Genomic DNA, 239,796 nt, shown 5'->3' on the forward strand with positions numbered 1-239,796 from the left:
GCCAGCCCTAAAAAAATGTTTCTTTTTGCACTAAGAGACATTACATGTTTACATACATCATCCAGTATTGGAAATGAGCAGACTCAAATACAACATGTGTTGGTTACCTGGGAGGTACAGCCCCACTGTTTGTGGTGTTCATATATTTTACAGATACTCCCAAAGACCATTACTAATGGGTTGAAAGATAAAAGAAAATACAGCTACACCAAACCATGAACACAGTAATCAAAGACAGCAGCTTATACACTTTTAAAAAACTTGTCCCTTCCAGGGATGCTTGCTTTCTTTTCAAAGCAGTGCCTGCAAAGCTTCCTCTACATCAAATCAAAGGTTTCCGAGATGGAAGCTGCACCTCTTGGGGCTACACAATGTAAAAATATCATTTGAAAGAACAAGAACTAACGTTCATATTTTGATTTTTATAACAAAGATCCAAGTTTCTTCAATTGGAGGAACGGTGATGGTGACGTGACTACATATTGCAGTGACAAAGTAGGTAGGGTGAAGAAAAAAGAGGGTGGGGTACTGAAATAAAGACCACACACTTGTGAATTTTTATTTCATTTCCAGGCTAACCTACTTTTTATTTAATGCAAATTACAGTACCAGTTAACTATTTCCAAACCAAGTCACACAGAACGAAATGTATTTACAAGGGAATGGGGAAAGGGAAAAAAAAAACATTGAGCATACTTTTCACAAAAAAGTTTATATTTAAAATGAAAAAAAAAATCAGTCACAGAGGCATTCAAGTAGTAATAATGTTATACAGATTTTGCTTTTCCTTTATATCAAGACAGATTTGCACAAGTGTTTGCAATAGTTTGTTTACAACCCACAGTCCTTTATATATATATATATATATAATAAATTTTTAGATTTGTTTTTAAGATGGAAGTGGTCACGCTAATTGGTATGTGTACAGGCCCAAGTGATCCATCGGCAACACATTTATAAATGCAAATTGTACAGGCAAGCACATTTTCATACATCTATCTGTATCTGCCTGTAGACAGATATAGTAAGAAAACAAAAAACAAAAAATGAACACAAGGAAGTCTACTTTGTCAAGCTAACTCCTTATGCACTGGTTGTCCTTTTGCGTTTATTGCAGAGGTGCAAAATGGAGCAACAAACTTGAATACGTTATCACCCTTGTGAAAATAACCCAAAGCCTAGGGATTACTTTCAAAGCCTCTCAAACGTAGACCTGTCTGAGACTCTACTCTGCTTCTAGTTGTCTCTCTTATTTTCAGTGGCTCAGGTTTCTACCAGAAAAGACAGATTTTTCTTGTAAAGCATGCTTAGTTTATTTTTCTATATAGGGGAGAACGTGTTCGGCTCTGTGATTACATGATCTCTAACATGACAACAGGAATCAGATACAATTTTGGTTTAAAACAAAGAGAAAAACCCCAGACTCCTGGGGATCTGGCATTGGCCAAACTTCCTTTGGAAGACTCCAAAGTTAAATCCCTTAAAAAGGAAGGGAAAAAGAAATGAAATGCCAGTGTCTTTATATCCACAGGGATAGAGAAATACAATAGTCCTCTCAGAAACCTTTGCATTGGTGCAGACAAGATGACTGGTTAGGTAGGTTTTCTTAAAACACAAACCAAAAGTAAGTATCTAAAAATTAAGAGGACTTAAAAAAGATGACACATGTCACTGGAAAGAAGGTGCAGTCTTCTGCCTTGCTGGAATGAACACACGATGTTTCAAAAATAGCAACCTTTGGTTTGGTAAAGTTGGTTTTCTTCTACTCAAAGACATCTTACATGGAGTACTTGGAGGCAAAACAAATGATTTTGATTTTTCTTCTTTCAAAAAAGGCCTTCATGATGGGCACATAGTGAGAATTAAACTGATTTTTGAAAAAGAAATGAAAATGCTGTTTCCTTGAATACGGGTAGAGGAGGCGGGAGGGGACGGGCTAAGAGCTCCCCTGTGGGAACAGCAGCCGTGGGCGTGGCAGCACCACGCGCGGCCACTGCCAGGGAGGCCCTAACGCAGGTCAGCTCCCTGGTTACCAACACCCGGAACTAGTTAGAAACTGTGATTTATAAAAGCCAATTCTCTCTCTTTTTTTCTCTCTCATTTGTGAGGGAAGGCGATGAGGAGAGAAAGCAAGCATGAAATCTGCTGTGTGTAAGACCCATGGTGAGGGTTTGGGGAAGAGACGAGCAAAATCGAACCTGTTGGTACCCTCCAGCTCTAGGGCTCCCTGGCACCAGCTAAGTCCCTGGGTGGCCTACGTCCGAAATGAAACCGGTCACTGCTTCTGAGGAGGAAACAGATGCTCAGAACCAAAACAAAGGCAGGGCTTGAATGAAACGAGATTATGAACATGGTTTCCTCTTTCCACTCCTGAGCACGGTATTATTGAAATTCACTATGAAGGGGCACAGACACCGCGTGGTGAGTGAGCTATTATTTCAAAGGGAAAAGGGTGGGACCGGGAGACATGGATAGAGAAACCAATTAAAATTTTAAAAATGAAAAACAACAACAACAACAACAAAAACAAACACATGGCAGCGAAGGCACTCCAAACTATATAGATACACTATACATTGCTAGAGTTATTGTTACAATAATACAGGCCGGTACCTACTGTACAGAGTTAAAACTATATGGCTTTAAAAAGCTCGTCTACATTTTGTCTGATTATTAAACAGAATCACTGCCCTGAACAGTAACTTTTTGCTCATTAATAACAGTTCCTGGGTCCACATATTTACATACAAAACAATAAAACTTAAATTTAAAAACATTGAAAGAAAATATAATGTACAAGCTTGAATTTGGTGAGGAGCTTTTTATTATTATTATTTATTATTATTATTATTTACAAAAAGATATTCAGAGACCTGGATCTCACTTGTATAAAAGAGTTCTGTGATCCCGCCATGATCCTCGAGAAAGAAAAATCATGCATCTCAGCCCTCACACACACACAATAAAATGAGAGAAAAGCAGCTGACTTTTCTCTCTTCTTGTCTTAACCCCATTGATTGGGGAGGAAAGTGTTTCGTAAAACAAACAGATTTTCATGGACTCCAGCAAGTATACCAAGTCCGGAGTAGTGTCTGTGTCCAGATGTTTGGCTGGGCAGTTTGGTCTGAAAGCAGGTCCATTTCTGTCACAGACCTGCTGTTCAGCTTCTTTATAAATCCTTTCTGAAAATGGTTTATCAAAGCCATTCCCTGTAGCAATTTTGCTGCCAAATAGTTTGATTCAGACATCTTTCAAATCTTAATTAGCTCTCAGAAGCTCATTATAAAAAATAAAACTCAATTTGTTTGATTTGGCTTGACTGTGTTTCCTTTCTCACGAACTCTGATATAACCAGAGGTTTGGGAACCCCCCTTTCATGGCCGAAGAGCTTAGCTGAACAGTGAGTGAAAACTAAGATGGCTCACAGTCTCCTTCCTGGGTACTGGTTCGCTTCAGCAGGCAGCAGGGCTCTCTTGGAGAGTCACACACACTTGGTGAAGCAGCAGAACAGCGTACTGCGACCTGCATGAGGGCTGCCATGCGACTCCACTTCCAAATCACCTGGAGGGCGAGACCCCTAACATGACCTAGGATGGCAACGAGGAGGGTGAAGGGAGGTTACACACACTCTAGGGCTCAGCTAATCCTGGCAGGTGTGGGGAAGGGGAGGTCCGAGGGAAAGGGGGCCATCACTTAAGTGATCTTTAAATGTAAAGTACAACTGATTGTGCCTTAAAGATTCATAGGTCAAGTAATGGCCCGTAAGCACCAAGGTGACTAAGTTCGTTTTAGACTTTATATAAGGCCCATAAACATGTCAACCTTCAAAGTACAAAACAAACTAGTTGTGAAAATCTAATTCCTCACTGCAAACGTAATCCTTCAGTCCTTGCTTTCCAAGGAATATTGCTTTTTCTTCAAAAACAGACTGAGTCTTACACTGTTCACTGATACACAAAGAAAATAGAAACAAAAACTCTTAACTGGGTGTTGGGGGGGGGCAACATCCTTCTTCTCACGCTCCAACCAATTTTGATACAGTGGACAAAATAAAAACAAAACAGAAACAAAAAGCAGTATTGAATCTATGTATATAAAACATATATACACACATTTATATAATCAACTTTTCTATAAAGTCAGCAGGTACAAGTGACTGTTTATATCATTTTGATGTGTAGTTTTTAATATTCCTACTACCATCTAGAATCATAATGGCCTATCTGACATGCATCAATAAATAAAATTTAAAAAGCATGAGATTAAAAAAAGCTGAAATTAAATACAGATTCTAGATTTGGATTTAAAATTAGAACTATGTGCAGAATGTGGCAATTTCTGCAAGCTCGATCTACAATGAAAAAAATACGAAAAATAAACCAGTAGACTATTACAGTTCACATTATTTAACTATAATGTCCTCTCAAGTGTATCTTTCTGAGGGAAGCAACTTTAGGAAAAAATCTGGACTAATTCATTCACAGTGGTGAGCTCTGCCCCTGGCCCGTCGCCTTTCTCCAGGCCCATCGGCTCTTGACCTCTGCAGCCAGTGGCCCTTTGCAGTCTTCTCCTAGGTCACCAGTTTAACACTGTACTGCGATCTGCAGAGAACCTTTGGTCTGGCAAAGAAAGACCCACCGTGGAGCACATGTGCTTCTCCTCTGACAGCCTCCTACGTAAGTTTCTCCACCACTAGCACTGATGAAGGGCAAAACAAAACCTTAACCAATTAAAAATCTTCCCCTTTTATAGTTTCAAAAATGACTGACATCCCTGGGTTACAAACATACACGTTTCCTTTTTTGTCTGCCACACCTGCCACCAACATGCCAAAGGCAAGTCTTCAAACACCCGAGGATATGGATTAATTTTACAAGTGACACTGAGTCCCCATGGAGTTACGCCTGCTAAGCTCCCAGCCAATTTCAAGCTGTGCACTAAACCAAGGTCTTACTCTTGACTTTAAAAGAAAACAAAGTTCACAAAAACGTCAGCACAGAACCAAGTTTTCTTCTTTTGTGGAAGGGGCATGAGGCAGGAGTCCTGTTTGGTAAGTATACAACAGCAGACTTTTGATAAAAAGATTGTCGTGGGAGAGAGATTGTGTGTTCTAGTGCTCCGCTTCCCCCCCCAACCCCTCCCACCCCGGGATGCCCTCAAAGTGAGAATACAATGAAATTGGTTTGTATTTATAGATATTTTACAAGGTTAAATAAGAACAACAACAATAATAAAAAAATTGAACACTAAAATGAACAAGTTTTTTTTCGCTTTTTAATTTTCTTTCCAAATGTGACCAGCGTTGCTGAGTGACACTCAAGTAACTGGTGGTTTTTCCTGTGCAGCTGGCTGCTCGGGCCTGTTCAGGTGGAGTTGGAAGCCGATGCCGAAGCGGCGTTGTTGGTCTGCCCACGATCTCCAGCATTAGCATCTGCAAATCAAAAGTTCCGAGAGGGTATGAGCAATTGCAGAACACCCCCAAGAGGAAGGCACACTGCTTCCACTGCAGACTGTGAGCTGTGTGGTCTTCCAAGCTATGTGTGGAATATTGCTTTAAGAGTGGCCAATGCTCTGAAATCTGATTTCTTTCTGCTTAGAGCTAAATCCATGCATTGGCCTGGTGCTGGTGCAGGACGATACTGTCTCTGAGTAAGTTACAGACAGGTAGCCAGACACCGTCACAGCTCCTTACAGCTGGAATTAGTGTATGAATACTCAGCTGGAGTCTAGCTCCCTTGAAAATGCACAGCTGGAAAAACTTGCTAAAAGTTCTGAACCATGTTACAATATGCCATCTGCCTAAGTGGGTAAAATGGGTGGAGGCAATGAAAGTAATATGGGTCAGTGTTGACAGGCATAAGTGCTATACGTAAATCAAACTCAGCTGCTTGCTTTCTAAGTACAGCCCCTCTTCGTCATTCATAGAAATGGAAGACAATCAGCAAAAAAAGAAAACAGCCTCTCTAGTACCAATTCACTTATTCAACAAAGCATCCTGAAGTGAAATATCTTGGCACTGAGCTTAATTTGCCTAATCCTTTGGAAATACATATAACTTGAACTTTCACCCTCTCTCCCCTTTAAAGGTGCAATATTATTTCACAGTATCCATTAACATTTAAATGGGTATTTAATCGTGTCCAGACTCCACCTTGGGCATGCAATAGACTGCGATTTCAGTGGCTGGTCTACTGCCTCCCTGTCACCTCATGCACGAGTGGGAATATACTGCTGGGCCAGTTTTCTCCCAAACACATCATGCTAAGCCATGGGCAGGAAGAAAGGAGGCTTGGTGGGGGTCGGCAACATCCAAGAGCCATCTCCCTAGAAGTCATACCACCTGTGGCCATCAAGGCTAGTGACACCAAAAACAGACCCAGAAGTTGTGTCTCTCTAGAGCCTGTGGCTCTCCTCTATCCTGTGAGGAGTAAACAACATCATGGTTGAATGCAACGTACGGTCTTTGGATTTTTCTACTATGAATTTTTAAATTAGGAGTGAGAAACAAAAGACCCCGAGGACACACAGGAACTCTTAAGGATTAGCTGGTCAGTTTATAATTTCAGTGGCCACTCTAAATACTATACTTCTTTTCTGAATTCCTGATCTCAAAACAATCTGCCCTTATAAACATTTAACTAAACCTTTGGGGAAGAAATGTTTACCTCGCTTAATTTGAATGGTTATGTTTAATTAATTTAATCTGCTTCAAAATAGCTATAGCTGCTTTTAATCCTGTTTTCATGAAAGTGCCGACATTATGGCACCAGGGTCCATGCATTAGCTTCTTACTGCCCATGGCATGGAGTCTTATTAACTCACTGGTATGACATGTGAACAGGTGGCAGGAGAGGGTATATGACATAGAACCTATTCTCCAAAGGCAGGAAAAGGGCCTTTTCCAATAATCAATTAACTATGTCTAATGCTTCACTCATGACTCCTGGTCTTTCTTGGATATGCCTTGCTTAGCAGGAGTTTTATTCTCAATGATCTCCCAAATTCTGGGCATCAAATAACCTAACATCAATTCCTGTCCAGGCCACATGTTTCTGTAAGTCTTTCTTGGGAAAAACATTCATTTTCATAATTTCGGCACAGCAGCCTAGAGAAAGCCTGTAAGGCCACAGAGCTATTTCATACTGTCACGTTCCTCACACACCAGCGTACCGCAGCATCTCCTGTGCTTTGCATGGTACTAAGAACCTGTGCGTGACCATCATCAAACAGCACTGCTCTCTCATTTTCAGACACATGAAGATGACGGGTCAAACTGTCACATTCTGATTTTCCCCAGGACTTAAGAGATTCCCTCGTCATCAGGAATTTATCTGCGTGACCATGACAGCGGCACATATACCAGCGCTGTTAGCAGCTCAGGCCACGGCAGCCATCGGCTACGTCGGCCACCACCTAGCAAGTCCATCTACATGGCCACCCAGCCCGTGACGCTCGTCAGCTCTTTGACAAAATCCTACCTAGCTACTAACCCGCAGATGTCCTTTCACTGGCTACTACCTGTGAGCTTATGACATTCCCCAAACTAGTCTCCCCCTCCTTGGATAAATTCAAGGCTGCTTGTATGGTCATAAGAAGCACAAGCCTTTTAAGTGGGCACATAACCATTGTTCATCTTCTGAACAATAACATTTGAAAAGACACTCAGGCTTCTCAGGTCTGTAATTTAATGATCTATATTTTTCTCTTAATTATTTCCAAATCACGTGATGAGAAAAATTTTAACAGCTAATTATGCTGATTATAAATACTGCTGATACCTAAAATCAAAGCACTGTATTCATGTATATAAAACAAAACAAAAACCTTTTGCGTAATGCAATGAATTTTACTTAAAATCTAATTACACATGTCCTTACTGAAAAAAAGAACAGACTGCTCCGTTTTTTAGAGGGAGACAAAGTACAGGGAGGAGAAAAGCAAAACAAAACAAAATGTGAAGTTCTACAAACTCAATAGTCGCTCCAACAGACCCCTTGGCTTATTCACTGAACGCAGCTACATTTCTTAAGTTTTTCTTGGTATATGCTTGTCTTGTTTCCACTGTCAATTCTATACACTTATTTTACCAAAATTGAATTCATATGGGCATTCATTCTGTAATAAAAATGTTCATTAATTTAAAATTCTGAAAAACAGTCATTTGATTTGGGTGTTTATTGTTAATTTCTGTAACTATTCTTCTCAGTCATTTAAACAGTAACTCGTTAGCAGCAGCAAAGTTCACTTTGTTTCTCTTGCATTCCCTTCTTTGCACTCACACTGGTAAAAGTGATGTTACCTGGCATCATGGTTTATAGGATGGGCTAAGGTCTTCTGATCACAAAGCATCCAATCCAACCATGAAGCACCAAAGACTGGCTCTATAGTCTATTGTTTTTAGTCTTGAGATGCTCTTCTGATATTGACACTGACAGTCTGTCTTTAATTCAATTCCACAAACATTTATCAAGTATGAGATCTAGTTGTACAACTTAATAGTGGTGTGATTTTGGAACAAGTTACTTAACCTCTCTATCCTTCAATTTCCTCATCTGTAAAATGGTGGTAATACCACCTATTTTTATGAAGTAAGGCCCATGAAGTGCTTAGCATAGTACTGGCTTATAGTAATTGTTCAATAAATGGAAAGGTAAAAGAGACATCTAAAAATACATAAATTTAGAGTTTAGTACGACTTCAATAACCACCACCACCACCACCACAGTAAGTACCAGTGGCAGCAGTTGTTAGTATCTGAGTACTTACCAATGCCCCAGACATCATACTAAGTACGCAGTGCAGGCATGTCATTTAGCCTACACAGCAATCTCAAGAAATAGGTACAATTATTGCCCTCACTTCGCAAATGGCAAAATGGAGACCCAAAGAGATGAAGTGATGTACGTAAGGCTGCAGGGCTAACAAGTGGGATTACTGAGCACCAGAGGGAGCAGAGGAGAGAATGGTGACCTTTACAGGCAGTAGGCAACAGCAGAAAAGATTTCCTAGCAAAGGGAGAAAAGAGCTTAAGGGGACTTTGATTCAGACCTAACCCCTACATAATCCACTGTGATTTCTAGAAGCCTACTTCTATTATCTAAAGGGGTTACTACATTAGAACACATCAGTGAATTTATGATAAGAAGTAAAGGTATAGTTATTTTATTTTCTAATTTTCAAAGTCTGTATGAAGTATATAGTTACAAGTGTTTGGGAAAGAACTATAGAGCTGATAGTTTACTGACTTCCTAGCTTCCAAGAAACCAATGCCCATTACCATCCTTCTGTTGCTCCTATAACACCAACCAACCAACCAACCACAGACTTGAGGGGGAATGGAGAGAATAATCAGCTTTGGGAGAGGAAGGTATAACATCATTCTTACATATTGTGGTAGCCACCTTTCTAAATGGCCGCAATGAGTCATGACTCTTGGTGTCTATGCCCTAATGTAGTCCCCGCCCCTGTGTAACCAATAAAATACTATAGAAATATGATGTGTGACTTCCAAGGCTGGGACATAAAGGACAGTGTGGCTTCCACCGTGGCTTCCTTCTTGAACCACTTGGTCTAGGGGAAGCAGCTGCCACAATGTGAACCACTCAAGTAGCACTACGGAGAGAGACACTGAGGGACGAGGTCTGCTGCATACAGCCAGCAGGGATTCTCCAACCACATGGAGTGAACGGGCGTCCCGCAAGCTTATCCTCCAGCCCCAGGCAAGCCTTCAGATGTCTGCAGCCCGGATGATATTCTGACGACAACCTCATGAGAAAGCCTGACCTAGAAGCTTCCAGCTAAGCTGCTTCTGAATTCCTGACCCACACAAACTGTGTGAGATAATAAATGTTTATTGTGTTTAAAGCTGCTAAGTTTTAGCATCTCTTGATATGCAGCATTATAAAACCAATACATACACACATAGTCAAAGAACTTAAATACCAGTTAGGGTTTATAAGCCCAGCACCACGACCAAGTCTCTACAAAATTAGGTATGCTCCTAGTAGGAAGATGGCATCCTATGACCAACTGTTTTTTCCCTAATCCTAAGACAAGTCTATGGTTCTATGGCTTTTGTACTGGATGTGGCAAAAGGCATCTGTGCATGTATTCACTGAAACCAGTTTTATTCTGTGTGACTTTAGAGGTAAAAATGACAAGTCGGGCAGTCCCACAGTGAAGCCGAGGGTGAAACCCTAAGGTATCAGGTCACCAGAGTCCAGGAGGCTGCAATTTTGTTCTAGAGTAAATTTTTTACATGCAAAATTCCATACATATACTTTTTCCTAGGGGAGTATTCGTCCTTCCCCCCCAACCCCCCACCCCCCGATTCAGAGAGAATTGCTAGATAAGAGCTGCTAGATAACTGAGTCATTGGTTTGGTGGGCAGCTGTCTCAATACTGAGGAAACTACTCCACCTGGCTGTCCAGGTCAGAAACCAAAAGTGTCCGACCAAATGTGCACATGGGGGAGGGGAAGGAGAGTAAGTGGAAGGGCCCACATTTATAAACTGTAGCTAAATGGTTTGAATACAAAGAGGAGAAAACAAGGAAACAGGTTGGGAGGAAAGGACAGAGAATAAACATAGGGGCTGGGTTCCCAAGGCTCTGCCACCGCAATCAGTGTTCCATAACTATGGGTTCTAATTGACATAGGTGTTCACTGTCTGGCCCAGTAGCAGTGATGGGAATGTTTCATCTGCACTCTCTGAGAGGGTGGCCGTGTGCTAGACAGGATTAAGTTTGAGATTAAATAAAAATGTAGTTCCTTATTTATCCTAAGCACATTTCAAGTTCTCAAAAGTTATAAAATCATTCAATGTTTAATATTTTTATTATTGGCATATCAATCAAAGTGTATTTCAGATACATCAAATCCCTTTTGTGTTTTACATGGACTTTATAAGTATATCTGGGAACTTATAAAGTAAACTTTTAATTTCTTATTTCCTTTATTGTGCTCTTCCAGGCTCATTTTATGTGCTTCTATTCACCAGTTATCCTCTTTCTATAATAGTCAGAAATGACTCATGACAGGTCAACTCTTCTAAAAGGGAAGATTTTGGCAGCCTGGGATGCTATTTACAGCGTGTAGCTAACTCAGGATATGTCCCTATTCAAGCTGTTCTAAGTGGCAATGCCATTAACTGTAAAACTAGGTCTCGGACATTATTGTTGTAACTGATTCATGGAACAAACACATCATTACAGATAATCAAAGGTATACCCTAAGTTCATATTTAAATTGAAATCATAATCTACACTAAAGAAATCAAAGTATCACCTGTAAGGGGAAGAACTCGATTTTCATTTTTCTTTTTATAATGTCTACTATGATTCTGACAATATTGCGTGTATAATAATGAGGGAGAGGGAGAGAATCTTCCTCAGCAAAACCTCATCGCCTCTCTTTTCATATTATTCTGAGGGAAAAGGTGTGGCGCGAGACACCAAGGTGGCTTCATTCATTTCAAAAACAGAACTGAAATTCAGACGCCAGCGAGCTAACTAATCCAGCAGCAGACTGGAGAGCTTGTCAACAAGCCTGTTTGTATTTGCTCGGCCAGCAGCGGGGAGGACCTAGCTCGGAGCTTGGGGGCAGAGCACATTGTATTTAAGGGCCTGACTGTTCAGAGTAGGGAACTGAAGGCTACGGAGGACACAGAAAACATTTTCCATCTTTTAAGTTAAAAAATCTAATAATTTAGGAATAAAGAGTAAGAAAAGGCATATAAATCTAAGCAGGTGACTTCAGGCAAGAACTGAGGAACATGGAACACCAGAAAGGTCCACAGGACACCCACCAACTTAAGATTTTACATTACTTTTGCTGGTGGGGGAAAAAATCCTGGTAAAAATTTTAACTTAATAGGAGAGAACACAGTTTGCATGAAAAAGAAACAATTTCCTACAAGTGACACTTAACACTATGCTGGTGAAATAATGACTAAGCTAATGACTTCAGTTATCTCTATATTAACTCGCCAAACGAACCCAAAACCCTGACAGGGGGTAGATACAACCTCCTTAGTGTCAGTGAATTTGTCAAACTGGCATATGTGGATGGACGTCTATTTCAAACACAGAGCCAATAGGAGGAAAGGGGTATAGCGCCGTACCTAAAAGAGACACCTCTGTTCTTTGGCTACCATGTTGGTAACACCTAAAAACAACAATGAGCACACTGTGCACCTCCCCACCCCCCACTCTGGGCTGGCTAGTGTGAAGGGAATGGAGAAATGGAAAAATGCGCACTACCAGTGGGCAGTGTAAACTGGGACAAGATTCCTGGAAGGCAGTTTGACAACATGTATCAAAAACTTAAAAATTCTTCAGACCTTTTGACTGGCAATTCTATTTCTAAAAACCCAACCCAAGTATCTACGAATAAGGAATTAGTTAAATAAATTATGGTACAGACTTAGAATACCAGTTAAATACTATATAGTCATTTACTCCCATCCCCCAACTAGCATAAGCCCATTTAAAAAGCATGTCTCTCTGTCCATTTATATATAGACTGAAATATAAAATAATGTTACCTTTGATTATCTATGGAAGTGAGAATATGGGAGATGTTTTTTTCTAAAATAACTATATATATTATGTTGTTAATAGAGAAAACTCCCTGTTTTTAGTTGTTTTTTTAAGCTGTGTACTTTTATGCAATTCCACATACATATGGATTAAGATAGAGCAAACAGAAAGGACAGGGTTAGGAGGACAAAAACCTGAGGACATACCCTGAAGATTCTACAACTAACCAGGACATGGACACAGCTTTCCCAGGGCACACTGTGAAAGTGGCACAGAAGCAAAGCAAGAGGTACTTGGGCAGGGGAAGAGGGATGAGAGCTGTTGTTTTAGAAAAGTGGGAATTTTATACACTAACTTAACATTTCATCTCTTAAAAAAATCAGTGGAAACAAACAATGGGAGAAATTATTCTGGGTTTAGTTCTGTCCATTTAGAAAGAACTGGCTGGTGATATAGAAGGTAACAGTAATTCTGGGTAAAAATAACTGTAATAGTTAAGGAAAGAAGATCACTGGCTCTAGCTAAATCTGAACTGTGACTTTCAGCAAAATGGATTTCAAAAAGTTCAGAAAACAAATAGGTATGATTTTGTGGCTAGAGGCTCCAAAAGGGGCTAATAACTAACAAGAAACAGAAATTTATAAAAAACAAAATTCTGACCAAGCAATTGAAAATAATCTCAATGCAAAGTAAAGGGAGAAGAACCAAAGAGAGCAATATTAAAGGAGTTTTCTCTGATGAGCTCATATTAAAAATATATAACTTTAAGAAGGGCACATATCCAAGGAATAGAAAATAACAATGTGAACCTGTAAGAAGAGGCTAGGTTTCATTTAAATAAGTAACAGCGAAAGGTTTTCAAAAGCAAGATCAAGAAAATTAAGCCCCCTGATGAGGTAAAAAGACAGAGAAGACAGACCTTGTCCAACTCCTATCATGATTCCCTTTTCTGTTAGAAGGGTTTTCAACCTGGAAAGGATATAACAAAAATCCTAATAAACAAAATGCAGCCCAAAGAAGGTGAGGGAAATCTACATATTTAAATGTCTTTAAACCCAGAATCTATATATATATAGTCCAAGAAACAAATTCTAACATGGATTACAGAAATTCAATTTAGAAATATTTAAGCACCAGAAATTTCCCTAAGTCTTAAAAAAATGTTTTATTTTCATCTTTGATAGTTAACACCTTTTTGATAGAAAAGAATCTGAAAATTTTCTTGACAACAAAGCATTTTACAAAGTTTTTTGTAACATTATTATATGTATTGTAAGGTTGGTCTAGAGCTAAGCAAACAAGAAGGGTAATCAATTACTTAAAGATCACTAGAAGAATTATCTCTAGTAAACCTTACCTGGTCCCATTTAACTTACTTTATCAGTAATTTCAAAAAAGGCACAAAAATCTGTGGTAGGCCCTGCCCTGTCCTATTTGATGGATTTTATTAATTGCTTGGATAGAGGCAAAAATTGATGGTTAGGAAATGTGCAACTGATATACAATTAATTGTACAGAAAACTTAACACCCTGACACTTGAGAACATATTCAGGGTTAGGAGTTAAAATTCTCATTAGTGTGGAGGGCATGTTAGCCATTATTAAAATTTGAAGGATTTGTGTGTACACAGATTGGGTTGGTTCTATATAACCCCAGAGTAGAATCACTCAGTGGAAGAAGGTATTGGGGGACAAATTTCAGGGTGAATAAAGGGTAAACTTTCTAATAGAGTGATACAAAGATAGAATGTGCTCATTCTTGTGGCTATGAGCTTCCAGTTAGTGAATATATTTTTATGCATAGGATAGATGACTAGTTCTCAGTAGATAATTAGAGAGGTGAACTCAAATCAGTGTTTTTCAAATTTGTTTTAATAAAAGAACCATTGCACTGAAAGAAACCTTACCCAGAAGACTAATATACAAAACAAATAAAGAGAGAAAACTGCTCTAGTTGAAATTTCCCACCATTCCTCACACTTAACTCATCTTGCATCAGATAATCTACAAAAGCGTTTGTTTTTGATTAGTAAAACTACAACTTCTCAAGATTCTTTAGATGGTCTCAAGATGGTCTAGATGAATGGTCTCCCAAATGGAATAAATGAGAAGATCTGTTGGGGGTGTGAAGAAAATCAGGATTTTATGTGTGTGTATATATGTGTGCATATATATATACACACATATATACACACACACACACACACACACACACACACATACATATATAAATATATCAAAAATTTTGATATATATATCAAAATAAGAAATTATGCTTTATGGATTGAGAGTAGTAATGTGTAATTTTCAAGAATTTCTCATGTCAATCAGAGCCATGATCAACTATAATGCTCCCTGATACTGAGGAATCTTTAAAATTTTAACAATTTTAAAGATGTGAAAGCTTTTGAGAGAAAAAAGAAGTCAACACGCACAATTTAACACAACTAGTTGTTTACAATTTAACACAACTAATTTAACACAACTGTTTTAATTTTTGTGTTTCTATATAGTTCCTATCCACATGCAAACTCACATTTTGGCAGTTACCAACATGGTACATAGGATTTTTAGATTTTCTTCACGTAAGTTGAGAAGATTATTTCCACAAATATCTATAAGCTTCACAATATTTTTTTTGGTTACATAAAAATAGAGACTCAGAATGTACTGAAATAATTACCTACTGTTGACCATTCAGATCAGATTGGCTCTTTTTGTTATTATAGACTTATTTATATCTTTGTACATGGTAGCTTTTTTTCTTGTTAGATTTATCCTGAAGTTAAGATTCCTAAAGGGGGATTAGTGAACTAAAAAGTATGAACTCTCATGGTTCGTTATACACAGTAATGCTTTCTAATAAGTCACAATCAATTCACCTGCAGTTACTACCTGAACACACCAGCAGCTAAGCACTCTGTACACTTTACAGCTTACTTCTCACAACTCTATGAAGTATTTATTGTTCCTTTTTTATGGATAAGAAACTGAAGCTGAGAGAGCATGTTTACGAGATGTGATCAAACAATACAGTGAATATTTAAATAAAATTTTATTACAGTAAATGACACATTGCCAATAACCCCCCTCAAAATATTCCCCCTCACTTCGAACACACTTATCCCGTTGTTCTTGCCACTTTCTGAAGCAGTTCTGGAAGTCCTCTTTTGTATCTTCAGTTGCACTGTTGTGGCTGCCTCAATGTCCTGAATCATTTTGACTTTGGGGACGAGCCAGAAGTCACACGGTGCCAGATCCAGTGAATAAGGTGAATGAGGACACACTGTAATGTTTTTATTTGACAGAAGCAATGTGTGTCTTGGAGCATTGTCATGATGGAGGATGGTTTACGGCACACTTTAAAATACATCTTCTCTCAACCATAGCTCACATCCAACTGCACTGAACAAGTTGAAACTTGCCACACACAGTTACTAAGGTTTTACGTGCTACTTTCCATATTGAAGATCCCTGCCTTTCTGTTGGATGGCACTCGGCAGCAGTATTCATCGTATTTTGTGATCACAGTGGAAAGGTTCCATGTCACACCTGGCTTCTGGTATGGCAATTTCTGTCAAATAAAAACATTACAGTGTGTCCTCATCCACCTTATTCACCAGATATGGTAGCGTGTGACTTCTGGCTCTTCCCCAAAGTCAAAGTAACCACGAAAGGTAAACATTTTGACTCTATTCAGGACATCGATGCAACTATGACAGCACAACTAAAGACACTCATGAAAGAGGACTTCCAGAACTGCTTCAGAAAGTGGCAAGGACGATGGGATTAGTGTGTTCAGAGCAACGGGGAGTATTTTGAGGGGGATTAATGGCAACGTGTCTTTCACTGTAATCAAATTTTTTTATTTCAACATTCACCATATTTGTTGATCACACTTTGTATTTCAAGGTCTTATTAAGTATGGTCCACACTGCCAAATTCTTATTAAAACAACAACAACATATATATATATATATATATATATATATATATATATACACACACACACACACACACACACACACACACACACACACATATATGCATTTATTTAAATATAGGCAGCCGCTAATGTCATACAGTCAATCCATTCATTAGATCAGCATTTCTTGAGGAACATTTGGCGACATACTTGGGCTCTTACTACTCTGGCTGACACTGAGGGGCACATAAAAAGTATCTATATGAAACTCTATTATGTTTATTGTTGGAATGGTAATGAGAAATTCATTTATTTTATCTCCTACAGTACCAAATCTAAGGCTCTAAGGGAGAAATTCTTCTCAAAGAGCAGCTCCAGAAATGCTTTGCTTCTCTTAAGTCACCAGTGTGCTTTTTATCTAATGAACAACGGGAAATTTTAAGATAACATTACTTTATTTACTTTAGCCAGTAGGAAGCTCAGAGCAATATCTGAAATCCTCTTTGGTCACTATTAAGATATTCAAGGCATGCATTTCTCTAAACTAATTTTAGCTCTGTTCTCAGCCTACTAGTCTTCTATTAAATTCCTCATATCCTGATTTATTTCAACTTTGAAGTAAACTCTAAGGATCACAGTCCAATGCCAGTTTCCATATTTATGTTGAAATCTAATTTATATATATATATAGAAATATACATATATATAGCAATAAAATAAATAGCAATAAAATAAATTTTGTCTACTATAACCTGAATCAAAGTAACATAAAAATAAAGTTACACCAGGCTCCTACTAGGCAAATTGCCCAAAAACCTTAGTTTACTTTAATTAGTTTAGTATCTCACATTAAGAAAATTTAAAATTACTCAAAACTTACAATCATAATTCTCATTTTTCTCCATAGTCTAAAGAAATTCTATGAAAACTCCTGGAAACAAGCTCAACAAGTACACACATTTAGTTCAGGGTTAGGGCCTATTTCAAGATTTGAAAATCAGTGTAATCTAACCTGGACCAGTGATTTATTAAGTTTATTAATAACTCATCTGAGCAATTCTGTCTTCCTTCTAAATAAATAGGTCAGTTTTTTTTTAATCTTGTACTTTACATTAAAATAATTTAAAGCACATTTCATTACGTATTTGGTTTTTACAAAATGACTCTAGGAGAACTGTCACTCATTTTACAGAAACGAGAAAACTAATAAGACAATACCAAAATTAATAAAGTTCAATGACTTTCTCAGGATAGCATGTGGTGACCAAAGTAGAACTAGAAAAAAGACCTTTCTTTCTGGAACAAAGGTAGGACAAGGACTAGCACAAAATATTTTAAATCTTCATTAGCCACATTCTAAAAGATTAATATTGTACAGGAACAAACAACTCTGTCAGACAACAGATGGATTTTGACCTACTGCTGAATGCTAGGAATTAATAATGAAAGATTTTATCTCCTGCAGCATAAATGCCCTTAGGCAAAAATGGGTCTGATCCAACTTAATTCAATGTAATAGATGATTTAATGAAAACAAAGTCAGCTCCCAACATCTGATTTTTGTTAAAAAAAAAAAAGGGGGGGGGGAAACGCACCAAATTCTGAGCCTGATTGTGCTCCTATTATAGTTCCAATTTCCTTTTAAACAGTATCCAGCCATTCTTTGGAAGACCTTCAATTCACTCAAAGGTTGAATATTTTCAGAATATCTGTAATGACAGATATTCATCATGCCTCACTTAATCAGGCACCTCGTTAGCTGGCTAGGGACCAGCACTATACGGAAATCTACCCTGGGAATCATGTGGGCTTTTTGTTTTTGAAAGATAAGATCTAGTCACAGTCTGACCCAAATCTTAGTTAAATGTATTTGCATTGCAGTTTTAGCCCTGTTAAATGATTCAATTCTCCAATCTATATTTTATACTTCTTAAAAATTTGCCCTCTAGTATACTAATATAATTTACGTTCAGGGTGATGAAACTGAAGTGAACTATGTTCAATAACATTACATTTATACAGATTGTGTTCTGCTATCAGCATCTCATTTGATAGATATAATCAAGAAATTATATGGAAAGCATGACTTTCATATTAACAAATAAAGCGACAGAATTTAGCACTATAATAAGATATTTACACCTTATATAAAAAGTATTTACAGGGTCCTTTGTGTTTTCGAAAATAAAAAAAAATATTTTAGTCACATTTATTCATCTGGCTGTGCTATATTTTTGATACTTGGGAGGTATTAAATGTTCACATGTATCAAATGAAATATAATGGAGATAATCATGTCTTTTTTAAAAAAAAAATGTATTTTCATAGAAGAGACTTAATGTGTTCTCACCTGAGGCTGCTGTGGCATTTGTAGGGGTTGAAGCAGCTGCTTGAATCCGAGCATGAGGAGGAATAAGGATGGTAGCAAGAGGTGGATTACTTGACAGTTCTAGAGAAATGGAAGACACACATGTTAGAACTCACTCTTAACTTTGTATGTAAACTACTTCATTGGTGACAATAAATATACTACCAGTGTTGTAAAGCACTGGCTTAACAACAACAAAAAGACGTGATAAACTTACATCTGAAACTAAACCAATGAGCTACAAAGAAAGCCCACAGAAATGTTGTAATACATAACAAATAAACTGTCTGCTAGAATTAGAATATATCTGAGAACTAAAGATATCTGGGAGAAAGGCATTGGCTGAAGTTTGAGAATAAGCGTATTAATAGGATCTATTTCCATCTTTCATTAACTTAAATTTACTAGATTTTCCCAAGACATTCTGACAATATTTACCTAAAAAATTGAGGGTGATGATGTCAGAGAAAAAAGAGTATGACTGTAGTCTGCGGGTCTGTATGTGTATGCACACACAACTGCATGCACAGAACAATCTACTCAATTGTTCACGAGCCAGTGGCAGATAAGATCTATCCAAACACTCGTGGAAACAGGATTTAACAAACATCTGTTTAAAGTCTCATTGTTTTTATCAAAAATATCTCTATTCATTTCTATTTTGCTTTGTTAACCAATAAGATTGTTACTTTTTAAAAGTTTGAAATAGGCTTTTTACCTGCATGTGGAAAGTTTCTGTCAGTTGTATACAGACTGGCTTTCTTTAAAGAATCAAGTTCTGTAGATGAGCCTTAAGAAATAATTTTAAGATGATATTGGATCTAACGATGTAGACAGATAACAAGGAGTGTAGGTAAGCTTTTGTATATAAGCATCTCACGTCAGCTTCCGGTAATGTGACTGTTGTGACTGTTCTCCCAGTCCGCACAGATAACCCTAGTTTATTCCTGTTATTCATTCCAGCATTTAACCAGTGAGTGTTCTTTTTCACCTTAATAAATATACAGTTTGGAGGAATAATTACACAACTATACTACTAGCTACAGAAAGACGTTATCCTCTGAACTACAGTATACATTTTGACAATTCACAGACATGGCATGGAATTTTAAAACTTAACAAGTTTTAAACAAGTAAGTTTTTTAATTAAAATATAATTCACATACATAAAATTAATCATTTTAAAGTGTATGATTTAGAGGCACTTTGTACTTTCACAATCTTGTACAACCATCTTCTCTATTGAGCTTCAGAACATTTTCATTGCCCCTAAGGGAAACCTCCCAGCAGTCTCTTCCCATTGGTCCCTCCTTCAAGACCTTAGAACGGGAAATGTTTGAATGTAGTAGTTTGAAAATGTTTTCTGGTGCTAAGTCCCTGTTAATATTGAGTTATTCAACTTAATACTAAATGTCTAAATGTACTAAATTAAGACACTAAGTGATACCTAATTCTGGTAAAAAGAAACACGCTGATGTCAAGATTTATGAATAAATGAATGAGCGGCAAAATTTAAAACTGAGAGAAATTATTCGTTATTCTTTGCCTTTAAATGAGATGACTTAGGTCAGCTCATAACAGTTTTCTCTGGGAAGATAGCTGGAAAACCATCACCTTAATGATCAGGTTCAAAGAGATGCTGTTTTCTCATAATCAGCTTTAGTAGCTATTTTGGTTCTGACTAAGGAACAGGAAAATCAAGTCAGTTCAATTATAATCTACAGTCTTATTCCTTGGAAAGCAAGAGAATCTCAGTTGCCATGGCTGATAACCTTGTGGTTCTAGGAATAAAAATGAATGTAGGATGTGGTAGTTACTCTCAGTGACTTAAAAGAAAGTCAGATTTACCATCCCAATTAGCATTAAAATCTGCTAAACTAGAAAGGCTTCTTTCATATCCATCAATCTACACTCCCATCCATTGAACAATACTGAACATGAAACAAGGTGTTAGGTCCCAGGACAGAGAAAGAGATAATTGTCTTTGTCTGATCAACAGAAATAGAAAATGGAAAGACAACCAGACAAACAAGCAGGCAAGAAAGGCATTCGACCTATTCAGGATTCGGGCACTTCTAAATGAAAGATCTCTATGACCAAGTGCCCAATGTCTAAAAGAAAATCTAAAACAGGAAAAGATGACTAGAGATTTTAATGTAAGACTTTTTGATAAAGCTACTTTTAAGATAATCTTTAAAATAAACTGAGTATAAAGGTCTGTGGGCACTTTACTTATGGCCCATGCTGCCCATTTCCTCCCATTTATTTACTTTCTCACCAGGTCACCTATCTGTCTGTGTGTCTGTATGTCCAGTCAAGGGGCCATGGTGGTTTTGTGTCTTATTTTGGGTAAAGGTAAGTAAACACGCACACACAGCTTGAAAAAAGCAATCCTCTTTTTCTGTAGGTAGACAGTCATTTTGGCCTTGGGTAGGGAGAGAGTGGTAACTCATGAAGGGAAAGAAGGGGAAAAGTGAAGAAAATAGGAGGCAAGAAAAGGAAAAGCTATGGGATCCTGGAGGTCTAGCCACATTCAAAGACACAGAAGAGAGTGTAAGTCCACAAAACAACTAAAAAGACTAGGTTCTTTACCTAGAGTCGCCAGCCTTTTGGGTGGATGGGAAGAGACACTTCTGTGAACTTTTTTGAGTCAAACATCCTAAAAGTAAGAAATTCTAAACTGGACAATCACTTACAGTTCCATATCCCTCGTATACCCCATTGTCCTTCTCTTCTTTAGTGATAGGCATTCCTTAAGGTCCAGTGCTTTCCATCTTTGTGCATGAAGCTCTACTTCAGACAGCCTGTTAACTGTCAGCGTTTGCTATATGAATTAGGAAGCCTCCTTCTCCTCTTGTTATATTTCTCCACAAGTCTGTTCCTTTTGTGGGGGACAGACTATGGGCACTTCTACAGGGCTGTCACAACCAGTCCAAAAAGGCTGTAATTGTTTTTTGCTCACAATAATACCCACCTATTCCCAATCTCCCTGTCTACCTATGGCAACGAGTGGTAAGGACATCGAGGCAATGAGTGTGCATACAAACTGTAGTGAAAGAATGCAAAAAAGGATAGCATTTAGGACAGAAACAGCAAAGTAATAAAACTTTTCAGGATCAGGAGAGTGCATGTATTCTTGAATACGGAGAATAAGGAATGTAGAACAGACTGAAAATGAAAAATAAGCTAGTATTTATTTATTAAATATGTATGCTAGGCTTGAAAGTAAGAAAATAATTAATGGAACAAGGAGGTTCATAATGCTGAAGAGGGGCCAGCTTTGGAGAAGAGGCAGGAAGGATAAGAGATAAGACATGATTCAAAACAACATGGCAACACGTTCCAGGAGGTTGTAGAAAAGTTAATGCATGATAAGGATTTTTTCAACCAATTGCAGATGCTATGAAACTAGTCATCAAAAACCACATAATAGTTTATCAGGAAATATTAAGAATGCTTGGATGGTGTGTCAATTATTGCATGCTCCATAACCAAGCATTTTAATAGACACACAATATAAAGAAAAGCAAACTAAATTTTTGAATAGCGCTCAATCAATTAACTAAAAAGTTAATCATATTCAGTTAACTGAATTTTGCTTTATGGTTGTTTCTACTGCAAATTAAAAAAAAATTTCCATGAAAAGACAACTGGATAAATTTAACCATATCTAATCACCTGTCAAAACCTGATATTTCTCTTAATCTAAAATCTCTATTCTTCCAAATATGAGATTCCCAAAATTAGTGATAAGGAGCAGGTAAAAAACTTTCCTAATTTTTTTGGGGGGAGGAAGGGTATATATGTTTGTTCAAACTGTGTAGTGTTCCAGCTAAGGATAAATCTGAGAGCAACAATCAATGTGTTAACCAGAGGGAAGAAAGAACCCCTTTGTTGATTAGATCCACTCTTACAGTCATGTAATAAAATACCAGTCATCAGATAGAAGGGAATACTCTTCCTTTGTTAGCTTTGAGGGAGCTCAACCTGCAGATCCCCAGAAAGCAGACCCTAAAAGAGGCAGCCTTTCTTTTTGTGTATCAGGCCTCTTATGTATATATGAAAATTGCTAGTGGTTGTCTACATAGTTAAACTGTTATTTTTCCATTCACAAAAATCTTTGAATGATTTAACAATGGTGTGCCCATTTCATTTGTGTACTTTTTGGAGGAGTAGTAATTCAAATGCTGGGATGGTGCACCTTGGTCTTTCATATTACTGAATTCTAATGTTGCTTATCTGGACATGTATTTTTTTAGATAAACAAGTAACCCCCTCATAACTGCTTCTGTCCTCTCCCAACAATTTCAAAGTGCCTAAGAAACCAAGTCAACCAAGTTCCTAATGTTGACTACATATTCCATACTCACTCAGAAAATTAAATACTAAACTAATTAGAAGATTAGACAAATAGTAAACAAATAATTACAAGGCTTCCTCCTGCTGCGTGGTGACTCTGTTGACACTTTACGTGAGGACTACGTAATCTCTGCAAAACCCATGACTAATTTGCCTTGAATGGCCCCAGAGGGAACATCACAATTGATACCAGTCAGCCCTAAAAGTCTAGATGCATTTACTGCACATTTACAGTAGCGATATATTTTAGAAGTTATCTAGCAAAATGTTAATATTTTAAAAGCTCTGGTGATGAAAAAGAATAAGCTTTAATAACCTAAAGATCGTATAACCAGAATTCCATTCTTGATGAAGTTTAATAAATGTAGCATTATTTTGATTTTTTTAATCCAACTAATAGCCTTTTTGAGCATTTAAAAATAAAACTGCTAATATTTTAAATTCAGGGGGAAATCAGTCTGTGTTTCTCTGTATCCATTTATACTATGATTTTACATATCTCACCCTAGCACAGTCTATGTTTTTAGCTTTATTTCTTATTTTCCTTTGTCATTCTGGAGTCGATTGATTTTTAAAATCAGCATTTTAGAGCTGGAAGTGTCTTACTACCTTATATTTTAAATGAGGAAACTCAGAGATAGTGCTTTGGCCAAGGTCTGCGCCTAGAGATTGGTAACTAGACTTTAGGTCTGACTTACTTTTCATAGCAGTACGTGCTGGGGAAGGCCACACGAAGATGTGGTGCAGGTTAGACCCTCAAGCTGGATGGACCTGGGCAATTGGAACGCCTCAGCCCCTACCCTGAGCTTTGAAATGTGTGCTCTGCTTGTCTTCCCTGCTCCCAGAAGCTGCTCCAAGGGAACAGCCTTGAGACAGAAATATGGTGTTGAAACTATCTGGGCTGGGTATGTGACTGATCCAGTTAGGGCCTCTATAAAAACTTTTAAGATTTGGCAGGCAGGTGCTGAGATCTACTCATCTTGTGGCCAGCCACCCAAGATAAGCCTGATAAGTTCGTTCGCTTGCTTTTTAAACCTGCTACCTACCAATCTGGAGTGGTTTACTTTTTCTTTGGTCCCTCTCTGTTCTCTAAAAATGGGGGTCCGTTTCAGATTATACCTGGAAAGCTCTAGAAGACGTTGCAACCCAACAAATATTGCATATTTTTATTGCTTTGGTTATTTATCATATGCCACCAGTGTTCTGGTCTTCCTAGCAGTGTATCTGTCCAAACTGCACACACAAGTTTAAGTCAAGATATTAGTTTTTGATTTTTCATTCCTGTATCATTCCACATTCTTCCCAGTAGGATGGCCAAAGCAGCAGAGATGACCAAATAATCTCACAGAAAACAGTAATTCTCATAAATAACTGATCATTTAGATCTTAAAATCTTGAAAACAGTCGACATTATTTGTCATTAGTACTCTTGTTGCCTGAACTAAAACTTACCAGCCCTCTTCTAATGCATGAATTTTCCTAAGCTCTCACTGCAGTGCACTTCCATTAGTTTAGTATTTCAATACCTAGAAGAGCACTGCTTGCTTACCTAGACAATTTCCTCTTCTAGATTATTTATAAAACATTAAATAATTCTTACATCAATTCCTTTGATAAGTACGAACAGCTTTACCTCTCATTTATTTAACAGAATAAGTTATTTATTTATACCCAAATTTCCTCAAGTTCACTGTCTAATAAACACCTTTTATAGCCATTTCACTAAAAGAACACAACAGAAAACAGGGATAGATAGCCATGGAAAAGGTTTATAGTTTAGTTGTTGTTTTTTAAGTGGAGGGGTACTGCAAACTAGAGCAGTTAATGAGTTTCACTTTATGATCTGATTCATATCCTACATATAAATCAAGAGTCCTTTTCCTATCTTACATAAATTTATCCTTGCCAATGTAAATTATAAAAAGATAGTCTAAAAACGAAAAAGCTTCAAATCAAGGTTTACAGTAATTTCAGAATATCATCAGAAGAGACTTCATTACTTCAGATGGTTGAAATACTGTGCCTGCTGTAGATTAATCCTAGCCTGCTGAGATAAAGCAGGCTAGAAGAAAATGCCCAGGACACAAAAGGGCAGGTAAACAGGTGAGCTGACCATATTTATGTGGATAACTATTAACAGGAAAATTGGTTTACAATTCATTACTACAATAAATAAGTAGTCCACTGCTTTCAAATAAGTATAACACTTTGATGAGCTGGGCTTCTAGAACATTTTACTGTGTTGCCCCGAAAATAAAATCTAGCCGGACCACCAGTTCTAATGCGTCTTTTGGAGTAAAAATTGATATAAGACCCAGTCTTATTTTACTATAATATAAGGCCAGGTCTAAAATAATATAGTATAGTATAGTACAGTACAGTATAATATAATACCAGGTCTTTATTAATTTTTGCTCCAAAAAACGCATTAGAGCTGATGGTCTGGCTAGGTCTTATTTTTGGGGAAACAAGGTATTTTTGTTGCCTATCCTCAACTTATTCTCAATCCTGTTTGTATCACTTTCTATTCTGACACATTCCAACACTCTTAAAAATCTTTCTCTGATCTTTTTCTCATTTCTTTTTGTGTTCTCTTACTCTTCCTTTTACCTTCCTTTTTTCCACTTGCTTTCTGGACCCCCTTTTCTATTTCACCATCTGTTTCCCTCACGTCCAGACACTCTTACCCCTGGCCTACAAGACATCTACAGGCTGCCCCAAATATCCTATTTTAACTCTTCTAAGCAGTTCTCCTTTCTTCTGGCCTAACCAATAATAAGCCACCACTCCTCATCTCGCTACCAACCTACCTTTCTCTCAGATAACCCAGTTAAGTTGGTAGAGCAGTAAACTTTTCAAACTAAATCATACTAATGTAAATGGTTGATAACCTTTACTCACCCCTGCCCAACTTTCATCCTGTCCTATGCTCTCAGGGGGGGTGATGCTGGCTAACATAATTTCACTTGGTAAAATTTCATACAAATTGAGTGGAAAATTGGGATCAGGGATGTGTGTGGTGGGGTTAGTTGGAGACTCATCTTTGAACATACAAAACAACCCATTTCTCAATATATTCCAGTTTTGGAATAGGCAAGGAATTGGTGAATAAAACGCGCGTGTGCCGGGTGGCCGGTTAGCTTAGTTGGTTAGAGCATGGTGCTGATAACACCAAGGTTGCCGGTTTGATCCCTGCATGGGCCACTAGGAGCTGCACCCTCCTTAAAAAAAAAAAAAGTGCATGCGCGCGCGCGCGCACACACACACACAGCCAAAAAATTGTACACACATTTTAAGAAAGGAAAAAAACTGTATTAAAATTGTAATACCATCAATGATGGTTGCATTCATTTGATTGACGTCATCTTTTGAGTGAATGTCATACTAGACATTGCTACTGTAATTCAATTCAACTTTGGAAAGTAATACATAGATAACATCTCTTAAAATGTGTACATTTTTGTGGTACCCCTGGTATATAGATAAATATAGATACCATTTCCCCAAAAATAAGACCTAGCCAGATAATCAGCTCTAATGTGTATTTTGGAGCAAATATTAATATAGAACCCAGTATTATATTATTACATGTTATATCATATTATGTTATATTATATTATATATTATTAAGACCCGGTCTTATACTATAGTAAAATAAGACTGGGTCCTATATTAATGTTTGCTCCAAAAGACGCATTAGAGGTGATTGTCCGGCTAGGTCTTATTTTCGGGGAAATGAGGTACACAGATATTGTATATATATATAAATCCCTGTTGGAATTTCCTGATTCCACTGCTTCCTAAGGCTTGATTCAGTTATGTCCACCCTTGAAATCCAATGATCAGAGGAAAAGGGGTGTAGCAAAGGTATGTCCCGGTTTCCAATGTCTGCATGCAGATAATGCTGTCAGTCAAGGCTTCCTAGAACACTGAGGCCCTAGTGTCAGAAGAATGAGAGGTGTGACAGTCTCCTGAGCTGTGGATCCAGAATGTCAGAAGGCTCTCAAAATTTTCTGACCCGTATCTGTTCATCTCTCTTCTTCCTCTATCTGATCACAGAAATACTTGTTTTGATTATATGAAAGTAATAATTACCACTTATAGCTAATTACTCATGGCATAAAAACAAACACCAAATTGCAGTTAGCATTATTGTTAAGCTTTACTTTCATCACTATATTTTACTCAAGTGTTTAATCTTCATAGTTCTGTTCATATGGTAGATTTACCTTACTAATTAAAACAACAATAATAACACCTAAAGGGAGCATTCGAAATGCCCAATAAATACTGGCTGCATGAATTAATAAATACTGTTTATTTAAAGTGGCATTGTGTCACTCATTCAAATATTCACTGAGCACTACTCTGTGAAGATCAAGAATTATCTTTATTTCATTTGGGGGAATTCGTACAGACTTCACTGAAAATTTGTTGTGAGGGCGGCGGAGCATTTTATTCTGCCTACAGCAGAACCTCACTAACTGACCCACCACTAAATTTTTCCTGTCTCTAGACTCTTTCTAGCTATATAACCAACTGGGGGATTTGTTCTTCTTCAACCTTTTGTATTAGCCAGTTTGATTCTGATCAGCCATTAAATTGCTGTTAACGAACAAATGCTTCCAAGTTGCATCTGCACAACAGTTACACCTTTGCTTAGTAAACAATTTCACCATTTGGAAACATTACTCCAAAATCAGAACATAGAGGACCAAATACAACGACATCAAATAACTCCTCTTCCCTGGAAAGCTGTGCCCTTCTTTATATAGAAACACTGTTTAAATATAAATATGATCTAAACGACAGGGAGAAAGTATTACTAGGTCATCATAGTCCAGTTTCAGAATGGATGCTGATAGGGCATTTTAATACATAAAAAAAGGAGTACCTTATCTCAAAATGATGGCACTTTCAATTTTTACACTTAGTTTTATGAAAAACGATTTCAAGGATATATTTACAAGGACTCAAGTACATCCTTTTCTCTGATATTAAAAGAATCACAAGCACTATGTCTATACAGGCCACATCCAAATATATGCAGTCTTCAAATTCTCAAAGACATATGAATATTCAGACATGCAGAGACATAGTTATGTTTGATATTGTTGGCAAGCATAACAATTTGAAACATCAAAATAAAACAATCTTCATTCCTTTTTTAAAACTAATAAACAAATATGTATGAATAAAGTTTGAACTTAATTGTTTTTCTTTAAATTGAACCTCTACTTTAAAAAAGCATGTATGTGTCAATGCTAAAGTTACCATAAAAACTTTGGAAGCTTCAAAGAACATTAACATTAGTTAATTTTATCAACAGTATGAAAACTCATTCACAAAAGTCCTTCCAATATTTTCAAGACCATATTCTAAAATCTAAGCCAATTTATTTTTATGTTAATCCGTTTTATAAATGTAATTTATTAAAGAATAGGTAAATAGCATTTACCAGGTCCTGATTCATTTTATTGCAATAAGCTTAGTTTAGGGTCACTTCACACCCACTAGAATGGCTGTTTATTAAAAAAAGGGCAGGGGGTGGGGAATAGTACCGGTGAGGATGTGGAGAAATTGGAATCCTTGTACATTGCTGGTAGGAGTGTAAAATGTGCAAGCTACTGTGGAAAATAGTTTGGCAGTTACTTAAAAAGTTAAACGTAGAATTACCATGTGACTCAGCAGTATCCAAAAGAACTGAAAACAAGTATTCAAACAAATACTTGTACACAAATGGTGTTAGCAGCACTGCTCACAATAGCCAAAAGGTAAAAACAAACCAAATGTCCAATAATACATGAATAGGTAAGTAAAATGTGGCATGTACACATACTATGGACTGTGTGTCTCCCTAAAATTCCTATGCTGAAACCCTTGTCCCCAACGTGATGTATAGGCGGGTGGGGTCTTTGGGAGATAACCACCTAGGTCAGGAGGGTAGAGCCCACATGAATAGGATTAGTGGCTCTATGAGATTTCTCTTCAGCATACGAGGATACAGTAAGAAGGTGGCTATCTGCAAAGGTGGAAGTAGGCCCTCACCGCACTGCCAATCTATCGGCACTTTGATCCTGGACTTCCCAGCCCCCAAAGCTGTTTGTTGTTTAAGGCACCCAGTCTATGGCAGGTATTGTCTTATAGCAGCCTGCACTGATTAAGGTATGCTACAGTGAAATGTTACTCAGCCATAAAAAGAAATGAAGTACTGATGCATGCTACAACATGGATGAACCCTGAAAAATTATGCTAATTGAAAGAAACCAGACACAAAAGCTCACATATTACATGATCCCATTTATATGAAATATCCAGAAGAGGTAAATCCAGAGACAGAAGGAGGAGGTGTTGATGAGGACTGATTACTTATTGGGTTTGGAGTTTTCTTCTGGAGCAATGAAAATTGTTTTTGAACCTGACAGAGATGGTAGTTGGACACTGCGAATATTCTAAATGCCAATGAATTTTTACTTTAAAATGGTTTGTCCTATGTTATGTGAATTTTATCTGTTTTTTAAAAAAGCTTAGAAACTCATAGAATAAATTTAGTTGTTTTTGAATTTTATTTTTTAAAGTAATAATGGAAAATTATTAGCCAGTGACTAAAGAATCAAATGTAATTACAGTAGTCCCCCCTTTATCTTCAGGGGATACATTCTAAGATCCCAGTGCATGCCTGAAACGTAGATACTGTGTTTGCCTGAAAATAAGACCGGGTATTATATTAATTTTTGCTCCAAAAAATGCAGTAGGGCTTATGTTCAGGGGATGTCTTCCTGAAACATCATGCTAGGGCTTATTTTCCGGGTAGGTCTTATTTTCGGGGAAACACGGTAGTACCGAATCCTATATATACTGTTTTTTCCTATACATATATACCTATGATAGTTTAACTTATAAATTAGGTAAGATATTAAGAACAACAATAAAATAGAACAACTATAATAATATACTGTAATAAAAATTATGTGAATGTGGGCTCCCATAACCCTCCTCTGTTCCTTCTGGCCCTTTGAACTTCAGCAAGCTCACGGTTTTTTGCTTTGCTTATTCCTCCAGTCATGTTTACTCACCCCGTCTCCCCTAGTGCTGATCCCACAAAACAGCATGGCATGGTTCTGCTACTTCCATGACCCCCACTCTCAATCCTGTCTAAGCCAGCTCAGTCATCCCTTAACGAGGGGTAGCCAATGGTAGCTACTGAACTAAAACATTTGTTATCATGTTGTATAGGTGACAAAGAGGCATCACCATAAATGACCTATTTCGATGTCCATTATAATCATGTGAACTGGCTGCGTGATGCATTGGATGGTTTACTCATCTGTCCAAGCGCCATGCTTAACCAGTGGCAGACCTACATCTGAAAGCCAAGTCCACTGAACACTGTACAAAAGAGTGAGCTGTGCCTTTGTGTCTTCTCCCACAAGCCTGCACTTCCACACCCAGCTTCACAGAAACTTACCCTTCTCTTCCATTTTACTAGCTTCTGGTAGACCCTATCCCATAACACTAAGATAATCAGACCTTAAATATTGGTGTTATCTCCTCAAGATTTTATTCTCCTTTGGTTTTTCTGGCCTGCATGATTTTGCAACAATGCTGTACTAATGTAATTTACTGATTTTGTTTAAGCACAGGATTTACTGATATTGTTTAAGCACAGTATTGTTGGGGATGGGGGGAGTTTATAAACTGATCAGCAGAAAGGAGGAATACAATTTTCTTAATTTTATTATAATGATTTGCTTTTGAAATACAGTAACACAAATACCTTAAATAAATGGCCTCATATATACTCCAAAAGTGTTTCATATAAAAAATTTAGGTGATGTAACCTAAAATTATAGATAGTTCAAAAAGTAGCTCTATTGATTACAAAGACACATAGGTAAAGAGTTTGAATAAAATTGTTTCATGAGGTTTGAGATGTAAAAAAGTAAAATTCCTAAATATTTTATCGTACTGTACCCTTCTTCTTGCGGTGATGTGAGATGATACAATGCCAATGTGATGAGAGAAGTGAGGTAGGAATGATGTAGATATTGTCAGACTGCGGCTGACCAGGGGTAACTGAAACCGTAGAGACCAAAACAGAGGAAAAGGGAGACCACTGTACTTCAAAAATGGTGTATGTAAACAATAAAAATGAATCCTGGATTTTAAAATCTGATCAAAAGGTTTAAGAAATGTCTCAGTTTTGATTGACACATACAGGTGTACACACACTGAAGAGTATGTACCATATGTGTCTGAATATAAGGAGAGTCATTCTCTAAATGTATCCATGATACATTTAGAGAATATCCATCATAAATATCATGTGGTATTTGGGTTTCTACCAAATTGCTTATTTGACAAGGGGCTTTCTTGAGTCATATATTGTGAGAAACAAAGTCCTCATTGGAGGAGACACTCAGTGTGAAAAAAAACCTCAATCATTGCTGGTTTGAGAAACTTTAAGGTCACCTAACAGAAGGGGTAAAAATGGAAGCAAAGAAATTTAACACTAACTTAATTTCTGATGCCAGTACTCCACAGTTTCAAATGTTGGATGTCACTGTATACAAAAGCCTTTTAGAGACCACTTTAAAAAGCAATCTAGTCAATAGTTACATTGTGCAGATAATAAATATATACCTAAAGTACAAAAGAAAAAAAATTTGTTATATATATAAATGGGTACTTGTAGAATTTCCGGTAGTAGCCTCACAGAGATTCAAAAGGTGTTTCATATAAAAAATTTAGGTGATGTAACCTAAAATCTGTGATAGACGGTTCAAAAAGTAGCTCTACTGATTATAAAGACACATATGTAAAAGATGCACATAAAGAGTTTGAATAAATTGTTTCATGACAATGAGATGTGAAAAAGTAAAGTTCCTAAATTAACATTAACTTTATATAATACATAATTTTAAATACATGTAAGTACACAACAATAACAAAAAGCCTTTTGGGATCTTCTTAATGAGAAAATAGAGGACCACTTTATATTCATGGATTATCAATATATGCATTAGTAAGAAAGATAGAAAAAAGCTCCACGATGATATGCTACAAAGTAATTATTTTAAATATTAAGTGGTATTTTGGGATTATGATTTTAATTTTTTTCTACACTTCCTTTGTATTTTCAACATTTTCTTCAATCTACATGTATTACTCTTGATTAAAACAGAAGTGGTAAGAATTAAAAATAAAATATATTTTCTTAGTAGTTATAAAACTTACGACATGGAATCACAGAATCTTTGCTCTAGAAGAGACCAAGAAGAGCCTCCCAGTCTAATCTTCGCCAAATAGGAGTAGTCTTCTCTACAATATTTGACATCAACCTGCTTTTTCCTGACACAGAGATCAATATTTTGAAAACAACTTATTCTACTGTTAAACAGTTGAAAACTTCATTCTTTAATAACTTTATTCAGTCTCTATTTGTGCCAGGGTCTGAGGTCTTTGTGGTAAGCCCAATTGCATACTGTTGTCTAATTTTTTGCTACTACTTTCGATTTTGCAATCTGAAGAATACATGTCTCCCCCTTTATACAGAACACAATCTTTGAGGTGTTTTTAGACAGCTCTCAGGAGTTCCTTAAAATCTTCACTTTTCCAGGCTTTACATTCATTTTTGCTCCTTTGTACACCCTACCTGCCATTCATTGTTTTTTTTAAATGGCATAGCCAGGACCTAAGACAACATTCCAAATGACTTCTAATCATCCCTAAACAGTCAGAATAGTTCCAGGATATATGAAGATTTTTCTTTTATGAATGTAGTTTAAAACTATGTCAATATTGTTAGTAGTTACATAATATTGCAACTTTAAGATTACTACAGTCAACAGAATCATCCAAGTCTATTTTACCAGCAACTCAGGTCTTCTAAATCTACAGATATAAGCAACACATTTGTCCACATTCAATTTTTAAAAAGTTTAAATATGGGGGGAAAAATTCACCTTAGAATAAAGAAAATATATCTATTTCCTGGTCATAGAAAGCTCTGTCTTCCTTCTATATTTTTAGCTCGACTAAGCTAAACTCATCAATCAATCAACTATTTATTGCTTATTTTATCTACACGGAATTGTATGTTCAATTTAAGAAGAAAATCACATCATTAGAGGCAGTGTGGTTGGTTAAATGAATCATTTAAGGTGTCAATGAGAGAGAGAAGAAAAGAGAACACAGAAGTGGTGAAGAAATAATGACTATCCCTGGATCGTTTAGAAAACTGTGATACTCAAACTCAATTTTCTTTTCAATGTTTTCTTAGCAGCAGCAATGGTGCCAAGCCCCAGAGGGGATGGAAATTTCTCTATATCATCCCATCCCTTACATGTTTTTTTTGTGTGTGTTTTGTTTCTTGATCTGCATGGTCTTTATTCCTGGTTCACTGCATCTCACTCTAACACAAATACTTATGTACACAGGAGACCACTTCCCCCTCTGCTCTTGGCTCACCCTAAGTCCTTTTAGCCCTAAGAGTTTTAATTGTTTTACGCTGTTTTCCCCTTCGGGCCGTCGGTACCAAGTAAGAAAGAGTTATAGCATTCTAGTTCTCCGTTTGTAAGATATTTGAATTTACACAAATACAGCCACCAATTTATTTCTAGGTTTAAAAAACTTGACATAAATCCTTGGGAAGCAAATGCTACGTGTTCTAAGTTTCAAACACAAACCTGAAGGTTATATTGTACAGCAGTCATTAGTGAAATCTCTACAACTTCTCATATGCCAAGATTTACTATAATCTGCTAAAAATGAGAGAAGCTATGCCTATTCGAAAAATTTTAGCTGCCATTATTTTCTTCAGAATCATGTAAGTAGTGGTCTAATAGATGGTTAGAAAGGATCTTTCCTACCTGCATAAGTACTAAATATATCCACTTTTGTCCTCCGGAATTTTGATTAACAGAGTGTAGCTTCATAGCCATGTGTAGCTTTCCCAGAAATGGTAAAACAGCTAAAGGTTTGGAATTACCTTGAGTGGTGAAGTTGAAGAGTGCAGGTGTGTCTCGCCCATTTGGTAGTTTGACATTTGGGTCCCGTAATTCATCAAAAAATGAATGTGCACAAGCCTCCAGTGGCGTCAGTCGGGCAGTTGGTGTATACTCCAGCAGACGGCTACACAGTGCAATTGCCTCTGGTGGAGTTCGGGGTCGGAAGACCTGAAGTACAAAAAGAGGGTAAGAGCAATTAATGTTTCTTTTAAGTATCTTAGCAATTTATCCTCTGAGTACTGAGTTAATTCCCACCACGAACAAAAACATGGTTGTATTTTGTGAAAGGAACCTTCTAGAATGAAAAGAGTTAACTGCATACAATTGACCACACTGGGGTAAATAAAATGCTAATTAAAGGCTATATGAGAAAAGCTCAGAGAAAAAAGCTAGGGGAAATGGGGGAAAAAGTCTATATATGCTAGTCATAAAGCAGTATAATCAAACACGCACACAAAATATGACAGGCACAGAGAAAAGGTAGGTTCTGGAGGCAAGCACAAGAAGAATATTTAAAAAATTAAGTTTTGACTGCTTTGGCAGTAGATAAAAGGTTGCCTCTTTTGTGTAATTTTCAGCAGAACAATTTTTGATAATGGATGGCATTGTTCAAATGTGGCAATCAATACCTTTTAAAAAAGAAAAGCTATTTACTCTAGGTCTATAAATGTTAATGATTTGGTATTATATCTTCAATAAATAGAACCTCACATTATTTGAAGAAATTCTTGAATACACAGAATTTGACAAAATGTCCAAAACTATTTTCTCAAGTAGCTGTTTATCATGAACATGGCCAGATTACCCTCACTTGAATGAAAGTTCTAGGGTTTTAATCTGGGAGAGAAAAATGTATTTTTCATTAAGTGCCATTAACTCACAGAAAAAGTCAACTGAAGGCTATATTGAAGCAAACTGCAAATAAATTAATTTGCCCGAAGGAATAGAAAGCTTTCCATTTATTTATGTTTTAAAACTCCTAATCAATACCTAAAACTATGAAAATATGCTTTGTTTTAAATTATGGACAGTTAAAGAATAAAAGCAAAAGGGGAAAAATAGAAATAAACATAAGCAGATGGATAGAAGTCCTTTGAAACGAAAATAAAAATGAAACACAGATCTCTCAATAGGAAGAATACAGAATCAAATAGAAGGTGTGGAAGTGGTGGTGGTGGAGATAAACAGACACATAAAAAGGAGAAGTATATAAACAGAGGGAAATAGAGTCACAGCGAGGAGAGGACACGTAGGCTGTGACAAGGCCTGGAGGAGGCTAAGGTTTCCTAACGAGAAAGGCTCATGGAACATCTGGGTATTCGCTTAGGCTGAAGGTAGCAGAACTAGTTACTACTGCAGAGCTCATTAGATTTCAAGAGACTACAAGAGTATTTTCTACAGTGAAAACCTTTTTTTTAAATGTTGTTTTTACACAAACTTTGTTATTAACAAAGATATTTTCCGTGAAAATTGAGAGACTGGTTTGAGTAGGGTTTCAGGAATTTATTTCAGAATACTGAAGGCCTTGTCAATTTATTTGGCTGTGTTAGAAAACCCTCTGCAAGGTCAAAAACTGCTTTATCTTTACTCTTGAGTGATCGGACCTGCCTCAGTCAAGAGAACCTTAACGTTACCGTATTATTTGAAATGTTTAGACTTTCCATTGTTCTTGGTCATTTTTGCCTCTCTTGCTTCCTAGCCAGGTCCATAATCAAATTCATGTGTAAAAGAAAATAATCAATGTGAAAACTGACATATTTTATCCCTGAGGGCAGTTTGCATTTATTTGACAGCATATGGATTTATTTTGCTAGCTAGTCTAATACAAAATGCTTCTGCAACAATATGGGAGCACGTACCTAAGTAGAATTTAAAGTGGAAATAAGTATCTCCTGCTAATATTTAAATGTAGGGTAGCTGGACAGTGAGTGTATTTTAAGTTAAAAAATTTAATGTTATATTAATGAAGATTTTGTGTTAAAGCTATTAATAAACCAGTACTGTAAGCTTATCTCTGATTATTAAAAAAAAAAAAAGGCATCCACATCTTTTTGGTATCTTACAGGCTACAAGTGACCATCAATCTTGGTACTAAAACATGTATCAGCTTACTTTGCCAGGGAATTCTAACTCAAGGTATCAAAGTTATAAACAATAAAGAAAAGAATTCATTTCAAGAGCCTATATTAAAATGAAGACTTAACCTGCCTTTCAAAAAAGCATCCATTATTACTTTAAGCCCTTTGAGAGATTCTGGATGAGAAAAGCTTTGGTTCAGTACTTCATGGATAAGGTTAAATGGAAAACTATGTGGGGTCAAAACCCAGTGTCTCCTACTTCAGATTTCTGACCATAATACAGGGTGTGGTAGCATGCAAGTTCTGAAAATTACAGGCCAAACCAGAAAATAGCTGTTCTGAATTATCTTTGTGTCTAAAGAAAAGGAAACTAATTACTACTGAAAATTCAACTTATTTAATAAATAAGTCATTCCTTATTCATTTAAATTGCTTAACATTCAGAACCTTTGGTTCTGTGGATCCTTGTCAATATTTACTCTTACAAAAATAGTAATTTTCAAACCCCACAGATCCTAAACTTCAGTCTAGATGTCAATAAATCACTCAGGAGACTGACAATCTAAATACACCATAAGCAAAATCTTTATCATACAGTGAATGAAAACAGGTATCAGAGCTACCTATGTGGTTTTTACTATTACATTTCAAGAATGAATAACTGCTTAGTCTTTAAAAAAAAGTCTTCCCCCTAGTTTTATAGACCTGCCCTGAAATTTTGGGAAAAAAAAATTAAATACATACCCGCACTCCTGAGGTGAAATGTCCTGTTCCTGACGAATCCTAAAGATGATAATGCAGTGAAATAATCCAAACAGGGGAAGTCAATCCAAAAGAGAATAGTCCAGCAAGGAAAAATATATCCAATGTTATAAGAAATCCATGGTGTGGGGGGGACATAGAAAATGTTTATACAGTTATAAACTTTAAACATCAGTCTCCACAGTAGCAAGTCCAAGTTTTAAAAATTATTTCACCACAGTGTATGCAAAAAAATTTTTGATTGCGCAATGGTGAGGCACAGTAAAGAAACATTTTAATTTTAGTTTATTATGTTCCAATGCCAGTGCATTTATTAAAAAAATACAAAACCAAAAAAAGTTAAAATCAAAATCAAATCTAGAAGTAAAGTTCCCAAAGTAAAGTGTTTGGTCTTCTATGACCTGGATTCATGGTCCATTGACAAGGCTGGGAGTGGGCATATTAAGACTGCTTTTAAAGATACGAGTTCCCAATATGCTAATTTTTCTCTATTAACATATTCCAGATACACAGTATAAACATTTTTTGCTATATTATTAGTGATGAGAGGAAAGTTATAAATAGATTTAATTTATATTATTATAGATTTCAAGCCAGATATTTTCAATTTGTGTGAGCTAAGAAGGATCAGGCCACCGCGGATTATTCTCCATTTTGGATTGACTTCCCTGCTAAAAGATATTTGCTGACATTCTCATTATCTTAGGACTCTTCAGGAAATACATATGACCTCAGGAGTGCGGGTATAAACTTACATTTTCTATTGTGGGCTTTGCCTCCTCATACCCTTGCACCCATTACTTAGGAAAAATAAATATAGAACATTCTTTCCTTTTTGGAAAAACTCACTGAAAAAGAAAAAAAAAATCCTACATCTTTGAGCACTACAAATTCAACACAGTTCCAACTGCAAATATGCCCAATTCACCCACCAAAAGCTAAACAAAAATGTATACAATGAACAATACAACTAAGGGACAGTCACAGTTAGAGGTGACATGCACAGTAATGCACACCAACACCTAGGCACAGCCAGGCAGTCGGGTCTATTATGTCTAGGCATTGAGAACAAACAATGGAAGAGCTCACCAGTAGCTGTGAATTCCCTTGGCTATTCTAAGAGAATTTAACATTCTTTTAGGATAGTTTCCAGTGGGGGAATTAAATATTTTGCAAAAAATAAATAATCCGCGGATTACTTTTAGTCTGCAGACTAAAATTTAGTACACGGATTAAAATCCGGCCCATCAGAATAAAAATCTCTCATGAACTAAAATACAACCAGGTGGACAAAAGTGGAAAACCAGACTAAAAAAACTGAGAGCACAAAGTAAGACTCAACTGGGCCAACTAACAATTAGTGCGCAGACTAAATATGGCCAGCCAAGTATGTTAGCAAGGCCATGAAGAGCCCAAAACACCCCCTGTAAAAACTAAAAACAGAAGTAAATAAATAAAACAAAACGGAACAAAGCAAAAAAATAAATAATCAGGAAAAAAAAGGAGAAAGGAAAAACTGAAAAGAACCAAAACACTGACATGAACTTTTAAGTGATTCAAATACTACCTCACCTGTGCAGCAACTCATTTTTTCTTAAATTGAAACAAACTCTCATCACAAATACTGGTCCGTAGAAGAAACTAACAGAAAAAATTAAGTTTTTTCAAAAAGAAAGTCTCTGTGGTATCAAACAAATGCAAATGAGTCCTTAAATAAAGAATTATTCAAAACAAATTTGCATTTGGATAACTCAAAAATGACAGAGGCAATTTCCCCCTTACATGTCCTAGAATAGACTTTTGCCATCAAATATCAAATTTCAACCTGGAACTAATTGTTATGACTGAATCTTAAATCCTTTAACATTTATAAGCAGGCCTACAGTTGATTCTCATAGTTATCAGCTCTCGACAATTCTACTGTATTAAATAGCCAACCAGAGCAATGTGAAAATGCCTGTGGGCAACTATAATTAACCTAAGTAGAACACAGGACACGTGCTGTGCCTATTCCAAACAGCCACTCCTCCCTAGTTTTCATTGTGATAAATGTGCAACATAGACACTGTTCTCTGGTTATACACGAAATACACAAGCACCCAATGTTAAAAACTGAACACTCCTAAACAGCAACCCCAATATTGCCTCTCAAGTAATCTACTGACCATTTAAATTATTTGCAATTTGTAAACCTAAATACAAGACTAAAAATGAGAGAATGCCATGGATTTGTTAAATATTAATTATGATGATTAACCAAGTTAATGAAGAAAAAAACTTAAGTCTACTTGAAGTGCTTATACAGTACATAATTCTTAAGAAACACAAACATCCTTTCCTGAGCCCTGACAGAGCTAGCATTCAATGAATTTCATCTGCACTAATTAAAAGGCGTATCGAGCTTTCCTGAGTTCTACTACATATAACAAGTATTACATGTTTTGATATCAGCATTCAACTATGCAATGTATTTCTCCTTCTAACATCATTCACTGATAAAAAAATACTACAGGCTGACACAGAAGTGTGATTACCATTGTCCACTTATCCAATTTAATCTCTCATTGTTCACAAAATAGTTATTGCAATCAGATTGACCTTTCTAATAATATAGGAATATCTCCTTTTCATCCACACTTCCTCCTCATCCTAAGGGACAGTCTACAACAATTCCCAACCTTATCCACAGCTAAGCAAATCCAAATCTTTCTTCAACAGTGTGTTTCTCTACCTCCCGTCCCCGCCCCGCCCTTCTATCACTTTTAGGTTTCTTTTCCCCTCCACCACTCTCCTGGAGCCCTGTCTTATAGTACCTACAGCGTGTGAAATACCTTGAATGCCTTTAGCACACAATCAAGCAAGTATGTGATTATGTATTATCATATTACTCAATACTTGCTTCAACTGAGTCAGTAAGTAAGCTTTTCAAGGATAAGCGTATATGTATATTTTACTTCTTTCGCTTCCTTTATGGTATCCAGCACAGCACTGGTTACACAGGAAATAGGGGTTTTAAAGAACAAATGATAAATTACAAACAGATTTTTTGCCTTCTTTTTCAAACCACCCCAATCCTACTCTTTACGCCAAGTGATCTTGCAACTAGATCTTAGCATTCTTTCTTTTTTATATTATTCCTCTCACATATGGATTAGCTACCCTAGTTGCCTAGTTTCCAGCAAAGAAAGGGTAGTATATATAGCCTGTGTAAATAGAAAAGTGAGGAAGTCCACTCACCTAGGAAACTGGATGTTAGAAAAGGAGAAGTGATTATTCTAGCACTAATAAACTGTAGGTAGAAAATTCGATAGAGAACATAGTGTATCCGTGGGAAAAATGATAATGGATTAGTGAAAGGTATCAGGGCAGAGGGGTAATAATATGGAAACTGATTCACCTAAGCCACAGAACAAAACAGACAAATGGCAATCTCAGGAACCAATAGAAATCCCCAACACAGTTTTATGCTTTCTGGAATACGTGTGAGCAAAATGAGTGAGGCAGAGACCAGAAGAGGGAGATAAAGTGGAACTGCAAACAAGTGTCTGACCTCAATTTTTGTTTTGTGCTCCCTGTGCCCCTCTGAAGACATTTTTGATAATGTGTTAAACTATAGTTAGAACAGGTAAGCTTACTAAGTGAAAAATCTTGCAAAAAAATGGTAAGATTCTGAAATCTTACAAAAATAAGTATAACTGTTAAGCTTTAAGCATAGAGAATAATAAATACAAGTCTGATTGTTCAGTAGTCTAATTCCTGAACAATGGCTGAACTCAATTTTCTGCTTCCTCTGTTGGCTAGTTGGAAATACTAGTATTCATTCATTTTGAACTAAGTGTACAATGTTCTAAGAAATCAAGTAGGTAAGGATTGAGTTTTGCAGACAATGCTTTCTGGGATACTTAATCAATGATCTATGGTCTCTCATATCCTACAGGCACTTAACTATTAAGTAAACTGTCATGTATGCCAAAAATTTAGCAACAAACATTTTAAGGGAGGTGGTATCCATTTTGTTATTACCATTATGAAAGAGAAATTAAGAACTGCTATGACTCGGTAGGTACTTACAGGAGTTATGTGGTAGGAATAATCACAGAGAACTCAGATAATTAAGAAAATATTTCATGGGAGAAGTGAGATTTGAGGTCTTGAGAAAAGGCTAAGACTTGATAAGTAGAGAAGAAGAACATTCTAAGTGTGAAAAAATGATACTAGCAAGAGGCAGAAATGAATGTGGCTTCTCTGGGGACCACTAAGGAGAACGGTTTGACTAGACCAAAGAACTCAGCATGACTACATCAGCCCTTCCAAGTGAGCTGCAAGCAGGACAAACAACACTCACACACATAGCTAATATATTAAACAGCCCTAATCCAACTGAAAGAGATCAGGGCCCTTGGGATTCTAATCTACTTCCTTCCACTAACGAGTTATATCACTTATGAATTTCATTAACCTGAAAGAATGTACAAACACACCTGTGTCACCTGACTTCACAGGATTATTTACTACTGGGACAAAGGGAGAATACTTGTCTTAAGAGCTTTAAACAAAATGTTAGCAGAATCAGGTACCCACAATGGGGGAAGTCTTATCTATTACCATATAACCTTATTAGAAATCTCTAACCTACTCTAATGAAACATTAACTTTTAAAAATCCATTGCCTAACTATATGCATGTAAGGGTGGAGTTGCTAGAGAACTTGGCAGAGACTGGGTTCTATCAACTAGATGCTTCAGGGAAGGTTAGGAACAGGATAAGCACTAAATACCTTGTTTTTCTGGAAAAGAAAGGTAGAAACAATTAGGAACAGAGTGAATGTATAATCTGTCATCCAACCTGGGACATGTGAGAGTGAAAGGGCATGCAATTAATAATTATGCTGGACAAGCATAAATTGGGACATGTGATCACCCTAGGCCTTATACTCGTATGTATATTACGTCAAATTTTCCCAAACGCAATAAAGAATCAGAGAAGAATTTTAAATAGGAGTGACTGTATCACGTGTGCTTTTAAGAAAGCTAACTTTGACAGCAATGAGAATGTGAAGGAGGTGAAACTGAAGGAGGGAAATTGGTTAGGAGGTAGGAGGTTGTTTTAACAATTCTATGCTATGATGATGGCTTAAACTGAAGTCAGGGCAGTGGAGATAGAGAGGACAAACCACAGAACTATATCAGAGGTTGAATTTTCACACTTATCCAGAACTTACATGAAATAATCCTTTATATGCATACTTTAATATTTTCAAAAGAATCCAGAGAAAAGACACAAGAGCTAATTGCTATCTTCTGAAAGAGAAAACTTGAGGCACAAAGAGAAGGAACAGTGCTTAAACTAGATCCTCTAGCAAACTGTCATTTAACCATACCTCCATGTTCTAAATGCAAAATTTAAAGCTTCCGCTCTTTTTCCAACCAATTTCCATCTCTACTTAATTCTCAATCTACTTTTGCATCACTTCTTTTTACTTTCCACCTGGCTTTTATTGTTTGAAGTATAGAGCATACCAATGCACAGGTCTTTATCCTCCTCAACCCCATTCCCGAGAATGGTACCTGTTTCAAAACATTAGCACCTATTTCATTTCCTACTTAAACCACAAGTGCCTTATCAATAAGTTAGGTTACTGTGGCTATTAATAGTCAAGGGCAACCTATTTAATTTCTAAATTCTCAAGATTCCTGCCACATACCACACAGGGATCATCTTCTGTTTCCCTCACCTCAGTGTTTCCATGGAAGGCATTCTCTCTCTTGATCTTTGTCTACCAACTTTTTTGAGAATACCAGCTATCAATCCTGGTAACACAGCTGTACTACACTCAGCACAGGAAACCAGGGTTCACATGACCATGACTTCAGGAAATGGGGCTAAAGTGCATTCTAACAAACTGCAATAAAGGCAAAGCAGCTTGCATTTCCAAACTGTTTATCTCTCCTCCAGACTCTTTAGAAAACAACATTATATATTTCTTAAAAATGACTCTGCTGGCTGCCTGGCCTCAGAGAGCATTTCTCAAGTTAGTGTCTACCATCACAATGGAGGGCAGAGGGGACTGAGTTCCCTCCAGAAATTTAAAATTTCATATATTCATATTGATAATAACCTATTTTTAAAAATCAATATAAGCATACCTTGGGTCATCTAGATTCTTCTAGATGACGGAGTAGTGTCATGAAAGTTCTCTCTGAATTTGGTTTTGTGTTTACAACCACAATGACACCAACCTAGTTGTGTGCACTAATGAGAAATTAACATAAGTGTTCTTGTTACATAATAAATGCATATGTACCAAGTGGAAACCAAATGACCTCCAGGCACACTATATGAACGAAGAGCTCAGAGTAGTTTGAACACACAAAATAGGTGGGAGAATTGCGTGATTATTCTATACATGGTAAGAATGAAAACCTAAATAAAACAAATAAAAGGGCTTTATATAGATTACTCAGTTTGAAAAACATTAGTGTAAGATACAGAAACATCAGGAATCCACATGGGCAAAGGAAGGTATAAAGTATACAAATTTACCATAGACCTTCTCTTGGCTGCATTTTAATTATAATCAATCATCCTTCGCATTCCACCCTGGCTAATACTTGAATTGAAGAGATATAATCCAGGAGAAAAAAATGCAACATATGACACATACTAATATTGGTAGCAGTCTTGATTTTTAAAAAAATAGGGATGGGGACTGTTAAATAAGATTTTATGACCTCAATTTCAGCATTATACTTGTCAGAAACTCTATACTATAAAGAGTAACGTGATGAATACGTAGATCAGATTACACCAAAAAGAGCTTTACTTTTCTTTCTTCATAAAAATAACATGCTTATTATTAAAGGAAATATGGAAATATGGAAATGCAGAACAAAGAAAATAAAATCACCTATACTACTCTTCTCACCAAAACTACCGTTAGCATTTTGAAATATTTCCCTGTATTTATTCAACAGACAGAATTCTCTTTGGCTTTTTTCTTTAACATGGTTGAAATCATAGTATACACTACAAACCACTCATAAGCACTTTAACTTGGAATAACCTTACTGGATTGAAACTGCAACTCAGCCTCTAAATCCAAATAGGCCACCTGGGATTCTCGGCGTTTAGAGCCAGGTTAGACACCCTAAATATCTTCTGACCCAGACTTACAATAAACTTTCAATAAAGAGATCAAAGAATGGTTTGTCTCAAAATATTTACTGTTTATTATAAATTTAATAAGGCTGGGGAGAGGGCAGCACCCTGGTGAAAGCTACAGTCTATAATTCTAGCACTAAAATACTACTGGACTCTTTGATTCTAAATAATATATAAATAGTAACGAGGATTTTCTGAAGTGAACAGAGGTAATGACATTATAAAAATTTGAAGGAAAGTAATTGGAATCATTACAATTTAGAGAGAAAAAGAGACATACTTTAAATCTAGAAATGCAAATTTTTCAACTAAATTACTTCATCTCATTACAAAAGATCTATAACTAATTAAATGAACTTACTAATATTCAAAATAAACTGTTATATGTACACTTTAAATATAGAAAGTCTCTGCTTGAAACACATATCAAAAAGTTAAACATTTCTAACCCACAAAAATATAAATAAATGGGAGAGGAGGGTATATGGCACATAACTAGAAGTTTAAAAGATCTGGCATTAAACACACATGCGCGCACATGCACATAAGTGCATGAATAGTTTACTGGCTTCATCACAGCTACCTATTCAATCTTGGATACTTAGTATTTTTGGCCAGAATTTCTCAATCTGTAAAATGAGGAAGCTAGAAATTCACTCTAACTATAATCCCTACTGAGGTTTTAAATTTCTTTTCTTTGCGCACTTAATCTCACAAATCAAACTGAGATTTTTAAAAAAAACCTCCTAAAGAAAATCTCTCTTAAAATCATTTCAATTAAGTGTCAAAGAAAAAAAAGTTACATGGTAAATTAGTACTTATACTCTTAGAAATGGTTCTATCTAATGCTGACATTAGAATTTCCGATGGCTAGTAACATCCTGTTAGCATATCAATCGCTTTCAATGTATACTCCTAGCAAGATCAAATCTGCTTTTTATTCCGCTCCCAGAACATCAATAGGAAAGTGAATAAGAAAAACACACTATCTCATCTATAACAAAGTCTATATATTAGTAGTTTAAAAAAAGAATAAACACATGAAATGTATTTTCCAATACTCTGTATGATATTGAACTAATAATAAGCACCTTGATGTAAAGAAATTAACTTCTGAATTTTAAGTAGTCAAAATTTACATATGAATTTTGCTCTTAACGAAATTCTGTATTTTAATGATACAAGTACACTATCCTTACAAATAAAAACCCAAGCTGGAAACTGACTACAGGAAATCAATGGGGGTGAAACTGTAGAGTCAATGAAACACTGAAGTACAACTACCCAACTATCTTTACATACAGGACTGCTGGGCACTTTTTACTCAGATAGATATCTAGTTTCAAAATAGTTTAGTTTAAGAACAATGAGAAACCCAAGTTATAGTGAACTATTGGTTAATGTGCTTTTATAAAAACTTTATTTGACTCACCTTAGTCCAAGGATGTGCCTTAATTTGAGGGAATTTGAATTCTGTGTAGTTTGGGTTCATTTCTCTAATTTGCTCCCTTGTAGGTGTCCCAAGGACCTAAATAAAGAAAACAAGTTATTGTCGTATTTTTTTCTATACACTTATATAGTCTTTATGTTTCAATGTATTGGTTTCACTGGAAAAGGAATTCCAAAGTTATAAAATACATAAACAAGAGCAGACTTTGCAAAAGATTTTTAACTGACTACAGACCCATGCTATATTACCCTACACAGACTTTTACGACAATCCTGTTAAATCAGGGTTGTAAAATAGATCACTCAAAAACATTCAAGTAAAAACCAGGCACCTTTATTCTATCTAGAATGTAATCTACTGCAATGATGGCATCAAAATCAGAATACCTTTTATTCATTTAGTAAAGTATAGCCAAAGGTTTTATTATCAATAAATTAATTAGGAGGACTCTATTCAAACACAGTCATCAGTAAGTCCACTCATTGAATATTTAGTGATTGTCCCCTGTGTATAAGGAAATATGTTATGTTATATGGAGGGTACAAAAAAAAAAACCCAAACCTGAAGAGATTTCCTGTATGATGAACTTAACTACTTGTGTATGGAAAAAGCATAACTACAATACAAATAAAAAATATTGAGCACTTTATTGCGTCTAGAGCTGTAGTAGGCACTGAACAAAGGAAAGTATGTGGTCCTGCTACACAAGACAGATGACGGGAAGGACACCAAATACTAAAAATAAGCACTCTGAAGAAAATGACATATATCACTCATCTTTATAACTCTAGGGTTTGGTACAAAACAAGTTTGTTGAAATAAAATATTAAGGCATTTACAATTCAAGGACAGTTGTACAGGAGGAGTAGAATGTAATAATACATACTGGATTTATGGTGGCAACCAGTGAATAATCAGGGCAAAGTAAGAAATTCAGTATTTTTTTCATTGTTACTAATTTTCTCGACTTCTTTAAAACTCTCAGACCTTATAATAAAAATCTTCACAGTGTTGTTCTTCAAAAGACACTCTTAGGAAAACAAAAGCTAAGCTACAAACTGAGAGGAAACATTTGCAAAGCATATATTCTGCAAAGGACTTGTATGTAAAATATACAAAGGAATCTTATAATTCAAAAACAATAAAACAACCCAATAAAAATGGGCAAAAGGTGACCAGACACTTTACTAAAGAAATGTCTGGCTCAGTTGGTTAGAGCACGAGCTCTGAACAACAGCGTTGTGGGTTCGATTCCCACATGGGCCAGTGAGCTGTGCCCTCCACAGCTAGACTGAAGACAAGCTGCTTATGAGCTTCTGGAGGTGCGGCCGGATGGCTCAGTTGGTTAGAGCGCGAGCTCTCAACAACAAGATTGCCAGTTCAATGCCCGCATGGGATGGTGGGCGGTGCCCCTTGCAACTCATATTGAAAATGGTGACTGGACTTGGAGCTGAGCTGCGCCCTCCACAACTAGCTTGAAAGAACAACGACTTGAAGATGATGGGCCCTGGAGAAACACGCTGTTCCCCAATATTCTCCAATAAAATTTTTTAAAAAATAAAAAAACCGCAATAATTATTGCAAAAAACTTGCAATAATTATTTGGGAAAAAAAAGCTAAATATATACTTACTGTATACCCATCATCCCCACTCCTAGGTATTTACCCAAGAGAAATAAAAGCATATGTCCATATAAAGATGTTTATACAAACGTACATAGTATCTTTTCCACAGCTGCCAAACAGTGGAAACAACTCAAATATCCACAAGTGAATGAACAAATGGTGGTATATTTATACAATGAATACTACTCAGTAATCATAAACAAACAAAAAAGGATGAATCTAAAAATAATTATACTGAGTAAAAGAAGCCAGACAAAAAGAATACCTATGGTATAATTTCATTCTTGGGGAAATTTAGAAAATTTTCTGTCTCTAGTGACAGAAATAAGATCCATGGTTATGAGGTGCTGGAGGGAGTGTTACAGAGGTACTAGGAAATTACTGGGGATGATGAATATGCTCATTATCTTGATTTCATGGTGATAGTTTCACTGGTCAAAACTTACCAAATCGTATACTTTAAATATGTGCACTTTATTGTATGTCATTTATACCTATAATGCAAACTGTCAGAAATGATTTACATATTAGAATATATAAAGTTTAAGAGATTGGAAAGGACATTCTGGGCCAAAGAGCTATAAGTCAACATAAGAAAAAAAGGAACTTAGTTAACTATAAATTGATATTTAATTGACAATAAGATAATTTCTGAGAGAACTCTTGATACATATTAGAATATATAAAGTTTAAGGGACTGGAAAGGACATTCTGGGCCAAAGAGCTATAACTCAATATAAGAAAAAAAAGGAATTTAGTTAACTATACATTGATATTTAATTGACAATAAGATAATTTCTGAGCGAACTCTTGATGTTATTGGGGAAAAAAATGAAAAGGTGTAAAAATAATCTAAATTATAACACATCATTCTATCTCCTATTTCTAACATTTTTCTGGGAGAAGGTTCACTCTTAGGGCACAGGAAACACATCTTCAGTTATACAATTTCCCTCCCTTTTTGAAGAATTCCAGTTTTATAGAGGGAAGCAAAATGTATCTAGTATTGGGAAGAAAAATATCTGGTCTTTGTATTTGTAGATACACATTTAATAGTCAGAAACTATCCATACTTAAAACATAAAGCCTACAATGAAAACTTTAACTTCATTTTTATTTTTAATAAAGCAAGCATTTATATTCTGTATTAGACCCTTGATGAAGGATGTATGTATGTGTGTCTGTGAATGTGTGTATGTAAATGTACTTGGAAAGAAAGAAAGGAGTGGAAAAGATGAACGAGTTAACTAATGAATAATTTTGTCCCCCGAAATGCAACTCCACTGGATTATTTTAAGTGCTGAAGGAAAACAACAGCAGTGACAGGAATAAATAGCACTTAAAAGTGCATACCTTCAATAACCCTACAACCTACTAATTCCCTTTTAAGGTATATACTCTAACCTAGAAAAATTCCTTATACATCCAGGCAACATTATTCATAATAATAAAATATTGCAGGCAAAAGCAAAAATCCAACAACAGAATTAATAAATTGTGGCCTAGTCATACAATGCTATACTAACTAGCAATGAAAATGAATGAACCAGACTACACATACATTATGGATGAATCTCACAGTGGTGAGTTTTCACTTAACAATTTATACATGTTTTAATATGATTGTCTTAAATGAACTTTAAAAACAGGCAACAGTAAACTACAGTTTCGTTTACATAGTACAACTGCAAAAATGAATCAAAAGCATGCAAATATTCATTAGAAAAATCAAGTACAGATTATTAAGCTTAATAGAGGATGCAGAAAAAGGGATTGTAATTGGAACAGCGTATAACTAGTTCCTCTAATTTTTAGTTAGTTACATGGATATTCACTTTATTAATGTGCTTTAAACTGAACACAATTTTATTTTTGCACTATGGTATGTTTCACAATAAATGACACTTAAGAAATGCCCACTCTTGAATCAGTGAGTATTTGTTGTATAATCCCTCACTATTTATTCAGTAGTTTGTTAACACAAGACACACTCCTAAGTCCCTACGAGCTGGGAAGAATGTGATTAGGAATGAGAATTGTATGATGTCCATTAGTAAATGCATCCTTTTACTGTACAGACAGAGATTACACGGACCTATCTGCCATTTGGCTAACTTTCCTACAGGGGCTGTGTGAGAGAACGGAAGAATTACAAACCGTATAATGAAAAGGCAGGATGCTACTTGGAGCGAATGTTACAATTCTTACGTTATTTTATAACCTAAGAATATTCCCAGTGGAAGTAAATTTGTGAAATATACCACAAACAGATGAGAAACATACGCCATCTACACAAAGTCTGTTTAACATACAAACTTTTAATAATTTATTTAATGTAAAAGCAAGAAGGTATACAGTATATGTGTGTATATTCACTCTCATATCCTTTCTCCTAAATTTAGTCTCACAGCCATTTAGATCTAACCATTTCCCCAAAATTTTATAATGAAAAATTTCATATATATAGAAAAGTTGTACTTTTTTTTTACAGTGAAAAACCACCTCCCCTTATACCAATGACCTAGATTCTATGATTAACACTTTACTATGTTCAATTCATCACATTTCCATTCCTCGATCCATACATCAATCCACTTTATTTTTTAATCCACTTTATTTTTTGATTCAGTTCAAAGTCAGGAGCAGGCATCACTAGGTTGTATATTTATGTTTTTTTACCTAATCAGTTTTACATACCTAGAATCCTCCTTCAATACAGAACAGTACATGCATGTGGAAAATCTTTTATCACAATGGGAAATAATTCTGCTTTTATTGAATAGTAGTGACATAAAAGATTCTTATGTATATTTTTAATTGGTGGTCAGAATTCTTTTCTTTCAAAATATGAATATTTGTGAGTTAAGCTTAATTACTAAGTAGTAAATGGAATCATTGATCTATTCACTATCAATTATTTAAAAGCAATTTAACCAAATAAATTAGTCTGTCACCTCAAAGTAGCAATGGAGATTTTCTTATTCCTTTGTTCTTGAATTACTAAGGCTATTAGATAGAGAAAAGAGATTCTAACGTTATGGTTTGTTCTACGTTTAATTTCTCTTGCCAAATATTCAACTACTATAATCATTTTTTCTACTCTTTCTCTTATTATTGTTTTTTAATATTAAAACCAAGTCCTCTCCAGGCTAGTTAGTAGAGATGGAAACCAGATGGGAGATCCTCTGGTTGGGTAAAGGTGGGCAAACTTTTTCTGTAAAGGGCCAGAAAGTAAACTCTTCAGGCTTTGTGGGCCAAAGAGCCTCTGTCACTATTCAACTCTGCAACTGTAGCATAAAGCAGCTATGAACAAAAATTTATTTACAGACATAGGCAGCAGACTGTATTAGACCCCAGTCCTAGTTGCCCACCTCTGATCTAGTCCTAATGTTTTTCAGAGATGACAAAAACTGAGGCCCAGAAGGATCCACTTTTCAGAGGTCAGAACTAATTAAAGGCAGAACTAGGACAAAATTTAAATCTCGTTAGTGGCAAACCAATTTTAGGAGATGGTATCAAAGAATCTGCTTACTGGACTTGGTGGGAGGACAATCAATTTCTAATTTGGGTAACTGTGAAAAATGCTGATGCTATTAAGCATGAAGGAATAGAGCTGGAAGAAAAAATAGTATTTGAGACATTCAAGAAGAACCTAGAGGAGTTCTCCACCTAGTGGTGGATATTAGGTATGTCATCTTGCTTGAGGCTAGAAAAACCAGCTTTGTTCGTAGTTCCTAACGTACTGGTATTAGTTAGGTGGCTGTGACAGTGTGTAACAGGCAAAGCAGACTGAAGGAGAAGAGTGCTAAAGATGGGGACTTGGGTGGGGGGGTCAGGGGGAAGGCTGAGACAGAAGTCCAGAAATTGGAATAGGTCCCACAGTGATACCATGGAAGACAAGGAAAGTGAACATTAAAGGACAGACAGGTCGGGTATCTTATGACACATGAGCCCAGGTAAAATAAAGCCCAAAAGGTGTTTGTTCACTGCATGCAGGTGGCCATGGAGACTTCCTTTCTGACCTTGGCGAGATCAGTCATGAGAAGGGTAAGAAGACCACATAATCATCTGAAATGAGTAAGACGGATGCTGTAAGTTCTGTAAGCATCTGTAAGTTCTCTTTTCAAAAGGTACAGCAGTGAGGGGAAGGAGAGGACAATGAGAAGAAATACTTATTGAGCACCCAGTATGTAGAAAGCTCTGTATAATGTATGTCAATTTTCTTTCTCATTTAAACTTTATACGTACTCTATTACCCCATTTTATACCTAAAAGAAACCTAAGGATGACTCAGGAAAATTGACTTCTCAAAGTTACAGTACATCAGTGGTAAATATGGGATTTAAATGCATGTGTAGATGACCACTTAAGAGGTCTACCCAACATTAAGGGCAAAAACAAAAAAGATTTAAAAAATAGTTTTTTTAAAAAAATCACTTTCTTAAACTCGATTGATTATACCATAAAATGAAACCTGAATTCTTTTAAGTCGTGCTGGATATACTATATATACATGAGATCATGAGGCTATAACTGAAAGTTTTTTAAAAAGTTAGACTTTTCTTGACAACTTAAAAAACTTGATTTAAATAAAATCTACCCATAACATTGTAACTCAATTTAATAAAAAGAAAATCTTGAACTGTTAATATTACAGATTTTAGGCAACAGAATAACATGAAGAAATATAGGCATTTAATTAGCTAAACAAAATAAAAGACTATAACAAATGTCGAACTTTTTATGTTTTCAAATTTTTTATAAAAATTCTTTTAATGATTTAGCAGTTTTGATAAATCACTTTCACGTTTCCTTAGCTATAGATTCTCATGCTTAAATCCCATGCTTATTCATAATTAAGTATATTTTCAATACCAAGCAAAGTAACAGTATGGTAGAAGTAAATAAGTATAGCTTAAAAAGGCCAACATTCAAGTTTAGTATTTTCGTCTGTTAGTAACTGTTTCACATGTGCAGAATTTTGCTTAGAATATAAATGGTAAGCAAGTACTATGAATGTGCATATTATTAGTAATGTTATTGCAAAAATTTTTAATAGCAAGGCCTATATTGCAGAAACTATTGCTATTAACTGAATTGCTTTGGGTATTAATATTGTACACATCTAACAGGGAGCCATAACTGCCTTCTGGTGGTCAAATATAAACTAAAAGCCTTATATAAAGTAGCATAACTTTGTATAACTTTACATTAGTAGTTCAATAAATTTGGAATGACGTGTAAAGGCTTGCATTACTAAACAAACAAACAAATAAAAACAAACTATTATGGACTTCTGCTTCCAGTCATTATGAAATAATGACACTAGAATTGCCTTCCAGGTGTAAACAACTAGAAAACTGACAAGCAAAATATTCTTTAAAGAAGGAAAATATGAGCCAGAAGCAAGAGGGAAAAAAAAAATCAGTCAACACAGATAGAAATGACAGAGGAGACACAATTAGAAAATAACAACTTTAACACAGTGATATTGAGTAATAAAAGATTTGAAAAAGAACCAAATAGTAACTGTACAGTTGAAAACTACGATATGTGAAATGGAAACTTCACTGGAAGTCTAACAACAGATCATAGACCACAGAAGAGAAACAATCAGGGAACTTAAAAAAGAAAAACGATCAAAGCTGAAGCGTGGAGGTACAAAAGGCTAAAAAAAACATATTTACACGTGATTGAAGTCTGAAAAGGGGGTTTGGGGAAGAGATGCAGAAAAACCATTTGAGGGAAATGCAATGAAAAGCTCAATAAACCTCAAGCAGTATCAAAAAAACAAAAAAACATACCAAGTCCCAATCAAACAATAAAAGCCACAGATAAAGGGGAAATCTTTGCCAAAACAGAGACACATTATATACAGGTATCTTATAACAATAAGAATGACAGCAGAGTTCTCATTAGAAACAATGCAAACCAGAAGAAAATAGAGACCTTTCTATAAAGAATGAAAGTAAAAAAAAAAAACTGGAAACCAAGAAATCCTACACCCAGTGAAAATGTCCTTCAAAAGATACTGGGCAAACAAAAGCCATGAAGAGTTCATCACCAGGAGATTTTCACTATATGAAAGTACTTCAGGATGAAAGAAAAGGACTCCAAATGGCCATTCCTATTACACAAAGGAATAAAGACCATCAAAAAAGGTAAACATGTGTCTAATATGAGAGTCCCCCCTTGATTTTAAATTTCTTAGAAGAAACTGAGTGTTTAAAGCAGGGGTGTCCAAACTTTTTTCAATGTTTTTTACCAAGGGCCATATGCGGTAAAATACACAAACCGGGCCAGCAGGGCCACTCACTCGAGGTGAAGTACGCATTGCCTCACCTGGTTTATTTAAGTAAACTAAATATATTTTTGGAATTTGCTGCAGGCCAATTAAAAATGGATTGCGGGCGGCAGTTGGTCCGCGGGCTGCAGTTTGGACACCCCTGGTTTAAAGCAAAATAACAGTATGGTAGAAGTAAAATATTACAATAGTACAAAGGACAGGAAGGGGAAATCTAATGTTGTAAGGTTCTTACACTATATGCAAAGTGGTATTTATTATTTGTAGACTGTGATAAAGTAAATTTTCAATCATACAATAACATATAAAAAATGCCAAGAAGGAGGTATAGCTTAAAAAGGCCAACTAGGAAAATAAAAAAAAATACTCATTATATCCATAAGGTGGCAGTAAAAGAGGGGAAAAAATAAGAAAGCAAATGTCAAGGTGGAATACTTAAACCCAACTATATTGATAATTACAGTGAATATAAATGGTCTAAATGCTCCAATCAAAAGGCAGAAATTGTTAGACTCAATAAAAAAATAAGACCTACGTATATATTGTCTATAAGAAATAAACTTTAAAGACTCACAGGTAAGGATACAAAAAGTTGTATCATACAAACACTAATCATAAGATGGACTGCCTACATTAGTATCAGAAAATGTAGACTTCAGGACAAGGAAATTAAACAAAAATAAAGAGGGACATTTCTTAATGATAAAAATAATTTTAATACTAAATTTAAATTTAAAATTATTGTGAATACCATGTGTTGATGAAAACGCAGGGCACTGGAACTCTCATATGCTGTTGGTGGGAGTGTTAATAGTAAAACTGCTTTGGAGAACAGTTTGGTAATTTCTTATAAAGTTAACATGCACTGATCACAGGACCAATAATTTCAGTCCTAGTTCTTTACTGACGAGAAATATAAACACATGACTGCAAAAATATGTGTAAATAAACATTCATAGCAACTATACTCAGACAAAACCCAAAAACAAGTCAAATGTCCATCCACAGGTGAATGGATAAACAAACTGTTGTGTATTCAGCATAAAATGGAATAAACAGATGATCAAATCAACAACATGGATGAATCTCAAAAACATGACATTGAACAAAAGAGGCCAGATACAATAGAAACATATCATATGGTTCTATTCACATGAAATTCTAGAGCAGAAAAAACTAAATTTGTAGTGACAGAAAGCAGACCAATGGTTACCTGAAACAGGAGACGGCAGACTGACTCTAAAGGGGAATGACAAGGGTGATCAACTACCCCAGTTTGCTGGGGCTCTCCCAGCAAACCCCTCAGTCCTGGGCACACCGGGATGTTTGGTCACCCCAGGTTGCACACAGAAACATTTTTGCAGTGATGGAAATTTTCTCAGTCTTGACCAGGACAGTGATTATATGTGTTTGTAAAAACTCATTCACTGTACACTTAAAATGGCTACATTTTACTCTATGTAAATTATATCTCTATAAAGCTAATTTAAAAAGTAAAACAATAGACCATTATGTAATTCGTGATGTCTTGACTACACTAAATATAGCCAGATGTTTATCCTTTTTATGTTGCTATTTTACGACTAGCATTAAAAGTATCAGAGTCTGTCAAACCCTAAAATCAGAATTATTTTATATACAATATATATAGTCTTTAAGAATGCAAAGGTATGATTTAAGACGCAAAGGAATGTTAAGAATGAAAAGATAAGGCATAATCAAGAGCCATTTAAAAGATTTTTGTCAGCCTCTTAAATCATTCACTCCTTTAAAACATTTATTGAGTTCCTATGCTCAAGGAGCTCTAGGGAAGAGAGACTTGTACATAACTACAATCAGCCAAAACCAGTACTAACAAAATAAGCATCGATTATGTTTGAGGTGAAAGTGCTAAACTGCACTGAAGTGAGGAAGGGATTCAGGAAAGGGTTTTGTAAGGAGAGACAAAACTTGATATTATTTAAGGAATCTAGGAAGTAAAAGAGTCAGAAGCACATTCCTTATGGTATGTATGAAGTGGAAAACAGCGTGATTTGGGTAACTGTGATAGCTGAGCAGTCATAGACTCAAGATTGGGCGATAGACGGCAAACTTAAAGGCTGAGAGGTAAACAAGTGACAGATTTATGAAGAGCAGAGATTATAAATGCATCAATACCACAAACATTTTAATGAACAGACTATCCTATTTCTACTTTTGAGTATATCTTTAGGTTTTACGTTAAGTTTTTATTAGGTTCAGAATATGTTCCCACCCAATCTACTTCTGCTGAATTATATACTGTATTTGAAAACTCTGAAATAGTACAATTAAACGTTTTCATTTTGTAAATAAAATAATGTTTGACATGGACCACATCATTCCAATCACAAAACAAGTTTTAAGGTTCCCTTTAATTTTAAGAGATGGAAAGGAATATTTTTTCATGACTTTTAGACTTGAAAAAGTCTTTAAAAAAAACAAAACCAAAAAACTTATTTCTGGATTTCCTAAAAACTGAGTTCCTCCATGACTTGAAGGAAATGAAACTGCACAAATGTTTTATGTACTTTTCTGTAAGTAGGATATCTCACACAATTAAAAAAAAAAGGAGGGGGAGATGTTAAAAATCATCACACCACTGGAAGAGTATGTATTTTCAGTCATTTATTATTAGAATAAGACCTTTCTAATATTTAGTGCAAAAAATTTTTTAAGAAAGCACCTATTCTTTTGTCCACCATCCTAGATCATGGGGGTTGAGGGATGGAAAAATCCAAAGAATCAGAGATCAGCCTGCACATACCCTTGGGGATGCTGTTCATGTCTTACGATTAAATCAATCATCTCATTTGTAGCCAGTCCCATCCACATTTGTTTTAACGTTTTTTTCATTCATTTAGTTAAAAATTTACCAAGACATCGACAAATATAAAACCAGAAATTTTGATTTATTTTTTTCAAGAAATGAAACAAAGCCAAGAATCTGACAAAAGCTATGAAATAAACATTAGTATTTCTTTCACAACCTTGCTTTTTAATAGCTCAACACGAGAGGTCGCCAAACTTCAGTAATTCAGCTGCATGCAACCTTTAAAGATTAACCCTTAACCTAGGGTTCCTGGGTGAGCTTCAGAAAGCCCAGGGACCACCTGACACATGCAAAATTCTGGCATGCATCCTTTTTCTGGAGGAGAATCCACTGCTGTGAATAGATTTTCAAAGCGGTTCATGATCCAAAAGCTATTAAAAGTTGCTTCTCTAGTCAGTAATAAACACGAAAAAATTTAAATAATGTAAGAATAAATTAAGCAATCAAATATTTAGTTTACATATTGCATACAATGTATCTTACAAGTAAAAATCTATAACACAATGTGTAATGGGGTGTATGTACATGTTTGGGGAGCAGGAAAAGACAGAAGTTTAATATGTTGCTCTTGCAGTAATATGTTGCTCTTTAATAACACAAGAGCTCTATGATATGACAACACAAGAAATGTCATCAGGTAACCTGACTGAACTCCAAATGCATGTTAGAAGATATATTATCGATCCATCAAAAAAATTAAGAAAAAAAGTATTTTACACTTATTAAACTGATTTAATTAATAGCTTGGACCTCTGTCTCTATTTGATGGTGAAAATGTTAAACCCGGAGAGTCTAAGCACACTAGTGCTGAACAAACCATAATATGGAGAAAATCTAAAACATTTGCTAAACAAAGATGGTGAAAATAAGGTTGAGTTGTATTTGAAAGCAAAGAAAATCATCACTATAACTGTGATTGCTTTAGATGAAGCACAATTAAACCTAGTCCAAAGACATGTTAAGCTGATTGGTATATTCATTACAATAAGATTTAAGGGCTGTTTCCTTTAGTTTGTGGTCACTTTTTAAAAATACTAATATGCAAAAAATATGACTTAATGGGTTTTGGGTATCAAGCTGACATTAAGTATCATATTGTTTTCCCTAGATCTATAAAATTCTATCAATAGAGAACATCAGTTTAGCTAAAGAGTAATCAGGAAGGCTTTTCCTACCACCCAACCCCTCCCAAATCTGGTGGTGGTAATCATCGCCATCATCATCTTCCTAGAATTAATATATGGATTAAATGTGGTAATGTATGTAAAGCGCTTGGCCCAGTGCCTAGTACAAAGTAAGATCTCACTAAGTGACAGCTTTATGATCAGCAGTAGTTTCCCAATATTTTGAAAATGTAGACTTCTGAGGAGCCAGGAAATCACTGATTTCTTGGTCTAAATTATACTGCAAATAGCCATCAATCAAATTGGAAGACCAGGAAAACAATTATTTAGAAAAGCATTTGTAACAAAATGTGGCTCTCTCAACTTTATATAACTGTTTTTATTTGCTTACCAACAAAAGATTCTGGCATGAAACAAAAGCATCTATTTTTTTCATAGTTTCTGTAATTACCAAAAAAGAGAGATGGTTTAAAAAAAATCAGTTTCACAGAACAGAAGGAAGTGAAAATCTTCTCCTTTCTCTTTCCTTTTAATTCCACTCTCCACTTCTACATCTTTTCCCTTCTAAATCTTTTTCTACTGATAGCCATCATAGAAATGAAGTCCATCTATGTAGCTGTAATAACATAAGCAAAAGATTATTTGGATCTTACTGTTTTTACTTTCAAATTTCTGCTAGAGAATTAAGATTTTACTAGCTCTCAGCTATGTTAAGAGCTATCTACATAGATACCTAAATTGAGATCATTGCTGAGAAAATGATACAATAGTAAACTTTTTAAAGAGAAATTAAGTAACTTTACTTGCCATATAAAAATTTTATTATTGTAAATGACTTAAGTATCTATATGTTTAACTGTCATGTTTTTCTGAGAGATACATCCAAATTTAAAAAGCTTGTTACTAAAACCATGGAAACTACTGAAATTCTATCATCAAAAGGTTAAGACTATAATTCTGCCCTAAAATTTCCATCAGAAAGCAATGGTCAAATTATTACTAAGTGTAAGTAAATGTTATGGAATAAATGAAAGCATATCTCTAGGAACATTAATGCATTTTAAACTTGAAATTCTCCAAATTGGTTGGTTTCTTTCAAACTTTTGATTTTGTGATATTTTAATCTAGAAATTGAACTCTGGACTGAAGCTTACTTTTCCTTACTTGAAATTTTTGTTTTAAAATTTGAAGGGGGTAAAAAAAAAAAAACCTACTAGTAAAACCTCCAGTATTCCCAGGTCCAGAAATTCCTTTATTGTTTCAACTTCAATCCATCTGGGGAATATGGAGGGCATTTGTCATTTACATAAGAAAGTTAATGATCAAATCTTTGAGAAGCTAAATATTGTACATAATTTCTTTTCAAAGGCAATATATCACTTTACCTTATGATATTCTTTTCAGAATCAATTATGTAATTCAATATAATCATACAATAAAATCTATGCAGTCATTAAAATCACTTGTCAAAATATAGTTCTTCATGTGAGAAATACAATTATTTAGTAAAAAAGTCTACAAAACAGATGGCATTTTCATTTAAACATATATATGTGTATGAAAGTATATAAAAATATTTATAAAAGTTATTTTTCAAGACATGCCAGAACAGTAAGGAATTGCTTTTGTTCTGTGTGTCTGTGTGTTTTCAGTCTTCTGCACTGAGCATATAAAATAACATATATAATTATTTAAAAAGTAATCATCATTAAAAATACTATCTTCTCCAACCATTAAGAAGACTCTCTTTTCTAAATAAACCCCCTGGTGTGACTGATGGCAGAGGTGTCAAAGAATAATGCTATGGCACTAAACCTATGTTTGTGGAATTCCTGGTAGAGTTTCTCCCAAAATGCTTTATTTTTTACCAGGTATGTGAAACCACATCAGATAAATCTTGAGATTATTTTAACTAATATATTAAGGGAAATTTTAAGAAAAATATCTTATTATCTGAGAAGTCCCTAATAGAATTTCTCTTTTTTACAAATGCTTTAAAAATTCAAAGCTTTTTTTTTATATGTATATATTCACAGGGTGCCTGGCATAATAAAACACTGATCTGATAATCCTATGCATGAAATCAAGTGTTCTTCATACTTTTTCATGACTTTCAATTCTGTTCTGCTTTATACTTTTTACTTATTCTAAGTATTTTGCAAAAGCCTTCTTATTAGAGGGCAGGGAGAGAAGAGATTTAAAAGGTTTGCTAGAATGAGACAAAGTTAGCTCAGTTTATAAAACTATGTGACTCATGCTATAAATATTGGCATGGACATCTGAGTCAATAAAACAATGCACAAAATATACAACTATCATACTAACTTCTCTTATTAATTTCCAGGTAATTCCAAATTCACGAGTGAACAATAGTCTAGCAGCTTAATTCAATTCAAATGTTTATTGAAAACTATTTTGGTGCCCTTGGATATTAAAATACAATAAAACAAAGTGCCTGCTCAGAAAGATCATAAAATAATGAGGCAGTGTACCACATATAAAATTCATTAAGTCTGCTATATGGTTGTTCATTTTTTTTGTACACACTCAAATCAAAGAGAAGAGTATCTATTTCACTGTGGGGGGTCAGCTACCCAGATACTTCAGAGGAATCCCCATGAGGTTTTCAAAGGAGAAATGGAAAGAGAGCAGAAAAGAACAGATTAATACGGATTCTGTAGTTACCATAAGGATTAATGGCTCATGACTATTATCTAAAAAAAAAAAAAAAAAAAAAAAAGGACATGAATGGGGACCTGAGACCACCTTTCATGGAAAATTCAAATCAATTCTTAAAGCCCTGATTAGCAGTAATGACACTACCTGTTTAAAAAAAAAAAGATGGTTACCAAAGAAAAAAAAACACACAAAAAAACAAACAACAACAAAAAACAAAAACCACTACAAACACCTTGGAGGTCTCAGGTGCACACCATAAGAAATTACATGGATAGGAAGGGGGATTCTTGATCACACACTGATCTTTTCAACCACACATGTACAAACTGATATCTAACAAAAGCACCTATCAAAACTGACATTTTCATAGAATGAAGCACAAGGATTTTACAATAACTTAATCATGGTCCTGTGTACAACTGGTAAAAGCTACTGAGGAGTTATGTATGGCTCAGTACAACAAAAACTAAATTCAAGCTGTCCAGATACAGAACAGGCTGCATTCCCAAGTAATGATCTGATGGCTGGAAGTATTCAAGAAAACACTGGAAAACCATCTGTCATTCAAGAAAACACTGGAAAACACTGTAATGTAACTAAGAAGGTTCTTACATTGGACAGAGGATTGAACTACATGACCTTTAAGAAGATTTTAAATTTCACACTTCTATGAAACATTTGGAAAGTCAAGAATAAAGCCCCCAAAATAGTAGATGTTGTTGCTTTGGCCAAACTGTAACCTTAAAGTGAACCAATTTAATGGTCTAAATGTACAAGACATTAGATTTTTTTAAAAAAGAGGGGGGAACTTCTTTAAGATCTGAAATATTAAAAACTTTAAAAAATTACATTTAAAAACTCAATTCAAATCTCACCCCCACTGTTCTTAAGGACAATATTAATTCCAAGATAATAATATTTTGAATCTGGTATTGTTGTTAAGTGCTGACAGACCTAATAAATAAAACTATATTAAACTGATGAGTCACATTTCTGTTTCTATAAGTGATGTACTTGTATATATAGATACTCATTCTTCCATTTTACAAATATCAATATATTAAATAAATGCAAGCATTTCTTATGTGCTCAGCAAAGTATTAGGAGCAAAGTACATGGTGAGCAAACTCAGACATAGTTTGTGCTTTTATTCAGTTTATAGACAATTTAGTGATCTTACAGTTGTGTACTTTACAGATGTATCCTTTTTTGCATCAGATATGCAAAATGGCTTTTCTAGGATCATACAGCAGAAGAATAACTCAATGAGAAACCAAAAGGCTGTGTGCTTACACTTCCTCTATAGCTAAACTTGCTTTGTGATCTTGGATCACTGTCTCCATTTTTAAGTTTTTCATGGATGTGTGTGTGATACGCATTCTTAGAATAGTAACAAAATGCTTTCCAGTTCAAAAATTCCAATTCAAATCTCACCTTGATTATTTCCACCAATTGATCCACACCACTGTCCCCTGGAAATATTGGTTGTCCTAGCAACAGCTCAGCCAGCACACAGCCTGCAGACCATACGTCTGAAGAGAAAAGAAACAAAAGCTCATTAATATTGTGTAGCTTAAGTTGAGTTGAAAAATATTTGTATACATTTTCTAGTTTCACTTTGATAACAGAATAAATATCAAAAACAAAAGATTGTACAATCCAGAACATAGGAAAAAAGTCATCAAACTATTCCTAATGCATTTTAAAATTGTGTTAAACTTAATGAAAGAGGAAACAAGGCTAATAATAACATTCAAAACAAAGGTAAAGTCTATTTAATTATCAAATATCAGGTTCAAGTCTTCAACAACCAAGACGGTAATATAGTACCAAAACTTAAGGCATGATTATCTACTTATCGTACTTAAAGTGACCCATTAGCAGATGTTAACAGAGTAGCAACAATCAAGGGTTCAATGTCCTGTACACAGAGTTTTAAGCCAATGCAAAATCTGAGAAAAATTTTTAGACCTTAAATGGTTGACTTTTATGTGATAATATGGACAGGAAAATGTGCTTAAATATATCATATAATTTTTAAATGCAAAGATACAATATGCTGTATTTCACAAATTAGAAAATTCACTTTTAAGTCAAAGTGGAAGCTTCAATCACTGAAGAAAATTTTTAAAAAAGTATTTAATAAATTTTAATAATATATAAATAAATTTAATTAATAAATTTAAAAAATAATTTAAAGCATACATCCCGCCTTTCCAAAATCATCCTGGTTTAGATCTACTGTCCTAGGATAATTACTAATCGCACCTCCTTTCTCCTTTAATAGTATTACCAAGCGGGAAGATAAGTTATATGGTCACTCTATCTATAGACCATCATTAAGACTTCCTGCAAAAAAAAGCTAATTTTCAGTTTCTGGATGCCAGAGATTGCTGGGTTTTGTATGAACCAACAATCAAGTGCTTAGGGAGATAAACATAGATCATTGCTGGGCATTCCTATCTAACAGTAGGGAAGTAGAACAGTGGAATGGCATGGGGACAGACAACAAATAATTTAAGAGGTCGAGTATGGTGACATGCACTCTCAAGAGGAACTAGAAATTGCTGCTCCACTGATTGCTATTTAGTAATCTAGAAAAATAATGACACAGAATTCATTTAAGAAATTTAAGTCAGTTTTGTCCACTTTCATACAATGACAACCAAGACACCTATTTTGCAAACATAGGTCAGAAAAGCCCTCCTTGATAATATTAGGAAATTGCTAAATGAAACAAATATGAAAATCTGCTAGGAAATCTTACTCAAAGCTAACAGTAACATTAACTCTTAAAATCAAATCAAGTGGAAAACATCTGTCTCCTTATTAATGTAAATGCTTTATTTTGATCTAGGTTTAAAAATATCCCTTTACCTAGCTAATTAGGTTAAAGGTAATATGCACTCACTTCTTTCCTCTACAATACAGAATAATTCATCTCAGAAGGCAAGGCTGGAAAAATTGTAGGGGAATAATTACACTTTCATTAAAAAAGCATGGAAAACACTTTCTTAGGCAGGATTCAAGCTACAAATATGGGAGACAAGGAGTAAAACATTAAGGAATACTATTGCTTAGTGGTTGCCACAGGAAATTAATAATCAAAAGATTCAAGTGGCAACTATACTAGTGGTCTTCAGTATATGTTAACTCAGGCAAATTACTAAAACCAAGATATTTATCATTCATTTTTTTGAGAAATACCAAAATCTGTTCTTACCTCACAATGGACAAATGGATGATATTCTCCAACAAGAATAAAACGACAGAAAGAACAAAAAAATAAGTGCTTTGGCACACTGAATTTTCTGGTTATTTGGGATTTGAGCGAAAATGGTATATTATTTCCTACTTAACACCAATTCATGGTAAAAGCAATCTTTCAAGACCATCTATTAATAGCTTAACAGGTTTACTTCACAGATGAGGAAATTAAGGCATAATAAAGTTCAATGACTTGTCCAAAGTGACACTACTGAATAGCAAGCGATAGGCCTGGAGCTGAATTTCAATTCCCAGTCAAGATACCACTGTCTTAAAAAACAGCCTCACTATCACAGAATAACTTTCTTCAAGGGTCTGTAAGTTCAATTCCTTATCAAGCAGTTGTTTCTCACGCTGCCATTTCTCAGCAAGACAATATAACAGGACCATCAGGCTTACCTCTGGTTATATCCAACTACGATAATAATATAGCCAGAACCAACTACTCTTTCACTTCAAAATCATTGTTAAAAATTTCTAAAATGTACCTGTATTAGTACACTTTTAAATACTTTTGTTTTTGTCTGTCTACAAATCTTCCAGAGTCTTCAGAGGCAAATATCCCAAATCTAAAAAGGGAGGCCAAAATTAGGCTCCTTGGGGTTCAAAAGGCCCCAGAATTAGCTCAGTGGCACATGGTGAGTCCTAAGCCAAGAAAGTGAGAAGTCAGGATCTGGCCTTAGCCACGCAAAGGAGGCTGCTGTGCAGCAGGTGCTCCTAACACCCAGAGGATTGGCTCCCAACTGACAAAACAGACTACACTGTCCTTTCGTGAGAAGATTCCAAAGAACTGCCGGGCACATGGACATTTATTGAAGTAATGCACTCTTAAGAAGGTCAAAGGTTTACATAAACATGCTTTAATGTGTCAGATGATGGGTCATGACTTTTTTAAAAGAAGCACGCTGCATTTACTCAGGCACAACTCATCCCAGTATCTGGTATGCAGATGATCAGTAGCATGTATTTGAATAAAATATAAAGCAGCTGGAAAATCCATCTCTAAAGATAACGGGCTGAAATGAGCTCTTGGAGAGAGTTAAGTTAACACGTACCACAAAAAGAATACTACCTTACATTTCTATAGTACTTTTCACTAACATTTTATTTAATCCTCACAGCCACTCAGAAAGGTAGGCAGAACTATTAGTCATGTCCATTGGACAGCTTAGTTAAGTAGTAATAAACCTGAAACTCACTTCTCATTTCTCCCTTAACACTGCCAAATAATGCAGCCATGATGAAACTTGGAGCAACACACACACACACACACACACACACACACACAATTGCACTCTCTATCCTCCAGTGCTACAGGTCTCAAGTATGGTGTGCAGAGCCACGAACCCCTGGACCTTTTCAGAGTTCCTGAAAGGCAAAGCTATTTTTATAAAATACTAAGATGTTATCTGCCTTTTTCACTGTGTTCACAATTGCACTAGTGGTACAAAAGAAATGGTGGATAAAACTTCTGGCCCCTTGGCACAATAAAAATGGAAATGTGTTTCTGTTTAGAGGTCTTTGTTCATCAGAGAATTTCTACTTGTATCAAAAAACAAAAACTGTACAAGTCTGGTTAATCTTAGTTTTCTGTTACTGAGGTGGTGGTGGTGTTTGCTTGCTTGGTATTTGTATGCTTTTGTTTCTGTTTGGACTAAGGAATTCTCTTCAGAAACGATATATAACAATAAAATAATTCTGACTTCCACTCACACCTAGCCTAAGGTTGCACCTCCTTTCTTAGCTTCCTATTCACGTCCAGTTCATCATACACTCTGTGTTTCTCTTACTCGTGGGCAAAAGGGGGCAGGAGAGGTCAATGAAGATTGAAGCCAATTGTATTCAATGCCTTCTATCATTAAAGATCTTTCATGAAAACTTCTACAGAATCGTGGGTTTAGCCAAACTACTAATGAAGAAGTCAGAAGTGTTTTTTTAACCTGAATTAAAATCAACCAATTGAGACAGTACAGTAGGAATATCAACAATATGGTCATCCCATTACTTTCACCGTAAACTTCATGAATGCAAATTCTCTAACGGGTGATCAAGCTCAGCAGTATTTCAGGGGAATTAAAATTTAGACAAAGGAAAGAAAAGTATACTTAGGATCATCTGAAAGTTTAAGTTAAAAACAAATGTAATCATAAAGAAATCATGCACTCCTAAAGGAATAGATTTATTATTCTAATAATCCAAGAAACCTAAAAGTAGAATCATAAATACAGTTTAAGTTCTAAAAGGTAAAACTGAAAACATTCTACACATTTTTTGCACGTCAATCTTTAAGAAGAAAGATATTAGGGCATATCTATCTTTACATTTAAGTTAAAGTATAGATTAGTAATACTAAATGACTAAAAACAAGATTAAGTGATTAATGACAAGCCATTACTCAGATTCAGTACTTACCTATACTAGAGGTATAATCAGTGGCTCCAAAGATCAACTCTGGGGCCCTATAGTACCGAGAACAGATATACGAAACATTGGGTTCTCCTCGGACCAGCTGCTTTGCACTAATAAAAAATAAAAATAAAAATAAAAATAAAAAGCAGAAATTCTTTTAACTAAATCTAAACCTTAAGAAATCCTAAACTGCTATCATTCACAACACTGAATGTTTATCTAAGTCATATAATCTAATCATGTAGCATATGAAAAAGAAATTATGAACCATATCTATCTGACAAATGAAACATAATTTTAACATAACATTAATTTAAAAAATAATGGTAATTTTTAAAGACTTCATTTTGTAACTGTCACCTAAGGAAAAAGAGATAAAAAGTCACAAAAGGATAAATGCTGGATTTCCTCTGATCCTTTGTTCCTTAAATTCCATCTCCAAAACAAAATACAAAGAAGAAAGGGCAGAAAAGAGGTACTTCTCCCCATCAAAAGGCACAGTAATGGGTTATAACATAAGAATGAATACTTTTTACCCTTTTTTTTAAGGATAAGAAATTGGCAACTCTTTTATAATTTGACTTCTGACTCAGAATGAATATCAATATCCTAAGGCTTACAGACCCAATCTAATTCATTTCCCTACCATCTTTGTCAATTTATTAACTGTCTAAACATCCATTACCCAATAAAAAAGACAGGCTCACTCCTTCAGGGCAGAGATGATTCAGAGATGAATCTAACTCTGTTGTCCTAAGTTCAATTACATGTTCTCTTAATCCAATTTTCCTTCCGAAACTTTGTGGCATGTATTTTAAATATTAAAGTAAATTAAAATCAGTTTCTTTTAAGATGTCTCTCAAGATAACTTGAAGACAAACTGAAATAAAAAAACAACCGTAGAAGCTAACTATTTTGACATACAATAATAGCAAAAATAAGTATAGGAAATGAATACAAACAACAAAATCAAAATAAAAATGTAAGTAACAAGAGAAGGTAAAAAATTCGGGGGGGGGGGTAAAGGTACGGGAAAATCAGAGTAGAGATGGATGAAAGTGGTCACAAGGGTTTCAAGGTTTGGGCTTTCCTTTCTTCCATTTAGTTCTGGTCCATAATAACTCTAACCTTAACCCAGTTTTCTTTCATCACAAGATTTGAAGGTGGGAGGCAGTTTATTTTTTAACATTCTCCACAAGTACTGACACACAGCAACCATTTCATAAATTAAAAAATATTACTCCCTGTCTTTAAGCTATATGAAAATTGAGATATTTTTTTCAGCATAACTGATAAAACCTTTCTACCTTATGAAGGATTTTTTTCATTAACAAACTCCAATTATATAGTCAGAAATTCACTATAAGATAAAGAAGATATTACTGGAAACTCTGCAGCCTGTAGATTTCTTCACTGCTTGATGGAGTTACATTCTTTCATTTCAAGTGAGTCTGGCTGTAACTTCCTGCCCTTTGAGGGTTGAGAGAGTCTAATATCGTAATCACATGTAGTCCTAAGAAAGCCCAACTAGCCCTTCACCTACCTCTAGGCCCTGTTTCACCCAGTAAAGAATTACTGCCAAGACAGTAATACTGTTTTCTTTAAATCACCACCAACCTGGCACTAAGGATCTAAAGTATATCCCAAACTCTACTTGCCCAAACAAGCTGTTAAAAACCAAAAAGGACTTTGTTATCAGAGCTATTAAAAATGAGGTATTACCATACAAGTGAAGTCCCTGTCCCAAATACATTAGAACAAAGTGATTTCTATATCCCAACAGAATGACCCATTGCAACAGTATACACTGTGGTGGAAGCAGAAACCCTACTGAACTTGTCGTCTTAGCCTTTTCCAGTCCATACCAATCAGATACTCTCAGTGGGAAGACACTTCATAAAAACAAAACTCATCTGATTTGGGCAGTTTGTCCTATAGATAATAGTAGTGCTTTGTTTCAGGCATCAAATAAAGAGTTTTGATTTGATATCCTTCACCATTTCTTATAGTTGAAAGGACAGAGTTATAGCCTGCAAAATGAGCTGCATCTTGTAATAGGTGTCTGAAATTAGAAAACTATTAAAAGGGAATGGTTTGAAAGAGGACACCCTTGTGATACTAAGAAGAATTAACTCACGACAAAGCAGATGGGCTTATCAAGACTCTCTCTCAAGAGATAGCCTGTGGAAAATACATCCTATATTAAACCTAGATTTTAAATTTGGGTTGACATAAAAGTATTACAAAGAGGTAGAAATATAGATATTAACACTGGGTCAATATCTATAAAGAGCTGAGTTGAAAAATAAAAATTTGAGAGAATGAAAAAAATTGGAGCGAATCCAAGTTACTCAGCCATGTCTTAGGGACTGAGAGGAGAGTGATTACTCTAGGTGATTACACTAGAGAGAAGGTAGAAGGTAACTGACTGGGTTACATGGGGATATAGGCTTGGCTTCATGTTGAAAGGTTGGATCAGAGAGGTACAAGATGCTGAATACTGTGGAGATGGAAAGGATGAAGTCTTATTACATACTATGTTACCAAGGAATGAGTTTAAGAAAACAGAAAGTGCATTGGAATTTGCAGAAAAGGGAGGATAAGAGATTAAATTATAGTGGGAAAAGAAAATACTGCTATTAGACCTCTTACTGCATCTCTAAATTGCTATTAACTCTGAAGATACACAGTAATGTATAATAAGTATTTTTTAAAAATTAGTTCTTACTGAAAAAGAAATATATACACATAATAAAAATTCAAACAACACAAAAGTACAATCAATGAAAAAGTTTTCTAACTATACTATACTATACTATACTATCCTATCCTCCCAGTCTCCCTTCCTAGGGGCAAACAGTATTATGGATTTATTATATATCATTCCAGAAATGAGCCATGCACGTACCTGTATACACCTGACTACATTCTGTGTGTCTTTAAAACACCAAAGGTAGCATACTATATACACAGTCTTGACCTTGCTTTAATTTAGGATTTCTTAGAGATCATTCCTTTTCCATTCATAGAGCCACCTCATGCTTCTTCACAGCTACATGTACTACATTATATGTATGGGTACCATGATCTATCTCGTCATTTTCCTACTGACAGACATTTATAAACAATGCTATGATAAAAATTCCCATATACACTCTATTTTGTAAATGTGTGAGTATTTCTAAGGGAATAATTCCTTAGAAGTTAAATTGCTGGGTAAAGACTACATGCATTTATAATTCTGACAGAATTTACCAAAACTACCCTCACAAGAAACTGCTCTAGTTTATATTCCTTGAATGAGGACTATAGCTTTTTTAGACTGACATTATAAAAGAAATATATTTAAAAAGAACATATGGAGTGGAAGGGTGAGGTAAGAGAGGGGAGAAGAAAGGGAGAAGAGAGCTCGCTTACCTTCCAAAGTCACAGAGTTTTAAGACAGCTGTATCAGGGTCCAACAAGAGGTTCTGTGGTTTAATATCCCGATGGCAGATTCCAAAGGAATGAATATAGGCTAAACTTCGGAACAGCTGATACATATACAACTGGAATAAATAGTAAAAATTAATTGAATACCTCCTATCCCAAACAAATCAGAAACCTTAAGCAGTAAATGAAGTAACAGATTTTCAGAACAAAACAGGTGAAATACCAGGGATTATTAGCACTCAATCTTCCTGTAACAAGTTTCATGTCATTTCTATATCAATCAAATAATTAGTTTCATTAACTACATGTTCTATTTGTATCATCCTTTAATAACTTAAAAAAGGAGATTTTACAATGTGCCTTTTAACTTTTTATTTTACTTACATCTCACAACAAGCCTAAGATGGGCTGTTTTTTTCCCAACAGATAAAAAGCTCAGAGAGGTATTCCAAAAGCATGTGACTAATAAGCAGCAAAGTTTAGACCAAACGCCAAGTCTTCTGTTTTTTTAAGTTCATCATTTTTTTAAAGCATTTGCAGTTTCATCTTTAGAACAGTAATTCTCTGAGATGTCAGCCCCAGAGGTTACTGATACAGTGGCCTGGAAAAATTCACATGTGAATTGAGAAAAAATCTCTAATTAATGATTTATTACAACATCAGTAACCTTGTAAAGAGCGTCACTATACTTCCTATTAATATCTTTCAGAAATAAGTAGACTTTAAAATGCTATTTAAAAACAGATCCTAGCGGACTACTGACATCAACTTAAAAGAACATTTATTTCAATTTTATTAGGAAAAAAGTACTGAGAAATTGGGTCTGCAGGGAAGAATCAGATTCTTGATTGGGAAAAAGAGGGACTTTATGAATAAAGTAAGTATAGTTGACCCTTGAACAACATGGGTCTGAACTGCATGGATCCATTTGTATGTGGATTTTTTTCAACAACTATGTATATTGGAAAAATTTTTAGAGAGTTCCTTACTATTGTGAAACAATCACATATCAATTACACCAGGATACCATACAGCTATCATACTGCTGCTTCTTTGTTACCAATGCATGAATTGTTATACCCGTAAATAAATGAATTTCTTTTTCACATTATCTTTTCATTTTTGATGTCTACTGTTAGTAATACATACCATGTTTCCCCGAAAATAAGACCTAGGCGGACAATCAGCTCTAATGCATCTTTTGTATCAAAAATTAATGTAAGACCCGGTCTTATTTTACTGTAACACTGGGTATAATATAATATAATAAATATAATATAATATAATATATAATATAATATAATTCTGGGTCTTATATTAATTTTTGCTCCAAAAGATGCATTAGAGCTGATTGTCCGGCTAGGTCTTAAAAATGGGAAAACATGGTACACTATCTACCGTGTTTTGTATCATATAAGACAATATTGCTGTAGGTACTGAAAGACATATGATTTATTTTGTAAACAGATAACAAACTTATAGTATCGATAAACACAGTATAGTATTGTAAATGTACTTTTCTATGATTTTCTTAATATTCTTTTATCTAGCTTATTTTATGTTAATACAATATATAATACATGCCAACATACAAAACGTGTTAATTGCCTGTTTATGTTATCACTAAGGCTTCCAGTCAATGGTAGGCTATATGGGGTTAAGTTTTAGGGGAGTCAAAAGTTATAGAATTTCTGACCGTGAGTGCACATGGTGGGGGTCAGTGCCCTTAACCCACGGTGTTAAAGGGTCAACCTTCTGTTTTTCCCAAGGTCAGTGTTCTGGTTCACTTTAAAATTTTTCTGACTACTCACCTTCTGACCTCTACCCCAAAGTTATATACCACGTGAAGAATTTTTGAAATGATTGAAACCAAAGATACCAGTGTATCGGTAAAAAAAAAACAACAACAAAAAAGACAATTAAAGGTCAGATAAAGCATTGACACAAGGCACCATATTTAGAGGTTACTGTTAAGACTTAGTTAATTAAAGTTAACACGAGACCTACTTTCCTTCAAACGGGCATGATGAAAACTGCCGACAGTTGAATTTCAGTACATGCTTGCTATACTGAACTAAAGCTGGAAAAGTCTAAGCCCTCTTTAATATGAAGCACGATGTAAAATGTACAGATAAGATCTTCAATTAGGTCAGCATTTTGCCACCAAACTTAAAATTAAGGAATTTATGTAAATTTTAAAAGCTTTGTAACTATTATTGTATCATTCTTCACAGAATCACTCTCCAAGTCTTAAAGCTTACTCTCAGTGTTCTAAGAGTTTAAGTTCACTGCAGCTAAGAAAATATGTTTCCATAAGAAACTGAACTCATAGACATTAATTTACTAAAGGAGAGACTTTATTAACTCTGTATCAGGTACTAATGTCTAGGTCAGCAAAAATTAGTGGGGAAAAAAACACTTTCTTTGTCAAAAATGTTTAAGAGTTTAAATAAGGTTAAGTTGTCTTTTTACTCTATTCAGTCATCTGCAAGATCTACTCTATCTCCATTCTCTTCACTTTATCTTTTGAAAAGTCAAGATAAAGAATGAAATATGCAATTTTATATCTTTTATTGTTGTTGTTGGACTCTGTAAAAGAGGATTTCTAGGGTAATGGAGGCTTACTACACTAGAAAGATAGCAATAATGAGAAAAACAACTGATTGTGTGTCAGGCAATATTCTAAGTATTTTGCATGCAGTACTTCATCTAACCCTGATGTAATAGGCACTACTATTATTTCTGTTTTACATATAAAGTAACTGAGGCACAGAGGTTAAGCAATTTATCCAATATCAAACACTTAATATTCTGTGGAGACTTGGATAAGTACTGCTCTTTTAATTATTACTTCTTTATTTTGCCATATTCTTATTCCATTAACAAAATGTGCAAAACTGTAATTATTAAATAGCTTGATCACTAAGTAAAAGACTAGAATGGTAAACACTTAGCAACTCAGACATATTTAACATGTTTAAATTCGAGATTTATTTAACATGTACTGTCAAACCAAATGTGTTTCCTCCATTTGTTTATTTGATTTTTGCAATCACTCTGTGAGATACACGCATCCTAATTTTTACAGGAGAGGTCACTGAGGCCTAATTAACAGTTGAACACAACGTGAACCCCATCACAAAGTTATCAAATCTAAGTCCAATGTCCTCTCCTCTGTGCTACTAAACCTGTTTAAAACAAATAGTGGAATAATAATTTTGTTCATGATTCACAAAAACGCATCCAGCTCCCTTGTGTACCCAGAGCCTGTCCTTAAACATAACATTCAATAAAAAAAAATATTCAAGTTTACAACGATGATTGCCAGCCATCTGTTTTAGAGTTGTGTTTTAAAGTCCACTTAGTTATTTTTAAAAAGCTCATCAGAAAAGAAAAGGTGCTCAAACACTTAACATACATATAACCATCATCAACTACAAAGGGATTAGTACTATAAAAGCAGTGAAGAACGAGGTTTGAAGCAATAGGGTCATAGAAATACTTAACTCCCCCAGAAAAAGTGCAAGTCAAAAAACAAAACATCACAAAGAACTACAGCTCTCATTTTAGTAACGTGTGCCAAACAGGTTCTTATTATGTGGTGAAGTCTGTAAAGGCAAAAGTTGTATGTGTTTACCACTTTTATTTGCATCTCCCAATCCAGGATTTTTCACACACAAACAACTTTTCATAAAACTATGTGGTAGAATGAGTAAGTGAATGACGTCAACTTATCAATTCCAGACAATGTTTTTATCTTTCCAGACCCTTAAAGATAAGAATAGACTTGTGTCCTCAAAGAATAATGTCCACAGCCAATAGATTTGACTCTAAACGGATTGTGGTTATACCGTTTCCCCCAAAATAAGACCTAGCCAGACAATCAGCTCTCATGAGTCTTTTGGAGCAAAAATTAATATAAAACCGGCTCTTATATTAATCTTTGCTCCAAAAGACACGTGAGGGCTGATTGTCTGGCTAAGGTCTTATTTTGGGGGAAATGTGGTATAAAAGAACCATTCTTTTTTTCAAAAGTAGGAAAAGGGAATGCTAGATCTTTCTTTGCTAGATCCAACTTCAATATGCATAATAATCTTATTTTCTTAAATATAGATGCCAGAGCATCTAATCCAAATATATGCTGTCAAAAATACAGAGATACACACAAGGTTCTTCACTACATTATTTGTAATAGCAAAAACCAAAACAAAATGACAAAACTGAATGGAAAAACAATGTCCATTAAAAGGTGACCAACTGAATAAATTAGGATATAGTCATGCAACAGATTAATATGCAGCTATAAAAAGAAAGGCAAAATAGCTGTATCTATCTACCTACCTACCTACCTACCTACCTACCTACAATAAGAGTGATCTCCAGAACATATTTTTAAATAAGAAAGTGAGGTAGAGGAAATGTATCCATTATGTAACCATTTACATTAAAAAGAAATAGGGGATAAAATAATTATACACATTTACTTATTTATAAAATGGTAGGATAAACTATTAAGAAATTTAAATATTTAACTCTGGGGGAGGGAAGGAATAGGGTAGAGGAAATAGGGATAAAAGCTAAACTTATTTAACTGTATATACCTTATTTGGTAGACTTTACTTTGGAACTGTAAATATTTTCTTTTGATGTAAAATTTAAAGCAAAATTAACTTTCAAAAAATTTTAAAACACCATCTATAATAAAGGCAAAATGAAACAAACAAAAGTTAATAAGGCATAATCACACAGATAGGAATTATTCAATGTGTCTTTAAAGTAGAGAAATTTGACTATTCATACCTCATGGGATATACCACGGGAATACAAAGAGCTGCAAAAATCTCTTAGATTATTTTCAGCTGGTGTTGGAAGCATTGGTATTGTTATCCTAAGACTATTGTATGTAGTGTGTGGGATAGAAAAAGTAAGTACTTATACAGTCATTGAAAAATGGAATTTTTAGTGTTAAAGAGATAGGAAACACAGATGGAAGACTGTTAAGCCCTCCAATATTTAATTAGAAATATCAGTATGATCTCATAATGTATTTATCTTTGGGATAATAAAAAGATGCATTTTACTTTTGAAAAAATTATCCACATATTTTCTAGCTTTGCCCACTAAAAAGACCTAAAAACAATAACTAACCCTGTGGCAATCAGTACCCTTAACCTCCAGACTGTGGTCTCTAACTATCATTTCCCAATAAAAGAATAAGCTTTCCTTGAAGAAAAGGCTCATTCTAAATCTGGGAAAGAAATGTATAATATGAACCTAGAACACTGTCATGCATGCTAGAAAGCAAGGAAGCTATCCAAGATTATTAAGAGGAATACAAGAAGCTTTAAAACAAACACAAAACAACAACAAAAAGTATGTCATAGGTCACCTTTGGAGAATGATATGAAACCAACTATTATAAAAGTTGGTAAATATAGAGAAATAATCAAATATATATCCTGTATTTCTTATATAAACTGTACCTCAGAATAATCAAATAGTTGACATGGGCAAGTTTCTATTTATGGAACTACAAATTTTCTATTTATGGAGCTTACAAATTGAAGAAGGAATAACATTAAAATATCAACATTTTCAGAATGACATCTCCTGAACATAAGCCCTAATGTGTCTTTTGGAGCAAACATTAATATAAGACCTGGTCTTATTTTCGGGAAACACAGTATTTAAAATTATCAAAAGTTTAAACTGTAACCTTTGATGAATTAATGGATGTATCGGCAATTATCAATGTCTACAAGCATCACAAAAAGAAAGATATTATCTTCTTCCTTAGGAAAGCACTTAAAACTGTGTATGAAGTAGTCTTGATTCCTACAAAATTTATCTAATCACCAATTTACAGGAAATACAGAGGACAGCAATACACTATATTACAGTAATCCAATCACTAAAATCCAGATTAAGAAACTGTAGGTCAATAACCCAGTTTCTTTAACAAGAAAGAGCGTGAGTGTGAAGGTGAGGTGACGGGGGAGGGGAGGTTAGAAACTAAAAGAAACATTAAAGGCACATCAGCCAATTGTAACACATGGACCTTACTTGGATCCTGATTCTAACAAAGAAATTTTAAAAATATGTATAAGACATATTAGAAATATAAACAGTAACTGGATATATAGTCAGAATTAAGCTGGATAAATTTCTAGCCATTTTGTCATGAGTTCTATCAAATAAACATGATGGCACTGATATTAGGTACCAAAAAAATTAAATAACATCTTGATAGTCTATGCATACTGTGTTTCCCCGAAAATAAGACCTAACCGGAAAATAAGTCCTAGCATGATTTTTCAGAATGACATCTCCTGAACATAAGCCCTAATGTGTCTTTTGGAGCAAACATTAATATAAGACCTGGTTTTATTTTTGGGGAAACACAGTACTTAAAATTATCAAAAGTTTAAACTGCAGACACAAAGTATCTACAAATGGCAATAAAACATTGAATTTGATCATACTTATAACTATATTTTATAATTTTATATGACATGCTTGCTCTTATTTCAGTCTGTGGCACAATGAAGGTATCAAACATTAAATAAAAAGGTACTATGGCTAGTAAAATTAAAGTCCGTAATTGTTTGAAAAAAATTCACTTGTCAGAAAGATAACAAATGTCCTTAATACCTGAGTCATGAAACTTAAAGAGGTGAAGGCTTCACACTTTAAAACTGTACAAGAATTTAATGAAGATCTAGCAATACTTACTTTGCAGCTTTTCTCCCTCAGTCTCAGATGTGATAAGTCAAAACACACCCAACCCTCTCCCTAGCTCATGATAAATACTTTGTAAAATGGGAAATTGTTCCATTTTTCCATACCTTGACATAGATCACAGGGAGCGTCTGTTTGGCTCGACTATAGTGTCTGGCAACTCTGTATACTGTTTCCGGAACATAATCCAGCACCAGATTAAGGTAGACCTCATCTTTCTGAAAAAGTTCATTAAAAACAAATGAAAAAAAAAAAAAAAACAAGATTAGAAACCAGTCTTTAAATATTCAAATTAGAGTAAATGTTCTATACATCCACTTACTCAGATTTAAAATAAGATTCATGTGTTCAATTTTAATTATACAAAATTAATTCAGAATATAACCACAACAGTAATAACGATCTACCACACCTTTTTATTAATAATTTCATGGAAAAAACATAGCCACTTCGATACTGTTGAGCGTCTTAATCATATTCAAACTATTATTTAGGTTACATGGTATTCAAAAATATCACCTGTCACAAAATTTCGTATTTTATAGTTTGAAAATGAATGCCCTCATATGCTATCAGAAAAGGTGTCATAGTAATAAAGTGAGTGTTGAATTGAGAGCTAAAAATGTGCATTTCTAGCCCTAGCTCTGCTGCTAACTGATGTGTAAATCTCTCTAGGCTTCAGTTTCTTCAACTATAATATAAAAAGTTGGACTAGATAGTTTTCAAAATTTCTCTCACCTATACAGAAAGATTCTATGATTATCTGATAGTCTATACGTACTAGAACAACAATTTGTCTTCTACAATTAACTGAAAAACTTATAAAGCAGCAAGTTACCATACTCACAAGTTTATTGCAGGTCACATGTTTAAACATCCATTCTCAGCAGCATAAAAACACCAATCCAAGATCAATGGAGGAAAAGAAGGGAATTCCAACTAAGTACCAAGTAGGAAAGAGAAACAGAGCCACTACCCTTACCCTGAACGTGTGAATATCAGATAAGTAAACTGAAGGAGAAAACAAAGTTGAACAATTACTGTGTTGAAGTCTAGAATTGGCTACTGAGTGACAAAATCTGTAGGTGAACAAACTTCCACAATCTTCCCAATTTGATATCATCTTACTTATCAAACTTAGGTTAAGAATTTCAATTCTCAGTATTTATTGAACATTTTCTATGTGTCAGTAGCCAAGACAGAGGAAGTAAGGGTACAGGTATAAAAGAGATGACACCTAAACTGAGTATGAAAGGAGCACTTCATGCAAAGAGAAAAACATACTCAAGATGTGGGCTCAAAGAACACAGCCGAGTTCAGAAGGGTTAGTGAGACAGCATGCCACTGACCCTACTACCTTTTCACTGTCACTCACTCATTCACGTTCTACTCTCTTCCCTCCACATCCAGCTTGAATTCCATGATCTATCATTACTTTCACTCCATGGGGGTCAGTAAAAACCAGCAAAGGCATGCTGCCTGTTACAAAGTTTTATAGGAACACAGTGATGCTCACTCACTTACGTATTGTCTGTGATTACTCTTGGGCTACGATGGCAAGAACTGAGTAGTTGTGACAGAGACCATATAGCCTACAGAACCAAAAATACTTACTATAAGACTCTTTATGAAAAAGTTTGCTGAGTGTGTGTGTGTGTGTGTGTGTGTGTGTGTGAGTGTGTATGCCCTTCTCTTACGTCATACTTGTTTGATAAACCACAAGTCTGGTCAAGTCCAGCTTTCCACCCATTCCAGGCCTGTACCCAAGAGATGAACATGGCTGCAAACCTAGAATCATGCTGACTGGTCTCATATTAAATTCATCTTCAAGAAATCCAATCAGCCAGCAATCATACTGTATTTGCTATCCACCTTTCCAAGCTACGTGATTTCTTCTCTCCTTCTCTTCACTCTCCAATACCTCTTTGCTCATTCCGAGCCTCCGCTGGTGACTTTGCTGGCACCATCCCATGTGCCTCCTACCATCATCTATCCCCATGCGCCCTCTGCCTTCAGTTTTCTAGAGATAAGCCAGTTCCTTTCTAATTCCCCACTCCCCTCTTTTTCGCACACATATACAGAAACACTGGTACTTGTAAAAAAAAAAAAAAAAGATACTGTTTTTCCTATTCACAGTCATAGCTTCAGTAATTTCCCTGTCTTTCTCCATCAATTGTTCTCTCACTGTGGGAGCATTACAATCAGTATACAAACTTGCTGTTATTTTTCCCATTGTTTTTTAAAAAAAACCTCTAACTGCACTAATTACCGTCATATTTTTTGGTCCCCTTTATGAACAAAATTCCTGAAGAGAGGTGTCCACACTGACATTCTCCAATACCGGTCGTGCCTTAATTCTTTCTAAAACTTATTCCTGTAGGATTTGAGCACGACTACTCTACCAGAATAGTTCATCCAGATCCATAGTCTCCCTTGTTGCTGAATCCAATGCCAATTTTTAGTCATCTTATTTCTCCCTTCTACTTGGCTTAGCACTACCATTTGACACACTTGATCATGTTCTCTTCTTTGAAACACCTGCTTCACTTGGGTTCTAGAACACTGTACTCTTCTGGTTTTCATCCTACCTTAAAGACAACTCTTCTTGCTCTCCTATTCTGGCTCCTTCTGTTCTCCTTTATCTCTGAAGTAAATGGAGGATCCCAGGGCTCAGTTATCAGATCTTTGTTCTTTACATTTGCTCCCTCCCTTGACGAGCTCATTCAGTGTAACGGCTCGATACTATTATACATCGATGACTCCAATTCATGTATATCCTGGGTGTCTGCCGTTAACTCCAGACTAGTATATTCAACTGTCTAGGTGATATTGCTCAGGCTAAAAACCTCAGCATCATCATTAATTCCCCACTCCCCTCTTTTTCGCATACATATACACATATTCTTTCTATCTATCTGTCTGTCTGTCTGTCTGTCTATCAATCACAATTAATTTCAGGGGCAAGAAGAACAGGACTGAAAAGGTTGTTGGATGTAGTATATCATGGTTCATCAATGGCACGTGAGAAACAGGAGGCAGTTAGTTTAGTTTGTTCTTACAAAATCCCTATGTTGAAAGTAAGGAGACAGCTGGGAGCTGGTATCTTGAGGACAAGCAGTCAACAAAAATTGTTGATGTGCTTTGCGTTTGTATTTTTTAATGGCTAAGAGACCCCAATTTATTTGTAGGCTGAATGAACAGAATAAAGTTATAAAAAAGGGATAAGTGATAAAGCAAGGTTCTAGAACATCATAAGAAAAGGAGAACAAGAACCCAAAGAAGCTATACAGTATAGTAATTAGCGTGAGTCACACAAAACTACACAGAACTCCCAACTCTGCTATTACAAGTTACGTGACCCCAAGCAAGTTACTTAACCTCTCTCAGCCTCAGTTTCCTATAAAATAGTGCTAATGCTGGTGTCTGCTTTAAAAGACTGTCATAAAATTATAAGAAATAATCCATATAAAGTTCTTTAAGCACATTACCTGGCACATAATAAAGACTCAAATTTTAACTATTATCATCTTTAAAAAGGAATGATACCACTTTTTTTTTTCTTTCTGTACATCTAAAATAAGTGATTAAGTGTTAGGGAGGATTATAAGTAGAATGAGTGATGAGCCTAATTTTGGTAAAGAGATAAGGTCATATGGAAAACCAAGGGTAGCAAGAGTAATGCTGAAGATTTCCCTTAACATTTCGGAGACTGAGATTTAGACAAGGATCAGTTCCAAGTGAAAGTGAGGTCCAATAAAGCGAATAAATAGAACACTAAACTGGTGTCAAAGGGATTGCTGTGTTAAGTAGAATTCAAGGAATGGTGAGTCTCGGGTTTTTGAAAGGTCACTAACACAGACGTCGAAGCTATCCTTTTTTAACTATTATTTGATTACAAGGTTAGTTGATTTTAATAAATCATATGACAAAGTTAATCCTGATATATTTATGAATGACCTGGAGACGTACACGCAACTGTATTACAATTTAGTCCATTTGCTAAACAATCATAACAAAAGTGAAGAATAAAAAGATTTGAAAAATCAAAGCCAAGGGGCGGCCCATTAGCTTAGTTGGTTAGAGCGCGGTGCTCTAGGCCCCTGCTCTTAGCAACAAGGTTGCCGCTTCGATCCCCACATGGTCCACTGTGAGCTGCGCCCTACACAACTAGACTGAAACAACTACTTGACTTGGAACTGATGGGTCCTGGAAAAACACACTTAAAAAAAATTAAAATTAAAAAATAATAAAAAATGAAAAAATGAATGCCAAGGTCAAGGAAGTTTTCTAGTTAGGGCTACAAGCTCTGTCCTTCACTCATCCCAGTCACTATTTTCCTAAATGATTTCATTTACTAGGGGTTGCAAATGTAAATGCTTTCAATGGCTAAGCAACAAACGTAAAAGTGTAATGCAGTAAGGGGTAGTGGTTGGTAAATCAGATAGTATAGGATTTAACTAAAAGCATTCTAATTAAAAAAACATTAACAAATAAAACACATCAGAGGATGCATTTGGCAGTCAGTTTACAATTTCAGACTTCAATAAAACTTTGAAGATTGACACACAAACCTAGGAAGAGTGGCTTAAATGGAAGACCAAAAAAGAAATGTAAAGAACTCTAATGGTCTGGTATGCTAAGCCAAACCAACAGTATACAATTTAACAAAGATAAATATAAAGCCCTTTGATTAAAATCAAAGTATTAATTTATTATGTAGAATGACAGATAAGACTTGATAGTAATTCATCTGGAAAAAAATGATAGGTGTAACTGAACAGAACAAGAGGAATCAACACTGATGTACAGTTAATGAAAAACAATGCAATATTAGGTTACAGAAGTATTGTGTTCAGATCAATAAAGATAATCCCACTCTACTTTGTACAGTTCAGGTTTCATTTAATGTACTGATCATCTCCGTTTTTAGGTAGTGTATTTTATTCATAATTTAACAAAGAAGAACATATCAAAGAATGGTTAATGAAACCATGTCTGCTATAGGTTGAAATTGTAATTTACTACACTGTGAGAAATATGGGGGTTCAAATTATATTTGTACTAGTACTTTGTGGATTGACATAAGCTTATCTTTTTGCTCAAATAAATTTTGTTTATCCATTCCATTAGTGATCAAAAACTTGCAATTTCCTTTAGAATCACAGAAGAGGTCTGTCCATTTTGTAGGAATGATGTAAATATCCCTTTGACATTTAAAAGCTGTCCTTTTGACTGTCTTCATTTTCTGATACACTGGACGTGTCTCATTATACTTAAAGACTCTGTGAACTACCTTTTACTTCATGGCTCTGTGCTTGTATTCAGATCAAATCCACTTAAAAAAAATCTAATTGGGTCCTAAGACTGAAAAATCAAAACAATCAACCAATAATACTACCACCAATCCCGATTTGAAATAAATGGGCTCAACATCATGCTTTTTAAATGCTCTTGTTAAATTTGCAGATGTTCTGCTATAGATTAAACAGCCACAGGAATAACCCTGAGCAGGGAGTGCTCATCCCTAGGAAACGTGATCACAGTAGGAAAAATACGAACATTTTCACGTTCCTAAAGCAGTTTTGTTTGGAGATGTGTGCAAAAGATAATTCATGAGACTGAGATGCTAATATTTTGAGATGAAAGAAGGACAAAGATTCAGCATTTCTACCACTTGTACTTTTCTGAAATACCTCAGGTCCAGTTTTCTTAATGTAATCTCTCTTTTGAGTTATCAACAGAAAGCCTAAATACAGATTAGCTGCAGATTTTAAGAGCCTAATACAAAAATACAACATATAAAAGTAAAATTTAAATAGACATACTGACAACAGTCTACTAACATAATGAGAAAGTACTAATTTCAAAGAATAGTTACTAGGCTTCCAATAAATTTGCTAACGAGTCACAGCTATAAATCCTTTAAAAGGAATCTATAGTATACAAAAGTGTATCTTATTCAGAAATCTTCAAAAAATTACATGATATACAATTTACAGAGTATTTATCTCAATGGTTCAATTTTTCTAGTTATCGCTTATGAATAAATTATTCTCTAACTGCTAATAACCACTCTTCCATGAACTCTACTCTAAAACCGTTCACTGAGTAAGACAGTTAAATGACAAAATTTTGATCACACCTCACAACAACTCAACAAGAACTGGGATAACTCCACCCTACATTTGAAAAACAGATACTACCATGATACCCTTATCCCCTGGTGATTTCTGAAGTCAAGGAAACAAAGTTGCTTGAGGCTGCAGTTTTAAATAGAATCATACTGTAATTCTAAAAATTTGATGGGATGCACAGCAGCATATCAAAGAACCCACTAATAAGACACTCAACATGGTAGCGCAGGATTCCCGAGAATTGGGTTAGGGAACTTGGACTAGCAAAAAAACTTCAAAATAAATTATTTTTCTCTGACAGTTAGACATAAGAATACTAATAGCAAAGTGGATGTGAATTAGGAAAAGAGAAACATCCTTTTGGTTTGAGATGAGAGGAAGGATTGGGGAAAGTAAGATGAGCACCTAACATACGATTATAGCAAGCTTCATCCTTATCTCACATCTTCAAAAAAAAAGATTCCAAAATCACCAAAGTTAAAAAACAAACGAACTATAAATGTACCAGAAGAAAACATAAGTGCATTTGCAAATGCTGAAGGACAAAATATCTGTAAGCTATTAAGGAAAATAATGCCAATTTGATTACATAAAAATGTGAAACCTTTATACCACTTAAAAACCACACACACACAGAACAAACCAAATAAAAAAATAGACAATTTGGCAAAAGAAAATTTTGCTTACACATGACAAAGGGCTAATTTGTTTTTGTTTAAAATACAAATAGCTCTTGGAAGTCAATAAAAAAAAGCCTAACAGCCCAACAGAAAACAAATGGATAGGGGCATGAACAGATGGGCATACAAATGGCCAACATAAGTGTAGCAAGATGCTCAACTTAATTTATAATGAACGTAATAAATAACAATGAGCTACAATTTTCATCTATCAAATAGGAAAAGAAAATTCAATCTGACAAAACTAAGTGCTAGAAGAGGGTCATAGTCCAATACGGTTTTGATGAAAGCCCAAACACTTAGTCTTTTGGGAAGTCAATGGGCTAATACATTTATCCTGAAGTGAAGACATACAAACCCTCAACTTGACTCAACAATGTCATTTCTAGGAATTAGGTCTATGGAAACAAGTGTGTGTGTATGCGCGCATCTGTCCATGCACTAAGACGGCCGAATAATCTACATGCCAAAAAGTAAAGACACACTCAATAATAAAACTAATGGGGGAATGTGAAAGGGGCGCTGAAGCTAACTGAAAAGAACTCCCAGTGGCCAAAAATGGAACATGAATAAAATGAATAAAATAGTATTAGATTATAACCCAAAGTATGAAACAAATATACACGAATCCACACTGACATAAATGATTACAAGATTAATAAATGAGGGAGAAGAGACAATTTCATGCAAAAAAAAAAATCCAAATAATTTATGTAGCCACTCTGCCCTTAAGAAGAAGCATAACTCTCTCCTTTTTTGGTGTGGGCTCTGCATAATGACTTTCTTCCAAAGGACACAGTACAGCATGGAAAGAGGGGAAAGAAGGGTAACTTTACAGAGGTGAAAACTGGTCAGCCAGGTGATCAAGACTAATAACAGTCACAAATCGTGTTGATAGTATGTACCCCTGATATAACGTGATGAAAATGGCACTCTGTAGTCTTTTTCCAAATAACTCACAGCCCCAGTATATTACAGTTAAGCATCAGATAAATTCCAATAGTGAGGCATCCTACAAAATATCTACTTAGCACTCCTCAAGACTGTCAACGTCATCAAAAACAAGGAAAGTCTGAGAAATTGCCACAGCCAAGATGAACCTAAGAGACATAATAACACAATAATGTAATAGCTTAAATAGTATCATGGAAGAGAAGAGACATCAGGTAAAAATTAAGAAAATATGAATAAACTATGGACTTCAGTTAATAATAATGTATCACTATATTGGTTCGTAAATTGTAACAAATGTAACTAACATACTAACATAAAATGTTAACAATTGGGGAACCTGGATGCAATGGATATGCATAGAGATATAAAAAGCCATTTTGTTATATTGTTGGGAAAGAGGATTAACATGTTCCAAAATACAGGAAAGTTACCTCTATGGAAAGGGATTGGGGGGACAAAGAAGATCTTACTTGTTATCTATTGCTTTCTGTGTTATTTCAATATTTTTACAATATGCATGTAATAACAGTATTTAGTTTCACAAAATATTAAAATAATATAAACACAAAGTTGGAAACTGATATTCATAATAAACTTCTAGATTCACATTTTAAGCAGATGACGATTATCACCTTATTTGCTGTAAGTTATAATTTATGAGGAGGTCTTGATAATTCACCCACCTTAACAGTTTTACATTACCTATATAATCCCTCCCTAGGTCACACACTCCGCGGAAAATGTCAGCATTTCATCAGTGAAAGTTTCATCCAGATAACGAACATACCACTTTCACAAAAGTCAACATAAAATTTTAAGGAAGACACAAAATTCAGCTCACTTAGCAACCTCTTTATTTGAGTTTCACACAGTAAGAAAAGTGAGAGAAAAGGAAAAGGAAGGGGGGTGAAAGTTGTATTTCGTAAACTTGACCATGTACAGTAGTCTCTTATCCATGGTTTCATTTTCTTCAGTTTCAGTTACCCAGGGGCAATTGTGGTCCGAAAATATTAAATGGAAAATTCCAGAAATAAACAATTCCTAAGTTTTAAATTGCATGCCTTTCTGAGTAATATGAGGAAATCTCCTGCCATCTCGCTCTGTCCCACCCAGAATGTGAATCACCCCTATTTCCAGCATATCCACGCTGTATACTCGCAGGCTACCGACCTGTAGCTGTGTCAGTTATTACATAAACTGCTGCAGTGTCTTGGTGTTTGTGTTTAACTCACCCTTATTTTAGTTACTAATGGCCCCAAAGCACAAGAGTAGTGATGCTGGCAATTTGGACATGCCAAAGAGAAGTAGTGAAGTGCTTCCTTGAAGCGAAAAGGAAGCACTTTTCCTTATGGAGAGGAAAAAACACAGCAGAGGGTTCGGTAGTATCTGCAGTTTCAGGCATCCACTGGGGGTGTTGGAACATATCCCCACAGAAAGGGGGGACTAGTGGATAAACTTAGCTATAATGTTGCATAGCACTTACACACACACACCATTTCTATAACTTGGGGTTTCATTTAATTAAAAAATAACAACATAAAGTCCTTTTCATATAAGGAGGCTGACCTTCACCCAAACAATCACTTATGAACCCACGTCTACTTTCCTAACCTCACCTCCCATACTTTATATACCAGAAATTTCAAAATACTTTTAACTCCTCTATACAGACCATGCTGTGTAACTGTACCAGGCCTTTTGAACACCCTGTACTTTGAACTTGATACACACGCTCTCTGGGCAACCGTGCTTCTCCGAAAATAAGACCTAGTCAGATCATCCGCTCTAATGCGACTTTTGGAGCAAAAATACATATAAGACCCGATTGATTGTGATGTGGTGATGTGATTGTGATTGTGATTGTGATTGATTGTGATTGTGATTGTGATGTGATGTGATGTGATGTGATGTGATATACCTGGTCTTATATTATAGTAAAATAAGACCGGGTCTTATATTAATTTTTGCTCCAAAAGTCGCATTAGAGCTGATTGTCCGGCTAGGTCTTATTTTCGGGGAAACACGGTATTTATCTAAATAGCCTCTATTTAGCCTTCAAAACCCTGGATAAGCACCACCTCTATGTAATTCCTTTGCTGACCCTCTGGCTAATTTATTACTGTCCTCTACACTACATCTGTTCATAGAAAAAAATGCCTCTTACTCCATGTATCATTCTGTAGTATATTTCTCTTCTTGTCCTTCTCAAACTCATTTAGACAGATCTCACCCTTTGTCTTTGTACCTAAAACACTATACAGTGCCAGTAAGCTGAAATGAAGTGAACTATAGGAATTAAGAAAAAATAGGTGGTTGGAAAGGACACAGACTTTACAGTTGAAGAATCTATGTTTGAAAGTGGATCCTATGGTTACAAATTATGCAACATCGAGCAAATTCTTTAATCACACTAGGCTCCGATTTTCTCAATGATAAAGCTCACAAAATGATACTATTATCTATCTTGTAGCACCGATGATTAAGTCAGAAAATGCATAAAATACACAGAAGAAGCCCTTTACAAATCATAAGATTTTAAAAGAAAATCAAGTATTTGTATGCATGATTCAAGACATGCAACACTCTCTAGTTAATCAAAAGAATATCTGTAAGAATTTGAATCTGATAAAAATTATCATGTACAAGGTATATTATACTCCTTTTATGTTTTTAAATATTTATTTTGGTTTATGTTTTTAAATGTATTAGTAAAATCATACTAATTTATTGTGCTTGCTTAACATTTTTTTGTGATAAGGTATATAATCAAAAGAGAGAAGACAATCAGCAGCTGCTAGGTCCTTACTCTTCAGTCTATCCCTGTACACTCCCTTGTGCCCCCGCTACAGTTGGAAGCCACTATTTTATTCATCTTTTCTACCTAGCTTAACAATTTCAATCAGCAGGCAATTAACAAAGTATAGAAAATAACAGTGGGGGAGCAGGACTTTTGGAATGGCAGAGTAAGTAGCTCAGGAGATCTCCTCAGCAAAGCAAAAATTTAACTGGTAAATGATTTAACTGGTAAAAGTGACTGGAAATTGTTTTAAGGGCACATAACAAATGAAGAAACAAATCTCAGTAATAGCGGGAACTGTCGCATTTCAGCCAAGACTTGCCATCCTACTTGCATGTTTGGGAAGCTCTGCCTGCTACTCTACTCCAGACAAGCGTGGGCAAGAAGAGGGGTAATTCCTGTCCCCTCAGCTCCCAGTCTGGTTTCACCGCAGGAGGGACAGCTGTGCCCCATGTGTTCCAGCGGGGCACAGCCAGGAGGACTGTGTGTCCCTTCCCCACTCGGTCCCCACCAGTTGGCCAGAAGCTGTACTCCAGGTGCAGCAGGCTGGGCGCTCTCTGAGACTCATCGGCAGCTGCGCAGAGGGCAGAGCTCCCATGCGGCAGGGGCGGGGTGTGAAGACTAGGGCTGCCACTGCGCCTCCTGCAGTGCCCAGTCAGAAAGTGGGGTGTTACTCTGGGACAAGTCAGTTCTCACTCTCAGTTCTAGTGCCAGGGAACAAAGGTCCTGTCCAGGCAGAAAGGCAGGCTCCGTGCTCTGCCAAGAGACTAACTTCACTTGCAACACAGTAGGAAGAACTCCACGCCTATGGACATTGTCCAAGAACAATGGAGATCTTTGCGGAGAGCAATTCGAGAAGCTGGTATGTCCAGGACACAAGGGAAAACGGCAAAGCACCAGAAGTTAATACAGAACCAAGGAAAGAGACGGCCAAGAAGCGCCTATTCGGTGGGGGTCACAGTGATCTCTGGAGGTCAGTAAGGACGTGCACAGGTGCTGGGCTGAACAGGACGGGGGACACGCGGGACGCCTTCCCTGAGTTGATACATCAACACACAGCAGACACATCCCTGGCACAAAGGGCTTACATGCAACCGCTAAGCAAACACAGACTGAACAATAAACCACTCTGACCCCTGAGCAGCTCCCAGGAAGTAAAATCGCATTCATCCCTGGGCGGTCAGAAAGGCTGGGAATGCCCAAAGCTGCACCCTCACAGGAATAATCAGAGGGGAATTTTCAAGCCACAAGTCCCTGGTTCAACATGTGACAGATAAATATGAACTCCCTGACTTATGACAGCAGCATCCAAGCCACTCACACATACAGTGGTAAAGGCTAAAAAGGTAACTGGCAATGGGAACCTTAAGCACAACCTTTGACCAGTAAGTGACATTAAAACAAACAAAAAAAAAACACCTCAAATAAATAACCTTTACTTCTTCCTTAATAAACTTGGGGGGGGGGGAAGCAAAATAAACCCACAGCAAGCTGCAGAAAGAAAATAATAAAGACTAGAACAGAAATAAATGAATTATAGAAAAGCAACTGGAAAAAAAAGTCAATAAAACCAAAAGTTGGTTTATTGAAGAAAAAAAAAATCAACAAAATTGACAAACTTTTGGCCAGACTGATTAAGCAAAAAAAAGAGAAGACTCAAATTATCGAAACCAGGAATGAAACAAGGGACATCATAACTGACCTTACAAAAATTAAAAGAATTTTAAGGAGAAAAATATGAATAACTTGATGCCAATAAGTAAGATAACTTAGACAAAAGAAGAAACAGAACATCTAAATATACCTGTAACAAGGAAAGTAATTGAATTAGTAATTTAAAAACCTCCCACAAAAAGTGCCCAGGTGTCGGTGGTGTCACTGGAAAAATCTACCAAATTTTCAAAGTATTAGTACCAATTCTTCACAAAATCTTTAAAAACTTAAGAGGAAAATACTTCCCAACTCATTCAATGAGACCAGTGTTAGTTACTCTGATACAAATCAAACAAAGTCATGGGGGCGGGGGACACCAGGAGAGACTACACAGCGAATCAATATCCCTTATCAATACAGAAGCAAAAATCCTCTAAAATAATAATACAGTCCAGCAACATATGAAAATGATTATACACCATGACCAAAAGAGATTAATTCCAGAAATGCAAGGTGTAGGTTTAACATTCAAAAAATTTATGTAAAACACCTTAATAGAATAAAGGACAAAAACTACACGATCATTTCAATGGATGGCAGAAAAAGCATTTCACAAAAATCCAACAACCTTTTACGATAAAAATGCTCAACAAACTAGAAATATAAGGGAACTCCCCTTTTATTGATAAATGACATTGGTAGATGATATCCATAGCTTAAAAATGAAAGACTAAATACTTTTTCTTCCTAAAATCAGAAACAAGAAGATGTTTGCTTTCATTTCTTAACATTGTACTGAAGGTTCTAACCAGGGCAGTGGTAAGAAAAAGAAGTAAAAGGTATCCAAGACATTGTATTTTATAAAAGGGTCAATTCATCAAGATATAACTATTATATACATATATGTACCAAACAACAGAGTCGTAAATACTGATGGAATTGAAGGAAGAAATAGACAATTCTACAATAATAGTTAGAGACTTGTTTGAATACACCACTTCCAATAATGGACAGAACACCTAAGACAGAAGAGCAATGAAGAAACAGAAGATCTGAACATTATAAACCAGTTAGACCTAACAGATATACATAGAGCACTCCGCCCCAAAGCAGAATAGTTTGTCTCAAGTGCACATTGATATTATCAAGGATAGGCCATAAAACAAATACCAATAAACTTAAAAAGACTGAAATCCACGAAGTATCTTCTCCAACCACAATAGAATGGAACTTGAAATCAGTAACAAAAGGGGAAAAATCACAAATGCATGGAAATTGAACAACATACTCTGAACCAACAGGTCAAAGAGGAAAGTAAACAACACACTTTGAATGGAAGGAAGGAAGAGAGGGAGGGAGGGAGGAAAGAAAAGAGGGAGGGAGAATTTAAGAGATAAATGAAAACAAAAATACAACATACCAAAACTTATGAAGCAGTGGAGGCAGCAAAGAGGAAATCTACTTTTGTAAATGCCTACATCAAGAAAGATCTCAAATCAGTATCCTAATTTTGCACCCTGAAGAACTAAAAACAGAGGAAACTAAACCTAAAGCTAGCAGAGGAAGGAAATAATGAAGATTAGACCAGAGATAAATAAAACAGAGAAAGACAAAAAATAGATTTAAGAAATCAAAAGTTGGTTCTTTTAAAGATCAACAAAATTGACAAAACTTTTGCTAATCTGGCAAAGAAAAAAGAGAAGACACAAATAACTAAAATCAGAAATGAAAGTGGGGGCAACAGTGGCCTTACAGAAATATAAAGGACAGTAACAGAATACTGTAAACAACTGTGTGCCAACAAATCAGGTAACAGAAAAAAAAAAAATCGACAAATTCCTAGACACACATCAATTACTATACTGATGAAATACAAAATCTCAAGAAACCTATATAACAAGATTGAATCAGTAATCAAAAACATCCCCAAAAGTAAAATCCAGGACCAGATGGTTTCAATGGTAAATTCTCACACTTAAAGAATTAACAACAATTGTCTTCAAGCTCTTCCCTTCAAAAAAGAGAGTATAAATAAAGTATTTAGATTAATGCCAGTCATATAATAAGCACCATATAAATTTTGGCTATTATTATTACTGCTACTATTATTATTATCACACAGCAAAGGACTATTAATTTTCTTAAAGTTCTCCAAAGAACTGCATAATCTCCCCTCGTTCAACAATCATTGCTAAGATGTTTTAAATGCTACATTTCTAACACAGTGCTTAGCTTAGAAATTGGCATTCTATGCTAAATAGTATAGTGTACTATACGGACTCCGGAGACAGACTGCCTAGAGCTCACTCCTAACTCTGACTCTTAGGTAACTTATTGAACTGGGATTGCCTCAGTTGTTTTTTCTCTCTCTATAGAATGAGGACCATAACAGTACCCGTTCTTCACTGGGTTGTTGTGAGGTGTAAGTGAGTTATAAAAGTACATGTAAAAGGCTTAAGTCATGTGTGACACATAGCAAGTGCAATATAAATCTGTTATTATTAAACAACAATTTGTAAACTATATAGTAAGTTAATGTTTAATAAGTGTTAATTACATGCCAGGTGCTATGGTAAGCACTTAATAAACATTATTATATGTCCCCCCTACAAAGTCCCTACTACACAGATGAGGAGGGGAAAAGGGCTTAAAGAGCAAAACATCTTTCCGAGTCATACTATGAGTCGGCAGAACTGAGAAGCAAACCCACACACGTCCCGCTACAGGCCAGGGCTCTTTCCTTTCCAGAACAGATTCACTTCTGCCCTGCCCTCTCCCGGGCTGGCGGCAAACAGGCATGCTCAGAGCACTGCATTCTTCTCCCTGATCCCAGAAGCAGTGGTACAATCTTCCCCTTCCGCGCAGTCTTACTATCAGTAGAACAAACTTGAGGAATAAAATCAATGTGCCATCCTTGCTATGTAAACTTCTCTCATACAACGAGAAGAAAGTTGTAGTTAAGGAAAGCGACCTCTATTATTTAAGTAATCCATCTCTGATGAATCACAGGTAAAATATTACTACATGTAAGGTCACTCAGAAATTTTTCTTAAAACTATTAATTGATCTAAATAAATGTAAGGCTCCTATAAAGGCGCAATGTGGTTTACATACTACGGCCTTCAGAGGCCTGGGGTTCTACAGAAGTGAGCGACTCCGGGAAGGCAGTCACCTGGTCCCGCACCCCAGTTTCAACCAGAGCAACTTGGTGTGTTTACCTGTGCTCTCTATACAATAGGGGTTCTTCATAAAATTTTACTTAGGGATTTCTACTGCCAAATATCAATACTTACAAAAAGAACTATCCTATACAGTACGTGGAATTCACAAAAGTATTATAAGCCCAGTCTTTCAAAGCATTCAAAAATCCCATTTTCCCCCTCTGATCAAGGAGAAAAACTACTCTGTACTAAATCAGAGTTACTAAAACATCTTAGGATAAGCAAGAGTATGCTAATTAATGAACTACATGACTTCCAGTTACAATAGCAAACATTAATGATTTCAATCAAAAGACTAATACTAATTAGGTCACACCTTTAGTCTCTATCCTGACTCAATTCCTCTTTCTTCTAGTTACACTGGCTACTCCTTCCCCCAACTATAGGCTAAAAGCCGATTATTTATAATCACTAAAGAAAAACAGTCTTTAAATGGTAGCCTGGAGCACAATAAAGAAAAGGTCACCAAAATAGACATAGCCAGTCAAACTGTGGTCAGTGAAAATATCTGCCAAATATTACAGCAATCCTACTTGAACTTCACCCAGAACTAAAAAGTACTTATGGACAAAAGTTATAATGAGGCCCTGGAGTAGTTTACCTACAATTCTAAAATTAAAAATAACAATGGGAGAATAGTTATGTAGTACAACTCAATGGAACATTACATAACCAATAACTACAAATATTATGAGGCCACAAGGGAAAGATTTTACAAGATACCAAATATTTAATAAGGTTATAAAGAATTATTCCTACAACTATGTAAAACATGTATACTGTATGAAACAAGATGAAGAACTGAAGTCAAAAGTCAGGATAGTGATTAAAAAATTTTCTTCTTTAAAATTATCAGAAAAGGGAGAAGAGTAGAGGCTCAGAGAGAAGATACCAAGACAAAGAATGAGGAAGGCTCAGGACAGATGAGAGTCCATACAAAAATTTACAAAGAATCAGATATTTGAAGGACGAGAGTAAGAGGGATACAGAAACCCAGAGAAAGAGGTTGAGATATCCCTGCAGGAGCCACCGGGGGGTGGGGGGGGGGCACAGAGAGACAGAGAAGCACAGTCAGCCAGCCAAACACCACAGTGAACCAGGGAAGGAAATCTGAGAGGTGACATAGACCAAGAGAGAGGGACAGAAACCCAGAGACACAAAGATAGAGCCCAGAGCCCAGGGTGAAAGGGACAGAAACCCAGAGAGGACAGCGACTATAGAGAAAAGAGGCTTAGAAGAATAGGTAGAAAATGACCGAGACAGAGAGCGAGTCCGAGATGATGATGATGACGGTGATGAGAGGATTACAAAGTATTCTCATATACATGTGGAATCATCCTGGGAAGCTGACCAAGTCTTTCATCCCGATAGTCCTGCAGCACTGACTCCTCCTCCTCTCTCTCACCCTCACAAGGCCCTCGGCTCCCCCGCAACTGCCTGCTCAAGCCACTCTCAGGCTCCCATTCTTACCGTTGATCTCCTGCCCTCAGCTTCCCCTAAGCTCTCTGAAACCCCCCAAAAAACTCTCCATGGAGTTTCAAACCCCCATCTCTTCAGAGAGGGTTCCTTTTACTGCCTTTCTCTAGATAAAATCTGGATCCCACCCAAAGGTACTGTTTTCCTTGTGATTCTCTCAAATAAAGACTGCTCTCACCCTTCACCATACTCTAGGACCAGAAGGCAACGATTGCAAACGGCTGGCTCTTTGCTGTCCTGGCCTCAGACATCGCCTCTCCCTTCTTCCCAAACTCATGGTTACACAGCTTATCTACCCAACCTTTTCAATGTCATCTCTTCACTTACCGCCCTCCCCACCTATGAAATCATACCTATACCTGTCTACTGGGCATCACTGTTTGCACGTGTCACAGGCCATCTCAAACTATTAATTTATTATTTCCTCCTCCAAAGCTCTTCTAACATACACACAGACAATACATAATGCTTCTGTTAGTAAAATACCTACCTAACATAGAACCGTCACATTCAGAGAGAAACCACCTTTAAGAATTTGTAAGAATTTCGTAAGACATGTAGATCCCTTTCTAAATGGTGGTTCTCAGTTCACTCTCAGTAATCTACTCCTGGAGAGTTAGAACTGATAATAACAAACCTGAGCTTCTCAACCCTCGGGCAGAACCCGTCTCATATGAAATGTATTAGTTTACTAACTGGTCTCTTGAGTAACACTGGTCCTGCCAGAACAATTCAGACGAAAGGAAGTGGAGATCGCGAGCAGGCTAAGAAGAAATTATCGTTGTGGTGGTTGGACGTCCTGACCCTGTGTATTTCTGTATATTTTCAAAAAAGCTCCGTTTTTTGACAAGGCAGAATAATTACATTCAGTAATGTATCACAACTTTTCTTTCTGTTCTTTTAATGAAGCTATCCAACAAAATTAGAAGTTGCCCTTTTTTCACTTTGGAAAATTTACAATGTTTAAGGGAAAATTCTGAGATAAATAAAATATCAGAAAGTATATTTCTTTTTTATAACAGAGGTTCCTTCACGGTCCTTCTGGTTAATCTCCCTTAATGACTTCTCAATTGCTCTTTATCAGTAACAGACTGTTTAAGATAAATAAGCAGCTCTGAACAGCAGCAGGGAGGAAAATCATCCTGGGGACACACAGATAACAGTCAGTGCGTTGTCATCGTGAGGCAGGATTAAGTGACAGCAGGGAGGAAGACTGTGGGGGGGAGGGGAGCGTTCCGCCAAACCAAAATCAGACAGGAAAGCCTTCAGGTGCCGCTACAAATGGAGCCTTATATTCAAAAGGTTTGATATTCTTCCCTTTCTGCTTTTTATCTTCATAAGACTTAAATGAGTTAATATTTGTAAAGAACTAAAACAGTAACCAGGATATAGGGAAAACAATGTAAATTAAGTACTCAAGAGAAAATGTTTAGGGGCTTTGTAAGAAGACTTTTGCAAGTGAATCTGCATGCAATCCAGTCGTTCGTGGAACAAATAATTCTGACCTTCACTTCCCTCTCTGGGGTCTTACAATGTCTAGCATCAAATAACAAAAAGCCACACGGATGCAAAATTCCATTATAAGAGTGCTGTGAACGTCACAGATGCTCCATAATTTTATTTGGGAAGGGATAGGAAAAAGTAAAGACATGCCAAAACAGATAAGAGTAAAGACATAATAGGCAATTTGCTAGATTAAAAAAGAAAAGCAGCATTATCCAAGTAATCGGCTTTAGAAACAAAAGCGCTCAAATACTTATGAGGGTTTATAGTCCCTAATACAAGCAGAGGCCATCATTTAAACTTAAAAGGCAAGGGGTGCGGTGGGGGGGGGGGGGCCTGAAAAACAAGATTCACTAAACCGCCAATTTAGTTGTCAAAACAACATTAGCATTCCCCTTCTCTCTCTCTCTCTCTCTCTCTGTCTCTCTCTCTCTCTCTCTCACACACACACACACACACACACACACACACACACACACTCACACTCATACTCACACACCAATTATGTATCTGTAGGCATTTATATCACAATTCTGGCTCACTGTGTAGGTACCTTCCTATATAACAGGCTCAGTCATTTTTAAAAAAAGGAATTTCTAAGGAAATAATCTAAATAAAATGTAATGGAAAATAATTAAACACTGGTTAATTGGGAAATAGTTATGTGAAGTAAAAAGAACACTGGGCTACAAATCAAGAGGCATCATGGATCTTAAGGACTTTGGATAGTATATTCATGATATTATCTAAAATCCTATTTATTTAGTTGAAAACGTTAAGTGCTTTGTTACTTGCCCTGACCCCTCATCCCAAACTAGTGAGGAAAAATGCAAAGAAAAGACTGAATCTGGGAAGAAGGGACAGTGAACAGACAGGAAAAAAAAGAAAAGACCACAGTAAAACAAAAGAAACTGATTTTCTATGCTTCCGACTCCAAAGAGGAGTACAATGATATTAATTCATACATCTTCTGATGAGAAAAACCAATGGGACGGAGGGAGAAGTGTGTGTCACAGCACAAAGTCTTCTTTAATTATTCTCTGCTTTCACAAACTTAAAAGTGATCATAAATAGTGACCACTCACAACAAGCTCTGAAATACACATTTTCTAACTTTTCTCCAGGTTAACCTTGCCTCCCAATGTGTAAGTCTCATTCTGGTCCTACTGAAGTCCACCTGCTTCCCTTTCCCCTCTAATACTTCAAATTAACAAAATGACATCATTTTGCTTCCTCCAATAAAGCACATAAGGAACATAGAAGGTTTAAAATACACACACACACACACACACACACAATTTGCTTCAGAACTGAAGGCAGATGTTTTTAAAAAAGAAAATTTTAGAAAAATTCATTCCCTTTGTCATTTCATTAACGTTTTCCTGATATAACTAATAATGCTTAATGATAACATATTGAGCTCAGAATCACAAGGGCTTGGGTTTTGCAAGTCTTCCATTCAATTAACAACACTATTTCAATTGACGGAGGGGGAAGAATATTTCTAGAAGCATAATAAGTCTATCACAATGTTCAGTACACACTTTCTGCAAGACCTACCTTCTCACCACTTGAGTAGAAGAAATAACGCAATCGGACTATGTTACAGTGATCTAGCTTTCTCATGATTTGGAGCTCTCGGTTCTGAAAAGGAAACACATGAAAATATTTTTTAAAGGATAACTGCTATTCATCACATTGACTAATGCTTAATATTAAACACTACGAACAGATACGTTATAGATACGTTACTAAAAAGTATGGTCTACAGACCAGTGCTGACCTGTAGACTATTTGTTACTAGTCCATGAACTATTTACTACTGCTTCACAAATCAAATTGAGAATAAGTGTAAGAATTTTTTATAGCAATTTGACAGAATAATTTTGTATCAATGAATCTTATAATGAAATGGGGCGTATATTTTGTATTTCCTAAAATTCCACTTTTCTAGTAATTCAATTGTATTGTTATTTTACAAAAATATCAGTCCTTAATAAATTGGAAAATTTTAAAATTGGTACTTTACCACAAATAGTTTGAGAACCACTGGTCTACAGTATATAACAGGTGTCTGAATTGAGCTATTACTACCGAAAATTTTACAACTATAATAAAAATCAAACTTCTCCCCAAACAAATAAATTTGGGTGCAAAGAAAACTCTTCAAAAGCCCTACTGTTTTCCAAGATACAGTGAAAAATATGAGAACCAACCCCATTAGAAGGGTTCAGTTGCTAAGTTTTAGAGAGTTAAAATATGATATACTACAAATTGTACAGTCTGATAAATTTATAGACCACACAAATAATTTCCCTTTGGAAGAGATTAAAAGTTATGCTGATTCTTCAAATAATATAATGACCTCTTAACACAATACATCTTGCAGTAGTAAATTTGAAGAGTATACTCGTATATTAACAAAGATAAATTCCAACAATATACTTGGGCTGTCAGAAATCAGTTAATAATGGCTAAAGTACACAACACAGAGAAAGAACACCAGAGTAATAGCTATGTGTACAAAAAATATAAATTTTCAGTTAAAATAATGATTTAGCAGAGCTACAAAACAAAGTATATACCTGGGAATCTGGAAGAGAAACACTGTTATAGTTAGAGGAAAAATGGCCCCCCAAAAAAGGAGTTGAGGATGGATAGGGGGACTACAAGCCAAATAAGCAGAACTGTTCAAGAGCAGAGTAAGCTTCAGTTATTAGAAGATGGTAGCAAAAATAGTGAATGTTTCTCCTCCTCTAGAAACTTCCCAAACACCCTATGATTGTTCTAACATGTCCTCTCAGGGAAATAGGAAACTCAAGAAGACTTTCCTTCTGTCCCTTTAACTTGACCATGAGAACTGGACTTAGGTATACAGTGATATTTAAAATTCTTTTATAAGGTATCAATCATACATTCCATTACTTGTTATAAAATGTTTATAGCTGAAGCAATAAACAAACTTAGGCAGTACAGTATAATTGCTTGAACAAAGATAATTTGAGTCTGAAGTCAGACTAAGTTTTGACTGTTGAAGAGAACGCAGAAAACTTTACCAATTTCAAAACTGTGGCCATTTCCGTTCCAAACTAAATCTATTTCTGTAAGTATATCTATCGTTTGCCAATTTGCATCTAGGTAGCTAGTTTTGTGGGAGAACTACTAGTAAGCTAAGATTCATGTCTCCTGTGTTATACTCGTACAGATATTAAGATTGACTGTTTTAGGGAGGGAGATAGAAGACGACAGAACAGATAAATGCTGTGCTTGCTTCCTCCCGAGACCATATTAAAATTACAACTAAATTATACAACAATCAACCTGGAGAACCATCAGAAGTCTAGCTAAACACAAGTTGTATAACTAAGGATTTAAAGAAGTCACGTCAGGAGTGGGAAGATGGATGAAGAAGTAGAATGGGCTGGCGTGACACCTGAGTGTAGAGGCTGAGAATCAGGAAGGATATCTCGGCTACAGAGGTACCCCTCCCCCTCCCACCACCGTAGGAGGAGCGATGGACTCCAGCCCCACACCAGGATCCACAGCCCGGAGTACTGGTGCCAGGAAGACGAGCCCCCAAATATCGGGCTGGAGAAACAGTTGCCGTTTTCCCTGTGTAGAATCCTTCTATGCAATCAGCAGGTGGGCACCACTTTTCCTGTGTTGAGCCCTCCCCAACACAGTGGTACCTAGGTTTTCGAATGTCTCCATTGATGAACATTTCGGTGTACGAACACCGTAAATTTTATGTATCTATGGTATCATTAGATAGTAAAATTCATGCTAAATTTGCAGTTTTAGGGGTTGATTTTAAAGGTCTGGAACAGATTAATCCATTTTGCATTACTTTCTATGGGGGAAACAGCACCTCAGTTTTCAAATGTTTCAGAACTCGAACAGTCTTCCAGAATGGATTATGTTCAAAAAGGGAGGTACCACTGCACAGCCAAATCTGAATATGCATTAGCTTGGTGAACACCGCTTGTTCCACACTGCTGACTGCCTGAGGCCCCACCCCACCCAAATTGAGCAACACCTGAGGCACTTTCTTGGCAAACAGCCAGCCCTGCTCCCACTACACTATTACTTGCACAACTCGCGGGGTTCTCCAAGCCCCAGGTGGGCAGCTGGCCTCAGTGTTCTCTGAGACTTTTGCTGAGTGGCTCAGAACTGGTACCAAACCAGAATATACATTAATCTACTGAACACCAATAGTCCCATACTGGTGACTCCCTGTGACCCCACCTCACCCAACTCTGTGACCACCCAAGGTTATACCAGTAGCTGAACCATACAGGAGCTGGCAGGTAGCCTTGGAGTACCCTAGGCCCTTTGTGGAGCTACCTCAAACCCAGAACTGGTGGCCGACATCCTCAGTTCACACTGGGGCCTCTTCCATATGCCTCCAGGTCCAGCACAGGCAGCAAACAACTGCGGATGGCCTTGTAGCTCCTACCAGGTAGACCCCAGCTGATCACAGGCAGAGGCTAAACTGGTCTGTACCGGAGCCCCTCCCAAAAGGCACGAGAACCAACATACTTGGAAGTCCACTTCAGACGACAACAGAGCACACTTAAATAGCCCCACAAGCAGCACACCCAAAAGGTAGTCTCAACAGGCTCACAAACCCACTGGGGCTAATCCTGCTCCACAGGATAAGCCACCCACACAGCAGCCCATAAATTGTGGATGGGGCCAAACCCCACAGTCTGTCAGCCAGAGGGTCAATTCCACCCACTTATATGCCAATAAAAATCAAGACTCAACTATCACAGGAAGGTAAACAAGACCTACACAAGGGACATTCATGGAACACCCAGCATAGGTGATCAGGGAGACTGTGCCACTGGGCCCCACAGGACGCCTACTACATAAGGTCAGCCAGCCTAGACTGAGAGACGTAGCAGAACTACCTAATATAGAAACAAACAGAGAGAGACAGCCAAAAAGAGGAAACAAAGAAATACGTCCCAAATGAAAGAACAGGAGATAACTCCAGAAAAATAACTAAACAAAATGGAAGCAAGCAACAAATGAGACAGAGTTCAAAACAATGGTTATCAGGATGCTCATGGAACTTAGTATTTCAACAAGGACACAGCAACCATAAAAAGGACATCAAAAACATTTTTAAAAAATCAGTGAGAAGTGAAGAATACAATAACTGAAATGAAGAATGCCCTAGAAGGAATCACCAGCAGACATGATGAAGCAGAGGATAGAATCAGCAATTTAGAAGGAAGCAGAAAGCAATCAAAACAGCGAAAAGGAAAAAGAATTTTAAAAAATAAGAATAGTTTAAGAGACCTCTGGGACAACATCAAGCGTAATAAGATTTGCATCATAGGGTTATCAGAAGGAAAAGAGAAAAAGCAAAGGATTGAGAACCTATTTGAAGAAATAATGACTGAAAACTTTCCTAACCTGGCAAAGGAAATAGACATACAAGCCCAGGAAGTGCACAGAGTCCCAAACAACATGAACCAAACAGGCCCACAGCAAGACCATTTATAATTCAAATGGTAAACGATAAAGACAAAGACAGAATTCTAAAAGCAGCAAGAGAAAGGCAACTAGTTATTTGTTACAAGGGAGCTCTGATAGATTGTCAGCTGATTTCTCAACAGAAACTGCAGGATATAAGGGACTGACATGAAATACTTAAAGTGATGAAAAGCAAGGACCTACACCCAAGACTATTCTACATAGCAAGGCTATCATTTAAAATTGAGGGACAGGTAAAGAGCTTCCCAGACAAGAAAAAGCTAAAGGAGTCCTGAACCCCAAACCAATGTTAAGAGAAAATGTTAAAGGGACTTTAGAAGAAGGGAGAGGGAGACATAAAGTTGAATAATAAAATGGCAATAACTATGTATCTATCAATAACCACTGTAAAAGTAAATGGATTAAATGCTCCAATCAAAAGACAGGGTAGCTGAATGGATAAGAAAACAAGACTCGTATACATGCGGTCTACAAGAGAGCCATTTCAAATTGAAAGACACACATATTCAAAGTACGAGGACAGAAAAATACATTTCATGTGAATGGAAATTTTTAAAAAGATGGGACAGCAATACTTATATCAGAGAAAATACACTTTAAAACAAAGGCTACAAGAGACAAAGAGGAACATTACATAATGTTAAAGGGATCAATCCAACAAGAGAATATAACCCTTGTAAACATCTATACACACAACATAGGAGGACCTAAATATATAACGCAACTATATTTTTTAATAATAAAACATAAACAGAGATTGACAGTAATATAATCATAGCAGGAGATTTTAACACCCTATTGACATCAATGAACAGATTTTCCAGACAGAAAATCAATAAGGCAACAGTGGCCTTAAGTGACACACTACACCAGATGGATTTAATTGGTATTTTTATAGCATTTCATCACCCAAAGCAGGAGAATATACATTCTTTTCAAGTGCACTTGGAACATTTTCCAAGACAGACCACATGTAGGCCACAACACAAGTCTCGATAATTTTAAGAAGATGCCTATCATATCAAGTGGCTTCTCTGACCACAATGGTATGAAACTAGAAGTCAATTACAAGAAAAACACTGAAAAACACACAAACACAAGGAGGCTTAATAACATGCTACTGAATAATAAATGGATCAACGAGATAAAGGAAGAAATCAAAAGATACCTTGAGACAAATGAAAATAAAACAACCCAAAATTTATGGGACACGGCAAAAGCAGTCCTAAGAGGGGAACTCATAGCAACACAGGCCTACCTCAAGAAACAAGAAACATCAGAAATAAACAATCTAACCTTACACTTAAAGGAAGTAGAAAAAAAGAATAGCAAACAAAGCCCTAAGTGAGTAGAAAGAAGGCAATAATAAAGATCAGAGCATAAATAAACAAAATATAGTCTAAAAAAACAATGCAACCTTTTCTAAGGTTCTTTGAAAACATAACCAACATTGATAAAACTTTAGTGAGACTCCTCAAGAAAGAAAGAGGATCAAAATAAAATTAGAAACAAAAAAGAAATGACAACTGACACCACAGAAATACAAAGAATGAAGAGTAAATACTACTATGAACAATTATATGACAACACATCAGACAATCTGGAAGAAATGGATAAATTCCTAGAAGCATATAATCTTACAAGACTGAATCAAGAAGAAACAGAAAATCTGAACCAACCGATTGCTACAAAATGAAATCAAATCAGGAATCAAAAATTTCCTAACAAACAAAAGTCCTAGATTGGATGGCTTCACAGGTGAATTTTACCAAATTCAAAGAATTAACACTTATCCTTCTCAAACTATTCCAAAAAATTTAAGAGCATGGATGGCTCCAACCTTATTTTACGAGACCACAATTACCCTGACTCCAAAGCCAGAAAAGACATTACAAAAAAAGAACATTATCAGCCAATATCCCTGATGAACATAGGTTCAAAAATCCTCAATAAAGTATAGATAGCCAAATTCAGCAATACATTAAAAATATCATAGTGGGATTCATTACTGGGATGCAACGTTTATTCAATATCTGCAAATCAATTAGCAGGATAAACCACATAAACAAAATGAAAGATAAAAATCATATGACCATATCAATAGATGCAAAAAAATTGTTTGACAAAAATCCAGCATCCATTTATGACGAAAACTCTCAACAAAGTGGGAATACAGGGAACATACCTCAACATAATAAAGGCCATACACAACAAACCTACCGCAAACATCATACACAATAGGCAATAGCTAACAGTGCTCTCCTTAAGATCAGGAACAAGAGAAGGAGGTCCACTCTCTACACTTTTACTCAACACAGTATTGGAAGTCCTAGCCACAGCAATCAGACAAGAAAAAAAAAAATCATCCAAATTGATAAGGCAGAAGTAAAACTGTCATTATTTGCAGATGACATGACACTATATAGAGAGAGAACCCAAAAGATTCCACGAAAAAACTATTAGAACTGATAGATGAATTTAGTAAAGTAACAGGATACAAAATTAACATTCAGGTATCGGTTGCATTTTTATACACCAATAATAAACTGTCAGAAAGAGAAATTAAGAAAACAATCCCATTTACAACTTCTTGATAATGGTCTCAGCAATGATTTTTTAGATATGACACCAAAGGAAAGATCTCAAAAGCAAAAATAAACTGGGACTACATCAAAAACCTTTTGCAAAGCAAAGAAAACCATCAACAAAATCAAAAGGCGACTTACTGAATGGGAGAAAATATTTGCAATCATGTCTGGTAAGGTATTAATATGAATTCATGTAACTCAATAGCAAAAAAAATAAAATAAAAGAGAAAAACCCACAACCATGCCAATTAAAAAATGGGCAAAGGACCGGAATAGACATTTTCCCAAAGAACGCATACAAATGGCCAACAGGTACATGAAAAAGTGCTCAACATCACTAATCATGTGGGAACTGCAAATTAAAACTACAATGAAATAGCATGTTACACCTATTAGAATGGCTATCATCAAAAAGACAAGAGATAACATGTTGTCCATTGTTACTGGGAATGTAAATTGTTGGCACTATTATGGAAAACAGTATGGAGGTTCCTCAACGTGTCATTGCATCTGATCTAGCAATGACATTTCTGGGTATACATCCAAAGGAAATGAAATCACTATCTCAGAGAGATACCTGTACTCCCGTGTTCATTGCAGCATCATTCACGACAGCTAAGACATGGAAACACCTAAGTGTCCATCGACTAATAAAGAAAATGGTGTGTGTGTGTGTGTGTGTCACATGTTTCTTAACGATGGGATACATTCTGAGAAATACGTTAGATGATTGTGTCATTTCACAAAAATATAGTGTCCTTACACAAATCTATATGGTATGGTCTATTATTGTAATTTTATGTGCTGTATTTTTATACAACTGGCAGTGCAGGTTTGTTTACCCCAACGTCACCACAAACACGTGAGTAAAGCACTGTGCTATAACATCGCTAAAAAATTTTCAGCCCCATTGTCATTTTCCAGGACCACTGTTGTATATGAGGTCCCTGACTGACTAAAACATCATCATGTGGCACATGACTGTGGGGGTGGGGGGTGGGGGAGGGTTTTTCAGCCATGACAAGTAAGGATATCCTGCCATTTGCAACAGCATGGATGGACTTGAAGCATTATGCTAAGGGAAATAAGTCAGACAGAGAAAGGGAAATAGTGTGTGATACCATTTCTACGAGGAATCTAAAAAGGCTGAACTGATACAAACTAGAAGTGTGGTTACCAGGGGCAGGGGGAGGTTGCTCAAAAAGTACAAACTTCCAGTTATGACATGAATAAGTTCTGAGGGTCTCATATATAGTGTGCTGACTACAGTTAATCACACTGTATTGTATATTTGAAAGTTTCTAAGAGAGTAAGTAGGTATTAAATGTTCTCACCCCAAAAAAGTAATGATAATTACAAGATGTGACATGTTAGCTAATACTATACTATAGTGGTAATCATTTTGCAATATATAAATGCATCAAACACGTTGTATACCTTAAGCTTACTTAATGTTATATGTCAATTGTATCGCAATAAACCTGGAGGAAAGTTTTAAAATAAAATAAATATATAAATAATGCGCAAAGAATTAACAGAAATCCTATTTTAAAAATAATAATATATGCTGATGGAAAGAGAACTAACTGCGTGGTGAACACACAATGTGAGATGTAGATAATGTATTACAGAATTGTACACCTGAAATCTATGTAACTTTACTAACAACTGTCGCCCCAATAAACTTTAATTTAAAAAAATTAAAGAAAAATATGATGACAATTACACAACAAATAGGAAATTCCAATAAAGAAATATTATAACTTTTAAAACCTGGAAATACTAAAGTTGAAAAATATAGTTACAGAAGTGAAAGATTCACTATGAGCTCGAAATAAGATTTCAGATGACATTTAAAAAATATCTGTGAACTTGAAAATAGAGAAATACAAATTATCCAACTGAAGCAAAAAAAGACTTCAGAAAAATGAACGGGGCCTCAGAGACCTGCTGTAGGATAACATCACACCTACCAACAAATGTAAAAGCAGCGTTAGACAAGGGGCAAGGGAGAGAAAATATTTGAAGAAATAATTGCTGAAAACTCTCCACATTTGATGAAAAACACTAATCTACTGAACCATAAAGCTTAAGGTAGCCCAAGCTTAATGAACCCCAAAAAAGGTTAGCACAAAGGGATTCAGTTCTTGGCACATCACTTTATTTATTTAATTACTTTTTTGGAGCATCACTTTAGAAATGAAGCCACAAAGAAAAAAATCATGAAAGCAATAATAAAAATGATTCATCGTATACATGGGGGAAACAATACAATTAACAGCTGACTGATTATCAGACTAATGGAAGCAAAAAGGCAATAAAAAATATTCAAAATGCCAAAAGAAAAAAAAAGCCAATTAATATACTATATACAAAAAAAATTATTCTTTAAAAATGAAAAAATATGAAGACATTTCCAGATTTTTTTTTTAAAGAGAATATTCTATAGAAGACCTGTCTTTAAGAAATACTCAACCAAGTATTACTCTCTGGCTAAAAGGAAATGACACCAGGAGGTAATTCAAATCCATGAAGAGAAATGACAGCACCAGAAATGGTAAATATAAATGGGAAAATATAAAAGACTGCATATATTTTACTTTTGTTCTCTTAATTTCATCAAAGACATAAACTGCATAAAGCAATTCCGATAACAGTATATTATTAGGTTTATAACACAAACAGGTATAATACATATGACAATAATAGCAGGAAGAAGGAGAAAATAAAGCTATATTGGAGAAAAGATGCTATATTTTACTGGAATTGTCAGTATAACTTGAAGAAGACTGACAAATTAAAGTGTATACTGTAACTCATAAGCAATCACTAAGAAAACAATTTTTTAATGTTTAGGTACTGGACCTAAAATGGTACAGTAAAAAAGATTTGTTAAACACAAAAGAAGGCAACAAATGAGAGAACAGAGGAACAAAAAAAACATGACAGAGAAAACAAAGAACATGGAACAGGTAATTCCAACCATATCAAAAACCTACACCAAATATGGTTAACAAAGCATAGGATCAAAGGCAGAGATTGTCAGATAAGAAAATACACTCCAAGTATATTCTCTGTATAGTAGACATACTTTAGATTCCAAGACACGAACAGCTTGAAAGTAAAAGGATAGGAAAAGATATACCATGCAAACAGCAACCAAAAGATCTGGAGTGACAGTGTCATTAGCAAAGTAAATTTTAAGAGAGAGAGAAAGATATCTCCATTTCCTACCGGATAAAGTCTAATCACTTCATAATCTAGTCCCTCCTTATCAATTTCATCTTATCTTCCACTCATGACCAATATGGTCATAACTAGATCCCACTTCTCTCTTTCTGAACATATTAGTTCAATCCCAATTCTCAGCCACTGATCACACTTACCATCCCTGGAATGTCTCGACCCTCCCTTCCTCCCTCCCTCCCGCCTACACACATTCTACCCTTCCCTTAAGTTCCCATTTAACTCCCACCTCTTTCACAGATCATCCCCAGCTGCTCCAACTCCCACTAATCTTTTCCGACCTCTATGTTCCTATAGCACACACAAATATTTTAGAATTTACTATATACTTTCTTGGTTTTGTTTTATTTTTACAACTACAGCTCAATGGTATTACATAAAAGAATGCTTTTTAAAAAGCAGCTCACAGAAATCAGATATTACATTATAGTCATTTTTAAGAGACACACAACTTGCCCAACTAGCTTATCATAAGTGCCTTAAGAGCAAAAGCTGAATTTTGTATTTTTCCATTATCACCCACAGACCTCTCTCAAAGCAGGTTACTTTGTCTTTCACAGCGTAAATTCCCTGTAATTGCTTCTACCTTAAAACTTGCTGCAGACCAGTATTTTCCAAACTGTGGGTCCCAGCCAATCAGCATTGAGAAGGGAGTGGGTAAGGTAAACAGAAGAAAACGCAACAGAATAGAATAAAATAACAGAACTTTAAGCGTAGTAAAAGCCAAGGACTTTTTCATTAAACGTGTTTAGTTTTTCTCCTGTACACTGGGCTGCAATGTAAAATGTATTTCTTACTACAGAATCATGGTTAAAAATTTGAAATCCACTGTAGTCAACAACCTACCCATAAAGGCATTTTTCTTTCCAGTATAGAAAAAGATAAAGTACATATAAGCTAGATTCTAACTCATTACTCTTATCTGAAAAACAAAATGACTAGTAAAGATGGGATAAATATCACACCAGTACAAGAAAACCTGAAAGCACATTTAAAGAAAAAATTTATCCTTTTGTTTTAAGTAATAACCATTAACATATATCCATCTGCAAAATAGACATAGAGGCTTTTGTTCATTTTTACATCATTTCATACCTCACACTTAAAAAGGGAAAAAAGGGGGGGGGAATCCTTCTGGAATCTAAAAGCATGGAGTCAAGAGATTCCCAGAAGGGTACTTTATGCATCTTTATGTAAAAGTTCAATAAAGGAAAAGTGAACTTTTAGGTGAAGTAACAACCAGCAAGATTCACACGGTGGGCGTACGGGTGGGCACACATGGCTGTCTATCATCTTTTGTTCTTCACCAAATTTCATCCTACTAGGAGATCTTTTCCCCCACGGTAGAAAACTCCATTTTCATAAGCTAGGATTCACTTCAAAAATTTTGCTTCAAAGACTATTTTCCCAAAATATATTTTCTTTGAAAAATGAGGATTATCCAAAATTCCACCATCTATCCTTAGTAATCACCCTAGGACTGAAACTGTTGAATCCACCTCTGATTCTCTGATTCCACAGTGAATTCAGATGCCCCCAAAGACCCTACAGTTGGCTAGACTATCACCGCAAAATAACTCCATGTGTACAGCAAATATTTTGAAGCCAACTATGTGTCAGAGCCAGGGATCTGAGTACACAAAAATTCAGAGTCCTTAAAGGTTTCATATTCTAATGCAAAAGCAAATCCAACAATTTCAATATGATGTGAAAAGGCTAACTCAGAAAGTGCTGTAAGTAAATGGGAACAGAAGCTTAAAAAGTTATTACTTTGAAAACCTCTAGAAAGAGGTCAAGTAGAAAGTCTTAAATATAGTGCTAAAAAGTTTGACTAGTACAAGCCATAAAGAAGCGCTGATGTAGGGGGTGTAACGTCCAGCAGGGGGAACATAGTAATACTGAGATAGCGCGGTACAGTGGCAGATGGTTGCTGGGCTTATGGTGAGCACTTCTTTAGGTATATAAATGCTGAATAAGTATGGTGTACCCCTGAAACTAATATTTTAATAAAAATCTGTAAACATTATTTTTAATTAAAAAAATAAATGCAATTGAACATGAAGAATTTCAAGGTAAAAATACAAGCCCAAGTCAAGTAAACTTTTTATATTAAAATTTAAAAAAGAGAACCATTGATGTATTCTAAGCAAGACATTTGTTTTGGAAAAATCACTGGATGTGAAAAAAAAGTTCCTAAAGAAGAAGAAAGATACACTAGGACTGGCAGATTGCGATGAAAGAACAGTGAAAATGAAAGGGGGGCTGATCAACAGTTATTAATCACCTACTGCTATTGTCTGGTAACTGCAAGGAGGGGTAACTATCTGACTCATGTGACTATTAAAATGGCAGCGGAGTTCACTGGCCTAGCAAGTTGTTGGGAAGCAGGTAGAATCACGTTCAGTTTGAAACGACTGAGGTATACTTAAGTGGAAAGGTCCAGGAAGCAATCTGATATGTTTATCTTATCCTCTAGCAAGAGCTATGGATGGTTCTTGAAGCCACAGGAATAAGTAAAATTGCCTGGAAAATAAGAAAAGAGTGGCCAGAGTCTCCAGCAGCAGAAAAGTCTATAAAAGACATTAAAAAGAACATGGTCAGGCAATATACCCTAGACAGTGATGGCACAGAAGTCAAGCAGGTAAGATATTCAGGAGTGGGTCCTGGAGAACACCAACATTCAGGGAGACAGAAAAAAAGGAATCATACAAGAGACTGAGAATAAACAAAACACAAAAATAAAACCCTAGAATAGGAGTCCACAAACATTTTGTAAAGAGTCAGATAATAAATACTTTGAGCTTGCAGGCCATAGTATGTCTCTGTTGCAACCACTCAATTCTGCAGTTACAGTGGAAAAGCATCAAGGAAAAATATGTAAAGGAATGGATATGGCTATGTTCCAATAAAACTTTATTTACAAAAACAGGCAACAGGCCCACAGTTTGCCATTTCCTGCTCTAAAAGCCAAGGAAAGAAAGTTCCTTATATTTGATCTCTTTCTCACTTAATGCATGTATATCATATACACAATGGAATTTCTAATATTAATTTATCAACCAATGTTCTGGGAATTAATGATATTTTTCTTTTACATTACTATAATTAGACAGTATGTAAATAAAAAATCTAAATTGTATAATTATAAAATACAGACTGCTCAGGTAGGCTGAACATTTTCTACAAAGAAACTCCAATTTATAGAAAAAATAAACAGGATCCATACAAGCTGATTTTCCTAAACAGGCACATAAACAACTTGCCCAGCATTGAAAGGGGAAGGAAAAGGGAAACAACAGTAAACGATTCCTGGAGAGCTTGAAGGACTTCTATTTCCTGTCAGCTACTATGGACTACAGAATATAAACGAGGTCCTTAAACACTTAAGTTTTCAGAGGCCCCAGCAGGTAAGTCAACACTAATTTAAATGCAACACCCCTTTAAGCCTATATCTTTGAAAGACAATATAATAATAGCATATTGTAATTAGCATAACTGATGGGGCCAAAAACTACAGATTATTGAGAATGCAGAGCCAAGCATGTGTTAATTTCATCTTCATGAACTCATTTAATCCTCTCCACTAATTTATCAAATAGGCAATGTTATTATCCCCTCTTACAGAGAGGGTGAAGGCGTACACAGGTTAAAGGAATTTGCCAGCAAAGAGCAGAGGCAAGATTTACACCCCGGTGTGTCCGATTCCTAAACCCATGCTCTTAACTAACACAATGAAATGTAACTCAATTCCATCAACTCTCATTTGTTATTATATGCTTGGGGAACATAATTACAATAAAGCAGGACCTCAGTATTGAAACTATTTGTAATTCAAAACAAGACAAGTTTACTAGTGTGCAAATAATAATGCCACATGACAGATGTATCATTTGCGGTATCAAAAAAACACACACGTGAGTTTTGAAAAGAGAAAGAATATTTTTGCCTGAGATTTAAAAGATTTTTCATGAAAGGATACACATACAATTAAGTTGGATCTTAACTAGCAGGATTCAGTTCCTCTCAGAGACCATTAGCTGTCTGAACACATAAACAAAAACTCTTAAAACTGCTTTTTTTTCCTTACTAAGAAGAAACTGGGGGGTTGGGGAGGGGGGCAGGCACCATCCAGTATCACTAGAATACAACCCAATCCAACTAAAATCTCAGCTACTACAGAGAATGCCTATGTGCTAGAACTATGGTTTCCACACAAACCAGTATCAACTGGTCACTCCTTGAAATGCTTTCTCTAACTGCCTTCTAGGACAATAAATTATCTTGGTTTTCCTTCTTCCTCTCTTGCTAAATTCAGTTTATTTTGCTAGTTCTTCTTAATATCTCCCAATTTGATATTCCCAGGCCAGATGTCTCCTATGTACTCCAGAATCTTTCACCCAGCCGTCTACTTGACAATTCTGTGTCTGGTATATATACGTACATCTCAACTCGACACATCATGAACCAAATTCCTGCTCTTCCTTAAACCTGCTCCGCCATAGCCTTCCCTGCCTCATTTGTCGACTAGTCCACTCTTCTAGGTGTACAGGCCAAACATTTTGAAGTTTTGATTCCTCTTTCTCTCTGACCTCACATTCAATCTGTCAAGAAATCTTGTTGGCTCCACCTTCAAAATATGTCCAAGATCCTAGCAGTTGCACTCTTGGGCATTTATCCCATAAAAATGTAAATTTATATTCACACAAAAGCCTGCAGATGAATGTTCATAGCAGCTTTATTCAGAATAGCTACCAGATGTCTTTCAATGGATGAATGGATAAACAAACTGTGGAACAGTGGTTCCAAGACCCCCCAAGTGGAAGCCTGAAACCCAGGATAGTACCGAGCCCTATATACATACACGATATTCTATGTTTTTTCCTACACTTATATACCAATGATAAGGTTTAATTTATAAATTAGTTACCATGAGAGATTAACAACTAATAATAAAATAGAAATATTATAACAATATACTATAATAAAAGTGATGTGCATGTGGTGTGCCCCCCAATCCCCCCTCACCCTAAAACCTGACCTGATAATCTAGACTAAGTGACTAAAGGGAGGGCAGCAGATACAGCACCAACATGACGGACATAGGAATGACTCACGTCCAGGGCAGTAGAGAGTGAGATTTCACCACAATACTCAAAACTTAATTTAAAACTTAGGAATTGTTTATTTCTGGAATTTTCCATTTAGTATTTTCAGACTGTGGTTAAGTGCAGGTAATTGAAACCAACGAAAGCAAAACTACAGATAAGGGGACTACTTTATATCCACACTGTGGAATATTACTCAGCAATAAAAAGAATTAATGATACACGCAACAACTTTGCTGAATCTCTAGATAATCGTGCTGAGCAAATAAAGCCAATCCCAAAAGGTTACATACGGTATATGCTTCTAATTATGTAACCGTGATATTGGGATCTGTAAGATATGTGGTCTTCGTACACAATTCTGGTTCTATGCTCCTTTTGGAATTTCCAGAAGTGTTCAAAGTGATTTTTTAAAGTGTCTTTTGTTATGGTAATGAGGTGACTTTTGGTCCCAGCTCCAGAGTGGGGACTGGTTGCCAGGAGAATAGCCAAGTGGTTAGAGGTTTGGAGTTTCCGGTCCTATCCCTTGACCTGGGAATGGGAAGGGAGAGGAGCTGGAGGTTAAATTCAATTGCCAACGGCCAGTGACTTAGTTAATCATGACTGTGTAATGAAGCCTCCATAAAAACCCAGGGGAACAGCTCCTTGGTCCTTTTTTTCAGAGCGCTTCCACACTGGGGAACCAAAATGAAACAGGGCCTGGTTGGGACCCCCACAAAAGAGGCCTGGCCTCTCCCTGCCCTAGAGCTTAACAGTTGATCAACCCCCTCCCTGCAGTGTGAGCTTGGAATGTCCCCTGTCCCAGTTCCTGAGCTTGGAATGTCCCCTGTCCCAGTTCCTGAGCTTAGGATGTCCCCTGTCCCAGTTCCCTGCTTTAGATAATTATCCTGAAACTTATAGGTGCTTACTAGTCACAATGCCCCTCCCCCATGCTTGCTGGTTACAACCTCTAAGGCCTAGCATTCTCTCTAGGTTACTGTCATCACTTCTCCTGGGTTGGTGAGCATGTTGGAGAGTCACATCGCCGGAGGGGAGGCTCCATGCAGACCTCTAGAACCATCACATAGCCTCTGGAGTAAGGCCCAGATTTTCCCTTAAATATCCCAGACTAGTCTGAGAATGTTAAGGCAGTTTTTGGAGAACCCACTGCCTTCTCAGACCACCGGTGTGCTCTGGTAATAAACGATTATTATATGACCCAACTCCTGCGTCGGTACTAGTTGAGTGGCGCAGGTAGCATGAGCCCTGGACTCATTTGGCCTCGGGTTTCAAGAACACTTCCATGTGCCACCCTGCCTGGCCCCAATCTTCAGGAGGAGAGAAGCCGCTTTGTTCCGGACCTCACTCTATGTATCTGTCTGTGTATCTAGCTGTTGATTTGTATCCTTTCATATCCTTTGTAAGAAGTTGGTAATCTAGTGAGTAAACCGGTTGTCCTGGGTTCTGTGAGTTGTTCTAGAAAATTAGGCCCAAGGAGAAGGTCACTGGAATGTTCAGTCTATAGCCTGTTGGTATGCACAGGTAAGAGCCTGGGCTTGTGGCTGGCATCTGAAGTGTGTGTAGGGGGTGGGGTGGGGGGGGAGAACTGGCAGGAAGGACTGAACCCTTCTGTGGAATCTGATGCTCCCTCCCGGTACCGTGTCAGAACTGAGTTGAATTCTAGGACACCCTGCTGGTGTCTGAGAATTGTTTGTTGGTGTGGGAGGAACCCCCCCACACACACACACTTTAGAACTGGGTCTAAGAACCCCCAACTTAGTAACATCCTTGAAATAACAAAATTATAGAAATGGGGAACAGATTAATGGTGGCTGCGGAGGATTAAATTGGGGGTTAAAGCAAAGGGATGGGGACGAAAAGAAATGGGTATGGTTAGAAGAGGGCAATGAAAGGATCCTCACGATGGAACCGTTCTGTATGTCGACCGTGCTAATGAATACACAGACATACACATGTGATAAACATGAGAGAAGTAAATACACACACAAAGAAGTACATCTGAGGAAGCCTGAGCAAGACTGGTGACTAATGTTCCTGTCAATATCTTGGTGGCGATGTTGTACTAGTTTTGCAATATGTTATCAATGAGGAAAACTGGGTACATAGGTTCTCTCTGTATTTGTTCTTACAACTGCTTGTGTATCTCAATATAAAAAACTGTGTGTATGTCTGTATCTCCAGGATCTGATCATTTCTTATTCCCTCCCTAGACTTGTTTGTCTAAATTATTAAAATAACTTCCTAAATGGTCTGGTCTCTCAGCTTCTCCCTGCTCACTTCCCACCTATGCTCAACAAAGCAGGCGGAGTGATCTTAGATTTTAAAATGTAAGATCATGACATTTCTCTGCTTAAAACTTCCAGTGGCTCCCACTTTGAGCAGAGTTAAAGCAAAAATCCTTCCACGGCTCACAAGGCTTCCACCCACTGCTGCAGACACCCCCCAGCCCCACTCTCCTCGCTCAGCTAACCTTACTACTTGCAGCTCCCTCACTCCTGTACCACCCTCACCATCAGCTGTTCCTCTACTTTAGCACCGCTGTCAGGTTCTCTGCATTTGCTCTGCCTTCCATCTGGAACCATCTTCTCCTAAACACCTGAATATCTAGTCCCCAATACCTACATAAAATGTTTCCTCAAATGGTACACTGTCACCTCAACCCTCACACCCAGCATTCCTTTTCCCCTGTTCTTGGCTTATTTTTTCCAACAAAAACAAATCATTTAACATATTGTATCTACTTCCCATATTTATTCATTATTGTCTATCACTCCCCATTAAAATATAAGCTTAAAAATGGCATAGATTTTTTTTTGTCTGTTTCATCCATTGTTGTATCCTTAAAACCTAGAATAAGGCCCAGCCCATAGGAGGTACTCAATAATCAAACCGTTGAATGCATATTTGGATTGATGACATAAAATAATACTCCTACTGACAAAGACACATTATAACGATGCATTTCATTGTAACAAAGGTTATACAACCAGTCAGAAAAACCAAGGGGGAACTAGAGACAAATAAGCCCCAAATATGAAGTCTCCCCTCCCCCTCCCAACACACATAAAAAGACTACTTCCCATCCAGGAGAATAAAGCTGTGGTGATGTGTAACTTCCTCTCAAGTCCCTCTCCAACTGATGAGTGCAGAGGAAGAACTGGCCAGGGCCCTACACTCTCGGCAGTGTCCAGATGCAGACTCGAAAACACCACACTTCAGCCAGGCCCCAGCCCGTCAAAAAGAACGCACGTACACCAAAGTGTTTCTCTCTTCCTCACTGCCGGGGCATCGTGAGTGATGAGAAAACTAAAACCTCCCTCTACTTCCTCCAAACCCAAGCTGAATTTGTTTAAAACAACACAAATCTTTGCCTTTCAGTCAACATCTTAATGAAAGCATCCCTACATAGATAATAGGTTAATGTGCTATTTAGTATCTCTGAATTTTCACGGACAGTTAAGTATGTCGATGAAAGACTTATGTCAATGAAAGAATATTCTTAACAAAGTATGTCCATGAAAGAACTCAGGAAAATACGATTACCTTAATAAAGTTTTGCAAGAACATAATGACGTGAAAGAAGTTAGCAGTCCAACTGAAAAGTCACCATGCCTAACTCCCTCCTCCCTCCCCAAAAAATACCCCCAAGTCTTCCTCCTCAATATGGAAGCATCACCAAGAGTCTCAGGTACTACATGGCAGTAACAAGATAAAAATTCTCCTCAATAAGCCCTAAAGTTCAGTTTCGGTGTTATTTAGCCCAAACAGTGACTAGGAATATAAACCATGCAGATTCTCTAGGACTTTATGGAATCTACAAGAAGATATTCCATCACACAAATCATGAGCTCCCATATCTGATAATAAAATACATGACCCGCTTAATACTTCACATTCCCAAGGTTTGTCTTGTCATCCTGTGTGGACTGTAGACTTCAATGCACAGATTGCGTCATATCCTTTCTTGTGACCTACGCAACCTATAATTTAGTTCTTGGTGCATAGTATACACAGATTGAGTTGGCTAGCTTTAGTTTACACTTGACCCTGTAACTCAACATGTCAACAAAGGTTTTGTTCAGTGGAAGGGTCAGTGAAGTTTACCTTATTCAGCTTATCAGATGACTCTAGCTAGATTATCCCAAGCTAAAGGATGATAAAATCTAATTTGAAGAGAGAAAGTCCCCGATATTTAGATATTGCTTCACAGTGTTAAAAAGTTATTTTATTTTATGTAAGTTCTCTCACATGATTCTGGGTAAAAAAAAAAAACGTATAAGTATTAAATGTTTCCTCCTTCATGTTACCAACAAGGAACAAATTCAGAAAGGTGAAATAAACACATCTAACTTAAGAAAGGGCTTTATTCAATACTTTTAGAGCATTAGGAAAATGACAAACTAGTAATGGTGGCAAAGAGGCATAGATAAGTATGTTCAGATAATATAATCACCAAGCACATTGAAGAACCAGAAGAGACTAGTTGGGGGTTAACAGTGAAATCTTTTTCAAATAATTTAAGTAAAACAGAAATTATACCCCAGAGTTCAGGAGTTGCTATATCCTACCACCACTCTATCTTGTTGAAGGATCTTTTATCTTAGGATGACATTTATAAAAATTAACCTAGCCTAATATAAAAATGAACTCTGAACACAGGTTAAAATTACATACTGAATAGATGTCAAAATAATAAAGCACTAGCAAAGAATATTACGAAAATGAATTTAAGAAAAAAAATTCCACTTAACATAGCACAAAAAAGAATACTTAGGAACATTTAACAAAGTGTAAAATTCGTATGTTGAAAATTACAAAACAAAAATTAAGAAAGATCTAATTAAAGAGGAAGATATTCCATAATCATGAATTAGAAGACATGTGCTAAGATAGCAATGTTCCCAGAATTGATTCAATGCAATCCTGTCAAAATTCCATCTGCCTTTTTTTTTTAAGATAATGAGAAGATGACCCTAAAATTCATATAGAAATGCAAGGCGCTGAGAATAGCCAAGATAATCTTGATAAAGAAGAAACAAAAGGATTCATCCATACTTGCAAATTTCATATCTTACAACAAAGCTAAAATAATCAAGTCAGTGTGTTACTGACTGGCATCAAGATAGACTCGCAGAACAATGGACTAGAATTTAGAGCACAAAATGCTTACATTTATAGCCAACAGATTTTTGGTGAGGGTGCCAAGACAATTCAATAAGAATAATCTTTTCAACAAATGGAGTTTGGGCATCTGGATATCCACCTGCAAAAAGACTGAAGTTGGGCCCTTGACACCAGACAGAAATTAACTTCAAATGGATCATACACCTAAATCTAAGAGCTTAAACTATAAAACTCTTAGAAGAAATCATAAGAGTGAATCTTTGTTACCTTGGGTTAGTTAGCCAAAGATTCTTGGATCTAAATCCAACCGCACAAACAACAAAAGAAAAAATAGATTAACTGGGCGTCATCAAAATGAAAAACATTTGTGCTTCTAGAACACTATCAACAAAGTGGAAAGACAACCCACAGACAGGAGAAAACATCATATATCTGATAAGGGATCTGTATCCAGAATAAACAACTATATTCAACAATAAAAAGACAAATCTATTTTAAAATGATCAAAAGAAGGACTTCTGGTCTCCAGTCCAGCATGAAATGGGTTTAGAAATCTTCCCTCCCATCTTCACAACAGGAGAAGAGCTGAACAAAATGAAAAATCAACAACTCTTCTGAAATCCAGCAGAGACCTGAGGCAGAGAAACAGAGTCATAGCTCACTGCGGCAGCAGCCCAGCAGCAGACATTGCTTGTGAAGCCAGAACCAACACAGAAAAACATAAACTGCAACTGACAGGAGGCCAGTGTGAACTAATTCAAGAGTTAAAAACTCCAGAGGAGGCCCCACACTTTTCTCAGTTTTACCTTCAGGAACCCTACAAGGTTCTCACAGTGAAAATGCAACAATAATCTGCTGGAAGAAGGAGGGGGAAAGTAGCCATTTTAAAACAGGCCCAAGTATTCTGTTCTTCATAGGACCTGCCCTCAAGGAAAACTATTTTACCAGAGCTAACTTACTTGGGGAAAGGAGATACCCAACTCTAACCTTCTCCAGACTTCCAACTTGGGGGAGGGAAACCCCACTTCTAACCTCATCTAGCTTTCCACGTGAAAGGAGGGAAATATAAAACTCCAGGCCCCTCTAGTCCTCGTCTCTCCTATTGAGGGGAGGAGAAAAAACAGAGAAGCACTTATAAAGGTCCAGCTCAGGCTTCCTAAGAGACTGAGACCTAGTTTTAAAACTACAGAGCATTTCCCCTCTCAAACACCTTACCACCACAGAAATAGGCCTCCTCTATAATGACACAGAAGTACAATGGAAAGAAACGCATGTATCAGACTTTAAGAAGTCTCTTGGGAAACCCAAAGAAACAGAAGAGACAAAAAGACACCGGAGGAAATTTTAGCTTCTGATATCTCTGTAGGCAAACAATAAACACAGTCTATGTCCTGCCAGAAAAACATAAAACCTCACACTAAAGACCCATTTACCTAAGTAACTTTTACTCTGTATATCATGCACAGCTTTTGACAAAAAATTACAAGGAATACTAAAAGAAAGACAAAATGAGAACATGAATGCACAGAGCAGGCATCAGATCCACTCAAATACAGCAGAGACACTGGAGTTACCAGACCAGGAATTTAAAACGACTATGATTAATATGCTAAGGGTACTAATGGAAAAGGTGGATAACGCACAAGAATAGACAGGTAATGTAGGCAGAGAGATGGAAACTCTAAGAAAGATTACAAACGAAATGCTAGAAATCAAAAAACACTGTAACAGAAATTAACAATGCCTTTGATGGGCTCATCAATACACTGAATATGGCAACAGAAAGAATCAAGTGAGCTTCTATTGGAAGTCAACAGAAACTTCCAAAACTGAAATGCAAAGAGGAAAAACAAACCAGAACAGAATATCCAAAAACTGTGGGACAATTACAAAACGTGTGACACGCATAATGGGAATACCACAAGGAGAAAAGAAAAAAAAAACAGGGCCAGCCTTGTGGCTCAGGTCCTAAGGCGGAGGAAGCTAGTTCGATTCCCACATGGGCCAGTGAGCTGCGCCCTCTACAGCTAAGACTGTGAACAACGGGTCTCCCTGGAGCTGGGCTACGGCGGGCTGCCGTGGGCTACTATGTGCGGCTGTGAGAGGCCCACCGACAACAGGCAACCGACTGCCTCAGCCGTGGGAGTGCAAGGCTCATAATACCAGCCTGGGCCAGGGAGCTGTGTCCTACACAACTAGACCGAGAAACAACGGCTTGAACTGGAGTGTGGGGGGCGGGGGGAGTGGGGAGGGTGGGTGGAAGAAGTGGAAAATGAAAAAAAAAAGAAAAAGCATTTGAAGTAGTAATTGACAATTTCCCAAAATTAATGTCAGACACCAAACCACAGATGCAGGAAGCTAGGAAGCTCAGAGAACATAACAGAGGAAAAAATACCTAAAAATCTACACTTAGGTGAAAATGGGAGAGATGTTCATCAAAGGGTGTAAGTCTTCAGTTATAAAATGATGTTCTGGAGATCTAATGTACACAGCTAACAATACTACATTATATATTTGAAATGTGCTAAGAGTAGATATTAAGTGTTCTCACCACACAAACACTCAAAAGGTAACAATGTGAGGTGACAGATATGTTGATTAACTTGTTTGGCGCAATCACTTCACAATGTATACATGTATGAGGTCATCACATGGTACACGTTAAAGATATGCAATTTTATTTGTCAATTATACCTCAATAAAATTGGGGGGACAGGGAGAGTCCAGAAAAAAATTTTGAAAACCCCAAAACTAGTTAAGATGATAAAATTAATCTTATGAATTTTTATAGAACAAAACCTAAAGGGATGGAGAACAATATATCATACTAAGAATAATCAAAAGAAAGCTGGGCTGCTTATATTAATTTCAAACAAAGCAAACTTCAGATGAAGAATAATTATCAGGGATAAAGAGGGTGTATTACATAATGGAAAAGGGATCAAGTCTCCAAAGAAACATAGTAATTCTTAATGTGTATGTGCCTAACAACAAAGCATCAAAATATTTCAGGCAAAAACTAATAAACTCACAAAAAGAAATCGGCAAATCCATATATATAAAAAATCCATATATATAAAAAAACTCTTAGCAAACTAAGAATAGAGGGATACATCCTCAACTTGACAAAAAAAATCTACAGCCAACATTATACTTAATCAGGAGATGTTTTCCTGCTGAGATCAGAAACAAGGCAAGAAATACTCTTCGTACCACTACTATTCAACATAGTGTTGGATGCAATTAAGACCAAAAGAAAAAAGAAAAAAAAAAAGAAGAAAAGGTATACAAATTGGGAAAGAATAAATAAAACTGTCTTTGTTCACAGATGACACGATTGTCTATGTAAAAACATCTCAAGGAATCAAGAACAAAAAAAAAAATCTCAAGGAATCAAGAACCAAAAACAAACAAACAAAAAAAAAATCTTCTAGAGCAAATAAGTGATTATAGCAAGATTGCAGGATATGAGATTAAGTTACAAAAGTCAAACTCTTTCTTATATGCCAGCAATGTACAACTGGAATTTGAAATTAAAAACACAATACAATTTGCAGCAGCATCCCCCCTAAAAAAGTAAAATAATTATAAATCAAACACAATATGTACAAGATTTATGCGAGGGAAACTATAAAACTCTGAGGAAAGAAATCAAAGATCTAAATAAATGGACACATATTTAATGCACATGGATAGGAAGACTCTGTATTGTCAAGATGCCAGTTCTTCCCAGTCCGATCTATAGATTCAACACAATTAAAATCCTAACAAGGTATTTTATGGACTCAAATAGTCAACACAATATTGTAGAATAGTCAAAGGACTGATACTAACTGACTTACTATAAAGCTACAATAAAAGAAAGACGGGTGATGATACTGGAGAAAGAACAAACACATCACTGGAATAGAAAAAAAGAGCCCAGAAATAGCCACCAAATATAGTCAACTGAACTTTGACAAAGAAAGGCATTTCAATGGAGAAAGGATAATTTTTTCAAAAAACACTGCTGGAACAATTGGATAGTCATATGCAAAGAAATGAATGTAGACACAGATCTTACATTTTTCACAAAAGTTAATTAATCCACAATGGGTCACAGACTTAAATGTAAAATGCAAAACTACAAGGAAACATAGGAGAAATTCTAGGTGTTCTCAGGTTTGGCAACGACTTTTCAAATGCAACACCAAAAAGCACAATTCATACTAAAAGAAAAAATGGATAAGTTGGACTTTTCATTAAAATTTAAGACACCAATTAAAAGAAAGATAAGTCACAAACTGGGAGAAAATCTCTGTAAAATACATATCTGATAAAGCACTGTTGTTCAAAATATACAAAGAACTCTTAAAACTCAACAGTAAGAAAACAACCATTAAAAACGGGGAAAAGATTTAAACAGACACCTCACCAAAGAAGATATACAAATGGCAAATAAGAGTATCAAAAGTGCTCGACATCGTATATCACCAGAAAATTGCAAATTAAAACGAGTTACCACTACACTCCTATTAGAAAGGCTAAAATCCAAAACACTGACCATACGAAAGGCTGGTGAAGGTGTGAAGCAACAGGAACTCTCACTCACTGGGGTAAATACAAAATTATTTTTGCACAGCCACTTTGGAAGTTAGTCTGGCAGTTTCTTGCAAAACTAAACATATTCTTACCCCACTATCTAGCAATTGTGCTACCTGGTATTTACCCAATGAGTTAAAGACACATATCCACATAAAAACCTACACTGAATATTTACAGCAGCTTTATTCTTAATTGCCAAAATATGGAAGCAACTTAGATGCCCTTCAACAGGTCTTTCTCCTATGCTGTCTCCAGAATATCATGAAGAGAATAATCCTCTCCCTAAGGATGGAAACCAGACATTAATGATCTTTTCTCACTCTCCAAAATGGTGTGGATTAAAAAGTAGGGCTCCATTCACTCTCCATTCACCACAGAACAACAGCAACATTTCACATCGCCACCCCCACATCCCAACCCCAGAACAAGTGAAACCAAGCAGGAGACCTGAAACCTATGACTTAGTTCAAAGGAGAACTGAAATTAATAGTTAATGAAGCTAACTAAGATCACTAATTAATTAAAAATGCAACTTACTGATTTTCAAATGGAAACGCCAGCCTCTACAACCATCAGTAGCTTTGGGGATTGATTAATTTTCTCCCAGCTCTAATATCAAAGGTCTCCTACATAAGGCACTAGCTGGACTTTACCCTGACACCACAATAGCATTTTCTATCACAAGCGCTTCCAAACTGGCCACATGACATAGTTTAATTTTACTTTAAGTAATTTGCCACAGTATGATGGGTCACAGAGGAAAAAAAGCATTCAAATTTTAAATAAAACATGAAATGAAGCTTATTATACCAGAAATAACTAAACAAACCAAAAAAAAAAAAAAACAGCAACAAAAAAGAAAACTCAGTGTCTTAGATAATAGTTTGTGTGACTACTGATGCAAGGATAATTACTCTTGGTTTTCTTTTTATCTCGGACCTCTCTGATCTTGTTTTTTCACCAAAACTACCTCTCACTTACATTAGCATGTTCAGCACATTGGTTTATTTAATTGGTCAAGGAGAGGACCTTATTCCAATTTTTTTCTGGAAATACATAATTATTTTATGTAATCCTAGCCAGCAGCTATGTAAATCACTGATGTAAAACTACAGAATTTTAAGTTGTCAGAAACATTTCTACTATTTTATGATAATCAAGAAAAATGAAATGGTCACTACACCAAATTTTATTTTTTGGAAACAGTTAACATTCAGCAAGGAGAACAAAGAATACTTAAGTTCCACAAAGGAAAGATAATATAGTGGAAAGAACTGAGCTTTGTGTAAGGCAGCCTGCTACTTTTTAGCATACAGGAGAAAAAAATGAAACTATACAATAGCAAAAGCCATAAAATACTTAAGAATAAACTTAACAAGAAATGTCAATAGCCTGTATAAGTAAAACTCCTGAAAGACACAAAGGCAAACTTGAACAAATGGAAAGACATCTCTTATTCCTGGTTAAGATAATCTAATATCAAAAATAGGTTAGTGCTCACTAATTTATAAAGTTAATGAAATTCCAATTAAAAATGTAAACAAGGTTTTTACGGAGTTAGCCAAAATGGTACCAAATTTCATACGGAAAAATAAACATCCAAGACTAGCTAGAAAAACATGAAAAAGAAAAGCTACAAGGGCGGATTAGCTCTACCAGACATTAAACCATACCACGAAACTACAATTAGAACAGTGTGGTACTTACATAGGATAATGCAGGCAACTCAATGGAACAGAATGGGAAGTCTAGACACAGACCAACTACATCTGGAAATTAAGCATGTAATAACAATGGCCTCTCAAATCAGTGCAACAAAGATAGATCTTTTAATAAATTGTACTAGAACAACTGGTTACTGATTTAGAAAGGATAAAATTAGATCAATCCTAGGAATAAACTCCACATAGGAATAAACTTCAAATGGATCAGGGATCTAAATGTAAAAAGTGAAATCTTATAATTACTGGAGGAAGATAAGGATGAATTTCTCTTTAACCTAAGGAGAAGGCTATCTACAAAGAGAGGCTTTATATGGAAACGGCTTTCTAACAAAATCTGGATATGATAAAAGAACGATACATTTGTCCACATGTGTAGGGGGAACTTTCACATGGCAAAAAATCAGAACACATACAGTAAAAATACCATAACACAGATAAGACTACAGCCATAATAAATTCTTTAAAGAGGAAAAAAACAAAAAATCCACTTTAAAAATGGGCAAAAAAAGGGTAATTCACACACTCACAATAACAAATAAAATGGACACCGAACAGATGAAAAGATGTTAAAGTACATTCATAATAATACGACTATTAATTAAAACTACAATGAGATATCGTTTCTCACCTATCAGATTGGCAAAAATTGGAAAAGGAAAGCAATGCATATTGTCAAAGCTGTGGGAAATAGGCACTGTCGTATCACTGGAGAGAATGCAAACTGGTATAACCCTTAGGGGGGAAGTTAGCAGCATGAAACAAAATGTATTTATGTTTTGACTCAGCAGTCCTACATCTTCTAATCTGCCCTGAAGATACACATTGAAGAAAAAATACATGGACAAGGTTTGCACAACAGCACTCTTGGAGATTTAAAAAATACTGAAAAGAAATTAAATATCCATCCACACAAGAATGGTTGAATCAATTCTGTAATACTATGTATACCTGTATAAAGGACGAGAAAAACCTCTGAACTGATAGGCAATGATTCCCAGGAGCTACAGTTAAGAGAAAAAGCAAAGTACAAAAGAGTATCTCTAACATATTACCTGTTGTGTAAGAAAGAAACCGAGAAAACTATACTTAACTGCTCATTTGTACAAAAGAAACCCAGAAAAAATAAAATAGAACATAATGAGACTGGCCATCTACAGGGAGTGAGTGAAGATAAGACAGAGGGAATGACACTTGTATATTCCTTACTTTTAGAACCATGTTAGTGATTCACAGACTGAAAATAAAATTTTGGATTTAAAATATAATTTTAGATAAAAATTCAGAAAATGGGCATAAAGTTCTAAGAAGGGATACATATAGAAATAGATACACCAAACTGTATCACAAATGAATAATCTAACTATGCTAAAGAGAAATTCTTAACTAAAAATAAAAAAAGCAAGAAAAAGAAGAACCCAAATACCTCCCAAGAGAATACACGGGTTTAATACAGCGATGATAAAATGAAATAAAATGTAATAAAGCACTCTGGAGTCAAGACTGCTTGGATTCAAATACTTGCCCATTTATCCACGTGCTAACTGTGTGACCCCAGAGAAGTTCAAGTATCACCTCTTTGTGTGAAGGTTTCCTAATCTGAATAATAACAGTATCAATCTCATGGTGCTAATGGTAAATCTCAAATAACACATTACTCATGTAAAAAGTTTAGATTACCAAGCATATAAGGATTTGGTAAGTATTTGCTATTATCAACTACTAATCAAAAAAAAAAAAAAAAAACTTTGAATATGTGGGTATCCAGGAGACATACATAATAAAAATGGAGTCCTTGTCATAAAAAATTTGGCATTTCCTAGTAATCAAGGAATTTAGAATACCGAGATCCATACAGCTGGCTGGAATCATCTGGGACATTTCATAAGGGAAGAATCTGACATGGGCCTTTATATACGTACAGGATTTCGTTAGCAGAAGAATGGGCGTGATATAGGAAGCTGAATACAGCAGAGAGGCCATAAAGACCAATATATTTCAAGGATCGTAACACAGAGGGTTGGAAAGCGGAGTTTTTGGAGATTAGACGACACTATGGAAGCTCCTGAATACACACTTGAACTGGGAAGGCTTTATTTTCTAGACTATGAGGAACCACAGAAGATTTGTGTGTGAAACAACACGACCAAAGTGAACTATGGGATTATTCTAGTGTTGGTATGTAGAGGGGACTGGAAGTGAGAAGAACAGAGGGAGAGTCTTACTGGTGGTTAAGCTCAACAATGACAAGGGACTGACTAGAAGAGGAGGGATGAGAAAAGGAAAGAAGGGCTAGATCAACAGGCAGAGAGGAAAAACACATAAATCAACCAAATTTGATAATGGTTTGAGGTAAAGAGGTAAGAGAGAATGGAGGAACAGGAACCACAAGGTAAATACAACCATTAGAAGGAAGAAGGAAAAACGAACAGGAACCAACAGAAACAATTTCCGTTGTGTCTTGAAAGTTAAATCAGGCTTGTATAAGAAGCCTGGCCGATTTGAGTAACAGTGCAACATTCAAGTATCAAGATCTGGTGGGCACGTGACCCATGGGCCTAGTGCTTGGGAGAGAGAACTCTGAAAACAAAAACTTCAGTGTTTTTTTAAACCTTTTCAAAATGTTTGAGACATTCTAGAACACAGAGACAACAGACTGTGTGCTATTTCAGCGCCGTGATCACCTCTTATTTTTCTATCACTTAATGTTTAGCATAATTGCTTCCTAGCACACAGGAGACTCACAGGAAAATACTGCAGGGGTGGGAGGGGCAGCGAAGGGCACAGAACCGCGCAGCTTATTACGGGCAGAGCCGTGACACAGCCCAGATCCTTGACTCTCCATGACACCGTAACACAGAGACGACCTCTGGACATCCATGCACATGATCCCCTTTAAAAAATGGTCTAAGAAATGAAAATAAAATGAACTGCGGGGATTGCTAGGTTTGGGTGTTTTTGTAGGGGGGGAGCGGGGGGGAAGGGGTAGCAGTCACAGTGTTGAGTCACAGATTCAAAGAAAATTTTTCCAGAAAGGAGGCACAGTCAACTATCAAATGATCATGTGCCATAAGCAGTGTTTCTCTGTCTTCTACACCAGTGACATCCAAGGTAGGGAGAAGTCACTTTTTGAAAGTATAAATTAGGAAATTTTAATCTACCTTTCACAGCATTTTAAACACAAATGACTCATAGCAGTGTTTCAAAAACATTACTGCAATTTTCAGTAAATTTTATCTCTACAAAATACACAATAGGAAATAAAGCTGCTTTAGTAGGTAAACTGAACAAAAACATGTACCATACATGAAACTGGAAGGAAAACAAATAAAACAATTGAAAAATAATCATTTACATGTGTTGATAGCAACAAAGTCCATGAAATACCAAAGGTCTTACCTTAAATCTCTTGTCCTGCAGTACTTTCTTGATGGCAACCAGTTCTCCTGAATCACAAAGCTTGGCTTGGTACACCACACCAAACGACCCATTTCCAATCACTTTAGTGTCTGTGTAGCTGACTTCCTGTGGCCTGTCTGGACCCTGCCCAGGAGTTGCTACCACTGTGGTCACCTTACTGCCATCCTTGTCTCCTAAAAGAAAAAGGATACAAAATGAGTACTGTAAAGCATCAGAGAAAACTGCCAAAGTACACAAAGGAAACTATATTCTTTGCCACAAACTATTTTTCTAAGTGCTCACTGTAGTTTATCATATAGAATTACTTCAGCTATTTGTTTCAATTGTAATTTTTTTAACCACCATTTATTCATTCTATAGACCTGGCACCATGCTTGGTTTATACATGTGTCTCCATTTAATGAAAACACCAGCACCATGAAGTTGAAAGAACTTTTCGGTATTATCCATAACGGGAAGAAAGGTGGACCCGCCAGGGTTTGACTCCTTATCTGCCTGACCTGTCCAATTCCAATGGCACTAGATTTCTCCAAGGTTGCCTTATTTTACTTGAAAATAAAATATGTACAACTGAAAACATCTAAATATGCCAACTATTCAGACCACTCTGCCTTGAGGAAGGCTTTGAGTTTGCGTCTCCATATCTTATTTCTTGTAAGGAAATAGAGCAATACCTCTCAGAGAAGGGTCAGATGGGGAAAAAGAACGGGGAAAGAACGTTAACTGCGGGGTAAGAGATGTAAAACTTAAAAGAAAATCAAACGTGTTCTGAACTGAGCCTCATTCATAAGTAGCTCGCTGGCTCTGGGGTCTCTGCCCACTCACAGCCCCTCTCCTTCCTTTTTTGCCTTTCCTCCCCACTCCCCCAGTAACAAGCCAAAGACTCCCTTCAATTCAAGCTCCAAATCCACCTCCTCCTACTTGACTAGGCATAGTTCATAATCATCTTTTTTTCTCAATTCTTAAACAATTCTAAACCATTCTACGGCTACCTAGCACTTGATTTTAGAGAGTTTTAAATTGTTCTTTTTCTGATTTCAAAATACACAGATTCTACTGACGACAAACAACCATTGTGAAATTGCAATTAGGACTCGTGCGTCTTCTCCCTTCCCTGACAAACCTAAAACCAATTCTCAGTACAATGTAAGTCCTTAGGTTCACTGACTAAACTGCACTTCTTCTTTTTATCCTCTGCTACTCTTCCATTATATCAATTTTATTTTTAAGATGCTAACTGAATTCGTACCAACCTAATAAAAGAAAAAACAATGTAATATTTAACTCTAGATACCAAGCCAAGATTATGAAATATTCATCTGTACCTTATATCTAAAAAGATCAAAAATATAACCTAATTTTTCAATGGTTTGAGTGTTTTCGCCTACCAAATATAATACTGCCAGATAAATGAATATCTAAAATGTTAGCAGCGTATTATAACCAATATTTATTGCCATTTAAGTTCACAGAGGTATTAATACAGACAAAAGTCAGCAATAGGCAGTCTATATCATATAATGACCAGCTATCTTGAAAATATAAGTCTTCAGCTCCAAAGTGAAACACGCCAACAGGTAGGATTTAGTTAGCACAAATCCAACACTACTTGTAGAAAGAATAACTCAAGTCTTGTCAACACAAGCATTTCCTTAATGCCACTGTTTGTATCTACAACAGTCTTACATGTTTTACATGGGTATAAACCCAGCACAAGCCGACACACACTCAGCAGTTCTCAAAGCTTTCAAATGCTCCCTTCACATTTCACTTCCTAGTAAAATAAACCTTAACACACTTGCTAAAAAAAAAAACTAGTTTAATCTAATCTGAGTTCTAAATCATGGTGCTCCAATCCCCCAAAATATTCAATATTGCTTTTGTTTCTGACCATATTAGTCTCAACTACAATTGTTCAGATTGACTATAAACCTTACTATGTTATTTTCTTCTTCATTTGTAAAATAAACCTGCCTTTACCTGTATTATGGCACTTCTAAAGACAGAATCACTGTCTTTTGAACTTAAACTCTAAATAAAGAGATCTAGAAAGTCAGATCCAGAAAGATTAAAATTCGAGGTATTGAATACATTTTCTTATAATCTAATTGTCCCAAAGAAAATAAAAAGTAGCAGTGATTTCAAACAGTCTGACACCTCCCTAGATCATCTTAGTTGAAACTACTATACGAGGGGGGAAAAAAATCAAAAACTGTGAATTAATAATTCCATTGAACAAGTTGCTAGCAAAATTTCACAGGCCTAATTCACAAAACAAAGCATCATTATTTTTAAATTAAGATAAATAGATTTTAAGGATGACTATTGTATTCCACAGTCTTAACTAAAAAACAAAGGCTGTCTGGGATATAACCAAAAACTATGCTTTTCTACTATATAGCCATATTTAATAAAGAAAACAGTAGTTACAGCTTAGTGCTTGCTCCAGTAAGAGAATTTAAGCAATATAATCATGTGTAATGACTTTCCCCTCTTGCTTCCCCTAAGGTTACATTTCCAAAAAAAAAAAAAATTCACATTTCAGAAAAATGGTTTCAGAGCCCTCAGAACCAGTTGTGAAAGATACCATCACAACCCTGGGATTCAGCATCTCTTCAATCTCAACTACTACACATGGGAACATCCAGCCCAGCGTCAGGATTTGCATAAGGGAAAATGCACAAATGAGGTAGTTCTGCAAATATATTAAAAGCAAAGTAGAAAAATAAACAGGTTTTACAGATGCCATCACTTGAAAGAGACGCTTGAGGTCTCTTAATTTGAAACTGCAATTGGATGTGAACAAAGAACAATCCTTTCACTGTCTTGTGTATCTAGTAAAAACCTACTTACTATCTTAGCAGAAAGTAAAAGATTTATTCTATTCTCTTTCGATCAGTTAGAGAAATAGCTGAGAACTCTTACAGGCTATATATACTCTACTAATATGCAATCCCCAGGCATACCAGGAACAACAGCTCTCGGGCTTTCTACCTCAAGCATCCTGGAATTTTTATTCAGGGATCATCCATCACCTGACATTGCTCCATCGGAGATCTGAACTAGCAGAGCTGTAAAGAAAGGCAAGATAGCGCTGGGGATGACTTGGCACGAACATAAGCGGCGCACGGACAGTCAGCAGCTAGTGTGCCAAGGAAAAGCATGTCACCATTTGGCATTGTAATTTGTCGACTTAGCAAGAAAATAACAGCTGTGCAAAATTTCACTATACAAAGAACTTTCCAATTCATTGTTTCATCTACTCTAATACTTACAACAAATGCAGATATCTATTATTATTTTTACTATGTAAATGAGGAAAGTGAGACTAACAGAGTAGCGTGTCCAGTACCATAAAGCTTGAACAGAACTCTTCAGTTGCCTCACGCTGCTCTGCTGTATTTTACAACCTTCCTACTACAGCTGAAAGACTAACTTCATATACTGTTATTACCGCCCCCAAAGCAGCAGTTGCTTCTGAAAATATGATGTAAAATGAGTAATAAGAGAATAAATGATCTTTTACAGTTTTCAGACCTTAATCATTCACTTGTTAATAGCTAAAAAGCAATTTCTAAAGATACTTTGGTAACATTAGATTTTGAAACTTATCCCAAAGCAAAAGGATATGTAAAACAAAAATGTAAAACAATTGATTCTGTGATGTTCAAATTAATTTAACATTTGCTACTAGAAATTGGACAATTCTGGATTTTAGCAATTGAGCAGCATTTTAAGTACTGTACTAAGAGACCAAAATACTCCTAAAAAGCTAGAAATCATAACAAATGTGCCTCGTTTTTTATAAGAAGTCTCCACTTCGCCCAATACTAAACTTTCCAGAATGCACGATACAGTGAGTCTCAGCAGTTACAATAAAAGTGGTGTCCAGGGAAACTGCGACTGTCTCCCAGGGACAACAGCAGCAGAACTGCAGAATCAAGGGGCTCCAGTCCCGCTCCGGCCAGGGGACCCCTGAACTCTAAAATTCACTCTGGTGGTATTAATTTCCCATTATAACCAGCGCACAGAATTAAATCCCCTACTCTTCACTACAATGGAGAAATCTTAAATATATAAATCACAATAGACTCCTCATGAAGCAATGGAAAGATGGCATGCAAAAGAACAACAAACCACTTTCTATTGAAGACTGTTAAATATAGAATACAATTTCTACAAAAATCTTTGGCATAGCCCAAAACCGTAAGTGCAGCCTAGTTCTCAATCTTTCAAACACAGGTTTGTACCTGTAAGCAATACTTGGTGGTCACATTTTTCAAGTCTTCTGAAGTCACTCCTCAGACCAATCCACCCTGAGATGAACAAATAAATGTTAAAGCATAACAGCCCATCCACATCCAAAGTGCGCAGTGAGCGTCCAAAAACCAAAGGCCACTTCAAACATGTTTAAATATTTAGGAGGCATTCTCATTTTATATGAATGATAAATTCAAAGTTGAACATACTTTAGTCAGTTAATTTAATGTTCTTTAAGATTTGTGAGCAGAGAAAAGGTAACAGCTGTGACACTTTTTAACTTCTAGAGATATGCTGATAAGCCATTCTACTGATACAAACCGAAAGAAGTCAGTAATGACTGTCTCTATAAATCTTCTTTTAACTCAAGAATAAGGTGAGTTTAAAGTCTGTAACAAAAGCCCAGAGAAACAAAGTATCTTATGAAGTTTTACCTAACAACAGTCGGGAAGGTAGCATTGCCTATTGTTTCCCCAGCAGGATGAGAAATACCAGATACCTGTTTTTAAGGATGTTTAACGACAATAAGGTACTCTATTGAAAAGAATTATTATATAAATTACTCAAACGAACCAAGAAGAACCTTATTTTCAGGCATGATTAAGACTGTCTGAAGGGTAAACACTGACCACTGTTAAATTTTCAGGTTTTCAAATCAAAGTTCAAACAATTCTTTATCCTAAGTAACTGCTAAGGAACGTATATTAAAACACGATGTTCTCCCCAAAATAAACAAAACAGACTGCAAACATGAAAACAACATAAAAATTAATAAGCAAAAGAAATAACAACTAAGGAACTAAGGTCCACAGAATCAGAGTTGGACGAATTCTAAAATAAATTGTCTTGTCACGAAATAGGGGCCCTACCCTATTATGTGGACGCTCTGGCCAGAGTGCAACTGCTCATGTCTTCTGGAGCAAGACTATGAGGAAAGAAGGGGAATGCCAACGAAGCAGATGAACCAGTCAAATCAACCCTAATGATAAACAGCATGATATAAAAACAAAAAAAATTTAGGGCAATTTCCATTAACCTTGATACGATAAAAATCTTTCTTGCAGGGCCTTTTCCCTTAGATACCACTCATCTCCACATGATTCTACCTAAAGGATTGGGGAAAAACAAAACACACAGAAGAATTACTAAATTTTCCTTGGGGATAGGAAGAGTAAACAAAAGGAGAGGCAGGGAAAACAAAATGGCCAGACGGCATCCATGGGTTGGCTTTAGGAGATGTTTGCCTGTATATCACTTCTAGAAATAGGAAAACACGGGCTGGCAAAGACCAAGATGAGGCAGAAAAGATTCCAGTCACAGACAGCACAATAATATCGCATTTTCAATCACAGGAAGATACCATGCCAAAGGAATTAACAAGCAGCAATTCTGAAGAACCAAAAAATTCCCCTTAAAAAAATTCAGTCAAATTTCTTTCTTTAGAGAAGGGCATCACAGTATAGTATGTACTCCAAAGTCATACAAAGGTTTGAATCACATATTCTACTACTTAATATCTATAAAATGGAGATAGCTGCTACTGTATAGGTTGTTGTGATGATTAAATAACAGGTTATGCAGGGGTGTTGTTGTTTTTTCCCCCAGTGCATGTCACTTAGTGGGTGCTCAATAAACTATACAGTTTCTCTGAACTTTGAATTATTGGCAGTGGAAACAAAAAAAGGAATTCTGCTCTGCTATGCACTTTTCACATGCCCTACTATAGTGCTTATCACATGTTTTATCATCATTAAGAGGCTGAGCCCTCACTTGACTAAGAGCTCTTAGGGAAGCCAGACATTACCTGAATCATCCACATTTCCCTAGTGCTTATTAGCACAGGGCTCAGCACGAAGCAGGTGCTCAGCAAAAGTTTACTGCTGAATTTATGGAAGAATCACTCACGCAAAGAAGTGTTAGGATTTGGGAACTGACTACTTCATGCTAAACAGGAAGCAATGCTTTTGTTTCTCCTATGCTTGCACTGATCAGATACAAACCTCTAGGGATACGGTACATATAAAGGTCTTACAAGTAGTAAAGCAGAATACAGGGCTTACTGGAAATATGGTAACAACAAGAAGTCAAAACAAATGACCCAATTTGCCACATGTGGATTTATTTCCAGGTAGGAGAATTACTGTTCAGTGACAGTTGTTCACATAATTCTGGTTTCTTTGGAGCACCCCTATGCAGCAATGGATAAGAAGTGGACAAGGACGTCTCTGAGGTGTGATGTTCAATTTACATCAGTACAGATGTAAGTATATTCCTTGAGTACCATTCACGGCAGACGATAGAATACTAAAAACAAAGAAGCTACAATTTTACCCCTAGGGCTCAGGAAACTATTTTTAATAAACACCCCTTAAATGATTCTTAATGCAGTTCCAGCTACCATACTTTGAGAAAACCCACAATACCATTTAATCCCTACAACGTTGCGACATACTCATGTTAATTTAACAAACAGGAGAAACTACAGTGTTCAAAAAAGTTTGGTAATTTGTGCAAGGTAAACCCCTTCAATAAAGTGTACCTACAGGATTCAGACCCATCCATTAACTCTAAAACCTGTACCCTAATAATTACTTTGCTTAAGACCACTCCATAAAAATAACAGGGGTTGCGGTCCTAAAATCAACTTTCTATTTTCCCCAAACTGAAAAATTTCATATATTTTACAGAAGATTCTGATGAAAGTTTCTATTAGATACCCAAATTTTTACTTTGAAATATCCATGCTCCTTTCAAACTAACTTTAATTTTTTATCTTCTCTTAAAACCCAAATTTTACTTTCAACCAAACAAACCAAAAGCCAGAATAAACCATGCTAATTTTCAACAGCCTGAACTTAAATATTACTCTCCTTATAAGAACTGGAATGAAGCATATTTTCGTTTTTTTCTAACTCCAGTGAATGGAAATAAAGTCAAACCAAGACCAAAATGAACAAATATTTCATTTGGTCTTAAGCCCTCACTTGAAATAATATCAAGATATATTTTAGAAACAGGTTTATTTCCCATGAAAGTCTAAGAAACTTGCAGCATGTGTGTAAAGACCTTCTGCTTTTAGGAATTTACATTACAATCTTTAAGTCTCAAATATGCTTATCCGTTTGATTTACAAATTGGGAATGTGGGGAGTAGATAGTACATTTAACTTTTTCTTAATGAGGAAGTTTACCATACTATCAAAGAAACAGTACACTACACATGGATGGAAAGAATAAAGAAACTAAACAAAGTTGAAACTTTGTTTCAACTAAAGAAACAAATTACTTTTAAAAACACAATGTCAAATATATGGTGATAGAAAGAGAACTAACTCTGGGTGGTGAACACATAATGTGATATATAGATGATGTGTTATAGAATCGTACACTAGAAACTCATGTAGTTTTGTTAACCATTGTCACCCCAATAGATTCTAATAATAAAAAAAAAAGATTCACTGATCCAGTGGTAACACTTCTGGCAACTTCAGTCTTGAGCAGCCACGAAGAAAGCCAGATAGCAGTACTCACAGAGCGGATATATTTTATTCTAGTCTTCAGTGAGCGTAATATTAAAATTAATGCTCTACAAAAAAATTTTAATGGATTAGGTCTGTGTTTGGCTCACCACACATCCCCCTGTGGTCCTCAATATTGCTTTCTGACAACCCAAATCCCCGCAATGTAACAACTCACTCAGTCATTCCCCTGAACAAAGATGCACAAAAGTAATCCTCAATCTTAAATCCAAACAGCTTTTCCTACAGCATGACACACAAACTTACATACATTTTTACATGCCTTTTAAACCTGGTTATAAGCCTAAAGTATTCTGTTAAATTTCAGATGGAAATAAGAGGGAAAAGAGCAGCGTGGGACTTGTTTTCTTCCAGAAAACTTGCTTCCTCTTGGTTGATCCTATATACTTTACCAATTACAGTTTAACAATGTAGATGAAAGGGGATGCTGCAATAAATCAGAAAGTCCTACCCGGGCGAGTGATGGTGGGCAGTAAGGCCCCAGGCCTCAAACTTCTCTAGTGAAAGGTTTAAGCGAGCCCTGTCCATTGTTCTTGTGCATCTGGGTTAACACTCCTTTGAGATGCCAGAAGTAACACCCCTGGAAGGTTCAGCCACCCTCAAGAGAGCACATCATCTTAACTAGCCTGTAATCCCCGCCCACCTTCATGTCATCTTCCTTACTTTTTCTCCTCCTTAATTTCAAAGGCATAAAAGACTGAAAAAGTTATTCTTGGGAGCATTTGAGATCTTGCTTCCCGGCAACTGCTGTCAGTTTTGGCTCAAATAAACTTACAAAAATTCTTTACAGGTTTGGGCTTTTTTTCACATTGACACAATGAATATCTAATCCATGAGGGCAGCAATCATGTTATCACACACTTAACGCTGTGGGCTCACTTTATGCCTATGCACATAACAGGCTGTAAATATTTGTTCATTTCTGAGTAGACAAATTCCTACAGGATTCCACTATGCTTTGATAACTGCTAAAGGTCTAAAAGTCCCCATTAGTACCTCTAACACTTCCTCTAAGATGACAAAGGACTCTGTCATCACCCCTCGAAAGGGCTGAGTCACCCAATGGACTAAGAAGAAAATACAAAGACAAAATTCACTGATCTGGCAATTTTCCCTGGGACCAAGCCTGATCACCTTACACCATCATCACCCGTCATCATTACAAACATCGTATGTGCGGAGCTCCTGATATTTTACAAACACATTTAGACCCATTACACCACTTTATCCAGGCAGCAGTCCTATGAGGGAGGTAGAGCCAATGCTAAATCCAGAAGGAAAGAACTGAACCTCAAGAGGTAAGTAAAATTGCTCAAGGTCATTAATGTTGAAAACTACAACCCAGGTCATCCAATTCCCAAGTTTAGTAGACTTTCCAATGCCTGTAAAAATTGGAGGTGAATCAAGCCATTTATTTCTATTCCAAAATAAATCCATAAAAATAACTCAGCCCAGGGGCCGGCCCGGTGGCTCAGGCGGTTAGAGCTCCATGCTCCTAACTCCGAAGGCTGCCGGTTCGACTCCCACATGGGCTAGTGGGCTCTCAACCACAAGGTTGTCAGTTCAGTTCCTCGAGTCCTGCAAAGGATGGTGGGCAGCTCCCCCTGCAACTAAAATTGAACTTGAGCTGAACTGCCGCTGAGCTCCCGGATGGCTCAGTCGGTTGGAGCGCGTGCTCTCAACCACAAGGTTGCCACTTCGATTCCTCGACTCCCTCAAGGGATGGTGGGCTGCGCCCCCTGCAACTAACAATGGGAACTGGACCTGGAGCTGAGCTGCGCCCTCCACAACTAGGACTGAAAGGACAACAACTTGACTTGGGGAAATAAAAAACAAAGTCCTGGAAGTACACACTGTTCCCCAATAAAGTCCTGTTCCCCTTCCCCAATTAAAAAAAACCAAAAAACAAAAACACAAAAAAACCTTTAAAAAGTTAAAAAAATAACTCAGTCCAAAATAACCACACATTTTAGTAAGCGTCCTCACACCTTTTAATATAAAGGCAAAAATACCTTTTGATAGCAAAGTACTTCATTTAGCCTGAGATAGAAGGCTGCCAGAATGAAAAAGCATGTAAAATTTTGAGTAAACAGAGTCAGAATTCCCCTGAGGAAAATGCAATCGGTGAACTGATAGTAAACATTTCATTTAAGCACTTCAACAGATTTATCAGAACACAAAGCAACAGGCCACTGGTTAACCCAGCTGCTACTTTTGCAGGAATAGAAGGACCATTGCCTGTTTTGGTTTTTTGTTTTCCACTGGTTTATTCTAAATAAGAAACACTGGGGACTAAAACAGCAGTGAAGCATGATTTTTCTAATCAATAAACAAAAAAGGGATATAAAAACTAAATTTCTACGTCACATAGTTTTAGGTATCTCCTGTTAATTTAGCTAAGCTACAATATTTTATTTTCCATATGTTTAAAGATAACAGAGCATGTTTGCTTATAATACTAAAATTTATTTTTCAGAAGTACCCCAAATGTATATATTTGAACGGTGGTTGCTGTCCCACATGACAAAAAACCACCTCTGAAATGTGTACATGTATAAACACCAAGGCAGCACTGTTCCTCATGCCCGTTCTAAACAGATCCGACCCCCAGCAGTTCCCAGCCCGCAGCGCTGTTTAACCCAGCGCCCTGTCTTGTCCTTGTCGCCCTCTCTCCCCCGACAGGAAGCAGTCACCGCATTGCTATCCTCTCCCTTTATTCCCTTAAACTGGCGATTCTTTTTATGTCAGTTAAACCCACCTCAGGCAGCACTCTAGGTTAAGTCACCTTCTTCCTCCTCCGTCCCCAGATCTCAGTTACCTGAAGAAACTTTCCCTCCCTTTTTCTTCCCTACTCTCTGCATTCCACTGAAGAGTTTATTTAAAAACAAAAACAAAAACAAAAGGCCTTAACCACAGCAGGTAAGCAAAAGAATACAGCATGAGTTGAAAAGCCAATACCGCTAACCTACAAAGCTCATGGAAGTATTCAGAAAGACCTGTCAGCATTCCATAAATTTCCATCTACTCCTTATCTCCCTCAGACTAAATTCTTTATCAACCAGGTACCAGCATTCAAAATATTTTTGAAAACTAATTTTTAGGGGGGGTTCTAGTTTTGTTTAATACTATTCCTGCAACATTATTATTTTCTATTATTTTTTCACTGCACATATGTAGACAGGTATCTGAGTTAATTTGGCGTAGTGAGACTATTGTAGCATAGCCTGGGAACCTAGCCATTTTTATTTTACATATTTACAAAACTTTCAGTGGAAAATATGTTCTGGACACTACTTAGTACTCTTCCAATAAGCTATGTGTGAACAGTGCTCTGCCACAACCAGCACTTTCTAAAAGAAGCTGCTCAGTTTTCAAGAAATATTTCAAAAGCTGTAACTTCAAAAGAGCGTTTCTGAGTGCCGTGACAGAATGTCCTCCGCTGTCCTGTACGCAAAGCAACATGGACGAGCCGCTGGGGCTCAGCAGAGCCATGAGGACGCACAGGGGGGGCCACGAAAGGGCTGCCTCTCGAGTCCTGCAGAAACGAGTGCGCTTTTTATGTACCCTGTCAAGGATACCATTCAGTTTCCCTCAACAGAAAGTGCCAGAATATAATTCACATTATATACGAATATAGAACATATATTTTACATATCAACCATATAACATATTTTGTATACTAACCTCACACGCTTATTTTACCTTTACCTTAATTTTGTCTCTTATGTTGTAGTACTTCTGTAGTTGTAGTGTATATAATTATGTTTAAATCTTTACTGGAACATAGCAGAGTATAAAATTACATCCACCAAGTAGCTGATTGGTTCAAACATTTAAAGGGTGTCTGTTACTATACGCCCCGGGCCTGTGCTGCAGGCTGGGGGGAAACTACTAATGGCACAGATTTGATGTTAATGGTCAGGAAACTGCGAGTTAATGGACAAAACAGACAATTATGGGACAAAACAGACAATTATGAAAAAATAAGTGATAATATCATAGGAAAACCATTTACACAGGGCAAGTATAGTAGGAAAAGCATTCTGACAGGGAACACAGAAGTCTAAGACACGTAGTTGGAATGAGTTGTTTTATCTAAGCGGTGACCTACAGTCTGAACATGAGGAGCTGCACTACCATGGAGAAGGCTCCGAGTTCCTGTGCATTCTGGGAAAGGACAGCAGTTCAGTGAGGCTAGGACAAAGGGTGCAGCTAAGGAGATGGGAGATAAGGCCAGAGAGGTGAGCAAGGATCAGGTCAGAAAGGGCCTGGGAAATCATGGTAAAGAAAGGAGGTTTAACCTTAGAACACCGTGAATCCCAGGAAGAGTTCAGACAGGAGCCGACAAAATCAGATTTACACGGTATCCTTTATTGAGTGCTTGCTGTTTTCCAGGCACTGTGCCCAGTGCTTTATGTACAGGACTGCAATGAATCCTCATAAGGGTCCTACGAAATCTATAAAGGAAGCACTATAATTATTCTGATTTTACAGATGATTTTTACTGAGGGAAAGGAATCTGACCAGTCACACTGCTAATCCTGGTAAAGCAAGAATTCTAACCCAGGTCTTTTGACTCCAGAGCCTAAGAGTCTATCAACCTCATTTAGAAAAAGGTTTGATGTTCCAGTTACAATGTAGAGAAAGGACTGGTTAAGTACAGACCAGAACTAGGAAGACCATCTCAGCAGCTGTACAATTCAAGGGAGACATGATGATTATGAGAATAAAGAGAGAAAGACAAATTTGAGAGATACTGAAGAAATAGAATCAAAAGGCCTTGGTTGGGATTTTGGGGTATGTGAGAAAGGCTAAGAGGGGTGAAGTAAGAATGACTCCCAGGTTTGTGGCTTGAGCAACTGAGCTAATGACGCAGAACGGTTAAGACAAAGGCTCTATAGCCAGACTCCCAGCTCTGCCATTTAAAAGGGGGGAATCTGGGACTATTATTTAACTTCTCTAGACCTCTGTTTCTTCATGCTTATGATGGAGAGGATAATTATATCGAGAAGAATTAAATGAACTAATTCACGTGAAGCGTGTAAATAATACTGGCATCTAAATACTCAGTGTCATCATTCCCACCACCACCCCGGTGTGGGCAGTATAAGAGAAAAGGGGGAAGGACAAGTTCAGTTTTGAACATATTCCAGCTGAGGTGCCTGAAGAACCTCCAAGCGGCAGAAGTCACATTTATGGTCTGAACTGAGAAAGCACTTTGGACTAAGGATTTAGACTTAGGAGTCATGAGCATACAGATGATCACTTCAGCCACCAACCTGAATAACATGGCTCAGGAAGAATGTGTGAAGTGAGAGAACAAAGGAACTTAGGGGAGTCTCATGAAGGACACAGATACTCAAGGGACAGATAGGTATGAAGAACCTGCAAAAAATGTCATGAGAAGTGGCCAGAGAAGTAGGAGAAAAAAATGAGAAGCTAAGGGGAGAGTGTATTTCAAGAAGAATCAACAGTGCCAAATGTCACTAAGAGGGAAATAAGATAAGAATGGAAAGGTATTAATTGGATTTAGCAATAAAATCTTTCCCCTTAATGTTAAGTCTATGGCACATGGCCATTGCTGTCCTATCAGGAAGGTAAGAGGTAACTTGCATTAAAGAAGCTATGAATATAAGGTCGACTGTTCTGAGTCCTATTAGAATTCAGTCCAAATGACTACCAGTCAGGAGAAAGAGGAATGGACTCTTAGAAGATCATTAAAAGAAAAATAGTATTTGGAGTTTAAAGAAAAGAGCAAAGCACTGCAGGTTTTAGACTGAACAGATACAACTAGAAACAAAATTCAGAAAGCGTAAGGCACAGCCAGAAATAATTAATTCAAATAGGTTGACTCCCATTGCATGGGGGTTCCGAATGGTAAAATTTTTGACCAAGGTATATGGAAGTAATGCAATAATTTAAATGTCTTTCCTCTCTGGAAAATGCCTAATTATTCTTTAATTCTCTGCTTAATATGCTACCTCTTCAGGGCCAATTAGGTAAAGACAGACTAAACTTTATGTCCTCAAGTTACTTTCTATTCATCTCTCTTATGACATTGCATGATCATTGTTTCCCAAACTTATGCTACTCAAGGTCTTGGTATCTCAGCAAGCCAAACAATCTATGTGCCCAAGAAACATTTTCTGAATAAACATATACATATTACAAAAAAAAAGGTAAGAAAAATATGTTCTAAGTTCCCAAACAACTGATGAACTCTTATAACACAATCCATTTATGGGCCATATTTTTTCGCATAATCTGGGGGGAAAATACACCTAAAATATTACAGATTAACTAGTTACACTATTAAAGTGGAAATAAGATAGGATACCCCCTAAGAGCTTTACAAGAGTCTCTTTATGAAAACTAAAATAGGTAATAAGTAAGAGTTCTGTCATTAATTCCATTTTTGCAAGGGACACCACTCATTTTCAAATAGTGAGTAATTTTTAGTTTACATGTACAATTGTGCAAGTAATGATGCTATGTTTATAGTTAATAAGGAATATGCTTAAGAGAAAACTACAAACTAAAATTGTCCCAACAGATTTTAATTACTAGCAATCAACTCCATATTGATTTTTTGTATTTGCCCCTCTGTTCTTCCCTCTGAAAATGGGCTTAACAGCCCCCAGCACATTCCCCACAAAAAACAGACTTTAGAGATCCTAGCAATGCCATTCAAATAGGGCAAAGCCAGGCCATGTCTCCACAGAGGAAGAGGAGTAACAGACCAACTGGGTCAAATCACAAAGCAGAGTCCACTTAGTATTTCTCCCCACAAAGCTCTGCTGAAAGAGAGGCTAACTGAACTCTGTTAAAAAAAAAGGCCACTAGAATGACACAGTCCTGCACTCACAGTGGGACTATAACAAGACTTGGCTCCAACTGCCACTGCCTAAGACCTACGGCTGACCCTCTTGCTAGTGGGTCACAGAAGAGCATGCTGGGATACCCAAGGCCAGAACAGAGCGAGTCCCGCTCTGCTGACACATTACTCAGTGTCAGAAGCCCGGGGACTGAAAGGCAGGAAACACTTTCTCTTGACAAAGAACTTTCATCTTACGTCTGCTAATAGTGACTGCTGGCTGAATTCCTTTTTATACCATTCCTCCACCGTCTGCAGAAACACCAGAATACATACTCCCTTTTAAAAGAAATAGGGAAAAGTGAGTTCCATTTAAAAGGGGAGTGGGGGGAGCAATCCCGTACTTCGAGTATTTAAACTTCAATAAATCATCTGTATGGCTTTATAAAATATTAATTCTCACATGTGTTTATGCTATGTACATCCTTTCTATTTTGTAAGTACTCTCTTATATTGTGACACAGTAGGTTCAGTGACAGAAATCTTGAGAACAGAAAAGGAAAAAAGATACAGAAGTTTTGGTTCAAATACACTGTCATTATTAATTCATCACATGCTTAATAAGCACTATCTGCGTACCAGGGAGGTGCTATGCTAGGAACTGGGGTCACAAAAAGATGAGTAAGACAAACAAGGCCCCTTCCTTCATAGAGCTTCTGTTCAAAGAGAATCTATTAATGAAATCTGGATTCATTACTTATTCAAAATCTGGGTTCAGTATCTCTCAAAACTTAATAGAGCCAGGTACCCTACTAATTATTTTCACATGATACTTCACTTAATCTTAACAATCCTGTAAAGAACATGAAATTATATCCATCTCACAGATGACAAAACTGAGGAAGTTAAGAGACTTATTAGAGATCACAAACTGATAAAAGGGGCCAAATAAAAACAGCTGTTCTAACTCCAAGTGTCCACTCCGTTGCTTATATATCAATCTGGCTTCTAAGTAAAGACCGAACGGGAAAAGGTACTACCAGATGCCCAGGTTAGGAAATTAATTCATGTGTAGAAAAAAATGCCCAAAACCTGAAGCTGAACCTCGCCAAAAACGTTTCTGGCAGGAATATATGCAAACAGGACCAAGATTCCATTGAAGAGTTTTCTGAGTTGAGTCCCGCCAAGACTCCATCCAACACAGCCCTCCATTCTATACACCTTCACGCTTCAGAGATGACAGTGTTGTCACACGCCAGTAAGTCAGCTCCAAGGCCTGGCAACCCCGGGAATGAGCGATGTCCACAATGTCCTGTCCTCAGCAGCCCTGCCCAGCTCCTGTAGGCTCACACTATGGCTGCCATAGTTTTATGGAGTCCCTCATCTCATATGTAGTCTTCTGCTTTTCCTGTTGCCTCCCATTTTTCCCCTCTTATTGTCTTTTCCAAAGAACTCTGCCTTCTCCTGATGTGCCCAAAGTAGGACAGCTTCCGTTTTCCATTTGTTATACATAAATACATAGATACATAAATACCGCGATACGTGAACATGTAAGTGAATAATGAGATACATTGGAATAAAAGTTAGCTATCAAATAAGCATCTGTAGAGCAAACCTATTTTCTCACCTGTTTCCACGATCAAAAATGTAACGACATACCTACAGAAGAGCTCCACAGCAGAGTTTAAGGCTTCAAGATTTGATATGGTAAACAGTCCTGTGTTACTCATAACCTTGCAGAGCAACACAAAGTCATCTGACCTGTTTACTTTTAAAGTGGTACTTTAAATTTAATCGAGAAGAAAAATACTATTTCCCCTATCTTGAGACCCTCCACACACACACAACCCAGAGTTGCTTACCTTTGTCCCAGGTACCTGCACTGTCCAAAAAGGAGCAAAGTAAACATTAAGGGAGAAGAGAACAAATGTACCTAACAATCCAGGCACCATGAGAGACAGAGAAGAAATGGTGGATCCCAGAGGCCAATAACAGCAGCTGAACCTCGCCAATTTCATTAACACATCCATCAAAGCAAGTGAAGCAACACCCTCCTGCAATAAACTGTGTCCCACGTAGACAGTACGTAGACAGTAGAACCCGTAATTTACAAATGTCCTTGGAAAACTGAACTGTTGGATTCCAAATAAAAGAAAGAAAATTTTAGTTGGGTTATTCAACTTCTTGGGTAAGTTAAATATTCCAGATAACCTAGCCAACAACATAAATGGTCTCCAGAAATTAACCTGGTAGTGACAATGTTAGGTTTTCCTATGGCAAGAAATCTCCAGATTCATGTTTCTGGGAGTGTATAATAGACAATTCTTATAGTATCTGTCCAATACACACACACAAAGCCTAATGAACCACTAATTTTCTAGTTTCTAAGCTTACATTTTCAACTATGAGCAGTGTTACAACACTGTTACACACACACACACACACACACACACACCCCTCCATTCTCTGAAAACTCCACCCACCACCACTGGATTGAGCACCTGAATGTATACACTCAAGTGTTTCTTTCTAAACTAGACTATGAAAAATCAACAATAAATAACAAACTTCCAGCTTTTATGGGCCTAGAGTATAGTGAGAAAAGCAAATATTATTCATACGACTTGTCCAGTTACGTAATAACTGAGGTAAGAGTATATAAAAGAGAATTACAGGATACAACGGAGCCCACAATGAAAGATCTAAAATCTGATCAGGGTTTGGTCCCCTGAGGTATTGGCATTTCAGTTGAAATTTGGAAAAGTATGAAGGGGAGGAGGAACAGTGGGGTGGGAAAAGATAATAACAGCACAGAAAAAGAAAAAGGTGAAGGTATTTAACAAAACACGTGAATAAAAGATCAAATATTGCAGGATGCTGTTTGTGAGATGTTCACAATAAGCAAATCTATGGAGATAAAAGGCAAATCTATGGAGATAAAAGGCCATATTTTATCATATTTTATCATAATTAGCGGTTGCCTGGGGCTGGGGAGGGAGACGGAGAGGACTGCTAACGGGTAAGAGACTATTTTGGGGGTGATGAAAATGTTCTAAAAGTAGATAATGGTGATGGCTGTACAACCCTGTAAATATTCTAGAAACAACTGAACTGTACATTTTAGATGAATGAAACTTATGGTGTATAAATTATATTTCAATAAAGTTGTTAAAAATAAAATAAAAAACCATCCTCCTTACAGGGGGGAGGGGCAATGTGGTTAAAGCACAGTGAGAAAAAAAAGAATGGATGGGGGGTTGGAGAAGAGACCAGAAGCTATATCATTATGCAGCTCTGTCGGCCATTCCAGTATCACTAGGTTTAATTAAATGACTTCTTGTCTGATACCTCAGGACATATTCATTGCAACTCAAAAATAGTTATTTGAAGAATAGACCCACTACCTTCCCCACACTGGCTTCACATCATCAGATAAATAATCTGACTACTTTAGCTGGTAGACATTTTAAATAAAACTGAAATTGCTGAGAAGTGAGTGGTGTCTAATTAAGCAGATCATAAAATTAAACATCTTGCCCTGCTATATTTAGAAAAACAATGACTATCAATGAAAATAAAATACCTGTGTTGTTTTAATTAAAAATTTTATCATTTAGGCAGAGAAAGTGGAATGAATCAGTATTACCACTATTTCTCCCCCAACAGCTCACAAAGTTTTTTAATTACCAAAAACTCACCATCAGTAACCAAACAATGAATAGGAGAACCAGCTTTTGCTATAAACTATGAGAGACGGGAACCAAGGAAAAACCTTGAAAATGTTGAAGCCACAAGCAGTATGGATGGCACAGTTCCTAACACTGCTCATACGTACAGAAGCAATTCGGAAGGAAAATGGTGAACAGACAAAATAGAGAGAATTCTCTGCAATACTCCTCCATATGGTAAAAAGTGGAACATGAAAATGCAGTACACACCTATGGAGGGGGGTGGCACGGAGTGTCCAGGAAAAGTCTATAGCTAATGTTTTTTACCCGCAAAAGTCCCTTAGACGTCACTTGTCAACCTCAGCAAAGGCAGAAAGGCCACTCTCTTCCAGATTAGCGTATGAAGTTGAAGGAAGAAAAAGAAGCCCACAAAGCGTTATACACACCCGGCTAGGAGGTGGGCAAGTTGTTCAGAAAGAACTGCACTGGCCAGGGGACTTCTCTATTTTACCTCGGTGTCAAACCTTGATACTGAGCCAACTTCAGGCTACAGAAGACTGGATTAAAAACAACAGCCACATTCTTAGAAGACAAAGATGTCCAAAATATGGCGGAAAAGAGAAAGAATTTACTGAGGGAATGTCATATCAAAACAAGTATCTGGAATGAACTGCCCAATTTAACCATCAGAAAGTTGAAAAAACTGACACAAACACACTACAGGAAAAACATGCAAAAGCCAAACCACAAACTATATCTGGGAGAAAACAATCTAAAGGACAGGAAAAAATTACTTCCCAAGTTTAGTGCTACAGAAGACCTTAATAAGAACATGAAATAAATAAAACAAGAGTGCAGAGATAAAGTCATAAAACAACAGAAAGGTAAAAAAGGAAAATTGTTTTGGTCCTTTTATTAGTTTCCTGCGGCTGCAGTAATAAATTACCACGAACTGGGTTGCTTTAAAACAACAGAAATTATTCTCTCAGTCCTAGATACCTTATGGGAGGCCATTTTTTTGGCCTACCACAGTTCACAATTTGTTTCTTAGCTTAGCAAAACAACCATCGATCTAATAAACAAGAAACAGCAGAGAAGAGACTTAGTGAAAAATTAATGCATAGAGGAAAGGAAATCACAGTAACGCAGAGAGAATCAATGAAGAGATTAAAGTAATTCTGGAGAAGATAATAAATGTGGAGAACAAACGTGATTCATCATAAGGATTATTACTGTAAGAATGGATCCAACACATGCATAGAAGACGTATTCAAAGACATAAAATTCCTTGATACTGAACCAACTGTATCTGCAGGACAAAAAGGTACAGTGCACACCAAACACAACCGACTGAGAATTGTCAGCTTATCCTGGTTAAATGCAAGGATAAAACAATTCTGTCAGTCATCCAACCAGAAAAAGAAACTAGTCACTTATGGGAGGGGGAGAGGGGCAGAAGGCATTTGTGGAAAAATCAACAGACTAGTTAGGAAAAGAATAGGCCAAGTTTTTTTATACCACTATTTGGCTTATGACCTTGGGAAAGTCAAGCTTCTTTCTAGACCTCAGTTTTCCTATCTGTAAACTGAAAGAACTGAATTTTTAGATACCTTTCAGCACTGAAAATGTTATTTCCATGGCAGCCAGATGAAGAAGATAAATTTCAAACACTGGGTTTTATAACCTAGTTCTCACCTTTCAATTTTTATTCAGTAACAAGTTGGGAAAGAAAGAACTTATTATTTCAGTCATTCCTCCCACCCCCAAATATACCTACCATATTTTACCTAGCAAATTAACAATATATAAAGTAAACACTCAAGGTTAACAAGGATACAATAAAATTAAGCATATTCGAACATGATGGAGCTCTTGCTAACTGAATTCCAGAAAGGTTTTATCAGTTTACAATTTTACTCTCAAGTGTTTGAGGACTGATATCTTAAAACTGTTATAAAAGTCTTAAAATTGTTCCCAAATATCAAGCAAGAATGTTATAAAAAAAAAAAAAAGTCACTGAATAAAAAAGGAGTATTTGTTAAGGTATCTGCTGGAGCAAGAGCAGTGAAAGATAAGGTGAGGGGGAGACCTGAGGCCCTCCAGTAGTAGTTCTCAACATATGAGCCAGAGGCCTGTAAAGGATTTGTTATTGCAAAGTTTCCAAATCCATACACAGGTTAATCATTGTTGGAACAAAACAATAAATAATTTCATACCAATAAATGTATACATATATATTTATTCTTAAATATGAGATCCTGTTTTAATTAAGCATAATTTTCCTTAAAAGCAGCAACAACAACAAACCCCTACACTTTGACCCAGTATTTCCCTTTCTAGAATATAGTGATAAAAAATAATCAAACTGAGAGAAAATGATTGATTTATGTAGACATTCATTGAAGCACTATTTATAATATCACTACATTGGAACCAATCTACATGCCCAATAAGAGAATCATCAGGAAAACAGGGTATGTTCACGTGTCACAGATTAAACAGCCATTAAAATTACATTTTCAAAGAATATTTAAGGTTATAAGATAATATTCATGATACAAGAATATGTGGAACAGCAGGTTACAAACTATGTGATCCCAATTCTGAAAACAAATATTACACAAAAAACACCAAAAAGCAAACAGGAATTCTCTCTGGATAGTGAGACTACAGATAAATTCTCATTTTCTTTTTTGTACTCCTTTGTAATTTCCAAATTCTCTACAACTGAGCAAGCAAATTTTTTTAAAGATGTATTTGCTTAAAGTTCTAAAAAGACATTCTTTCCAGGGCAGCCGGGTGGCTCAGTTGGTTAGACCGCGAGCTCTCAACAACAAGGTTGTTGGTTCGATTCCTGCATGGGATGGTGGGCTGCGCCCCTTTTAACTAAAGATTGAAAATGGCAACTGGACTTGGAGCTGAGCTGCACCCTCCACAACTAGATTGAAGGACATCGACTTGGAGCTGATGGGCCCTAAGAAATACACTGTTCCCCAATATTCCCCAATAATAAATAAATAGATATTTTTTCCATAGAAGAATTATTGTTATAATCTAACATTTCTTTACTGGGTTCTAAAAAATGCAAGTATGCTTAAGGAACTGTTTAAAGTAAAAATGAGCAAATGTTTACTTCTTGAATGATTTATACTTGTTTCTAAAATTGAGTATCATCAGCGTTACAGAGATGGCCTGATACCTCGTTCATAGGCAATGTTTACTCTTCAATTAAGCACTGGTGCTTACATTCAATACAGAAAAGAGTGACAACAAAATAAGGTAGATCAATCATAACTTATTACGATGTATGTTTTAAAAATTTCCTTAAAGGTTGTATCTGTATCCAGATTCAACTTTTACAAACCACTCTGTGACTGCTCCTTTAAACCATAAAACAACCAATGAGGTATCAGTACTATTTCACAGATTAAAGAACTGAAGAGGCCAGCCAGAGCTTTACCATGCCGTAACTCGTGGAACCGCTAAGCCAATCTTTGTTCCTCCCCCAAGAAACTGAATGAAATTGTCCAGACCATACCACTAAGACCATAGATCCCTCCAGCTTACGAGAGACTGGAAGGACTAAATTTATCACACCTCATAAGCTGTTTACCTAAGGCTTCACCAGAAATGCAAGCCTCTCCCATTTGCTATTAACTCTCATCCCCCATCTACTCTATATATCTAACTCATCGGAGTGAACTCTTCAACCCTACCCCTTCTAGAATGCCCGCAGAATTCCTCCTTTTGTGATCAGCAACCTCCATCTTCCGGCCTTAAGAAAAACATAACTCCCCTAAAGATACTACTCTCACAAATACCAGAGTCTGAGATTATTCAATTCCTCTAGGCATCTCCAAACAAGTTCTCCTTGCCCCTCACCGCCGTTTCAGGACCTCTGGTCACCCCTCCCCCCAAAAAAACCAACCCCTGCTTACCGGAGGCCCTGTTATGCTGCTTCCTCTTCTACCAACTTCTAAATACTGGCATTCTTCTGGGCGTGGTCCGACACCCCCTTTTCTCTCCCACCTCCCCAAATTATCTTATGCATTCCCAGAACTTTAAATACATGGTATTTAAATTACCATTTGAGAGCTGCTGCTTCTCATATTTATTTCTGTAGCCCAGACCATTCTTTCAACCTTTAGAGACCCCTACATTCTACTTCCCACTTCAAAGTTATACTTGTCTGTCTCATTTCCCTGATTAAAATAGTTGGAAGGTTTCGACATGTTCTACAAGACTCTGCCAAGGTCTGGCTCGTCTCATATCACGCCATTCTTCCCCCTGCTCTCTATCATTCACTCACACGAGGTGCCTTTCAGTTTAGTGAATACACAAAGCTCTTTGACTCCTCAGGACTCTTTTTTATACTTCCCTTTGCCTTTGCCCAGAATGTTCTTTTGTTTGTTTGTTTAATTTTATTGGGGAACAGTGTGTTTCTCCAGGGCCCATCAGCTCCAAGTCGTTGTCCTTCAATCTAGTTGTGGAGGACACAGCTCAGCTCCAAGTCCAGTTGCCGTTTTCAATCTTTAGTTGAAGGGGGCGCAGCCCACCATCCCCATGCAGGGATTGAACCGGGAATTGAACCGGCAACCTTATTGTTCAGAGCTCGCGCTCGAACCAACTGAGCCATCCGGCCACCCCACCAGCAGCTCAGCGGCAGCTCATTGTCTTTAATCTAGTTGTGGAGGGTGCAGCTCACTGGCCCATGTGGGAATCGAACCAGCAACCCCGTCGTTCAGAGCTCCAGCTCTAACCAACTGAGCAATCTGCCTCCCCATAGAATGTTCTTTTTCTAGCCCACTTACCTACTACTTTGTATCCTTTAAAGTCTCAGCTTAAATGTCACTTTCTCAGAGATGCCTTCTCTATGACTATCTAATCTAAAGTAATTTTCCTATTATCCTCTCACAGTAACCAGTTCATTTCCTTCAAAGCACTTATCACAATTTGTTAAGTAAGTAAATATGCAAATAATGTCCTGACCATATTCAAATGATCTTTTGAATGAATCAAAAATCAGTAAATGAATGGACTTACCCACAAACATACAGCTAACACACAGAAAACCAAGAGCTGTTCAATCTAAATCAAGTATTCAATACACAATAATAATGTCCCTACAACTCATCTCAAACATAATTTAACTACCTTTAATATTCAACTATATTTAATAATCCTTATTGTAAAAGGACATGGTCAAGTTTCAAGATCTCTTACAATGTAAAAATTACATACAAGGACCAGAGTGCTCAGAAATGTAATGGGAGGACTGTGTCGTCAAAAAAGTTATAAAATAATTTTATTTCAACATTTCTCGAAATATTTCTAAAACACTTCCTTTATCTAACAAACAAGAGACAGCCAATAAGTAATTTAGCAGACAGGAGCTTCACATTTTCACTAATAAAACAACTGTTTGGAATGAAATAGGTAAAATTTTTCAGAAAAAGAAGTAATTTATATAAAACCACTTCACAAAAATCTATTTAACAGTGGTTAATAAATAGGCATTAGTACTAATAGTATAAACTCTAGTTCTGGGTCCAGGAAGCAGGACCCCTGTAGTGAAAGGGTGGGGATAAAAAACGGAAGGTAAGCGCTCATTTGCATCCCTGGGTAGCCAGTTTGTTTTGGACTCAGCCACATCCTAAGCCTCTTCTCCCCAGGCCCAGACTCAAGCATTCAACAAGGGACAGAGGCTGATGTGGGAGGAGAGACAAGTAGTATTTATTAAACAGCTGACAACGAGTACATTGCTGGGTGTATCACATTTCACTTGCTCCTACCAATCCCACAGTGGAGTTATCATCAGCCTTTGTTTCACAGGGAATATTTAACTCTCAATCTATATTCTTACCACTTACTACCTCATAAGCAACCTACTCTAATAATTGTAAAAGTAACCATTAAATGTACTGTCCACAACGAGATAAGACATGTCTGCATTTTTCACCCCAGTTTTTGTATAAAGTAAAAGCTCAAGATTTCTTAAGTGAATGAATGACTGAATCAATCAATCAGTGAGTAAATGAGCAAAATAAACTCAAGTATCCTCTTCTCTGTGACCTTTCCTAACCATTGTAAACTACAATGATAATTCTTCCTTCTGAAGTCACACTGACTGTCTCTACCTGCTCTGTCCAAAACAATAGTCACTAACTACATGAAGCTATTGAACATCTGAAAATGGTTTGTCTGAACTGAAATGTACTGTAATTCTTAACAGATTTTAAAGACTCAGTATTAAAAAAAATAGGATAATGATAATAATCTCAGGTTTATTTTATTTTAATAACCGTAATTCACACTTAAGCATGCCCCACTGAAAGGGGACATCCAAAAGTCATGACTGTCTTTTCAAAAAATTGTGCTGCATCAATTGGATACCTACATGCAAAAAAAAAAAAAAAGAAAAATAAAGAATAGAAACTGAGCTTTGTATCTTTCACAAAAATTGACACAAAATGGATCAGAGACCTAAAGTAAAATGCAAAAACTATAAAACTTCTAACAGGAGAAAATCTAGGTAAGGTAAAATGCATTTTGATGATGACTTTTTAGGTACAACAGTCCATGAAAGAAAAATTGGTAAGGTGGACTTTGTTAAAATTTAAAACTTCTGCTCTGCAAAAAGACACTGTTAAGAGAATGAAAAGACAAGCCACAGACTGGGAGAAAATATTTGCAAAACATGTATCTCATAAATGACTTCTATGCAAAACATACAAAGAACTCTTACAACTCAACAATAAGGAAACAAGCACCATTAAACAGGCAAAAGACTTGGCCAACCCACCAGAGAAGATATACAGAGGGCAAATAAGCAGGTAAAAGATGCTCAACATCGTATGTCATTAGGAACTGCAATTAAAACAAGGACATACCACTAAAAACCTATTAGAATGGCTAAAATCCAAACCACTGACAACACCAAATGCTGGTGAGGATGTGGAGCAACAGAAACTCGCACTCATTGCTGGTGGGAATGCAAAATGGTACAGCCCCTCAGAGCGACAGTTTGGCAGTTTCCTACAAAACTAAACACACGCTTACTATACAACTCAGCAATTGCACTCATGAGTATTTACCCAAATGAGTTGAAAGCATGTCTACTTAAACACCTGTACACAAATGTTTAGGGTAGCTTCACTGGTATTTGCCAAAAGTGTAGAAGCAACCAAGGTGTCCTTCAATAGGAGAAAGGGTAAAACAAACCTCGGTGTATTCATACAATGGAATAATATTCAGCAACATAAACGATGAGCTATCAAACACAGAAAGACAGGAAGAACTTTAAATACATGTTGGTAAGTCAAAGAAGGAAGTCTAAAAAAGGCTATACATACTGTATAATTCCAATTATACAACATTCTGGAAAAGACAAAACTAAAGAGATATATAGAAAAAGGATCAGAGGTTGCCAGGGAGAGGAGGAAAGTAAGAATGAACAGGTGGAGCAGAGAATTTTTCGGGCCGTGAAACCCTTCTGTGTGGTATTATAATGATGCACACAGGACCTTATACAATCATCAAAAGCCACAGAACTAGCCAACACAAAGAGTGTGCCTTCAGACCCATTATGAATAGTAAATTATGGATTTTAGTCAATAACAATGTATCAATCAATATTGGTTCATCAATTTTAACAAGTGTACCACACAATGCAAGATTTAATAATAGGGAAAACTATGGGTGGGAATGAGGGAATGTATGAAAATTCTCTACTTCCTGCTCAACGTTTCTGTAAACCTGAAACTGCTCTAAGAAACGCATTAAGTTAAAAAAGAAAAAAGGCATCACAGCACAATGGTTCTAAGCCACTTGAGTGTGCATCACTCAGAAAATTTATTCATTATTAAACATATGAAGAAACAGTGGTTTGAGTTTTTATTTTGCTTCGCTTTTGTTACCTTATTATACATGTCTGGTCCCTATGCCAAATCTAAGAATAATAAAAACCATTGGGAGTAGGACCCTAACATGTATATGTTTATAAAACTTCCCAAGTGATTCAACATGATGCAAAAGAGCCAGGAAGTTTTCGGTTAAACAAACTGGTCTGGTTGCCGCTTTGTACTAAACTAACATACAACATAACTTCTTTGTGCCCCCGTTTCCTCAAATGTAAAATGAGAGGGTTAAACTTGACAGGTAAGAGCACAAACCAGAAAACTAGGGTCACTTTTCGGCTCAAAATTTTTCTCCACTGTATGAATGAACATAAGTTTGAACTAAAACAATTTCTAAACCACACTCCTAACTTATCTTAAACCTAATCAAGATAGACAAACAGAATTTTCACTGTTTTAACTAAGGCGATACAAACGACAGTTAAACTGTCTTACCTGACCAAATAAACCAATGCTGTTTCTATCACAATTCTCTCCCCAAAAGAAGAAGAGCATTTAGTCTTTTGCAACTTGTTTGAGGTATTCAAAAAGATCATCAAGAGTGGAAGTTAAGAATTTGAGATAACTGTAAGAAATCAGATACTCTCAAGAAGGCAATCCAATAGATAGGCTGCCATTATCTCTTACTGGTAGCAAATTTCCCCTATTTCCTAACATTCACGTGAGCAAAGACCAGCTCACACTTAACCCAACGCCAGGACAGATCCATTTCCATGTCTTACAATTGGTCTAAGAATCGTGCTGAACATCAAAAGTCTCATCCTAGGAAAGCAGCATTTATCACCTATCCTCAGCACCCAGTACATAAGAGCACCTGTGTACCACATCACATGGTATATAGTGGACAATCAAGTATTTTTCAATTTACAGTTATCAAATAAACAGTTGCTGAACATTTCCTGTATGTCAGCACTATGCTGAGCACTGGAATAGAACAGTGAGCAAAACGGAGTTCCGGTCCTCATGAAGTTTACACTCTAGTAGGGAAGACAAACTAATCTGTGTCAGGTAGTGATAAACACAATTTTAAAAAAATAAAGCAAGATAAGGGATAAGGTGTCTGTTTATTGACTGGAAGGGGCCACAAGAGGGCCTTGTGGAATGATGATGATGTTCCATGCTTGAGCTGAGTGGCAGTGTATTCCCTGAGCTGTATTGTATACCTGGGCTTCATGCAATCTCCTGTATATGTTATAACTCTTAAGTGTTTTTTAAGCTTGTAAAAGACCAACACCACCCAGCTCCAGTGACGATTTCCTCGATTAGCACAATTCAATTATTAATATACTTCCATGTTTCGGGACTACAAATCCCTATCACTAAATACAATCACACCTTCTAGAACCACATACATGATTTTTTCATTATATATATTTAACTTTCCAATTGTAATACGTTTACCTCTATTGTCCCAGTTCTACTCTTAAAGCCAATCATTTAATAAACACCTACCGTATACACAAAAGTTAAGGCAAAAGAAAACCAAACTCTTGCCTTAGCTGCCAGTAAAAGATAAAAACAGAATGGTGCTAAAAAGGAGTTCTATAACTAATCATACATGATAAATATAAAGTGGAATATATATGTCTTTAAAAAAAACAAAAAACAAAAAAAGCACACCTATCTAACCATTTTCTCCTCCTTTCCCTGCTGACCCAAAAGCCCAGTCCGAGTTTCTGTTTTAGAGACGAAGGCAATGAATGCACGAACCGTGCACTCAAACCATTCCGTGACCCAGGAGGAGACAGTGCGGCGTCCTGCCCACCAGTAGGTCCTCTGGAGCCAGACGGCTGGGGTGAAATTCTGGCTCACAACTTACTATTACAGCTGTATGACCTTAGCCAAGCTTACGTCGCTTCCCGTGCCTCAGGCTCCTCATCTGTAAAATATGGACAACAGCATCTAGCTCACAGGTTATAAATGAGTTCATTCATGTACTGCGCTTAGAACAGTGGCTGGCACATAAAAACACTCAACAGGTGTCAGCGACGACAACTGCTACTACTTCTACTGCTAAGAATCCCACGAGGGCAGGCATCTAGGTACCAGACAGGCAAATGAATCCTGTAAAAAAGGACACATAGCTAACAGCTAATGGCAACAGGATCACTCCATTTCTGTTCCCATTTACAACTCAGACTAACTCAGTACTTTGAGAACGACTCTGTCCTGTAATAATGTATCAACTTAGCACATTCCATCTAACCTGTTCTTCTACATGCACTGTAGAGAACAGATCATAGAATGCTTAGTTAATGGCACAAAATATTCAATTAAAATTGAATCAAATTACCAAGTACAGAAGAGGAGGAAAAATGCCTATATATGACAAGGGGAGAAAGTTAGTAATTCAGGTAACTCAAGTTCCTTTTTAGCTAGATAGTCTCTCTTTGATGAACGTCCATTCTCCCCGAAAGGAATCTGTGTCTCTTCACTTTATCCAGATAATTCAAACAAATAATTTAACCAATATCTGGGCCTATTATTTCCCTATGTATAAATCAGAGTACTAAAGGTTGTTAGTGCCATAATTCCTGTCCTGACAGATTAGTAAGGAAAACAACACAACAGCAATCAATTTGGTCAACAAACACTTCTTGAAGGAGTACTTAGCGCCCAGCTCCAGGCCTGGTCCAAGCTTGGTTTTGAAGTCTACCAGGGGTATACTGTTAAATGGACAAAACTACAGGGGGTTTGTTAAGTACTGTAAAAAAAAAAAAAAAAAAGAAAACTGTAAAAGATATGAAAGAAGCAAGGAAGGGGGAATAATCTGCAATGTGAGAAGACTTCATAGGAAAGGAACATCTGTGCTAGATTTTGAGATAAATTTACCAGAAAGAGAAGAGAGAGAAAAACGTTTCAGGCAGAAGCAAAAGCACAGCAGAGATCGAGATGCCTTCTGAATGAGAAGATAAACCAAGAGAGGTAGGCAGGGACTTTATACCATGTTAAGGGTCTGAAACTCTACAATGCAAGGAAAGAAAAGATTCACTCAAGGGGTCAAGTATGGTCAGAATTCTGAATACTACTTACCTGGGGTGGGAGAGAAGGCTCAACATAAAGAGACATAAAATCAGTAATAGTCCAACGGTAGGCAAACCTTTTCTGTAAAGGGCCAGATAGTAAACATTTTAGGTTTTACAGGCCATATGGTCTCTGTTCCAACTACACAATTCTGCCTCTAGCATAAAAACAGCTATAGATAATGAATACTTAAACTAATGAGCAAGGCTCTATTCCCATAAAACCTGATTCTACAAAAACTGGCAGCTGACTGTATTTGGCCTGTGGGCTATAAATTTGTGAATCCCTGTCTCCGCAAAGAGTGATGAGGTCCTAAACAAAAGTGAGCACTACAGTATAAAGAGGAAACAACACCGATTCCTGAGAACAAACCCAGGGATCTCTGGGAAGGATGGTGCCCTTTACCAAGACAGAGAAGAAGGAAGAGTAATACTGAGGTTTCCTTCTGTTTAAGGAAGGACAGAGGATGAGGAGAGAAAATGATTTCAATTTTAACACTTTCAGTTTAAAGTAGTTTTGAAACATTCAAGAGATAATTCCAGCAGGTCTGGAAATTAAAGAGATCTGGGCTAGAGATCTAGATTTGGTCATATAAGTAGTTAAGATCACCCAGGGAGAAGGTGGGTAGAGTAAAAACAAAAGTCTGAGGTCAAAGTATAAACACTGCGGGGAGGGCCCTCTCCCCTCCCCCAACGTACCACTCCACACTCCTGCAAGGGGGAAACATTCTGCAGGAAGAATGAGAGGAAACAATCTGAGGAGACCAGAAGGGCAGTTTCAGTGGAGTGGAGTGATAAGGGTTACTGTAACTAAATTAACTAAAGGATACAATCTTGAGGAAGAAGAAATTACTGGACCAAACAATGAAGAAATCTAATAGGATTTAGGATACTCCAGGCAGAAAGAACATACACAGGTGCAAAGTGGTTAAAAACAAATGACAAACCAGAATAGGTAAATCCACAGGGGCGGAGGAAAGCAGAGTGGTGGTTGCCCGAGTCTGGTGGGAGAAGGGGTGTGACAGCTAATGTGGAGAGATTTTTCTTTTGAGGTGATGAAAATGTTTTGGAACGTGATAAAAAGGTGGTGGCTGTACATTGTGAATGTAAATACCACTGAACTTTAAGTTCAGTGAAAGTGGCCAATATTTTGTTACATCAATTTCATGTCAATCTTTTTTAAAAAATGACAGGGAGAAAAATCAGTGGCCAAGCCAGAGAAAAGAACAGTGGGAAATAAACCTGTATAGACTAGGAGAAACCAGATTACTTAAAGCCTTCAAAGAAAGGCAGAAAATTTTAATCAGATTAAAATAGATAACAGAGGACACTTTTAGGCATCTTTTCCAGTTTTCTTAACTAGAATGTGGCATAGCTCAACTGTTTACCTAGGGAACCCAATTTGCATTATGTGGAGAAACTAACTGTGAAGAAAATAAGATAAAACCTGTTGTAGGTGTAAGCACAGCTACTTAGTGGTGTGGATATGTGTTTTATAATAAAGGTTTTTTTTTTTGGGGGGGGGGAAGTATATAAATAGGTAATTGAAAAAAGCCCTATGCTAAATGTGGGAGACTGACAGCAAAAGTTCCCTCAATTTTTCTGGTCTCCCTATATTTACACCTTTGGCAACGTCACTTTGTATTCTTTCCCCATCTCTTGAACCTGAACTGGACTGCTGACATGCTTTGGCCAATAGAAAAGCAGTGAAAATGAGTTTGCCAGTTTTGAACCTACGCCTCAAGAACTCCCACATGCTTCCACACCTCTCTCGGAAATATGCTCTGCCACCACGGAACAAGCTGAAGCCAACCTACTGCATATCTAGGGACATCTGGCCCAGTCACCCTTTGCCCAGCTGGCACCCAGCCAACCACCAGATATGAGTAAGACCACCTTAGACGAACTAGTTTAGCCCATCTACCAACTACGCCATGAGAAGTCTGAGCAAGCCCATATGAGATCACGGAAGCCTGGCCCAGACAGAACTACCCAGCTAATCCAAAGACTCAAGAGCAGTAAGAAATGAAGTGTTGGAGTGGTTTGTTATATATCAACAGCTAACATACACTAATGACAGTAGTGATGACAGGAAAAGGCCATTAATCTGGCGTGAAAGCTACAGTTATGTCATCAAATACTAACTTGCTCAGTGTGGTACACCTATTAACTTAAAGAGAAAAAAAACTAACAATTCTGAAGACACATGTAGTAAGCCACCACCAATCCCGTTCCCTAAAATTACAGCAATTTAAAAACATTAAAAACATAAACACAATTTTTGATAACATGACGCTGTCTTTGGAAAACAACTATCACTTGGTAGCAACTGACTGTACTCCAAAGAGGAGGTATTTTTATGGCTAACTGAAACTGGAGTTTTTAGGATATTTTCCTTTTAAGCAAGAAAATTCTCCAGGGGTTTCTAAATTTTTCAGGTGGTACTATTGTGGCTTTTAATTTTCAGAAACACTTTACCATAAGAGCAACTTTTTAATACAAGGCCATCAAACCTTATTGCAAAAAGTCACAAATACTAAACGATACTAATTCAATACCTCCCACAAATAGTACAATAGTTTTCTCAACTGACAGGCATCTAACATATTTCAACAGACAACAGAGATCTCATCTTCCCTTAGTGAAAAACTAGCACTGCTTCCATAGCCAAGTCACTGACCCATCACTGCCCACAAGTCCTACCTATTGCTGAGAAAGTTATTTTATATGCAAAGCAAGAACCAAGGCACTGATATGATTTCAGACAGGGAGAGACTTGCAAATAGGAGGTACAGTGGTATCTTGGTTTTTTAATGTAATCCATTCCGAGGACCGTTCGAGTTCTGAAACGTTCGAAAACCGAGGCACAATTTCTTCATAGAAAGTAATGCAAAATGGATTAATCAATTCCAGACCTTTAAAATCAACCTCTAAAACGGCAAATCTGAAATGAATTTTACTATCTAATGATACAATAGACCCATAAAATTTATGGTGTTCATAAACCGAAATGTTCGTAAACCGAAATGTTCGTCAACGGAGACATTCGAAAACTGAAGTACGACTGTACTTTTTTTTTAAAGGCAATGAATCCTTTAATAGTTTTTTAAATCATTCCTGAATTTCACATGGTCTTTTTACTAATTAAGAGTAAAATCTATTTTCATGGTATTTAAAACAAGTGAAAATTCCTGTGTGGGTTTAGCAGCATTAAACTTTAAACTCCATTAACACATCCAGAGAAACTCTCAGAAGGAAACAATTTACTATTTTTAAACATACTAAATGCTCTTCTCCTTTAAAAGGGAGGTCTGTGGGTGTCAGAAAAGTTCAGTGGCCAGAACTACTTTACAAATGTACTGGTACATTCACAAAAGTTACAAAGAAGGATTTTCTATCTATTAACGTTTTACTATATCAAAAAGGTACAGATTCTCAGCAGGACTCTAAAATTTTTAAAAGAATAGTAAAGTTTATTTGATAGAAGAAAAGAATGACTAAATTGATGATTATCAAATATCCTAGATAATTTCATTCAGTGTCTCTTTTAAGAGTACAAGTCTCATTTAAAAAGGTGAATATAGGCTTTCTCAAACCATGGCACAAATCCTAACTTCCTGCCTTCCAAGTACTGCCCTGGCTTAAATTACAGGTTACCAGTAGTTTTGATACTAAGCCTGCAATATTCATGCGCCTCACCGGGTTACATTAATTTCCTGCCCTAAAATAGCCAGTCTACACCTCCTACCCTCCTATACACACACACACTCCAAGTAAAATATCCCATACCATAATTCTAGGTAGTCTTTTACCCCCCCTCTCATTTTTAAATACTTTTTAGTATTCTATCCAAAAATAAAGAGACTACAGAACCGCTGTAAGAAATACAGTATTTCTAAAAAAACCCTTCCCTAAATAGCTATAACAGCCAACCAACCTACTCAGGAAATAAATCTCCTTGTTTATATACGCTGCAAATTCTCACTGCCCTCCCAAACACCTAAAATCTACAGTATGACTATTTTAATCTATTCCCTTTCAAATATAATAACATTCCTCTAACCAAGAAGACTTCCAGAAATACCAAGCTTAGAAAATCAAAGCCCTGGAGACTGAAAATAATTAATAGCTAACATGTATTGAACGAACCTACTCTGTGCCAGGTTGTGTGTTTCATGCATCACGTCATTTAACCTCCACGATGGCCCTGTGAGCTAAGTACCATTAACATCATTTTAAAGATAAAGGAAGTCAAGTTTTGAAAGTAAGTCATTTGTTCCAGTTTAGTTAGCAAGTGTCAGAGTTGGGATTCTAAAGCAATCTAACTGTAGAGCTCTGCATTCTTTAAGTCAAATAGCAGCAAAAAAACCATATACACGGTCGGACAGTTAAGTTCGCAAACTCATCCTAGAAAAGTGCTACATACCTCAGTGCTGAATATCACTACAGACACCTTCGAAGTACTCCCCTTGGGAAGCTATGCACCAATGCCAGAGCCTAACCCTACCCTTTAAAGCAATTTTGGAACTCTTTTTCTGGAATGGTCATCAGAGCTGTCGTATTCCCCTTGATGTCCTGAATGTCAGCAAAATGTCTTCCTTTCAATATTTCCTTTATCTTCAGGTAAAGAAAGAAGTCATTGGGGGGCAGATCAGGTGAGTAGGGAGGGTGTTCCTGTACAGTTATTTGTTTACTGGCTAAAAACTCCCTCACAGACAGGGCCGTGTGAGCTGGTGCGTTGTGATGCAAGAGCCATGAATTGTTGGCGAAAAGTTCAGTTCAGGTCGTCTAACTTTTTCACGCAGCCTTTTCAGCACTTCCAAATAGTAACCTTGGTTAACTGTCCAGTTGGTACAAATTCATGAGTAATCCCTCTGACATCAAAAAGGTTAGCAACATCGTTGCAACAAGTTCCCAAACTTAATTGTCAGACCTCCTGCATCACAGACTAAGCTTTACAGCGCCACCCCCCAGATCGGCCCTACAATGAACAGTACTGAGTAAAATTAGCAACGTCACTCATTGCACAAGTCTAACAATGGCTCATACGGATTTCCCAGCGCAGTTACTTAGGTGCAGCACATCTGTAGGAACAGGTGGCAGCACTACCACTGGAGCCAACCACACTAGTAAGTTGGGGTACGGGGAGGAAGACACGATTGCACACACAGGAAAAGATGAAATGCAGCTGTTTCTTTCTCCTTCAGTAGAACAGTATAAAGTAACTGAGCTTCATGACAAGTGAAGTGCAGCAAGCGCTCCAATAACAGAATCCTTTCATTATAACACTGATGAGATGCTCTAAGAACTTAATTCTTGTTTATGTCAGTTAGCCTACGGTAAAATTGGTTTTGTTGTACAGCATTTTACTTCAAGCCTCAGAACCTAACAACAATGTTAAGTGAGGACTTACGGTATCATAAAATGGTTATCAAAAACCCATATTCAGCATTATCTAAAATATATTTTTTAGAATAATTTCTACAAAAAGTGCAAAGTTTGAAATTATTTTTCTAGAAAGTTCAAGATGATGGTATTTCCCCATCTCTCAGTTCAATCTTTTATCCTCTCTTCTCTTCTTCCTTAGCACATCCACATTCTCAAGTCTGTTTTTGTCCACTTTTAACTCGCACTCACCCAGCTTAATAGGCAAGCTTCTCAAAGAGTAGCCAACACTCATTATTTCCACTTGCTCACCTCTTTCCTCTTTGCTGTAGCTTCTGTCCCTAGCTTCCCCAGTTAAGTTGTTTTGCTAACGTCATCAATGCCTCCTCACTCCTAAATCGAATGAACAATTGTCGGGTCTTATTGGTCCTTTAAAGCCGAATTTAACATTTCAGATCCCTTTCTCCTCTACCCTCCTCCTCTTTTAAAGTCTGCTCAGCTGCCTCCTACACTACCACTCTTCTGTTTTCCCTCTTCTTACTATTTTTTGCGGGACTCATTTTCCTCGGCCTGTCCCTCAAATGTTGGAGGGTCCCTGGCCTTCTTCTCTTCTTTTATTAAGAATTCTCAAATAATGGTCTTAAGCTCCATTCAACCACTCATGCTGCGCATCTAACTCTCTAGCCCACACAACCACTTTGGCAGCTTTCCAGCGCCTCCCACACATCTCCAGCTGAGGATTTCCAGGGCCCTCAAACTCACCACAGCCACAACTAACTGATCTTGGAAAGCCAAAGAATTGAGCCCTGGAAAGAGTAGCTGTACCCTTTTTCTTTTATTAGGAGTAGGTACACTCCCTACTTAGTAAACATTATCCACCCAGTCTTCCAAGCCAAATAGCTAGGAGTAATCCTTCACCCCATCTTTCTCTTGACCCAGACAGCCAAATAAATCATCAAATACTAAAAGAAGATTATAATATCTTAATATTTTCAAATCTCCCTCCTTCCCCCATCTTTTCTCAACAATAGATTGTTCAGGCTGTACTGTAATATTCATAATTGCTTGTGGCTATAATACTTATCACATAACATGTGTATTTCTTCATTAACCTGCAAACTTAATGGCAGGAAACCGTGTCTCGTTCTTTTTATCCAATGCACCTAGGAACACATAAAGAGTAACAAACATAAGTCTGGTGAGTGAGGGACTCCAAGGGGCTAAGTAACACCTCAAAAGATGTATAATTTATTAACAGTGGAATAGGAATTTATGTGTAGTTCAATATGCCAGCATTTTTCAATACTAAAGTAAGCTCCATGACAATACAGTAATAATAGCATATCAGTGCTCTGTATATTCAAAGAGACAAAATATTCTTTCTTGTTTATGTTTCTATGTACATTTTAAATATCCTACAATGATCGTACATCATTTTCATAATTGGTGAGGAAACAGTATTTTTAGAGCCAAATGCCAAAATCAACATGAATGAAAAATCTTTGTTCTTAGGACAATATGGTTGTGAAGTTAGAAGCTGGGGTTGGGAACAGGCACCAGGAATCAAAAGAATATACCACAAGAGAGATACAACATTAAGCAACCATTGCTAAAACTACTGCTTTCAATGAATAGTTAGTTAAGCTCATCCAGTGACAGCTGAGAAAACGTGCAAAGGTGTACAGTTTCATCCTAGTCAGTCAATGATTTACTTAAGTTGGCTCCTGATGGGGGAGAGGATATTTGAAACTTTATACTCAAATTCATTCCAGATTTAAATTCAGTCATAATTATATCAGCAATTCTCAAAGTACAGTCTGGATTTCTGAACCCTTTCAGGGGGCTCACAATGCTAAAACTATTTTCATAACAATAATAAGATGACATCTGCTTTTTCATTCTCATTCTCTGGAGTACACAACAGAGGTTTCCAGAGGCAACATGTCCTGTGATAGACAATCATTAAGAGCTTCAACGCAAAGGCAGATATGAGAATTCAGCTATCTTCTATTAAGCCAGATTTGCAAAAAATTTCTCAGTAATTTTTATTAGGCGAAATATAATTATTTTTCATAAAAATGTTTTTGTTAACATGTAATGAACTTACTGTTTCTTAATAAATTAATAAATATTTATAAATTTCTCAGTTTTAATTTCCAATGTGGCAAACGTCTACAGATATAACCAACACGAAAAAGAGCTATTCTGAGTCCTCAATCATTTTAAAGAGTATAAAGGGATCCTGAGATTAAATACTTCAAGAACTGCCGATTTACATAGTTTAAACAGGGGCAAGCTTCTCTAAGCATGACGCCAAAGCAAGACGACCAACCAACACACATGTTAATATAAATGTTTTAAACTTCCATACATCCAAAAATAAACATAAGCAAAATTAGGAGAAAAACTGACAAGTTGAGAGAAAATACTTGCAATGTATAACAATGGGTTCATAGTATTCACATACGAAGAGTTCTGTCATTATCATTAAGGAAAAGACAAATACTCTCCCAATATAGGAAAAAGGACATGAGAACTAATGGGAAAACAGTGTAATACAGAAGGGGCCGATATGCATGTAGAAAAATAACCCCCAAACTTATTAGTCATCAAAGCAATGCGAATTTAAAACTGATTAAATCAGCAGTGGTGTTTTAAAATTATAATATCGAATTCAGTAAGAATGCAGGGAGGGGCGGCCGGTTGGCTCAGTTGGTTAGAGCCCAGTGCTCATAACACCAAGGTTGCCAGTTCGATTCCCACATGGGCCAGTGAGCTGCGCCCTCCACAACAAGACTGAAAGCAACAACTTGGAGCTGATGGGTCCTTAAAAAACAGGACCCTCCTATCCCCCCCCAAAAAAAAGAATGCAGGGAAACAGGTGTCCATATAAATTACTGTTAGGAAGATAATCTAGTTACAATCTTCCAGAAGGCAGTCCAGAAACATGGATCAGACATCTTAAAAGTATATATACTTCTCAGTCTCCAACTCTATCCTAATAGGATAGAAACATGCAAAAGTCTGCTATAAGAATACTCACTGAAGCATTACTTATAACTGCAAAAGAGAAAGCAGATGGCTGAATATATTATAGAATCCCATTGTGTGGATTAGTTATTATCTGATGATTTAAAATATTGTATATGGAAAGGTATCTTTGATATATTAGGTTTTTAAAATGGCAGTTATGGGGCCGGCCCGGTGGTTCAGGCGGTTAGAGCTCCATGCTCCAAAGGCTGCCGGTTCCATTCCCACGTGGGCCAGTGGGCTCTCAACCACAAGGGTGCCGGTTCAATTCCTCGAGTCCCACAAGGGATGGTGGGCTCCAACCCCTGCAACTAAGATTAAACATGGCACCTTGAGCTGAGCTGCCACTGAGCTCCCAGATGGCTCAGTTGGTTGAAGCGCATCCTCTCAACCACAAGGTTGCCGGTTTCACAGGGGATGGTGGGCTGCGCCCCCTGCAACTAGCAACTGGCAACTGGACCTGGAGCTGAGCTGCACCCTCCATAACTAAGACTGAAAGGACAACTTGACTTGGAAAAAAGTCCTGGAAGTACACACTGTTCCCCAATAAAGTCCTGTTCCCCTTCCCCAATAAAATCTTTTTTTTAAAAAAAAGGCACTTACAATTTTTCATGATTCAAAAAAAGATAATACATCCATATGCGAAGAACTATGTGCTGGGAATTTTAGATATGTGCCAAGAATTTTATATGCCTTATCACATTTAATCTTCAAAACTCTTATTATAGGCTGCTTTCTCTTAAATCTCAGTTCTCTCATATGTAAAACTGAAATAAGTAATTGGCCCCCAAACCATGAAAACCTCAACTCACAAAACCATTAGATAGTGGAGCCCAGATTTGAGTCCAGGTCTCGGACTCTGGAGCTCAAACTCTATTACGTTAAATCCGACCTGTGCACCAAAAGGGTAACAGTGCATCAACAGGGCTCTCTCTCCCCACCCCAGCTACCTTTCTCTCTTTCTTTTCTCTTCCTTCTAATCTTATATTTCTTTCTATAATGAACATATTTTAGTTTTTTAATAAGAAAAATTTGTTTGTTTGTATTTTGTTATGTTTGTATTTTGAAATACTCTGGCTCAAAAGCCAGAGATTCAATTTTGGGGGGAAAATTTGCAATAGAACTTTCAAATTCAGTACATCTTGTTATTTAACATTATCTACAAACAAAAATATCAGCTCTCTTTGGGAAGTTTCACAAAAAGTTTATGGACTTCAGCATCAACAGACCTGGTTTAAAATCCACAGTAAGCTATGAACCGTAAGCAAATTATTTAACCTCTAAAGCTCAAGCTTCTCATTTGTAAAATACTGATAATAATTCCTCTCTCAGGATTCTTATAAGGATTATGTTAAAAGAATAAGGATTATGTTAAAAGAATAAAGCATGTAAAGAGTATAAAATATAACACTCAATAAGAACTAATTCCTTCAAAAAGACATACATACATACATACAAACTACCTCAATGGCAAATGGACATCAAAATAATGTTGTAATCATAGGTGTTCTCAATATTTAATGGCTCATTTTTACTTTCAATTTAATCAAACCCATAAACACCCAAGAAAATAAATTCTTCTGTCTTTAGGGAAATCCCAAGCCTAGGAGAAGTACTGTGAACAAATGTTGTTAATGTCTCTTTGTTTCTGATACTGACCTACTCGACTTTTGGACCCTCAGGAGGCTAAGCTGAGTACTTAGTCAGTTGGCCCTAAGTATTGGATGAATAAATGTGGAGACCTTGGAACACCTAACTGTCTAATAATGAGTCCCATTAGCACTCAAGTCTAAAAGCCTTCACACAAAGCTGTGGTGATAATTAACATTCAACAACAGTTGTGATTTCAAAAAAGCAATCAATCATGCAGCAAGTTTCATCTAACTCATTTCCTCACAACTTATTTCCAGAGAAGTATACCTAAAATTACAAAGTCCCTGGGATGAGTTTTAAAGTAAAAGAGAGAAAAGGTGAGTTCTTAAACTTTAGTCTAACTCCCTTACAAGGATCAAAAAGGCCAGACTCTCAGAGCAAGCTAAAAGGTTTTCCCCCTATGTATTTGTCTTTTTGGTGCTGATTGAGCAATATCCAATAAGCAATATCATAAAAATGAAATAAAAACTAATCCCTGTTCTGCAATTATTCAGAAATTCAAACTTGTCTATAAATTTAATTTTATTACTAGACCTACAATGAAACAACCATACTACAAAACTAAGGAACCCTAACTTTCTGTAAACACTTAAATTTCACCTTCATCAACCAAATCGAACATGCAAATCATCCCACAAATACTGAGTGCCCACTACTGATTATTCAAAAAATATTCACTGAAATATCACTATGTGCCACACATTGTTCTGAGCTCTGAGGAATACACAATGGGCTAAAGAAGCAAAAATACCTGTATGTTACAGGGGGTGAGAAGCAGAAAAAACAGAAACAAACAAAATCAATACATCATATATATTACAAGGTTAGGATAAATGTTTTAAAATACACAGAAAAGGGGAATATAAAGTGCAAGGTCAGCGGGAAGAGCTGAAAATTTAAAAATAAGGGTTCAAAGAAGGCCTCGCTACAAAAACCATTTTTAACAAGGTCTTAACGATGAAACGACATAAAACTATGTAGAACTACGTAAGTTCTAGTCCTACATATATCAGATTTATAAGCAGCAACCTGGTAAACAAATTTTCTCAATACCTGAAAAAGGTGGGAACAAGAAAGTAGAACTTAAACTCTTGCCAAATTGCCCTCCAGAAACAATATACAAATTTATTTTCCTTCAGCAACACATCTCCCAAAACCCTGTCACCAACTAAGTATTATACTTTAATCTTTGCCAGTATGATTGGAGAGCAAGGGTATTTTTGGTTTCATTTTATTTTTGTTTCCTCATTTATACTAAACTGCACATTTTCACATACTATTTTTTTTCTCCTTTAAATTGTAAATTGCTTGTCAAAATATTTTCAAGGGAATTACTCCAGTATCCATGGTCAGAACAGTCACATATTAGATTTGATTAAAGTACATTATATGTACTGCCATTCTACATAAACACGTATGCTTATGTAATACACTTTAAAAAAGAGAGAGTTATATGCATTCATTCCATCATAACTCTCAAGTTAGTATCTTCCACTAATATTTTAAAAACAAAACACTAGTGCCAAAGTCTAAGAGAAGAAAAGGGTTCAAATTAAAGTCTTTAAAACTACCTAATTATCTAACAAACTTTATCTGAATTAATACATTCATTTAAAAGAATAAAGTACTGACACAGAAAATGTCCATGATGTATTAATAACTGAAAAGAGAACATAGAACAGTTGTATAGCATGATGCATTTATAAATCACATGGCAAATATAAAACAAATACAGCGTGGGAATAAAGCAGCAGTCGCTGTCCTAGGTGCTAGGGGCCCAGCGGTGAACAAGATAGGCAGGCTTTTTTCCTGTGTTTATGGAGCTTACATTAAACTCTGTTAATAGGTACCCTGACTTTATCTGGGTTTATTTGAACTATTAAGCTACAATACACTACAACAATAAACATTTTTTCAATTTCTTTCCAAATAGAGGTTGGAATCTAGAGGAAAGTAAAGAAGAATATAGCTACACATACGAGTACTACTTTTTGGATGTTAGAGCAGTAATTACGATACAGGAAATTTAGAAAGTTATACACACAAAAAATATATATTATTACCTAGCATTAATGAAAGAGAAGAAAAAATGTCTCAAAAACATTTTTTAATTTTATTTACACTCAAGATCTTTTTTCATTATCCACTCTAAAGCTCAATTGATAATATTTCATTTAAAAAATCAAGTTAAAGACTTCATATGATCCCAATTTTGTCTAAAAAACATTTTTAGTACTCATAAGTGCTGTACACACCTAGAAAAACATTTTGAACTAACTTACCAGTAGTAATTTCTTGAGATAGGTACAAAAGGAAAGGAGGCAGAAGGGAATCAGAGAAAACTTTACACTTTTTATTGTATATGCTTGTACACTGTTTGAATATTTGTAGTAAAATAATATCATTATGATAAAAATTAGAAATAAAATACTTAAAGTGTCAGTTCCAAAAGAAGAACCAGGCACTTGGTCCCATCAAAATTTCCCTATGTAACACCTTAATGTCCATCCATATGGAATTGCTTGGATAAAAAAAGCAGTGCTGTGCAGTATAAAAAGCAATAAAGGGCTTCATATATGATGAGATTTCTAGGATTTTTTTGAAGTAGAAAAACAGTATAAGCTTTATCTAAGAGAGATATGAATAAGTATACACACATTTATTTTTCTAAATAACTAAAACCTAATAAAAATGGTTATCTATGAGGGAGGGAGAGGATAAAAGCTAATTTTTTTTTTTATTATACCACTTCATATTTTAGTTTTGGTTTTGGAACCACATAAATATTTTACATAATTATAAGACAAAATTAAATAAAAGTGAAAATAAGTTATTACTAAAAACAGCAATAAACACATAAATGTAACTATGTATCAAATGAGTGGCTTAACCTCAGGGAGAAATTATTTCAAATGATATGAAGACAGTAATTTGACTGTAAATCCCTAGAATTTAAGTTAATTGTAAGAATTCTTAAATTGTTTTCAGCAACCATTTTCTACAATCTCAAAATAACAATACTAATATATGTGCATAGATATATAGAGATATATATCTCTCTATATATAAAATAAAGCAAGTAATTCACTACTCTCAACATTTTCAGCCTAAAAGAAAAGAGCTATAAATATACACATAAAGGTTAAAAAGTTTAACTTAATTTTAAAACAGAATCAGATTTGGAAATATTCATATGAACTCATGGTGTATTTTTTTCATTTAAATAATTACACAACAAAATTCAGCAAAGTTATAGAATATAAGGTCAAAACACAAAAATCAGTTGTATATTTTTATACACTAGTAATAAACAATCTGAAAAGGATATTAAGAAACCATTCAGTTTACAACAGCATTAAAAATTTTCACTTTACAATAGCATAAAATATCACTTAGGAATAAATTTAAACAAGGAGGTTCAAGACTTCAAACTACAAAACATTACTGAGGAAAATTAAAGAAGATTTTAAAAAATGGAAAAACATTCTATGTCCATAGATCAGAAGACTTAATATTGTTAAGATGTGAATACTACCCAAAGCAATGTACAGATTCAATACAATCCCTATCAAAACCCCAAAGGCCTTTTTTTCGTTTTGTTTCGTTTCGCAGAAATGGAAAAGAGGAACCTAAAATTCGCATGGCATTGCAAAGGATTCTGAGTAATATAAATACGTCATTTAAAAGAACTAAGCTGGACTACTTCAACTTCCCAGTTCAGAACTCACAGTAAGTTACAGTAACCAAGACAATGTACTACTGGCCTAAAGACAAAACTCTATCCAATGGAGTAGAACTGAGAGCCCACAAATAGACCTCTGCATCCATGGTCAACTAACTCTCATCAAAAGTCCCACGATTATTTAACGGGAAAAGAACAGACACTTCCACAAATGGAGCCTGTACAAATGAACCCTCACTTACCTTACACCAGACACAAAAATTAACTCAAAATGGATCAGGGACCTAAATATAAGAAGACTATAAAATTCTTAGATGAAAACATATGGGTAAATCTTCATGACTTTGGGTTTGGGAATGCTTTTTCAGATACGACACTAAAAGCACAAGGAGGAAAAAAGATGTAGGTACATTTGACTTCATCAAAATTTAAAACTTCCGTGCATCAAAGAACACTAGCAAGAGAATAAAAAGACAGCCCACAGAATGGAAGAATGTATTTTCAAACCACGTATCTGATAAGGGTCTAGTATCCAGAATAAAGAATCCTTACAAGTCAACAGCAAAAAGAAAAACCACCCAATTTAAAAATGAGCAGAGGGTGGCTTGGTTAGAGCTGCTTATAATAACACTAAGATTGCCGGTTCCATCCCCACATAGGCCACTGTGAAGGGTGCCCTCCTTAAAAAATAATAATAATAAAAATTTAATAAAAATAAAAATTAGCAAAGGACTTGAATAGACATTTCTTCAAAGAAGATACACAAATGGCCAACAAGCCCATGAAAAGATCAGTCATCAGGAAAATATAAATCGAAATCACAATGAGATACCAGTTCACACCAACTAGGATGGCCATTATCAAAAATTGGAAAACAACAAGTGTTGGAGAGGGTGTGGAAAAATTGAAACCCTCAAACATGGCGAATGGGAGTGTAAAATGGTGCAACCACTGTGGAAAACTGCTTTTCAGTTCCTCAGGAAATTAAACTAGAATTACCATGACCCAGCAATTCCATTCCTAGATATATACCCAAGAAACCTGACAAGTGTTCAAGCAAAAACTATTCACAGCAGCACTACTCAAAACAGAGACAAGCTGGAAACAACCCAAATGTCCTTGAAGTGAATAAACAAAATGTGATATATCCACACAATGGAATATTGTTCAGTCATAAAGAAATGAAATACTGATACATTCTACAACACAGATGAACCTTGAAAACATTATGCTAAGTGACAGAAGCCACACAAAAGGCCACATATTGTATGACTATTTATATGAACTGCCTAAAACTAGCAAATCCATAGAGTCAGAAAGCAGATTAGTGCCAGGGTCTGGGAAAAAGAAGGAATGCAGAATGACTGCTTGCTTAATGGATACAAGGTTTCCTTTTGGGGTATGGGAAAGTTCTGGAACTAAATAGTGGTGATGGATACACAACACTGTGAATGCACTTACCATGTTTCCCTGAAAATAAGACCTAGCCAGACCATCAGCTCTAATGCGTCTTTTGGAGCAAAAATTAATGTAAGACCTGGTCTTATTACCCAGTCTTATTTTACTATAAGACCCGGTCTTATATTACATAAGACCGGGTCTAGTCTTTGATATGATATGATATGATAAATATGATAAATATAATAAATATAATATAATATAATACCGGGTCTTATATTAATTTTTGCTCCAAAAGATGTATTAGATCTAATGGTCCAGCTAGGTCTTATTTTCAGGGAAACACGGTACCCAACTTTGCCACTGCAGCACAAGCACAGCCAGAGATAAGATGTAAAGGAACTAGTGTGGCTGCATTCCAATAAAACTGTATTTACAAAGTAGGCAAGCAGTGAATCAGGCCAGTGGCAGTAGTTTGCCAAACCCTGATCTGTATACACAATGATCATCAATGACTATTAAAACTATTATATGAAAGGCTGAGAGGGAACTTCATAGTGGATGGTGAACCAAGTTGACAAGAATAAATCCAGTGACCAACTGTATCATCACAAAGAGAGACAGCTTACTAGACATTACTTGTGACCTGATATTATGCAATAGGAAATAATACCACCTAATAAAGCAATCTGACTAAAGTCTATCAGTTTGTAGGAAATTCTGGGGATACAGGAACATCCCCTCTATTATTAAATGACCATAGTGATACAATCAGCAAAACCTAGAATGTGGGAAGTTCCAAAGGACAAATGATTTCTTCAATAAATAAATGATAAGGAAAAGAGAGGGAACAAAAATTTTTCATCAGTTGTAAGGAGAATTAAATGCAACCAAATGCAACATATGGGCCTTGTTTTGGTTCCTAATCCAAACACACTAATTTTTTTAAGGGAAAAAAAAAGACACAATCAGGAAATGTGAACACTGGATATCTGATGTTAAGAAAATTTTTAAATATTCGAAGGGTAATCTCATGGTACTATATTATGTTTGCTTGTTTGTCTGTTTGTTCGTTTTAAACACCCTTAGGGAGATATAGTATTTCCCAACAAATCATGTCTGAAGTTTGCTTCAAAAATATTTGGAGCAGTGGTGAGGGTATAGATGAAACCAGATTGACCGCATATAGATATTTATAGAAATTGAGATAGACACATGGTGGTTCGTTACACTATTTTACGTACTTTTATATAATTGAAAATGTCTTAATAATGTATGAGTAATTTAAAACTAAACACCTCGAAATGGAGAAAATATTCACCACCTGTTTGGGAATACCAGGTTCCCTAAAATAAATAAATTAAATAAATAAATAATAAAATCACCCCCATTCTACCAGAAGCCAAGTTCAGTACCCACAAGGAGCCAAAGGGAAAGGGAAAGGGAGAAGCAAACTGGAAAAAGAGAAAGAAGGAACCGGTGACTCACTCTTCCCTTCCCTCACCCTACTTAGTGACAAAGCAGTGAGGTGCTACTCTTTTAAAAATGTCCTGGCAAGGACAAAGAGTATTTTACTTTTATAAGAAAAGGTTCCCATGAAAATCCCTCGGCCTCAAGCTGTGAAAACTGTTTGATGTTCTTAGAGGCCCCAGGATCTTGCCTATTTCAAAGCAGGAAATTAAACGCTAAGAAGGGAGAAGAAAATTGCCAGAGAAGGAAAAAACTTCTCTCCCCCACTTCCTAAAAATTGAGGAGGACTAATTAAAGGGGAAAAAAATACTGTATTCTGCTTAACTCAATTCACAGTTAACAGCCACAGTGGTTTTATATGATTCTAAATAGTTATCCAAATTTTCAGAGGGCACCTCAGGCCATTTTACTCTGCTGAACCCCACTGTAGAGATCGGAGCTGGGGGAGATCGTCGTATCTATAACAACCCACTGCGCCCGGCACAGGGAAGCATTTCATACCTAACGGTCAATGCAAACCAAACTACCACTGCAAACAGACTTGCCTGAAAATCATTTTCAGAAGAAAAATATTCAGTCTAAAAAGATTGACCACACAGACATCAGATGTACTTAAAATACACATCTCACATTAAAAACAAGCAAACAAACAAAAACTTTATGGTACTAGGCCAACATGTGCTGACTACATACAACTAGTACATACTGAAGAAGTGCCAGATCCCTAATGGGAACTTGAACTTTCTTAACGCCCTATAAAATATATTCAAGACGGAATTTCCATTACTTTAAAAAGGCATCTGGGGAATGTAAGACCTGAAACCATAAAACTCCTCCTAGAAGAAAACCTAGGGGGTAAGCTCCTTGACATAGGTCTTGGCGATACATTTTTGGATCTGACACCAAAAACAAAGGCAATACAAGCAAAAATAAACAAGTGGGGTGACACCAAACTAAAACACTTCTGCCCAGCAAAGGAAACCATCAACAAAATGAAAAAGCAGCCTACTAAAGGGGAGAAAATATTTGTACATCATATAGCCAACAAAGGGTTAGTTTCCAAAATATATAAAGAATTCAAACAACTCATTAGTTAAAAAAGAATCTGATTTAAAAATGGGCAGAGGAGCTAAATAGACATTTTTCCAAAGACAAACAGATAGATGGCCAATACACACATGAAAAGTTCTCAACATCACTAACTACAGGGAAATGCAAATTAAAACCACAATGAGATATCACCTCACACCTGTTAGAATGACTATTATCAAAAAGACAAGAAATTAGAAAGTGTTGGAGAGGCTGTGGAAAAAAGGAAATCCTCATGCACTGTTGGTAGGAATATCAATTGGTACAGCTACTACGGAAAACAATATGAAGTTTCCTAAAAAAATTAAAAATATGATCCAACCATTCCACCTCTGGGTATTTATCCGAAGAAAATGAAAACAGTAATTCAAAAAGATATATGCACTTCTATGTTCACTGCATTACTTACAATAGCCAAGAAATGGAAACAATATAGAAATTGTGGATATGTGTACAATGGAATATTATTCAACCATAAAATAAAGAATGAAATCTTGCCATTGGCAACAACATGGATGGACTCTGAGGGCATTATGCTAAGTGGAGTAAGTCAGAGAAAGATACACCATATGATTTCACTTATATGGCGAATCTGAAAAACAGAACTCAGAATAGCTTGATGCTTGCCAAGGGAAAGCGGGTTGGGTGAAATGGGTGAAGGGGTCAACAGGCACAAACTTCAAGATATAAAATAAGTCATGAGGAAGTAATGCACAGCACAGCAACGATCGTCAGTAGTATTGTACTGCATATTTGAAAGCTGCCAAGAGAGTAAATCTTAAAAGTTCTCATCAAAAAAAACAATTTAACTTTGTATGGTGGCAGATGTACAACTTCACAAGCATATACAAATATCAAATTATGTTGTGTACCTGAAACTAATATGACCACCCCACACACTCCCATTTAAAACACACACACACAAAACAGGATACAGAGAAGTAACAATCTACACCGAAGCCTTTATTATCTTTATTATTGCTAATAACAGCAGCTAGAATTACGTGCCAGACACTGTGCCAAGCACCTTACATGCGTAATTACCTCCTGTAAGCTTTACAATCACCCAGAAAGGTTAAGCATTACTATCACCACTTCAGAGAGGGTTGTGATTCGTGCCTTGGGGTGAAAAAAATAAAGTTATACACATCTAAAGATATATCAAATATCACTCAAAAAGCACTTTTATTTACAGTATAGTCTCCGAAACTTTCCCTTCTGGAACATGGAGTTCATCATCTATGCAAAGCAAAGGATGGGGACATGTGTCAACTGGTCAATTAATTATCTAGGGCAGTCTCTTTCCTAGTATGACAGCTAAATTACTGTTTCTAATGAGTAAAACCTAAACTGGCAGTTCATTACAATCACACAGTAACACAGTAAGGTCAAAAGAGCAAAAATTTAAGAATCAGAGAGGTTAGGGATCCATTCCCCATTCTGCCCTGTTACTAGTTTTACATCTTTTACCCTCTAGAAAGACCTCGGGTTCCTTGTCTATAAAATGAACAGATCACCGATGCCATGCAAAATAATGCTCTTTGAAGGTTGGCTCCCCTCCCTTCTCTTCTAAAAGCAAGCTCCAAAATACCTAAGGCAAAGCTTCCAAAGTGTGATCCAAGGAATACCAGTCCTTCAAGGGTTCCTAGGAGCAGCATTTCCTAAACCTCTTTGACTGCAGAATATTTATTACAGCATAACATTGTTTAGGAAATACTGACCAAAAGGCCTTTCATATACTGTGTTTCCCCGAAAATAAGACCTAGCCGGACCATCAGATCTAATGTGTCTTTTGGAGCAAAAATTAATAAAGACCCGATCTTATTTTAACATAAGACAGGATATGATATCAGATAATGATATATAATATAATATAATACCAGATCTTACATTAATTTTTGCTCCAAAAGACACATTAGAGCTGATAGTCCAGCTAGGTCTTATTTTCCGGGAAACACGACAGGTTAAAAAAACAAAACAACACTTTGCTTCAGATTCTGTCAGCTCTTTTTGCTCTCCAGTGTTCATTTTTATCCACTACCTAGTTCCTGCCTTCATTCTGTACAGTTGAGCGGCAAACCAATGTGCATGCTAATACACGAGCACTCCATTTATAAAATACTGTGCGTTAAAACCCAGACATCCTCTTATAAGTGTGGTCTGAAAAATCCAACTGCATGAAAAACAGGGCTTGTAATTGCAAAGTTAACAGAAAACAGTATTTTTCCAGTTACAGAGTAGAGGAGATAGGGAAGGGTAAGTTCATGTTTCAGTGTTAATTTACTAGAATTGCGTGAAATGAAGCAATTATTACAAACAAATGTGTACCTGGCCTCACCTTCAAACAGTAAGTTAGGGTAGAGGGTGGGAGCCAATTATACTGTATCTGAATTTTGTATCATCCCAGAATATTATTGTAATCTGACACTTAAAACACTCATCAACTAAGGAAAACTCCTCTGTGGCACAAAAATTGTTTTGCAAATCATGAGAACTGTAAATCAACTTTTTAAATTAACATTCAACTACTCTCAAAAATTACAAAAACACGTCTTAAAAAGAAAAACACGCTTACGAATTGATGTATTAAAATTTGGTCTCTATACTTTAAAGTCAATGTTTCAAATTTCTTATGTATTTTTCAATAGTCAACATTTGTTAAATGCCAACTAGATAAAGAGGATCTTCATGTTCAAGAACAATACAAATCAACAACAAAAAATACTGAGACACGTGACCACAGGAAACAATAAGGATGGAAGCTTGTGAAGTCTAACATTTGCTTTGAGTCAAGCTACGGTATGTTACCTGGGCTCAAAACTGGTGCCATCAAGTTACCAAAATGGTAGCAAGGCTCCATTTTTGCATAATTATTCACATTCTCTTAGGACACAAAGGAGTTAAAATTAAGAGCTCTAGACTAAATTACCTGGGTATACCCATCAAAACCACCAATTTTTTTCTAATTAACTTCTTCCCCAAACCTTACTCCTACAGCTCATAGCAGCAGTTCTTCCCCTAAACTTGAGAAAGTTCACAGGGTTTCTCATTTACATGTGAGAAACAAATAGATATTTTTTAGTTTCATTTTTTTAAATAAAGTAAAGCCACGTTTTTAAACAATATTTTACTTCTAAGTACATACTGCTAGCTGACAAGCTACCCACTTTCTATCGATGCCACACACAGCTGACCCTTGAACAATGTAGGGGTTAGGGTCTCCAAGCCCTGCTCAGTTGAAAACCTGCCTGTAACTTTTGACTCCCCTAAAACAATTACAGCTATCCCTCAGCATCCACAGGGGATTGGTTCCAGGACCTCCCAGATACCAAAATCCAGGATGCTCAAGTTCATTATCTAAAATGTCACTGAACAATGCACAGAGTCAGCACTCCACATCCACAGATTCCCAGAAGCGGATCAAAAACACTGTTTTCAATCCATGGTTAGTTGAATCCATGGATGAGAAACCCAGAGATATGAAGGGTTGACTGTATATTTATTGGGGAAAAAACACAGTTAAGTAGCCCCACACAGTTCAAACCTGTGTTGTTCAAGGGTCAACTGTACAAAGTAGTGGAGTCAGAGAATCTTGTCTCTGGACCCCAGAAATTAAATATAATTCTAGAACATTTCCTCTATGCTTTAAAAATGCACAGCGAGGGGGCAGCCAGTTAGCTCACTTGGTTAGAGCACAGCGCTCATAACACAAACATCGCCAGTTCGATTCCCACATGGGCCAGTGAGCTGCGCCCTCCACAACTAAGATTGGAAAAAACAACTTGACTTGGAGCTGATGGGTCCTGGAAAAACACTGTTCCCCAATATTCCCAAATAAACAACAAAAATGAACACAGCTATTTTTTAATTGTCTAGAAACTGGCAGTCAAGTTTCTAGAAACTTAATATATAACTAAGGTCTCAAAAGTCTCTCAAATAAGGTTATCACTGATGAACTTTTAACTAGAACTGTGCTTTGTTCTTTAGGAACTCCTCTTACATTTCAAGAAGGGCAGAGTACGCATTTGCTACTTACACAGAAAATAAATCAATCTCTTCTATGTCTAAGAATCATACCCTGGACCAGCCAAACATCTCACAATGTAACAATCAGTCACAGAGGCAGATATCATGTTTATCAATAGAAACCAAATTATTATCCTGACAACATGATTTCTCAAAACCAAATATGAACAGCAAAATTTTAAAGCTGTTTAAGAGGTTGGCTTATTTAGCAATAGAGCCTACATTGTTTATTAATATTTCTCACTCTCTCTGGGAAAGCTCTTAAATGGATATAATATGCACTTGTACATCAAATCAATATTATCTTAGAGACACAAAAAGAAGTCCTGTAAAAATAAAAGTTTTCATAAATCCCTAAAATTACAAGTCTAAGTACATCTATGATAACCAGGTCGTGCCTGCTTATATTTAGTATTGTCTGTTTATATCTTACAGGATAAGCTACTTGGTGAAAATAAAGAAATTGATTTGTCAGGTTTTATTGTTCTGACACTCTCTTCTATCCTTATCCTCACCTACTCCAAATAAAATCCTGGAAGGCTTGAGGGTATTGCAGTAGTCGGACAGGCTTACTGTTTCAAAGGTACTATGCTTCCCAACCAGGGCAACCTAGCAGCCAAGTACTTTCATTCATTCACCTACACATCCAAAGAGTTCAGAGCCACACGGTGCTAAGCACACAGTATAACAGAACTGTCCACATCTCTGTGTCTCTTTCCTTTCCCTACTGTTGCTCCCTCATGTTTAAACAAAACCCAGGTTTAACTTTATAATTTCTTGTATCAAAACTTAAATGTTCCTAGAAACATCTGTGATAGTTTGGTGACCTGGAAACTCTATACCATGGAACCACCACGTCTAGTATTCATGTACTACCACAAAAAATTACCTTCAACTCAAATATGTAGTAAGTAACCCAATACAGAAAGCATGTGCTTCACACTGCAAAAAATACAAAGGTGAGTAAAATACCTTTTTGCCATACTGGAATTTATTATCCCCTAAGGAGAGACAAAACAAGTTAACTAGAACGCAGAGAACAGAGACAGACAGCTAGAGCGTGCTACAGGAGTTACAAGCAAGTGAATCCCAGGCCTTGGGGTAAGGCATGGAAGACTTAAGTGGCTGAGGTGGCCTGTGGGACCCTGAACGCTGGGCAGGTCTTTGAAAGAGCAAGAGGAGACAATATATGGTGAAGAATATTTAGACTAATAAAATTCCGCTGGGACCAAGACAATCACAACAATGACAACTACTGACAAGCACACCAACAGAATCTCAATACACATTTTTAACAGTTGTACGAAAGTACGGGAGAGAAATCATTACTTCCTTTTGCAAGCACCTTTCTAAAGAACATAAATGTCCCAACCTCCTTTAATGTGGTATAAAATTTCAAAATAAACTGAAGATATGACTAAAAACAAAACAAAGCAATGAGACAAATCAATGAAGTGTTTTTTAAACCACATACACTTGAGAATAAACCGCCTATATGATTAGACAGACAACAATATTACACAATAACATAATGCTTGGACAGTATTTTAAACCTGCAGTGTCCAATACAATAACCACTAGCAACATGTGGCTACTGAGCACTTAAAATGTGGATACTCCAAATTAGGATGTGCTGTAAATGTAAAATACCCACTAGGTTGTGAAGATTCGAACCAAAAAAAAAGTAAAATATCTCATTAGTAAATTTTATATTTGATTGCATGTTGAAATATTTTGGATACTCTGGGTTAAATAATATATGTTATTAAGTTCACTTGTGTATTTTTACTCTTTTTAATGTGGCTGCTGGAAAATTAATAATCGTATATGTATCTCACACTTGAGGCTTACATTATATTTCTATTCACTAGCTCGGGTTTAAACAGTTGCTTAATATTAACATTGTTCAGATTTCTGTACTTGCTTCATATTGTTGCTTCATATTGGCATGGTAATCACTTGATCATAATGATACAAAGTAGCCTCTCAAACATCTATGCCTCTGTGTCTAGATACTGAAAAGGTAGGACACCTGCCAAAAAAGTGTGTCAGCTTAACTACCCTTTTGGAGCAAATGTGGAAAAAAGCAACCAACTACATCTTTTCCAGATACATTTACCAAGCAGTTAATGCTGGCTGATGTCACGAGATTACGTTAGATAAGAACTACTCAGTGATACAAAGACATGGGATCCAGGAAATAGGAGAGTGGGCACTAAAGAGCAATGAAAGAAGTTAGAGGATGACAGCTGTACAGCGAGGTCTGAAGAACAACCAGGCCAGATCCCAGCAGTAGGATGAGGACTCTAGGAAAAAGGACACTCCATGGAAAGAAGAGAGGGTGGGGCAGAATCTAGAGAATGCCTGATAAAATTTCAGAGAAAACACGAAGATTACGATAATTGCAAACAAAGCAAAGAAAAAATGGCAACAATAAAGTATTTTTTAATACTTTAAAAGCAAAGAAAATGTGATTGTCACTTTGGAAACAGTTTGAAAGTTCCTTCAAATATTAAAAAGAATTACCTTACAACCTAGGAATTCCACTCCTAGGTATATATCCAAAAGATCTGAAAATATGTCCACACAAAAACTTGTTCACGATTGTTCATAGCAGCATTGTTCACACTAGCCAAAAAGTAGATAGCAATCCAAATGTCCATCAACTGATGAATGGATAAACAAATGGTGACATTTCCACACCATGAAATGTTATTCAGCAATAAAAAGGAATGAAGTACTGATAAATGCTATGCCATGGATAAACCTAGAAGGCTTTACGGGAAGTAAAAAAAGCCAGTCATAAAAGGGCCACATATTATATGATTCCACTTACATGGAATGTCGAGAATGGGTAAATCCAGAGTAAATTAGTGGTTGTTTAGAGCTAGGAGGAACAGGAATATGGGGAATGATTGCTAATGGGTACCAGGTTTCTTTTTGGGGTGATAAAATTGTTCTAAAATTAAACTATGGTAACAGTTGCATAACTGTGAACATATTAAAAACCACTGAACTACACAACTTTAAACAGATGAATTTTATGGTACGTGAATTGTATCTCAATAAAGCTTTTTTAAAAGATGTGGTCATTGCACACTACTTGCTTCTGCCAAAAATACTGTTTAGTATCTAGATACTGCGTATTAATCATTTGAATTATAAAGTAAATAAATAAAACAATGATTAACTAAAAATAATGGCATAATCATATCAGCATGGTAGCAAAAGGAAGATGAGGATGACAATAAACAGTATCTACCATGAGAAGACAATAAATAATATCTAAAAATAATTTTAAAAACTAGACAAAGAGTACACTGATTAAAAATATGACAAACATTACTAAAGGAAACAGCAGTCAGTGTTAAGGCTGCCTCTGAGAAAAGAAATGGGGGACAGAAAACTGGCTTCCATAACAAGACTTTCTGCACTATTTGATTTCTTTAAGTGATATGACTGTATTGCTTTATAAAAATAAAAAAATACACATATTTTTAAAAATGACTAAACTAAGAAGTGCTTGCTGTAGGGGCAGAATGAAACCGTGCGCTCTTAAAGAGGTAAAAGGCACAGGCTTCACCGACACTGACGCACTCTGCGCCTCTGATCTCTCAAGAGAACAGGTTGCTTCATCTAAGATGTTAGAAAAATGGAAAGTTGGAGGGAAAAATAAAGCACCCTTTGTTTTTTTCTTTACCATGAAATAAACAACAATTTGCAACAAGAACACAGATAATATCTATTTGACACTACAAATCATTTTTCAAATACAGTGAGAAATGTTCAAAATGTGCTACTAAGTTAAGTGTTCACTGGTTAGGTCTTAGCACTTTACCTGTTACTGCCAAGAGAAGCATTCTCTCTTCTTCGTCCTTACTCCCCATCTAACTCACATTCAGAAAAATAAGGATGTTTTTTAAACATTTGTTTAAAATGTTTTTTTTAAAAAAGTTCTTTTTAAAACATTTAGATTTAGTGATGAAAAACAATAGCAATTTTCTAGAGTAACTGATTTAAATTGTTTTAATTCTAACACTCTTATGCTAAAGCCAGTGTTAATTTAGGTATGTACGCACAAAATATAATTCCATGGTAGAAATAACTTGTAAACATTCAGAATACCTATGAAAGGACAATACATAAGAAATAGGGGAGCTGGCCCAGTGGCTCAGGCGGTTGGAGCTCCGTGCTCCTAACTGCGAAGGCTGCCGGTTCGATTCCCACATGGGACAGTGGGCTCTCAACCACAAGGTTGCGTTCAACTCCCTGCAACTAAGACCGAACACGGCACCTTGAGCTGAGCTGCCTCCCAGATGGCTCAGTTGGTTGGAGAGCGGGATCTCAAGCACAAGGTTGCTGGTTCGACTCCCGCAAGGGATGGTGGGCTGTGCCCCCTGCAACTAGCAATGGCAACTGGACCTGGAGCTGAGCTGCGCCCTCCACAACTAAGACTGAAATAAAAGGACAACAACTTTACTTGGAAAAAAGGCCTGGAAGTACACACTGTTCCCCAATAAAGTCCTGTTCCCCTTCCCCAATAAAATCTTTAAAAAATATATAAGAAAGAAATAGGAATGCTGGCTCTCTCCAGGAAAGGGAACTGGTATTAAAGAGGAGAAGCAGGAGAAAGACACCACACACAAAATACCTTTAAAATTTTGAATCATGTGAGTAAATTCCGTTTCTTAAAGCAAAATATGTAAATAAACATGTAATTGCCTATCATATAGCATCCAATTAATAATACTGTGATTACTACATATTATGTAAATATATGCATACATAATTATTTATTAATACTGAAACCTTACCAACTCAAAGTATCCCTCTTCCCCTCAGAGTTTAAATAATAACGTGTATAGCGTGAGAGCTCTGTAATTCTAATAGGACAGCAAATGCACCAGTAATACGATCAGTCCGATGGCAGGCATAACTCCAGTACCTGCAGTTATTCAGGTGCTGCCTCTACAAACTCAAAAATCTAGTTAGGAGCAGTAATTTGACTCAGCTCAGTAACTTCAACACAAGTCACGAAGTGGTTAATCACTTAAAAAGAATTAACTGATTTTAAGGAATAAGGGGAAGTAGAGGGAGTCACATTTTTAAAAGACAGGTTAGCTTTCCTTAGAAAAAAATCTAGAACACACAAGCTTTTTAGTTATATTAGCCAATTATGCCCTAAAAATTTCTTAGACCTCCAAAGGGGAAAAAAGTATTTTGTATGACTGTCCTTTTTCTGCAGATCAACAATTAAGATACCCACCTTTTCAACTCTCATTACATAGGCCATATGTGTATTTGGTAAAGTTACTTTCTAATAGCTAATCATAATTCATAAAGAAAGCTTAAATAAAGGACTCCATGCAGTGCCTTCAAGCATCCCAATAAAGAGAAGATATGGACAGGTCAGAATCCAAACAGCAACTCCATGTGTACCACCGAAGAAAAAAAACAAAACAAACCTTAAATCAAATAAAATATTGTGGCTGTGTAATAAATGTAAATGGACAATGGAAGAAAGAGCTGGAAACAATATTCTGAGCTAGCACACTGAAGACTTTAGTACCTTTATCCCGATCACTGAAATCCAACTAGAGTTGGTCAACCAGACAGAGAGGAGATGACCCGGATCTCTTCCTCATCACTTTAGTGACCAACAAATTAGAGAACGTCTGAAGTAGTGAGAAGTTATTATAGAACCCCAGTTATCCAGAACAGATTTCCCTGACACCTGCTTTTTTTTTTTAAGGAGGGCACAGCTCACAGTGGCCCATGCAGGGATTGAACCGGCAACCTTGCTGCTATTAGCTCTAACCAACTGAGTAACTGGCCACCCCATGACTCCTGCTCTTTTAAAAGACAGTGTAGTATAATTTAACTTTCTCTAGGTTAACATTTTGAACAATGATCAGAGTGATTTCCCCTGAAGCTCGAAATAATCCCAATATGCTTGTTTTCCTGAATTGTCTGTCTGTTCTTTTTAGTCGGTGTGATGCTCTGTATCAGTATCCATTCATTCATCCCCTTCTAATTTGCAGTTTTAGAAAACCAAAACAACTGAATGAATTAGAACTATGTGTTAAATAATAATAAAGAAGTCTAAATAAAAACCAACCTATGAGCAAAATGTATGCACCATTTTTCTGGGCATTTCAGCTGTTTGGAAGCTTTTTTGGTTTACTTTCTGATTGTCAAATATCAACCTATTCCCAAAAGATGATATTCCAAGTAACCCAATTCCAATTCCACACTGATGTATAGCTGTTATTTGTAAAAAAAATAAAAATAAAAATAAATTTTAAAAACCAACCCTGAAGGCTCACAGTTCCAGGCATAACAAATGTCCAATAGATACCTGACTAATTGGTTGTGCGTATGTAATAAAAAAAATTTTAAGAAAGCCTTTCATGAAGCTTGCTGTCAAACATCAAAAGGAGGACTAGAACATTTATAAGACTATACAACCTACAAGAAGAGAGATACAATAATCCTTAATTATGGCAAATTTGGAAAATCACATTCTCATATTACCTGGAAATAAAATACACCAGATTTACTTATTGTTCGAACAATCAGTACTTTTCAATAAAAACCAGAGCTCTGATTGAACATTAAACAAACAAAAAAAATACCATATATTACTTATTTTTCTTCTTGTGCTGGCATAAGTCCTAATATTTTCATTTTCAGTATTCGTCTTAAGAAGTTTTCCCTGAAATCTTGAAAGAATTAAGGATTTTTTCCGAAGAATTGTAAGTAGTTAAGTATTGTATTTGCTAACAGGCATGCCTGAAACTAATTTCAAAAGCAGTACTAATAATGAAAGTCTTACACAGTCACTGTTAAATTATCAATGAAAGACTATCCCAAAAGCAAAAAGCACTTCAGCCTATCTCTGGAATCCAAGTGTTAAGGTAACAGGGATCCATTCTCTATAACATACACAATGCAAGGGTTCTAGAATCAGAATGCCTGGGTTTAAATTCTGGCAGAGCAACTTTCTGGCCAGGTAATCTCGGACAAGTTGCTTCGCCTTTCTGAATCTCATTTACCCCATCTATAAAGTGGGGATAGATAATAGTATTAGCTACTTTGTAGAGTTGTTATAATTAAAAGGAGATATTATTGCACGTGAAGAATTTGGCAGAATACTTTGCACACAGTAAACATTAAATAGGTATATGACATTCATGAGCACTTTCTATTAAAGCAACCTATTTATTTTTAGCTTTCTAAACCAAGGATTTCAAGATGATACAATTAATGGTAATGAAAAAAATGCAGGACTAATGTTACTACTTTGTACCAATGTTACTCCTATTTTTGCCTGCATACCTGCGGGCCGGCTTTAGGGCATGCGTATCCAATTCTAAATCTGTAAATTCATTTAAATTATACCATCGTCTAAAATACAAGTTTCTTGAAAAGTAGTTCTTCCCTTGCCAGAAATGTTTACTTCTATTATTAAATGGATCTGAAAGGACAATCAAAAAATACCAACTCCAGACTATGTGAATGACGGAACATGTTAAGGGTTCCTATCTGCACCACTGTTGGCCATTGCACTTGAGACAAAAGGAAAAGCTGATTTGGAAGAATGTTTCCAAAAAAAACAATACATTATTGCCTTAACCTGATCAAACCAAAGTGCTTCTAAAAAACCTATTCAATACAAAAATGTAAGATTCAAACATTTACGAATTTTTAACTTGCATATACCCTTTGAAAGTAGATCTTTCTCCTCAAAACACAACTAAGTGAGGAGGATTGTAAACTAAGATTCCAAATCAACAAAGTTGTATCTTTATCTTATACCAGGTCAAGTACATTACAGACACAAAAACATATTGAAATAGTTTACTAAATGCCCATTATTTGCTGAGTATTAACTCATTTTTTTTAAAAAACTCAATAATAAATAGAATATCCCTTTACTTTATCAATTTAATGGTAGGAAACTCTTGGGAAAACGAGTTATTCTCCATTATTGTCAGTTTTTCCCTTCTGTTCTATTTACACAGGTATTTATATAAACAGACGTTTCTACATCACATTCAACCAATTTCAAAGACATTTACATAACCAAGGAAGATCTGTAAAACCTAAGATAGGAACAAAGATTGCAACCTCTACTTTAAAACCAATGAACCATAAATATACTTGTATCCTTGAAATCATGCAAGATTCCCTTTTCACTCACCCTGTCTCCCCCCAAAGTATGCTAGAAAACGACACTAAACATTTCAACAAATTCATTTACTCATGGTTATTATATTCTTAGTAGTACCACATCCAGGAAATCAGGTTGGTCCTGTTACTACTAGCCTGTACTCCTGTCACACCCACGAACTCTGCCCCTCCATTCTCCATTGGAGGGTGGAGCATCGCAAGAGACAATCTCACTGCCTGCCCTTCCCCATCCCTGTCTCACATGCATGTGAGTCTTATGTTTAAAATGAGCACACTAGCACTCTAACAAATGTTTATGAAAAAGTATGGAACTGGGGCACCGGGGTCAGCACATGCGTGTTTCACAACCTTCTCTATACATTGAGCGCGCACGCACATGTGCATACACATGCACAGCTCCTTCAGTCTCAGAATCTGCTGCTGACATAAAAACTCTGGCGGTCCCAGCCTTGCTGTGTTCTCCAAAACAGTATCTCACACCTGCAACTCAAGTTCAAAACAAGCGGCAGACAGCACAGTGTGCAAGCACTAATTTTCAGTTGAGCTAGGCCAGCGAAAGGAGAAGATGTCACTTCCTTTTCTAAATGCCATTCCCAATCAGCCACAAATGGGTTTGTGCACCTATGGGTTCCCTTGAAATTTCCCTTCTCCAGGCACATGTGACAAGAAAGCATGCAATTATTACATGAGGGTCTTAGTGTCTTACCAACCCTGGAAGGGGCTGGTTGGGAAAGGAATGAAAATAAGGTTCTGGTTTTCAGTCTCACACATGAGCTCTCTTCCACCGACAACATGGATAATCTAGAAATTGGCTAAATTCTAATAACCTAATTTTTAGAAGTCAGAAAGAGATTAAACTCCCTTGGGAACAGAGGAACTCTAAGATGCCACCTACTCTTTGGTTTTAATCACCATAGGACTAAATACTGCACAATAATATGTAACTACCATTAATCATTCCTCACTTAAAAAAAAAAAAAGATCTAAGAAAGCTTTATTATGAGGCAATAACTTAAGTGATACTCGACTTATTTTCTTCTTTCCAAATCCTATATGTAAGCCGAGGCAATTAGCTAAATTTTCACCTATACCAAAGGATTTATTACTAATATTTTAACCAAAATCACCATAGACAGTCCTACTTTCTCTATTTTGAGTATAATATCATGTGAATTATTAACTATTAACATTTATTTAGTAACATTTATTGAATAAAAAATGTTGGCGTCACCACAGTAAATAAAAAGAAATATTTCAAATATACTGATTTAAACTTGGGATGAATGCTTAACTCAACAAAAAAGGCAAAAACTACTTGTTACAAAATCAACTTTTAGTTTCTGCTTGAAGCCTTCACGAACCCAGAAAAGGCTGCTATTATTATTACTACCATTGTTTTAAATGCAAGGTTTACCCGAGAATAATCATTATTTATGCAAAAACTTTTTAAGTTGTATCAAAGATTCAAGGCTATGTAAAATATCTGAAATTTTTAAGTCACAGTTTAGGTCACAGCAAAAAAATATTTTCATTGTTATCATATACTTAACCATGGAACTATTACAAGTAGATTTCAAGTGTGAGGCTTTTATGTGAATCTAAATAAAAAATTATGTTCTTCTTTAAGACTTCAATGGAAAGAATTTAAATAAAAACACTTAGTTTACTACTCCCCAAAATAAATCCAACATTTTTAGGTGCAGAAAAATTAGAAACTGCAATTTTAATAGGCTGGAACCAACTGATGTCTGCTGAATTTCAAGGGAATCTATTGTATATTAAATTTTTAAAAAGTGAACTCATCTACCCTCTCATCTCAGCACTTTCTCAATCTTCCCATTACAATCAACAATATAACTTGGCGGTCAAGTCTTCCAGACCAATAACATCAGAATTTATTTTTAACTCCTGACTCGTTCCCAAATATTCCCCTTCAATCCAATCCAAAATCCTGCCACTTCTTCACTCACACTATTTTCTCAAATGTGTTCTTTTCATCCCATTTTCACATTTTACTTTATATTCCCTCATAATTCACAACATACACAACAATCTCCCTAAAAGGGCTCTAATATCTCTAATCCATCAACTCAGCTACCCAAATCATCTACAAAATCTTGTTAAACAATCTACAGTAAATTCCAATCTCTCTTGAATCTCAACCAAACTCTTACAGACCCCCTCTACCCCTTCTACCCCCATCAGCTAATATGAACACATTTCTCAAATTCCATCACTTCTTATTTTCCTTTAATTAAAATTTACCTACTTGCTTAGTAAGTACAAAAATCTTCTACCTGTCATACAAAAATCACCATTTTCTGTACCTCTGTCCATTCTTTCCATCTAGAATCCTTTATACTTCTCTGTCAATTGAAGTTACTGCCTCCTTCAACATCTGTCTTAAAACACACCTCTGCAGGAAGTCTTCCCTCTCCAACCCATCTGCCTCACCCCACTTACTGTTTGTCCCTCTAAAAAAAGCATTATATTTGTATTTATACACTTACAGTCATCACCGTATTGTTTTCATCTTTTGTCCTTAAAACCTGCCTCTACAACTAAATCATAAGCTATTGAGGCCACGGACTACAATTTCTCATGCATCTCTTCTGAACAGGGGCCCCTTAGAACACTAGCACTCTAACCAATGTTTAGCAATTCCCTTCTAAAATGTCCTTAAAGTCAGTGTTGTCAAAAACAATTAGCACTGAACTCCAGCTTTTTTAATGTTAAGTTGACCTATATGGTAACAGATAATTAAACATTTTAACCTACACACTTTATAAGGGGTTCCCCTATTAGCCAACATCCACACTATCGAGAATTAAGGAGTCTTTTTCAAACAAAATCCTGGAAACAAAATGAAAAGTCCAAAAATTTAACATCGTAAGCTATTCTATTTGGCTGTCTAAAACAGATCTAATAAATTAATTACCTAAAATTGATTTTGAGTGGTTTTTAAACTATATTACCGAGATGAAAAGCAAACACTCCACTACCACAAGAGGCTCTTAAGTAGCTATTACAAAATTTGCTTCATCATAGCTGAAAATTACCCCAGAATTTTAAAATATTCCTTTCAAATGACCCCAGTGCTTAGAAAGCCTGAGCCTTCCCTGAAAGATGCATCATCAGCTTCCCTCTTCACATACCCTGCATTCTGTACAAGCCAGTCACCAAAAAAAAAAAAAATTAAAAAATTTAACTTTCAAAAATAATCTTCCATTCAGCTATTACCTTAGACTACCCTATTTCTGGCAAGTTCCAAAGGCCAACATGACTTGAAAGCCTGAGTTCAATTAAAATCATTTTATGTTGCTTAAAGATATAATCAATTTCACGTACCAGCATACACTTTATTAAAAAAAATCTCAGTTCTTCATTCTCTCCTTCTAGGCAACAAACTAGTTTTTCGTTACCCTCATGGTGCCCCTTTCCTCAGAAATAAGAACATAAAGCTATATTTTTGTCAAATTCTGTATGTATGTTTAAATAAACTGTCATTAAATAGCACATAAACATACCTACAAATAGAGATACATTGGAACATTGGACACTTAGTATAACACCTCAAGAACACAGACTTTTCAGCATAGATCTGGGATAAGAATACAGTGTAGCAACATCCCTGAACACAGTCCAAATTTCCCTATTATATCCAGGATCACAGCCTTCTGCAAAACCTATGATGGAAAGGTCTAAATCTTATAACTAAATCCAGTTTTATCTAAATGTGACAGGAAACCAATGCAAGAGTATTTTAAATAGTCCTAAGAAGGGACCCCAGAGCTCTTCACGTAACAAGTAGTACTGAATGCAACGCCACCCCAAAATTGAACTTAAATGATGGAGTCAATAACAATTAACATCAACATTGAACTTCATATTTGGCAACGTGACAATACAAACCTCAATCAAAACTTGGACCAAGTTATCTTTCGATTAAACATAATTATATAGTGGTAGATTGGTAATGTCAAAACGGGACGATTAAGAGCACACATTAAACCACTTATCCAATTTAAAACAATGCTTGTAGACACACTACTGCTACTGAGTATCAGTTCCCACCCGCCCCTTGTAAAGGGAACGATCAATGCTCGCCTCCCAACGTTAATGCTGGTTACTGAGCAAGTTGATTTCCGGATTAAGAACAAATACTTTGTATAGTTAAGCAAGAAAGAAATGTTACGGAGACTGTGACACTCAGTCTCTCTCTATTAAGTATACAAAACTATGGCAACCTCTGAGACCTGAGCTAACTAAAATATCCCTCATTCCAAAAGACACACACCGAGCAAACGTACATAATGGTTTATGAATCAAGCGTTGTCCTTCTCTTTATCCAAAAGGATGAGCAAGTAAACACTTCCACCACTATTTTAACGTGGAAATACTTAAGCACTTGATGAAGCTGACTATCAACAGCAAGGAAAGTATAAAAAATTAGGCGCAAACCAAATCATCCAAATAAAAAGCGTATTCTCGCAATTCAAGGTTAATGAGACCGGGGGAGGGAGTATGGGAGGAGAAAAGAGGGAGCTGCCTCATCCTTGACTGAAGACAGGTTTTTTGCCTTTTTCCATTCCCTCTGATTGTTATTATCAGGAGGTCTAAGATTGGAAGATCCTGGTATTTCAAGGTTTGTTATTCTAAGGGTGAGGTGGCGAAGGGGTGTAAAATAAAATCAATACTCACTGCTAACTTTCATGCTGCCAAAAGCTGAAGGCTGCTGCACTGGCTTGCAGCTCTCCGCAAAGGAGGTGGTTCTCGGCCGGCCTGACATGATTGCTCTCTTTCTGAACCACCTTTTCCTCCCGAATTACCTTCTTTTCCCTCCTTCCTCCTTTTCTTCCTTTTGTTTTATGTTGGGGTGTTAGGTGAATGATAAATGCAGCATGAAGTTCTCCCGCAAGAAAAAGAAAAAGACTTCGTCCTCTTGGCTTTTCACTCCTTTTGTATGTATAGCTACAAAACAACGAGCGATGTATTTCTCCTTCAAGACGGATCAGTCTGGATATTTAACATATAGATGATTTGGGGCTGGGAAAAAATACAATTCTTTCTCCTCCCTTTCCTTGGAGGGGAGAAAAGAGGAGGGGAGAAATCCTAAAAATATATATATATATATATATATATATATATATATATATATATATATATATATATATATATATATATATATATATATCACGCGACACAGGGGTAAATACTTGATTGAAAAATAAGTACTTTGAATATTGTATTTTCCTCGGGGATTTTTTTTCCGAGTCAATGAAGAAGGGAAGCGGCGGAAGGATCACGAGTCTCACGCTTGAAAAGAAGGGGGATGGGAAGGAGGGAGGGAGAGGGAGGGGGTGGCTCGGAGATGCGACGGAAAACGCTGCGGCTCCGGCGGCGGCGGGCTCGGGCGGGCTGACGGCGGGGGCTCGGCAAGCTGGAGGGCGGCGGAGTCGCGAGTCAGTCAGAGGCGGGCGGTGGCGGCGGCTCCGCTCCTCATTGCGCCAGGAGCAGCTGCAGGCGGCGGCTGGATCCAGCGGCCATGGCGGCGGCGGTGGCAGAGGCAGCTCCCTTCAGACCCCAGGCAGCGGCTCCTTGACTGCTCCCCATACGCCGGGGACATGGGAACCCAGCAACCGCTTCCGTCCCTCGGGGCCCCCTCCCCCGTCCACGGCACCAGCGCGGTCGCCCTCCCGCCCCTCGCCTCTGCTCGGTGCCTACTCAAGAAGTGTCCGCGCTTTGCCCCCAGCCCGGAGCCCTGTCAGCGGCTGTGGGGCCGACTCCTCCTTGCTTCCTTCCTTCCTTCCTTTGTCACTGGGGCCGGGCGGCGGCGGCGGCGGCGGCGACGGCAGCACAAACCCGCATTCGCCCGGGTCAGGGGCTGCTCTGTGTGAGGAGAGCCGTCTGCGCAGCCGCCTGGCTCTTCCCCACTCCCTCTCCCCCCTCCTACTCGTCCTCCGCCTCCTTCCTCCCCCACCCAGCCTTACACCACCCAGCGCCCCGCCGCCCGCGTAACAGGAGTCTGGGAATCGCCGGCCGAGCCCTGCGCCCGCCGCTTCGGCTACAGGGCCGAAGCCTGAGCGTAGCCAATCACGGACGTCGTATGTTTGCGGCTCCTCCCGGAAAAAGCCGATGGGCCTGAGGACCCAATTAGAATGTGCCGCTGGAAATCCACGCCCGGAGTCCGAAAAATGCCGAAGATGCCCGAACCAGAAGAAGGTGGGTTTGTCTTGTTTTGTGGCTGGCTAGAAAAATTCGACAGTGGCAATAGTGGCCAATCAGAGTCGCCGGCCCTCACGAAACCGCCTGAAGAGTTCAGGGCAGCGAAACTCCGAGTCGCGGGTGAAACAGCACGGCTGGGCTCCGTGGCTGCTTTGTAATTGGCCAAAAACTCCGCTGGGAGTGCACCTCCCTAGGTGATTGGTGAAAGGAAGGGGGCTTCCGAGGACAGTCTGGCCAGTCACAACGTCTCCTCCCTCGCCAAGGAGGGGAGAAGAAAGCAAAGGGAGGGCGTCTATAAAGCGCCTTCTCATTGGTCTGAAGCTTTGGAGCTAGAGTTGGGGCAAAAGGGAAAAGGAGGGAGGCCGAAACCCTAGCGATAGCCAATCGGCACTCACTGCCTTCCAATCGCAAGACCTAGCTGCAATGTGATTGGCCTCCGACCTCCGGCGGCGGTCCCAGGAGCCAGAAGCAGCTCGACTAGGGCCGTGGCGGTGGCTCTCAGACCATGTGGAAACCGCAAATAGGGAGCGCGGGCCCTCCACACAGCGGGTCCGAAACTGCTGCGGTCGCTGGGCTGAGCTCGGAGCGCTCAGGCGAGCAGTGGGCTTAGGGGCTCTCCCCGCCGACTGCAGGCTCTAGGCGGGGCGCGGCGAATTCTGCGCCTCCGAGACTCCCTTCGGCCCAGGATAGCGCGTCCCGAGCACCAGCGTCTTCCCCGCAAGGGCCAGATGGGTCCAGGCGCCTCCCCGGCGGGGTGCGAGCTCACAGACGCTAGAGGGGGAACAAAGCTTTCCGAGAGGCAGCGCCACGCCCAGCCGTGGGGGCCATTGATGAGAAAGAGGGAGACTGTGCCTGGTGCGCGCGGCCAGGCCGGCCTTCTGGAAACGCCCCCTGAGAAATGAGCTCATGCTGGATGCGCGCGCTCCTGGGGCGCGACTGCCCAGCGCCAAACGGGCCCCGAAATCAGGTGAAGGGAAATGCCATCAGGCCGGATATCCTGAAACCTCCGAGGAAATGGGGAGTCAGACTAGCCCTTAGTAGCTTTTGGTCCTTTGGAACCAGGGTGATCTATGAAAGTATTATTTAAGTAGGTTTCACATAGAGCCGGGGGTTCGTTGTTCTACAGGAAACCACTTCCTTTGGTTTGCTTGAGGACAGTGAGATGTGACTACGTCAGGATAGCAGAAAAAGTAGAATGGACGGCTATCCTGATGGTAATCCCGTGGTGCCGGTGATTTCCACCTGAAGAGTCATCTCTTTCTGTTAAAATACTATCTCCAGAAAGCGCATGTAAAAATACCTATATGTAGCTATTGCTTTGACAAACTGATGAGGGACTTAGGGCAAAACAAACTAAGCTTTGATCGGAGGCAAAAAAAAAAAAAAGGTCTAGGTAGGGTTTGCAGATAGGTCTGCAGGGGCCAGAAAAGTAAAGCAAATGAGTAAAACTGGCCTGGTGTAAGTCAATGAGGAATGATAAGGAATGTGGCAAATTGGAGTGTCCGTGCTGTAACTGAAGGGAGCAGCTGTTCAGATCTAGCAGATTGTTGCCCTCAGGAATGTGGGTCCAGGGTTCTAAGGTATTCTGTGTGTTTTTTTCTCTCCCAAGAGAAACCCTAATTGGTGTAAAATATCTCTTTATTTTTAAATGTTAGCAACCAGCATTTCAAAACCCTGAAGGCCAAACTAAACATCCTGGGGTAAATGTGGCCAACATGCAATCAATTTGTAATTTCAAACCTGAGCATGGGTTTTATAGCCCCAGAGCAGTAGAGGCTCTGAGATCTCTGGATGTCATGGAGGAGAGTAAAGAATGTTAAAAGCAAACTCAGTGCATGGCAACTTTGCCAATGAATGTTGCCTCTCCATGCAAACTATTGTTAATGAACAACCTTTGTCACTAGACCCTAAAAATGCTGTGAGGTGCTCTAAGTCCTGCCTCCCTCTTGACTCCCCATCCATGCTCCCAATTCTACCAATGGGAAAGTGAATAACATGTTTAGGTTATACAAATTGGAAATATGGCTATTCTTTTGTATATAATAAAGTACAAAAATAGTCTACCTTAAGACTGATTGTTGTTGCTGCCTTCAAATAGTTTGAACTGATGCTGTTTAAAAAAAAATGTTTTGACCAAGACATGGGGAATTTTTATAGGAAAAGTGTTTCAGTCCAGAATTAGGACTTAAAGAAGTTTATGAGAAAATACAGAACTAATGAAATTAACATTCAGTGTTTGTTTCTCTGAATTTTCAAACACTTGACTGACCTTCCCACCTGCTGTTAACCACTTATTAGTTTGTAATAATTTTAATAGGTAATATTTCCTGAGTGTTTACAATATGGCAGACACTGGTCTTAAGTGCTTCACACATACTATCTCAAATTTATAGTAATCTTATGACATAAGTACTGTTATCACCTCTGCTTTTCAGATGAAGAAACTGAGGGCCTGGAAGGTTTACTAACTTGCTAGGTCCACAGAGCTAAAGTAGAACCAGGATTCAGAGTCACTGTTCTAATACACACTTCTCTCTCAAGCAGTCCCCACCTATCCTGGTATGTCTTGCTTTATCTTAAAGTCTAAGCCTTATGTCTTGAACTGTTTGTGCCTAGTTGTGAACATATCCCCTAGTTTGGTTTATAACAGTTTGGTTTCCTCCAGAGCTTATTAGATGTTCCCTTGCAGAGATGAGTGATTCTGAGCCACAGTAACAAACCAAAGGACTAGGAAAAGATATAGGGGGGAAAGCTGGGTGGTACACAACAGGTTAAGTAGCGTAGTAGAAAAAAAAAAAAAAGAAAGGTTAGTGAGCATGCCCACAAGATAATAGTTATAAATTAAAATGCACAACGAACAGGCTTATGTAGTAATAAGAAGTACAGGCATACCTCGGCGATATTGCAGGTTCAGTTCCAGACCATTGCAATAAAGTGAGTCGTAATCTTTTTGCTGGTTGTAGGGTTTTGCCTTCAATTTGTTAAAAAACATCTGTGAAGCGCAGTAAAGCGTAGTGCAATAAAATGAGGTATGCCTGTATTTGTATAGCACTTTGCACTTAGAAAGTACTATATGTTTAGGAAGTACTATTATTAAATTATTAATGTTTTTACAAGTGAGGAAACTACACACTTGAATAAGTGACTTGCTCAGAATCACTTAGCTCAATTTTTAGTTGCAACTAGAAGAAAATATAAGCACATTTAATAAGGAAGATAGCAAAGAGAATATAAGATGCTGTTTATTTAGGTGAACCCAGAGTCAACCATTTCAAACAGTAGTAAATGAGCAAACTCCTCCTAGGACCTCATTTACATAGCCAATATATGTTAAACACCTGAATTTTGTTAGATACTGCTCTTCAAAATTTATATGATACGGTCTCTGCTCCAGGTACTTGTAGTCAGATACTATGGGATAGAAAAGAGTTATTTAGTAATGAACCCTAGGAAAGCCCTCCAATCAAGGTCAAAGTGAAGATTACGAGGTAGGGAAAATAAATTTACATTTATTGAGTCCCTGTTCAATCCTTCCCAAAACCCCAAGAGAGACATTACTAGCTCTTTTTGTAATAGATGAGGGGGATGAGCAATAAATATATTGCTCAAAGTCATGCAATTAGTAAATGGCAGAGTTGGGATGGGATTTATATCTGAATCAATTTGAATTCAGCTTTCTACTAGGTCACTCTGCCCTCCATCAACAAGTACCATTGTTTATCCTGTTTATATAAAATTATATATATACACGAGGTGTGACAATCAAGTTTGTGAACTTGTTGCAACGATGTCGCTAACCTTTTTTGATATCAGAGGGATTATTCATTATAAATTTGTACCAACTGGACAAACAACCAAGTTTCCTATTTGGAAGTGCTGAAAAGGCTGTGTAAAAACGACAAAAAACGACTTGAACTTTTCACCAACGATTCATGGCTCCTGCATCACAACAATGCACCAGCTCACATGGCACTGTCTGTGAGGGAGTTTTTAGCCAATAAACAAATAACTGTATTGGAACACCCTCCCTACTCACCTGATCTGGCCCCCAGTGACTTCTTTCTTTAGGGGAAGTGAAAGGAAATATTGAAAGGAAGGCATTTTCATGACATTCAGGACATCAAGGGTAATATGATGACATTGACAGCCATTCCAGAAATAGAGTTCCAGAATTGCTTTGAAGGGTGGACTAGACACTGGCATCAGTGCGTAGCTTCCCAAGGGTAATACTTTGAAGGTGACCGTAGTGATATTCAGCAATGAGGTATGGAGCACTTTTTCTAGGATGAGTACGCAAACTTAATTGTCCGACCTCAGTGAGCTAGAGGTAGTTTGAAATTATGTAGCATATAAGATACGGACCTCGAGAAAATGAAGACAGTATTGGCTAACAGAGGTGTAGTTAAGTAAATTATGTTATATTAAATCCATATTATGCAACCAGTAAAAATAATAAATACAAAGACTCATAGCAACTCAGAAACAATACCAAATAATATAGAACTTTAGATTATATATTTCCAAATCTGTAAAGTATATATACATTTGGATCAAGATTAAAAAGGAATACAGAAATTAGAATAATTTTCTTAATATACTGGCATATTTCATTATAGATGAAAATATTCACCTTAAATGTTTTTAATATTTCTGCAATAAATTTCTGTTTGGTTTTAAAGGACATTGCCCCCAAAATAACTCATTTTTTCACTGTGGTTCACACACTCCTCAGAAAGCTTCTGATTATATGGAATTGTTAAAAACTCCAAATTTCTCAGCAGTGCTTTCCAACTAACATTTTTACCGATAACCCTTTGCAATATGGGTTAAATTAATAAAACTAGCAATATTTATTGAGTACATACTATATGCAAGACATCTATGATATAAAGTAGTACACGAGCAGCTCTGTGCCTTTGGGGAGCTCATCCTTTGGGGAAATAACGATATGAAAAGTTAAATAATTATTTAAAGTCACACTTTGAATCCACAAAAAAGTTGTGAGGCAGAACAAATTTGCTAATATGATTGTACTCATACTCAAATGAATTGCTCATACTGTCCTATTTATAATAGGTGGGTGGAGGACATTTTAAAGTGGATCTTAAATAGATGAAGAAAGGAGAGAGGAAGTAAATTATTTTCCACCACTTCATTTCTAACCCATCATACACACCCCCACCTGCTTCTAAACTCTTAGGTGTGTGGAGCTGTCAAAGCAATTAAGAACCATGTGAGTCTGTTGTATAACTTCAGGAAAACCAGTTTGGCTAGAAAAAAAGCTGATAGAGGAGACCAATGAAAGATAAGGTTTAAAAAGTAATGTGTGGCCAGATTTGATAGAGCTTTGAATGTGCCACCAAGAAATTGGGTTTTGTCTTACAGACAAATTCTTACAGAGAATTATGAGAAGTATTTTAGGAGATGTAAGACATTGTCACTGTAGAAAACTACAGAAGAGCAACAAACTTTATTTTCGCAGTTCTTCTGGCTGGTCTAATAATCAAATAGACATGAGACAGATCAGCAAGAGAAAAGAACCAAATTTAATAAGAGTATGTATGGGAACCCCACATACATGAGTCAGAGATGGCCACATGCAGGAGAGATTCAGAGATAGAGGGATGGAAGTATACAACCCATTCAGAGCTAGGGATGAGATAATGAACCTTGGGGACTTCAAAGGGTCATTGCAGGATGGTAAGAGGTGTTTATTAAATAAAAGTTTACCCTGCCATATAGGTAGGTCAAAAAGGTTATCACTGATAACCTCTTATTCTGGCAAGGCCCCTAATTCAGTTTCTTCTAGGTAGTTAAAGAGAGGTGCAGAAGTTTCTCTTGAGCCTGAAGCTAAAATTACCTTTAGCTCAGAACAATTGGCATACCACAGAAGCACGTCTTGGGGTGGCTTGATTTGAACCCCCACTAAAGCCTCTGACGTAACATACACCTCACAGTTTTTCCTGGTGCTGAAAATTTGCCCAGGGTAACAAGACACTGCATTCTTGGTCATGCTTCTTATAACTACTGAGATGTGCCCAGATGGGAAAGTAATGAATGACTACCCAAAAAGAAGGACAGTGTTTGAAACATTGCCACTATAAAGTGGACTCTGGTTGTAGTAAAAGTTTCATATCAAGCCTTTGACAAATCATATAATTACTTTAATTTTGACATCTAAAAGAACTTACTATCTAAGATAAAAGGAAAACAAATTCTTGATGAATCCTTTTAATTTTTTATATTTATCACATTTTTTTGCCCCTATTAGGGTATAATTATGAGGTTAATATATTCTTATTGATTAGATTATTTCAAACTGTTTCAATTTCACTTCTGTTATTCTGTTTCTATTCATATTTTTTGAAAATTGTTTTTAGATTAGTAAATATTTTCACATTGAATTGCATAAATGAATTCGCATGAATTGAATTGAAAACAGTTAAGAATGTGTTAACAATACTTTGACTTAAGCATACTTCTTTACAAAAAATTCTAGGTCACCCAGCTTTGTTTTATGTGCATTAAAATGTAATAAATATAGGCCTGAGAAATTCTCAGTTGGAACAAATACTTTAGGAACTCATTAGCCAATTAGTAAATCAGAAATAGTCATATTTTCTTCTTCACATGGAAGTAGGACTCACATATCTCAGAATAGAACAAAAAAATCTTTAGGTCTTTAATTTATATCATGTTGACAGTGAATGTGAGTGTAAAGGAAAACTAGCATTCTGTTTCTTGGCTATCGAACATTTTGACTTGGAGAAGGAAAACAACTCAAAAACCAATTAAAATATCCCATGAATTATCCAAGAAGGAATTCCAGAATGCAGAGAGAGAGCCTGTATCCCTTAGGCATGCCACAGTTTCATTTGGATTGTGGCCATCAAAATGCATCATTGCTCTGACTTCATTCCTATGTCCTGTAGGATGGAATTCTGAAAGAGAATGGGAGAGAGAAAGCCCAGTGGAATGTGTTTTCTTGTATAACTTCCGGCTCAAACAGTAGTAAGAAGTGCCAGATATCAGACCAGGAAAGATTCTTATGGGAGAGGACTTCTAGCTCAGTTTTTTAAACCCATTAATAAATATTTCACCACATCTCTTCATTATTTTTATAATTTATATCGTATGTGCAGTAGTAGTGAGCAGTACTTGAAGATAAAAATAATAATTTAGAAAAACCATTATTTATCTAAATAACTTACTATTTTAGGAGCATTTAAGAATCTCAGGAAAATACTTAGATTTTTCTTTTCTTGAGACAGTGGAGCATGGCCCCTATCTATATGTACTCTTCTACTTACTCTAACTGTTTCTTGACAATTGGAATACAGTTTACACATTTAGTTTTTTTTTTCAAAGGTGATCCAATTCTATTTTTTTAATTATTAAATGCTTTGGCTGTGATTCTATAAATTTTATAAATTTTGCTGGTCTGTGTTGGAAAACACATGAAAAGATACAATATTGAATATCCTGATTTCAGTAGGAAGTGCTTATTGTGTATCTACTGTGTGCCCAGAACTCTGCCAGACATAGTGAAAACATATTTGCTTATAGCAAATTGAGAAAACTGCTGTATAGGTTTTAAAACCTGATTATAGTCTGTTCAACTGCATTTTTAAATATTTTCAAGGTCAAAGGGGTATGGGCTCTTTTCGAATTAAAAACAAATCTCTTACAGAGCCAAGTCAACTGGAACGTTAAGTAAACTATTCTATGGGGTTAAGCTTTTAATCTCACATGAGAGGAATTAAAGTGAAGTACTTCTAAACACCAGAGAAACCATCGAGTGAAAAGAAAATTATCAACAGAAGTTGCCAAAAGAGGACACACACACAGTTTGCCTTTATATGTAACTTTCTTCCTGCTTAAATGTAATTACATGGAGATGTATAGTGTTTCTCTTGATCCCAGTTGATGCAGGGCACATAGTAGGAACTTAGTAAATGTTCGCAAAATAAGCAATATCATCGCAGTTGAAAAAGTAAAACCTCAAATATGTGGTGATAGAAGGAGAACTAACTCTGGATGGTGAACACACAATGTGATATATAGATAATGTATTACAGAATTGTTCACTTGAAACCTATGTGACTTTACTAACAATTGTCACCCTAATAAACTTTAATTAAAAAAAAGAAAAAGTAAAACTTAATTATGACCATAAGAATCACAATTTTATAAAATGTTTGCATATGGACCAGGACTCAGAGGAAATATCCAAAAATAAAAACAGTTGTTTTATTCATTTGTTCATTTTCTGAATGTTTTTTCTTATATTTAAAATGTTTCCATTAATGTTCCTACAATATATGAGTAATTTGGGTACCAAATTTTTAAAATTAGATGCATTTAAGAATAACACAATCACAGCTTGGGACGAAGCTCTGTCCACCACTGGGGTTCAAACATGTCTTGGCGTATCTGGCAGACTGGTAGTTAGGCCGCCAAGAGGTGATTTGCATAAGGGTTTTGGCAGAAAGACTGCCAAGAAGTGTGGGCACCATTGTGGGGGAGGGGAGTTAGCCAGGCTACTTTTCAGTCAATTTGCACTGCCACAATGCCCCAGCCAGTGTTCCCATTGGTCAGTGCCCATGTCGTGTCAGCTAGTAACCTATTTTAGATGTCACTCTTGGAGTGAGGGGACATTGCCTTACTATCTTGAAGATTCATGTTATAATGCAACTTTTGGTTCCTCTTGGAAGCACTATAAGCAGAAATAGGAGTGCACTAAAATCTTTGTTACATCACAAAATATAATGCAAAAATTAGGGTTTGTTTCCAATTCTGCAGGAAATACGATATAATTTTGCAGTATTGGAGACTCCAGAAGCACAAAAGTATTTTAATTCTTTCAGGGCCATAATGGAGAGCATGAAAATTTCCAGTAGAAGGTGGTGAACACCTGGCTTAATGGGGCTGGCTCAACGATGAGTACCAGAAATATTCAAAGACAACAGAAACCTCAGCAGCAGAATCCATGTGGCTACAGATAAGACTTGTTCTAGAGCCTACACAAAACACTCTCTAAGGGCTCCTAGAAATTATGGGCAGGGGACTTTGCAAGGAGCTGGAGGTCCTACATCAGCAGGCAAAAGAAGGAGCCACTGAAATATGAATTATAAAACCATAAATTCATAATTGTGGCTTTTAGTTCATAATACAATGTGAGAAGTGAATCTGCTGTTCCCTCACTCAGTGGTCCCCATTTCCACATCCTTCTTATTTGTGTGAGCATTTCACAGAACTGAGGGTACTGAGAGTTTTTTAAAAATACAGGGCATATTTTTTTATAACATGACCTATAAATGCAAGTTAAGTACAATTCTTCTTCTGGTGTTCAACCAAAGAAACAGTGATGTGTTCCAATACTGGGAGAAAAACTAGCTGAATGGAATTTATTGATATTTAAGGTCCTTTAAAGGGTAATTTTTGATGTATGTGATTTGCACCTGAAATGCTGTGCTTAGAACCTAAACCTTGTCAAAGAGGCAGCTCCAGGGTTTTGCTTTTCATATAGTGCTTAATAGCTTATAATGAACATTATTGTATTGGATGTATACTGAAACTTATAAGACAAAACTGGTTACTTCCATTTTATTTTCAAATGGAGGCAAAAAAAAAAAACAACCCAAACATAATTAGCTTTTCTGGCCCAACTTTATCACATTGATCAAATAAATGTTCTTTGAGCAGCCACAGGTATATCGCATTCCACCCTGTTCTTGAAATAATGTTTGAAAAAAACGTATGAAGGTATGTTCTGAGCAGGTAAGAGAAGTCTCATAAAATGAGAGTAGTTTACAATATGACATTTTTTTTAAAAAAAATTTTCATGAGTCTTCTTTTTCTCATTGAGCTATTTACTTCCTTTATGTGTTGTAATGATTGGTGTTTAATAATTGTATAAAAATAAATAGACATCTTGGAAAACAATACTCTTGGAGTACTGAACAATGTCAATGGCATCTGATACATGAACCAGATTTTTTTAAAGGAAAGATGTACATGTAGAGTCCTACCAGATTTAAAGTATGGTTGCAATTGGAATTTAACTAGTGCACAAACACTGAATACCTATTATGTGAAAAGTATTGTTCTTAATGAGAGTGAATCAAAATATATATATATATGACATGCTCACCACCCTTAATAATTTTTCATCTGGCTAGGAAGGGATAAGATATAGACTAGGTATATTGAAGATCTTCAACAAATATTTGTTGAATGAATGAATGAATGGATGACTATAAATGATCATTATTGGTCCAAAGTAGTAGCACATGATAAATACCAAGAATATGAGGATATATGTGTAGATTATATATATATGTATATATATATATATATATATATATATGATAGATTGATTGATTGATTGATTGATTGATTGATTCAGGGAATAGCTAAATTTCACAATGGAATACTATACTGGCCATACCCATCTTGCACATCCACTCCTATGAATAATGTCCCCACAAGAAAGGAATTCCATTGCAAATATTAAAAATGGTGAAGGGCTGGGACAGCATACTGGGAAGACCAAAACTACAGTTACCCTAGGCAACTATAGGTCTATTTAGTTAATAAATTAATACAGTTCAGTGGGGTATTTACCACACTCAGAAAGCAGCAGGAGGTATAAGGCCAGTGCCTAGAAGGAAATCTAGAGCTGTATCAAAAGAATAAGGATTATCCACGTAAGATTGATCACTAACTCTGTAAGGATGAATGAAGCATCTGGGAAACAATGGAATTACAGAACAGAGAGCTGAGGTGTTAACTCTCTCACTTTTACAGATTGCAAAGATGTAGAAATAGTAGAAAAAACAGTTCAAGAGGGTAAACAGTAAACGATTATATCGATTTTTTTTAAAAGACTGCAAATGATATTATATTTAGCATTAGGAAATCATTAGAGTCCTCTGTAACTATGTAGAGTCAGAATTATGAAGGTTGCAGAATTCAGGTTGCAGAGCAATTTTGAATAGCTAAAAGAATAATTAAGCTAAGGAAATCAGGGGTTAGAGGTAAGGAAGAATACACTAAGAAGATATGGGGATCCTAATGTTTTCTGGGGCAGGCAAAATAGAAATTGTCTTGACCCTAACAGTGTCTTGGAGGAATAACTGGAGGTCAGTATGATGATCATTCTGGAAGCCAACAGTTGGCATAGAGACAGGTATTCTTCTAAGTTAAGATTTGCATTACTTTCTAATACAATGGAAAATCAAGCCACAGTTTGAAATATCCTCATGGAAAAACTACAAAATAAACTGAGATAATCCATATTGATATTTTGTACATTTGCAGGGACATTTGGTAATCTATAGGATTTTGGCAAAGACATACTAACATTTAACTCCAGGTGAATGAGTCCAAAGTTGCAAATTCTAGAGACTGACTAAAATTTCATCAAGCAAGCTAATATAATATACATTTTTCCCCTTTGGAAATTGGCCCAGGACCCATTGAATGTGGGCAAAAACTCCACTGCTTTTGCCAAGTGCCCATTTAAAAGACTGGTCCCTCGCCTTGAACTTTAATGCTGAGGTCATAATTTATTGGCATCCAAATGACAACTTATGAAAGATGCCTCATGGTGCTCCCTAAAGGAACAACTTGTTCCCTGCCAAAATTAGAATTACCTTGCTTTAGGAAGAGGATACATACTATGCTGACAGCCAAATGATAATTTGCCAAACATATCAAACTCCATCATGAACAGCAAAGGAGCCTCATATAATCCAGAGGGAGAGATGGCCTTCCAGACAGTTGATGCCCTAGGGACCTACTGAAGGCTATGCTGGAGGCACAATACTAGTAACTAGGCATTGGCTAACTTAATGACCTGGCAAATCAGAAACCACCTTAGTAAAGGTAAATCCTTGAGTGGGGATTTTAAGTCAGTGTTAAGGCCTAGGGCAGGCATAAAAAAGATGAGGACCTGTGGCACCATTTAGTCCGTTTCCATACCCATGGGAAGCATGGATAATAGATAACTCGGTCTCTGAGGTCCTTCTCAGTCAACAAAGAACTTTAAGTAGGTACTACCTATCAGTGGTAATTGCCAGGTCATTTAACTTTATTTATCTATTATCATCATTATGTTTTTAAGGAGGGCACAGCTCACAGTGACCTTAGTGTTATTAGCACCATGCTCTAACCAACTGAGCTAACCGGCTACTCCCTGTCAGGTCATTTTAAAACCTATTTCCTTACCTGTGTGTTGCTCCCCTGTGACGACGCCTAGTCTACCTTCAGATGAGAGGGTAATGGTCCTAAAAAGCACTTGGCTATGGGAAGGGCACTCGTCTCCCAAGAGGTTGGGGAGCATCACTGGGTCAATGTACACTCATGAGGATGTCCAGAAGGTCAGGGAACCACTTGCCATTCAGCTGACCCCAGGAAGTGGACTTCCATGCTTCATTACTCATGGCCCACGGCCCAAGAGTACCTTCTCTGAGTAGCCATCAGCTGAGTGAAGCTTTCTATACAAAATGCTAATGAGGCCAGGTTCCCTAAAAGAGTCTGTGCTCAGTTGTTTTTTGGCCTTGGTGTAGGACTATTTCTGTTATTAGAAAATATTTGGTGTTTGAGAGGATGAAATGAGGTAGCACCTGTGAAAATTGTTTGAAAATTTAAAGGTCTGCACTCATGTAGGAGATACGGATGACAATGATTATTGGGCAATAACAAAAAGTGAAGCCCTGAATTTTTCCTTAGCCTTACAATTTCTTATTAAATTAGGTCTTTCCAATGTGACAGAGTGAAATCTTTTCCTGTCTGGGAGGCAAAAATAATGAGATGTTTGCCTTGACTTTGCTATTATTGTGTATGTGTGCCATCCCTAAAACCACTCCAGTGCATCCCACGCACTTGTCAGGTTGATCTAACTCTCACACCACTGTCATCATGTCACCCAGCTGCTCAGGAACCTAAATTTATTCCTCTGTCTGCTGTAAAAAATCTAAGCTCTTCAGTCTTTCATTCAGAGTTCTTCTTCAACTACCCACCCCTGCCACTCACCCACCAGTCTCCACCACCTTTCCAATCTCACCTCTTCCTGCTTCACATTGAAAAACACAGGAGGTACTGTTGGAGCGGGCAATCATCAAGAAGATGGTGCTTAATCTTTGCATTTCATAGTTGGGGAAACTAAAGCCCAGAGAAGTGAGGTGATATTCCCAAGGCCACACACAGTCCTACCCCTGTGGCCAAGACAATATGCTTTCCATTCCCCATACAACTTGTTCCTCTGGTCCTAAGCAGTAGGAAAGGGTGAGTAGAACTGGTACCCAGGGAACAGCGTGGCATAGGATAAATGATGCATGAAGCAATACTGAGAATTAAAAACTCAGTGTGCTTGCAACATACTGCATTTGCAAATGACCTTTATGTAGAATTTGCTACCCTCTTAATAGGGAATTCTCTAAAGCTGGGAATTAATCTGAAAACTTTTGTTCTACTGGTTTGGGAAGGGAATTTTGTGACAATTGTCTTCTATATAAATAGAATGAGTGGTTCAGGGCTACAAATTATTTAAAAGTACGTCAGGGTTTCCCTAGGGAATGGCCCATCGAATTATTACTGTTTGCTAAGGTTTTCTTCTGAATTGAAGCTAACAAGGTCATTCCAAGGGCAACAGCATTGAGGAACCTAGGTACAATGATGACCCTGTCACAACTTTCCCATCTAGAAGCTAGGAAACCACACCTTCTTTATAAAGTTTATGTGGTAGAAAATGGGACGTGATTAGTGATTTAAGCCTTATTATCACGAATGGCAGAAAGGTGAAGGAAAAGCCTTGATTACAAAAATACCATTAAAGAACATTAAAGGAAGTTTTATAAACATTCAAATACATAATTTAATTCAAAATGAGACTGATCAACTTTCCACATCTGCTTTGATGAGGAGATAAGTATACTTATAATTTGTATATTAAGTATTTGAAGATAAATTACTCCTTATAAAATGTTTGAAGATGTTTTTTATGTTTTTTCAGTATTTAAATAATCACAATGGAACTTAAAAAAATAGCTTTCATCATCATTTTTACATAGACATAGACTATAGCACTTATTCACATTAAAAAGTCCAAATAAATGGAGCCTGAATTAATGAAGTTTTGATATATCTACAAGTAAGTGTATCAGTTTAGGTATCCGGTTCAGATTTAGTACTTTTCAGACTTTACCACTAAAAAATATATCGCTATTGTACTAGGAGCTGCTCATAACAAAGCTCAAAGGAGCACAATTTGTCCTCTACTCCACAAAATGGAAAACGGTTGCTTGTACACGCACCGTTCTTGTACATAAATCCTCAAATAATTGACTTCAGGAAGATGCTTCATTTTGTCCATGGCTTCCCTTTCTCCTGGCACATGACAGTGATGTACCATGAGCCCTCCATAACCCAGGGTGAGAAGCAGGATGTGCTTTATATATATTTAGGAAAGATTTTAGAAGTCCTGCCATTCAATTTGAATTGGGAAAAGTGGTTGGCGCTTTGCATAAGCAAAAGCTCAATAAATGTTGGTTAACTTGAGTTCATTGACTATTGAAATGATAACGCTGTAACTGAAGAGTTTTATATAAATATAATGTACTAATAATATAAAGATCAATTATCAGGCAATCAGCCCCTTGGTTTACGGTTCTTTTAAGCCCAAGACTCAAGAAGAGCAGCAAGATGTACTTTTATGAACTCCTCTCAGTTGGGCTTCCGTTTCCTCTCTCTGTTCTAACCTATTCCCTTTCTTGCGACCAGAGTAACTCTGCCTCCTTTCAATTCTTTATTGACATTACACTGCTTCTCAAAGAGCAAGGGGGTAAGGGCTATCCTTTCCTGATTTTAGCTTCTTGTTCCAAACATAGATTGAAAATCCTTTTTGGTTGGCTTGGCATTTTGGGTGAGTCTTCATCCATTCTAGGGTTGGTCTTCCTGACACACGGGATGCAGAACCATGTAGCGCTTTCTTACTTCTCCTAGGGTAAGCGCACATGAGACAGGCCTCAGATCCTCTGCCTTTGTCATGTCGTCAGCTTTGCCACAGGTGGAGCCCCACATCACCTCCACCTGCAGGCCCCTGTCTGCCTGAGGCTGTGAGTCAGTTCTCGCTCAGACCTCAGGATATCAGCGGCCTCAGTCCCAACAGTCTGAAATGAGACTTGCTGCCCATAAAGTACTACAATGAAGAATTAGGGCCTGTGTGGCTTTGGAGGAACAGCATCTCCAATCTGTCTTGGCCTCAGGCATACAAATGGGAGGCAGCAGGTGCAGTGGAAAGAGCAGTGGCTAAGGAGCCAAGTAGACCTGGAAGGTTAAGGTGTGTGTCTCCGTTCTGACCCTTAGCTATGTGAACTTGGGCAAGTCACTGAATCTTTCTGAACCATCTGTTTCTTCATCCATAAAGGGAGTTTGTCTCTATGCCCATCCCCTATAAGGACTCTTGATGGTAACTATATTTAGTCATCTATTACACTGTTTTCCAATTCAAGGAAGTAGAGGCTTCCTTCTTAATTTTATATCTCAAATTATCTTCGCCTGATAGGATGATGGAAACTTTACCTAAGAGAAAATCCATCATCTGCCTTCTTTTGCAATTTCCATTCAAAAATTCTTGTCTTTTCATACTCTTAAACAATAAAGCTATTGGAAGGGAGGAATGCCTGATGATGATGATGACAATAACAATAATAATAATAATAAAAGCTACTATTTTGTGAGGGTTAATTATGTTGTAGGTACTGACCTGGGCACTTGACATGGATTTGTTGTACTTAACCCTTGCAACCATCTTATGAAGTAGCTACAATTATTATTGCCATTGTACAGGTGAAAAAACTGAGACATAAAGATGTTAGGCAACATGGACAGGGCCATAGTGAGTAGAAAGGGATATAGCAGAGATTGGCAGAGAAAGTTGTTACTGTGTTTCCCGAAAATAAGAACGGGTCTTATATTAATTTTTGCTCCAAAAGACACATTAGGGTTTATGTTCAGAGGATGTCATCCTGAAAAATCATGCTGGGCTTATTTTCCGTGGGGAAAACACGGTAGTTAATCAATAGACTATTCCTTTTTCTACTTCAAGCAGTGGTCCTGTCTAATTCTACTTCAAGCAGTTGTCCTGTCTAATTCACTCCAGACAATAACGAGTAAATTTATTGCCAGGTATTACATTCAATTATTTGTTGAATATCTTCTGGGTGCAACGCAATGATTAGGAGATTTGCACTATGGAGCATTATGAAAGAAGGAAGAGATGGTCTCTGTCCTCAAGAAAATCAGAAGCTAGTAGAGAAGCAGACAGAGAAAGAGTGAACTGCAATACAAGTAAAATACAGTAGGTGCTTTAAAAGTGCTACAAGCAACTGTCACTGGGCGCAGGGGGGGAGCAACACATTTCAGTGGTATTCAGAAACCTTGATTAAAAAGTTCACCTTTGAGTTGAGAACTGATGGACTAGGAAGATCCTGAGAGGCAGAGAAATAAGAGAAAGACATTCCAGGCAAAGGAACCACATGGGCAAATACTCACATTGAATCACTGTTGACTCATTAACCTCAGTGCAGGGCTTGTTCCTGGAATAGCAAGGAGTTTGAGGTTTCTAAGCCTTTGGGTATCTGTGAGGAAGTCCTAATTTGGTAGATGGTAGTAGAAAGTCAGAATCATAAAATCTTGGAGTTGAAGTGTCCTCTGAGGTCATCGTATTGATTCAATAACCCATCCAATGCCTAAATTTCTTCCCCAAACCTTCCTGCCAACTAAGTGGTCATCACAGCCAGGTTCATATACTCCTAGCAACAGATACATTATAATCATCTCCTAAGCAACTGAGCTTATCACTTTCTAAAATTATATTACTCACTTATTTATTTATTATTTGCTTATTATCTGTCTGAGTGGAACTCAAGTTCCCTGAGGGTAAGGACCGTCTTGCCTATTATCATGCATCTTCAGTGCCTAGCACAGAGTAGACATACAATATGTATTTGTTGCAATGAATTCATGCCATCTCAGGTCAACTGTGACATTTATAAAATTCTTTGGTGATTCCCATACAATAGTTTTTTAGATATATGAAGACAACTATACTATCCCCTTTGTATTTTCTCCAAGATAAATATCTCCAGTTGGTCAACAATTCCTCATGAGAATTAATTTTGGGGCCCTTCCCCTATTCAGACTACTGGCTCATATAAACTCCATTTTGTCTCTGTTTCCTTTAATGCATTGTTACAAGAACAGAAGGCAGTACACCCAGCTTCATGACACCCTCCAACTAGAGAGCTTACATCACCTCCCTTGTTCTAGGCCTTACAGGGTGACCCAATATGGCACTTTGTTGAGGTCCACTTCACACTAATGCTCATGCTTCTCTGATTGTAGCTAACGGCCCTGCTTCCCATGCCTTCTGTCCCCTGCTGTGTTCTACTGCTTGCTCACATCTCTCCTGCCTTGACTTGCACAGGTAGATTTTGAAAACCTAGCCCAAGCCTTGCATTGAGGAGGCTATTACAATAATCCAGGACAAAAGATGTAAGGCGCTGAACACACTTGAGGCATTATCAATGGAACTTACAATCTAAGTTCCAGTGACAACTAGCACACTTTCTCAGTGGTGCCTCTTCCTCCAGACCACTCATAAATTAGGAGTTAATTCCCAGGTTTTCCCTACCTCACTGTTTCTGAACAAGCATACAACTCTTATATATATATATATATATATATATATATATATATATATATATATATATATGTATGTATGTATATATATACACACACACACACACACACACAAACATATATATAAACTATATATGTATGTATATATACATATATTTCTAAATATATATACTTCTAAATATATATATTCTAAATATATATATTTAGAAATACATGTATTTAGAAATATATGTATATATGTATTTACAGTTTGGAAACATATTGGAAAAAAATCAAAAGTAGCAAGATTTTAGCGTTGATGATTGAGAGAATAGCTGTTCTGTTAACAGAGTTAGGAAATTCAGGGCAGACTTTAACGTGCTAATGAAGCATTTGGTTTTGAGACGTATTGAATTTGAAGACCTGAGGATACTATCTAGAAACAGTTTGACATTTTTCAGTATTTTGGATTTGAAGTGCAAAGATGAAAGGAAGATTTGTTAGTCACCAACAGAGATGCTTGAAGAGAATGAGAATGTTGAAGATAGTCTAGACCAGGAAAAAAGAAATCCTAACTAACAACAAAACCTTTAACAAACGCCACATACAATAGGTATTTGGAGGAGGAGTGTTCTAGACAGAGTGAGAGGAGTGCTCGGAGGATAGAAGGAAAACTTGGTGCGTTTAATGTTGGGTCTGCCAAAGCTGGACATTACTGCAGAAAGGAGAAGATAACATCAATCACATCAAATGTAGCAGAAAGCTCCTGGAGAACAAACATTCTTCAGAGGTTACTGAAGTTATCAGTGAGGAAGTAGTCAGATAATCTTGAAGAAAATAATCACAGTGAAGTTGGAGCCAGGTTATAAATGGTTAAGAAACAAGGAATAAATTATAGCAACGAAGTCAAAGCAGTAAATGCCAACTGCTAGTTGGTGTAGCTGTTATACAACACATGTAAAGTAAAAAGAAACAATTCCTTGTGAGATTCCCATGATCCACATATTCTAAAATATAATGTGAGGTTAATTACCACTTCACTATAAGTTCTGACTGACTCCAGAATTAGGCATTTTATAGGCTTTACGACTGTACCAGGTAGTCAACAGATCTCACTACATAAAAGTGAAAAATGGAAATAGATTTTTATGGATAAATTTCATTGAAACTAAATAGGCCTACGTGTATTTTCTTTTGTTTTTTTCCTGGTGCCCTTTTAGGTACCCAATTATTAGATGCTCAATAATTTTCTTTGAGATCCGTTCTCACCTACTTCTGCCTGGTATGAATGGGCCCGTGAGATATTGCTTCAAAGAAAGGAAGTTATAAGCAAACTATGCATTTGAATGCTTAAGTACAGTGTTACCTACAGGCAACTCAATACATCACGAGTTTTTCATGCTTTTCTATAATTAGAGCCAAAAATTTCTGAAGTTTTGTTTCTCAACTTATTAACTAGAGTAAATCTTTTTTAAAAAAGTGACCTGTGGGACAGCTTAAGCACTAATCGGATTTCCTGTAGGAGTGGACAGAAAAATATTTGAAGAAATAATGGCCAAAACTTTTCCAAATTTAATGAAAACTGTAATCTCTCTGGTCCAAAAAGCTCACCAAACCCTAAGCACAAGACACGTGAAGAAAACTGCATGAAGACACATAATAAATTGTTCAAAACAAGTGATAAAGAGACAAACTTAAAAGAAGTCACTCACGTTCTACCAGTGTGCAGAGAAACAAAGTGAAAACACATTAGAGTTCACGCTTGATGTTGTACCTTCCATGGGTTTGGATACACCCGCTATGTTTTTACAGAACTATTTTATGTTAAATTCTGTTTAAAATGCCCTCTTAAAATTTCCTTCAGGGACTCTTTAGAATATTTAGTACTCATTGAAAATCCTCAGCATTTCATTGCTCAATAAAGAAATTCCATTGCACAGAAGTGTTTGTGCTCGTTAGGGTTCATGAAGCCTGCTAGGAGAAATTCTGGTTGTTAAAAGAAATCCCTGGTTTAAGAAAAGATGGTGCTGACTATTCTGAGGGTACTGAACTCAGGGTGAGTTTGTTTATTTGCTTTGGTGGGTGTCTCTCTGACCTCATTAGGTCAGTGGAAAGAGAACAAAGGCCTCTTTTCTTCCTGATTACACTACCAGGAAGCCCCAGGTAGCTGAAATGAAAATGCTTCAAGATACAGGAACAGATACATTCTGAGAGAGAAAATAGGACAAACAACTAATTAAGAGCTGAACACTGGAAGAAGGACCAACCTAACAGCCCTGGAAACCAAGGTGGTGAAGTGAATGAGGCCTGAAAGCTATTTGTAGTGAGTGTCATACTTAGATCTGGGTTGACATTCCAAATAATTTAACAATAATTGACAGGGGATGAACTTGAGGCAGATTTGGGGCTCCACTTGTACCGAATTGCTCATGTTTTATTATTTAAGAATGAATACATGCAAGGGTGTATAATGAAAAGTCAACCTACCCTTTCGCCTAATCGCTGTAACTTCAATAAACCCAGTCCAGAGACAACCACTGTTACCCGTTTCTGGAGTCTCCTTCTAGAGATAGTCTGGGGATGGGGTCATAACTGTAACATAATGGACACACTCTTGTGTGCTTCACCACTATCTTGTGTGTGCTTCACCACTATCTTTGAACAATAAATGTCTGAGACATTTCCTACTTATATATTGAGTTCTGTTTCATTTCTTAAACAGCAGCATAGCTTTCCATGGTATGGAAGTACAATTATTTATTTGACCAGTCTGAAAACAGTGGATATTTAGATTGTTTTAAATTTTTTGCTAGCATTTTCCTGCTGCTTTTTTTAAAAAAGTGCATCTTAATGATGTCCTTTAATGAATATGTTCAATAAATGTATCAGCTAGGAAATAACACTTCATACCTATCAGATTAGCTGAAATAAAAGGTTTAAAACCTTTTTAATGAGGCTTATGGAAAAACAGGCACACTGAATGCTTCTGAGAAAATACTGTATATTTAAATTTGTCCAAGTATTATTGCAATTATTCTCAAACATAACTGTTTATTAGAATTTCCTTAGATTTTTTTTTTTTTCAAAATACCGATGCATGGGATTCTGATTTAGAAATTAAATTCTCTTTACCTAGGAGCAGGACTGAAAGCACCAGTCTGCCATCCTAACCCCAGGCTTGGATTTGCACGTATCAGCAGCTACCAACGCTTCCGAGTTAGTCCTTAGAGGACACGGCCTTTATAGAACTTGCCTTATGAATTCAACCTTATTAAGGGATGACATATCTTTATTACACATATTTTTAAACATTTTCTTTCATTAAAGTTTATTGGGGTGACAATTGTTAGTAAAGTTACATAGATTTCAGGTGTACAATTCTGTAATACATCGTCAATACATCACATTGTGTGTTCACCACCCAGACTGAGTTCTCTTTCTATCACCATATATGGGATGTTGTTACACATTTAAAAAAATGTTTATGAAAAAAAAAGTGTATTATATTAACACAGCTAACTATTTAAATAAAGCTCTCTGATCCTTATTTATCATTGCAAAAAATATATGTATTAATGCCTGGGTACATATTAATTTGGTTCTCTTGTCCCATGGCTTTATTTCATATACACATTGGGATACACAAATATAAATAACGAAGTTATCATTTTCATAGTTATATACTTACATTGTTTTACCCTATATTTTGCAAACCCTGTCCTCAAATCAGGTCATTTGGGTTGTGCCCCATTTTTCCCTATTACAAACAGTGCAGACGTAAATATCGTTACTCAAACAATTTTCTTTTTGTTTTCAATTATTTCCTTTATGCATTACTAAGAAGAAAACGTTGTACATCAAAAGGACAAACAAGATTTAATCATTTTGCCCGTATAGACTGACTAGTCTACAGGAAGATCCTAAGTCGCTGTGTTCTGAAGAATGGACCACTGTGTCTGTTTTCCCATAGCCTCTCCGGCAAGGGATTCTATTCTTTTTATTTTGGTTAATCTGATAAACGTTAAGTTTCAGTTCATACCTGATGAATTTATCGAGCATATTTATTAAAAGCCATCGTAATGGTTTAAGTCAAGGACTCTAGCACCAGACTCCACAAATTCTTGCACTGACATGTGACTTTCAGTAAGTTACCTCCTTTCTTTGTGCCTCAGCTCTCTATGTTTAAAAGGGCAACAATAATGGTAGCAATCTCAAAGGGATACTGTGAAAATTAAATGAGTCAAGTGCTGAGAACTGTTCCTGACATTTGGTAAGCACCCTATAACAGCAGGCTATTATGAGTGCCCATAAGTGCCAGGACAGTGCTAAATTCCAGAGATAAAACTGGAAACACAACAGACACAGAAACAGTTTCTACACTCACCACGCTCACAGACTAGTTGGGGATATAGGCACTTCCAACACCTATGGCAGGCAGGTGGGTGGCAAGGGAACAAGTTGGGAAGAACTGACCTGAATATTTGTTTTTTGCATTAGAGAAGCTACATAAATGTTCTAAATGTTTGTTTTAGGTTATATTTATTCTTATGTGAACTATTGAGTCACAGCCATTATCCACTTGCCCATGGAGTTTAAGCATTTATTACATATGTGTTGATGTATATTTTTCAATTTCTAAAAGCAACGCTCATTCTGTTCTAGACACATTGGCCTCTGCTGTTCTTTTAACAACCAAAACATGTTCCTGATTTGTTGTTCCCTCTGCCTGGAAAGCTCTTCTCCTAGTATCCCATTATCTTGTTCCCGCTCCTCTTTCAAGTCTGCCCAAATGTCACTTTCTGTGGAGATCTTCCCTAGCACCTGATTTAAAACTGTGAGCTTCGTCACCCACTACTCTCTACTCTCCTTCCCTGATTTTTCTTTATTGTACTTTCCACCCGTATACTAGGAAACTTGTTTATTTTCAGTCTCTATACTAGAATATAAGAATCACAGAGTCATGAGTTTTGTCTGTTTTATACTTTGCTGGATCCCCAACAGCTGAAATAGTGTCCAGCACTTAATAGGAGCTCAATAAATATTTATTGAACAAACAGTCATTTATACAAAACTGATACCATAACACACTTATCATTCTAGAACTTACTTTCTAATTGAAGGATACATCTTAGATATCTTTTCATGTAGATACATACATATAGATCTTCCTCATTCTTTTTAATAGCTGTGTAATTGTTCAAAGTGGGCTAAAACGTTTTGTCTTTCATTAATAGACATTTTTCCCCAAGATGTTGTTATCACAAATAATGCTCTAATAAACAACATATATATCTTTGTGCAATTGTGGTTTCCTTGTAAGATGTATTAATTTTGAGTGTTGAGCTTTGTCCATTACATTTATTGCAAATATTTTTCTATTGCTTACCTTTTCATTTTCTGTGTGTGGTATACACTTCAAACTGAATATGAAAATAAATCTCCCTCTTCATCCCCCAGTTCCCTTTGTTTCTCATGTACCATCTCAGAGACAGTTAGTGCCTATATAAGCTTATGTAACTGAAGCAAAAGTTTCATAAAATGTGCTTCTTTTTGCTACAGTCAATGTCCTGTGACAATTTCTGTGGTTTTTCTTATTCCACTAATTTCATTTCATTAAAAAATCCTTGCAGAGATCCTCCAAACTGATTTCAAAATCACTAGTTCATTGAGACCCACAGTTTGAAAAGCTCTGTTCTCTTTTCCCCTACCTTGTGTTAAACTAGTGTGTAGAAGTAGGCGCCCATTTGAGTTTCCCTGTCTGGCAAGCTTTTAGCCCATTAGAACAGGAGACCTCCCTTGAACCCCAGCCCAATTAAGTAAGGTCTAGCTCTTATCCACTTTTGTCCTAAGAGTTGAGACCCTGCCATCATACCTGCCAAGAATGAACAGATGGTCTCAAACTAAGCTGCTGCTACAGATGGCAACTACCTGACTTCAAATGTTACTGTCTGGTGCCTTGCCTCGCCCATCAGATTGATATTCGCCCCACTCACACCCCATCTGACTAAATAAAGAGAGATATCATTTTAAGACTGTTGGTTCACTTCCATGTTGATACTTAAGGGAGATCACTATGTAGGATGGAAACTGTCTCCAGGCAATGCTAGCACTTAACATTAGGACAGGATCATAAGTTTCCAAGTTCTCTTTATTCAGATCTCCACCTATCCTGAGTTTAGAGGTGCAGAATAAAATGGAAAAGTGCTACTAGGATCCAGGTAAAGAGTTGGGGCTCTGGCCAAATGTATCATAATTCAGGGCAGAACTCTGGACAAGCAGGAGGAGGTCAAGTACAGATGGATAAACATGATGTGCTGGGGTATGCAGTAGCATTGCGACACTTGGGTTGCTAAGACCCACCTGAGACTCAACAAATGACAAGATTGTGTCTAGGGGCCAACAGCGGGTAGGGAGAGGCTTCTGCGTGGGTCAAGATCAGCTCAGGAACAGAGTTGTAGATTAGGGGCATCCAGGCCTATAGCTGAGAGTGCCAGGGCAGGCAGGAACTCCTAGGAAATAATCAGGAAGAAAGGTTCATTGACTCCTACATTAAATCCAGCTGAGAGCATAACTCCCTTCTTTGACATTTAATTCAGGACCACTGAGGAGATTATATTGGGTAAATAATTTAAATGCAAATTGATATGACCCGGATTTGAAGAGCAGATCAGCAGATTTTTCTCAATTAGGAAAAGAAGGAAACACTTTTAAAAAGAAACATGTTCTATACTTGGAAACGATTTTCTGAAGGGTGGATTTATTCATTCACTCACTCACCCACCCGTTTATTCATTTATTATGTAGGACACGCTTGCTAATGGACGCCTGCTCTCATTCACTCCTGCATTGTCAGATATTCATACTTTCCCCTATTTTCTCTGTCTCTTTGGATGTCACAGGCAAATGGACATGTTTAAGGAACTGGTGCAACTTAAATACACAGATTTCTTAGCTAACATTGTTTGACATTAGTGGCAATGGGCCCCTGATGACCGTTAAAAGTGCTCCAGAGGTCAGTTCTACAGGAGAAGTAAGCTCATTTAACTGTGTTTTTCTGTTGGTAGGTGACTCCCTATCGAGCAGTGAAATAGGGATAGAGGTAATGACACACTCTTGAAAAAATAAAATAGATTGTCAGAGGTGAAAATATTGAATACCTAAATGCAGATATCAGCAGAGGTGATTTTGTCCTTCAAGACTGAAGAAATATCTGGCCCCTCACCCACTTTGCCCCTGCACTCCAAGGAGGCAGCACTGCCCTCTGCCATCCTGGGGGAGCAGGGGCAGGAAGCTCATATTGTCACATAGTTACTTGGCTCCAGTTTTCCTTTCCAGTGTCTCATGTGCATCTCACCCTTGGCATCTCTTTCTTCGCTGTGTGCTGTCTGACCTAATATGAACCTCAGCTATTTTTTGTTTGTTTTTGGTGACGTCCTCCTTCTATTCCCCATCTCCCCAAATTTACATGAGACATTTGAGTATGCAGTAGAGAGTAGAGTTCACTGCAGACTTGGGATGAAATGGAGGTGTATATAGACAATAGATGTTTCGAATCCTGCGTCCCTTCCTCATCTCTCTTTGGCTCCCAAACCCAAACTCAATGACTGTCAATCTGGGAGTCATTGGTGCTTAAGGGAGATGTTAGTGCTTATTTAGACTTATTAAAGCCCCTCAAAGCTAAAATAAATGGGTCCTTTCTGCAATTACCAATAACTGGTAGATATTTCGACCTTTCAATATTCATTTCTGGCCTTCCTATATCAATTGGAATAATTCATGCCAACCCTTAAAAGGTTTAAAACACACTTTAAAAATCACTATACTAATATGGGTTTATTCATATGGGTAAACTCTACTTAGCTGTCAATGGATTACTTGTTGTCACAGTTATTCCATTGCTAAAAAATATAAAATTTTAGTGTAGACAACTGTAAAACGAAAACAAATATTGGCCCATTAGTTTTTCCCAAACTACCTCTGTTGATATAGATTTTGATGATTTTTCTGCTACTTTCCTTTTTCAAGTTTGCCAGAATTACAGGGTACCCATTGCTACAAGGAGAAATAACACGTTGACCCAGTTCTTGGCACCAGGCTCAGGGACCAAGGATTCTGACCTGGATCCAGCAGTGGGACCCCAAACACCAAATCGCAAATCAGGCACTGGCTGAGGTAAGGCAGTGGAACAATGAAAAGGACAGGCATGGGAATCAAGATCCAAGGGAACCTCAGATCTCAGCAGGGTTGCAAAGAGATCAGAGAGGTCATAGATCCGTGTGATGTGGTCCAGGAAGTGTTTGCTATGCAGAACTCTTCTAGAGGTCCCCAGGGCCTTCCCGTGGGTGGGCCGCTGTCGTTCCCCAAAGCCTGGAGCTTTGTAGGCAGCTCCTGGTGCCACATTCAGTCCGAAGGCAGACTGTGTGGAGTCTATGAAACTATGAAATGATAGAGACTCAAAACAGGTCCAGGCAAGCCAGGAATCCAGGCTCATTAAGGACGGCTAGGAGGTCAGTCTGTATGCTCATCTATAAGGCCTTGGGGAGGTGAAAGGGCAGGATGCCAAGAACAGCAGCTGTGCTATCAACAATTTGAATTGAGTTTTCTGTTACTTGCAACCAAAAGCATCCTAACTAACCGTGTGTGTGTGTGGGGGGGGGGTGTTTATGCGCACGCAAATGCATGCCTGCTCACATGCGCTATATTTTAATGCACAGTAGGTCCCCACCTCATGTTGTCGATAGGTTCTTGGAACTGTGAGAAGCAACGTATAACGAAACCAATTTTACCATAGGCTAATTGATATAAACAAGAATTAAATTCCTATGGCATCTCATCAACATCATAACAAAACAATGTTGACCAAAACGACTTTGAGGACCTGATGAATATAGGTGTATAAGACAAATTCTGAAAGGCTATATAAACAAGAAGTTAAAAGATGTTCTCATAAAGAAGATTATGAGTGATGTTTTTCCCTTATCTCTATATATTTTTAAATTTAAACAATGAATTTTCATATCAGCTAAGGCATTTGCAAGCAATAGAAGATGAGCAAGGCTGATTTAAGTGGAAGAGGAACTTACGGAAAGGATATTGGGAGCTCACAAAGACATTTGGCAGTCTGCTAAACGTGGTTGGAAGGAAGGCAGTCATCAGTGAGCCCCTAACTGAACCAGGCTGGTGAGGACAGCGCTATCGCTGCCACTAATCCTAACTTAATCCTAATCGTTGCCACTAACTCCTAGTCACCATGGCTTACAGTGATGCCCACCCTTTAATGCCAGATACCTCCTTTGCTAAGTGGGAAGCTCTTCTGGCCTCACTTATCACCAAAAGGAATACTTGCCACTTTGTGACAATAGCCACGCTTCAGAGTCTGGGGAGTTCACATCTGTTTGACTGAACTTAGGACATTTTCCCATGCCCAAGGACAAAGGAGCTGGGAAAGTAAGAGTCTGAACTTGAAGCTTCTGTAATAGGATGCAAGATATGCTCCCATGAAGACTCATAGAGGAGGAGTTCTCCAAATATAAAAAGTCAAAATAAAAATTTAGTATTTCCTTTATGTTTCTAATATTTTTAAAAATAAGGCAAAACAAAACAAAAAACCCAGACCATTCCGAAACAAACCAAACAAAAAGTCTAACATGAAAGTAAGTACTTTAAGAAAGATTACTATTTTTTTAAATAGGAAAAATGGATGCATAGATATTAGACACATCTGGGGGAAACAATTATGAAGTCATCTAAATTTATGTACCTTTCATATTTGAAACATACTGATCTCACATTTTCTGGTTTTCTAACCAAAAATTCAATTCAGAATGCCTGCCATTTTTCAATCTCTCTGATGAATTTATTGCCACTGGAAGCTATTTCTCCTAATATAGCAACAGATAAATAGATACAGTAAATTAGATCTAGTCTGATGTTTTAAGCAGCTATCCACAAGCATAGTTAATAGAGTAACAAAGAGTACTTCTCCACTCAGTTATATTCATTTACCATCAAAAATAGAATTTTTTAAATTGTCAAGAATAACATGTACTCAACTTTTACTAGAAGTAGCAGTAACTATATTTACACATTTACACAAGCAATTTAGAGTAAGATTTTTAAAAACCCAAAGACCTGGTACAATTAATTTGTCTTTATCTCTTTCACCTTTTCTTTCCTATATTTTCTGAAAACAAGTTCCAGAATAATTTTCTCTAAAATGCCAACTTCACGTCATGCACAGGCACAAAATCTTTCAATCTCTCTCTCTGTGCCTTTATGAAAACTCCAGACTTCTGAACTGGCATTAAAGTTTCTCTTCAGGGTGGCAGCCCTAGACCTACCTTTCTAGCTATCTTCCACTGATAACCCTACGTGAGTCTGTAGTTAAGGCCAACGGGTCACTGAACAAGCCTTGTGCTTTTATTCTTCACTGCCTATGTCCACACCATTTTCTCTACCTAAAAATCTTTCGCCAGCTCTTCCTACCCATATCAGTTTTACTTATCTCTAAAAACTGGGCTCATATCTCATGTTCCTATATGAGGACTTCTCTCTCAGTCCAGCTGAGTCAATCCTTTGAATTCAAATAGCAAGAGAACATCCAGCTTTCCAGTTCTTACTGGTGATGTCAGGTTGTGAGGTGAGTCACCATTTGTTACCACTAATCATTAAAACTGAAGATTGTAACACCTCGTCATTTACCAGCATGTCTGTTAGCCCTGCACACAGGACTCATGTTGGAGAACCAGAGGCTTGTAAGACATCGAGAGCCCCTGTTCAGTGATAAAGGGAAGGGGAGTGCCTTCTAGAGAATTCGAAATCTATAATGGGCCTAACAGCTTCGACAGTTACCTATGGGGTTCAGATGTTGGGGAAGGAGTTACAGTTTGGGTGAACAGACATGCAGGAGATAACAGCGAAGCTTCTGAACAGGGGCAGGTCAGAGGGATGGTAGAGACCACTTCGTACTGAAAAATTCTTGTTTGGGAAAACACAAGAGACCAGCCCCCCGTCTCCACCCCTGCTTAGCGACTCCAGAAATAGTTGGGTGGAATTTTGGAGTGGTCAGATTTCCCAAAATTGAAGGTGACAGCAGAGCCAGAGAAATGCCATTTTTACCATGACTGTGACTCTATTTTATTTCAGACAGGTGTGACCTGGGACAACATGGGTTATATTCATATGTGTTTACTTGTCATTTTAAGGCACACAGGAATGGTAGATAAAAATAGTTGTATTTAAGTGAAGGAGTTATGGGTAATTTTTGTGGTAACAGTTAATGACATATATAGTTATTATTAAATGGTTACCACAAATTTAAGAAATACTAAAAATATAAAATTGTTATTAAATTGTTACCATAATATATATACACGCACACATTGTTCATATTAGTCTGGGAACAATTTCTGACTGGACCCTTCATTGGTCAATGAGGATTTCCATACTAGGGACTGTTAAGATTCTGTTTGGAAAAGCCAATGTGGTTGAAGACAGAGGAAAGAAAGGGTTCCATTAGGACTTGAGTAGGGAGAAGAGAGGCAACAAGTCACTTCCTGTACACCAAGGAAAAGATAAAATAATAAACTAAATGATACACGCTCTCTAAACATCAAGGTCAGCTTGGGGTAAGATTGGGTTATAAATGGAATAGATTTTCAGTTCCAATTCCAATGCTTTTCTATCTCCTTGGACCTCATTTTCTTTCATTTCTACTTCATATCTATGTTTCATTTCTTTGCCTCACTTATTTCTGTTTCTTGGAACTTTCTTAGTACAAGAGCTCATTCTCTGCCTGTTTCCTGAATGTCACTTCTGGCTTTATTGTCACGCCCTGACTCGGGTTCCTGGACCTTACAGGTCCTCAGGAGTTTCCTCCACATTTAGCTGGCTATAAACACACTGGCTGCTTAACCCGCTGGCTGCCACTGCTGTCTTGCCCTATGGATGGTCATCTGCAAGGGATAAGCTTTATTACAAACCCTGGCAAATCTGTACAATTTCATGAGTGGCATGGCCTTTCCCAGGTGAACTCAATTCCTGTCTTCCCTGAGAATGTGCTCTGCTCTGACCTCTAATTCACCTGACCTCAGGAAGGCCTGAGAACAGTGTCCTTCCCCAATTACAGAAGCAGATTGTGGTTGAGGTTAGGCCCAGTCCATCCCTGCTGGGCCTACTGCCCTGTGGAGGTTTCTGGGGTTTACCCTGGTTTGGTCACCGGCCTCCTCAGTCTTCATAAATATCATTCACCTAAGCTCAGGCTATAGCCCTCCACAGGTCACACGACTCCCTTACTCCCACCCCAAGTGGCTTGCTAATTGTGAATCTTCTCAGATGCAGTTACTAAGAAAACCTCACATGGACTGCAGTGATTCCACAGAGCCTGTTAGAAACTATTTGTTTTAACCTAGTGTATACACTACCTCAGATGACCACAGGTATCATGGCCTGCTTAACTCCAGGAATCTTTTGAGAGCCTGACAGAGACACTGGTCTGGAGTACAGGTTTCCACCAGTTGGGCCTTTATGGTTAACTCCCAATATCTGGAAGATGCGTCAGGGATGTTAAGTGGCCTCACATTACCAAATAATGGGCTTTCTGTGAAACACCTAAAGCATGCAGAATTTGACTAATCCCACTGTCACCTCAAGGTATGCTGTAGGTCAATCTTCTCACTTTAATGTGCATGCGAATCACCTAGGGATTATGTAAAAATGTAGATTATGATTTAGCCGATACTGGTGGGCCCTGAGATTCTGCATTTCTAGCGAGTTCCCAGGTGATGTTAATACAGCAATCCGACCACGCAAGTACTTACCATCGAATCACTGGCTCTGAGCTCCAGGACTGGGGCAGCAGCTGGAGAGGTGGCTGGGACATTCGGGTTTGGGGGTGGAACTGAGTTGTATGGCTTCAGGACAGGGGCTGGAGGGCCAGCTTTCCCCCAGATAGAGGAGCGGGTGGAGGCCATTGTTTCTTTGTTGAGCCCTCCCCCTTCCCAGCGTGCATACGCAGGTGGCCACCATATCTGAGTCTCCATCAAGCTGGCTAATGCCATTCATTCGCATGCCCTGGTGATTTGAGACCACGCCCCACCCAACTTTCAGCCACACCCCTCCACTTCCAGTGGCTTTTTTGTACAAACCGCCTGCCTTGGCTCATGCTGCAGACTTTCCTAGGGTCTCTCAAAGGTTCGCAGAACCCAGATAAACAGCATCTAGCTTGAGCATATCCTGTACCTCTGGCTGAGCAGCCGTAAGCCTGGCACTAATGACAGCCCGCCTTGGTTCTCGGCTTGGCCTCTCAAGGCACTTCCACCCACGGCATTGGTGGTGGCCATGTAAGGATTTCTTTGTGGCTAATGAGGGTGGCCCTGGGTGGGGCACTGTGCTGCTGAACTTGACCTGCAGTGGGTCCCCTCCCAAGTGGCCCTGCAGCTGACACCCCCAGTGGCCAGCTTCAAAACAAATCGGAACATCACCCAGTTGCCGCCAAGGACGACACACCCAAGGGGCAGATTGGACAGGCACCAGAGTCCTGCTGAAGCAGATCCTGCTCTGTAGGATGAGCCCCTGTACCACAACTCCCCCACTGTAGCCACGGCCAGTCCTCACAACCAATGAGCCTGAGGGTCAATCCCTTGTATTGATATACAAATAGCAACCAAGGCTCAACTACAAGAGGAGGGCACACACAACCTACGCAAGTGACACACAAGGGAGTGCATGGCTCAAGTGACCAGGAAGACTGTGCCATTGAGCCCCACAGCACACCTATTACATAAGGCCACTGTACTCACACTGGAAGACGTAGCAGCCCTACCTAATACATAGAAACAAACAGAGAGAGGCAGCCAAAATGGGGAGACAAAGAAACATGTCCCAAATAAAAGAACAGAACAAAGCTCCAGAAAAAGAACGCAACAAAATAGAGATGAGCAATCTACCAGATGCAGAGTTCCAAACACTGGTTATAAGGATGCTCAATGATCTCAGGGAGAACTTCAACAAAGAGATAGGAAAAAAAAACGGAGAAAGAAAACACAAAAAACCAGTCAGAAATGAAGAACACAATAACTGAAATGAAGAATACATTACAGGAAATCGACAGTAGATTAGATGAAGCAGAGGATCAAATCAGTGATTTAGAAGATAAGGTAGCAGAAAACACCCAATCAGAACAGCAAAAAGATAAAAGAATACAAAAAATTGAGGAGAGTTTGAAGGGCCTCTGGGACTAACATTTGCATTATAGGGGTACCAGAAGGAGAAGACAGACAGCAAGGAATTGAAAACCTATTTGAAGAAATAATGACAGAAAACTTCCCTAACCTGGTGAAGGAAATAGACATACAAGCTCAGGAAGAGCAGTCTCAAACTAGATGAACCCAAAGAGGTCCACACCAAGACACACAATTAAAATGCCATAGGTTAAAGACAAAGAGAGAATCTTTTGTTTTTCCCCTTTCTTCTGCCTCCCGCCCCCCCCCCCCCGCCCAACTCCAGTTCAAGCCTTTGTTTCTGTCTAGTTGTGTACGACACAGCTCCCTGGCCCATGCTGGTATTATGAGCCTTGCGCTCCACTCCCCTGCCCCACCTCCCCCCATTGAGGCAGAGTCTCTTGTCATTGGTCGGCTACTCACAGCAGCTCACGATGGCTGCCAGCCACTCACGCTGGCCACCAGCTGCTCATGGTGGCACACGGTAGCCTGCAGCAGCACACAGGAGCCCACCTGAGCCACAAGGCCAGCCCCGAAGAGAGAAGCTTAAAAGCATCAAGAAAAAAGCAGTTAGTTACAAGGGAGCTCCATAATACCATCAGCTGATTTTCCAATAGAAAATCTGCAGGCCAGAAGTGATTGGCAGGAAGTATTCAAAGCAATGAAAAGTGAAGACCTATAACCAAGATTACTCTACCTAGCAAAGCTATCATTGAAAATCCAAGGACAAATAAAGAGCTTTCCAGACAAGAAAAAGCTAAAGGAGTTCATCACCACGAAACCAGTATTACAAGGAATGTTAGAGTGACTGCTTTGAGACAAAAAAGAATAAAAAAATATGAATAGTAAAATGGCAATAACTACATACCTATCAACAATTACTTTCAAAGTAAATGGATTAAATGCTCCAATCAAAAGATAGCATGACTGAATGGATAAGAAAACAATACCCTTCCTTCCATATGCTGCCTACAAGACTCACTTCAGATTGAAAGACACACACGGACTGAAAGTAAAGGAATGGAAAAAGATATTTAATGAAAATGGAAACAAACAAACAAAATCTGGGGTAGCAATACTTATACCAAATGGACTTTAAAACAAAGACTATAACAAGAGACAAAGAAGGACCCAGTAATCCCACTTCTGGGTATTTATCTGAACAAACCCAAAATACTGCTTTGAGGGGATGTGCTCATCCATATGTTCATTGCAGCACTGTTTACGTAAGCAAAGATATGAAGGCAACCTGGGAATCCCTCATTGGGTGAATGGATAAAGAAAAGGTGGTACATATATACAAGGGAATATTACTCAGCCATAAAAAAATCATGAAATCTTGCCACCTGTGACAACATGGATGGACCTACAGGGTGTTGTGCTGAATGTAGTAAGTCAGACAGCAAAAGACAAATGTTATATGATTTACTTATAAGTAGAATGTAAAGAACAAAACAAACAAGTGAAACAAAAAACATACTCACAGATATGGAGAACATTTTGATGGTTGCCAGATGGGAGGGTGTTTGGGGGTGGGTGAAAAGGGGAAGGGATTAGGAAGTACAAATTGGTTGTTATATGGTAGTCATGGGGATGTAGAGTACAGCATAACACATATGTCAATAATATTGTAATAACTATGTATGGTGTCAGATGGGTACTAGATCTATCAGCGTGATAAATGGGAAGGGGTTTGGGGGCAGGGTAAAAAGGTGAAGGGATTAAGAAATACAAATTGGTAGTTACAAAATAGTATAGAGAATATAATCAATAATATGGTAATAACTATGTATACTGCCAGGAGGATACTAGTCAGGGGGATGAGTTCCTAAATTCAACAAATGTCTAACCATAGGCTGTACACCCAAAACTAATATAAAATGATATTGAATGTCAACTGTAATTGAAAAATTTTAAAAGTAGGGAGAAAGATAAAGAATAAGAGGTTCAGAGTGTCAGATATAAAATAAGTCATGGGGATGTAATGTACAGCATAGGAAATATAATCAATAACATTGTGATAGTGTGGTACAGTGGTAGATGGTTGCTGGACTTATGGTGATCACTTCTTTAGCATAGGGAATATAATCAATAATGTGGTAATAATTCTGTATAGTGCTAGGTGGGTACTGCTGAATAACTATGATGTACACCTGAAGCTAATATAATATTGTATGTTAGCTCTATTTTAATAAAAAATCTTTAAAAAAAAAATACCGCTGGTCAGAGGACCACACTTTGAGTGGCAAGACTCCGAAGGAAGCAGAGCAGATGGAAAATATTCCAGGACATAATTCCAAATTATGTCCTTCTATGGACATAATTATCTTGCAGCTGGAAGGGAAGTCACCTTTAAGACAAATGGAAATGGGCTTCATCACCTGGTTTTTGTAATCTTCTCCCAGACAGATGACATTTCTTTGCGAGCAAGCAGAGATAAGGGAACTGATTAGTGTCCAGAGGAATCCAGACATATGTCAGCATTTCCACCCCACTCTATATATACCCCCCTCAAATACTCATCTGTACACACCCCATTCCTCGCCCACCCACCTAGTAATAATGTGATTCAGCTTTTCAGGCCCTAGGATAGGGCAGGAGAGATGACGTAAAATTGTTCAGTGACTGGATAATGGTTAGTTCTGGATAGCTGGGATTTTCACACAGGGCTTTTTTCTCTTCAGTCCCTACCGGCTGTTCAGGTTGTATTTGGCATCTTGCTGGGCTGGACGCTATGGACATCAGAAATAAAGAAAACCTTATCCCTGTTTCTAGACACTTGCTGTCTAGAGAGGAAGACACACATGGGCAAAGGAGAATAAAATGATGTATTTACCTGGTGAGAGGATGGGGCTCAGGTTTGGGAAAAGACTTAGTAAAGGCTTCACAGTAGAGTGGCATGGGAGCTAGGACTTTTCTAGATGGAAATGGAGGCACGAGAAGTAGTCTAAACCAGAGTGTCCTGACAGACTTCCTTGAGGGAGAGGCTGGGAAGAGAGAGCAGCTCCAAAGAGGAGTCCCAGAATCACAGTTTTCCAAGGCACACAACATAAGGAACGTGATTGAAAGTGGAGCAAAAGCTCTTACTTAATATTAGATAAATATTTGGTCAGATGGAGTTCCCACTGAGGTATGAGGATTTTCTCTCTTCATTTTTAATGTTTCTCTGAGTGATTTTATAAGTGTTTCTAGTAAAGTTAAAGGTAGGTAAGAAGGAGTTGATTGCTGGCCTGTTGTCTAGGGTCCGCGGCAACAGCAAAAGGGGTGTAATTGCCATCTAGTGGCCCAAACCCACAAGTGTGAGCTCCATTCCAGCCATCGATAGTCTCTTCAGGTATGGAATCATCATGGTCCATACAAGTTATTTAGTATAATAACCTCCTTTGTCCCTTCCAGGTCCTAGCCCCTTAGTTTGGTTACTGGAAAATATTGATCCAACTATAAAAATGTCAAATGGGCAGTATGACACAAAAAATGTATTCACACTAAAGTGTAAATAATTACCCAAAAAATGTCAGTGACTGGTGCTGCTCTTGTGTCTAATTTGATAGAAGAGAGGAATTGATGGAGGAGCCGTGGAGAGCAGGAAGAGCAAGGGTGGGTGGGAAGGGGGTTGTCCTTGAGAGGAGAAACAAATACAGGAAGAGGCGGAGGGAGCAGCAGCTGACTTTGATTTTACTTGTTTACCTTCTCCTGGGAAGGGGCAAATAGAAGCTGCTCATGATATTATTTTTAGAGCTGTTTTCAAACAGTGTGGCTGGAAAGGACCCTGGTGCTGTTTGGCGATGAAGAATGTCTAGCTTTCTTATGGAGGGCTTTGTTGCTAGGTGCGCCAGCATGTTAAATTAAACATTCTGAAGAAATAAATCCCATATGAGTGCACCCTGAATAGTGTGGAGTGCCTCCTTGGGCACTACAGGGGTCCTCGCCTTCTGGTGCCAGCTGGGGTGCACTGTTTCACTGTTTTTCCTATGCACCCCACTTCTCCAGGGTCCCTTACTATTTGCCAAATTATTACATTACTCAGAGAGCCCAAGGACTCCATGAAGACTGTGAAAAAGGTATTTTTGGATGAGGAGGCTGACATATAGGGAGGCAGAGCTATTACAGAGCAGGTGAGAGAGAAGATTCGATGGGGTCAGGGTGGCTACGACAGGGAGGCAGAGAGGCAGGGATCAAGGATTTTACAATCCGACAGACCCAGTTCTCGAGGCTTCGTATGCGAAACTTAGAGAAGTGAGCTGGTCTTTCTGGCCTCAGTTTCCTCTTCTGTAAAGTGGAGAGAAAAACAGTGTTATTATGACGATTCAAAGGCTATAAACAATGTAAAGCACAGAGTCTGACACTAGTAGGTGCTCAGTCATTTCCTTTTGATGCCTACCCTCAAATCTCCCTTTTAATTACCCCATTTCCTCCACTGAGCCTCCTCACTTCCTGTTAAAAGGATTCTTCAGTCTCCCGGTAACTCAAAGATCCCCGACTTCTAGGAAGAGGAGTTCCCATTTGGTGGGAAACAAATCTGCAATGAGGATTTGTTCAGGAAGAGACTCCTGAGTGCCTCCAGGCAGAGGGCCTTCTTCTTTCTGAAAGCCCAGGCTCCTCTTTGGAATTACTTCCTTCCTCCCAGCTCAGGGGCGGTAAGGGCCCCTTACCAAAAGTCCAGGGATGAGTGGCTCGGTGGGTGCTGCTCCGTCTGAGTGAGAGACACTCACTGATTCTTTGGTGCCCCTTTGAAAGGGGAGCTTTTCACCTTCTGAGTCTTAGTCTCAAAGGACTAGGTTAAGCATCTAGGCCTGAGGGGAAGGGTCCTAGAAAGACTCCCAGCTGCTTTTAGCTTGGGCCGGGATTTCTCACATTTGTGTAAGGTACAGGCCTTTCTCTTTTTTTGTTTGGTAAAACATGAATGATATACAATCTACTATTTTGACCATTTTTAAGTATAAAATTCAGTGACAGTAAGTGGATTCATACTGCTGTGCAACCATCACCATCATCCCACTACACAACTTTTTCATCATCCCAAACTGAAACACTATACCCATTAAACGATAACTCCGTATTCCTCTCTCCCTCCAACCCTTGCTAACACTATTCTGCATTTTGTCTCTGTGTATTTGACTATTTTAAGTACCTCATATAAGTGGAATCATACAATATTTGTCCTTTTGTGTCTGTACAGGCCTCTTTTAAAGGAAAAAAATGTTACAGATTTACTCTACTGACTATTCTGATGGTGCATACACACACATATGTGTAAGAGTAGTTATAGAATCTCATGGTTACAGCTCTATTTATAGCTTAGATAATTAGAAAAACAAATGATCAAACTAAACCTAAAAGTCCACAAAGTCCTATATAATTAAATTTAATGTGAGAGATGATGTTTTGCTAAAACAAATCCCCAAAGTTGTTTAATAATTGAGGTTTGCTTCTAGTTCTATATTTAATTTTTGTCTCCATTTTTTACTTGAATCATTTTAATGCAGAGAATAACTGTTTGCCTTAAGTAAGTTATAGAAAATGTCACTAAAACATCAAAGCTTGGTTTGTAGTGTAGGATAATCAGACCACACACTTAACCATAACAATGCCAGCAAATGATTCTTGAAGACCAATTTTAATGAGATGTTACTAGAAAATAATGCAAAATTATCTTTTCTTGAAGATAAGATTAGTATTGTGATGCTATTGAAATTTGAATTAAAGGGGGTATCTAATCTACTTCCTATTAGTGTTGGGAATGGAAAAATCCTTTATTATAATTACCTACTAAACTTGCTTCTAATGAACTGTTACAAGTTGGTACATACAAAGATAAGCTCTGAGTAGTAGAATCTGCATATGAAATCACCTACTGTGGCCAGGTCCTCTTGAATCCAGCATGCTATTTCAATTATCTATTGCTACAAAGCAAGACATCCCAAAATTAGTGGCATAAAAAACTAACATTTACTTTGCTGACAAATCTATGATTTGGGCAGGGGTTGGTGGTGACAGCTTGTCCCTGCTCCACTAGGACTTACCTGGGGTGGCTCAAAGACTGGGGGCTGAAATCATCTAATGCAGAGGTTGGTAAACTTATTCTATAGAAGACCAGGTGGTAAAATATTTTCACCTTTGTAGACCATATGATTGCTATTGTACCTACTAAAACTCTGCCATGTAGTGCAAAAGAAGTCATAGACAAATAAATGAGCATGGTTATAGTCTAATAAAATTTTATTTATAAAAACAGGTGATAAGTCAGATTTGGCCCACAGGTCAAAATCTGCCCACCTCTGATCTAATAGCTTGCTTATTCACATGTCTGGCAGTTGACAATGGCTGCTGACTGACAACTTACCTGGGTCTTCCAGCCAGATTACCTACGTGTGGCCTCTCCATGGGACTTGAGCTTCCTCACAACATAGAGCTATGTTCCAAAGGCAAATGTTCAGAGAGAAAGAGCCAGGGGGAAGCTTTCCATCTTTTGCATGACCTAGCCTGAGAAGTCATACCACATTCTGTTTGGTGAAGAAGTCACAAAGGCCCACGGTGGTTGAAAGAGAGTACAGAGAGTCTCTGCCTCTTGATGAGATAGTGAAAGGTTCTGGAAGAGCATTGTAGGACCAGGAATATTGCTGAGTCCACTTTTGGACAATACAATCTTCCGCATTTGCCATCTGTCATGTGATGTTTCAATTCTCCCACTACTTTTTTTTACATTCGCACCATTTCCAAATCCTCACTTATACAGCAGGGCTTAATGTCATTTGAACTTCATTTGTTGTGAAAACATTCACACACACAACCCTAGGTACTGAAATTTCGTGGAGCATTTTAAAACAGTCATCCAGACGATTCAGAACAAGCTTAGAATTATTTTTATATTGTCATTAAAATAAAGAGCCAAATTTCAAAAAAAAAACACAAAACCTCAGAGAGATCTTACAGTTCTCTGAAAATGTCTTCTGCATTAGAGAAACACTAATCTAAGCCTTAGGCCAGAGGGGCAAACAAATTCTTCCCAGCACTTACATGGCCCAGTCTAACTTCCTGGAGTGAATGAAGGTCAAAAGTCCTGTAATCAGAAGCTGTGTGCATTTGCTGCAAGAGTCCTTTCCCCAGAGCTCCCTTGGGAAGCTATACAGTATTTCCCCGAAAATAGTACCTAACCGGAAAATAAGCCCTAGCATGATTTTTTCAGGATGACATCTGCTGAACATAAGCCCTAATGCGTCTTTGGGAGCAAAAATTAATATAAGACCCGGTCTTATTTTCGGGGAAACACAGTAGTTCAAGAATTTGGTCTTGGCCATCTCTATGTCTTTCCCTCAGGTACATTGCTAACAGCCCCTAATTGCTTTTAACCATTTTCAGCTGCATTGTGGTCCTTCCGCAACTTTTTCAGAGCAGTATAAGGAAAACATTCTTTCTTTATTATTGTTTGGAGTTCTGGTTGACATGCTTTCGCTTTGTGGATCATATTCCAAAAGTCTCTCTTAAGGTTTGCTTGGTATCCAACCTGGAGGCCTGGATCCCTGACACAGGCTGCCAGTTGGCAGAAGAGAAAGAACGGAAAAGTTCCTGCTTAAACATGGCTTCTCGTTCTTGGTTATCTGAACAAATGGATCTTAAGAATGCTGCCCACTGTGACAAAGTCTTGCTGAGACCTTTAGTCAATGCTTTTAGTGATGGAAGAAGACATGGGAAGCATCACATATGGAATACCCCCATTAAGAGAATCCATGGTGGCTGGATTGAGATACCAGATCTGAAATCTCTAGAAGACAATGCCAGTAGTCAGGCAGGATGGTGGTAATAGCCCACACCTCCACACTCATGGTCTCTTCTTTTTGGGTTCTTGGGTGTTAAGCTTTTCACAGCTGATCTAAGGGCAGAGAGCAGGGTACCCAGTTGGTATGGGGCTTTGGAGACCTTTACTGAACAGCTGGAAGGGAAGTACCAGCATATCCTGAAGGTGAGGGAAACACTTGGTTAAAAGCTATTTTGCTATTTCTATTGCATTTGGTAACTGAGAGGCTGAGCTGTGGGCTCTCCTTTTCTCCTGTATATCCTGGTAAGAGATATCTATCTTAAGATGATTTCCCTCTTTCCTGCTGTTCATTCCCCTACTGAGAGTCAAACGTTCTCTCTATGACTCACGCAATAGCTGTAGAGATAATTCCAATGTCAGGAGCAGAGGCCATTGATTTGACAGGAGGAGAGCGATGACTATTCAGAAACAAGTCTCCTCTCATCATGCAAATACCCCTAATTAAGAAATCCAGAGACAGATGCTGTGTCACAGAAACATAATTTCCTTTGACTCAGAGAGTTCCAGGAATTCCTGCAGGCTATCAAGCTTTCTTGATTTTCTGGGTTAAATGGCTTTACCCTTTGCCCTGAATTTTCTTGAACAAAAGTGAATTCAATCTCTTCCACTGGCCAGGTATGGTCTTAATGACTTCAGAGATAGGTGTAAACAACAACAGAATTCCTGCCCTCAAGGAATTTACAACTGAGTAAAATAATCTGTAAGTGGTTAATTCTGAAAGGTATGTGGATACTCACAGAAAGGTGAAAACCGTTGTTTGGACACTGTTATTGGTTGAATTGTTCCTCCAAACTCCATATGTTGAAGTGCTAACTCCCCAGTGCCTCAAATAAGACCTTACCAACCAACTGAATGGGAGAAGATTTTCGCAAACAGTTCCTCTGATAAGGGGCTAATATCCAAAATATACAAGGAACTCATGAAACTCAACAACAAAAAAACAAACAACCCAATTGAAAAATGGACAGAGGACCTGAAGAGACATTTCTCCAAAGAGGATATACAAATGGCAAATAGACATATGAAAAAATGCTCAACATCGCTAATCATCAGAGAAATGCAAATGAAAACCACAATGAGATATCACCTCACCCCAGTCAGAATGGCTTTCATCAACAAAACAAATAGTAACAAGTGTTGGAGAGGCTGTGGAGAAAAAGGAACTCTCATACACTGTTGGTGGGAATGCAGACTGGTGCAGCCGCTATGGAAGGCAGTGTGGAGGTTCCTCAAGAAATTACGAATAGAATTACCATATGACCCAGCAATCGCTCTCCTGGGTATCTACCCCAAAAATATAAAAGCATTTCTCTATAGAGACACGTGTACGCCAATGTTCATTGCAGCTTTGTTTACGGTGGCCAAGACATGGAAAGAACCAAAATGTCCTTCGATAGATGAATGGATAAAGTTGTGGTACATATACACAATGGAATACTATTCGGCGTTAAGGAAAGATGATATAGGAGCATTTGTGACAACATGGATGGATCTCGAGAGAATAATGCTAAGTGAAATAAGTCAGACAGAAAAAGCAGAGAACCCTATGATTTCACTGATATGTGGTATATAAACCAAAAAGAACAAGACAAACAAATGAGAAACAAAAACTCATAGACACAGACAATAATTTAGTGGTTACCAGAGGGTAAGGGGGTGGGGGGTGGGTGATGAGGGTAAAGGGGATCAAATATATGGTGATGGAAGGAGAACTGACTCTGGGTGGTGAACACACAATGGGATTTATAGACGATGTAATACAGAATTGTACACCTGAAATCTATGTAAATTTACTAACAATTGTCACCCCAATAAAATTAATTAAAAAAAAAAATAAGACCTTACTTTGGAGATAGGACCTTTACAAAGAGAATTAAGTTCAAGTGAGGTCATTAGGGTACACATCCGAGGGAAAGGTCTGGAACAGATCCTTCCCTCCTAGCCCTCAGAAGGAATAAATCCTGCTGACACCTTGATTTTAGACAGTTCTGAACTGTGAGATAATAAATTGTTATTGTTTAAGCCATCCAGTCTGTGGTACTTTGTTATAACGGCCCTAGTAAACTAATAGAGAGTGGCTTCCTTTCACTCTTGTACAATCTGGTGGGAAAAACCTTGCGTGGATGTAAATTAAATGTTCGCGTGATTTGCATTTACTGGACACTGGATGAAGTCATTCATTCATTTATTTATTCATTCCCTATCTCCTTAACTCTGATGTACTTATTCTTCATTACACTTACCACAATCTAGGAGATTATTTTATTTTTTGTTTCCTTGTTCACTATTTCTCCACTAACTTCATGTTAGATGTGCCATAAGGACTTGTTGAATAAGAATGTATCCTTCTTCGTCCCCTTCCCTCTCTCCTTCCATTCAATATATAAACACATCTTATGTCTATTGTGTGCACGGCATTCCATGCTCATCCCTGTCAGAACATAAGGTTCAAAGAATGGCTCTTGTCTCTGAGTAGTTTGTGATTTCAGGAGAGACAAACCATGCCCATGTGAGAGGCTGCATTCCACGACCAGGTCGCGAGTAGGTGCGCTGGATAGGTGTTAGATGGTAACTGCTGCAGAGGGAAGGTGCAGTGGGCTGAGGGTGTGGAGGAAAAGGCTGGAGGAGGAGGGACCTGTACTGGAGATGAAAGAAGGGAACAGGAGGAAGGATAGGGGAGGACAGAATGTGCAAACACCCGGGGCCTATGCTCAGGGAGGAGTGGGATTGGTCCAGGCCCAGGTTGGGCAAGGCTTGGGGATGGAGATGAGGAACAGAAGCCAGACTCTTCATTCTGGCATCCCAGGAGCTCAGAGCCAAAGCCCAGGGGACTCTGGCTACACATTAGAATCACCTTGGAAACTTAAAAAAAATGCTAATACCAAGACTTCATCTTGATTGGGATGTCCTAGAAAGTGCAGGCAGGGCTTCAGAGGGAAGAAATCCTTTTAGGATGTGGACTGACAGCAGTGGCTTCTGGCTACAAGACTCAGGCCACTCTGGCCCAGTCATGAGACTCCTACAGTTCCGGCATGATGGGGATAACCGCTGGAAATAAGACATCTGGCCACATTCCACTGGTATGGCCTCCTTTTCCTGACTGTAAAAGTGACTGCTTGTGACATCAGGAGAACGTGTTGACAGATCTGCATTCCGTTTCCAATTCTCTACTTTAAGGGAGCAAGTGCTGCAGAACTAATGTTTTCCCTCTTTTGGGGAACCTTCAGCTTCCTATAGAGGCTCGTAGACAGGGACCATCCAGAAAAGCAGGTCTTGTTGTTGCTGGTTTTTATTTGCTTATTCTGAGACTCTTATGGAAATTGGGTCCAGAGTTTTAGGGATCTTACTACTTGGGTCCTGTTAGCTTAATTTCTTCTAGTATTATCTGTAAGGCCCTATCATAATGCTTGGCATATCGTGTACTCTCAACAAATCAGACAGCAGAGAGCCTTCTAAACGCTAAACTTCAAGTACAATCTCAAAGAAAAATATTGCCAAATTCCTTTTTATTTGCTCAAGATATTCTTGGTATAAACACAAAGGTAGGAGCAAAAAAAGCTTTGGCCAGTCTTCAAAATAAACCTAGACATGTTGATTGAGATCTAGAAGGCATCCAGCACTGTGTATAAGGTATTATGGAAAGAAAAGCAATGACAAATTAAAAATGCAATGATAAGCATGGCTCTTGCCCTCCAGTCTCTCATCATCTAGCTGGAGAAGGAAGAAATGAACGTGTGAAAAGTTAACAATAAAGGATGTATATAGCAACCTAGGACAACAATAAAATTGTTGTCAGGAGGCATTTCAGGAGTATATGATTTATTGCCTAATAAAAAGGCAGTTGGAACTAGTCAGAAGGAAGAGAGTTCCCTTTAGAATGAGGTAGTTAGAATGAAAGAGAGAGGGGCTGGTGCGACCAAAAGTATAGAGCCTGTAGGGGTTCAGAATGGGCCACCCCAAGATATGCCTCAGCGGTATGCAGATTACTTTGAGCTAAAGGCAACTTTAACATAGGTTAAAGAGAAATTTCTGCCCTTCCCTTCAACTTCCTAGAGAAACTTGCCTCAGGGGCCTTACCAAAATAAGCTATTATCAGAGACAACTTCTTCTGACCTATCTGTAGGGCAGGGTAAACTTCTATTTACCAAAGGTCTATTCTTATCATCCTACACCCACCTTTTGAAGCCTCCAAGGTGCATTGCCTCATCCCTAGTAGCTCAGGATGTCTTATATACCTCAATCACCCTTTCTATCTCTGACCCTCTTATGCATATGGGGTCCCCATGCATACATATGTATGTATAAAATTTGGTTCTTTTTCTCTTGCTAATCTGTCTCAAGTCTATTTGATTATTAGACCGGCCGGAAGAGCCTTGAGGCTAGAGGAAACTTTGTTCCTCCTGCATAAGCCTGAGGTGGACCCAGGTATGCTCTGGCAACTGTAAACCCATTTGGCAGGAGCCAGGAGGAGCATTTTAGGTAAGGTGAGAATGGAGGAGGGTAGAGCTCCATGATTGGAGGGCCTCAATCCCCAAACCAAGGTGAGATTTCATTCTGCAGGAAGTAGAAGCAATGAAGGGTTTTCAGCAAAGTAAGAACTTGAGTTGAAGAGATTCTATGGCTCTACCCTGGTCTCAGCAGAAGATCTGTGGTCTGTCTCTAGTTGCCATGGGATCTTCTGGGACCCTTGCCCAGCGTCATGTTTTTGTCCCATTTAAAGGACACAGTACTTGAGGAAAAAACTTTCAGCTTAGGGGCCTGACCATGGTCTTTTTAAACAAGGGACTGGCTTTTTCTCTGTATCCCGTGTATTTGGTAGTGAACTTCCTGAAGGGGGTGGGAGTGACCAGGTAACTTTAGAAAGCTCCCTTCCAGTCTCCAGGAAGCTGTTCAATGACTCAGCAGTGGAGGGTTTTGCAATAGGCTTACAGAACCAGACTAGCTTGCTTTTCCTAAGGAAGCCTTGGTGTCCTAAAAAAACCTCAGACTGGGCCCCTGCCCTGCCGGGTTGAAATTCCTTCTGTCTTCTGGTAGCATGCCTGTAGCACATGCTCTGGAACCAGCATCAGAGAGTGCAAAACGGGCTTCAGAATCAAGTCAGATTTCAGTTCAAACTCTGGTCTGCCCCTAACCAGTTGAGTGACCTTAGGCCAGTTACCTAACCTTTCCCTGTTACAGTTTCCTCATCTGTAAAACCGAAACAACTACCATTTTGTGGGGTGGTTATACGTATTAAATGAGACAAATATCAAGTAACACAGAGTAGTTACTCCATGTATTTTTTCTATTACAAAGTGTATAATGGTTCTACAACGGAAATTGTTTCTTTTGGCTCCACCCTAAAAAAATCAGATTTCCTGACTTTCCAACCGCACCTTTCTTTCTAGGCCAGCCCTAATATTTGAGTCTTGTAGGTGGTTGTGCTCCCTACAGTAAGTGAACCTGACCTTAGAAGGGATTCAGGGAGAAAATTCTGTTGCCCAGGAAGTGCACTGAACCAATTCGCATTTTGCCAGATCTGTTTAGAAGACCCTTCCCTCAGGAATAAATTGAAAACAAAGAAGGAGGATTTGGGTATAAAGCACGAAAACATGAAGGGATTTCTAAATATAAACCTATATTTCCCAAACAACTTTCTAAGACAAACACATAATATTTACTCTGTGCCGGGCACAGTTCAAACCACTTTACAAATAATAATTCATTTAACCCTCATAATAAGCTTATGGGGTAGGTGTTATTGTCTCAATTTACAGTTGGGAAAACTGAGCTACAAAGAGGTTATGCAACTTGCTGAAAGTCACCCAGACACATAGGTGATTTTAAGCCCAGGCATTGCAGTGAGGGTAGAAAATTATTGTATACAAATTAGTGGAGAAGAGAGCCCATCGAAAATGTCTTCTTTGGACAAAGGGTTCAGGTATTATCACAAAGGATTCCAACTTAAGTGGATCAACACCACTGCTGTCCGAGAGGAGATACCTAAACCCTGCTTCCTAAGTGACTTCAGCTCTTGTGAGTTGCCTTATGAGGGCCCCCCTTGAGCCAATTGAATTCAGGCGAGGCCACTCTTCTTGATTTATTTCTTTTGACAACTATCTACTGAGCATCAACCACATGCCACATACCGTGTGGCAAGATAATTATGACAAGTTGTGGACTCAAGAAGCTCACAGTTGAGTAGGGGAAGTCGAGCAATGAGCCATCAGTCACACACAGCTGAAGAAAGGGCTCTGCAAGGGTAGCTCTGCTGTTCCTCGCAGACGTGAGCCTCACTTTCTCCCAACGCAGAACGGGAGCCAGCACGTTCATTTACAAGGGAGGCAATTGCCACAGTCTCTCCACTGACGAAGCCAAGCAGGAGGCTGTCTTTGTTTGCCTTCCTCCTTCACCACATCGCCCACATGTCTGTGTCCTTTGGACTTCTTGTCCCCCTTCTTTTCTTTTTTTTCTGTCCTTTGGCTTTTCTCTTAGTCACCTGAAGACCTTTCCAGGGCCTCTCCCAAGCACTTATTCTCTGAGCCTATGGGTCTTGCTAGTGTATTTGAACATCCAAAGGTAAATCAAAAAATGAAGGTGGTTGGGAGACACTGACCCACAGCTTGTCCAGCTCTTATCGGGTTATTTTGTCCTGTGACATTGGCATTTCCTGTCTCGTGATCTTAGTAGTGAACTGCACATCCCAGATATTCCCTTATTCAAACGCAGTTTGGCTGGGGCTGCTAAGATCAAGAATATTTTGGGAGAGAGATCAAAGTAGGTACCACAGGTGAGGAAGAGCAAAGTCTGAGGACCAAGAGTAGCCTCTCTCCTTCTTTCAACCCCATAAATGCCACCTTTGCATTAGACCTCCCATAACAAAGCCTAGATGGTGTTACTGGGAAACGTGCAGCAGCCAGAGGGAACAGAGACATTGCTTTGTTTGGAGCTCTAAGAAAGGGGGCTCGGGAAGGTGATGGTGATAAAGATGAGTAGACTGTCCTCCTGCTAATGCTTGTTAGTTACAAGCCTGTGGAGAAAGTATCTTTAAGAGAAAACCTTTCTCACAATAATTTTCTTGTTTCTCTTCCATTAACCCCGTCACTCTATGCCATCTCTCCCAGAGATTTAAAGGACTGTCATTTTCAGAATTCAGTTACTTTTGGGTGATGTTGTTTCTTGCTCTTCACTTGTTGGAATGTAGTGAAAACAGATGGCTCTGCCTCCCTTTCTGCTGCTTTGCTAGCCCCACCTAGGTTCTTTGCCTTCCTTCGTTTCATCCACTCATCTGCCCAGAAATCCATCCATCAGACATTTATTGGGCTTACTCTTTCTGCAAAGTTCTCTGATGGCTCCTCCAGAAGATGCAAAAATGAAGACATACTTGATGCTTTATAGGAACTTGAAATCCGTGGAGGAGACACATTTAAGTATAATAAAACACATACAGACACAGAAGAGATTTTGTGGAACTTGCATTGACTCTTCTTTTTACCATTTTAGAATATGGCTTTCTTTAAAAACATGCCACCTACATCTGACGCTTCTTTTCTCCTCTACTAGCTCCAGGAAGGCCAAGTTGATCCTTTAAGGAAAGACAGTTTGGGCACAGGCCAGGAGATAGTGACAGACTTTGAAATCAGGATCGACACCTCCAAGATTTCAATCAGCAGGGCAACATATGCTTGGGTCAGAATCATGCCTGGCTCCATGCCAGACCTTTGGATCAACAGAGACATGCAGAGCCCAGATGACAGCAACAGAGACAACGTTGACTTCTCCAGGATGCCTTTGTAGAAGTGACTGCCCTTTCTTCAAGAGCATAGCAATCAAGAGCATGCCAAAAGTCACGGCACACTCATTCCTTTACGAAGTTCATCACTGGGTTAGCTGGTTTTGAGTAAAAGATCTAGGGGAGGAGCTGGCAAGGAGTGGGGGTGGGGTGGTGCAAGAGTACATAACAGATTGGAAACAGTATTTTTGGGCAGGTAGTTGTGTTCGGCACATAGTTTTTGAATCAAATGATAGGGAAAATTGGGGGTATATTCTCCATCTTTTCAACCAAATCTATCAAGGGTTACAAAGTCAAATGGACAATAGAAGCCTCTATGTACCTGAGTTTGAAACATGGGCCTCCGAGCATCCTTCTTTGTATAACTGGGGGTCGGGGGGACTAGGCAATTTTATTTGGGGGTGTTCAGGAAAGGCTGAAGAGAGAATGCATGCTCCCCCTGAGTCTTGAAGGATAAATAATTCACCAGGTGCCCTGAGAGGGGAAAGGAATTCCAGATAGAAGAGGGATGGAGATGTAGCAGGGCTGGGAAGGCGAGACCAAGGGTACAGGGGCAGGGTGAGAGGGCTAGAAGATGGCCGGGGTTAGAGCCTGCGCATTGCGCATGAACGAACAGCACGCTGTTCGTGGTGACATCCTGGAAGGAAAGGAGCTGAAGGAAGTGAAGCCCCACTACAGGACCCGCATGAGTGGGAAAAGACCAGGGTCCCCTGAGTTTCCTGTATCCACTGGGACAGATGTGTCAGGGATAGGAAGTTGCACAAGGAGACCACAGCAGAGTCTGTTACAAATGGAAGTTTGGTAGAAGATATTCTTGGAACCCAGGCTAACCCAGCGGCAACACTGATGGCTGCTGCGTGTCCACTCCTTTGGGCGGTTCAGTCTTCTCTACGCTCTTGCTCCCCAGCCTGAGACCACACTTTCGGACGAGACTTGCCTTGGGAGCCATTTCTCTTTTATTAAGGTATCACTTGGACAGCAAACAAACAGCACAAGCAGAAACTACAAACCCACACGCAGAATAAATTATGACATTTGTAAGTAAAAGGAGACGATGGAAGAAGCTGTGCTACCAGGAGGGCCTTGCAGTCCAGTGTCTGGAGATTCACAAAGTGTTGGCAGCCCCCAAGAGTCCGTGATAAATC

At 37.3% G+C, this 239,796-nt stretch overlaps 1 protein-coding gene across 2 annotated transcripts; it reads right to left on the minus strand.

Moving 5' to 3' along the window:
- Window positions 1-4,072: 4,072 nt before the first annotated feature.
- On the minus strand, window positions 4,073-190,045 carry GSK3B (glycogen synthase kinase 3 beta). 2 transcript variants are annotated; one of them, XM_081064958.1, is made up of 12 exons: window positions 189,637-190,021; window positions 125,770-125,963; window positions 96,058-96,141; window positions 76,187-76,297; window positions 69,327-69,457; window positions 65,913-66,019; window positions 61,668-61,765; window positions 45,632-45,727; window positions 37,021-37,059; window positions 34,180-34,366; window positions 18,813-18,911; window positions 4,386-5,431 (listed from the first exon to the last, which is right to left on the minus strand). In XM_081064958.1, exons 1-12 carry the CDS (start codon window positions 189,722-189,724, stop codon window positions 5,364-5,366), a joined length of 1,302 nt encoding a protein of 433 aa, XP_080921084.1. In that variant the 5' UTR covers window positions 189,725-190,021; the 3' UTR covers window positions 4,386-5,363. The 2 variants fall into 2 exon arrangements, with proteins under 2 accessions (XP_080921085.1, XP_080921084.1); XM_081064959.1 differs by lacking the exon at window positions 37,021-37,059 and having other exon boundaries at window positions 4,073-5,431; window positions 189,637-190,045.
- Between the last annotated feature and the right edge of the window lie 49,751 nt (window positions 190,046-239,796).

The sequence above is a fragment of the Rhinolophus hipposideros genome (genome assembly GCF_964194185.1).
Source record: "Rhinolophus hipposideros genome assembly, chromosome: 2".
Classification (NCBI taxonomy): Eukaryota; Metazoa; Chordata; class Mammalia; order Chiroptera; family Rhinolophidae; genus Rhinolophus; species Rhinolophus hipposideros.

Coding starts and splice junctions, on each gene's coding strand:
- GSK3B (XM_081064958.1), bottom strand. CDS start 189,724: ATGTCAGGCCGGCCGAGAACCACCTCCTTTGCGGAGAGCTGCAAGCCA. Junction 69,458..76,186: donor TCCCTGTGATCTATGTCAAG/GTATGGAAAAAT, acceptor TATTTATTCCAG/TTGTATATGTATCAGCTGTT. Junction 5,432..18,812: donor AAATGCCACAGCAGCCTCAG/GTGAGAACACAT, acceptor TTTGATTTGCAG/ATGCTAATGCTGGAGATCGT.